Genomic DNA, 222,667 nt, shown 5'->3' with positions numbered 1-222,667 from the left:
AAAAGTTAACAGCAACAAAATGATAATAAGTTTATGCCGCGAACGTCGCATACTTTTAAGAATTAAGCATTTAGATGATCATGATGAATTCGTATAGCAACCGTTCTAAACACGAAGCCGGACCATTAAAGAATGTGACGCGCACTTCTCCCGGACATCCTGTGCAATTCAACCAATCATGATGACGACTTTGAACATGCTGAAGTGTGCCTTATGCATCAGACGTTTAGCCAATGGTCCGTGGGGGTGACGTCTGAGGATCAGACTACAACTGACATAACTCCTGACATTTAAAAGAGCATTTTTTCCCAGTTGCTCTCTGTGTCCCTTTGAGAGTAGAGCATGTCTCTCCAATAATCCCTGCTCTGTTATGTCTGTCCATGCAAGGACGCTGAAAATTGCAAGAGCAATAAGGATTTTTAGGGGCATTATGACTGGGTTAATAAAACACAGCTGCCCCTAAAAGTCCCTCATTTTTCTTGCTGCCTTTTGGGTCCTCTTCCTAGACTCACATTTCAGCGGCACGGAGCCGGTTTTCAATCTGACGGCTGGGTGTTGGTAAAAGTTGGAGACCCTTCCCTCCCAGAGGAGTCGCAGACATGGAGCTGCTGTATCGCTTCCTTGCCTCTGTCGGCTGGAAGTGAGCAGACCATGTTTGTCAGCAATCCAACAACTGAAACGTTTAAATTAAGAAGAGAGTGAGGGGAATTTTAGCCTCCCTCTTCCCCTCAAGCATGCATGCCAAGGGTTTATAAACTGCGCTTATAAAAAAGGGGGTTTGCTTTGGGATTTAAGTGGGTAGCTGAGAGAGGTGAACGAGTTCAACGGATTTCTGACTGGGATTCTTTCCTATTCGGGTTGGTATTTCTGTGTTTATACATGCACTACAAACATGCCCATTAGACGGTGAGGGGGGACCTTTTAATATTACAGTCATACGCTGTTGAAATGTCTATGAAGTAAAAGCACGAGGATCTCAATCCAACTTAATGGTCTTATAAGTGTGCCAAGTGGGGTTGAAAGGAGCTTCTCTGTTTTTATAAAGAAATCAAATTTACTACAATAGAAAATATCATCATCACTACAGGTTCACAAACTTCCAACAACATAGTTTCATGTGTATAAACCTTATGGGATATTTATAGAACACACTGTCCTGCATTGTGATGGGAAATCTTATTAGAAAATTATTTTAATGATGTGCCATTAAAAGGCACATATTAAATTAGCATTTCAAGTAAATCTAACCTTTAAAAATTATTTGTTTTACTAATACCAACAACCAGCGCTTCTTAATAAATAAATAAATGCTTATATATATTAGTTATATATATATATATATTAAATGTTATACTGTAACCACTGGGGCAGAAATTAATTGAGGAGGATTTTATGAGCCAGAAACTGGGACTTTGTAGGCCAGTTGAGAGAGAACATTACCACTCACCTTGCCCGCAAAGACCCAACCTCTAACACATGAATGTTTTAAACCCCATTTTTCATTTAATCGTGAATAACTGTATACTTCCATTCCTTACTAAAATCATATAATGTTAATTACTAGACTTAAAATACTCAACCACTGCCACTAAACTGTAATTTAACATGCGTCGTCTGGCCTGGCTCTGTCGTCAACAGAGCTGTGATATAAAACTCATACTGAACTATAAAACAAAACCAAATAATAAAAAACTATTACCTGGGAAAAGTCCAAGTAAACACCTCTTAAAAACCACCCATCGGTGATAATAATGCAAAGACTGTCTTCATAAATTCTCTCATCAACATATAAACCTATAATAGATTTATTTACCTCTGCTGGATATCCACCGTTCAGTGGTGAATCGCATATACAGGTCGTCTATTTTATGTCCATAACCGTGATATACCGCATTAACGTGGTTATTAAAAGAGTCGAAGAAAAGTTTGTCGATTCATTTACAGTTCCCATTGCTGTCACAAAGCGTAAAATGAAGATGCAGTCCTCACTAAACCCCGCGTTTAACTTTCTTCTGAGAAAGAAAATGGGTCACTTCGTTTCTGTGCTCCCGAATGCGCTGAAAATTGTCATTGATGGAAATATCCTCGCGAGTTGACTGGTCAGTAGCGCTGTCCTGACTGTCACCACTGCTGTCTACGGCTGTCTGCCCTCTTAAAGGATTCACCTGGATTCTGCACACACTCGCGTCCCATGTGCGACTGCAGCTGAGCGCGCGCGGACGCGTCTCTTGCAGCTCAGCTCCCTCCCTAAAATGGAATTCTAGGTAGCACGTGCGTTTATGAATGTGTCACATCTGACGAGCTTTTGTTTTAGGACAACAAATGTGATTTTATTGGTCGGTCATCTGCATATTCATTAATGTCTGCGAAATGTCTGCGTGATGCGCGCGAAGCATTGGATTCGTTTGCTATTTAATATGACAAACATGTGCTGAGTTCCTCGCAGTGTGGAGCAGTGAGTTGTTTCGTTATTATTGGTGTATAGCATTGTTCATCTTTTGAGCGTAGACTCTTTACATGCTTTGCTTATATTTTGCGCAGTATTGCTGTTGCACAGATGCGTACAGTGTTTTTGATTTAGTTTGGCGCTCCACCTAGCGGTGTATTGCATGACTTACACCTAGACAAATTTACAGCAAATGGACGTTTAGCCTTTGTTCTGAAGTCTGTTTCATAAATTCATTATAAAATGTATGTTATATTATAGCAGATATAATTTAGTACCTTAATAATAAATGAAGAGTTTGGTTACAAAATTAGAAAACTCCGTTTAAAAAAGAAATCCCAAAATCAGGTTTTTTATGATGTTTTTCTTTTGTATATTTTTTGAGTAATTATGGCTTATTAAAATGTACGAACCAAACACTTAAAATACAACACATTTATTATTCAATTTGCCTACATTTTTATTAAAAAACATTAATTTCTTCAGGTAAACAGTATTCGCACATTTAGAATTGTGAAACTGTATTTAATGTTTTTCCATTGTAGGATTGGTGTCTCTAGAAAACTAGCATTTCTGTTTTTAGCCTTATTTTGCAGCTTTTGGTTTGGGTCCTGGTTCATTATTCTGCTGGTGCATTAATATTAGACCTAATGACTAAACTTCGGTTGATTGCAAACTTTCAAGGGTTTATTTTTGATGCCAAAGCTCCTGTTAACTTTGATGCTTAGCTTTTTGTAGAAAAAAGCATAATGCTGGCATGGGATGATCGTGCTTGACAGCAGGGTTGGCCTATGTTGGCTATTGTTGGGCTGGCTATTTTGTTTGTATAAGGTGTGTTTAGGTCAGTCAAAATCTATAATTTATACTAATCACGTTTTAATTCCTCAGAAACCAAAGTTTATCCGTTTTTTTATAACTTTGAACAAACAAGCATGACTTCCTGATTGCCTTTTCTGAAAGGTCTGCTTTCCAGTTTTTCTCTCCCAGGCAGAAAAAGCGATTGTAAAGAGATTTATGATGTGGAATGTTGTAGCCATTTCAACATAAATATGATGTTATCTTTCAGAACAACTAGTTGTTCTATAACTATAACTAGTTGATTTGGGGAATGCATTTTGAATGTCTAACTATTTTTAATTTAAAGTGACTTAATCTATATTCTTAATTATCATACCAAGAAGATAATGTCTGAACAAAAGCATAATCACTCCGATTTATAGGCACGGACGGGGTTCGAACCCGCGATCTTCGGTTTACGAGACCGACGCCTTACCACTTGGCCACCGCGCCTGATGGGCGAAACGGCGTAAAAAACGTAATTTGGTTCAGTGGAGTTATATCATGAAATCTGAGGTTAAATCAGAAAACATGACTTCCTATGTAGCTTGTGTTTGGGCGTAACATTATTGCTTGAAACATGAATTATGGAAGTCGTACATTTTCTAAAGTAATACATTGTTACGCGCTGTTCTCTACACTGTGACGTATACGTATTCCTTTAAAATATCGTTCCTTGTGTTCAACAAAGACATGCATACGTGTTTAGAACAACAAGAGAGTGAGAAATTCACGACATAATTTAAATGTGTGGGTGACGTATACACACAAGACACATGAAAACTGTGAAAAAAATGATTATATATATTTTAAAATACATATAAAAATATTACTGTTGTATTGCTTAAAGGGTGTATGAACTGTTCTCTTCCTTTATTTTAGGTATGAAAATACATATTTTCAGTAATTTTCACCTTTCTCTCTAGTTTTAAATTTTCTGCAAATAAATGCAAACAGAATCTTTTTATTTGAAATTTGGGAGAAATGTTGTAAGTAGTTCACAGAATGAAACAAAAATGACAATTTTACCTTAACACATACCTATCAATTCTGTCAAACTAAGAATAAATATATACTTCGCATTAATCAAATAAGATTATTGAATTAACGTACTCTATGGTAATACTGTCATAGTATGGGTGCATACATCTGATCACTTATGGTGCCTTTATTAGAACTCGATGCCACTAAATCAAGAATCTCTTATGAAATAACAAAGTATTGTGTATGATCTCTTGCTTTTTGTGTCTTTTTGTTTTGGTGTCTTCGTATTATGTTGCTGTATTTATTGTGTATACTTTTCTATTTTCTATTTAACAAAATAAAAGCAACCGTGTAACAACCGGACAATTATGAATTCACAAACTCCGGCCTTTCGTTCCTCAGCCGCTGCTCGGCCATAGCAAAGGAGGGAAAACGAATTTCCCGCGAAAAATTAATAAGCGAAACGGAAGGCGGCGGTAGCTCAACAGCACACACTCTACCAAACTTGACTGTAAATTTCAACATCTAGGTTTTATCAGCTGTGCGGCATACATTCAACAAGGAGGGCGGGTAATATTCCCAGCAGTTTCGACTTAAGGTTGCGTCCTATAGGGCACAATGTATATTCTCTTACGTGTGTATTCTTAAGGAGTAAACTGTTTATGAAAATAATCCGATAGCGGAACGTTTGCTAGCTGCTAACCTTTGAAAATACTCCGTGCTTCGAGAAAGCGGGAGTTTTTTTTTGTTCCCTCTGTTTCAGCCAGCGGGGCTAATAATAAAATACGGTGTTTAGTACTATCAAGTCATCGAAATAGCCGTATAAGAAATGCTCCAAGGTTTTAGTCTTCGTGAGTGTTACTTAGTCGCATTGTTTCTTATGTGTATGTAGGCTATAACGTTACAGTCGTGTGTTCGCGAATTCCATCCGGTGTGTAAAACAAACTGAACTGAAAAACCGGCTTGTTGATGTTAACTGTTACTTTGTTGAGAGGGCGAACCAGTCTCGGCTGCTCTCCCTTTGTTTGGGCTCAGGACTCGGCTGAATCCATTAGAGTTCCGTTTCAAACCTTCGATTCGACCACTAACTCGATTTTAGGATGGCTCCACAAAAGCACGGCTCGGGTGGAAATGGTTTTTATGCGGGCACCACGGCTAAAGCCGCTAATGGAGGAGCGCACGTATCGTCCGCTGTTGTGATGACTTCAGTGAAGCGACCCAAGATGGAGCAGATCCAAGCCGACCACGAACTCTTTCTTCAAGCGTTCGAGAGTAAGTTGCTCTGGGATTGCCGCCAATCCGACTGTAAAAGCACGTAATTCATATTTCCGCTGTGTTTGCTGTGCCGACCGTGTGTAATATGGCGATTTGGAGCCGTTTAGCAGGTTGCTAACATTACCGCACCAAACTTGTGGTCATGTAACATCGTGCCTTTGTATTGAGTCAAACCACAGCCTCGTGTGTCAGTACTAAAATGTGACCTTAAAGCTTCGCTGGTGTGTTATCACGGTAAATTGTCGTTTATGTAACGCAGTCTCCAGGATCCGATTGTTTCACGACACTCCTAGCTTGGAGGCTAAAAACGATACTAAACCGCAAACTGCGCGGAAGCTTAGAAAATATCGAATTGTGTCTTAAAGTGTAAAGAATCAGGACGGTATTGTAAGGGTTTTTTTTGGCATAATATATCGACAAAATTATTAGGACGCATATTATCTGCCTAGGCCACATCCCATATGAAAATTCAACACGTGCATCATCAATGTAATGACACGTGCTTAAATGGTGCCTTTATGGGCTTTTTGTTAAATGTTAAATGTAATATGCCAGCCGGAGAATTAACGGTCATGAACAACAGGGCATTAATGAAAGATTGATTCTGGACACTAGCTTGTGGCTACAAGAAAAGTTGTCTTGCCAAACTGCCTCCTTGATCCATGTGGAAGAATTTCTGAGAAAAAAATAGTATCTCTATGATCAAAATGGTGTTTTCTGTTGTAATTTACTGGATCAAGTGATCCAAATCATACATGATTTATGGCTTTCTAATGCCTCTAAACTTCTGTTTACAGAGCCAACTCAAATATACAGATTTCTTAGGACAAGAAATCTCATAGCAGTAAGTAGGCCTAGAACATGAAAAAATTATGTGCTCATGCCATTTTAATGCAAAAAGGTGCTTCACCAATAGATTAATTGGTTCCATGTTTGTTTTTGTTCATTTCGCAGCCAATCTTCCTGCACAGAACTCTTACATACATGGCCCACAGAAACGTGAGAACAAATTCAAAAAGGTAAAAAAAGTCTGCTTGAAATGAGAACTTTTCCTGTTTATTGCAAGCCACACCTTTCATTTACGTGTACTGGCCACATACTGACTAAAATTAAAATTTGCATGTTAACAGAAGCATTGTAACCGACAATGTTTTTTAGTCTTTGATAATGTTTTTTAGTCTTTTATAATATGGTTGAGGTTTTATTCACCATCTTAACGTATGGCTAATGTTTTCTTTTCTTGTCATTTGTTGATTCAGAAAGGGCTTCAACGTGAACGATCTGCTGTTTAGAGTAGAGAAATCAAAAGTGGATCAGGAGTCCCACAAGTATGATTTTCTTGATCCAGTTTTACTGCCTCCTCTCACTTTAAATATGCATGAAAAGGTCGAACGCATGCAAAACGCTTTTAATCTAGTTCTTTTCATTTTGATCTACAGCATGGCTTCAAATCTGCAGCTCACTTTCACTGGATTCTTCCATAAAACTGGTAAGCCGACTTGAAACGTTTTTAGCCTCAGGCATTTCCTTTCTTCTGTGAATAATGTCCTTTGAACAGTTCGTGATTTTGATTTGTTGTTTAACGTATCAGATAAGCCATTGCAAAACTCTGAGAATGAAGAAAACTCAGTGTCCGTGGAAGTGCTGCTTGTTAAGGTCTGCCACAAGAAGAGAAAGGTAAAACTCTGGCCTTGACGTGTCGCAAATAAACCCTTTGAAATGGTTTCATTGGCCCTGATCACCAACAAAAACAAGCTGTAATCAAAAGAAACAACCTGGTCTATTACGCATACTGTATATCTGTCCTTCACAGTTCTTATAGGGTAATAGGGAATATGTGTTTTTCTGTGTCTTTGGTGTTATATAAGTTGCCCATGCATGTATTATACACGTAAAATAAAAAGTATCGGAACAAAATAAGCATTTTATCTAAAAGCGAATGCTCACCCAGACCTGCCTGAAACGCCTTTTGTAGCCACACCCCCACAAATATACATCAGTTCGTGGTATGATTTGACTAAGACCGCCCAAATGTATACGCGAGTAAGGTAGGCGTACCTTTCAGTACAATTGCTTTGGAACCTGATGTTTCAAATATGATAAGAGGCGTTACATTACGAAGGGGTTAACTGGCCAATCATAGCACACCTCGCTTTTAAGAGCATGTGTTTTCATAAAAACCTGCGCGTCTCAGAGAGGCGGTGCAAAGAGGAGATACAAACATGCATGGTATGTGGAAAATACAACGTTTTTTAACCTTAAACCCTGTATGCACATTGCATTACATCTAAAAAAAGGTAAAATGGTTTTAGCCATGTCATATGACCCCTTTAATTATTAACCGTATAGTTGGTTTGCAACTATGTGCTCTCTGGACTTAATGAACAGTTTTAACTCCTCTCATTTATGTTTGTTGGTAGGATGTGAGTTGTCCAGTTAAGCAAGTTCCTACTGGCAAAAAGCAGGTGCCGCTGAACCCGGACAGCAGTCAAACCAAGCTGGGAAATTTCCCCACGCTGGTGGTTCCCAGCCAAGAGTTCGAACCCAGTAACAGTCACATGGTGAAGTCTTACTCCCTTCTGTTCAGAGTGTCTCGTCCAGGGGGGAGAGACATCAGTGGGGTGACCAACAGAGAAACCAGTACGATTTTCAACTTTTGATTGAGACATGACATACCATGATGGCTTGGTGTAGATCTTTTCTTAAGAACAACATCCGTTTCATTCTTTATTTTCTCAGACGTAATCGAAGAGTTGTCTAACAGAAAGAAGAGATACTTCCCTCATCAGGATGATGGGGAAACTACGTTTGTCGCACAAATGACAGTTTTTGATAAAAACAGGTACATTTCAAGTTTACCATTACTGATAAAATATTACATTTGCCTGCTTGGTTTGTAAGCTGTGTGATGTGTTTCGTAACAGACGCCTTCAGCTTTTGGATGGGGAGTATGAAGTTTCCATGCAGGAGATGGAGGAGAGTCCTGTAGGCAAAAAAAGGGCTACATGGGAAACCATACTAGATGGCAAGGTCAGTTACAGGAAGTGTGTATGCATGTTGCGATCCAAATATATTGTGGGTCATTAATAAACCATTACTCTATGTCTCAGTGGCTGCCACCCTTTGAGACCTTTTCTCAAGGACCCACACTGCAATTCACTTTGCGATGGACCAATGACACAGCTGAGAGAGGAACGGCACCAGTGGCCAAACCGCTGGCCACACGCAATTCAGAATCAAGTGCGTTGGACAACAGCAAACCAAACAATGTAAAGCCTCTGCAGGCAGTAGGTAAGATCCTTTCCAGTGGTGACGAGCAAACATCTGTGGCTTTCGGGGTTAGTCATTGTTCATAAAGCAGCTAATGTTTTCAATATTTATGGCAATGTTCTGCCATTCAGCACTGTATAGGCTGTGATGGGGAAAAATTAGTTGATTTTAGCACGGGCAGTATGACTGTTGATAAAACCTTGAAATGATATATGAGCCCGAAAAATCACAGAAATGGCGATTTGCACGAGCTTAAGATCACAGACAACCTCTGCAATTGATACAAATGACTAGAGGTCCCCAGGTAATACTAATATTGTGAGAATAGTGCTCATGGCACATCAATTGATCTCTAATAAAGCAATAGGGACGCATAGTACAAAAATGTTTTACTCGCATAAGATTGCAGCACCATTCCTATCGGATCCAATATACATCCAAATACAGTGTCGATCTCTGCCTTGTTCACAAAGGAATTCTCAGAGAAATGAAACGAACAAATGCTTCATGTTTTTCCCACACGAGCTGGAACGTCTTTTAAAATAAACTTTAACCACGCATTACTAATATCGAAATCCGAAAGAAGATTATGCAACAACTGTATTCTTCCACAACCAGGGGTGGCATAATATTTATCTATCTTTAACCGCATGTTTGTTTATTGCCTGCTCTCTCTATCTGTTTCCATGCCACTTTTGTTGCTTCAGAATTGTCATGCGCGAGCCAGTGGGCCGGGCTAGAGAAGTAGTCGTTGATATTTTTCTATGGAGGCGGTGTTCAACCTATCAATGTCGTCATAGATGGGTGCATTCCAGAACCTGGCGTTCGCTGGGCCTGGTGTCAATAACAGATGTTATCTCGGGACCAATGGAGTTTTCAGTTCTAACACTTACATGATGTTCCCGTGAATATGATTCCCTCTTATAAAACAAAAGCTCGGGTTAAAATTGTGATTTTAATTCATGCCTCCTTTAATGAATATAATTATTATTCTGGATAACATTATGTTTGACTGGTTACAGCTGTTGATCCGGTCGGCAATGATCTGCCACTAAGAAGAGAGCAAACTCAGGTTGAACCTCGACAGAAACTCAGAGTTTATTATCAGGTGGGTAACATGCATGTATAGCTATGCCTCAAGTGAATGTGGTGAGCTACTGTGTGGTCTTACTATTTCCACCTTTTTGCAGTTCCTGTACAACAATAACACACGGCAGCAGACGGAGGCCAGAGATGACCTGCACTGTCCCTGGTGCACTCTGAACTGCCGTAACCTCTACAGCCTCCTCAAGCACCTGAAACTCTCGCACAATCGCTTCATTTTTAACTATGTGGTGAGCAACATCACACACATTCACAAACACCTCACCTTGAAAAAAGACTGACCTGGTCTTTTGGGATTTTTAAGAGATTTTTAAACTGACAAACCTCTGTTTATTGCCCAGCCTCATCCTAAAGGAGCCAGGATAGATGTGTCGATTAATGAATGCTATGATGGCTCTTACGTGGGCAATCCTCAGGACATACACTGCCAGCCTGGCTTTGCCTTCAGCCGTAATGGACCAGTGAAGAGGACTACAGTGACACACTTCCTTGTCTGCAGGTCTGTGAGCTCTGAAAATGAAGGATGAGTGGACCTGTATTTAGGCCTGTAATGGTTTTAGATTGGAATAGATTTTGAATGATTCTTTTTTGTGCAGACCCAAGCACTCAAAGCCCAGCCTCTCTGAGTTCCTGGAGTCTGAAGATGGTGATCAGGAACAGCAACGTACTTACATCAGCGGGCACAACCGTCTGTACTTCCACAGCGACAGCTGCATGCCGCTGAGACCGCAGGAGATGGATGTGGACAGTGAGGATGAGAGGGACCCTGATTGGCTCAGGGAGAAGACCGCTATGGTGAGGAACTGAGGAACATTTTGGATTTGTGACTACAATACAAATTATATTGTCATTCTGTGACTGACTGAAGTTTGTCTGCTGCCTACTTCTAAAATCACAGAAAAAGTTTTAGAATCTTGAATTTTTTTGTGTATTTTTCTGCCCCTTAAGCAAATCGAGGAGTTCTTGGATGTCAATGAGGGCGAGAAAGAAGTGATGAAACTGTGGAACCTGCATGTAATGAAACAAGGGTATGTTACTTCTCGCTCTGTCCTAGGCTTCAATTTTATGGTGTAATGAATCTTAAACTATGCTAAAAATATCTTTGATAAAATGCTAGTTTTACGTACTGTGGCCTGTGGGCACAAGTCTGTTTTTTTGATGGCTAATCAAACTATGGGCTTGATCACATTGCTTATTATCTCATAACTTTCCCTTGCAGATTCATAGCTGACACCCAAATGAATCAGGCCTGCATGTTGTTTGTAGAGCAGCACGGCACCACCATTGTCAATAAGAATCTGTGCCGAAACATTCTTCTCCATCTGGTCAGCATGCATGACTTCGGCTTGGTCAATACCATGACCATTGACAAAGCCATGACTCACCTCAGAGATCTGAAACAAGAAGATGGCCAGGAACTGTCTCAAGACAATGACACTATCGGTCCTGCCGACGATGGTGGTCCCAGCGGCGAAGGAGAAGTCAGTGTTTCAAATCCAGTCAAGAACCAGAGTCTCTGAAACCTCCTGCCAGTGATTGATCCATTTCAGAATCTCCATTGAATCTAGTATCAGTGGGCTTTAAGTGCCCGTGGATGTGAGAAATGCCACATTCTGCACAGGCACTGAGTTAAAGGTGATGTAGAGTTAGTAAAGGGTTGTGTGGTTTGATGGCGCCATGATTATTATCTACAGATCGTGATTTTTGGCCTGACATCAATCTAATGCGAAAAGCAATTCTCTTTGTCGATTGGAATTACTTGATGTCATAAGTCCTCGTGATGGACTACATTAGCGGGTAATTTCAAAAATCTCCCTTTGTTTTTCTCTTCCCACACAACCCCGTAGCTCTAGCAAATTTTTAGCACTTGTTTTAGGTGCCTGTTTTTAAAGGAACTATGAAGATGTTTTTTTTAATATATTTTGAATATGGATGGTTGAAATGGCTCCTGCAAGCTTGCTTTTATCGTATACTTTTACAGGGGTTGGTGTACTTTTTCGGAAAACTTGAACTTTTTAGTTTTGCCCGTGTATAGATTTTTTTGTGTATAGTTTTTCAACATTTCTTTGACACTGTGGTTTGTGCCACCCCTAGATACAGTTTTTCTTTTTTTGGCATTTCATCTGGACCAAAGTTTTGTTGGTCTGTTCTTGGTGACTAAAGCAAATTTCCACAATCTCGAACCACACTTGAAGACTTCACGAGACTCACATCAAGGAATGTCAGGATGGGCAATGCTGCAGACGGTCTACATTGAAAATGCGGTGTTTAAGTTTGCCGAGCCTTAACAGTGACCTTGCGACGTGGATACCAACAGGTACAGGGTACGAAAAACACAGCATGGTGAAATGTCTCGCAGAAATGTTTACACTTGCCTTACCCATGAACACATGGATTCTTCAGCAGGGTTTGAACCTTTGGTGTACTTTATGCATTTAAAACTTTTAAAAGCAGGTTTACGTCAGTAAGCGCTGCTTTCGTTCACTGTTCGTATCTTTCGGTGACATTGTACTGCACACGACACTGTGTCCAGTCACAACCAAATGCATTAAGTCGATCACCAAGCGTCTGCTCTGCATAATCCTTCCTTATGCTTATGTTTCCCATGGATTGAACTGTCTCTGGTGCCCATTTGTTTTGAATTTGCTTCGCTTTCATGTGTTTCTGAGCAATCTTGTTGTACGGTGTATATAAGTTTAGTCGTATAAACTTGGCTTTGCTGAAGGTGATTATATTAAGATTATTTTAGACCAAAGTGAAATGGCTACAATTTTTGTCTAGTTTTATCAAGATTTGAACTGAAAAATGTATGTCATCCGTTTCCTTGCTGTATGCATCTGATTTAATAGAAGGGAGTCTTTTTTATCAATCTTTCCTGCTTTCCTAAGACTGTGCACTGGTAAAAAAAAATGGTAATCATTTTTGATCGATGTTGAAGATCAATTATTAGAAGTGGTTACACAACTCGCATTATGCTCCCAATAGTTGCATACAAAGACCAGCACCAGTTACACACATTTGTTTGATATAAGATGTTGTCAAAAATAAATATATCATGAGTATGGTATAAACATTATGAAACCAGCTTGTTCAGTCAGTTAAATATACTGAGACAAGTGATTGAGGTTTTCTATTTAAAATAAAGACTTGTTTCCCCCCAGTGGATACCTCACAGATGGTATTGATTGATTTTTTTTAAATCTGCGCTGTTAACATAATAAAAACCAAAGGATTAGTTCATCTAAATGTTCCAAACAGTTTATTATATTGCAAATGTTCAGCTGGATCCTTAAAGTTTTTCTAAGGCACAAGCAAAATGAGGTAAATATACATAGAACTGTCACAGTTTTATAAATAGATTTAATAGACCAGACATCCTGTGGGTGTATCATTGTCTCGTGTGCCCGAGCAAACAACAGTTAAATGTATTATAAACGGTTCTCTTATGCAGAGAAGAATTATATTTAGTACCTTAAATGTTCGGTCTCAGAAAAACTCATGCAACAGCGCTCCGGCTCTACAGTCATTGATGGGTAAAATTAATGTTTTAATGAAAAACCTCAAAATGCTTCAAATGTAACAAGTAACTATAAAAAAAGACAAGCTCGCTAATGAAAACATGAACTTGTGCAGTAAGAACAAAAGACAGGTATTAAGATACAATTATAAAAAAGCTCTTAAAAATGGCACAACGCTGTGAAATATCACAGTTCTTAATTAGAAACATCATTGTCTTGGTATGTTTGGATCAGCATTGTGTCGCTGAACTAGCCGAATCATTTGCACTGTTTGTGATGGAAAATTTTAAAACAGTACTTAATAACACTGAAGTCAGTACCAGGCAAACAGCAATAAAAAAGTTGATAGGTACATCAAACTATTATGTTCTAAACAGGTCAGCTTCTGATATTTAAACATATGAACAGGTTTGTGTATATTACAGGTAATCTCCACATGTTACCTACAGAAGAAAGGATTGTCTGAGCATTGAATTTAGCGCACACGTTTGCTATTATTTGTAAAGTACACATTACTAGTTGTGAGGGCTTGAGAACTTCACAGTGGATTTATTATTTTGTGGTAAACCAGGCAAGCATGCTTTGCTACACATAACCTGCGAGAAAAGGTCTATATTGAACGGTATTGTACGAACATGTACAGTTATACAAATATCACAACACGGGTATGAATGTGATAAGACCATAGAGTAGTGACTGGCCTCGTATCACAGAACAGGGAACGTTCAATTTGAGTTATTTGATATTCTGTGATAACTGGTTCCCATAACACCAATTTAGAAACAAGAACTGCTTAATAGGCAAAATGTGACATCAAAACACTTAAGCGGTGTGAAAATCTGGAGGAAGTTTGACAACATTTAAAAGGAACTTGAGGTCTTGAATTCAGTTGATGCGGTATGGTCCAGCATTCTGGATCTTTTACCATGTTTTCATCATTATAACTTAAAAACCCAATCAAAACACTAGCACTTTCCATCCAGGGTGCGTGAAAGAGCAGCCGAAGAACAGGCTGTCCACAACCTGATCCAGCATCCAATCGAACACCACTTCTCTGTTCCCTGAGCCAATCGTCACCCTCAGCTTGAAGTTTCCCTTATCGTTAGGGTTATTGTTATTGCTCACAGGAAAGATATTGACCACTTCCATGTCAAAGGTCACAGATGAACCAACAGTGACGGCTGGCAGCTGGTTGGTCATCTCTTTTCCATTCACAAACACAGCACCTGGAAGTAAAACGGAGTATGTGAGGAAAGACACTTAATACAGAGCATTTTATAAATTAGATATTTGAATTGATTTCACATGAACAGAATTGATATTCTTTATTTAAACTTGTACAGGATACATTTACTATGTATTGTATGTGTATACAGATGCATCTAAATAGAAATGAATGATTAAAATTATAAATTTAATATCAGACATTATATATAATATTTTTCTTCTGTTAATTTTGTGAAATCAGGGTTCGCCTTAAATCACACCATTGGTGGAGATGCAGACAGCCTGGTCCCTCTGCAATGAGTCTGTTCCAGTTCTGCTGTCCGCACATACACCTAAACTATCATGCTTATCTGTTGGTCCTGCAGCCGTGATCCTGCAAACACATATTTCAGAGCCAAAAATCAGACACACCAAAAGGTAAGACATTTGTTAAGCCTGTTACTTTATGCCATGCCAGATATTATGACTATTTTTATGGAGAATCATTTTTTATAATAAAGTTTATAGCAAACGTTTTTTTACATTTTTGTTATTTTGTTCCAAACTAAGTTTGGATTCAAATTATTATTTTTATTAGTACATTACTCATACTTCGGTTCAATGTCATTTATGTGATCTAAACCTAAGTGTCGACTAATGTACGACTAATGTTTCAGTATGTCTGCTATGACAGCTATTGGCAAGTTGTATTGCATCTCATAAAAGTCGGAGATGTACTTGAAGGTGAGGGTCTGGCCGCAGAAGTAGGTGGGGGAGTTGGAGTACAGCACACCTCCGTGACCTGGCGACGAGTCACTGCGCATGGTGATGTTTTTCCTACTGCTTAAAATGTAACCATCCACACCTGCACGCCATTCTGTAAAGACACAATAAAACAGGCTCTTCCTCTTTCTTAAGCTTATAAAATGTCTGAGAATGTTTGCATAGTTGTATCAAAATATTTACCGTGGGGTGCAAGTGTGGTGTAACCAGTCTGTGGGATGCTCCACGGACTCCACTCGGTTCGTCCCTCTCCTCTGGCACACACGCGGAACAGGTGGTCCATATGTGGGTCAAGTTGAAGCACCAGGAACTCGGTGTCTTTACCGATGTACGCGTCCTCGTACTGAGACGAGTTACCACGGCGATACTGCAACCGGTAGTCCTGAGGGGTAAAATCTTCATCCACCTACAAACAAACGACAGGGACTGAAGATCAACCAACTTTAAACTGAGAATTATAAGACTTCACAAGAATATTATGTCAGCTTTATAAAAAACATCTGTGTATGATTTTTCAAAGTATGAATCTTTCAAAGTACGAACGCTCTTCTACAACAGTGTGTTATAGACAACCACGAAACATGAACATGTTTTAAAGTGAGAGGTTGGCCCACCTTGCACCAGCGCACCAGCACACCACCTGGTCTCTCCACCAGCTCTTCAATTTGGACCGGCGGATAAGAAGCCACGCTGCCATGTCGAGCCACTTGAGTACGGAACGTGTGCATCAAAGAGTCATCCAGCTGCGCAGAGAGACAGGGCACATCCACCAGTGCAGGTACCTCAGGCAGGCTGAGGACACACAAAGGTGACATATTCACACATAACACAAATGAAATGTGACAACGTGACAATTCAAGCTCTTCTCCATTAAGTGCCTCAACAGTCTTGTTAGGTCGAGTTTGTGTGCTCCTCACCTGTCTAACTGGATCTGCAGGGCTTTCTTAGTGAAGCTACCCAGCTTGTCCTCCTTCTCATTTACACCGCAGCGGATGGCAGCCTCCCCTGCAGAGACATCACACAGCCGGATTGTTATGTTCATGCTTACAGTGTTGCAGAGTGGTTGTACAAATGGATAATCAACTGTAAGAATTAAAAGAAGTTGATCTCTAAGGTAAAGTAAAGCGATTGCAAAGTCCTTCTGATTTAAATCAACTAATCTCAAAGGGAATTTACAGTTTGTGAGTTCGTGTTAACCTTTAATCTGCTAAAGATTTCATTTCTGCAAATTATTTAAATAGCAGGGGACCGAACACTACAAAATACACAATAGTACAGATTTGTAGTTGCCCTGTCAATTATTTCAGTGGCTCAGATTTTTACTGGTAAAAGCAGTAGGTATTAAGGTCCAGAGTACGAAATTTTGTGGCATCTAGCAGTGAGGTTGCGAATTGCAACCAACAGCTCCCTCTACCCCTCCCTCTCAAAGCACTACGGTGACTGACAGAGAACTCAGATGTCGTAACATTTTTGCTTCTTTGCCGAAGGAGATAACGTATTTACGAAATGTGCTCTGTAGAGCAGTTTGTCCATTTACGGCTACTGTAGAAACAACATTATGAATTCCATTCAAGGGGACCTGAGGTGTTTGTAGAAATAGATAAAAACATAACGCTTCATTATGTAAGGTCTTTATACAACTCTGAAGACGTATATTAAATTGCATTTCTGTCAATAGATCATCCAAAATAATCACATTGGACCTTCACATCATACAATAACAAATTAATTTTACAGCATTAATCTTGGGTAGTTTATGCTTGTAAAACTGTACTTGCTTATTATTCAATCATGTTAATTTGCAATGAACTTACTGTGAAACCGTGTCTACACAGTATGGAGCAATAGAATATTGATCAACCGATATTGTTTTTTAAAAACAGATACCGTTTATTGGCATGCTTATGTGCCCGATATGCGGATGAGATGTTTATTAACAGATACTTCTGTTTTTAACACACTGATTACAACACAACTGTTGTATTTAGAACAATCACTCCCTCCTTGGATACAAAGCACTAATACACCAATAGAGGGGTCTGAAAGAGTGAAAATAAAATGCACTGTAAGTGTCTTTGTTCAAAAAAGAATAATTCTAACCAATTAAAAAAATAAATAGAGGGGTCTGAAACACAAACACTCCACCAAACTCATTGGTAGGGGCCGAGGACTTGCAGAAACACGGAGAGAAGAGAGCGCATGCGAACACGGGAGAGCATCAAACAAGTCAGGAAAGAGAGGAGAGGCGGAAGCGCTGTTTATCTTCTAATTAATCAATCGCAGATAAAGTCACTATCATGGATGGATATAAATATTACAAACTGTTACGCCAAGTACTCTTGCCCGCCCAAGTAAGTTAAATGCATTGTATGGGAAACACTGATGGAATAATACATTGTCATGAAAGTAACAAACAAAACGGCACATAAATCATTGCATATCTCAAGTGGTATGTTACGTTAATAATATCTTTGTCTGTCTTATTAAATACCTGCGGACAAAGCACTGTTTATATATGCAATTACTAACGTTACATTCAAACTATACTTAAAGCTATATTTATTTAAATGTTTATTAGTGAAATATTGGTTATATGGTCAATGAAAGTATAATTTAGGGTGTTTTAAACACGTTACTCTTGTTGGATTTTAGCTACATGCTGTGGCTATGCTAAAACTTCCTGAGCATCAACCCGGTGAGTGAACAGTAATATGAACTAGAAATGTACATTTTCTGAGGAAAATGTGAGTGGTGCTTCGTGGCAAACCGCGGAACTGGTCTCTAGGGTGATGACACTATTAACCAGGAATCTACCCAGCCCCCATGTCTCTATGATGTTTGGATGCAGAGACAGAGGTCATCCTAAACGGTTGCTAGGCTAACCTTGTTGGTTTCCAGGGGCGTGGCTTAGCATGTTCTACTTGATGATACTCTAGGCTATGAGTGAAATGAACCAACCCCTGTGTCTCTAAGATGTTCTCAGGCTTACATATAGGTATTGCTAAATGGTTGCTAGGCTAACCTGTTTGGTTCCTAGGGGCATGGCGTCGTAACGTAATGAAGTTCATGGGATACTGATTGGTTGCCTAAGTCAATTGAGCCAATCCCCTTGTCTCTACGACACTGTGCCTGCAAAGATATCCACCTGGTTCTTTAATAATGGGAGTCTATGGGAACGGTTGCTGTAAATGGTTGATAGGGGCGTGGCATCATAGCGTCATGATGATCTTGAAAGAGTGATTGGTTGTCGGAGTCAAATGATTCAACCCCCTTGTCTCTACGACACTGTGCCTGCAAAGATATCCACCTGGTTCTTTTATAATGGGAGTCGATGTACAATCTCATTTGTGCATTAATTGCTCTCATGTTAAATATAAGTGTATTAATAAAGCAAGTGAGTATACATTACCCACTGTGCACTCTGTCGCGCGTCTCCGTGACGGTCCTGCACGCAATTCTCTAAACGGCCACAAGATGGCGGAGCTTATCGGTGAATCCGATATTAGAAAACAGATACCCGATGATGGGATATTGATTAAATATCGGGATAATTATCAGGAAAACGATGTATTGGTCGATCTCTACAATAGAACGCATTAGAACCCATTATAATTACAAAATTTGTTCACACCAGATGTGTGGCGCCACAATCCCGTTAGAACAAGCTGTTTGTCATGCATTGTAAGAATATATTAATACTAACAAAAACATATTTTAATATTTTTTATTTTAAGAGACTATACTGTATTAATGGAATTTAATCAAATCAAACTTTCCAAATTGAGTTTTCTACGTTTTTCAAACCAGCCTTTCAATAAAAGAAATGTACCACGAGATGTAGTCTCTGAAGCTTACATATGACAGAACTCTGTCAGCCACTGAGTATTCTTCAACAAGGAAGCCTTTTTATCACAAGCCTAAATCTAATTTGTAATCTAATAAATACTTTCTCAACACAAATTAGGGTCTAATATACTTTAAAAGTACTTAAAAGTATTAAAGTACTATACTTTAAATTCCATACAATGAGATCGTAGCTGAAGAATCACTGCAGATCATTGTAGTGGATGACCTTTAGTTCCACTGCTGTGGCTTTGAGTTCAGACACACTCACCCTCTCGGAGCAGTTCATCGGCTGTGCTGATTCCATGCTCAATGAGCTTCTGGCAGTCGTCTAAGGGGCTGACGCTCTCCAGCTCGATGCTGTCGACCTCCTGGAGCAGAATGTTCAGCCTCTCAGTCAGCAGCCGGCTCACTGTCGTCTGCAGATCCTGAAAGTGCCGTTGCAGAGTCTCACGTGTCTGGCTGGCACTGCCCCGTACCTACACATGGCGCAAATGTGCAAAAGAGAGGTATAGATCCTGCAACTGATTTTTATCTTGTAAAATAACTTAAAAATGCAGAGGAAAAAATAAATAATAGGTTCCAACCGGGTTCGCCTTAACTGTGTTTATTTTATAAAGTTCACAGGTGCTTTTAACATTTACGTGATATAAATGTATCAGTTAATTTATATTAAAGGGGTCATATGACATGGCTAAAGCGAATATTATTGTTTGTTTTAGATGTAATGCAATGTGTATTCATGATAGAAGGTTCAAAAACGCTGTATTTTCCGCATATTGTGCATGTTTGTATCTCCTCTTTGCCCCGCCTCTATGAAACAGGTGGATTTTTTACAAAGCTCTTCTCTCTGCAAAGCGAGTTAAGCTATGATTGGCCAGTTAACCAGTACGTAGTGATCCTTGCATGTGATTATACATCATGGGCAACTCATTACACACAGAAGAACACGTGTTCGCGCCATATGACCACAGACAAAGAAAGATTTACGTTTATGCAAAAACTCACAAGTGTTACAACTGTGAATCAAAAATTGTATGTCCTCAAAAATGTAATTTAAGTGTTACATAAATCAAAGTAACTTAACAAAACTGGACTTTGGCATTTTAAGGACCACACAGGCACATTTACATGAACAAGACAGTAGATGATTTGTAAGACTAAAAGCGGATGTGGTTACAAGTAGATGGTACTTTTCATTTTACTCAATGCATGTTTCAGAGTAACTGCTTCACCTTCAGCAAAATGGAGCCAAGAGTGACAGGAAGTCTAGCGGTTTACAATGCAAAAAAGAACAGTTCCTCTTGCCTTGTGAACATGAAACCCGGGTTTGTAAAAAGGGTAATGGTTCTTAAAGGCTCTTCAGGGGCACATCGAAATACTCTGGCATGAGCAAAAATTTAAAATCACTAAATTACTGAATTAAATACACAAAAAATGAAGTTGAAAATTCTGTAAAATCACTAGAGCCCTATCAATCAACACAAACATTGATGTGAACCATTTTCTTACACTGACAAACAATATAATACAGGCAAACATACTCTACATTCTGAGAATCCGTTGAGTCACATGTTTGGAACGAGGAACATTTTAGGCCCTTGTAATCAGTGAAGCGTGACGCTGCCTTGAGCGAAAGCATGTTGACAGATATGCGCATATACGTGCACAGAGCAGAAACATGGAAAATGGGTCATCGTGACTGTTGATGATACTGCCGACCAGCAACATGGTACTCGACTGACTGTTGTCGCAGTGTGTAGGTAGAGAGATAACGCTCCAGGATGTGAGAAGACAGTCTAAAATAACACAGATAAAGTGTACCAGGATAAATGCACGAAGCCTAAAAGAGACGTTTGTTAAGAGTGTGTTATTAATCACGCCTGTTGGAAAGTTCCAGACAGTGCTTTGTTTGCGGCTGATGCAGGAAATGCATCTGTCCATAGACGTGCAAAATTCCTCATTCGCCTTAACTCTTATCATGATCGATCTGAATACTTTGAGCCAGGACTGAATCTCTCGGCTAAATATTGTTATTCGGGACAATGAGCTGAGAGGGGTGTGTAGAGGATGGAGGCAGGATCTCTGGGCCTTGGCTGGTTTGGGGTGGGGGCGATTAGAAGCGCAGACTCCCCCCCCAATCACAGGATGTTGAGATGTAGGACCTGGATCTCTGGGATCATAAGGTCATGCAAACGTTCAGATTTAAAACACATTTGTTACTTATCGTAGACTGGCACAGACACCTATATTACTTGAACGTGACAGGCTGTGGCAAACAAGGCCAACTTGTAGGTTTTAGGGAAGCCTTAGCAGCTACGAAGAAGTGTAAAAAGTAAAGAGGAAGTGGACAAGAAACTTTTTAAGAGACAACATCAAGGATGGCTGCATGGTATGAGCAAAAACTTACTGCTGTGGAAATAATAAGAGACCATTTTCAGATTTTCGGAATTGACTATTTATAGCTATGTGTTTAGGTTAAAGGAATGCTTTTTTTTTGTGACCTACTAACAATATTTCTCCCAAATTTCTAACAAAAATATTGTTTCTATTTGCATTTATTTGCAGTTTAAATTCATTGAACACTTGGATCGTCATACAAAGACAAGAGATAACACAGGAAGTAAATGGTCACAGGGTCCATGTGTAGCTCATGCTTTGACCTATACATACGACTGTGTGCTGAGCGTAACGGAGCGTGGCATGTGATATAATCATATCAGATGGGATGCACATATGGGATCTTGCTTAGACGGCTGCACGCGCTGTGAGGTTAATCACAGAGCACCGTAGGGTGTCGCACAATCAACCGTCAATGATCCTAAACCTGAGGAGATTGGTTTAATCCGCTCTCCATTGAGTTTAAACATTCTCAGAGTTAACTGTCTCTTTCGAAGTGCAGGAAATAACAGCCTTGTTTACACTCTGGACAAGGCATTCTGGGAAGTGGGGGGGGAGGAAGTTGGGTAAGATGCCAGAAGCAGGAGTCTGCCGATAACAGCGAGCAGCTTTGCATCCTTCAGCCACCCCAGGAGACACGCAGCTTGAATCAGCCCTTCTGTGCTGACCAACAGGCTTCCTGGCACAGAGGGTTGACTCACTTCACCAAGATGGCAGAAGTATCACATTTGTGCTCTCGAAAACACCCACATATGCCACTTTATTTGGTCACTGTAGAGAGCTGAATGGGTCTTTATTGTTGCACTGTTGATGAGTTTGAGGATATTGTTTGGGTGATGCTGCATGCGATCAATAGTAATATCATTATTGTCAGAATGGGTTTGGTATGACAGTAATGCTGCCCGTAAACCCAATCTGACACAATATCAAAATGGAGGGCTCCACATATCTCATTGGTTCAAAATCCTACTAGGAATAACTGTTAAACATTATACACCATCTGACAGGCAGAAGTTGTGTGATGTTGTGCAGCAGCTAAGGTGTGGATAGACAAACTGCTTGACACTGAAAATAATATATGAAAATGTTTTTTTTCTGTATCAGTACAGAGATTCTCAGCAATACCTGTTTGCGTGCTTGGCTGAGTCCATGCAGTCTCTGCTGTAGCTCGCTCCTGTAGTTCTGGGCTGCCTCGATGCTCTCCTTTGCCTCCTGCAGCAATGCCTCCGCCTCTATTGACATCCTCGTGGACTCTACCAAAGCACAAATATCAAGGTAAAGTGTAGGATAACATTTCCATTGAAAGAGATAGCAAACTTCGGCTTGGATTTCTCATCTGTGACGTTACAACACTTCAGCGACAACAACAGAAGCCATAACACACCCACTTTGGAAAATGGCACGCTAACAAAGCTCAAATAATGATAACAGGAGCATGAAATTCCATACATCACAAAACCATAAACTGTTCCTGAGGGTCAGTGATCATATGTAAAAAAAGTCCTCAACCACATCATTTCCATCTGTGTTTTGAATCATAACGACACTTTCACAGGCATATCTGTTGATTTCACCATTCTGAGCTCATACTGCAGTCACATGTAGTTATGACTAAAAGCCTCAGCTAATAAACAGTAAGGTAGCCTTGAGAAACCACATCCATGTCATCTATCACTTCAGCACAACTACAGGAGTCACGGAAATGATTTACTGCAGGCTACGTTCTGCTTCATGAGCTGTGTGCTATGAATTCATACAGCTGGATGTATCTCACTAGCAAGAGAAGAACAGTTTTCATAGTATTATTGCAGTTTTTCCTCAATATGAATACAATGAATATATACAGCCATGGACAAAATTAGGAGACCATTTCAAAATTATTTTCATTTTTTCCTGAATTTATTAGTTATAGGTATGTGTTTAGGTAAAATGATCATTTTTGTTTCGTTCTGTGAACGAAAAATAATTTCCCCAAATTTCAAATAAAAAATATTGTTTATATTTGCATTTATTAAAGAGAAAAATGAATACTGAAGAAACAGGTCAAAATATTTCAGACCTCAATACTGCAAAGAAAACAAGTTCATATTCGCTTTTTAGCAACTGTGAAAAGCGTGAAATAAATTTGAATTGAAATAGCTGTTTCTTTATTATTATTGTTTTCACTACTAGCATGCTACAATAAAACCACTTCCTTAAAGGTCGAAATAAAAGTAATCACATTTCTTTCATCTGCCCATGTGGTTTGAAATCACAAACATGACCTAACTTAACCATACAGACATTGGTACCATTGTACAGGAAAGGACAAAAGCTGCCTAGCTGTTTATTTGTGTAAGTGAAAATGGATATAGGACAGATGGATCGAATAGAGAATGAAGCTATGCAGCTCCTCTCATAAGAATGCTTTCATCCCCACACCTGTGAGACTCAAACATGTCAAATTGTAACCAGTTTGTGTTAACAGGTGTGTAAACCTAGAAACTAATTTTCAATGATTAAAATAATAGTATGAGCTGTATGAGCTACAAATATGAAAATGATCAAAGGGAAGGGAGGGTGTCTCCAAAATCTAATCCATGGTTTAGCAAAAGGGATTCAAGATTGTGTAGGTTAGTAATCTAGGCATAGAGCATTGAGACAAGCAATTATATTATCTGTTGCTGGTCGAGACTGATCCTTTCCCACAAGTGAATACATCGGGGAGTACAACACAGGACTGGCTGACTTTCAGAGGGAGGTGACCCAGATTTACTGACAAAATATCACATCATCTGCCAACATTGGGACTGATCAGAAAAATGCACTGCTTCACAAACTGTTACCAACCACTGATGGATCTACAGTTTAAAGGGCCCTCTTCTTATGATGGAGACAAAATATGAATTAAACAGATAAACATGTGTTTATAAACTGGCATAATTTCTAATATTTGGTGCCCATCAGCTTTACAGTATCTTAAAAAAAGGGTACAACCTTTTTTTTGTACAGTCTCAGCATAACAGAGACGACTGAAATAAAGCAGTAGACTAATATTCTCTATGGGCAACACGAATGCATCATACACAACACCCAACATGTTCATACATGTACAAAAGGAGAAATCAAGGGCGACAAAGAAACAAAGAAAGAAAAAGAAAGAAAAAGAAACAAATAAATGAACCCCATATCATGAATACCACAGCAAAGACACATGGACATTAAAATATTCTGCATGTATATCACACCTAAAGAAAGCATTTAACAACGCTCTTCAACAGTACATCTTCTAACTGCTCCACCCATAAACATCATCCTAAAGAGTCAGAACTTGCAGTTAAACACTAAAATATAAACGGTAAAGGAACCAGGAAGTGTTGATTAGCAATTTTTGCAATCGTACCTTATGTGAGCCTGTCTTGTGTCATATTAACTTCTGCAGCGGAGTTCCGCCATTGACGCTCTGGCAACAGTAAGCGCTGCGGGCGAATATTTTCAGTTTGATACAACCCTGTCAGCCAATCAAATGACGGATCACTATGTTTTCCTACTGTCTGCTGTCATTGCTAGCCAATCAGATTATTCAACGCTACTAGACTCCCGCCCCCTTTTTTGTTTAAAACCCCATGCGCATGAAGGAAGCGTTTGGCAAACAAAAGCTAAACTTTCAGACTGCAATTACAAAATAAAAGTTGTTATTTAGCATATATATTCATAAACTCAAAACACTGCCAAAATCCCCAAAAGAGGCATTATTTACATTTACATTTAAATTTTAGAATGCGTCACACGTTAACTATGAAGGACAGTTAGTACTGTACTGTCCAATAGGATGATGTAATAATTAGACACATTGCCAACTTTCTTTTATAACTATAGAAATTGTGAATTAATTATCTCTTTAAAGCGTTCTGAAATGATCAAGATATTTTTAGGGTGACATCAACAACAACATTTACTTGAACCTACTACGTGATGTTGACGTATTGTGCCCTACAGCACATTTCTTGTACTTTTCCTGCAGTTATGAGAGGCTGATGTACAACTTTTTTAAACTTGGATATCCATCCATCATCCACCCACTCTTTTTATCAGTAATCCATAGTGTGTTATTTCACTGTAATTCACTTGCATTGTGACTAAAATATGTTTTAAACTTTTTATAGAACTGTAAGAATAGCATGTGACGCCGACATGTATGTGATATTATTGGACCTCACGTTTAAAAATAGGTCGTCTTTAGGTTACGTGGTAGCCGCAAAACATTTTGCTTAAAAAGAATTTTGCACCAAGAGTTCTGTCTCCGCTCATTCGTGCATTCTGATGTGCAATGTGAGAAGCGAACACTAGAGGTCAGTATCTGCAGGATGAACAGTCAATTATGATAAGCCGTTAAAGATGTTTTTGCATGTCACCACTGGGTGGCGCTAAATCACATTGAAGGAAAATATGCGCAATGTTGATGGTGGACGGTGATGATCTGCACGGTGATATTGATGAAAGCAGGCCAGTTAAAGGATGAACTTAAGTGCATCACAATTGCGTTTGTTTTTGTGTTACGTTAAAGTAACACCTACACATTTGGGTCAAATTTTCATGAAAATTGGTTAGCCACTGATTGTGTACTGAGAAATGTTTTTGTATTAACAGCTAAAGCGAGAAACAAGTTGTGCCAGCAGCCAGGGGCAGGTAAGTCCCAATGAACAGTGCTTGCTTACCAATGCTGTTTTTTAAGAGATGGAAGGAGCTGTCAATAGCGCACATACATCACGATTCTGTTGCTGAAAGAGTGTCAACTTGACTCACAATTTGAGTCAAAGAAACCCCATGTAGTTAAGACAATAGTCTAGCTAGGTATTCAGCAAAGAGTTTTGTTTCGTAGGCACCATGCCACGCTCTTTTTGTAGTTTATTATGTAATCTCGAGACTCATTCATACCGAGACTTAGGAAAACAATAACATGTGTTAGGCTTTCTACTATCATGTCTAAGTTTCAACTTTATAATTTGCAGTGTTGGGCGTAACTAGTTAAGTAATTAGTTACTGTAATCTAATTACTTTTCCCTTGAAAAAGTAAAGTAAGGGATTACTCATATGTTTTCTGTAATTTAAATACAGTTACTTTTGATGTAATTAAATACTTTGTGAAATATATGCGTGTCCAATAGTGTAATCGACATCAAAATTGAAAGTCTTACTTTAAAATCTGTGCTTTAATGTATAATTCTCACATTTGTAATACTTTGGTCAGTTAATAATATTTTTTATTTGAATGAATTAAATAAGCCGTTTCTTGTATATTCTTGAATCACTTAACTAATCAAGGTCGACGTAGGATAGAAAGTAATTAGTAATGAGTAACTAAATACTTTTTGGAGAGAGTCATTTTGACAGTAATCTAATTACACTATTGAATATGTAATGAGTAACTAGTAATTAATGACTTTTTCAGAGTAATTTACCCAACACTGATAATTTGTATTAAATGAAAGGTCTAAATACAAACGCCACGAATAGTGGCAACACAAGCAGTGCACAGGTGAGATGATTCTTGGGACAGTCCAACTTTGGTAGATGGTAAGAACAACGAATTTCCATCGTATTGCCAATTATTCTTGTGATTCAGTGTATCCGAATTGTATTCTAGCAGCATGTGGCTGTCAAGCACTGAATCGGGGGGTGTTGCTAAACTCAGGGACCGCCCTCTGGATGAAGCGGAGCCATTTACCACAGCAATGTTGTCAGCCCAATCCACGGCTGGGGTAATGCACATTGCACACTGCTTGTGTAAATTCATCACAGGACAGAAAAAAACAGCGCGAGTACTACGCGCACGGAGCTATGGCATCACCGACTGACGCCTCTTCGGTACAGCCTCGCGGACCCCAGGTAAATGCGCATATGGGAATTTAAAGCAAGACCGAATTTTTTGTATTTCTTGCAACCCAAACCGCTCACGCCATCAAAACGTGATCCATCCGATAATGATTTTCTAGAGTGGACCGATCGCCGTTTGGCTATCACGCATCGGACTGATAACCCGAATCACCCCTAATGTGTTTATGAATGCGGCGCAGTGGATCTCGGCTGTAAAGCGAAATTAATCACTTGACGGCTCCATGAAATCGGAATAAAACCATCTGTGATTCATATAGGAACCAGCTCCATAGAATAAGAGCATCCTTCCGCCAGTGTGCATTATCATCATCATCATCATCGCGCCCTGCAGCTCCATCGCAAGAGGGAGGATCCGCAGAGGAGCTCTCTGGGCAACACTACACGCACATTCAGAGGATGCTTTGGATGTGAAAATAAATAACGATGGGGAAAGATCAGGAATTACTTCAAGCGGTGAAGACCGAGGACCTGATGACGGTGCAGAAGCTCCTGCAGAGGCCCAAGCCTGGGAAAGCAAGTAGGTGTTTTCAAAATCATTGCATTATTGCATCTTGGTGGGAAGTGAGATCGTGAGTGGTTGGATCACTTTCTGATGAGACGGAGCACAGCTGAAGAAAGCCCTACCCTTTAATGAATGCCGGAGATGTTTACTGGATTAACTCGAGCCTTGGTTTTGATAGGAGAGAGTTCCCGCTGGTCCAGACATTCACATTATCATAGAGCTCGACTGATTCACATGATCGGCGCATCTGCATGGGTTCACGCCGTTCTTTACTGCCAGGGCATTCATCATGTCTTGCATGCCTTATACTAGCTTCATATACCAGCTGGATGATGTGCATCTATTCTGACACACTTACATCAATAAATTGCCATTAACATTTGTAAGTGAATGCTTTTTTGTGTTAATTGTGAAAATGAGGTAATAAAAGGAAAATTTGCAGGTGATTTGGTAGGCACAGCTGTTTAATACACATACCTCATACTGAACATTTTTTGTAACATTAACTCATTGTGAGGAACATCATGTGCAATCCCATGTTAAACATAATTCCCACAGAAAGCAAGATTTGCTCAGCAGGTCCGAGCCGTCTTCTGCAAAACGTGTGATGTTAAAGCAGATGCACACCTGGATTGAGCTTTTCATCTCTGTTGTCTTCGCATGGCCAGATTCTGTTTCATCTTCTTCACCACATCTGTGACATTTTCAACAGTGTCTCCTGCACAGCAGCTCGGCTGCGATAGATTTTCTTTGTCTTACATGTGCCGAGTGTATCTGGATTAGAATAACCCCCGGGGCTCGAGGCAGAGAGCCACAGCCATGATGTCGCTCATCTGAGCGCCAGGCTCTGTGTCGACACTCATCTCTCATCCTCTGCCTGTTCTCCGGTGTGGCAGCGATGCACTCCTGCTCAGCTAAAACACCGGCCCCCTGTAATGATGGGGTGAGCGAGTATGAGGTGCATTCACATCACTGCACTTTCACAATGGGGACGGGAACGAGCTGCCAATGAGCTTCATCTTTAGGCTTACTACCACCGAAGCAACATGTAGATGTGCTGTAAGCGATGACAGCTTTGTGTCATTACATCAAGTGGGGTTGTCAGTGGTTGCGTAGGATTAACATTCTTGCATACTATACATTTGAATATTTTTGGCATTTATGGTTTGTTGGTGGAGGTCATGTATAGTTATGTAAATAGGATTTTGGAGGGTTAAGCATGTGCCGTTTCAACCAGCAGGCATATTGAGCAAGCACAGTGTTTATGAGTTTACATAGTCATAAAGCTCTACAGACAAATAAATGTTGTTTCACACACAAACAACGAATCAGCATCTTCAGACAGCAAGACTGATAAGCAATAGGGAGAGTGTTTGTTAGGTTTAATGTCAAGCTCCACCTCTGTATTGGAAACACAAAGCTACCCAGAATCCAATTAGTCAGTCTGCAGTCCTGTTTGACAGTGATTGGTTACGCCGGACGTTAACTGGGCTTTGTAACAAAGTTTTGGTCAATTGATTGAAATTCCCTACCTGCATTTGTTTTTACAAAAACAATGATCTGAGATACTATTGATTGCTATAGCTTTGAACATCTATAAGCAAGTTGAGGATGTATTTTGTTCTGTATACTTACACAGTGTCCTCTGTTACTGATGCCTAAACATGAAACGGCTCAATTGTAGTTCTGCTTTAGTCTGTACATGATGTGATGAGGTGTTGACAAAGCATCACAAAACATTCTTTGAAAAATCTAAAGAAACCACTTCCAGGGCTCATATTTACACTCGGTGCCAGTCAATATTAAGATAGTGGCCTGGAGTCCTGTAGCTAATCCAAGTAATCATTATTTCCAATGCTTAGCTTGATGATTGAATTACAGTGCAGATGGCTTTGAGTGAGCCACAGTGAGAGAGAGAGCGAGCGAAAGGGAGGAAAGACAGAGACCTCGTGTCGGTTTTGTTGAACTTTGGTGTCTCATTAGTTGGCCACCTTTGATGGAATTCTTATGAGCGTGTCTCTTGTGAGGACATCCCGTGTTGAGGGCTATGTTTCTCAGAAGGGTTGCACATGCTTCTCTGTTCGTTTAACCGAGGCCTCTATACAGAGGTGTGAGTGTGTGTACAAATCTGGAGGGAGAGTGAATTGGAAAAAGTATTTCCAGACGATATCTGTGCAGCAGTTGGCATATATTTCCACAATTCAGCACGTTCTCGACATTTTCTGCAAAGATTCGCTACTTGAAAAACATCTGGAAATAGTATATCTTATAGTGGTAAATTGCTGATTAGTTTAATAAGAGGATGAACATTGTTGAGCATGACTCGACATACTGATGAAGATATGACGGGATGGGTTATTCATTCCCCACCTCTGCAACCTGTTCGCATATCCCAGCAGCAATTAGAGCTGAGCTATTTTGGCGGAGGAAACATATGGGGTCCCTAGGTAAAAGAATCGTTGAAAGCCTTGTTCACTATGGTTTCCTCGGCTGTCTGTTGAAAAGGGATGCTCTGGGGTAAAAGTGCATGGATTTATGACTGGCCCTACCAAAGTGATACGGATGAAATTGGTTTGTTGGGAGGTGATTGAGGGAGATTTCTGTGTATATTCTCTCTCTCTCTCTCTCTCTCTCTCTCTCTCTCTCTCTCTCTCTCTCTCTCTCTCTCTCTCTCTCTCTCTCTCTCTCTCTCTCTCTCTCTCTCTCTCTCTCTCTCTCTCTCTCTCTCTCTCTCTCTCTCTCTCTCTCTCTCTCTCTCTTTCTTTCTAAATGCTCTCAAATATCCAGTGGTTGAAGTCTTAAAATCTATATTATAAATCATATTATGCATTGTATTTGGTAACACCAGTAAATGCATTTGCTAACATGAACTAACAATAATTTTTCAGCATTTGTTAATTGTAAATGTCAATACAACTGTTTATATTTGTTCATAATGCATGAACTAATGTAAACGTTTACAACTTTTTCTTTAAAAAATATTAGTATTAAATATTGTTATTAACGTAAACTAAGACTAAACATTTTGTAGTAGTATTGTTCTGTTCATATTTAGCTGATGCATAATTGTTACAAGTTCTGAGCTGAACATATTATTTTTCTTAATAGTTATATTCACTTATCATTTCGAACTCGTATGACTTTCTTTCTTTTGCAGAACACAAAAGAAGATATTTTAAAAGATTGTTGGTAACCGATCAACGGCGGTGCTCTTTGACTTCCATTGGTTTTGTGTCAATACAATAGAAGTAAATGGGTACAACTGTTGTTCGATTACCAACCTTTTTCAAAATATCTTCTTTTGTGCTCTGCAGAATAAAGAAAGACATGCAGGTTTGAAATGACAAGAGAGTGTGTAGTGATGACAGAATGTTCATTTTTGGGTGAACTATCACTTTAAAAAAAAAATCTTGAATTTAGATCCTAATAAATTCAACATTTTGAGTTTAAAGAGTCAAAAACAATATCAATTTAAGATTTTAGTCATCAACACCATGTGCAATAATGAGTTAACTATGAAAATGTCAAGCACCCATTGTCAACTAGTCCTTCCTTTGTCCTGTTTTTGCTTTGGTTCCCTGGGGCATTTATAACACATGACCTTAATCTGGGGACCTGACCCACATAATCCGGGAGGTAGAGGAGAAGGCAGAATTCTTAAGCACATTAACTGTTGATCATTTCACCTTGGCAAGATCATGAATTATTTACGCACTTCTAAATGCACTTATCACTTTGATCAGACCATCTAGCACCCTACACATTAAACCTGTTTTTGTTTTGATAATGGAACCTTAAGTAGATCACTGTCATTTTGTAAATTACTCACCAAATCGTATTTGAAACCGTACATCAAAAATAGCAACCTATCAGGTTGGAAATAAAAAAACAACCATATAGGTCTAAATGTCCACCCAATAGTGATGTGCGGGTAAGGGTTTTTTCTTTTCTTTTAATGTTAATAAAGTAGCAAATAAACTGACAATTTCTTTACCCGCCCTGACCCGTGGGCTCGGGGGTTATGAGACGACCTGTGCATCACTACTACGCAACCGTGTGGCATTGTGAAGATGAATGAGAGGTGTGAAGTGAAGAGAAACAGGGTATGAGGGCTGACAGCTGTTACGTAAGCTCACACAATGGAATCGTGGGTACAGTGGTGGTGGGTGGAAAGAGAGAGGAAGGCAGGAAAGTGGACTGTGTTTGACATTCTTTAAAATGCTGCAGTGCTATTAAGAACATCGCCTGAAAACATGCATAATATCTGAATCTGAATTTCCTTAATGAGACAAGCTCAAACTTAAACTTTTGTAGAACAAGTGGTGGAAAAATAGTGCCTTTTCATAATGTATACTAGTGTTTCCTAACCTTTTTTCTCATGTGTAGAGATAATGTTAAAGTAAATGTAAAATAAGTCAGACAATAACCACAGATAGATGTAATACAATAAATAATCACTTAGCTGTGCCCCTGCAAGTCTACGCTTATTTCCATATGAGTATTCCTGTGTGAAATAGTTCTGCTAATCCTTTGGGGAGTGCACATGGACACATACACTTTATTATCACTATGGTTTTCTAAAGACAGCCACTTCAAGAGTCATTCTCATCCTAATCCTTGTGGCAAATAAACAGATTTAATGAGTGTCAGTCAGTAAACCCAATTCTACTGGAGATGAGGAATGTTGAGATATTTTGAGAAGGTTCTTCAGGTCCAGATGCTGGACCGATGCGAGCAGACTGACAGGCATCTGTGTAAAGAATTGAACCTCTCTACTCAGATTGTGTGCAGATGCCTCCATCTGGAGACCGTACCTGCCAGACTGCCTCAGAAATACAGATGAGATCCAACAAACCCAATTTTGTCTTATCCTATCCTTGTGGGCAAGAAGAAAGTTCCGGTTGGATTGTAGATAGAGATCTTGGTGAATGTGCTCATATCAGAGGTGTGGACACATAAGCTTCTGCAAAAAAATATCAAGCAACAACGTATTACTGTATAGCACATCGTGGATCCGTTAGTTAAGGAATTGGAGTTCATATTGCAACTTATACTGTAAAAAAGGCTATTGTCATTGGGATATCTTATAAATTTCACCGGTTATATTAACATTCCCAGGAGTTAAATGTGATAAGCAGGAGACTCAAAACAAAATACTTTTATATTATTAGGAAAAGCTATTTTAATACTAAATAGATGCCATGGGATTCTTTTTTTCTATGGTAATTGTGTATACAGAGGTTAAAGTAGGTCATTCTGTATGCTTTTGCCATACAGTATTGCATTATAAGAGATGGACAGCATACTTTATTACTAGAAGGTTTAGAACAGGTCGGGTTATGCAAAGAGCATCATATTTCTCCCACAGCATGTCAGACATACTGTCTAAACAGACTGCCTCACGTTCACCAAAAGAAGCATCTCAGTCATTTCTGCTTTTTATGATTTTTCTCTTAAACGGCCCTTTTCCCACTCTCTCACTGGAGCCAGGCGTGTGTTTCTCCGCCAGGGTCCCGGGCTGTAAAGGAAATGGACGCACCCCTACCCCCCTTTTCCTGACATTAATCTTCCCCTCAGTGTAGCTCAAAGTTATTTCAATCTAGTCTTTGAATTAATTCGTCCACTCATGCAGGCTTTGAATAAATCATAACTTGCTCATTTTAGTCGTCTCTGTGTTGAAGTCTTCACACTTATAGCAAAGGTTTAAATTCTGAACTGATTTCCATGCATATTCTCTTTTATTGCTAATGAGTTTTCAGATAGACTCCTGATGATGTCAGGAATCACATCCCTATCAAGCAGTTAGACATGAACATTTGTTTTAAATTCTGTTCAGATTTTCCTGTAATACTGCATGAAAGCTTTTTTCTTTTAGCTTCTTATCTCACCATCTACAGACGATTGAAAGTTTTTTCCTGTTATGGTAGATCCAACAAAACACATACAGTAGTCCAGAACGCCCTATAATCTCAGTCTTTTCTTGTTAGAAATGCATTTTGGCACCAACTATAATGTCCCAAAGGACATATTTGTCCTAATTTAGTTCTACTGCCATTGTTTCCATAATAGCTAAAGCACCATTAAACTCTTTGATCTCATTTCAAATGAAACAATCATAAGGATGTTTGCATAATGCCCATTTACTTTGTGTTCTCTGGACATTAAAGGAGATGGTTACACAGGTCTGACTGCATTGTAGGTTTGGACAACTAAGACACAGTAGGTCCTATCAGGTTCTTGAGAGTGCTGTTAAAATACTGGCTGAAAGTAGATCGGACTCTACAGCAGTAATGCTGATGAATGCTGTGCATCTCAGTACATCTTCATTTGAAACATTTCAATTCTATCACAACACTTGCATTGCCAAACAGGATTAGAATCTGCATCGTTTTTTTTTTAAATGGGGATTCATTTTATGCCCATTGACCCATTGTTTACTGATCTCAGTCTGCATTACGGGATGAGGCCATTTCTTATCTCCTGTGTGGCGACCATAGCACTGTGATGGTGCACTTTTGGATACTCGTAGAGTGGTTCAAAAGGTCAAGCTGCCTCTCCTGTGTGTGTGTTAATGGTGCCCAACAGGGCAGCACAGAGCCGGCAGATGGTTCTTGGGTTTAACAGTGCCACACTATGTTATTCAGAGATAGACCATGAGAATGCACCATGAGAATGCATATATTTGAAGATTACCTACTGCTTGGTGTCTCCTGTCAGGATTCTCATATATATTTTTGACTCATCCGGCTCTACAGGAACTGCTATGAAATGAGACCTATTTCATGACACTTCAGCCCATTGCTAGTGATAAAGTTTAATGCGTTCTGCTTGGGCCAGGATTTCTCCAGACGACAGCATTAAACAGGAGTTCCTCTTGATAACAGATGTGGTGTCTTGGCTCATCTACTGGATCCGTTTCTTTGTGTTTTGCATAAAGAAAATACTAAATTGAGACAAAGCATCCAATTAACTTGTGCTCGCCCCGAGTTTGTCACAATGTAATGTTGACACCCTTAACGGTGTTTCAAAGCCAAGAAATTACATCATATACTCCTGCACATATACAGTTGACAGATAACACTTTTATTTTGTCAGATAGTCTCATTGTGTTCATACATTGAAACCAACCTGAGGCCTATATTCGTGCTAACCGGGTTCTGGCAGTTTGTATTTTGGTCTACAGAGAGTAAGCTTCATTGTCAACAGCCTTGTTTGGCTAGATGAGAAAGCACATTGATAGCGCCACATGAATATATGATTAGTAAAGAGCTGCTAGCTCCTTCCCAACATCACACTATCAGCATGTGTAATCTCAGCGCAGCTTCCGCTGCTTGCTAAAGTGCAGTGTTGAGTTAAAGCGAAGGCATTTGCACTGCACCTAGGAGTTGACTGGGGATGTGGGAGTTCCAGGATTTTTACTTCTTATGACACTTTTTTTAGCTAAATTCTTAAAGGATTAGTTCACTTATTAAGTGAAAAGTCTATCATCGTTCAATAACCCTATTGTCATTTCAAACCTGTATGACCTGTAAGAAGATATTTTGAAGAATGTTGTTAACAGCCCTTTATTCACTTGCATTGGAATCAATAGAAGTTAATGGAGGGATGTTACCAACATTTTTCAAAATATGTGTTGGAATTCTGCATAAGACCACAAAGTACAGGTTTGAAATGACGAGAGGGTTATTGAATGATGACAGAATTTTCGTTTCAAAGGTTAACTACTCCTTTAAACGTGATTCATTAGTAAATAGTAGTAAATCATTATTCGCAGCAAAATAGGATTTCCGTCCAGACCCTTGCAACCTTGTTTGTGTTCTGCATGGGTCGCTGATGTTTTCAAGTCTTCTTCTGATTTCTTCATTAACTTAACCAGCCAGAACTCCTCAGTCAACACGCTTCCAGCTGGTTCACCAGATAGACCAGCACTAACCAAGTAGCCTGAGCCTGCAGCTGGTCTTTCCTGAAGAAGGAAATCTTGAGTGGTGTGGCCAGGGAATCCCTCATGAGCGTTCTATTTAGAAAGCATGAAAAGAACAGATTGTATTGTGCGTGATGCGTAAATCTTGGGATTTCTAATAGTTGGTGTCCTGAGGGTGAGATGTGTTCCATGGACCTTCATGACGAGACGATTCATAAGCTGAGTTTGAGCGTCTGATGTGCAGACGCAGCGTTATAGCACTTCATTACATGGATGAGTGGTCTTAATCTATCCTGCCAGTCCTTTAACCACAGAGTCCTCATTACTTTTACTCGACGGGTCCAGCCTACTCTCTGTAGTTTCTGTTCTGTCAAGACCACCGCTTTAATTTCAGTCCAAAGTGTGATTTCCTCCAATAAAAAATATTGGCTAGATTCCATATTCACTGGCTAACTGTGTTCTCAGAAAATGGGAACAAGGTCGAGTGGTTCTGACCTTCGGCCTTGTGAAGCACAATGCAACAAACCCTATCAGAGTAAGGAAAAATAAATCCTGGAGTGTGGAAAAAGTGCTTTGTGTTTCCCGTGTATGCACGGAAAGGAGCTTGAATCTCCCTGCTGGAAAAGATTAAGGCCTAGAAAAGTTTCAAGGGCAGGGAGCTATTTTCACGTTTGTTAATCGATATAATGCATGAAGCTTTTCAAATTGTAATTCAAGCTGAATTTGTTTAATGTGCCACTAGAGTTTAAAGGGTTAAAAAAAATGAAAAAGGTGTGTCTATGCCTGTGTTTAAAGGTCCAATGTGATATTTTTGGAGGATCTCTTGATAGATATGCAATATAATAAACATAACTATTAGACGGTTCATGAAAAAAACTGTACTGTTCAATTCACTTGTCACGGTTGGAGACACGCGTGTACTGTTCAGTCTTGTCGTGTACAGCACGACATGCATTTTTTTCTCCATTTGCTGCAGGCAGGCCCGGAATAAGAATTAAGGCCCCTAGGCACAAGTTTCTTGTGGACCCCCCATACCACACACATGTGCACAATAAAGTTTGAATTATAGGGTACTTTGTGTAGGAAACACCTCTTTCTTATACGTATAGGATAACATTGACAAGTTACAAACTATGATCCCAACCGCGAGGGACAATATCAACACCTGTACACATCCTCCATCATACAGGATTGCAACAATGCTTTCCTAGACCAGCCTCAACAATATTAAGACGTTTCCCAGCATACTGTAACTCACTGGCATACGCAAGCAGCACACACACCTCTACCAAGTCAATTTTTTCAGATTCTTCCATAATTTTTAACGGAACACGCCGGATTCACGAAATTGTTCTTGAGAGAAAATATAAGAACTTTTTTAGGATAAATTATAGGAAATTCTTAAGAATATAAGTGCAATTCTTAAATATTTTCTTATTAACATCTTTTTTCAAAGAATAAACCGGCAGTCTTTGTCAATGATTATACTATAAGAGTACAATTTGTCAAACTTTATTTGTGTAGGGAGCATCTCGGGCCTCACGTTCTTATGTAAGTGAGTAATGTGTTAAACGACTTAAAATAATATTACAAAATAGCGTATAATTCCGTACATACCTATATTACGACATCATAATATGTGTGTGTATGTAAACATTTTGCAATGTATATAAAAAGCACTGTGGATTATCTAATAATGAAGGCTAAATATTGTTAAAGTAAAGCAGTTATAGCAGATCATCATCATATGATTATAACATTTACCAAATACATGTGAAAACGACTCTTACCTTCTGAGATTTAAGTCACCTGTGAGGATATTCTGACTTGTAGATTATGTTTACAACAATAAAGCCGTTCTCATTGACATATTTTTAGTTTCCTTTGTCAGTTCTGACTAATAACTCGACATCATCTAACAAATCAGCATCCAAGCGGTGGTTTTGGCTATTCTCACACAGCCTCCAACTAGGTACAGACAAACTGTGTTCATGTTTATAAACCCAAACAGTTGATAACAGTGTCAGGTTGTTGGAAACACCATAGGCTTCTCATTTAATTCAGGAGTCACCTGTCGTACGGTGAATTATATGTGCTGCTTCTTCCTGCTGCTCACTGTACAGAGTGATGCCGAGAGAAAGGATCCCTTCGCCGAGAAAGAGAGACCTCACGCTCGCTGGGCAGCACTGGACACCCACTGAATGAAATCCAAGGCTTAGCCCAAGGAGTCGCTAGATTTGTCGCTTTGTGCTTCTTTTGAACAACTGCTGCTAGAAGGCATAAAAGTTAAATCAAGAGACAGACTTCCTAAATTAGAAACACTGTTTTGTATGCTCACCTCCATGAGCGTGGGCCAAAGAATCGCACGGCAGAAATTCAATATAGCAAAAAATGTTCTTCCCCTTGCTTGGACCCCTGTGCCTGGGCCCATAATGCCCATTGGATAATCTGGACCTGACCCCAGGAAGTCAAACTACAAGCACAAACATGTGTATAGCTCATATTGTTCTCAAACGTCCCGCTTACTTTACCCCATCCAATCTTACTAAATGTATTTCGTCTGCCACTATGAAAGTGAAATGTGAAAATGAATGAAAAGTTTTGCTCACAGTGTAACGTTAAGATCTGTGGGTTTGGAAAAAAGCAACTAATACTTCCTGCATGCAGCATTTAAACAACAGCAACTGTTGTGACAATACCTTAAAAATAACTGTAAATGGTGGATTATAAATCTATATATGTTGTGCTGATGTATGGTATTTCTGGAAAACCTGAAGACATCTTAGTCCTGTGTCAGACACCGTAGTGCTTCGAAAGAGAGTGGTGGAGTGAACAGTTGGTTCCATTTCGCAACCTCATAGCTAGATGCAGTTATGTTTCATACACTGGACCTTTAAAATTTATACAGTGTTTGTGTGCAGTTTTGTTCAAATCTGCTGATTACCGAAGCCGGCGCAGAAAAATTGTTCCTCAAGAGTTTGTTAAAACATGAATCTTGACTATTTATGTTAATGTGAACCGGTTGTAGAGCAACCTGCTCTGAGAGAACAGACATCTTTGTTTTATTTCCTCTCCTACCTCTCTTTGGCTCCATGACTCCTGCTTTCAGGGCCAGAAATTTATTATAATATTGGATGAAGAAAATTAGCAGGACTTTTGAATGAACCTGTACTTTGCATTATTTATTATTAATTATTAATTTCAATTACATTTTGTTCATTTCTTACTGTGGGATTGTTAAGAAAGATGTTATTTTGCCACATGAATCACATGGATTGTTAGAAGTCACATGAGCTTAGTAACTATAGTCATGATATATAGATGATATTTAGCTATCATCCAGGTCTTTGATTTGAATCATTTGGAGAACACCAAGGGTCAGACACACAATTTTACAATTTTATGCAAACCCTATATAATATTGGAGTTTTAACACATGAATACAGTTACTGGCTAGCTGGCGCATAACTCGGTTTTAATAACATGCCAATTTTTTTTTCTTTCCTACTCTATATCCAGTGTCCTAAAACAGACCTGGTATATTGTAGCTTCCTCTGAGCTTCATGTTCTGGAGTGTTCACACTTGCTTTTCTTTTTACTGATCATGGTTTGACATCCAAGTGCCCATGTATGTTGTGAACTGATAGTGGGACTTCCTCCCTGGCATTTAACCGCATTACAAATCGCTACAGGAGGTGCCTCCAGATGGTGTGCATCACAATTACTGTATGCATTAGGGAAAATCTGCAGGGGTAAAAATGAAAGAGACAAAATTATAAGTGGTGCCGCAGGTCCCCCAAGTTCAGAAGTTTTCGTCTTTACCCTGACACTTTTGTACCTGTTCACACAACGATTGTGCTTATAGAATGACACATTAACTCCAATGACCTGGATGACTGAGGTTCTTCACAGGCACATCCCTTGGCCTCAAGCATTAGAGTGATTAAGTTACAAGCAGCCACTTTTGTGCCCGTCCTCAAATCAAAAAGTGTCCTCAAAAATGCTGAGTGTCCATTTTCATTTGCTCTTCACAGACAAAATATCTCTGCTTTATGTTTGGCACAAGCTTGTTCTACACACTGTCCCCGGACTGGTTCCAACATAGTTACCATTAAGTGGATGCTTTCATTATGACAATAACTTGGATCAGGTTTCCGTACTTACATATCTCGTCAGCTAATAGAATTTATGAATGCTGATGGATGGGTACTGCTCGGGGTGACCTGGAGTGTTGGCGCTTCGCTGACGTTTGTCAACTGCTCTGTAATGGAGTGTCAGTATTTTGAAAGAATTCTGAAAGATTGCAGATAACAAGCCAAATCCTGCTAATGTGCCTATCAGGGTGATGTGATCCCGCTGCAAATATAGGCTTGCATTCATAAACATCTTTAAACATGAAGGAATTGTGAAACTAAAATTAATATTGAACGAAATAAGAAGTGACATGGAGACCTCTTCACACCATTTAAAAACCTTGCTGCCTTAAAATTTTGAGTTCATTGAACTTAAAAATATTAGTTAACAAATGAGTTTCATGCAAACTCATTGTGTTAACTAATTTAATAATTGTTGAATTAATTCAAAACCAGCTAGGTTACTTCTATTTTTAAGTTGAACCAACATTTCTTGTTAACAGTGACTTTAACAGTGCTGCTGTCCTTCTGAAACCTTGTAACCTTGTATCTCCATATTTTTGTGTTAGTCACCCTTTATGATTGTCACTGGGCGTTTATACTACTGCGTTTTCCTTTAAAAATGCATAACTCTTGCTACGGTTACGCTTGGCGTTTACACTACTCACGAGTTTTCAAAGCTCAAAAACGGAGTTTTGGAAACGCTGCCAACCCTGTTTGAGTTTGAAAACTATTGGGTTGTGTTTCTGCGTAAACAGACAAAAACTGAGACTTAAAATACGCAGGCGTGGTTGCCCACATTCGCTTACTAATTGGGTAGTCTGTATCATTTCGTTTGCTTTCCTGATTCGTTAAGCCTCTGTCAAATGAGCCCTTACGCTACCTGAAGGCGACAAGCTTCGCAAGGACCGTGTAACAACAGGCTTGTTTAACTTCAAGCTGCGTACACGGATCGACACAGTGTCATAACAGCAACGCGCGAGACAATCGAGAGCTGTATGCTTTTAAATAGCTCACTCTGTACTGCGAGGTTGTCCGTCGATTGGCCTGCGTGGCACCGGATGAAATCAAACAAGCTTATTAACATGGATTACCTCATCGAATATTATCTATGCTAAGACGTCCTTGCTTTTCCTCGCCATCGGTATGGTGGTGACTGTTATCCCATACCCACAAGTATCTTTGTCTTTAAGGGCTTGTGTAATAAACAGTTGTGCCCACATAGTCAAATAAAATCATCTTAGGAGCACAAAATGATTCTAGTGTCAAGTCAAAAGAAGTTTGAAGGGACTTTCTTTAAGGCACTGAACAGAAATGCATTCTGTTCATCAGCAATGTGTCTCATGTTTTCAGTGCTTTCCACCTTCTGTCTGTCGTTTCTTTATCTCTCAAAGTGAGCTGTGTTCTCAACATATGGCTCCCTGTATTATCATCAGTTCTCTGTGACATTCCTAGGCAGAGGCCTAAACCATCAAGTGCTTTACTTTAACTTTCCTTTTGATGTGCATTCTGGACGTATTAAGTTATTTACTGCAAAACCATGTGGTTCTCAAGAAAGTTCCAACTTTTGAACATGTGGGCACAATTACATGCAGGGTAGCATGTTTTCAAAATGTCTTTTTTTACTTAAGCTATGCCATGAACTTAAAGCAGTTTATATTCTGAGTGCAAGAGAATGAGAGAAATAGAAACAGGGACTAGTCTAAATGAGAAGGCCTGCTCAAACCAAGAACGATAATGCTACTGATAACACGGTAAATCAAGTTCTCGGCCACCATTGACTACCATTAGGAATTACTAATCAAAAGTGCCCCAGTACTGTTTGCTTTCCAATTTTTTCCTACTATGTTAGTCAATGGTGGGTGCATTTATACAGATTTGGAACAACTTTAGGGTGAGTAAATGAAGACCAAATTTTCATTTTTGGGTGAACTTTTGGGTTCTTTTAGAGTGACCTGTCTCTGACTTGGCCTGACTGGTTTTGTGTGCTGGTGAGATGCCAATGAAGAACACTGTTTACTTAGCCTAACACTAAGTGCTTCTTTTTAACCATTTTTATTTGCTTTGTAGTTGTGGTGATAATTGCTGAAGGGATTGGTAAATGGTTGTGACCTGTGGCAGTGGTTTAGAATGTATATTTAAGTAGTCTGGCACGCTGGGCATAGTCATTTTAAGGCACACTTAACAATAAACATCCAATTCCACGAACTAGAGAGATCTCAGAGGCAAGTTTACCTGTTTAAACCTTTGCAGCTCAAACCTTTCCACAGTAGAGCATTTAAACTTTTAGTTTTAGTTCAAATTTGGTAACACAGTCAGGAGAGCTGCAGTAAACTCCCTTAACACTGATGGCAGTGTGCTTTCTGCTGTACTGAAGTAACATTTATTAGTTGTAATCTTTACAGGTCACATCAGAGTAACAATTCTCAATAGTTCAGGCGGCATCGAAGTGAAGGGTAAAATAGTTTGCTGTCCTGGTTTGGATGCAAGACGACTGTCACCCTGTGATGATAAACTGTGTTTGAACTAAAACAGAATAGAAAATGTTGTTGAAAATATATCCTTGTGATTTTCTCCACCCATGATTGATACTTAACAGCAGCCACAGCACAGTTATAGAAGTGTCCATCGAGTGTCGACATCCTCTGTCACAGGTTGTTGTCTCATTATCATACAGTAGTTTATTCAGTACAAGAGAGCAGAGTGCTTGCTATTACTGTCACACCTGGCATTTACAATGATTGGGATACTGCACTAACTGAGAGTAACACGATGAGAGAGAAATGGTGAGAAAATAACAGGGCAGAAGTGAGACTCGGCACACAGAATATGTGCTAACGTTTACTTTGCGATTTCTCTGTTTTTCTTTTTTGCACAGAATATTCTCTTTCACTCTGCTTTCAACGTTCACATCGAAAGCAAACTCTACTCGAGCTGTGTATCAGAGCAGTAAATGAGGACTCATTTAGTTACATCATCTCAGGGTACAGGTTATCTCCCATCTGGACTCGTCGTGTTTAATTTGACCAGAAATGTTGCTCTAAGGAAAAGGAGAGTGTTGTGAATGTGATGAGGTGGTTTATAAGGAAAAGTCCTCCGGAGGTGTGCAGCCCTGCTGCCCACATAGATTATTCTGTAGCTGTGCTGTTGACACATGCTATGCTAATGTGCTCTTTATCTGCTATCATTAGGGCGCTGTGTGCCCTCATCCTGAGAGCCCGGAATGACAGCTCAGAAATGTTGAGAGAGTGTGTGTCCAGCGTGTCATTCAGAGATAACAAGTAGTAAATTCTTAAACTGTGTATGGATTGCAAGTGAGATAGTGTATTAGTAGTATATGCTGGATTTAATCACTTATTTAATTTCCCTTTTATCTAACTTTTAATAAGAAAAATAGAACGTTTCTTATTAACTGTAAAGAATTTGGAAGGATTTTGTTGTAAGTGAAAAAAATCAACAAATATTGTTTAAGGTGCACTCAGAATAAACATTTATGTTGCTCTGGCCCACATGACAGTCATATAATATGTTGGATGGCACCTGTGCTGTGAATACAGCAAATGTAACACAAAACCAAAGGTGTATAATGCCAAGGTAGAAATCTGGTGTTTGAACATAGCCACATTTTATTAAAAACATGAGCAAAAGTGAAATATAAAAGGTTGGTTGCCATAATAAACTTTGTAGTGAATGGTTTAATTTGAATACAAATTCCTGGGATCTTTAGCTTTTTAGGTATTTTTTCCTTCAGTTTTGTCCAAAGTTTTCACAAGGGAAAAATTGCATTTGTCATTTCAAGTCATTGTCATTTTAATTCGCTAACAATTACAATGTGAAACAATGTTTCATTTAGATACACATTTCCTTTAAACATTTTTAACTATATGTGATCTGTCAAAGCAAATTACATAGACTTATTTTATTATAATTTAATGAATAATTAAATATAATTACATATCTCTTTAAATCCATGCTTTATAAATTAATGTCTAACTGAGAACAACCTAAATGTGTGCAGTCTCAGTGCTCTTTAGATCTGGGTTAAGCAGCACACAGCATCAGTTATTGTTATAATGACTATATTTAAAATGATGATTATTTGCTCTCATTCAGTGCACTTTTACAGTATGTAAATTCAGAATACAAATAAAATCCCTCAAATATTTGTATCCTGTGCACTGCAGCAGGTCTGACATTTACCCAGAGTGTTGTTTGGAGAACGGTGTCTGCTGTGTGATGAGACGTGATGACCCTGTCTTTCTTCTGCTCTCTTTTCATACTTTCGCTTTACTTTGCCTGAAGGAGAATAATATGAGCGATATAATGACGAGTTAGTTGCCTGTTTAATCTGATTACACCAACGCTGAATCCTGCACAACGTGAATGAGTCGGAGAAATGGAGAAGGTCGGATCAGTGGATTAGACTAAAGAACCCTGCCTGCCATGGTCTTTCCGGCCCGATTGTCCGCTTTACCTTCAAAGACCCTGATGTCTTTGAAGCTTGTGTGATGTGACTGTGCTAGCCAGCAAGCCGTTTAGTTTATCACGAGCCAAGAAGAACAAAAACGAAACCTAAGTGAAACCCTAGACACATTGAGAAGAATAGATACTTTTATTTCACACTACACTACAGTTATATCTTGGCTTAGGAGATGTTTACCAGAATCTCTCTGTATGAGCTGTGGTTTTTTGGTTTAAATGCTTGATTCTGTGTGTGCGTTTGGTACAAATATGTGTACATTTAGCCACGTTTTTTATTTGACTCAAGCCTTGCCATTTACCACAATGCTTATTTGTGCATGATGTTTAATAACATCTCTGTGTTAATCTCTCAGTCAACACACAACAAACCTTCTCTATTCTGCATACAAATTGAACTAGATGAGGTTGAAGTTTACTTTGGGTTGTAAAACAGCCTGTTGTTTATTTACTTCTTGGAATTTGATCTAGGATCATGTACACAATTATAATATTCTCTGGAGTTTTCTATAACTGTTAGAGTATCTCTGTCTGTTTACCATAGCTCATAAACAGTCATACTCTTGCTTTTCGACATACCCACTGGCTGGCCCATGTTTGACCGGAGGCTGGTGTTGGTCATGAGATGGGGTGCAGAATGTCCTTTTATAGGTAAGGATATGCTCAAGACTGTTTTTGGTCCTGAAACAGCTGTACGTGTTTAAGGGTGACATTATGTAAGTCTGATCAGTCAAACGTACACTAATGTGAGCGAAAGTGAAAAGTGAGCGATGGGTGGATTTTATTTTTCATGAAATTATATTTCAGCTTCATATTTGTTGGTATTCCTCAATTTAGATATAGGCCTAAAGCTATTACATGAAGTGTTGGGCATCACACATGGCACCTCTAAATGAGAGGAACCCCATTTTCCACTCTCAAGTTGCATAAAACTCTGCAATTTAGCACTTTGTTTATAAACTAAAGTGTGAGGAGACGTTCTCTGGAGCCGGAGACTGAATGCGCTATTTCATTGGATCACTTTTTAGACTTAAACAGACTGGTAATAATATCCGTCATAATTTTGGGCCCTACATTGCCTGTAGTTGTATATATATATTACTTTTACTCACACTTATACTGATTTCATGGCTTTTGTAAAATAAATGGCACTGAAATGTAATATTGCAGTTGTTTTTGTCTTTATCCTTATTGCAGAATTGTAAGAGATGTAACTGTGAGCTGGTTGAAAACAGAGTAAAAGTTAGGAAAAGCACAGACAAAGTCATAGGTTGTTTATATGAAAAGACTTTTGAATTATTCAGTTTTTATTTGATTTGGAATTTGTTTTAAAACTGCAGTTTAGTTGTGTTATTTGACATGAAATATATTATAGAAAGAAATAATAAAAGAGCAGTTGTAATAAGAGTTCCAGTGTACGAAATTAAGTAGCATCTAGCGGTGAGGGTGCGAATTGCAACCAACGGCTCACTCCACCCCTCCAATTTGAAGCACTACGGTGGCTGTCACAGGGCTATGATGTCGTTACGTTTTTGCTTTTTTGCTGAATAACGTATTTAGGAAATGCACTCTGTAGAGCAGTTTGTCCGTTTAAGGATACTGTAGAAACAACAAGGCGAATTCCATTCAAAGGGACCCACGGTGTATGTAGATATTAATTGCTCATTCTAAGGAAATAAAAACGTAAGGCTTCATTATGTAAGGACTTTACACACCTCGGACCACATAAATGTGTATATTATATTGCATTTCTGTCAATGGATCCTCCAAATTAAACACATTGGACCTTTAAAGGGATAGTTCACCCAAAAAATTAAAATCACTTACTCACCCTCATGTTGTTACCTCGTTGGATATAAAACGAGTGAGATGAAAAGAATTGCTTGGCAGAATTGGAACCTGAACTTGTCACTCTCTCTTCCTCTGATGTGAGTTTGGGTTGTGCTAACTGGCAGCTGTCTGAGCACACTGGAGTCATTTTGTGCTCCCTGTGGCCTTGCTGACTCCTCACTCACTCCATGGGCATCAGAAATGTCAAAGGACTCTCTAACCCCCATCAGAGAGAGTGCAGAGAGGGCAAAGACAAGCTGAATGGCGGTGCAGATCTTTTGAGGCCACACATTGACCTCTGACCTCCCGAGTGTTGAATGCTTCTGAAACCACTATGTTAAAACATTTTATTCAGAGTTTTTTGCTTTAGATTTAAGGTGCATATATATTCATGTGTTCCTGAGACCACATGCACTGTTGAACTAACTACATACTTTCAAAGTAAAATAGTCTCAATTGGTCTTTAGGAGGGCTTGTATAATTAGGCTGGATTTGGGTTCATCTGACCTCATTGGGATGCATTTCATAAACTGCTTTTAAATACAATGTATTTTGTTCTCTTTGGCAATTTCAAGGTCATCTGTCCTGATTGAAATCTTTTAATTGAAGATGCTTGCGCTAAGAAGTCAATGGTGTTATTGTATTTGATGGATAGGCTCTACACAGTCTTATTTAACCATCTGTTAGAGTCTTATGCAATTCATGTTAAAGGTCAGGACCTCCACAGTTAGAGCCCAACAATTTTTGCCTTTCAAATACTTGCCTTTCATCTTCACAGTTGTAGAAATGAACTGATATTAAATGTTTTGTGGATACACTATTTCAATGTTTGATCAAAACATGTAACATCCTAGTACAAGCTTATGCCTGATAACCTTGACACTGAAGTACAGTTGCTAGGAGACCATATTTATGCTGCTCTTTGCAGGATCAGCACAACCTAACAGGAAAGCATTATTATTAATCGAGCCAAGTGAAGATTTCTAATGTGATTATTGCATTTGTGTCATTTGCAGATGTCTGATTATGTTTCTCTTTGATAGTTAAATTAGCAGAGGCATCTCTTGATTTAAGCAGGTGGCAAATCTTCCCAGGTTGTTTTCTCTTGATGAATGGTTATCAAAAGGAAACATTGGTATTATCCCTGCTGCTGCTGTTTGAAAACCTCTGTGGCTTTTCTACACTAAATTTTCCATTTTTAAAGGCCATTTTTCTTATCCTATCACGATGGAGCTATTCCTGAGTTCTGGTTCCAGAAATGCAAACTCACCAGGGATGATATTTTGCCTAATCGGGCAGATTTGTAAAGGTTATAATTTATCTGAATGAGATTGCAGAGAAAAACACACATGCGTTTAAGAACACATGTCATTGGAGAAGAGAAACTCTATATTCCCACTGGTGTCCTAGAGTAGCTCGTACCAATATATCAAGGTCAGGGTGCAGCCCCATTCTTCCATTTAACATTGATGTTTCGTTTGGTTATGCACCATTATACCAAAAATCTCAGGTAGGGACATATGAGGTAAATGCTTTCTCCAGAAGTATTCAGGACGACAACTTGACTGACATTTGGTTGAATAGTGTTAAATTGCACATCTTCTGTGTTTGGCTTCTCTTTTGTAACCATGGCGAGTCCGACTGCATCCCGTAGTAAAATATAGGGTAAAATATAAAGATATAGTTAGTATTGATTAGTATGCTTACCTACCAACATGGTGTCCTCCTACACATTTGCATTCAGAAACAGCACGCACACACGTACATAGCCTATATTATGTTGGGTTTCCATACACATAATGATGTAATTCAGTGTAAACTGTATATGAGATCTCCTACCCCTAAGCCTTACACAAAACTTACTGCATTTTAACATTTTTAAATATACATTATTTTGAATTATAAACTGTTTTCCTCATGTGTACCAAAAATATTCTCACACGGTCAGAAAATACTGTTATCACTGTCTTTGTGGCGACATTTGGTTTACTTTTAACCACACACGCACATGAATAATTTAAATGTGGTTTGATCAGAAATGGAGCCTTTCCACGGACTGATTTCGTGGCTTGTGCAAAAAAATATCACAGCATTTTAAAACGGCAGTAGTATACTGTCATTAGCATTAACAAGTTACTGTTTATGTAACGAATAAATCACAGCAGTGTTTACTGTAGATGTACATATCCAAACACATATATTCATGTTGTCAGGAACAATGCAGCGGTGCCATTGACCCAAGGAGACCCTGACTATGTGCGGGGTCACAGAAGCAACAGCTGCGCATGAGATCTTCTTCTCTGAGGGGCGGATCGCAACACAAACAATATGGCATAAGTTAGCATGATGAAACGAGCCCAGAGCCCACCCAGGCCTCATCATAAGGCCTTTGGCCCTTTACATTCACATTCTAATGGTTTCCTCGCTCTATAGGCTTCGAGGCTAAAGGCAGCCCAGTCAAAGCATCCACCTGCTGCTAACCAGAAATGAGCCCCTCTGTCAGTACATAATCTTTCAGTTAGCAAGGGGGACAGGCCGGTTGTGATCTTGTGTTCGGTCTGCAAGAACTCAGTTTGCTTTTTAATGTTGGTCTCCCTAAACCTTTAAAGAAAGGCATTAACCAAATGGCATTAATAGGGATTGGTCACTGGTCACTGAATCCATTCTTGCTGTCTTTTACCATCTCATGACTATGTATGACTCAAGTTTGGCTTAGTTATAATGTCACTTATGAAAAAGATAAAACAGAGCTTTTTCACTGCTTGTGTATAGAGCTTAAAGTACACATGAAATGGCATTCACAGCCCATTAGACACGGTGTTGCTGTTGTATTGCTTAATGAATACAGTATACATTTTTTTCTTTTCAATGTTTGATGTCTGAAAAAATACAGAGCATATTTTCTGTTATTTTGACATGTTTCTCCAGTTTTTACTTTCTTTAAATAGAAACAATATTATTTATTATTGATATATTTATTCATGAAAAATATTGTTAGTAGTTCACAGAATGAAACAACATGATCATTTTACCTAAACCCATACCTAACTAGTAAATTCAACTGAAAATCATTTTGTTCCATGGCTATTTGTGAATACATTTATTGTCTGTCACGCTTTCACACACTGACACAGATTAGATTTTTGTACATTGTGGGGTTTTGACCTAATGACGTTTATACTGTACACATTGCATACTCTGTATTCAACCCACACAGAAACCATTATGCATTGTTCCATTTTCAATCAAGAATCTTTTAAAAATTTAAATTAATAAAATAAATAAATAATAAATAATAAATTAATATAATCCATTTCCATTCCTTTACCATCTTTGTTGGGATATTCGGTACCAACAATGTATAAAAACCTGTATACCCACACACACACAGGTGAGCTGTTCACTATGACAGACTTGTGCACACACTGTTGTGTTCGGTTTGGCTCATGGTGTTTCACTACACACAATATTAGGCTGTCAAAAATAAATAAAACATTTTTATTTATGAGGGAAGTTGAACCATATGCCTGATTAAGACTCTCTCGATGTAATACATTTCCAAGAGTCCAGTTGCAGTGACACTTAAGGCCCCTAGGTCACTGCAATTTTTTATGTTGCCAGCATTACATTCACATTCTGGGACCTACGTCTCTCCCTCACGCACACATAAACACACACACACAGTATAAGTGCAGACTTTCTATATTATCTCTGTAACTGCTAGTTCAATAACTTCAGATTAGCAATCCCACCTGAATAAACTTTATTGCATATGTTTTATTCTGAGATTTTAAGTCTATTTACAACCATAGTGCCTGTTTTATGAGGCTTTTCTCACTCAGGTAGTGTTTCTAGAACAGCTGTGGCTGTTTATAATGTATTATTAAAAACTGGCTGTTCGTATAGTTTAGCACACGCACGCAGAACTATAACGTCATAAAGCATATATATACGTCCAAATGTGGTGTAGGATGTTTGATGTGTTTACAAATAGGAAGAACTAAAGAAGGAAGTAAAAGAGGAAGTTGTTAATTAGATGAGGAAAGAGTCCTGGAGCTCATCACACTCTGTTTTGATTTATTCGGATGTAGGCGTCAGAGACAGGCCTGTGCAGACTCGTCTGTGTCATCCTCACTAATTAGACTGCTTTAGTCAGGGACAAACTATAAAGATCCCAGAGACCACTTTGAAGAACCACTAACCTTTACTGTAAACAACACTCATTCTCGCTCCACAGAGCCCTGATGTTCACTCATCATCACGTGTTTAATTAGAGGGGACGTGTGGTCAGAGTTGTTTTCTGCATCCTGTCTGAGGTTTTTGTATCTTCGACAACAGCACTTTTGGGAAAGCACAGGTCCACCTGAAGATCAGCAGTGACAGATAATAAGTAAACAATGTAAAGTAAGCAAAGATAAAGTGACAGGTTTCGAACATGACAGATTTCACTTTGTTCATATCAGCAACCGGCATTAAAAAAACACTAGAGATCAGCATTTAAAATTTACAAACGTACAAATGCTGAAGACAAGAGATGTGATGTTGTGTGACATCATTACTGTATACAGCATATGCTTATCGACCCTAGAGACAGTTTTGCAGACTATTAAAGTACTTCCGTGATGACAAATGGACACAATGTGTTGTACTTTGTCATTGTGCCTGACGTATTTAAGCAGAGAGACACTCTGTGAGGTTAAAGTATGAGACAGAGATTATGGAGCTGAGAGTCTGTGCCAACCAAAGGTCTGAGTTGTACTGCATTCTCAATTTCAAAGTACTTTACAACATTCTTTCTTGGCTCCTCTTTACACACACAGACATTAAGAGAGCCAGTCTAAGGTGACTGCTGAATTGAAATGTTTACTTAAAGTAGTTATAATCAATGACTGGAGAAATCTGAAACTGCTTGTGTAAGATATTTCCATTTAATAACTTCTTCTGACTCTTTAACAGTTGCTTTACTTAATTTACAAAAGTTGCTTTTACAAAGGTTTTTGAAGGGGCCACCTCCAGATCGTTGCTGAGAAAAACTGTTGTGAGCTGAGAATAATGAAGAGATGGTCTGCTGTGTCAGTTTGGGTACTTCAGGCCTTATTAATAGTACTTTAATTCATTCTGGCAAGGCCCCTGAGATCTTCCTGGCTTCCGCTACCAAGTCGCAGAACAATACAGTCTCTGTGTGACTCTTAAGCAGTGTGTCTCTGCCCGGACCTCACAATCTAAATGGACCCTCACTCTTCGCTTCGGACTATTTATCGTTTCCTCTGTGACTGATGCATACTGGTACTTTTGTATGCTGTTTGCCGGGCTGATCTTACGTTCTCTGATATTATAATAGGCCTGGCATGTGGATCAGAGGGATGGAAGTGAATTGTTTTGGTTGTCTGGCAGGGCTACTGTTATGGGCTGATGTAGAGCAGATGTAACGAAACATGGTCGTCCATGGTGGTATGTTTGTGGAGATGCATCTGTGTTTGTAAATGTGAGGGAATGATATGATATGCTGAGGCGTCTCGGCCTGCCACTTCCTATCAGAATCAAATTACTGTATATTCAGTATTAAAGGACAGTTCACTCAAAAATTATTTTATTTAGCATACTCTTACCTTTAGGAATTTCTTTCTTCTGCAGAGCGCAAAAAATAATATGAAAATTGTTTGACAGAGCAACACTTGAACTTCCGTTGTCCTACCTTCTTTTGCAGCCACAAACCATAGCAATGACATAATTTTCATTTTTGGTTGAACTCTCCCTCTAAGTTCCTTAACAGGATCTGTCAATCAATTGCCTAAAAAGCACACGTAAGAACTTTATCATTTTTTATTGCATTATCTAGTATGCCATTCAAATATATAAATTATCTCATTTTATTGTAGCATAGATATTAATTGTTATAAAAATAAAGATGAATTTATGCATAAATATATGCATTTTTATATATGTTTAATAATCTTATGTTGGTGAGCAATAATGCTTAACTTTTCTAGAGTTTTGAGACAAAGCAAATTAATCAAATTTCTTGACTATTTAATGTAAGACTGTTGTTTTTGAAGCACATGTTTAAATTACCTGAGGCAGCTATGTTTAACGTGTTCTTTTGAGGCCTTCAGTAAAGAAATCTTTGCAGAGGCAGGCTAACTGTACGCTTCACACCACTTTGAGCTTTTTACTGAGTAAACAATCAACTCATAGTGCTAGCCTACACAGAAATCTGCCCTCCCTGGCAAACCCACACAGTTTAAAATGCCCTGCCTTATGCAGAGATAGAGCACTGGAAATAACACGATGGAGCTGATGCATGCTGGGTATACAGCCTCTGTAATTTGGGAATGATCAATGAGGCTTCTCAAGCCGTGGCAGCAGTGTTGTGGGAAATAGATTAGCTATCAGCGCATGAGAAGAGAGCGACTCACCTGTGGGCTGCGGATCCCTTGAGGAGAGACACAACACTTACAGCCAATGGTACTTGAGAACTGAAAGGCAGTATACTTGTGTGCATTCTAATGTGCTATTACAAAGAGTTTTGTAGAAGATTTGTTAGGTTGTGTTCTGTTCTGTGCTCTGTGTGTGTTGAAAGTAGGATTTGTTAAAGGGATTGTGTGGGTGCGCTGCACTCATTTTTGTGCCTGTGTGTAGGAAGAGGTAGATGATGCTTGTTGCCTAGCAACTCCATTACAGCTCTAGATAAGAGCTGCTCTTTCTAAAATATTGCCATACTCTTTCGTAGTACAATGTTGAAAACCTAATGACACCCACCACCTTTTCTTTGTGCCTCACGGCAGGAACATAAAGGGAGACAGAGGATTTGAGATGAGCATGTTGTAAAATGTATGCATTAGAGGTTGTGTTTGGATTACAGGAAGGAAGGTGAGATCCCGGAATAACCCCAGAGAAAGAACGCCAGATGGTCTCTTCTGTTTCACCTGGAAGGGAAATGGCTCCGTAGGAAGTTCAGGAAGCAGGAAAAAGGGAGGTCAAAATGGATCAAAAGCTGCATACTGCCACACAGCAGTCAAGCTGTGCTATACCACGGAGGAGCACAGTGCTGTTTACATGCTCATGTGCCTTGTGCAATCATACACGTTCTCAATCTGAGAGGAATTGTTTGGCTTTTTGTTTATACCAGAACAGATGAGATATTTTTGGGAGGCTGATGATGACAGCGGTTACAGAGGAGGTTGCAGGGTTATGCGCAGAGGATTTAAAATGTATCAAAACAAACCTCCCTTAACTGCTGTGATAACACGATGACAGCATAAATCAGAGTGGTCGGGACAAGCAAAGACTTTTAAAAATGTTATTATAAAATTGCTCATAAGAAGGAAAAATCTCTTTAATGTCTCATTTATTTCTCCTAGACATCGATGAGATTAAATCGAAACTTTGGCTCAAATCACCTGTGTCTCAGACATGATTCTCACAAATGTCTTCGTTAAAGCTTCAGAAGATATGAAAATTAAAATTGTCACAAAACTGAGCACAGATTTGTCAATTTGTCAACAAAGTCAATTTAGTTAAACATTCCAATATGAAGTCAAACAATTTTACACAAAATCTAGATTTTAGATCCGAGCAACTATGTATAATGCCAACTGTTGACTTTTCCTAAAGCAACTAGGTGATGGTGGCAAAGGATGGCTTTGACCCTTTTGCAAGGGCCCGATCATTGCTGCTTGCAGCTTTAATTAATTTAGCATTTCCATACTCTTAAAAAGTAAATATTCCTTGATTTTTAAGGTCCTATTTTGGTTTATGTAGTGTCCAACAACAAGTTTTCATACATACAAGATGAAAAAACACTATTATTTTGTTATAATGAATGATCTCTCAAATGATTTGTTCGGCGAATCATCTGTCTAATTCCCCTTTCCGCCACCCTACTCTGATCGGAATGGTCAGATGGTCTAGTCTGCTTTGATTGGTCTACCGCGAATGAGGCTCACAAGCTACAGTGTTTGAGGGAGAAGAGTGGAGTTTTCAAAGGTAGTTCTTGCAAAACGTCTATCTAAAAGCGAGTCCTCACTCAGATCTACCTGTAGCCCCTTGTGTAACCACACCCCCACAAATCTACATCATTTCGTAGTATGACTTGAATAAGGCCGCCCAAATCTATATGCAAGTAAGGTGGGTGTACATAAAAATCTCATTGTATCGCTGCCGCCACAGCCATGTTGTGGAGACGCTGTGTGTTTCGTTGCAAAATAAAGCCTCTTTGTTTACCCTTCCAAAAGATGAGACAACTAAAAACGAATGGTTACATTTTATTTACACTACTGTTCCAGAACAGTACAATCCAAATATTCAAGTGTGTGCACTGCAGCGCATTTCACAGATGATTGTTTCATTTACCTGAGAGAGATCTATTTCGGCTGTTCACGAAATTCCACAATTCAAAACATTACAACTTCGCAAGGACAGTCTGGCGCTTCAGATTCGCAGCCTTTAAGTATATTTTCTAGTGGTGGGCCGTTAACGGCGTTAACGCCGTTAACGCAGTGAGACTCTTATCGCGCGATAAAAAAAATGTCGCCGTTAATCTATTCTCAAAGTTGGGTTGGCAGCTGGGTCTATACTACGCAAGCTATGATGACTTTCACCTTGATATTTTAGCGCGGATGAATACCAGTTTAACTGCACTGTACGGGGCGAGAACAAGATTTTTTAACTCGCGTGATTCGCGTCATTCGCGCCGCCTCATCATCTCATAACCAGGGCTTCATTCGCGCGATTCGCGCAGCAAGTAGGTCTATTGGCTCTTTGCATTAACATATAAATCACTCGCGCTTGACACGCCATTCGCGTTTGGTCTGAACACAACATAACGTTACTGTGAAATTACCACATCAAACGTGACGTGCTAACATGGATGCAGCTATGAAGCCGCCGGGTTTGCTTCAGGGAATATTAATTTTTAAGAAGCTTCCCAATAGAAACATCGACAAGACTAAGGTTGTTTGCACCTTGTGCAATGCGGAATTGGTTTAAAAAAACACTTTCTCTCAACAGGTACTGGTCTAGCTTTAGTTGAAACCAGTAACTTTGTATTGAGATCTAATGTATTATGGCTCCTGTATGACAGGTCGCTTGTTGCTCCCTCACTCTTTGTAAGTCGCTTTGGATAAAAGCGTCTGCTAAATGACTAAATGTAAATGTACTGTAGGAGCTCTTCCAGTCTCCAGTACCACCTAAACGCAAATCATCCCTTAGCTAATGCGGAAGTAAACACAAGTTCATCTTATTGAACATAATTTAATTTTCATCACCAATTATCAGAGTAGAACAGCTTTCTCAAGCAGTTTGAGATGCATTTTGGAAACAGGAGATGAGCCCCTGGTCTAATGCGCCACCTGGCTTGAGAAACCCGTTCTCAAAGACTTACTTTTAGTCATTATTTGGGTAGCACACATATTCTGAATGTCTTCGGCAGAATTCAAATGAGCCATTTTAATCTAGATTAATCTAGATTAATATTGGAATTAATCTAGATTAATCTAGATTAAAAAAATTAATCTATGCCCACCACTAATATTTTCATGGTAAAAGACTTTGTTATGGACTAACGTGAGTTGAGTTTGTCGTGTGTTTGTAGCACATGTTGTTTCTTTGTGTTCACATTTCGCTTTTCAGAGCGATGAGCTTTGTAAAAAATCTACGCGTTTCAGAGAGGCGGTGCAAAGAGGAGATAAAAACATGCACGGTATTCGGAAAATACAGCGATCTTGAACCTGAAATCGTGTATACACATTGCATTACATCTAAAACAAACGATAATATTTGTTTTAGCTCTGTCATTTGACCCCATTAAAAATACAAATAGGGGTTGATGGGGTAAATTATTGATATTCAAATATATAGGCTAAATAGCCTATAATAATTTTAACCTACTTTGTTAATAAGCTTTTTGTGGTCACATATACACCAAAATCGCATCCTGCATTACAAATCCCTAAACCAATTTTAAGTTTAAGGCTTAATTGCAGCTAAAGCAATTCTGGTAAAAAGTATGTACCGTCAGAGTGTGTATGTTTGAAGTGTTCTGTGAGTGGGTGATGCAGTGATGCCGGATAGAGCAGCTGGGTGGGAAGCCGTCGGGAAACAGCCCAGCCATCCAATAGCCAAGAGAAGAGGCAAAGCAAAGGAACAGGGCCAAGCTTTGACTAATCACTTTCCATCCATTCTGCCAGCGCCATGGAGACTCAAACGTTACTATTAGCCACCTGCTAGCCCCGGCGGCACCATGCCTTGATATGAGGATTGGTTTTCATCCCCAATTTTGTGTGAAATGGGTATTAAGGGTGATCACAATCGGGCCAGTCCATGAGCTTGGAATGGGAACTGTTCCCGTGGTACTTTGACACTTGGAGCCGGTTTGGCCCCAGGCTAGAGACTGTGCTTCCTCAGCTTGTTTCTGATTCGTTTTATCGTATTCGTGTTTGGCTGCTTGGATGTTTTATGTTCACTTTGTGCCACTGTGTGTATAAAGATGTGTCATGTAGCTCATGCAGCGACCAAAAATGACTTTATTAGAATGCTTGTGTGGGCTATGTAGTGTGAAAGCACAGAGTTCAGCAGTCCTTCAGACCCCAGCAGCAGTGAGTGAAGGGGTCTCATTGTGTTCATTCTGGGAAAGCCCCAAAGTAGCCGTTTGTAAAGGTGTGGACTTTTCCTGTTGCTGTTATAACAGGGAGCTTGTCACTGGGGAGAGAGATTTGATTTGAATTTGATTCTTGTCCTCTATACATGGGTGAATCGAAGGTTTGGAAGTGAAATGGGATATGAAAGAGTGTTATTGCTAAGTTTAGGTTTAATCGTTGTTGGCTCTCCCCGCAAGCCATTTTCCTCAGCTCTGCTGAACGCCACAGAAACCAATCAATACGTGCGAGCCAATAAAAACCCAGCTTTGTAATCTGCCTCTTTGGCTTTTTAGTGTCTTTCTTCACTAAAAGATTTTGGAGTGCTTATTAGTGTTTGTTTTGTTTGAGGTTACATCTCTTTCATAGCGATCAATGGCTGGCAGAACTTTAACTTCTAAGTTTGATATAGGATAAATGAGAAGGGAGTCTGAGGTATTTTGAAAAAAGTTATCATGAACAAGATGAATTCGATATCTCCGATGAAATTCTTCCAGGAACAAATGATCTAAGCAAATTTTATTCACAAATTTTGTGGTTCTGTACGGTAAATATTTATCAACAATTTGTAACCTTGGAATTATCTGACATTATTGTCAGAGATGAGTCATTCGATATTCCTATTCTTTAGCAACTTATTTACATTATGTTATGTTTTTTTTCTTTACACTGTGTATATTTTGGGACTTAACGCTCAGAATATCCAGGTTAAGAATAGCCAGGTTTAAGCGCAACATTGCAAATATCTTAAAATCTCAATATCTGAAAACTGCTCAGAATGCAGATAGAACCTTATAATTCCAAAGCGATGAATTGTTTCATTTGTGACCAGTGTTGCCAACTATTTTCAATGGAAAGGGAATAAAGCCTGCCTAAAAAGTCCCTAATGTCGCAGATGATGTCATACGCTAATTTGCATATCAGTGACGTCATCACATAGTATCTGACAAATTGAGCGCTTTAAGTCTATTTCATATCTCCAATCTCTGAGCTGTTGTTTACAGTATAACATAACAACAATACACCCAAATCCACAATAAATAGGTTCTTAATGACTTAGTTTTGTGTTTCTGTTGTGAACTCGAACCCTTAAATCTACACACCAGCAGTAATTTTCAATGAACAGCTAAAATCCGTCTGTGTTCATGTTAACACGTCAATTGTTATTAAATAAATGCTCAAACAAGATCAATAAATGATTATTTCTTGGAAACACTACTTGTACATGCGAACTGCGAATCTCATTCACTCGTCAGAGCGGTCTGAACTGAATGTGTTGCTTCTCCCTGGCGGGCGCTCACACTACACAGACAGAGAGGCAGTGCTGCGCTGGGAAGGCAAAAACTCGCTTTCACGTGGCAGTAGAAGTGAATCAAATGTTTCGCTAAGTCGCCAAGGCTTATTCATAAAGTAGCTAGATTTGTCGATAGTGACTTATTGAAAAATAAGGCGCTAAAGGGGTCTGAAAAGTCTCTAAATATAGCCAAGTTGGCAACATTGTTTGTGACCCAGGACCACAAAACCTGTCTGAAGTAGCACGAAAACATTTCTAGTAATATTTGTAGTAATAGCCAAAAATACTTTTCATGAGTCAAAATTATCGTTTTTTGTTCCATGAAGACTTTTTGTCTTCCTACCGTAAATATATCACAACTTTATTTTTGTGAGTGGATGCAGCAAAATCGCTAACAAAAATGGCGGGATTCAGTTCTACAAACTTCACTCACTGCTGCCCGCTATTTGGGAATTACCCACTTGAGTTTGGTTACTCTGTTAACCTCAGAATTCATTCTTTTGGGTTCTCTGTCTATTCTCCACAATGTCATAACTGTGGTAAGTCAATAGAGAGTTTTAAAACAAACCTGTTTCTTCTTATCAACGGGCTGCTTCAGCGCCTATGATTAACAACTTCAAAGGTGATTTAGGTTTTTTTAACCCTCAGATTTCAGAGTCTTAAATAATTGTATCTCGGCCAAATATAAATTTTGCTCAGAAACCTTAGATCAATGGAAAGCTTATGTATTCCACTCCCAGATGATGTACAATTTTTAATTTCGAAAAATTAAACCATAATATTGGTTTTGTTGTCCAGGGTCGCATTTGTATTTATATTTATTTATAAGTTGTCATCTGATTTTCCAGGTTCATGTTGGTATCCATCGTAATAGAGATGTTCATGATAAAAATCTTAGTAAAAGACCTGACAATCAAACAATGCACATATTTATGCCCCATGGTGCTCCATGTTACCTAGGATAATTCATTTACATTTAAATGAAGCCTTCTGATTCATCATTTGTATAATGTCACAATTTTCTAGGATAATTCCTGAAACTACCAAATTATCTACAGTGTGTAAAATGTTGAATCATGACTTATTATAATGCTATGATAAAATGTAATTTCACAGTCTTGTAGTCGGTGTGGCCAGGTTTTTTATATGTACAAAAAAGTTGCCTAAAAATAGTCTCAGAAAGCTGACTTACATAGACATTACATTCATAAATGAGAACCACCTGAAAGTTTGTTTAAGGAAAAGTTGTTCCTTTGCGTTTTTTGAAAAGTTTCACGTATACACGACAAAACGATCTGCATTAACGTGGATCTGGAAAAACAAGTAAAAACACTGTATTATGCACCCCAGGCCAGTGGATAGCGCTTAAACCCTATGTGCCTCCGCATCTACGCATACCTTTTTTTAAGCTAAAAGCGTGTATGTGCATTAATAGTTTGTGTATATAAATACTACGTCTATGCTGGTTGTAGTTGTGCATTAAATATACTATTTGCTGGAGAAATTATAATCAGTATGTCACGCAGCACAACCTAACAGGTCGCCATTATTGTTTGGAGAACACTCGCACATGCCCACGGGCGCCGTATAGGGGAAAGGTTAGGACAAGTCCAAGGGCTCATGACTGACAGTTCCCCAAAAATAGGTTAAAACTAATATAAAATTATTAAACGATCAACATTCAGTATATATATATTTATATAATAAAATTAATGATCTCTTTGTTTTTGGCAGTAAAAGTAAAAAATCCTCACAAACATCCATATTGACAGACCACCCCTGTATCTGCATAAAATGGTTTGGTCCTGCCTTAGCGCAAATCGCTTGAAATCTCAGATTATACAAGTTACGGCGAGCTGCTCGAACACGTTGGAATCGTTGTGTTTGGATGTCAATGTAGGTTTGCAAAACCAACATCAATAGCAACGCAACGTTCGGCATGCCGTTGTGCCGGTATGTTTGTGTTTGGTGCTTTCGCGGTAGCGTGCTGGGAAAAATGAGACGTATTCGGTGACGTAACACCTGGCTCTGTATTGGCTCTCTAGCCTGTGGAACAGCAACCGGTTCTTAAAGGGCTCTCCGGTCGAACCAACTAAGAACTGGCAATAGCACCGGCTCTGAACTAGCACCTGGTTCCTGCTGGTGGAAAGTGGGTATCAGTGACGGTGTTTAGTTGCAGTCAGTAGATGCACCAGAACTACAGTGACCACAATGTTGCCTAGTAACGTTAAATCAAAATCTGGTTTTCAAAAGGGAAAGAGAGAAAAGAGAGAGAGGAAAGAAAAAGGAAAGGGTGTCAAACTGTAATCCAGTTTTTCACCAAGAAAGGTGGGTAACCTAGTGTTACTATATTCATATTAATATATGTGCAGCTAAGTAACAAAATTAGCTGTTTTCATTGTTTTGAGAGGGTGATGTTAATTTATTTTGATTGAAAAGTTAATATATATTTAAGTTTGTTCGTTTTTCTTTTTTCTAATCTTTCATTCATAATTATAATAATTATTAATAATAATTTTGTTAAGAGAATTTTCCATTTTGTCAAATTTTACAATAAAAATACATTGAGACTGTAAAATGGCATTCAACACATTTTTTATGGTTGCTTTTAATCTCGCATCAAATAGTGAACTGCATACTACACTTGCATGTACAAATCACCAGCAGTAAATATTATGCTAGTACTAATATTGAGGTACAAGAAGCAAGACAGTTGGAAGACTTTAATTAGAGTTATGTAAAGCTTTTGATGGGACAGTAGGGACAGGGGGCCAAATTAGATTTTTTGTCATGGGGCCCAAAATTCCTGGCAGCGCCACTGCACATGCCTACAGACTGAACGCATAATACACATGCGTTTGACGTCATCGTTTTTGGAAAACGGCGCCTTCAGAGTTTACACAGAAACTTTAATGCCGTCATTTTAAAAACTTGCACTTTTAGACCCGTTTTCAGAAATTTGCTTTTCAGTCCCCGAAAACGCAGTTGTTATGTAAAGGAACAGCCAAAACGCATAAAGTTTTCATTTTTTTGTTGAAAACGTTCTGGTGTAAACGGCCCTTTAAGAGTAAGATCTGATGCGTCTCATTCCACACACTGTCCTTACTGTTTAGCAGCTGTGCGTGAATATAATTTAATATTTCTTGTGGTCAAATCAAGGATTCTTGAAAATTAAAACTATCCCTGCGCTATACTACTGCCACAGTCTTTTGGTGAAACACAAGATTGTGAACTGTAATGCTGTTCTAGATTAAATGAGTAGACTTAATCAGTTATATTAGAACAATACTTAATTTATTTTTTCGGGAAAGCTTGAGGCCTGTGTTTCAGACATTTTAATATCTCATTCATATTAAGAGGCCACAGCTGCTGGGCTATAAGATGCTGTCTACTCCTAACAATTTTTCATATTGTGGCCTCATCTGGAATCTAGATATCTCAAAACTTTGAACGTGTTGCTCAGAAATCAGAACAACTGAATGTCTTTCAACGAAGGGTTACGGACCATAGATGAAGCCCTGTATCTTACGTTTTCTAAAGGACCGCTCACCTTGTGTTTTCTGTACCGTACGCCATGAATGCTACTTCTTCTCTGCTTTGTACAGACTGAGAGATGAGTCACAGGGAAACCTTCATTCTCCTCTCGTAACATTCTTCTGTCTGGAAGAACGGATATGCAGAATCAATCATGACTGGGCAGCATTCTGTGTTTTTCCCTAGGTGCTGTCTCCAGTCCTAGTCGACTCTTTGATTTTTCTATTAGGGCATCTATCTCTTTTGTCCGTTGCAATATTTAAGTGCTCTGCAACAAGGGAGCGCTTGTCACTGTCCTTATGGAGGAGATGGCTCAGATGTGTTAGATTTACATTTACATTTATGCATTTGGAAGACGCTTTTATCCAAAGCGACTTACATTGCATAATCCATTAATTTATACACAGGTATCTGCAGTCCCCTGGGATCGAACCCACAACCATGCGCTGTTAACACAATGCTCTTACCACTGAGCTACAGGAAAGCATTTTCTGTACAAGGTAGTCATTCATTCTATTACATTATGTGCTTGCTTGTGTTGGAAGCTTTCTTCATTTCGCTCAAGTCATTTCAGGTGTACGAGTGTTGTTGTCATTTTTGTGAAGAATAGTTGCTAGATGAATTCACCTGTTCAGATGGTTTTAAAGGGATTTCTGACTGGTAGTATAACAATACATGCGAAACCGTTAACACTGTTTTTTTTGTCAACAGGACAGGCTTCACAGCTGTTGTTTATCTCACATAGACAATAATAGTACATGCTGAGATTCTACCCTAGCCCAGTTTGTTGTGCTCCATTAATAGCTCTCATTAATTTTTACAGAGAGGCGAAATTCCACTTCTTGTCTCCAGTGCAAACATCTCCAGGCTCATGTTTATACCTTTCAATGTTTTCTTACAACGAAGCTACACAGTTCTTTGTCGGCTGCGCATCAGTGTGATGTAATCTTAAATTTTTACTGCGAGGGCCGGATTTCACTGACCCATATTTCTTAGGGCCCATTGGGTTAACTGTAGGCACTATAAAAAGATTAAAGGGAATATCTGTGTGAAGCAATCCTGAGAGACATTGAGGCTGAGCCTCTTTCTAAACTATTTGTATTGTTATTACTAATTACTGCAAAATTAATATGCGTGTAAAATTGAAGGCTGATATTTGTTCTAACACTACTTGTATTATGTACCGCTTTCTTATTCAAGAAATGAAAAAAACTCACCCTATGGTGTATATGACTAACTTTCTCCAGTTTGAGTCTCAATCTGAGTAATATTTATTTTTAATTTAATTTGACACGTAACCCACCAATGGAGATATTGTGCATTTTCTGCCCTTGCACATTTTTGGTACCATACTTTTACTATAAATATCATTGTAAATGGGATAGTTCACCCATGAATGACAATTCTGTCATCATTTATTCACCCTCTTGTCATGTCAAACCGGTAGGACTTTCTTTCTTACGGAGAACACAACATCATTTATTTGGTAACTGAACAGTACGTTTTCTCTTTTAAATGTGTTTACTCTTTTGACAGTTCTAATGTAACATTCTTCTAGCATGTTGACACTGTTGAGATCCCATCACAGGCTAAAAAGATTATACACAGATCATCCAAAGGAGACAGAACACAAAGGAGGCAGTTTACTATAGATAGCAATGCAACTTTGTAACCTTTGTGTCCTGAAATAGATCAGCCACTTGCTTCCCCGTAAACCCAGACAGCCATGGCTGCAGACCGTTTTATGTAACATCACTTCTCACTATGCTCTGTTTGGACATATCAGGCCTGCCCCGAGAGGTAAAAAGCAAGTTAAAAATATTTTCGAAAAAAACACACAGATGTTCTGTGTCATACTGAGCAGCAGATGTTAAAAACAGCCCCAGAGTCTGACTTATGGAGTTGACTGCGAGCATCGTCGCTCCAGATGGAGTATATGGACCTCATGTGACGTTTAGATCTGCTTCCAAATTACTGCTCGTATTATGGACCAAATAGAAGCCCCTTTACCAGGTGTGAAACGTTTTATCACCTAAACAGTTAAATCTGTGAGATCTCAGGCACGATGTTTTGATGAAAGGAATATGTGCTTGCTCTGTCCTTTCAACCTGGTGTATCATTGGTAGACGAGCCATGCTTCTGATCTCCATGTTTATCCAGATAGAACACCATACCAGCTAACTTACCAGCATAAAGTAGCCTGGACCAGATGTGATATTTTGTAGGAAGTGCTTTAGCTCAAGTATAAAGTATAAACCTTATAGTTTCCTTTATGGCGGTGCAGTTCTGGTCTCTGCTATGAGAGGTGTTGGACAGAGGGGCCCTGGGGAGCAGTCACTTCATGCTTCCTCATATCTGCTTACAGTTTTGAGGAATAGTACAGTTTACCTTCCTGTGGACAGCTTCATATAAATAAAACAAAAAACTTTAGCCCTAATTGTGCGACTGACACTAAATACGTATCGGTTATTGTGTTCTGTTCCACTTCCCTCCCGGCAATGATTATATTGTTTTGGCAAAGGGATGAGAGGAATTGTCTATCCTCTTGTTTCTTCTCTCTAATTAGACATCAGGACTATACAGATATACTGTAACCACATTTACATAAAGGCACAATCATACTGTAACTCAGTAGACAGCACCCATTCATTGGCTGTTGTGATAGCTGAAAGTCAACTCTTGTGGTGGATTCTATCTCTAGTAAATACATTCTCAAATAGCCATTAAAACTAGTTTCCCATTAGGAGAGGAACACTCATTTAAAATGTCATGTTCTTAGCTAAAACAGAATTGTTTTGAATACTTTTGCAACTCTAACCGTTAGTTGCTAGGCAACCATACATTCCATCCATCCCAAAATTACACATAATACAATTAGCCATGCAATTAGTTCTTCCTGGATGCTAACTTGAGTGAGTTTTCTCTGTAAGGATAAAGTTTAGCTGTTTGAAGCGAGGAGGAGTATAACAACAGGCCAGTGCATAAAGCAAGCTGACGGGATTCTTAACAAATAGTCTTCATAGCGACAGTCCTAAAATAGAGAATTTTCCATTGCAAATAAGAGCCTTAGACCAGATGTTCTGCTCAATATCTCAAAACAACTCCTTTATGGAAATGTTGCATGCATGTTGCTGCAATGACCGTATATAAAACCACAGTTTAATGTGAAATTGTTTATCTCATCATAATTATTTTCTCTTCTTCTTTCTTCAGAGTTGCTGGGCTCTGCCAAAAGGGTGAACGTCAACTTCCAGGACACTGATGGGTGAGTGGGACATATAAGGACTTTGGAACCATGCTGCAGACATTTGTAAACATGATCAGGGTATCTTTCTGGCTGCCAAATATCCTCGGCTTCCGAGCTTATTTGCACTTGTTGGTTAATAACTTTTTGCAGTGGAGTCTCTTTTCCAGTTTCTAGCTTTTGTTGTGCTCTCTTTATTTTAAATATATTTGTATATTTATTGCTAATGACGTCAAACTAGCAAGCAGAAAGCATTGTTTTTGGAAAAGCGGTCTTTTATTTGTGCTAGCTTTATAGAGAGATGAATCAACCACTTGTTGGTCCAGCCTAGACTTTTTTATTGATACTGATAGCATAAAGCCTGGAGCACAAATAAGCTATTAGTCTTAGTCATGCTCTTAAAGTTTTACCTGAGCACAGCAAAACAGATGAGAAGAAGATGATGTTGTTGTGGGGTCTTTGTTTGGATATAAAGCAGACTCTGTGGTTTGTGGCTTGGCTCAGTTCATTAAGCCACCTGGATTGTAGCTGCACAGTTTCGGACGTTTCTAGTGCAGCACTGCCTTTTATTTCCATTGACACAGCTGAATAAAACAATGGTATGAAAAAAAATGGATGCTGCAAGGTTCAACAATGTTGAGAGGGGTTATAGTGACATAGACAAGTGACAAGATCTAGCGTCCAAAACAGGTGGATACAAAACAACAATTTCATCACGTTGAAAGGTTTTTAAGTGAGTTTCAAGGAGACCAATCAGATTTCACAGAATAAGGACACTGGAAGTTGTCAATTAAATGTACTGTTGCAACTGGTCATTTAATTTTTAGAAGAGATCTCTTTCAACACTTTTCACACCCAGGAAGCTCGGCGGATTTTGCAGTTCACACACAAATACTGTACAAACACATGAGGTGGGTGTGTGTGGATGAGCGGACGACAACAAACACTCACTAACACATTCACACACACATACACTTTCACTAACAAACAAACAGGCAATGACGCACTCTCACACATATGCAATCGGGCACGAATGGACAAACAAAATCTAAAAAACCTAACCAAAGCGGCAGCAAGAGAGTCTTAAAGGGATAGTCCACACAAAAAAGAAAACTCTTGTCATCTACCTCAAGTTGTTTCAACCCTGTGTAAATGTCTTTGGAAGATATTTGGAAGAATGTTGGCAATTTTCAGTTCTGGGATAAAATTATAGTATATTTTTGTTCTGTTGCACCCAATATGAGATATATTGAAGAATTTAGGTAAACAAACTGTTTTGGGGCTCCTTTGAATACCATAACATTTTTCCAACTATGGTAGTCAATGATGTTCCAGAACTGAAAATTGCTAACATTCTTCCATATATCTTTCTTCCAGTTCATCAGAACAAAGTAATTCATAGAGGTATGTCAATTACAAGAGGGTGAATCATGATCATATCATTTTTTGGGATGAACTATCCCTTTAACCCCCTTCACAATAACACGCCCACTATTCATACTATTTTAGATGCCTGGTCTGATCCCATAGATTTATAGATAGCCTTTATTTTTTTGTCTCCCAAGCTGTAAAAACCAACAGAATACTTAAAAAAATCACTTCTGTTGATCACTGTCACCGAACAATGCAGGCATTCATCATCACAGCTCTGCTTCATGGGTTTTAAGGAGATGAAGGCTGTAACTTTAAACCGGCGGATACCTCGGCCCGGATCCTCACGTGTGCTGTGTATTTACGCATGCAGTTGCGTTCGGCCTGCGATCCTGTTTGAATCGGCAAGATAAATGACTTGCACATTAATTCGTTCTCCGTACACTATTGCTTTATACACCAAGATAAAGTTATGGCGTCTGCGCTGAGCATAGAATATAGCTGTAGAGAAAATGAAATTGCTGGCTCAGTCCTCTTCTCTAAGAGTAAACTGCCAATTTGGATGGCTTGCGGTGCCAAACACCCCAGAAATAACAGGCAGATGTCAACAGCTCTGTGCTCTGCACCCTCCTCTCAAGTCTTTCATTGCCCGCATCACGTCCTGTGTGTAATCGAGATGCCCCATGAAGATCATGTTAAGAACTGCGCATGAATCGGCTATAGTGTCCTAAATTGAAGTTACTATATGCGATGCCAGGGATGTGGGTTCTGATCTGACAGAAAAAAACTGAGCAATGTTTTGATAGCATCACAGCGCTTTTACATTTTTCGAAAAAAGCAGGATACAAATGGATTGCATGCAGTTGTCTAGCCAAATTAGCCTGGGCTGGGATGTGATAAAGTATTTTGTTATTTAATAACTAGAACAGCGGCATGAATCTGTGAATCATTTCGGGTGTATGATGCTCGTCGGAGATTCCCGGCCCTTTGGCTGAACGTTCCTTTAGCCGTTTACAGGAACAATAAAAACAAAGCAGCTCTGGACAGGGCCCACACTGAGGCCTGATTTAAAGGCTTGTTGTGACAATGTATCAAACAGATTTGTGAAGGCAGTACATCTCAGTGCCACAGGCACTCAGTGTGAAGGTCACAGACGCTGATAGTGTCACACTCTCATTGAGGCCCGGCAAAGCCCAAGCGAAATAGGAGGTTTTCAGGGGATTCAGAGATAAGCTGTATCTGAAATGAGCTAGAAGAACATTGCAACATGACTGCCATCTGCTGTGAGGCTGCTTTTATTCTTCAAGATAATCATAACTGGTCCTCTCTCCTGGTTTATCACATGTGTGTTTATCACAGATTGTCTTGTCATACTCCGAAAGAGCTTTTAATTGTGGATGGATCAAACTTAGCTGCACTTAAAAAGGAAAATTCTTTCACCAAAAAAGGAAAATTCTGTCATTATTTACCTCTTGTCATTAAAAACCTGTCTGACTTTTTGCCTTTGAACACAAAAGTAGATATTTTGAAGAAAGTTGGTAACGAAAAGCGCTGGACCCCATTCACTTCTATTGTATGGACACAAAACCAATGCAAGGGAATGGGGGCCAGTTAACAACAATATTCCTAATATCTTCTTTTATGTTCTGCAGAAGGAAGAAAGTCATACAGGTTTGAAATGACAAAAAATGACAAACTTTTGGATAGCTTTACTTTTAAACACCAGCCTTTCTTGCATAGAAACAAGAATACATTTTTTGTTTGGTGTAAAAAATACAGTGCTGAATATTGAGATGGGGTTTATAAATGGTGTCCAAATTGTATTTTTTTATCTGATCCTTAAATCCAAAAGCTGTTGTTTAGGAGACATTGTTAATAAAATATGTAATGCTGAGAATCCGTGAATGCACTTTAGGATCAAAATACAGAATCTCTTCTGTAAACCCTCTGCTATTTGCTGAGGTCTTGAAAACTGGATGGCAGGATTAATGATTCAATTCAATTATTGGATTCATCATCACACTCATTGAGCATTAATAAAGTCCTAATTGTTCTGTCTAAACCAAATCTGTAAATTATGACTTTTCATTTCCTAAACTGCAACTCTGCAGTTTCTGACTTGCAATTTATCATTTGACTTTTAATATACTAAGTATTTTGCTTATTGCTGCTAGTCAATATAACAGAATGAATCAATTCTACTTGCTTTGAAAACAAAAAACTGACCCAGAATGTCACTTTTTGCCTGTAAACAAATAAAATGAATGAATAAATAAGTATCATTTCCTCATAAAATAACTCTATAGATTACATGTTACGTTGTCATTTATCATAACCTACAGGTCAAAGTGTATTCTGAAATCACGTTATGCGGGGTTGTCATTTGCAAATGATGTCATCCCAAAGTAACGCCCATCTTAAGATCTTGTGCTAATAAATCTTATGTGTTTTCATAAGAGACTTAATGTTTTTTCTAATCTGACATCAACCCTTAAATGGTAGCAGTGTGGGGAACAGTGTGGAGGTTTGGATTTATGAGAAGGGGGTGTGCTGCTTCCAACCTTTAATAAAAGGATATGAAATCTTTAGAAAGTGAGAAAGAGAAACTGTGAGATATTATAGTGATTTTTTTTGGGAAACGGATATTACAACTGTAGGATTGTATTGCTTGATGGAATTTTGTTTGAGATGAATGTGGAGAGTCAGCAAAGGGGTAGCATGTCTGGATTCGTGAGCATGATAAAACTGTCAGAAGTCAAGTGTGTACGATTGATGAACATGTAGTTTATTACATTCTCACAAACACAAACCTTTCAAATTTGCAGTAACTTTAAATAGAGGATGGCAGTGATTATAGCATTAAAGATTTTTACTAAAACATGGTTAAAATTTAGTTTACATGGCTGCCAAATGCCAAAGTTGACATGTGGATTGTGTGCATTATTGTGCATGAGACATTTGTATGAGGGTGTAGTAGGCATGTTTAGCAATTCTACATAGTTATGAGTTTCCTGATAGATGTGATCATTCCAGTAAAGTGTTATTCAATTGTGATCCTTGAGGACGCAGTTGTTATCAGACTCCACAAGAGTTTATCTTGTGTAATATCGTCACTGTCCTTTTCTAAATCTTGGATGTCCAAATTCACATTTTTAGGGAAATGGAAAAAACAATGCACTTTGTTAACAATTCCATACTGTGTTGCCTAGGTTGACATGCACTTTTGAATACATTTTATTGGTTAGATATTTGCAAAGCCCAGTGACAAACACAAAGGGTTACTAAATATAATGATTTATGGCAAAAAATTAAACTGAAAGTTCCAGAAATATAACAGTGATGTTTCTTACTGTTGAATTAAATAAAGATTTAGCATTTTTATCAAATCTTAAACTGTGCCACAGTGTTTCATACATTCTGACTTCTTAACAATGTTAAATGTGTTGGCTTCTCTTACTTGACATGGTCAAATTGTCAAAAAAACTAGTTGGATGTATGAAGTAGTATTTTTCAAATATGAAATTTCTAAACATAATTTTTCTTAGTCCCTTATTGGACAATTCTGGTGGGAGAAGGAGCATGCGCACATGTCAACCAGCTAGAGCAAGAGCGAGCGAGAGAGAGAGAGAGCACTGCGTTCACGAAATTCAGCTGTGTTTGTTTGTTCACTGCATTTGAGTGAGGAATGGTATATAAACGTTTGATGTAATGCTGGATTTGCAGATCGTTTGAAACAGATAGATGGTGCGGCAAATGAAACTGAGTCATATGTCTGTGTTTTGTTGGCAATCGGCATGTACGTCCATACGGTACACAATATGAACTTACAGTGAATCAACAGTTATTGCTTGGATAATGTATTGTGTGCTCATGCTTTAATCCCCCCCCCATGCATTCAGGTCTCGCCTGTTTTCAGAAATAATAATACAGCTGTATATGTCTTTTATAAATGTGATCAAACTAAAGAATCTTCGAAGATACAAAGTATGCAATACTTATCTATAAGTAGTCAACATTAAGATTATATCGGAAGAAACTGCGTATGACATCCGCTTTAAACAAACTATGTATAATTTATGTTGAAATGTTTGTAAATATGTAATTCAACCATGTTAGCTCCCAGGAGGCTCCATTGAATACTCAAGATCATTTTTTAAACATGTGTTCATTTCTCTGTTCCACTTTCACCGCAAATTTTATAGGTGTCATATGACACGGCTAAAACAAATATTATCGTTTGCATGTGTATAATATTATGTTTGCATGTAATGCAATGTGTATACACGATTTAAGGTTAAAAAATGCGGTATTTTTCACATAACGTGCATGTTTGTATCTCCTCTTTGCCCCGCCTCTCTGAAATGCGTGGGTTTTATACAAAGCTCATCGCTCTGAAAAGCGTAGTGTGCTATGATTGGCCAGTTAACCAGTGCGTAGTGATTGGTCGAATACTGCAAGTGTGTGACAGAAATGTTACGGCTCTAACCATATTTGGAACATCAGGTTCCAAAGCAATTGTACTGACAGGTACGCCCACCCTACTTGTGTATACATTTGGGCGTTCTTAGTCAAATCATACCACCAACTAACGTAGATTTGGGATGGTGTGATTTCACGAGGCGTTTGAGTGAGCATTCGATTTTAGTTAGAATTCATCTGTTGTCCCGTCACTTTAATTTTTGCAATTTTTACGTGTCTAATACATGCATGGGCATACACCAAAGACACAGAAAAACACGTGTTCGCGCCATATGACCCCTTTAAGTAGATTGTTTGCTATGTGTTACATTTGAAAAATCCTAAACAGGAGCATTTCCACAAGGGCTCTTGGACTGTTGGACTTTTACTAAAGCTGACCCAAATGCATATCAATTAATACCAACATTTGGGACACAGTGTTTTCAAGTCAAGTTTCCTAAGAATCCCTCTTACTGTTTATCAGCACATGATGATGACGGTGATAATGATAACAATATCTTATCAGATATGCTGCCCAGTGAGTGGTGGGGTGAATTCAAGCTTTATCTGGAGGGAATGACTTAGGCTGTAGTATCCTCATTAGAAAAAAGTAGGTCAGGCAGCATGTGTGAAGGTATATATGTGTCTGAAAGAGAGAGAGAGCTCACCTTTGTTTGGCCCTGTAGAGACAGACAAGAAAGAAAGACATGCAAGAGACAAGGCCTGTTGTACCTCACTTCCATATGCAGTGAGGAAAACAATGAATATTGCATGCCTTGTTATTGTGTATTTATACCTAGAGAGAAGGGGGAGGTTCAGTGGGGTGAGTGTGTTTCCTGGCCCATCCCCCATCATGCACTGCAGCATTGGCATAGTGCGAACCTGTATACTTGTGCCAATGAGAGAGAGGCCAGACAGGGTTCCTGTGTGTTTAGTATTCTGCTCCGAGTCGTCTGACTCTCACTCCAAGGCATTACATTCACATGCTTTACAATGCACACATTTACATTCGCTGCATCGGCACCAAGGCTGGCACACCCATAGCCATGGTTACAGAATATTTCATGCACCTATTACATAGCGAGCTGTAACTAATAAAAAATCCAATGAGGGCTCCACTTAGAAGCCCTCATTGAAATCATTTGAACTACTGAGTTGAGTGCACAGAACACTACCCCACTTTACACCATTGCAGTCCATAATGGACATACATATGTGTCATAATCCATGGTGTGGGAACATGCCCGAAAGTACCTTTTATTATATAGAAGGGTGATGATAAATTGCACTGAGAAGAATTACACACTTCAACTTTTAATGTCTAACTTTTAATCTTGTGCAAATAAGTGATGAAAAACCACTGCATCTTTTTGGACTGATCTGACCTACTTAAGGCCTGAACACCCTCAGATCTCATAGTGCTGGTTTTGTTTTACAGGGGATGCAGTATAACTTTTAGTTTTTAGCAGTATATTTTTTCAACCATTGCAATATTGGCATTTATAAAGTAATATTAAAATAATGAAGCAAAACCTACTGTGTGTTAAAGGATGCCTATAGTGCTTGATGCTGACTGTTTGTTGTGACAGGCACACAAATGGCACTCTCTGGTCAGTAAATCTCTGTGAACTCAGATGATGAAGCTGTTTGTAGCTGCACTTTGGGCTTTGAGCTCGGTTCTCTGTACATTCATTACTGTTTGGATGTAAATGGGGTCCTTCTGTTGATGGAAATTAGATTTCATGGCGATCGAGTAGGCTATAATTCTCAATTGCCCACTCCTTTTAAGTATTACCTAATTTACAGCCTTAATTAAAGAAAATACCTAATGAAGAAATCTCAGAATTATTTGGTTTTGTGTAAAACAGCTCTGTGTGTAGTTTAAGCGCTTATTAATACCATGTGAAACAAGCCCAAGGTAATACTATCACTTAAAACTTGGATGACAGTGTAAAATGGCTAGATGGGATGCAGCTGAGAGGCTTTATGTTCCATGTTAGTTGTTGTAATTTAAATTTTTGTGATATTATTTTATTTATTCAACATTTAAAACAGAGTTCATTAACATAGCATTCAATATCATTTTTGCAATGATATTCTGCCATTAGTCACCAATGTGTCATTTTTTAGAGTGACAGAAATGCAATATAATATGCATAACTATGTCTTCAGAGGTGTATAAAAACCTCACATTATGTTTTTATCACCTAAGAATGAGCTATTTCTATCTACATTCACCACGGGTCCCATTGCATAGAATTCGCCTTGTTGTTTCTACCCTAGCCCTAAACAGACAAACTGTTTTGTAAATGTGTTATCTCCTGAAGCAAATAATTGAAAACGTGACGACATCTTTGTCCTGTGTCAGCCACCATAGTGCTTGGAAAGGAGGGGTGGAGTAAGCGGTTGGTTGTAATATACTGGACCTTTAAGCACAACCCCAAAAGAAAATTCTGTTGTATTTTCATGAATCTATGTGTTTATGGCTTTCCTCAGCACTGATATAGACTGTGTGAATGTGTGTTCTTCACAGATTTTCACCGTTGCATCACGCAGCCCTCAATGGGAATGTGGAGGTTATATCACTGCTGCTGGAGTCTCAGGCCATAGTGGACATCAGAGACCACAAAGGTACCAGCAGAAAAACATCAATGAAAACTGCAAACTAATACCAAGAAAACAGGACAAAATAAAACGAACAACATTGCTTAGTACTTGGAGTCTTGAACACTTGCAAGGTCACAGGTTTCCCTGGGAACACGCATACTGATCAAATGTATAGATTGAATCTGCGGTATGTCGCTTTGGAAACAAGCGTTTGCTTAATGCATAAATGCACTGTTTAAGACACATTAAAGATACATCTCTTCTTCCAGGGATGCGGCCTCTGCATTACGCAGCATGGCAGGGAAAGTCCGAACCCATGAAGCTGCTGCTGAAGTCAGGCTCTTCAGTGAACGGTCAGTCCGATGAGGGTCAGATCCCTCTGCACCTGGCTGCTCAGCACGGACACTATGACGTGGTAAGTAAACCTTGCCAGGTCCACTGTTCTTCAAAGGCTCTATAGAGACTCTGGTGTGTTAATAAAGATCAGGCATATGTTAGGATACTGACAACCAGAACCGGAACCTGTCGAGCATATGCTTTGAAGCTAGATTGTCCCACACGCATGTATTTTAAAGAAAGTAATTGACTCCAGTCAGTGGAGACATGGGCCGGTTCTAGCTGACCACCTGCAGCTTGGGGAGAATAAGATTAGACAAAAAAACAAGAGGAGGTCAACTTAGACAAAAAGCGAATATACTCTTTCAGCTTTTGACACACCACCCTTTAGCAGTTTTAGAATTGCTATCAAATGACCTTTTGCAGTATCTTAGAAAAAAGCTATGTTGTCATATATGGGGTTTGGCCGTGATCTCAAAAACGTGTGTTTATACTCCAAAGATGCGTAACATGAGTTGTAATGATAGTTTTCGACTGCCAGGGGTCACTATAAAAACACTGTAGTATGATATGGTGTGGAGTGAATTATATGACCTAGCTTCTCTAGTTCTAATATGCTTCAGTCTTATCGTGTAGTGTACTGCTCACTTCTAACAGCTGGTTATCTGCCCGCAGTCTGAGATGCTTCTGCAGCACCAGTCGAACCCCTGCATAGTTGACAACGCTGGGAAAACTCCATTGGACCTGGCTTGTGAATTTGGCCGTGTTGGGGTGAGTTGCACATGCTTGGTTTGTTATATCTTCATCCTGTCTCTAATTGGCTTGTGTGTCACTTGAATGTGTGATGACCTGTTGGCCCTGCAGGTGGTCCAGCTGCTCCTGAGCAGTAACATGTGTGCAGCTCTGTTGGAGCCCAAGCCCGGAGACTCCACTGATCCAAACGGCACCAGCCCGTTGCACCTCGCCGCCAAGAACGGGCACATCGACATCATCAGGTGAGACCTATGAGCTTTAGACACAGAGAGAGAGAATATGATGGAGAGACAAACATAGAATAGCTCTTCTGTTTACTATAGAGGGTTTCAAAGTGACAACATAAACAACAATACTGCGCATGCACACGTTCATTGACTGCCCTTAAAGGGGTCATGTGGTGTGAATACGTGTTTTTCTGTGTCTTTGGTGTGTTATAAGTTGACCATGAATGTATTAGACAAGTAAAATTGCAAAAATTAAAGTATCGGAACGAAAGATGCATTCTACCTCAAAGCGAATGCTCACCCACACCTGCCTGAAACGCCTCGTATAACCACACCCCCACAAATCTATCATTACATCTAAACCAAAAGATAATATTCGTTTTACAATAAAATAATAATATAAATGAATATTGACTTAAATTAAATGTAAAAAGCAATATTATTAGACAGTATAGCCAAACACAGACAGGAAGTAAGCTGCAGTCCTGGCGTATCCGATGAAATGGTCTATACACTAAAAGGAACCCAGGCCCTTTAGACAGACAGAGTGTCTATCTAGCTGGGAAAACTTTTTTATTTGTGACTTGCATAGAGCTATATAAAATCTTAGTAAAATCGATTGCAATAAAATAAAATGAATACGTCTTATTACATCTTACACTTATCAAACCTGCAGTCCTTAAACTTGGCGTCTTTGTCACCATCTCAGTTTGAAATGACTGTTATATACCGAGTTATTTTCTTTACATTGTGCTTCGGCACTACTGCTCTGCGCGGATGAATCTGAGCTCTGTGCTAAATGACTGACAACACACACTGCATCAGGGCACATCTGTACATCAATGAGACAGTAACATGTGACCGTGTCTATGTCAGATACAATCCGAAACGTTTAGACACATCACTTATCAGTGTCAGAACTTAATAAATTAATGTGTTTACATAACATTCCCCAGATGATTGCTCTTAAACACAGCCATCTAGATCGGGGGTTCCCAAAGTAGGGGTCGGGACCCCCCCGGTTTCCAGAAATCTTTTTTTATAGGAATATTTAATCAAGAAGTGCAACAAAATATAAAAATATGAGTTAAGTTTAAAATAAAACCATGCAAATAAAAAGCCATCTGCCTTTGGAATTTTCTCCCTCTCGATCGTGAGCCCTGAGGTGAAAACGTCACATTAACGACATTATCAACCGTATTAGGTAAGGTGCAGCAAGTCAATTTACAGCACCATGTTAAACATTCCCATATGTGCACTCAGTTTACTTTTCCACATTGAAGTTTAGGGTATGTTTATTTGTCGAACTGAAACATTGGTTAATATTGACCAAAAACAACGTAGGGAGGCCAGCGGAGGAGAGCCGAGAAGCGCTGCAGTCAGAAAGGCTATCGTCCTCAGGTACGAAAAGAGGCACATCCATCAGCACTCAAATCAGTTTGATTAAGAAGTAATCTGTTTTAGTAGTTAGGATAGACCTTATAAGTGCAGTTGCGCGCAATATTTGGATACTTTACCCACCTCCGAGGATACTGGGGGTCTCAAGTCACCGGCACTGTTATTTTGGGAGTCGTGGGCTGAAAAGTTTGGGAACCCCTGATCTAGGTGATCATGATTCTAAGCAACTTTTTTCAGGATGAACATCACCCATAGCAGTGCCACTGCAGCGCATCCACACACACGTGATTAACTACCCGGTTCTTCTCCTTTGTGGTATGGACATGAAGTAATGACGCAAAGAGGTACTCCCCCAAATTCAAATTTCCTTTATGGGGCAACCTGACAGCACAAATTATATATCATTATTATAGGCTTACCGTCGTGAATCAGGGGTAAGATAAGACAATTGTTTAGAACAATGATCTGTCGATGTATTTTCTCAATAATTGAATTCTGATTATTTTGACCTCAAAATTATCGCAGATTGGTGCGTTATTATAAAATTATTGGCATAAATGTAACTAATAATGATACTATCTAAATGAGAATTGAGAAAGGGCAAGTAACAAACATTTACAGTTCTTACTTTTTCCTTAAGGGTTGCGTTTGATGTTTGTTGTGGTTGAAGAGGGCTTTTTAAAGAGCATAACACCGGACGCAACCTGCGCGACGCGACACTACAAACGAAATTAGAAACGCTTTAGAACCCATTATAATTTTACATTTTGTCCACACTGGATGCGGCGCTGTCCCCTCCGATATAGAAACGGTAAGAGCAGTGACTGGTTTACTCTCTTCTGTGTCAATATTGTTGTTTGGTTACCAAAATATAAAGTGGCTATTACACCGCGAGGCGTAATGATCTGATATTTGATGAATATCCATTATTTAAATCACAACACACTGTTTACACTGCTGTTTCTCCAAGATGGCATTTCGAACAAAAATGGCATTTCATCGTTCACAAGCATTAATACTTTACCACAGTGTGCGTTTGAAGTCAGTACTGAAGAAAGATTGGTAACGCTAAATTTTTAGTATTGATTTGGTACTTGACATCACAAATTCTGAGACTGGTTTATAATACTGTATATCATATTTCAAGGTCATATCAATAAATGTATGTACTGTACATTTGATCCACCGAAGAAAAATTCATGCTTACGCAACATTTTTGTGTACTTCGACATTATCTGTTATATATTAAACCCTATATGTTATATACTGTAAAGCCAGGGGAATTCTTTAAATGATCGTGCAAGCAATCTCAGACACTGTCTATATCGACTGAGAGTAGGACTGCAGGCTAGTTTGTTTGCCATTATAAGAAAGAAACATTAACCATTGTGAAGAAGAAATGATAACATTTCTAACAGTTATGTTCTTCTCATGTTGTACATTTGCTTATGTGTTCAAAGTGTGAAGTGAGGTAAACTTTATTCAGTCTATCTTCCCTTGGTGACTGACTCAAATGTACGGTGTGGACATGCCCCTTTCCAACTCCCATCAGTTACAAGACACTGCAAACACAATACAAGCACTCAAGCTTTGGATAGCTAGCATGGACACACAACCCCCTGCTGGTAGATGCTGGAACTACACCCGCTGGTTCCTAAAGCATCTTTCTGTATTGACATCTATTGGGGTGTTCTGACTACATAGTTGTATTCAAAATTAACATTTTCAGCTGATATTTCTTTATAGTAAAGAGGATATAATATGAATTTGCTGTCAGGATATGTGGCTTATAAGAGGCTTTGGATATTTGTTGCTCAGGCTTAAAAACAATCATATATAATATTAAAATATAGGATATCTAATATATATAGAACCGATATGGAGCCTTTTTTAAATGAACCTATGTCTGTCTTTCTCATGATTAACTGATGCTCTGGGACGAGACTGATGGAGAACCGGAAACTGTTAATCATAATTATGGCAGTTACTTTATGAGCCATTGTGATGATGTGCAGGCAGTGTTCTGCTGTGCATGTGTGTGTGTAAATGGATTCATGTGTTTTATGAGGTGACATTATGCAAACAGGCACCCATTCACTGATAACGACCAGTCAATGAGTGTGTGATAATAGTGCAGAAGCCCTGAATTTAGTGCCGTTCAGTATAGGAGGGTGAGTCTATATCCATACACCACATCAGGTTTGGACAAGCCATTTCTTCAGTGCTGACAGAAAGTGATGAGTGTTTTCAATCATCAGTCATTGGTCTGACTAAAAGTTTTTGTTGAAACTTTTGGTTCAGTAACAATGTTGGACAGTTCAGACAGAATGTTTTATAATTCTTAAAACCATATTTAATTTGGTGCTTGTTTTACCTCATTGTTGAGTTAAACACTGATTCAGTCTGTATGAGTCATTGATCATTCTCTCTCTCTGTGTGTGTGTGTGTGTGTGTGTATGTGCGTGTGAGAGAGAGAGAGAGATGTGAGCATTATCAGATTTGGCCTGGAGCTCAGAAATCTGCTTATTAGAGAAACCCTTTGATAAGCTTTATGTTGATGATCACATGACTTTCCACTGAATTATCATTGAAATACTCAGAGCTCCTTGTGTAAATTAACGTCAGGACCCACAAGAGTCCCACATTTTCAAACAGGACTGATAAATCTATACCTCCAGACCTCAGTCTGTGCATTTCCTGTATCGATACACAAGCTCAGTGGATTTAGTTACTGGGCGAATGGTCTCCTCAGCATCATCAACCTTATCTGTGCACCTGTTTGTGTTGAAAGGCTCTGTGTGTGCACGTCCCTGACCGTATTCCTCAGAGTGTTAAGCTCCATCCACACCCTGATACAGCCCACTGTCGTCCATCATTGTGACAGCTATACCTCCTCCATGATCAGAGCGAGACCAGAACTGTCCTGCTCTTCTTCCATCCTAAAACTAAACTGAATGCCAGAATTTTGTGGGAAAATGGTTGGATATTAGCTATTTAGCTTATGTTTCTCAGCTTACCAACATTGTAACTAGGTAATATTTCTAAACCATCAGTCAGCGGTTCTTATTTTTAGTAGCTAGTACATTAAAGGAGTAGTTCACGCAAAATGAAAAATTCCTTTCACCCTCATGTTGTTCAAAACCTGTATTTGAATTCAATGGTGACATGGCCGTTATAGGCATGTGAGTAAGTGAATGAATGAATGAATGAGTGAATGGCATCAAATTCAAGTCTTATGGTTCACTTGACTGTCAATGCAGTAGCCAATAATAACCACTTCTGCATATCAATAAAGATGTCAAGATGTCAACATGTGACTGTCCCGTTGTCTGATCTCACTGATCTCACTCATGGATTTAAGCTTTATTTTCCAACACCAGCATCCTATTAAAGGATATAAAGCATTCATCTGTCAAAAAGTCGTGTGTCAGAATGCATTTATTTTAAATGCATTGAAAATGCTGCAATTTGACACTTATCATCAGTTAGCCTGTCTGGACAGCCACGTAATTTAACAAGAAGCACAGACGTCCTTAACACGGCAAGTTTTTTTCCGTCAAGTAGGGATGCATCGATACCAGAATCAGGCCCGATGCTAAACTCATGTACTCGTAAAATGCACCGATACCATAGACTGATTGTGAATGCACAGGCTATAGCATCAGTGTGAGGGCTATCACAATAATGTTAATTACATCATTAATCCACCAGCCCCAGAGGCCGAACGCATGCAGCCAACTCCAAAAAGATAGATGCAATGAGGGAAATATATGACAGCAGGCTTTATTTGTTCTTCATATCTTTTAAAGAAATTGATTCTAGCACAGCAAACATGACTGTTACCTTTATATTACAATGCCGTCGCTAAAGCTCAGTGTCATGTTCATGTGTTAACACTTTTATATTGTTAATTAGCATATATAACTGTGGCTGTTTGCTTACTAGCAGGCATGCGGCTCTGGTGGTCTCCAATCTGAACCAATTTTACGTGACATCGTAGCCCCTTTCTGACACACATACAGACCTCCACGTGCACACATGCCCGCCCAGCCAGTCAATGTGTTATTTAATCGCTTGCATTTTCCAAGAGAGGTCATGCACCAGAGGAAATTATCTGAAGCTGAAATGGCATTTTTTGGCAGCTAATTATGGAGAGAGGTGTCTGATGCCGCGTCAGGGCTGCGATCTCTGCTCTTTTTCAATGTTTTCCCTCCTCCGCTCATGAGTAATGACTCAGACCACCTGTGTTTGCTGATGTCCTTCTGCTATTATTGAATTTACTCTATAGTGTCACAGTCTGTGTAATAGGAGGTCCTTTATTGTAGGAAGGCTGGATAATGGCTTTAAGCAGTTTTGTTACAAATATGCATTTGGCAGCTGCTTTTGTATGATTTATTTTGGGGTTTTGAAACCTACCCATGACTGTGGCACTGCTAATGCAATGTTAAGAGCTATCATGAACACACGTGCAATTCTTGCTACAGATCTTTCTGGATGAAAAAAACAATGAGCTTTTATGTTGGTGGTCTACATGTAGGTTTTATAAGTGTTTTTAGTGCTTGGTTTTCTGGGAGGTTGAAACAGTAGGTGGTTGCTTGCGAGCCCATTTTATAAATCTTCCCAAGTCTTGATGATAGATGGGTCCCTAGATATGGCTTTATAGTTCCTCTATATGAGCTTTAATAATAGTGATGCTTGTCATTGGGAAAACACTAATTGGGTTTTTGGTGTGCACAAGGGACCACATTAAATCTGGTTTCATAGCGGTGTTGTCATTGTTTTCAGTGGTTCAGCCTTGAGCCAACATTTGTCACTAATGTTGTCCTCTCATAACAGATTACTGATTCAGGCTGGCATCGACATCAACAGGCAGACCAAAGCAGGCACTGCCCTGCATGAAGCGGCCCTGTGTGGGAAGACTGATGTGGTGCGCCTCCTGCTGGATGTAAGTAGACAGACAAATCAAATTTGTTGAGACCCAAAGAATAAATTTAAGCACAACAGCAAATTCAAAATTTACCCTGTTTACTTTGTTAGTTCACATTCGTAGTTTTCATCAGTTCAAATAATTATTTTGTGTTTGTAATTTTTTATCAAAATCGAAGTCTTTGATGATATCTGTTTGATAGCTTGGACAAAACTTGGGCCTACTTTACGAGATCCAATCAATTTACAATATAGAAAACAAACCACACCCTCTATTTTTCATATTCAATATTACATTTCACGCTGAGCGCAAGTTGTTATTCTTATTTGAAGTAAAAAATGTTAGAAATGTGTGACTGTCTGTTGATAGCCTTTTTCTGAAAATAACAAGCTAGTGGTATTTTCAGAGTAAAATGATCAATGAAGAAGTTTAGGTCAAAATATTAATATTTTTCCACCCAATGAGTCACTGTGGTTTAACCCAAGGGTTTTCAAAATGGGGTCCAGTGACCCCCAGAGGGCCTTCAGAAGGTTGCAAGGGGTCCCCAGAAATTTTCAGGAAAAAAGGCACATTGAAAGATTTAACTGAACTGTATTATTCTTCATCAATCATTTCAAGTAATTTTTTGGTTACCAGAATTGTTTATATTTGTAGTTTTTTAGTCTTTTTTTTCAACACATTTCATTTTTTCCAATCCCACGTTGAAAGTTGTTAAAGAAATTTCAGAAGTATCTTCATGGTTCATACAACAAGTTCAGCTAACTATTTAAGTTTGTAAACAATATGTTGTGTTTGTAGTATCACATTTACTATTTATCTGACAAAGTTTAAATTAAACCTTATAGATGGAAATGCATTTTTAGAAAGGGACCCTCACCCTCTTTAAAAAGTATTTTGACCGTCCAGGTTAAAAGTTTAGGATGATATAAGTTTAGATCTATTTAGGAGGAACTACAAAAATGCAAGATTTTCAGTTTGTCAATATGTCCTAAATATTAACAAATATTACTTCACATGCACCCAACAGAGTGGCATCAATGCAGCTGTGAGAAACACGTACAGCCAGACAGCTCTGGACATTGTCTACCAGTTCACTGCCACCCAGGCCAGTCGAGAGATCAAACAGATGCTCCGAGGTGAGAGAGGCAAGCAAACCATTAAAACTCTTTTTGAAAATATGCATCTGTAATGGTGTGTTATGTGTGTTGTGACACTATTTATTTTAATGTAGATGCCTCAGCAGCCTTGCAGGTCAGGGCTTTGAAGGACTACTGCAACAATTACGACCTGACTAGCCTTAACATAAAGGCTGGAGATGTTATTACGGTAGTGCTCACATTTATTAGGCTTACATGAATTCATTATATTTGTGTTCATTTTTACTATGTGATTTCTTATGTTTTACTTGAATGCATTATTCTAGTTGTGAATTAGACATTAAAAATGTATTCTTTGTGTAATCATAGCAGTCAGCTGAGGGCGCTGTTGCTCATATTTCAACACCCATCAGTGGTTCTGAACTGGTTTGCCTTTAGGACCTAAATTTAATGTTGAACATCGAATCGAACCCAACACACTACCAGAATTGTTTTCTAAATAATGTAATAATTTACAGAAAAAAATCATGTGTATGTTCATTGCAAGAAAACTCTTTATTAATGGTGTCTGGCTCATATATCTCACATTAGGTTGCTGACCAATAAACATAAAACCTGACATCAAGTTACCTATAAAAATGTTTTGTGCATTAATGCCGATAGTGTTAACCATGATCAGATCAATTTTAGATGAATGAAACAGCTGAATACATAATTATCAATTATTGCTAGGTGCTGGAGCAACATCCCGACGGAAGGTGGAAGGGCTGCATCCATGACAACCGCACCGGAAATGACAGAGTGGGCTGCTTTCCCTCCAGCATTGTGGAGGTGATCAGTAAGAGACCCGGGGCAGCGGGTAAGAGAGGACAGCAGGCGGGTCAGTGCTGCTTCTTGCTCAGAGATCGCATGCACTCACACATGCACAAGTGTTACTGCCGAACTCACATGACCCTGATTCTGTTTGCAGCGAGTTGTTTATGCCGCTCATGTGCACTGCAGGGAGGCCTCACGGAGCTATCTGTTTTTATGACAACAAAAACAGGGGAAATATCACGTATATGTAGCTTATGTTTCTTTTTTACTGCCTTGTTTATAGTGCTGTTAATGATGTCAGATACGAACTTTAGATTAGGGTTGATGGTTAATAGTAGAACAATGTTGCTATTGGATTGTGCAGATACATAACACTTCAAATTTTCTCCAGAAATGGGATAATATGACGTAATCAAACAGTTGTATTGAAATATATTGATATAGATGCGCAAACAAACAGACCAACACAGAAAATGTGTGTTTTTGAAACATTTCGGTGTGAATCCCCATGTGAAACCCATGGGATAACATGTATAAACCCATGGGATGACATCACATTTAATCACATGTTCTTCACATGTCACCACGTGTTGCCTGTTTTTACGTGTTATCCTTTGTTTTTTCACATGGGAATTCACTCATGTTTTTTGCACATGTTGTACACATGTGATCACATGCGTTTTTTGCTTGTGGAATACATGTGAAATTCGTGTGTTTTTTCGGTACTGGGGGGTAGATCCTTTTCTTTGTTTCTCATACAGTAGTAATTACTGTAAAACTCATTGGGTATCAGCAGGTTCCTCTGGTCATTAATGCAAAGTTTTAGTGGGTTTATGTCAATGGCTCTGTTTGGGAATGAGAGCTCTAATCTGTGTGTTCATTATGTCTCATGCTTCACTAAATATAGGTGTCTATGTTTGCATCTGTACGGCACTGCTAATGAAGCTCCTGTACTCCATCCACAGTTTCTGCTTTGCTCTTGATGTGCAATTCCACATTTTTAGCTTAAACTAAAAAAATGCCATTTAGGTTTTAGCAATATTTCAGTTTTGCAAAGAATTTTGTGTAGATTTTATATTCTTATATATGAGATACAAAGCAATACATAAGATAATAAGGCTGTAACATATGCAAGATCAAATCTTCACCAAATTTGCATCTTAAGTAAGTTTAGCTTGTTTTAGATCTAGGATGGGCCGTTGCAGGCTAGTTTTTGTGTCAATTTCTTCATATATTATCCAATTGTGAGACGACATTACTGTACACACATACCAATACAATAATAAATAATAGACATAAAATTATATTTACACAACTTGAATTATTGATTGCTATCAGGATGAGAAGAGATTTTCTACCAGAATAACAATATAAATGTAACATTTCCTACCCTTTTGGAAGGTTTAGACTGTAAATATTGTTTTACTATAAAACAAGGCAAAATATGGAGACAATAATATTTTTCAGTTAAAGGGGTCATATGACAGGGCTAAAATGAATATTATCTTCTGTTTTAGATGTAATGCAATATGTTTACATGATTTAGGCTTAAAAAACGCTGTATTATAACGCATGTTTGTATTTCCTCTTTGCTCCACCTCTCTAAAACGCGTGGATTTTTTACAAAGCTCATTGCTCTGAAAAGCAAGGTGTGCTATGATTGGCCAGTTAACCAGTTTATAGTGATTGGTCGAATACTGCAAGCGTGTAACGGAAATGTAACGTCTCTTACCATATTTGGAGTATCCTGTCCAAAGCAATTTTACTAACAGGTCACCCACCTTACTTGCGTATACATTTGGCCACTTAGTCAAATCATACCACGAACTAACATAGATTTGTGGGTAACTTGTTTGGCAACACAAGGCGTTTCAGGCAGGTCTGGGTGAGCATTCACTTTTAGATAGATTGCATCTTTTGTTCAGACACTTTAATTTTTGCATATCTTTCCGGTCTAATACATGCATGGGCAACACATAACACACCAAAGACGCAGAAAAACATGTATTCACGCCATATGACCCCTTTAAGTATTGAAACATTGTGTTGTATTTGTTTGATTATTCTGGAGAGTCTACTGTAGTTCTCCTCTCAGATTTCCTCCCGAATAAGACCTACTGTACATGAAGTGACCATACATGGTCAGATCGCTACTTCACATGCTCACCCACACACAGACACGCTGAAAAGAATCACACATACAAAACTAGAAATCTGTTAATTACTCCTTTTCTCCTCTGGCATGTATAGAACAGCACTTAGAAACAAACAAGGCTTTGTATATCACAAAATTCATCTGAACTCATTTCCAATTCATTCCACTCACCCTGAGCCCACACGCATTGCTTATATTTCAAATATTGATGTTTTTTATCAAAGTACGCGTGTACGAAAAGTTGTGCTGTATTGTGAAAATATTAATATGAGCGTTGACAATGATTTTGAAAATCATATCATCTAATAAAATCTATTCACGCTTTAGTCGATTCCCACTGAACTGCTTAAAAAGAAAAGCAACGGAGCAGCGTTTGATTCCTTTTGATTTGTCTTTTATGGTTTTGCTCTTTTGAATTTTGTGCTTTGTTGTGACTTTTGTGTTTGGTTAATTTGCATTCCCTCTCTTATGTGTAATTGTTTTTGTTTGTTGTGGTGGTGGGTGCTGTGTTGGTGTATCCAGGTTCATGGAGTTCAGTCACATGTGCCCAACAGTATCAAAAGATACAGCTCTGTGCGCCGGTGTGCGGCTCTGTGTCGCCCGCCGTTGCCATGGTGAATGGGGACTCGTATCATGAGATTCATATCCTGCCGCCTCCTCCACCTCCGCCACCACATTCCCATCTGCCACTTTTTACTTCCTTTGGCTATAGCAGGTCCCCAAATAGCTCAGGAGAGCCACACAGTGGACAAGGTACAGATCCCCTAATCTGTCTCCACTGTATTATTATTATTTTTCACAAAGCTTTAAGGAATATCTTCAATTTTTGTATTTTGTGGTCTGCATAAATGAGTAATTCCAAAAATTCCTTAAAGTTTTCTGAAATGCTTAATTTTTGTTTAAACATTACTTTTAAACTTTTGATTTCTTATAATTATTTTGGTCTTCGATTTTTTTTTTTAGATGCCAACAATGACACAGATTTTACTAGTAAGTTCCTAGCACCAGAATGTCTCCTCTTTTATTCTCCTCTTTAAATTTTACCGGTCTTATTATCTCTCGGTACATTTTCCTTCTGTGATGACCACACCTAGGATTCACTTTATTTACACGGGAATGCACAGTCACTCACACTCTCCATACTTGCAGCTCCGCAATCATCAGTCCTTGTGTCTCATTTCATTACTGTTTCGTCTCTTCTGGTCTGTCCATTCAAATACTAACCCTGATTCTTTCAGCGAATGCGTATGAAGCGATTTTCAAGAAGCATGTGGATGTTCTTCCAGTATGTGGGGCAATATAAAATGAAATATGAACACGTCTGCTATATAAGAACTGTAATCATTTGGCTTGCATGGAATCTGCATCATGACTCCTGCAGAACTGGATTTCTATAGAAAGTTTATGTATCCCGTACCACGTGTGTGTGTTTGTTTATTTATTCAATTGTTTTACTTGATATCGCTTCTGGCTACCAATAAGAATGTATTACTCCCAGATCCATTTATCACAATAACTTGTGTTGAAATCCATTCAGCAGAATTTTGCAAATCTAAAATCAACTGCAAAATAGTCCGATAGCAGATTCCATATGGGCCTGATAATGGTAAACTGAACATTACAATGTTGAACTTTGGTTATTGTTTTAGAGACAACATAAATATATGAATTTATAAGCACATTAATCTACACTGTTTGTCTTTGGAATCCCAAATGAACTATGCTGCTGTAATGCACTGCAATTCCTCTCGTTTTTATACCTATTTACATATATAATCATATATCACTTTATATATTATATATGTTTTGCCTATCTGTATGTGTAAATCAATGCATATATATATGTATATAAAAAGATATACAGTACATGTTTCTTTTATATATTTCATGTACCTTTGTATATAAATGTTCATATGTATTTGTGTTAGATATACAGTATATATATGCGTGCTTGCCCTGTGTGCGCATTTGAGAGAGAGAGACAGGTTTATAGTCAAAGACACTTGCGGATAGAATACGGTTTAGATTCCCTCCTGATCGACCGCTCCAGAGCTCCTTCCCGGACGGGTGGTCAGGCCAGGGCACAGTTAACGATGGTTTCTGTGTTAAAGGTTCTCGCGGCTCAGACTCCAGTCCTCAAGGCTCACCCACCCCAGCCGGTGGTCCCCAAGGCGGCAGCAGCGAGGAAATATGGGTGCTGCGCAAACCTGTGGCAGGTAACAAGCAGGGCTGCCCCCTTCGTCTCCACCTTCTTCTTCTCTCATAGTTCCCCCTGCTCAGACTCCTCAGCTGCAGGCGTGTAGGCGCATCAAAAGTCTTTCATCCGTTAGAAATACGTTACATCTACTCTGTAGGAACCCATATACAGTACAAAGTCAGAAATCCAAACATGTGTCTGTACATGTCTGCATTATCAGTGAAGACAGCGTGGGCCTGTTTTTGTTTGCAAGTATGCTAACATGTTCCGTGTCCATCAATCACCTTGTCTTTGGTTGCCATTTTTATGTAGGTTTTGTCTTTGTCACCCATACTTCAGGTGTGTTATCATATTGGACCTGATCCTTGTGTCAGTGTTCATTCTGTGTATCCAGTCAGTGCATTGCAGTGGGGAAGTTCAGAGGTGGGTTTAGGGCGGTGTGGTCAGACTGGACTGACTGTGTGTGTATCTGCTGGGGGTTGTTGTTTCAGGTGGAGACCGCAGTAGTGTGGGCAGCTCAGGCAGCGTGGCCAGTGCCCGGTCCTCCGGCAGTGGACAGAGCGCAGGCAGCAGCACTATTATCCATGCACAGGCAGAGGGAGTCAAGGTGAGCGACCCTGACATATAAAGTGTCTTTAGGAATTTTCTTTAGGAAGTGTCTTTTGTTTAGGAATTATGATGAAGGAATCATTACTTATTAGCACGTTCGCCTCACACCTCCAAGGTTGGGGGTTCGATTCCCGCTTCCGACTTGTGTGTGTGGAGTTTGCATGTTCTCCCCGTGCCTCGGGGGTTTCCTCCGGGTACTCCGGTTTCCTCCCCTGGTCCAAAGACATGCATGGTAGGTTGATTGGCATCTCTGGAAAAATTGTCCGTAGGGTGTGAGTGCGTGAGTGAATGAGTGAGTGTGTGTGCCCTGCGATGGGTTGGCACTCCATCCAGGGTGTATCCTGCCTTGATGCCCGATGACTCCTGAGATAGGCGCAGGCTCCCCGTGACCCGAGGTAGTTCGGATAAGCGGTAGAAAATGGAATGGAATGGATGGAATCATTATTTAAGAACAACTCGTTACGTGTTGTTCGATTTAAGATTAGACCATTAATGAGATGAAAACATGACTTTTTATTATTAGAGAGATATTAAATTATATTCTTCCACATACATTTTTATTTTAAATCAGCATTTCTGGATGTACTGTAGTCATTCCAGTCCAGTGTCTGTTGAATTCCAACAAAAACAAACCTCAGGAGTGATATAAAGTCAGAGATGTGAAAGCCTGAAAACTTACATTTTCTGCAAATAAATGCAAATAGAAACACGATTTTTATTTAGAATTTGGTCTAAATATTGTTAGTAGTTCACAGAATGAAAAAAATATATAATTTTACCTAAACACATACAGTACCTGTAAATAGTACATTTTTAAATCATAAAAATGGCTAGGTGGCCAAATAAAAATGGCTAAATAAAACTAAGGGTAAAACATATATCTATAATATAGAATATAAACCAAATCTTATCTGGTATTAAATCTACAGTTATAGATTCTTTGTGGAGGTTTACAGAAGTTAAGTATGGGCCACATAGCGTTTGTTTATGTTGTTACCGCAGAATTTGTTTATAACTGTGTCTGTTTAAATGTATTAGAATCTAACTGCGCTTATGGAAAAAACAGGTTGACATGCTGGTCCGCCTGTTCAAGCGGGGACTTCTTTAACTGGTACCCAGCCACCAGCTCAGCTAATGTTGTCTACTATTCCTAACCAGACAGACCATAAATGATCAGCATCAACCAGTTAGAAGCTATGCAGCGCTGCCATTAAAAGGCTCTTTGCTTTGTGTTCAAGCAGGAGGAACATCACAGAAGTTGTTGCTTGTGTCATAGAGAACTTGTTGGTTGTTGCAAAGCTTCATTCTTCAAGGCTAAGCATTAGAGGCTGACATGTCAATTTTGATATTTGATTGTTTTTGTTTAATCTAATGTGCTTTGTTTACCCTGTAGCTTCTGGCCACAGTTTTGTCCCAGTCTGCCAAAGCTAAAGAACACCTGCTGGAGCAGACCAAGTCTCTGGAACATCCTCCAGCCTCTACCAACAAAGGTTCGTGGGAATTTCAAACAACCTTTCTAAAGGGACCTCTTTGCCTGTTTCATCTCTACCAAAATGTCCTATCGTTCCTTCACAAATTAGAGACTTGGCTCCTTTTCTGTGCCAGATGGTTGCACAAATAGCTGTGGGTGGGATCATCACAGAGATCTGATTGGCTAAGAGGGCTTGTTGGTTGGAAGGATAGGTTTGTCCAATGCCGATGCTCCAATGTGTATGAATGATCTCATGGCTCTTCTAGGACCCTCCTCACGTAGTCAGAGTTTGTCAAGCTGTCCGCTTCACGAGCAGCCGTATGGAGAGGCGGCGTCCCAGAGGAAAGGGGAGGCGCAGTCCGAGGGGAAGGTAGGGAGACTCCAAACTCCGATCTGATCACGCTGTCCTCCTACATCACGCTGAAACAAACACACGCAATCTCACGCACGCATTACCACGCACATACATGCACTTCCACCTGCACGTCCAGGATGCTTCCCCAGCACTTCCTCTCACAGCTGGCCTCATCGGTTTTGCGAGCGTTGGGTTGTAGTCAGGACACGGTGAGTGGGTTTCTCCACAGGTTTCCTTGCACGCTGTCCACAACTCCGGGCTTCTATCGGCTGCTGTATCTGCTACAGCCATTTAATACTGATTATCTTTGACCATTTCGAATCATGCACCAAATTTTCTTTGCTGCATTTCAAAAATCCATTTCAGTTTTTGCTTCATTTGCAGTAATTTTCACCTTTAGTTTCTTTTCAGAGTGTACCCAGGAATTTAATTTTGAGTGTGGAGTGTATTTAAGAGGATGGGAGGATATCGGGTTTGTCTAGTGTCCACATTTTAAATTGCGGAATAGGAGTAATAATTAAACAGCTGATGTTGTGGTCGAAAGTTGAAAAACACAGCAATTAAATTTGATGCTGACTTGGTGGTAATTGTTTGTTCATTTATCAGCCTTTAAATTACATTTGCACTTTGTGTTTTACATTTGCATTTTTGTGATTTAAATAGAGCTAGGATAGATCAGACTCAGATTTCCTGCCATTTACAGTAAGATCATGTACGACCTGTTCAGTGAGTCCCTATGTTAAGTCACATAACAGAGGAATGTAGCGGCCATATTTTTCCCAGCAGGGCTTTGGAGCGGCTGAGTAGATCTGCTTCATGCTGGACTTTTGGTTTTATGAACCATCTGTTCGAGAAAAGTCATGTTTTTTCTGCTGCCTACCTGCTTTTTACTCCTACACAGAATTACAATGCATTTTTCCAACGCCGGAAAATGTCTTTGCAATGCAAATATAGGTAGCATAACTTTGATGTTTGTCTAGAAAAACATTTACTTTGATAAAAGGCAGCCATCATTTAACAAAAGACAACCATGCCATAGGCTTTACATACAAAAGAAACTTTAGGTATCACTTAATCCCGAAGCTGCATAATCATTCTTTCCATTGCCCATTGGGTCAATCAGCAGTTTGCTAGACGATCTATGGCAGGTTTTAACTCACTAAACTTTAGTGTAGCGCATCAATCGAAGTACAAAGCCCTGGCCTCTATCTCAATATCCCTCAGCAAGATCCAAAACAGTGATAGACTGCCACCTATCTTCTCTTCTAGAGCTCAGAGGCTGTTATCCAATGGTTGAGTGAATTTCAACTGCAGGTCTACGCTCCAAACTTCATCAGCGCTGGGTATGACATTCCTACCATTAGCCGAATGACCCCAGAGGTAAGAGTTGTGTGCCCCCACCTGACCCCTTAAAGCCACCCTGAATTGTTACCCTTCTCCCTAAAATAAACACACCCACCCTTACCACTTGAAACAAACTCTGCTTCAGTTTTGAATTAAAATGGCTTGCGATGAGTCAAGAGCACAAGAAGTGTTGTGCGTGGCTTTCAAAGGCATGATGGGAGTTTGTTTTTGATCATGAAAAATATGAATGCCACTGTGAGGACTGTCATGTAGTCGTCTGCATCGATGTTGTGCTTTCAAATCTCTTTGTTTGTTCCTGGTATTTTATGTTACAGGAGAATTAAGAAAGTGGGGATACAAAATGTATTCACAGTGATAAGAGACTTGGTGATCCAGATAGTAACTTTCAATGTCTTGTGTTTTGATTAACGCTCGTGCAGTTATGAGATCTGTAGTTATGAGCATATGAATAAGATAGCCGCCATTAAAGGATAGTGATTGTGATGATTTATAAAACCAAATGACTGCTTATATTTACATTTTCAAAAGAGTTTTTCTTTACCCTAATTATATTAAACCACTGGCCTTAGGCAGGTTTTTTTTGTTTGGACACACTGAGCATATTTAGCAAGATGGGTTAGAATTAGCTATGTTTCAGGGTACTCTGAAAAGGCTTCTTTTTATCACTTGCCGCTGGTATTTTTTTATAATTTTAATTTCCCCATTTTTTGCCATTTTGCATCATCTTATAACATCCTGAAGCTTTTTTGCAGTGTTCTGATATGTTTTATTGTATGTTTATCTTGTCATGTGTATAACCAATAATTCATTTTATGTTGTATGTAATGTTCATGTTGCAAGTGTGTGAGGCTCTAAGGGTGCCTGAATATGATTGACTATGAATCTGATGGTTGGTGGGGCTGCTATATGTATTTTCAGGATTTAACAGCCATTGGAGTGACTAAACCAGGACATCGAAAGAAGATAAGTTCAGAGATAAACAAACTTAGCGTCAATGAGTGGCTGCCTGATCAAAAACCGGTGAGTACACGAACATAGAAAATGGAGACACATTGAAACTTCATTTTTTATTTATTTTTATTTGCATGTAATGTACAGGCAAATCTTGGAGAGTGGTTAGCAATGATTGGTCTTAGTCAGTACCATCAAGTGCTAGTCCAAAATGGATACGAGAACATTGACTTTATCACAGACATCACATGGGAGGACCTGCAGGAAATTGGAATTACAAAGCTTGGTGAGACATTTAGGATCAAATCCAGACAAAACTATTTGAATCACTACGTAACATCACAAATGTTAATGCTGCAATTACTATGTCTGTAATCTTCCTTAGGACACCAAAAGAAGCTTATGCTGGCAGTGAAAAAACTAGCAGAAATCCAGAAAGCCTCAGAGGGTCGCAACACGTTGCACAAAAAGTCACCAGTTGCAGAGGTGATGGTCATTGAGAGTCCACCCCATGACAGCGGAGAGTGTATGTCACCTAAAATGAGGACGTTCCAGGACAGTGAACTGAGTGGAGAGTTACAAGCTGCTCTTAGTCGCCCTGCTGATTTGCAAGATGGCCCAGAGGTCAGAACCAACAGCACCCCAAGTGCACAGCAGCGTGCCCGCAGTCTACATGAGAACAGCATAAACAAGAGCAGAGACTCAGAGGAGCATAGCGGGCCACCCAGAAAAGAGGCACGTACCATGCGTCAGAGCAGCCAAGGGGGCCAAAGAAATGTCTCATCAGCGCAACCGAAACCCCGCCAGTCTTACCAAGGTACAGGACCACCCTATACCCCCCCGCAAACCCCCACCAAAACAAAAAACCCCACTTCACAGACTGTTGCTACCACACAGGGTAAGCCAAAACCAGGTCCACAGGTGCTCCAGCAGACAGAAAAGACATCATCCCGTTCTCACCCACAATCCTCCAATCAAAGGTCCCACCAATCTGCCCAGCGGGCGGAAACTGTAGAGGCCACACCCCCAGGACCTGTCTCAGTACCACTCTTGTGCCTGCCACCAGAGGGCGATGAAGCTTGTGATGAGCATGGGCAGCCAAAAAAACGTGCCCATAGTTTGAATCGCCACGCTGTGTCCGATGGTGAGCAAGAACGTGAGGAGCTTAATGTGCCGGATACAGGAGGAAAGTATGCCACGGTGCAGCACCGGGTGGGACGGAGCAACTCAATGAAAGGGCAGGCAGACAAGAACGTCAACCGAAGCCAGTCCTTCGCACTCAGACAGAAGAAAAAAGGCCCACCTCCACCGCCTCCCAAACGCTCAAGTTCGGCCATCTCAAGCTCCAGCAGTAATCTGACAGAAGTGCCCAAGAGACAAGTAGCGGACCTTTACTGGAGGTTCCCTACCAACCACAAAGACGTGCAAGTGATCTCGGTGGCACTGTGGATACAGGCAGTGCGGGTAGTGTGAGGAGCATTGCAGCTATGTTGGAAATGTCCTCCATTGGTGGGGGTACCAAAGGCCTGGCTTTGCAGAAATCTACAGGTCACTATCTGCAGGTAAGATCTTTTCGGATAAAAGCATTTTTTATTTTGTTAACTTGGTTTAAATTTGGTTAAACATATGTTGCTTCACTACAGGTGGGTGGCGCTGGAGGAAAGCAGCGAGATGCCATTGGACTGGATGGTGAAGTAGTGAATCGTCGCAGAACTATTAGCGGTCCTGTCACCGAGTTGGTAGCAGCGGCAAAGCGAGGATCACAGCACGGGCCAGGGCCAGGGCCAGTCCAGCATAGGTCACTTACTGAAACCCAACCTAGCTCCAGTGAGAGCTCAGCAGAAAACCTTGCATTCGCTGACGATGGAATTCTCACCATCAAACAAAGATCCAGGCAGGGCAAGGATGAGACTGAGGAGGTTCCAGACACGCAATACTCAGCACCCCAGGAACAGATTTCACGTGTGGATGCCACAGCCTCGTTGAAAAGGGAAGTCCAGAGCCCCAAGCAACAACCAAATGGCACCAAGTTTCACCTTACTGAGTCAAATACAGTTAAGCGCCGCCCCAAGAGCAAGGACAAAGAAGGAGAGGAACTTCAAGATGGACAGATGCCTGTACCCTATGAAAATGGGACTGGCACCATTAAGAGGCGTCCTGTGTCCGAGACGACCGTTTCAGAGCAGCCCAGGCCACAGGAACATCCTGAAAACTCGCCTCGTCGGGATAGTGAAGACCTGGACGGCAACATCACTAACACTGGCCCGCGCAAGACTGTCAAACCCCCGGTGTCTCCCAAGCCCGTTCTGGCCCAGCACATGAAGAAACAAGGACCACCGGCTGCCATCACCAAGAAAGCCCCCTTTCCCGGGCCCACCGGGGCACCTGGCAGCCCAGGTACTACACAGTGCGGCCCATTTACTTGCCCTGTCTTTACACAATTATGTGAGTATCCGAAAAAAACTTGTAGCGATTTGACCATGTCGGATCAAAGTCCGCTCAGTCAGTCTTTCTTCCCATCTCTTTTCTCTCTATGTGCAGTTGAAGGAAAGAAAGTACCTCCTCCGGTTTCACCGAAACCTACGCCGCCTCCTACGGCTCCCAAACCGTCCAAAATGGTTCTGCATTCTTTGAATGCAGCACCTAACCCCGCTCACACACCCACTTTAACCAAGCCCACAGTTACCAGAGTGGCCAGCACAGCTTCTGGCCAGACCAACAACCCTGTCAAGGCTACAACCCCACCGGCCCAGAGCCCTCACACACCCCAGACTGCAAATACCCCACAGACACCCCTGACACCCCAAACCCCACAGACGCCCCAAACTCCCCAGACACCAGGCCCTCCTACACCGATCCCCACACCTCCACCTGTAAAACCCCCTCGCTCTTCAATCAGTGGAGTGTCCATGGACAATTCAGCTGTATCAGGATTTGTGGCTGGGGTAATGACGGCAGATGCGGTGCATCAGAAGATAGAGGAGACCAATGCCTCACTGGCTGCGGCTCTGCAGGCCGTGGAGGAGAAGATCAAGGAGATGGACGGAAAGAGTGAGTGTCAAAAGCTTTGAAACATTTACAATCAGGGTTTAAAATTAACACTGATGCAAAGTTTTTGTGCAGTATATGAACAGATTTAGTGCATATACTAATATCACGAGTCTATAAGAATATTAAAAATAGCCAAATTCAACAGCACCTGCACATTACTGGCTTACTTCAACACAACCAACACTAGGCAACAAATAAAGTTTTGTATGTTTAATGTGGAGTAAATAGTCCAGACTTCAAAAATCAATGATGTGGGACATCTAACCCTAGTTAACTGTACCTTTTTTGGTAGATCCTGCATTATCCTATTACTCTATAAGCAGTTTTTATGAGACCACAGGCTTGTTTTCTTTGAGGTGATGTTTTTTTGTGCACCTAAAATGCATTTTAAGTGCATAGAGAATGCACTGTCTGTTTTTATATAGATTTTATACTTATAAATTTAAATAAAATGTGACATTTTTATACAATCATTTTAACAGATTAATACAATATTTAGTATTTTTGAAGCCTAAATACAATTAGCAGAAGTAAAAAGCTAACATGAGGCTCTAAACATACTACACCACGGTCTGTCAATATCTTCATCACCACCACCAAGCCTCTGACAACTATTTCAAACTTTTTTTTAAACGTGTTCCCTGGTAAGTAATTACTCTGTGAATGAATCCTCATCCTTGTTTTAACAGATTTGTTCCCATGTTGGATCATTTGTGAGATTTATATGCGTGATGACGTCAAATCTCCCCGCCAATGGATGCAGTCGCTTTTACCAAGTTGTTAGCACTGGCCGTTTGTAAGACACAGTAAAGTTTTAAGAATCACGAGCAAGTTACAACTGGTTTGTTTTATGTCAAAGAATAAAACGTAAAAATATTAAAAGATTTTGCACAAACCTTAGTTTAGGCATTTAACAACAACAAAAAATGTACTGGGGCTATGGACCTGGAAGCGCAAAAATGCTTCGGGGTTTGGCCTACAAAAATACGTCATCTCTGCAGTTCTCTATTATTAAATGTGGGTGAACTGCTGCTTGTATCTGCTTTTATTCCTATATTTAAATATGTGTTTATAATTCACAGCTCAATGGGTGAAAACAAGAGCACAGTGAGCATACTAGACGACATCGGCAGCATGTTCGATGACCTGGCCGATCAGCTGGATGCCATGTTGGAGTGAAGAGCACAGCCTGTGTCTCTGTGACACAACCTCAGGGCCCCGGGAGAGCACAAGGGCACAATGACCAACCACAAACTCCTTTTCCTGCTCCTCATCCTATGCTCCTCTCATTCCTTATTTTTCCAGCTCCTTTCCCTTCGTTGTAAAACACCTATCTCTCCTCTCTTCCCCCCCCGAGTTGGTTTGCACAAACCCTAGCTGATGTACCTCAGGACAGGGCAGAAGACCACCCAGGGCTTTAGACGTCCAAGACAGAGAGAGGCAGTCTTGGAGAGGCAGAGGCTGGGTTTTAAAACTCAACTGTCTGTTCTTTTCTATTCAGAGTCCTTGGAATATTTCAATCTACCACGAGCAATGACTAGTAAAATAATATGAAAACAATTATAACTGTATATGAAAAAATAGTATGGTATGTGTACATTGTAAGCATGAGGAAAGTTTGTATCTATATAGAAAAAATCTCATAGAGAGAGTCATGCATTAGTGCAGTTCTAAAAATATATATATATAAATATGAATATAAATATTTTATGTTTTTATTTCATGTTCAATGGTACATACAGTGTTGAAACATTAAGAAATCTATAAACTTTGAGGACAGATGTGTGGATTTTTTTTTATATAATGGAGATTTAAAAAAATGAAACTTATAATAAGGCTGGCATAAACATCCTGTATGTTTGGCTGTGTTGTATGTGGGCTGTGTTGAATGTAGTGACTGAAGTGGCTGTTAGACCCCCTGCTCTGTGCTTGCTCTCTCTGGGCTGTGCTGTGACCCTTTCCCATTTTTTTTTCTGCGTGTGTGAACTCATACATTCCTGTTCCCGCACAGCCGTTCCCCTTAACCTCCCCTCTCTCTCCTCATTCAGTCATCATGTGCAGTGTCCCGTGTGCCTTAATGTTAAAGGTGACCTCAGTGCTGCTAACACACAAGCAAACACGAGCTCGAGCCGAGGCGGTCCCGTGTCTGTGTGAGAGGAGTTGACTTGAAGCCAGTGGGATGGGCCTGTATGCTCTGATATAGCGGGTAGAAATGACCTCATCTTTGGACACCTTCATACCTCGGCCACCTGGTGCAGGGCAGTACAGGCTTTTGTTGACCGGTGGCCTCAAAGTTACTGAAAAGAAACGTTCTTCAGTCGAGCTCCAGTGAACAATGAGGGCTCTTAGAAGGTGGGACATTAGAGAAAGCACAAAATGAGAAAGTGTAAAAATGTGTGAACGTGAGTCATTGTGCAAAGCAAAAGTGCCATTGTATTGAATTTGGGCAATTCCATGCAAATGTCAAGCTTAAAATGACAAAATCAAGTCTTTACCAAAGCGTAAAAAGGGTATTATTGCTTCTGGTTTGTACATTTAAATTCAAAGAAATTCTACACAGTATGTTGTCTCTCAAACTTGTGCAACCTAAAATAGAAAACTTGTGTCTGGAAATGATATCATCTGAGTTTTAGGGAAATATATAAACAGATGATTTTATAGGGTTATAAATACATGTTGTCAAAATTTATGTAGCAAATTTTGATTGAAAATGGCACATCCACAATGCTGGAATTGCCCATTTCATAATGGCTCCGATTTGATCATAGACAAAAGACTGCGTCATAACAGTCAGGTTGATACTTAATATAGAAGTGTGGTCCTAAGTGTGATATTGCTTTTATACAACAGTTCTGTAAACAAAACTTTATTATTGATTTACATATTAGATGAAATTTGGCCAGGTGGTTTGGATATTTTTCAGCACCAAAGAAAGTCGAGGCATCGGGAAACACTTTTGGGGATGAGGACTGTTGCATAGAACAGGAATAGGAAAGAAAAATGCATGAAAGTGTTAAGGATTTTGCAAAGGCTGTGCTCAGCATTTTATCCTACCCGTGGGATCTTTGCGTGAGGGTCTGTGTGCTCGGACAGGTGTAGTTCCATTGGAAGCCTGCATGCAGTCTGACGTCAGCACATTGCTCAGTGGCTGTTAAATTAAGGGTGTGAATGTACCACGGTGTGCCTGCTTTGTATTGCATTCCCCCGGTATCGTTCAGACTAACATTTCCTTAATGACCAAAGCAAGAAAATGAGTCTAGGATGCAACTAAGCTTGGGTATGTTATCCATCACTTATTCTAAAAACAGCAGTACAGTATCTAGGCTAAACAAAGTCACAAAGAATAGCATTAACTTAGATGGACTTATTGAGGGTAGACTAAACATTGCTTTGTTAGTCTGGAGAGCATCAAATGTTTGGTCTCTGTGGACATGCACCATGATTTTTGTTACCATGCTCTTTATTTGTGGTGACTGGCACAGTTCGCTGTTATGACAGCACTGGTCACAACCATTTCACTCGCTAGTCTCTGAATGTCATTATCTCATTGCCAGCGACATCACACAGTTTCTCAGTATTCTGCTAACCATCCTTAATGTTGCCATGACAATCTGCAAAAATGTAAATGATGGTCCCGTAATGATTGCGGAATTGGAGAATGAGAATGGGCCCAAAAGGGGGGCGGAACATTTTTAAGAAAAATGCCTGCGTCTGGGACCCATACACCTGCAGTAGCTAAACATGCTTAATCCCTTCAGAAAGATTTGTTTTTGTAATATTTAAGTTATGAACAGAGGTTATTATAGATGTTTTCAAGTATTTAATGATGCGGCATCAATGGGGCTCGTTGATGAAACTGCAAATATTTAAAATAAGAGTTTTAAGTGTCTTCTGGACTCAAAGTTTTTAAATTAATTACATTTTAGAACTCTTTTTTTTAAGATAGCTTTTTGTGATAAGTTTTTGACTGCCATGTTTTCAGATGAAATGAGTTGTATATTATGCAATTTTGTTGTTTTTTAACATGTATGTGCCTTGCGTTAATTCTTTTCTTTTTGTCCTGAAGTCTTTTGTGTTTAAATGATGTGTAGATGAGACGTGGTCTCCCAGCTTTGTCCACCAGATGTTCACAATTATATTCTCTCTTTTGTTGTTGTGGTCTGCTCTGTGGACAGAGCGCAGATGTCTGGCATGGCTTTTATAAAAGCTTTATCAAGCCCACTGCTTCAAAGGACTGGGTCTGTATCCAGTGTTAACAACCTGTTCTTTTCTTCTGTTGTATATAGCTGGATGTTTGTTACCATAAACTTGATTTCTCTACATTTCTCATTCCCCGTCATTGTCATAATCACGTTCGCTTGTTTTTCTTTATCTTTTTTTGATACCTGAGGGGGGAACAATGAAAAATAATGGCATTCTGAAAACACTGAAGTCATATTCAAGTCAAAGTCTTAGTGTTGGTGCAAGATGTTATTTAATAATGAAAGCTGTTTTCAATTCCATCCTATTTACAGAGACATATAAAAAAAGAATCTGCACTGCTCAATGTGTGCAGGCTGTATATTGTGTTGATGTTGTATGATACCTGCTGTGACTGGCATTGAGAACAGTGGTGTGCTTGCAGTGACTGCATCAACAGCCACCTGCTCTAAATAAACATTATATATATATATAAACATTCTCAAAGCTGTCCAATTACTGACCAACAGGCCTGACAAGAAACTGCTTAACACCATTGTGTTAAATTACTTCACATACATAAAACTGCACTTCTCAAAAAGCAGACAAGCTGGTACTGAAGGGCCCGAAAGTCCCAGGCGAACGTATTTATGCCACAACTCAAAGTATTAAGGACACTAGAGGGAGTCAACGGCACATTTTGCGTGTTAGAAAAAGAAAATGAATATAAAAGTAGACGGTTCACTCTATATAAGCATCAACAATACAGCTTTAATGGTAAAATCTGGCTGATGAGGTTTATACAAATAACTGTCTTCATATCAGCAGTGAAATGGAGTAAGGCTCAACAGAAAAGTCTTAAATCTGAGCTCTGTCTGCAACATGATATCCAAAATAGCAGCAGTTTTTGATACCTTTTTAAGCCTTTGAACAGACTATGCAGTGTTCTTTTCAAAGCCGCTCAACCTTTCATGATTATATGTTTCCTAAGTGCTTTGTATTACACTTAAACTAGCCCAACCTTCCAAAACTGATTTAATAACTACCTGCTTCCGTTACATCGTGAAAGTGTTAGTAGCTTGGTTTCCATGGCAAACATGGAAATTGCATGAGCCTTTGGCAAAGAAACATTGCGTTATCTACATAAAGTTTGATAAATGGTGTTTACACCATCATACAAAGGTTTCACATACAACCATTTATAAAACATTTGAGCAGTTCAGGATGCTGAATTGGCACTGTCAATTTTAGAGAGAAAAATCAGGGGCACTGTTTCCAAACAATGCTCTGCTGTTTCAGCCCCAGGTTGGTTTAGTTTCTTTATTCAGCCCTGGGACAATGCTGCCTGCACAAGCAGAGTGATCGCTCTGTTAGAGAGTCTACATACATCTCCAGTGGCGTCAGATTTGAAGCTTAGGCACTCAGTTGTGAGACTGCGGCTCACAAAGGTCAGAGTTCAAAGATCACAGGATGCCACTGAATCAGCATTTTTGTGACCTGCAAGCACTAATTTCAGCTTCATTTGGACCTTCAGTCGTACAGTATATCCACATATAAATCAAAAACACTTTAGGAAATGACTACGGATAGAAGTCGGCCTTGTTCCAAATGTGTGTTGCACAACATGATTCGTAGTTGCTCATAAGCGGGGTCCGGTCATCAAGGTATGTAGAGCTACATCCAGCACTCACATACACAGACCGATCTTTGCTGTGGAGACAAAATTCACAGTGCAGATGCCCGAGTCCAAACTACAGGATAACAGATGGGTTTAAATGAAAAAAAAAACCCAGATGGGTAGACAATAATGAAACATTTCAGGTCCAGCGCAGTGTTGTTCTCTTGATGATCACTTCAAATTCATTTCATAAGTCTGCATCTAAGTGTTCGAAACATTGATTGGCTGTCATTGGTTTAGCACGTCCACACCTAAAGAGAGAAAATAACACGTTATTAAAGCTCCGACAGACAGATCTCCGTGGCACAGAAAATGGATAGCATAGTGACCTAAGAACATCCAACCTTTACTGTGCTGTCTACTGCTCCAGAGAAGAGTCTTCCCCTGGACACGGCGAGTGCCGTCACGCTGCCCTGGTGGCGCAAAAGAGTCTGGGTGCAAATCATGTTGTCCATGCTCCACACCTGGAGAGATAAAATGGTAAAAGGAGGTTGCAGAAGTTCACCATTTCACATTTCAAATGCAAGCTGAACTCAATGCCTCACCCTGAGCGAGCGATCGTAGGAGGCACTGAAGACTTTTGTCTGATCAGGAGTGGAGATGACCGCCAGAGCGTACACTGTACCAACATGTCCTGTCAGCGTCCGCACTTGCTCTTTGGACTCAATGTCCCAAACCTACAATTATAGATAAAAGAATGTACTAGTAGTTATGATGGCTTGCTGGTTTTGCTCTACACTAAAACACTCAAAGAGTAACACAAAACAAATGTTTCTATCTTTCTAACACTTTCTATCACATTTTAGGACTACAAATGGTCATGATGAAACCCTATTTGAATTTTCTTGAATATTTTGTAAAGGTCACGTACATGAATGAGGTTTTCATAGGTGCCACAAACTATATGGTGGTTGGTAACTGCAATGGAGTAGACACTGCCCCCAGAGGTCTGAAGCACATGAACGCACTCCAAAGAGCGGATGTCCCAGATCTGAGGGGAAGAAGAACACGTAACAACTCTATACAAACTTACTAGTAAACATTACACTTATGCACATTGAACAGTTTGCACACTAATGTACCCAAAACGATTGCTTGGTTGCCAATATTTGATTTTTGAAACTAATTCCCTTTTTAATATTCCACTGCTACTCTGTTATCTTATAGCTATAGCAACTGTGGAGTGTTCATGGGCTGAACCAATCACAGTTGAGCTATAGCCCTCCCCCCAAATAAACTGTGGAATGCAAAGCACGGACAACAAGAAGTGAAATACTGCGCGACTGCTTTCTCTCTCTGAGCTTTATCTGCCTAGAGATGGAAGCCGTAAGGACGGTGCTGTAGTTTGCCTCCTGCTTCCTGTCCCTGGAGTCTTAATTTAACAACTCGAAATGACAAGGAGCTTGGATTTAAGTCATGTTATACAACAGGCAACAATATCTGATCTCTTTCTTCAGCATTTACACTGAACAATGTGGCTAACTGCTTCTAATCTGTTCTTGTTAAAGGACAGTGCTGATCATCAATGCAAGCTACATACGTGTCTGAATAACGAAATCTGGGTACATCGGAATTTAAGCCTATTCAAGCAGTACCATCGTTTCTAACCTTTATGGTTTGATAGGATCCGCTGTACAGATGATTTTGAGAAGCAACCAGAGCTCGAACCCAGTGATTCAATCCAGTTAGTTCTTTCTTTAGCTTCAGCTCCGTGCCAACAATATCCCACACCTACAGAGAGAGAGAGAGAGAGAGAGCAATGTTCCATCATCTCAAGAACATCCACAATTTGTAAACTGGAAAGTCCCAGAGAGATGAGATCATTCTTCCGTTAAGCTTCCACTCCCTCATTCCACCCACACGTCACCATGGTGACACGAGCACAGCGTGAACTCTTCAGACGGGCTCTCAGAGCCGAGTGGATCCAATTCTGCCCCACTCGTGCCTCGGCATCACGAGTCCGTGGAGCTTCAATCACACCATCCAGGGCACTCATACGGCCAAAATCACATCATCAAATGGGACAGAATCAGCCCTGATATTAGCTGCTTGATTGAGCTTGTCCCTGCAAACATTCACTTTACCTCATCGATGGAGAGCAACTGACCTTAATGGCTTTCAGAGAGCCGCTGAAGAGCATGTTGTATGAGGACACCAGCGTGCACACCGGGTTGTCATGCGCTCGGATGGTGTTCACTTTCTGCAGGGTCTGGATGTCCCAAACCTGTGGGACAGCAAATATGATGCCATGTTGAGACCATTGAATAGTTCAGTACCTCGAGCAGTGCAGTTTAAGAACACTTACAATGATCGTGCAGTCGGCCGAGCCGCTGTACAGCTTGTTCCTGCAGCACAAAAGAAGGAAAGAATGAGGTTTGGTGTTCTGGTCAACCTTCTAACCTCTCAAAATCAACATAGCAGTCGCAAGCCAGTTTACTTCCATAATGTTACTTGCTACTGAATGAAACAGGAAACTGGATGAAAAACGTAGGAAGATGTGGGAACTTGATTCTGTAAATTGGGGATTGATTCGATCATGAAAAGTGCCAGAACGGAGGTCAGACAGAATGCCAGTATACGGATTGCAGAGAACTAGTTTCCACCTGAAACCTCACGTTTGAAATAGCTCAACAGGACATGGAGGCTGAAGATAAACTTTAAGGACATCTTCCCAATAATAATGCAGATCTATCTTGCTTTTATTGCTGTAAACTTTTTTAGATCATGTGAATTGGAATTAAATTAGCGGTAATTTAAATTAGGTACCAAGAGGTGTGTTCAACATCATTTAGCGCTGCTAAGACCCATTGACGTATAACATTGTAGCACTGCAAGAGCAGAGAGCTCTGTATGCTTTTAATTCACTCTTGCCGTGCTGCAATTGAACAGCTATTGATTTTGCTAGATACCCGTGCTGATTGTCCAAAATATATCACGTGTCTGCCACGCCTGTTTCCATTATTTGAAAACTAATCAGTAAGTTAGCGAAGAGGCAGACGAGAGGAGTTAGTGCCAAGAAAGGGACCGACTAATACTGAATTGAACACAAAAACTTACCAGCGTAGCACTCATGTCATACAGTTTTGCAAGTGCATTAGACAGAGCGGCTTGTTTGTGTGAAGTGTGTTTGTCCTTGTGCTTGTTTGTGTGTGACATTAATCTATGCCGCACCGCTAATTTACTTTAGTCTTTTTTGTGATTGAAACTCGTTTCCCGGCTTGAGTTCATATAGCCTATATCTAGAGCCCTGTGATCTCTGTGATGCGGACGTGGAATCCTGCTATTTAAATCCGTCATCTTCCGGTTCTGCGTGTATGAGTGAATGTGCATATGGATTTTATAGTATTTGATATATCATATTGTGGTAAACAGGATTTTTTGCAGTTTACTATAGGCCTAGAAAATACTATAGTATTTTTATAAGGACAAATGTATTACTATTGTATAGCAAAAAACGAACAACACAGAACAATAAAAGATGGGTAAACTTAAAACGATATGACCCTAATGGATCCATTTGTATATAACATTAATGTCCTTTGTTGTAAACCAGTCTATTTGTGATGATCTGCATTTGTGTTTATTAAAGCTGATAACAGACGTTTTATACTTGTGCTACCAGTACAACTTTAAACCTCTGTATCCCCAGTGCTACGTGCAAAAAAGTTAATATTTTCAATTCAGATTGTGGATCGAGATTCTTTATTACAAAGATCGTGATATGCTTTTTAGGGAAGATCGCCCAAGTCTAATGACAACAAAAACTATTAGCCTTTAAACTATAACTACTTGCCTTTTAGTTGCCATTTTAAATGTGCACACAGCCTAGATGGTGTCTGCCTATCTTGACAATTGATCATATTTCTTATAAAGGTAATTCTATTCCTTTCAGATGACTATAATCCATTTAGATTCCTGTTGACTTTTGCCAAGAATGCTTACCCCTGAATGCACAATGCCAACACTATGCCATCATGGCCCTCTAGGGTCTTCTGGCACTTGTATGTTGTGCACGTGTCCCAGACCTGTGTACAGAAAAGACGTACAGAAGACTTATCTTCGTAAAGAATAAATGACACATAAATCAGATGAACAGAGATAAAGTGAATGCTGATGTCAGATACCTTGATGGACTTGTCTGATGATCCACTAAAGAGAAGATCGCCGGTAGAATACACACAGAGACACCACACTGGACCCTGGTGGCCCACAAAGGTTCCCTTGCATTTGAAGATCTGCTGGGGGTCGTAGGCTATAAAACATAGTCAAATTGTTAGACTATGATCTGATCCATGACATACATAAAAATTAAGGAGCATTAACACTCACAGCCCAGTATTCCCATATTGAGCCTGGCGTTGATGTGGGACAGTTCATCCTGCAAAAGAGACAATTTGTTTATAAAGCTGCTTGACTTTTGTGTGGAGAATACTCAGAATACTGGAAGGACTGTTACTATAAATATGTGAAAATAGACCAACATTCAGCATAGAAGCGTCTCTTCTGAACTCCATCAGATCTTCACTGAGCTTGCTCTGGTTCTCATCCAGCACATCTGACACAATAGCAGAAGAAATGAAAGGTTACATGTCTTTTGGGACTAAAAATATTTAAAAGTTGGCTTAGTTAACTTACCAAACTTGAGTTCCAAGTTCTTCTCCAGCTGGTCTAGTTTCTCAGATAGTTTGCCGAGCATAGAGCGTAAGAACGAGATGTCCTGGTCCTTCTGTGCCAAAGTAACCTGCATCTCGTGGAATCGGTCATCCGTCTGCTGCAGAAACTCTTTCAGCCCTTCGAACTTACACACGTCCAGATGTGTCTCATATGTGTCCTGATTACCAATGAAGGTGCAGCTGAGGAAAAGCCAAGAAGAATAAATTCACGGTTGTTGTTTTTAGAGATGGATGGAATTAGCTTTAGCTCCTACTAATGTGTTTTTTATCTTCCATACCCATATTTGGAATGAGGGCACTTAATGTGTTCACACTCTTTCAGATGGGTCTCCAGGTTCATGGTGAGCAATGGAGGACAGTTGGGGTTGTTAGGGCAGCGCACCGGTCTGTAGTCACAGCTTACTTCATGATCTCTGTCACAAACAAAACAGACACAACCAAAAGTCATTGCGTGTGTTGTGTAATAACAGCTCATGATTTCGCAAGAGATTCCGCAAACCATAAAAAACTAATTCCCATAATGTGTAAGAGCATTGTCTCACTTTCTGGTACTAAGCTTGATGGTAAAAGGACATCCAAGTGGGTCAACCTCAAAGGCACCGAGCTTGCCCGAGGCAGCAGGCTGACAACCGTACTTGCAGTGGATGAAGAGCTCACCGATCTGCTCGGCCACTGCTATGTTATTCACAACCACTGTGAGCTTGGAATTATCCACTGGGCATTTCTCTGCGGAAACACAGATCGTTGAAAAAAACGAAGATATTATGTGTCCGAAAGCATTGACATAAAACCAAGATTGTGAAATACAAGGATGAAAGAGGAACATTTAGAAATATGAGGTGAGTACACAAACAAAAGGCTTTTGGTATGAATTACAAATTACTTAAAGTTACAAAATGTTCAGTTGGCTATTAAGTGATTCAAAGACGTAGGCGAATGGGCTCGCTCAAACCAATCGCAATGCTTCATGGGAGTGGGCGGCAATGCTAAGCTCTTTTGCCGCACTTCCACAGTAATTCTATTGGCAGAAATAGTCATGGAAAAGTCTGACAAGTGTTAGTAGAAAATGTCTATCCTTACCAGAGGTCAAGGCACATCGCCTGCAAAACGTGTGCTGAGAAAAAGAACGACAGAAAAAGTGAGATTTGCATTTCCATCCACTCAGCTAATTCACAAGCAATTCATCTCTCAACAGACAATTGTACTTTGGTGTTCGACAGCCCTAGAAAAATGGGTCAATGAGGCAAGCTGTTCACAACACAAGCTGACAGGAAATCAATGCACATGGCCTGCAACCAGATCGTGACAGACAGCCCTATCCTGAAGGGGGAGGGGAGGGAGGGCGGCCGACTGACTCACGCCACAGGTGGTGATGACCGGGTCCTTGAACACACTACAGCACAGCTGGCAACAAAGCTTTACCGAGGGCTGTTCGGCAAACACCTGCGGCTCCTGGGCAGGAAAAGAAGAAAAGAGAGAAAATAATGTTCATCTTCTGACATGTCTGTCATTTTAATGTACTACATAAGCATATGAATAGGAAACACAAGATCTGTTGACACTCACTGTGTCATCCTCTTCCTCGTGCAGAGAGAAGGTGGAGCGGAGGGACATGTTAGACTCGGAATGCAGGGAGCGAATAGAGATGGCAGAGTCCGAGCGGCGTGGGGTACTGATAGGCAGCTGCAAATAAACAGTAACTTTAAATGAATTTACATATTGTTGGAATGGCATTGAAGTAGTAAAGATGCATTTTTCACTCATTCAAACCAATATCAAACATGAGAATACTAATACTGAAAAAAAAAGCTAACAAATCATAATTTTTCCTCCAGCAAACGTATGCTTTTGCATTATGTATGTTTTAGACCAGATGACAGCAACTCTCATTGCCAGCCAGTGCCATAAATGAAAATGCAGGTCCCTCAATTCAGTTCTTCAATATGTAAATGTGATTGGCTGTCTTTTAAAATAGTGATGGCGTTGTGATTACCATGCCATCATCGTCATCACGAGGGGAGTAGGTCAGGGTGCTGGAAGATGAGGGGGTCCTACGGTGCTGTTTGTAATTTGTTTCTGCTGAAACAGAAGAGCATAGTTATAAAAAAACTGATTGAATCTTGTTGCTAGTGAGATAGCCTTATTCATTTCTGTCCACTTACTATATATAATAATTCCTTTCAGAATAGCTTCAAAGATTGGATTTTATTTATTTCATAATAGAAATAGAATTGAAACTATCCATTTCATTTTCATTCAGTACATGTTTCTTTAATAGAGTGTCAAGATACATTTTCTTCCCCACTAAGGTGGTCCACTTATTTTTTTGCTTACTAAATGCATAATTTACCAAGTACGAGTAGTAAACAGACGATACTGACCTTTTGCTACTTGTGGGACTGCTGGAAATGTAGCTCCAAAGCTGGTTTCCATTTTGCTCTACATTTACAGAAACAGAAAGAAAGAATTTATTCATTCATTCGATAATAAAAAAAAACACAAAAAAACATGTCCTTACATAGTTGGAACTGTCAGGTGATGGAACTTCAGGTACAGGGATGGTGGCTTCTGCCACAGATCCTTCTGAGAATCTTTTAAAACGTGTTGGTTTACTACAGCTCACAGTACAGCAATGCCCTGTGGAAAAGATCTGCCGCAGCCTGTATGAAGAGAAAAAAGGTATCATCTCAAACAAAAATCTCTTAAACAATAATAACTAGACAGACGCAGTGACCAAGCAAACAATTCAAACCATCGAGATAAAAATCACATTCTTATACAGGCTTATTTAAGACAAAGAGTGATGATATACTGTAAGAAGTATCACTACACAAACTGGGTAAACCTGCATAAATACACAAAATTAAAGTTCTTAAATCACTATCACTGATTTAAAGGGATAGTTCACCCAAAAATGAAAACATTTTGTCATCATGTGGATAACCGAACTGCGGTAGACAAAACAAATGGAAGTGAATTGATGTTCGGTAAACAACATTTTTCTAAATATCTTCTTTTGTGTTCTGCAGAAGTCATACAGGTTTGACAATGACAGAATTTTTATTTTTGGATGACCTATCAATTTAATCATACACAATAATCATAATATTAAAAACTATGATTATGGATAATCTGTGCATTATACACGTATCATAATAAATAACTATGAATAATCCAGCATGCATTCAAAGAGCCAAAATGGTAACTCTCTCTCTTCACAGGCCTACTCTCATACTTTGAGTGTGATATGCTGAAAAAATATATTTATTCAAAGATGAATTTGACTGGCAGCTTCATTTATTTCTTTGTAAAACCCTTTTCAATAAGTATTGTGATCATATGAGTATCGCAAATTACTCCGGCCACGATAACTGTAACGTAGACGCGGATGTGACAGCCCTCATTTACATTTTTTGCTGCTACGTAGGTGAAAGAGGTTCATCTAAACTTCTGATAAACACCATAATAAAATATTAACCAAAAGCTCTTGTTTTCAAAGCATCGTTAAAGGTAAAACTATGAAACAAGATGTGTACATTGCATAACATGTGTGACCAGTCTTCAAATTTCCAGACAGTAACAGAAAGACGTACTTTCGGACAAAATGTCAAAACATGTCATACATGTGTCAGAATAAACAAACACTAGGGCTTTAAAATGAGCAACATGACGCTATCAAGAAATCAAAACTCATTCAACTCCGATGCGTTATATTTACGTTTTGCTGTTGTCTAGGGAGCAGCCAAATGTCAAAAATATTGTCTAGATAGACAGGCTATTATGTTTTGAGACAGAGCCAAGATTGTGTTAGCTGGTGGTTGCGAAAAACGCGCTCTATCGGCGCCACATCACTCGGAAATAAAAGGCATAACAGTATTTGTATTATTTGATTTTCTATATAAACTAACCACACGTGTTTTAAGTCAACAGAGGAGATACGTTTGATCATGTACTTGTAATTCGCATGTCTGAAGTGAGCTGGCTAGCTCTTGTAGCTAGCTGACGAAGTTGCTTTTTCGAGCAGCTTTAGGAAGACATCACATTTAGCTTTACGAAATGTAACAATTAGGATTCATCTCTTAATCAGTAAAAAATCATAATGACACAATATAAATCTCGCATATGAATTTAAGCAAACAAAGTAGATTCTCACCATTGATGCTAAATCAAAGTCTACAGATGATCCAGTTTTCATTTCTATCACACGCCCGTAAACGACACGCAGGTCATTCTGGGAAATGTAGTGCGTGAAAGCAATCCACTTCATTTCCGACTTCTTTCGCACCGAATTTCCGGTTTGACGATTATTGCATTATTTGTTTACCACTCTAGCTGGTTAGTTCAATTGACTCGTTTTTTGATAATATTACAGGACACCTCTCAGCTTTGTTTCAGTTTAAAACACCAAACGAGTCAAACAACTGTGCAATATGTTGCGAATGTATTTTTTTATATCATGTAATAAATACTATATATATATATATTTCCAACCTTATTATTGTAAAGTTAATATAATTGATTTTTGTGAATACTGACAGTCTAAACTCACATTAATTTGTGAACTACTGCATTGAGTTTATGAGTTAAACAGAAGGGGGTGCTGTTTTCTCAGATCCTGAGTCGGGACAAGTATTCAGCATTGTGCATAGACTCAGTCAAGACACAGATCAATTAGTCGTGTCTATAAACATAAAACTACAATTTTGTATCATATTTTTTTCGCAGGCAGAGTGCATTAAACCTGAATTCACCTGGTTGAAGCTGTTCCATTTGATACCCTGGAAGCCACCAGAAAATCACAAAGGGTCAATATAAAAGGTGAACTGTTTTGAATATAGAACCTCTCAAGCTGCCACGGTCTTGATTCCTTTCAGCGACAACTTCCATTAGAGTAGCTTTGGGCCCCCTGCATTTGCTCTTTGTATTAAAGTACTAATGTCAGTTTCTTATGGACGCCCATCAATTAAGAACACATGGGATGTGTCTTTATCTACAGAATGTGGCCCCAGGCTGGTAAAGGGTATCTGTGAATATTCTCTTTAAAGAAGCATCACAGCGTCTATTTATGAACTGTTGTCCTGCCTGTCACTTAAGACATGCTTTACACTGTTCAACCAAAGAATTGCCAGTGGACCCATCAAAAGCATGAGGCTGTCAGGAAGCCATGCAAAACATTCTTTATTCAGAATCCATTAACAATATTCAGAACAGTTGCATTCTTCCTGTATGTCTGAGTAAGAAATGTTCGGTGGAATAAAAATAGAATGTGCTTAATTTAGAAAGTAGATGGATGATGGGAGGACATGGCTATTGCTCAATCAATTTATTTTTGTAAAACAAATCTCTGCAGGCAACTGTCAAATAAGAATTAAAATGCAATTCAGAGGCAGGCAATGTAAAAATGAATGTTCAGGGGTGTTATGACTGAGGGTGTCTCTGTGATGCTCTAACGCCCTTTAGATAGCTGTCGTGCTATAGCGGAGTAACCCACCATCCCATCAAGTTCACAGATTCATTGTTGGGCATGATTAAAAGACTGCTTTTCTTATAAATATAACTGATATAAATGATTCTGTGGTATTGTCTTATCCCATGCAAATGTCTATTTGCTTTGATACATGAAAGTGCCACTGTGCAGATGTAAAGATAAGAAAATGTCTAATACAATAGAAAATATAGACAACCCAGAAATTCTAATTCATACAGATTTATTCATAGACATGCAGAATCTGGCAAAGTAATAATTTTATCAATCCAATATACAACATACAAAACCCTCTAATTCTGTTTTGTTTACTGTATTTTCCCTCTGCGGTTCACTTCAGTTAGCAACAGCCACTTCCTGACCATGTCGAGGTTGCATTTTCTGGTCATTATTTATTTAATGAGACAAGCAGCTCTTATGTTAAATTTCTTGCCACATTGTTAACAACAATAAGCCATTCAGTGACTATTTTCAATATGCAACTATGCTGTTCACTCACTTCACAGTCCATTCTTCGTACTCTTTTCTATTTGTTATATGTTGTATAAAGAACTATACAATGAAAAAATGTCTCTATTATTGCATAATCAAGCATTTTTTTCTTACAGTGTTTTTTCTGCAGAAACTTTCTGCAATATCTATCACTGCGCACCAGCCCTTTGCTGAGACCTGTGCTGAGCTCAATTTTGCCATATTAGGGCATAAAAACCATGCAAAACGTATAAAAATAAAAGTAGCATGTGATGAAAATCCATGCACCGACAAATCTATGAACAAACCACGGTTGATGTTCTGGTTAACTGGGCGTCCTTTGGTCTCGAACAGTTGGAAAAAGCATTTAGACTTTAGACAGCATATAGCCGCCCTCCGATTCTCTCCTCCCTTTTACACATTCCCCCCCACCACCTCCTCTATTCTCTCCTACATTGGCCCAGCAGCGACTGAATAGCGTCCTTGCACTTTAGCACTGCCATCCGCTCAACTTCCTCAGCATCATTTCATTTTTCTCTGCTGCTTGAGCTTCGCAGCATATGAACACATTAGTCTCACTGTCTGCTGTCTGCAGCGGATGCACGATCGTCCTTCGCATTTTCGACAGCTGGATAAAGGCGTATCTGTGATTTTTTCCCATTGTTTTTAAGGATAATTCCAAGAAAAAGAACAGCTTGTGCCCAAGACGGGTTTGGGCTGCCCATAGATACATCACCGAGGTAAGAGCTTACACTGTGAATTAATATCGATCAAGCCTTTTACCGGATGGACTCTCGATGACAGTTGACATAACTTATGATGCCTTGATGGTTATTCACATGATGTCTTGCATCATTCATATTTTCTCTCCCATCATCAACGATTCAAACGGAAACGATTTCGCCGGTGTTATATAAAACTTCGATTTTCTGCATCCTGCTTTATCTTCTTTACATTATCTTCCGCACGCTTGTGTAACGCACTTAAAAGAAAGACGAACATACAATAAATGAGCACCGGGTTTCAATATTGCTTATAGTTTTATCTTTTATGGGTGTTCTGTGAAATCAACACACAACATTACAGGTAACCGAGTAAGACAGGCTCGTTCATATCTAATGAAAGTGCTGTTTCACAAAGGCTGTATAAAATCTTATCACAGATATTTACCACCAGTTCACATCAATTGGGATGTGGGCGTTTGTAGGCTACATGTGATGCATCAGAATAAACACAGGCTACTTTTGCAATGGTTACATTTGTAAATAATTTATTAAAATAAACTAAATGCTGTATGACGTTGACCTACATCAATGAACGACCTACATGGCATGGGACATTTGATGGTCCTCAGTCTAAAATGTTAATGTGTACTAATGTGTATAGGCTACACACACCGCATAACAAACAAACATTCTGAATTCATCCATTTCATCACAGATATCTCATGCATTAATGATATTCAGTTCATGACTAATGGGTGATGTGAAAAAAGAGGTTTATGCCATGCGGCCGCATATTTCGGGACATTATTGATTCAAAGGGCCGTATTTGTTTAGGGCCTCAGCGAAGCACTGCTGTAATCCCTCTGGCAACAACTGATTTCTGCTTCCATTCCATTTGGATGAATGTCACAGTGGCGGTCACAGTCCATATGAATGATGCACTGATAGATGGTTTAAGAAGTTTTGGAGCATTGCAAAATGTCTAATGTCACCCAACTCTTTTCTAAACATCACTTTTGTCACTGCCGCTCTGAGTGTGTTTATTTTCAGATAGTGTAATAGAGATAGATAGAGTAAGAGGCTCCAACATTTGGCTGCTGTTGCTCGGAAGCACTTAAAAGTCATTATAGGATGGATGTATTCGGGCAGCAGAACACCTGGATGCTTAACTGTATCTAACTGTATCTGTTGACTGGCTCACACATGCCCTAATGCTGGTCTCCTTTTAACATTACAACACTAAAGACATGAGAATGGAGGCATCGGCCAAACATCTAAAGGATACATTCTTTGTTTATTTTAAACACAAATACATAAACGTTGTGTCAAAACTGTTTTTAACTATATGACTATACAATATTAATTGTTTTATTCACCATTCATTTCAATTATAGTTAAACACTTGAATCTATTAATTTATATAGATCTGAGCAATTATGGTTGTTAGCTACAAAATCAAATTCATATAAAAAGTGGTAAAAAATATATAGTATATCATAAAATATAAAATATCATAACTCTGGCAAAAAAGTGCTTAAACAAAACTGAAACGTAAATTTTGAAAATAAACATTTAGTTGCTTTTGGTTCCCCAAACACTGCTAAATGTGACACGCAGAGGTTTAGTCTATATTGTATGCTATATTCCTATATTTGATATGTAGCCTAGCAGTGTGGTCTGAGGGGTGTCAAAATAATCAACGCATCGTGTTAAAGAACCACCAAAGCAAAACGATTTTAGTATCAGCTCAGAGGAGTTACTAAGAGTCAAAAGGTCAGTTTTGAGACAGAATATATAAAAATCTATTCTGTCTTCTTTCAATCTTGTTTTGTAGGTTTAGGTTGATCACTAACATATCAAGTTACAGTCATGGATGAGATGGACTTGCCCCAGATGAAGAAGGAGGTAGAAAGTCTCAAGTATCAGCTGGCTTTCAAAAGAGAGAAATCCTCAAAGACAGTGACAGAGTGAGTATGATCTTTCTCACACTGTACTCCTTGTTCTTTGAATATTTTACATATATTGAATAATTTTTTGTTGTTGATATATTTAACCAAAATTTATAACAACTAACAACGTACAGTGGCACATTTAGGTCGTTTGTATAATATTGTAATCTTTGTTTATTTTAATGCAAGTTACATCACTTAATAAAATTGCTACTTGGTCATGCAGTATCGCAAAATAAACTGTTTCGACAGCTTGAGACAATGAGCAGCCGATTCTTTTGATTGTATGATCCTGAAGCTGTACTGTACAGTTACATCTAAATTAGCTTTTTTCTCAATTTAAAGGTTCACTTCATGTCACAAATTAGGCTGTCCAGAGGCCAGGTCCTCCTACGCTGGTTCTTTGGGGCAGAGCTAATGCTTTCATATCTCTGGTGCTTTACTTCTCAATTTGAGAGCAAGCATGGCCCGTTACTCTGTCAGTGTGACATCTCATTTCCCTCTGTCCCAGTGCTCTCTTCCTGAAATATTCACCATGGTAATTTCTCTGTGATAAATTACATTTTACCAACCAGTAATGATAGCCCAGTTAATGCCTATGTAGCGGTTCTACCAACATTATTGTGAAAATAGGCTAGAAGTCTAGGTTAGAAATGTTTGAGAAAACACATCGTCTAGTCAGTATTCAAATTTACATTTTTGCTTGATTTTTTATTGCCAGTGAAATCATAGTAAATTTATTGTGAATATTCAGTAAATGGCACAGCCCTAATGATGACATCAGATTGCATTTTGTGTTGCGATGGGGTGGGATGGAGTCCGGTTCAGCTTTTCCCACATAAATCTAAGAATATGACTTTTATTTTGGGCACATCATTAGTATAAATCATCTAGGATGGATGGCGATTTAGCGAAGAGTGATTAACACCCTCATTTATTATTTGTTTCATGTGTGGTGGGATCTTGCGTGTCTATTTCCCTAAATCACTCAGCATTCAAGTACTGTGTCAGAAACCTCTCCGCTTTAATAACGGGATATTTAATTCCCTGTGCATTTTTGCACTGCAGATAAACAAGAAGCAGCATGATATAATCATTTTGCCTTTTTATGTTGTTATATTATATATATGAAGAGTTTGGTTCCAAAATGAGATGACTCTATTTTCAAAAATCATGTTTTTATTATGTTATCATGTTATTATTGTGTTCTATTGTGCTAGTTAGCTGGATTTTTTAGTTATTATGGCTTAAATCACAACAAGCCAAGTGGAGTTTGACTGATATTAATTGGAATGCACAATAATAAAAACATGATTTTAATGCAATAATCATCTCATTTTGGAAATAAACTCTTATATGCTAGCCGCTAGTCCACGCCCTGGTCGTAGCAAGACTGGACTACAACAATTCTCTTCTGGCCAGCCTTCCAGCAAATGTAGTCAAGCCCTTGCAAAGGATCCAGAATGCAGCAGCACGTCTAGTTTTCAATCAGCCTAAAAGAAACCATGTAACATCCCTCCCGATTTCAATTCAATGGCTGTCAGTTGCCGACCGCATCAAGTTTAAATCGCTTTCACTGGCCTTCAGAACGATATTCACCTCTTTACCTTAACTCGCTGATCCAGGTCTACATCCCTCCCCGTCATCTTCGGTCTGAAAATGAGCGACGCCTGGTTGTTCCTTCTCAGCGAGGCACCAAATCTCTTGCAAAAACCTTTTACTTGTTGGGTTCCCCTGAAGTGGAATAAACTGCCAGCCTCCACCCGAACTGCAGCATCCTTCGCAACTTTCAAAAAACAGCTCTAAACATACCTGGTCCGCATGAATGAACCAATAACTGTCTATGTCTTGTGTCTAAAAAGAAATGTTGTTCATTGTATCCCTTGCTTACTCCAGCTTTAATCCTCCTAGTAGCATGGCCTTGTAAACTAACATTACCGTTTAACATGTTGACAAAATGTTTAAATGCTCTCCTACTTGGGCGTCTGCCAAATGAATAAGTGTAAATATATATATATATATATATATATATATATATATATATATTATGGCTTATATTTCACACTTCTGTAAATCTGTAAAAAAAACAATCAAGCATTATTGATGACATTGCCGTTGCATTTTATAGTTTGCATTACGTCTCAGAATGCTAAGGAAACTTCTTTCTCTCCTCAGCCTGGTGAAGTGGATCGAGGAATGTGTGCCTGAAGATCCTTTCCTCAACCCTGAGCTGATGAAGAACAACCCATGGGTGGAGAAGGGCAAGTGTGTGCTCCTATAAAAGAGAAGCAACAGCAGCAGTCGGCCCAGCCCACGTCTGAGCCTTCACCAGCCTGACTGGATCACATAGCGCTTGCTCTCTCTGTTTCATTCCCTCACCATGAATGTACAGTAAAATAAGACCACATACACACGCCATGACCTCTATATAGTCACTGAAAGGATTGGACACGTTGCCATGCATTCCTATTCTACTTATACCATCAATATATCTTTATAAGCAGTTAGTGGAATTTATTTTGCTTATTTGACTTTGTGGTGCCGCTTGCGCGCTTCAGATCTTCAGTTCAAGCATAGTGTCGACATGTAAATGCCAGAAAAGGCCTGTTAGATGACAGACTGCATGACAGGAGAGAAAAGAACACAGCATGCCCCAAAAAGTGTTTACAGCTGATATTTCGTGGCACCAGAAAGGCAGGGGTTGTACATTTCCCTCTGTTATGCAGCCAGTTCATTTGCCCTGCAGGCCTATACACTATTTATACCACACTCAGCACTCTCACTTACAGACCATTTTTAAACATGTACAGTTCTTTTAATTTATTAAATTATTTATGAGCATTAATTTATTAATTTAATACAGGAGTTGTCAGCGCTGGCTGCTTTAGAAGCTAGAATGGACCTGCTGTTATTTAACTACACCCATTTCTTGAAACCAAACAGAAAAACCGCATCTCGCCAGTTCACCATTGAATACTGCCTTGAACACAATTTCCTTAAAAAGAATGTATGTGTCTTAAGGAATTAGTTAACCATCAGTACCCGTAACCATTGAATGGATATGCAAACAGAGAGATGTGCACTGGCCAAGGCTTTTTCTTAGATTCATAGCTTAATCTGCACTTACAGTATGTGGAGAGGCAAGGAAGTGGGGTTTATTTATGACTTTTGGTTTTGTTTGTGTTTTTATATATTTAAACAATAGAAACCTGTCTAATTATCTAGAGGTGTGTTACATGAATGCATTGAGAAAATATGCATAAGATCAAGTACTAGTTTAATAAAGCAATAAGTGATTTTTTTATTGAATGTTTTACAAAAACAACATCTTATTGAATAAAGTAGAGGATTTTTAGACACCATTTGTGTGTTTCATTCGGTTGTGTCGAATAAATTGGGGGCTTTTTACATCACAAAATACAACCTTGCTACCGAAAAATTGTAAACAGTTATGCATTGGCTAACACGAAGTAAGTTCTTTGGTATCTACAGTATTTAGTTCATGTTAATTTCACATTGTAATTGTTAACATTAGTTCAAGCACGATACACATGAACAATTGTACTGCCATTAACTAACATTAACATGCTGAAAAACTGTTACATTATGGTCAAAATTATTCTGTTATTTTACTTTCCAATTTAGGAGAGATGGTCGGCACTTTATTTTAACAGATCGGGACTATTTTAGACTCCATCCATCATACAACTTAAAACATTTGGTACAGCCACCTTTAGTAGCCTACAGCAGAACCATCTTTATTCTCAAATCACTGCAGAAACCATTACAGAGTCACTCTGCTAAATAATGAAACACAGGAGAATCTATTCTGTCCAAAGAGAACTCAGCAATCTTTCCCTCTAAGGAAAATAATGTGATACTTTTTGCACACTTCAGTCACATCTGTGCATTGGTTGAAAACTTTATCCTGCATTACTATTATCATACATGTTGACATGCACTTAATGGATCTGTGTGCGTAAGACTATAAAACCATCACGTGTCTACCAAACAAAGATGCCATGAGTGCTTCTCTAGCCTATGAGACTAATGCAGAGGATAATGGCTCACACTCTGAGATTAAGATTGGTAATCCCGATGCCCATTGCCATAGCCAAATTTAGCCACACATTCACATGATTGCTCTCTACGCTGGTTGAACTCGCAGCAGATGACGCTCTAATCTGCCCAAAGTAATCCACTCTCTCTGCCCCCGTCACAAATCTCCATTTCTAAATACATATGGGATCACATGGCCCAACATTCTGCTTAAATGTACACATTTGGGGTAAAAGCAATACTCTTGACAATGGCCATAAATCTGCGAATATGACCAAGCTTAGCATCTAAATAAGACAATACATGCTTCGGATGTCTAGATCTGAGAGATTTATGCTAAGAAGGGCATATGGGCTGTGAATGAATGTATTACGAGAGCAAATAAATGATGGATTCTGACTTGTAAAACCACATGGTGCTCTAAGCACACAGACTGTATTATCCAGAGTTTAAATGTGTGATCCTGGCAGCCTTCAACAACCCATTGGTTGAATTCACTGCACAACTGCGCTGACCTTGGGGATAGGTCACCCAAAAATGAAGTCGTCCATCGTTTATTTACCTTTATATTATTTGAAGCCTTTCTTTTTTTCTCATTTTCTTTTAATTATGGACAAAAAACCAATGTGACATTTTTCAAAACATCATTTTTTGGTGTTCCTCAGAAGTAAGAGTCATAGTGTTTTTCAAACATGTGCATTCACGTTTTTATTCACTCATTTATAATTTGCTACATTCTGGGCTAATGTTATGTCTCACTTAGTTTTCCTTCTTACGTATACTTTTTTTAATGAAACCATCAAAATGATTTCAAGTTTCTTCAGGGATTGTCATTACTTAAACATAATTAATATTCACCTTTTTAGAGAACCACAGTCCACCTTTTTTTAACCTTTTCCATGTTTAAAGAATATTATGTAACCAAATAAGGGAAAACATGTCACACACAGTCCATCATATTGAAAAGATCCCACACCAGAACCACTTGAACCAGTTTCCTAACATCATTTTCTCTGAAGTAATACAATGTAAAACACCTATGCAGCTCATTTAGACAATGCAAGCAGATCTTCACTCACTCTGATTTTTGGATCTGAGTGATGAACTACATCAGTAAGACCTGCTAGGAGCAGCATAAGATGCGTTCAGTGGTATATGCATGCAGCATGTTGCCATTTCTGAGCCATTTCTGTTTCTGCAGTGTGACATTTGTCCCCTGACAAAGACGGCTGATCCAGTTCTGTCAGTGGACTGTTATATAGTCAACCTACACATGTATTCCTGTACAGTTGAACACCTGCAAGCTTCATTCCATTTCCCTCTGTGTCAGGGGAGATGGGTCAAGTTAAGGCCATGCTTCATTTCCTCAAATGAGGACAGAGCAAAGATTCTGGAGACAGTTTTCCTTCTCCCCTCCAAACTCTTCTGTTCTGTGCCCCGGGCTAATTGGAATGGGCTGAGTGTGAATTGAATGCGTATAGACGTGTGTTGGGATCGTGATATTTGGCCCACTTTTGACACGTGCAAATCTGTTCAATGTGGGCGCTACATATGGTTCTGTACACTCTTTATAACTTAACGTAGGGGTATATGTCCTTACAATTAGGAATCAGCCATTTTACAAGACAAACAAAAACAAACTGAGGCTGGGTATTATTCCACTGTGGTGTCATTACATGGCTGAGTTAACCCCAGTGGGCCTGTTGTGTTTGCACAACGATCTGCCTGAACAGCTCAAGAGGGACCTTATGCCACAGCTTCTCCACGGTGTTACAGCCACTCCCACAATCTCTCAGGCGACCGAATCAAACCCACACCTGACACGGCGAAGTCTAAGAAACTCATTTTTAAAAGTATCAAGCATCAAAGCTATTTGCATTAACTTCTTACAAAGTTGTGAATAAACGCTGTCACCACCATTCCTCTTTCACACAACAGGCTATGACAGGACATTGTTGCTGTGACGTGCCCGCGTGCCCCAGTGGTCCCTCTTTAGGAGATTAAAGCCCCGAGCTGACAGCTCTTTAATCTCTGGTGCTTTGTTAGCAGACCATGTGTTTGGAAGCAGCAGTGTCTTGTGGGGAATGGTTCTGGGGTGAACACAATATTTTACATCATCAACAGCTGAGGCAGGAGTTCATTCTTTAGGAAATAATAAATATTATTTGTTGAAACCACTGATTCTGAAGGATGCTTTTTTAGGGGACCAGATAATGTTTTTCCAAAGTCAACATAATTTTAATTAAACAATGCAAAGTCCACATCAAAATGGGGAGTATGGAAAAGATATGGTGACATCAGGAAAATTGGGCCACTTTTTGGTTAATCTCTTGGGGACACTAACAATAAGCCCACATATGATATTTACTGTAACTGTGTTCTTATGATTAATACGGATTGTTTGTAATATTTTTGTGTTGAATTGATGTAATAAAATGTAATTGTTCAGGCCCTACAGGTTTTGAAACATTAGCTGGCCCCACATTTTTTGAGATAACAGTGTTCAGGTAAAATGGGCCAGCTGATCAGCAAAAATTGGCCAGTAAAAAAGCAAAGTAAAAGAGACATTTCTAGTAATTATATTTTATTTAATAATGTAAAACTGTGACTTTGCATTTAAATTACAGAAGCACATCAATTTTAATTACATTAAAACATCAATTTCATCAATAAAAACAGCCAATATCTGTTGACAATAGAATTTCTAAGTGAACAGATAAGACACTCAAACCTTTCAATTAATTTAATAAGTAAAACAGATTTTGTGACAACAAATGTAACAATGATGATAACAAGTAGTGTCATGGCAACAGATTAACATTGATTGTATTTTTGCAGCATCCCTGTGAGACATCTCCTTCACGTTACTTTCTGACCCTCTTCTTTCCTTTCTGATCCTTTCTGTTTTTCAGGATGTCTATAATTATTTTTTTTAGTGAGTAATGCAATAATACAATGTATATTCATAATATAATTCATTTTTAATAAGAGTAAGCACCACAATTTCTGCTTAAACTCGACTCAGAATGTGGCCCATTTTAACTTAAATTAATGGCTCATAAATGTTGACACATTCAGGGTAAGTTGGGCCAGTAGACTAACTAAAAACTTCTTTATATATCAATCTGGATCATTAAGAAAAATCTGCATTTTATCTCACAGAGACAATCAAGACATGAGTTATGAATCATGATTATTAAATGTGCATTTGTTTTTTATTGATTTATCAACCTTATTATTGAGAAGTAAGATACATCAGGCCACTCACATTACTTTTTTCTGGCATTGCCGCTCCCCCCTTAACAACCTCAGACCAATCAAATAATTTGCTAAATGTCAGGTATGGCATCGGTTTGAAATTCTTTGCAGTCATTGGCTGTTAACAAATATCTAACATTTAAAGAGACAGTTCACCTAACAGTGAAAATTCTGTCATCATTCAAAACCTGTAAGACCTTTTTTTCCTCTGTAGAACACAAAATAAGATATCTGAAGAACATTGGTGACCAAACAACATTGATCCTCATTGACTTGAAATGGATGGACGCAAAACCACTGAGACTTTTTTCAAAATATCTTCTTTTCTGTTATGCAGAAGAAAGTCATGCAGGTTTGGAATGACATGAGGGTAAATAAATGATGATACAATATTTATTTTTGGGTGAACTTTCAATTTCCCCTTCGATAAAAAATTTGGTTGCATCTATGGTTTTCCAAATATAAATATATATATTCACTGTGGAAAAATACTGACTCATTCTTACCGCCTGTGTGACATAAGAAGAGGGAGTGACACTAAGGGAATTCCTCTGGGATTGTGAGAAGGCAAGATTCTGAAAGATGCCAAAAGGAAAAAAATTGGTTTGACGCTTTTAGTCCAGCATCTTTTTTTCATAGCACTCTCCAATTTAAGTGAGAGAAATGGCGACTCCAGCAATGTTTCTGGTCAAATTAAATATCATTGACATAATCTAAATAAATTTTTAGCTGTGTTAAAAATGTGGTGAAGTAGAGCGTATTAATAGTTAAGGATTATTAATGACATCTAATACTGTATACACAGTGCAGACACAATGGCTACAATAAAATATATAGAGCACTGTTTTAGGAAGCATACTTAAGAAAACCTTAAAAACACCTCTGTCAAAGAAAGAGAGTATTTTCTTCACCCAACCTTGTGTCATTTCCATTCACTGTGTGCACACATCAGATCGATGATGTCACTTCTGTCTCTTTCTCAGTAATCTTCTCTCTTGTTTCGTCCCTTAGGTCTAATTAACCAGCTCAAGCTCAGAAAACCCCTGTCAGCCAATTCAAATGCATTAACAATTCATAGATAGACGTCACAAAAATAGACTGTCCTTTCTCTTTCCATTTGCCTCTTAGATGGGGGGTCAGGAAAGTCCCTGGATAAGAGATGCGTATAATCTGTTCTTTCTCTCCTCCATTTCAACATCCGCTCCAATCATTCTTTTGCTCCATCCACTGAGGTAGCTCAAGCTGGAGCACTCTTATGAAGCTGGATCGCTGCCATTGAGATTGAATGATGTGCAGTGAAATGCAGCTCTCTCTGCACCATCAAAGCAGGCCCATCAACACTACATGCTTCTTGTGAATCATTAGAGAGTGTTACAGTACAGTTTAAAGGAACAGTTCATCTAAAAACATTGTACACGTGTCATCATTTATTCACCTTTATGTTCCAAACCTGTATGACCTTATTTTTGTATAAAACACCAAATGGGGCCGATCTAATTGGATGAAGGTAAATTAATAATGGAAAATGTATTTTTTGTAAAATCTTTTATCAATGGTAAATTGTAAAGACAAAAACCCAATCCTGCTGATGCAAATACATTGTATTTCCACTAAAACTGTCACTAAATGTTTTCATTTAAACAACAATAAAGGCGCATTTGCTGCCAAATCCATCGCTTGGGTTTTGGCATCTCCCAGTCAAGAGAAAGCTGCTCAATAAAACATTGCTTGAATAGTAAAACTTTAATGGCTCTGTCTTCAGGCATTAGCCCACATGAACACACATTTAGGGCATCTTTTCTGCATAAGCCTTATCTGGAAAAGCCACCCCTCCTCCCAACTCCTAAAATCACCAGAGAAGATTTAATAGTCATTTAGCAAAAAGAACGGCATCCCAGATCAACAAAGCATTATTTCTGTTCAAATGATGTCATGGATGACGGTATGAATCATTTTACATGCATTCAGGTCCCAGTTTTGGCCCATTACAGTGGGCAAAATATATTACTGATACGAATGCTACTAAATTTGAGTTAAACAGTTTTTCAGTTTTGTATGAAAGAGTTAGTTCACCCATAAATATTCTTTCATCATTTACATAAGGCTTCAGAAGACTTATCAGTTAAAACAATACCAGTAGAGTATAGCTACACACTATAATGGACACATTATAGTAAAAACTAAATTCATACATACTCATAGACAAATACATGCATGAACATGTGTGATTCATGGTGACACAGACGGTGAGAGGGATTAAACACTAATCTGATGATGTGGCACTCTCAGTGAATACAATAAAACTAAATAGATCTTTTTATTGAAGGCTGTTGATGAAATCAGTTTAACTCGCCATACAAAAGCACTATGATACCAGAAATCCACTGAAGCCTTTCTCCTATAATGTCTTAAGCTCTTCAGAGGATATAAAAAAATATTCCCAAAGGCCATATACTAAGGAGCTTTAGTTTTCAAAACCATTTATTAAATTGCATATATGTTTGTGGGTTTGATAAATGTAATAGCTATTTGGAGTTAAACTGGGAATATTAAAATGTTCTTTGTGACAATTTTTGTAAGGTCTCATAGTCAATGAATAGAATGTGTTTGTTGTTTTTAATACCATATTTTAATAACAAATCACTCCAGTATTCATTTTGAAATATTATTAGCCAATATTCATTGTATGAATCTCTCCCCCTCTCTCTCTCTCTCTCTCTCTCTCTCTCTGTCTCTCACTCTCTCTCTCTCTCTCTCTCTCTCTCTCTCTCTGTCTCTCACTCTCTCTCTCTCTCTCTCTCTCTGACGTGACATCACTTTGGAGTTTGAGTTCAGTAAAGAAGAAGTCTGCCCTCCATCGTCCTTTTCCACGAACATGTCTGAACACAAATCCCATCACAGTCAGCTCCGCCACATTCACTTCAATGATGACAAATGTAGCACCAGTTCATTTATCATGTCTAAAGACACACCCTCACATTACACCATTAAATAATATCTTAAATGATACCCTTTGGACATTCAAAAGATATCTTGTTTTTGAACATGAAGCAACCACAAGAATCATAGATGAACTAGATTAAATGCAATATTACATAATTTATTTAACAAGATGAATGAAATACTTCTTGGAGATGAATAGAATAAAACAACATTTCTGGGTAGAAGGGTAAACAGACACTACATAAATATTTATGATCAGAACCAGAGTCTGAATAGTTTTACCAAAAATGATAGACAAATCTATCAATCAGAGTTGTTTTTACATATATAATTACATCTGCACATTTTCTCTTTTTATCCTTTTATTTGACAAAGGCACCCACCTTCCTCAGGTTGAATAGACTCCGGGGCTAGTTTGACTGAGCAGGGATTTTAAACAGAATGTTACAAACTCTAATATCGTAATGGTTATTTCGAGCAGACATGATAAGCAGCTCTGATGACTGTATGACTAATTCCTCTCCCTCGGGCTGGACCGAAAACACAAGGCTGTCCTCTGTGCTTGAAAAATCGCAGTCCTCCTCCAACTGTGCTAAAATACGATTCATCATTCACATCTCCAAAGTTATTCATGGAGTTTTAGTCTTACAACGCATAATACAAAAAAGAAACGTTTGAAGCCGACTTGCACCATCTGACCAAGAGTTGGTGTTTTACAGGTTTCAAGGTTCAGATTACTCGTACAGAAGATTGATGACATAACAGATGCCAACAATAGTTGCATCGATCCATATCGAAACTGAACTCAGTCCTCTTTAGGAAGGAAATCCAAGTTGTCGCTCTGGTTGGTGATGGCTTGCTCCAGCAGGGCTCTTTGGGTGAGAGCAGGAAGGTAAAGAAAGCCATACAGGAGCCCTAGCAACAGAAGAGCAATGATCAGAGGAAGACCCCAATCTGTGGTCATGATAGGCTCTTCACAGCGGGCCTGAAGAAAAGACCCCTGCATTGTGCCGAGAACCGAGAGGCGTTTTATTATTTTTACTCCAGAGGTCTGCTGTCCAGAGACTGCTGGGGTATGTGTGTCTGTACGTTTCCCCTTGACTGGACACACCTGCCACGAGCCAGTTTGCAACTTAGCTGTCAAAGTGACACAACAGCCAGATGTCAACCAATCAGGCCGGTCCTGCAGACATGTCCAACAGACTGATGCTTAGTGTGTCGGAGAGATGCCAAACTTTGATGCTGTCACGAATACACATCAAGCAAAGGATATTTCATCACAGTCGATTTTAAGGGTATTACCTGTCTGTTGACTGAAATCACTCACAAACTAACAAAGGGCTGATTGTAAATGTTATTCAACATTGTTTGGGCACAGCACACTATGTTACAACTACTACCTAAAGTCAGTTTTGATATCACCATAAAGACATCACCTCTCTAATCTGTAGTTTGGATTATCAAACGTAACTACTTTCATAATGCAATTATGTAACTCTCGGTGACATTTTATGATACCTGCACTTTCTAGATGGTAGATTTTCAATTCATACGTATCTTTACTAGTAATATCAGCCTGATAGTGTATTCCAGAACAATAAATGAAATTGTTTAAAAACATACTTCGGAACAGTTGTTTATTTTAGAATCAATTTGATCCACTACCAGTTATTTACTTGGTACATATATAAAGGCCATATGGCAGATTATTTACCAAGACACTGTGTTTGTTTCAATGCAAAATAAAATAAGTTTGCATACTTCTTGAGGAATGTGATCGTGACAAAAACCCTGGGCTTCACCGAATGCAATGCACATTTAAATTTAAATTTATAATGATTTGAAGTGCAGCTCATTCGGGACAATTACGGGAATCATTCCCACATCATTGTGGTAAAAGGCTTATAGCAGTCAGGATAAATTGGTAAATTATTACTTCGTCCAATGAAATACCAGTACATATCTGTTATGCATCTTTGTGGTGCTGAATAAAAAAATGACAGATTATGCAAGTATAGGAGGTTTCATTTGACGCACACACCTGACCCAAAGTTAACTTCGGGTCTGTGTTAACCTAACCCTAAGTGGCTTATAACATAACTGTTTATATAACATTTAACTCTTATCAATATTAATTTATATTGATATTTTATTATGTAATAATTGTATTAATTAATGAAATTTATTGTATATTCATTTTATCAAGCAAACTATTTGTTGAATGGGTCATGTAACTTTGTCGCTTTAAGTTTAGCCAAGTAATGGTTCTTCAACTGGCAACCCAAAATATTACTGGCTATGCATTATTGTAACTGAATAGAAATGTAATTTTTCTTGTTTTCAGAACTTTGGGCTGCAAAAGTGTGCATGCGCAGTGAGCTAACTTTTGTTTATGTTGTTGCTTTAAAAACGTCTGTACAAACATGTACTTTGTAGGTTCAAATAAATGGTATATCTGTCCCAGAAGACCACAAGGCTTTGAATTGCCTGAATTGATGTCAAAACAGGGAAGGGACATTCAGTGTAATGCCACTTATAAATGAAGCAGTCTGACTCAGATGGGCGGCCTTAACCTCCGCTGAGAAAGGCCTTTCCCTCTGCGCCTGAAAATCAGGTCAGCTCACTGTGGAGCACAAAAGCAAGGACAGGACACACACGGCATGAGAAACCTCAAAGGTATCCATTGTTTTTCAGAAACCAAAGCAAGTTTAACAGATGTGGGATGTAACTAAATAAATAATAAATTACAGAAATAAACATTAAATCATTTTATGTATTTCTTTAAAATCATCTAAATAACATTCTACAATAATTTGTTAACAATATCCATATTTATTGTATATGATTTATGCATCACACAAAGCATGCATGCCATGTCGTGCACCCATTTCAACTGGCACAACAGCAAAGTAATTACGTGACTCAATGCATATGAATCATTGCAAAGGGAATGGCATTAGATAGCATTTTCCCAAAGCAGCAAGCATTGCATAACAGCTCAAGAGAAACAACACCTACACTCTCAAAAAAAGAAATAACAATTGAAGTGCAAAAAGAAATGGTCTCCTTGTCTCAATAAGAACAGGAAGAACAAATCATATCGACACAGCAGAACTTGATCTAGTCCTGAGTTTGGCTGCATTGGCTCTTATACACAGATTCTTGCGGTCGCCTATAGACATGGAGCTGTGTGCGTTATATAAAGCTCTATACCCTGGCCACTGCATTACAGTAGCTTATTCCCGTCATCACTAAACTGTAGGATGAGGGCATGAATCAACCTACCCTGTTGTGCTTATACACACACATACTTTCAGTATTAAAACAACATTCTCCTGACACTATGACCTGTGTACTATTTTTATCTCAGCCAGCACTGAGAACTTCACTGCTAAGTGAAGCATGGTTTAGCTGAAGTAATGTATGAAAAGATGCATTGAAAATACCAAATTTGGTCATGAGAAAAGATGACACTTACAAATCTAAATAGCCATTGATTTAAAAAGCCTGGAGATTTGACATGCACTTTTAAGTCTGTTACGTGTTGCTTATGTTAAAGGGATAGTTCACCCCCAAAACTTAAATTTTGTCATGAATTACTCACCTTCTACTTGTTCCAAATCTGTATTTTTTTCTGTAAATGTATTTGTTCTGCTAAACACACAGGAAGATATTTGGAAGAATCCTTATAACCAAACAGTTCTTGGACCCCATTGACTACCATAGTAGGAAAGATTACGTTATATTTTGCTTCTATTGAACATAAAAGAAGATATTTTAAAGAATGTGGGACAGCAAACAGTTCTGGGGCACTTTTGACTACCATTGTCATTTTTCCTAAAATGGTAGTCAATGGGGTCCAGGAACTGTCTGGTTACAAGCAGTCGTCTAAATAATCTTCTCTTTGTTCAACCAAACAAAGAAATGTATATAGATGTGAAACAAGTAGAAGGTGAGTAATTCATGAATTTCCCTTTAATATAAGCAACACATTAAAGACTTATAAGTGCATGTCAAATATCTCCAGGCTTTCTAGATCAATGGCTATCTATATTTGTAAGTGTCATCCTTTCTCATGACCAAATGTGGACTTTTCAATGCATCTTTTCATACATTACTTCAGCTAAACCATGCTTCACTTAGCAGTGAAGTTCTCAGTGCTGCCTGAGATAAAAATAGTACACGGGTCATAGTGTCAGGAGAATGTTGTTTTAATACTGTAAGTACGCGTGTGTATAAACACAACAGTGCGTATGAGTGCAAAATGAAGGTGAGTAAATGACAGATTTTTTTTTTTTGATGAATAAAAAATCAAAAGACAGTCCCATATTCTTGGAGACATAAAAACTGTTCCTGGTGTTCACGTGGTGAAAAGAATATGCAGTGTGAGCAATGTGGAGCTGTAGCTCTCATATGACAAAGAAAATGTGCTTACTTTGTTGATCTGATTAAAAAGTCAATACAGTTATTGAGTCAATACAAGGGCTATGTGACCTTCACTGTAATATTGTGATAACTGATCTCTGGATTTATATAACTATTAGAAATTTTAACCAGACAGATGTGGTCAACTGGATTACAGGACGGTTTTACACAATGCCCCATTTTTAGTCCAGGTGAGGGGGTTGAGTATTCCCTAGAGATACTGCAGAGGTTATTTTAACAATACTTAATCTCTTACATAATAGACAGGACAGTTTAAAAATGGTAGCTCTACAGAACAAGCCCACTAAACACCTCTAATTATAATAATATTGAGTTGCCTTACAAAATTTACATTCTATATTCCCAGTGCACTGGATTTGTAGGACATATCTTTCACAGAATGGCTTTCTAGTGCTCGACCAAAGCAAATCACGGGTTTTAACCCATTAGCGCAGACTGTAATGGATCAATAAAGCACGTTAAAACACCGCCTGCCTCTGCACCCGAGTATGAAAACTGTGATGCGATGCAGGAGCGCCATCTTGCGGTGTAAGAGAGTATTGCAGGTTGGTTACATCTACGATTTTTTTAATATTTCAAGAAAATAAATAGAAATATATGATATATGGATTTTAATATTATTATATATAATATATACGAGAGAGGGAGGAAGAGAGTAATCGATTCCCAACCCTAAATATAATCTTAAATAGTATTTATGAAAAACAGTTACGTCCAGTTGATATAGGAATATCCTGCTTTCCAGGACGTTTCAAACAATAAACAATAAACAAGGACTCAGATTAAAAAAAGTAGCATTTTAATATAGTTTAACAAGATACTACAACTCTTTTGCACTAACCGGAAGCGGAAGTAGCAGGGAGCGGTTGACCTTATGTCTATGGTGGTTGACAGCTTCTAGTCATTTGAGGAGCCTAGCTAGCAAAACAATACAATATTTACAAAGATGGAGCTTTGCGAAATATTATACAACAAGGCGGAATACATCGAAACGGTACGTAAAGAAAACCGACTAACGTTATTTAGGCATGGGTTTCCCAGAAATAAATGGTTAATTATGACAATAAAAGTCTGTATCAAAGAGTCTCATCTTGTTCACGTAACAGTTAACTTAATATCTTACCTTAATCGCGTCACAACCTTCCATTTGATGTGTGTAGGCATCGGGCAATAAAGTTAGCAGACAGTCGGTTTTATGCGGCAGTCAAAACATTGTACTCAACGGAAAAGTGAGTCACATCTTTTTTCTGCATTAGTCTATTATCTTCAATAGAAAATCTTCAATTCTCTTGAGGAGATGCTGTTAACCACGTGTTGCATTTTTTCAGACTATTGTGATGAATGACTGTATCATCAGAGGAGATCTTGCTAATGTCAGAGTTGGGCGACATTGTGTCATTAAAAGTCGTAGCGTAATCCGACCACCGTTCAAGAAATTCAGCAAAGGGTGAGTAGTGCTGCTGTCTTAATGCACTCACTTTACATTTAGCTGGCTAAAAGTTGTTATTTTGTGTATTTATTTGCCTTGTTTACATCAGGGTGGCTTTCTTCCCTCTACATATTGGAGATCATGTGTTCATAGAAGAGGACTGTGTTGTCAATGCTGCACAGATAGGATCATACGTCCACATCGGCAAGAACTGTGTGATTGTAAGTAGCCTTCGTTTGTTTTGTGGTACTGACTAATATTTTGACCTGTTGGTGGTGTTTACAATAGGACTCGTGTATTTCAGGGTCGACGCTGTGTCTTGAAGGACTGTTGTAAGATATTGGATAATACTGTCCTTCCCCCAGAGACAGTGGTTCCACCATTCACAGTATTCTCTGGTTGTCCAGGTGGGCACGCTACAAATTATCATTTGATAATTTTTTATGCTTTCTGTTACTTACTGAAGTGTTTTTGTGTCTTAATTAGATTTTCGTAAGTTCAAGTTTTGTCTAATGTCTTCTCTGATATTGTATTTCAGGTTTGTTTTCAGGAGAGCTCCCTGAATGTACACAGGAACTGATGATCGATGTTACCAAGAGTTACTACCAGAAGTTCCTCCCTCTCAGTCAGATTTAGGACTAAACTTGAGTTTTGTTCTCTCGGGGACCAAAGGCACTAATGGACTATTCCCCCATCATCCTGTGCTCTACAAGAAGGACGTTCATACCATCATTTCTGTTCTAATGCACAGTTGTACTTATCTGCAGTAGAAAAATCCCTATCTATCATGGTTACGCTAACATAGAGTATATAAGCAAGCAGTATTTTAATTAGTCACATTTCTTGCATTACCTGCATTTCACATCAGCATGTGTAGATCTTTAATGGATCTAAATGTGTAAAATGGATCTCATCTCATGCCGTGGCACATGGCAGGCGTGGATGCCTGGAAAAATATCCCAAGACCAAGATCAGCTGATAGACTGAAGGGCCTTTATTTATTACAATGCTTGGCTTTACCATCTCTGCGACACTAAATGTTTTCTGTGTGCTAAAACATTACAGTCGTTAATAAATGTTTTTTTTATGTACTGTATATACTGAATCATTATAAGTGACTACAGCGGTATTTTGAAGGCTTTCTTGAAATAACATTGCATGCACCAAAAATACTGTGTAGGCATAGATACGCTTTAGTATCCAAAGCTGAATTTTCAAAACACTTTAGAATCCAAAGCTGAATTTTCGACACACTTTAGTAACCAAATTTTTTATCATTTTTTGTGAGGTAGGGATTGTTTAGACCGCTGTTTTTTGTAGATGCAACGAATGTTCTAAAAACATGCTGCATAAAGTTTAGCTATAGGAATTATAAGCACCATCCTACAGTTAAATGAAAGGGAAAAATGATTTTAAATTATTGTACGTAAAAAAAAATGCAAAAACAACTTATAAAAATCGGATTAAAATAAGCAAAATGATTTAAAATGGATTTAAAACTGTAAAAGTTTAACCTATACAGGTGTTCATACAATAAGCAATACCTGATGTAAACTTTTTACATGTGGCGTACTGGAAAAATATGGAGGTTATCAGAAGTCAGTTCTCTTTCAGTGCTTTTCTGTTCAAGTATCGTTTTTGAGGTGCATTAGCTACAAGCTGCCTTTAAAAGAAGGGAATCATTGTGGTGTAGCATCCCTAGTGTAGTGTACACCAGCAAGCTACCAAGCATAAAAGTTCATTAGTCAAGATTCCATTCACACAACCACTGCTGACACTCAGCCTTTTCTTCCTCGCTCTCAACTGGGATGCTTTTCCTCCTGTGCACTGTCTCTGGTTCTTCTTGGCTCGCTTTCATCTCAGCTTGTTGCTTTGTTAAAATATTCTTAAGTAGATCATCTAGAGGGTTCAGACACCTTTGTGGCGCCCATTTGGAGTCCAAGCTGGGCAGAAAAGGGTCTGAGGCTATAACCTGTATTGGTTCCTTCTCTAGTGGAATAAGCAGGAAGTACGCATGCAACATCATGCGATAAGGAGTGTTGTCTGTCCGTAGACTGTAGGTGTAATCTCCCACTATGGGGTGATGAATAGCACTACAGTGGACTCTGAGCTGGTGCGTCCGTCCTGTAAAGAACTTGCGTATTCAGTAAAGTGGAAAACATTAGTTTATGAATTTCATGTGTATTGTTCAAATCTAAATTTGATACCTGTCAGAGGCTGCAAAAGCACTTTTGTGACTGGATCTCCTTCATATGCTCCATACTCTAAAACTGTAAGCTCTGTCTGGCTGGGTTTAGGATTCTCACATCCTATGGAACATACGAGTGTAAATCTTTTGGTATTAAAGGGATGGTATGGTAAAAAAATGGTATTCAACCCAAAACTGTATGGCTCTTTTGGAACTATTCACTGTCAGATTGTTCACATTCACTTGCATTGTATTAAAAAGTCTAGTCTCTTCTTCTAAAGTGAAAAGTTACGTAGATTCCAAAAGAATGATTACTTAGTTAAGGTATTTAATAGGGATCCACTGATACCAGTATCGATATCGGGTCCGATACCAAGCTCATGTCCTCGTACTCGTATAGATAAAACGATACCAAAGACCGATACTTCACGTGACATCCCTGACAGAACTGACTGAAATTTGTGATTTGAAAGTTTATGACAAGCACATAAAATCATATTTTTTTCATAATGTGTTTTGCGGCAGAGTTATTTGTTTCATTGGGTGGTGCTCGGAAAATTGGCACCTCACAAAAAAAATGCAGGTACTGGCATCGGTATTGGTATCGGAGAGTACCAGTAAAAATATCGGCACTTGTACGCAGTCTTTAGAAAACGGTATCGGAGCATCCCTAGTATTTAATTAAGAATACTGACCTTCTGCTCCTTCAATGCACATCATATGGGTCTTGCCCTCTGTTGTGTTCTTGCCAACTGCAAAGTCCAGAGTCATTCTTTCCTCAGCCACGGTGCCACGAACCTACACATAGTACATAGTAAACAAGAAGAAAATCTCCCAAGTATATCAGTAAAATACTGAATGGGACACAGTACCAATGCAAGATAAGCTTTGGTAACCAGTCTCTCTTTAAAACAGCGGTATGCGTGCCCGGCTGCTGCCTTATTCAGTGCTACACATAAAGCTCCACTTGTAGAGAAATCCAGCTGATGACAGAACCTGAGGATATTAGAAGAATATAAACAAACATAAAGTACTTGTCACATGTAAATTGCCACATATGATCCTCAATGAGGCAGAATACATCAAATGGGAAAAGACCTGAAGCCATAATAGGTGCCAGGATCTGCAAGCTCTGGGAAGTGATGCTTCAGCTGACTCTGAACAGTCTGCTTCTCGTACCACATTTTGCTGTCAATACGGATGTCCCAGTGTTTGTTAACAACTATATAGTTTTCGCTGTGGTGCAAAACACTGAGATTCTCCAGACTCGCAGGCTCCATGTTCACTTTCTCCTGCAAAACAGCACCAGTGTTATTGCGCAACCAATGACAAAAATTCATATGAAGCTGGTCGTGCATTATGGGATTTCTGGCTGTACAAAAACTGATTATACAGACTATTTTTATGTCACCTGATTTAGAAGGGCACCGTTGGTGCGCGCTTTCTTCTACTTATATTGATCCAGAACGCATTCTGGATGATGTGTGTTATTCAGCAGATCTTCTTTAGAGTAAACACCGGATCGTACAAATGTATATTATTGTCAAATTTAAATCAGCGAAGATGAAATAAACGCACTACTTAAGTTGAAATTTAACTTGTCTGCATCTTCTTCTTCTTCTTCTTAAGATTTTTGGGGGACAACACTATTTGTGCATAGCGCCACCTACTGTACCTTTTTGTGCATGTTTTTCCCATTTCAAAAGAAAAGCCCCGTTCTGCCTTATTTAAATCCCACATATACATTATTCCACATTATAATCATTTAATATAATTTAAAACCTGTCAAGTGTCTAATGACTAGTTAGCAAAGTTAAAGATTTAACCACTCTAATTTAAACGTGTAAAACACAAACACGCATGCGTACCTCAAATTTAAAGAATCGCAGTGAATTGTGGGAGTCATCGTTACAAACATGGCGTCTCGTGCGCTCGCACACTGTGTGCGCTCCATCGCTCGCGCTTCTGCAAGGTTAAATGAGGGAAATGCGCTCACGAGATCCGCCCGTGCGTCCCTCGTCTCAACCCATCGAGCGATCTCTCTCATGTCATGCAGTCAGGGGACGAGGTGGACTGAACTAATGCGGGTGAGCTTTCTGCAGATGCCCAGTCTGGCCTGCTAGTGCTGGATTAACAATGACCTACCTGTGTCTTTCCTACACATCTCTGCCTGCATGACGATTGGCTACCGTTCTTTAAAAGTTTATATACTGACATCAAAGATATACATATTTCAAGCAGGGGTTTTAAACACGTTCATCGTAATTATGTATAGGACGCATAAATTCATCTGTTTCTTTCATCCGCACTTGTTGTGTTCTCTTATTAACCAGTGTTACGAAATGCAAAGTCATTTATGAATGACATGTGCTGCCACTCTCTTGAATATTTTCATTTTGTTTCATTTAATACCTACAATTGATTTTTTCTTTGTTTTGCATGTTAATAGATTTCAGGGCCATCTGTTCAGCTGTGTCGGCATTATGGAGATCTCCCACCCCTCACTTTAGAGAGCATCCATGACCGTGTTATGTATGTCCTCAAACTGTATGACAAGATCAATCCTGAGAAGGTGAGAAATGCTTACTTCATTGTATTTGTATTTCTTTTCTTTTGTCGCTTGGGTCATTTACATCATTTTATTTTGTATGGCATTTTACTATGGACGTACAGATTTGTTGTTACGAAACTAGAAAGACTGCTTGGTTACATTATACAAGTATTTGTGAAATATCTGATATAATATACTTTCCCCAAAGCTTCAAAAAGCGTCTCATTTCATGAAAGATTTGGGACTGGACAGCTTGGACCAGGTGGAGATTATCATGGCTATGGAAGATGAGTTTGGTTAGTATGGGTTTCTCCTGTATTTCTTATACTTGATATGATGATTCTTCATTTCTTCACTCTTCCGTCTCTGTATGTTGTCCTTAATTTATTCTGTCCACCAAATATTAAAGGGTAAGTTAGTTCACATAAAATTTGTGTTTAATTTACCCGTAGGACATCCAAGGTGACACTGTCACTTCAGCAGGACAGAAAATACATTTTTCAGTTAAAACTGGTCCTTGGTGTTCATACAAATCTAATTCCTGAGTTTTAGACTGAAATGCAGATACAACTTGAACTTCCTTTATTTATATAGCACATTTACATGCAAAGTTGTTCCCCAAAGGGCTTCACTAATTTAAAATCGAATAAAATACACATATGAACAGCATACACGTAACACACATCACCAGTAATCCTAGAAAGAGAGTTCAATTGAGTAGGGCACAAGGATGCAACTGGATTCGCCCAAAGTTTCAGATGCATTTAAGGACATTTGGCAGAGCCTATAGATTAATGGTAATGTCTGATGTCTGTTGTTTCGTTTAGGACATGGATATACTGCCAGAAGGTGCATGGATTAATTTTTCGTTTTCTGTATCTGTTTTTGACCTACCAAAGAATACTATTCTACTGAAGAAACTTTTTTCCTTACAACTGGTAGAGCCTGAAGTTGACAGCAACTTCATTTAAATAAACTGTGAGCTAATCCTTTGACCGCTTTGAATGAAAAGACAATCATCTGAAATTGGATTGATCGTACATTGATGATTCGCAGGATTTGAGATTCCAGATGCGGAGGCTGAGAAGCTTATGACTCCTGCGGAGATCGTACAGTACATTGCAGATAAAAAAGACGTGTATGAATAGAAGCATGGTCGCATGGTGAGTATACAGTTATTCTAGGTGTAAATTGTGGGTGGCCTTTGTCTTTATGTGGCCCAAGTAACATATATTTGAAATTATAACTTTTTCTTGTGTTGAAGTTTGTTCTTTTATTTCCTCAGGTACAGAAGATTAACATTGAACAATATGGACATGGATCAGCTGTATCTACGCAGTGTCCAGTTTCTTTCATACCCCTTTTTGTCTCTTATGGAGTCAACTGCCTTGTCATGTATAATGTTGTATTTAATGAAAATGTCACTATAAACTCTTATGAGCTTGAGCTAGTAAATAAATCCAAGACAAATGGTACTTCATTTGCTTTTCTTTCTAATGGGATACTTCACTAGTCCCTCTAGTGGTTGGAGTATGTTACTCTGACCTCATTTCAAGGTCAAAGTCAATTGATAATGTCATCTGTAGTTTTTTTTATTTGTTGTAGTTAAAATACTTTCACCTATTTTGATAGTGGTTTCATTATTGCTTGGTTAACTCAAGTGGCAAAAAAGAATAACAAGTTCAACCCAGGGTAAGGTTTGAGGCAGGATAATGGTCTTGTTCCAATCTTTTTAATATCCCTGCTATTACTGAAAAAACGTATTTGCCTCCAATTTCATCTGATCTATTCTGCAACACATTACCTAATAGAGGGGCAGGGTGTTTATTATGACTAGACATGTAATCTCAAAGCCCACTATTATGCAGTATAAATGATTTTAAGAGCATTGAAGGAAACGTACATCAGAAAATGGTCTCAATGTGTTGTGCTAGAATAGGATGAGATTTACATGTAACTAGTTGAATCACATCTGACACAAGAATAGACATGCTTCCTATATGATTTTAGTGTAGCAAAGTAAGATCAAAACGACAGTCAAAGCTACATTTTAGTTTTGCTTCTAAATGTGTATTCAATGAATGTGCATTTTTGAGGTTTAATATGTCCCGTGGGCATTACATTATGTAATTTAAAATTTCTTTGTAGATGCTTCGGGATGGCATAAGGGTCAGTATATTAAGAAGTCTTATTTAGCGGGTAAACTACTCCAATATAACTCGCAGCTTAATTTTAAACATGACCAAAGTACTTTTATTTCCTGTGTGAAAAACAAAAAGGTAGACCGGAACACGTAAGATACATATTTTTTCAATACGTGTCATTGCTTATATAACTGGATGTCTTTCCAAATTGTCCTTTTAAAAAGGAAATTGAGTTTTCAACCAAGTTGAAACTGAAGTAAATTTCTGCATGAAAATAAGAAAGAAGCAGCACACCATGTCACTGTTAGGCTTTATTGCGGGTTGTACCCAAGTTATACAGCTTTGTATTCCGATATCAAGATCAGGACTTTACAAACAGTTATTATCAGTCTACAAGTACAGCCAACGAAAGACCTAAATCTACTTAACTACTCTACCTCGTTACATATGCACTTAAGGGTACTAAAAATGAAAACCAAGCAACAAAGAGAGAAAAAAAAACAGCATTACAAGAAACATTCATCACTACACATTTGAGTATCTACCATGTATCATTAGACTAAACCTTGTGTCAATTGTTACCAATACAAATAAAGGATTGTCCTTCAAAAAGTGCAGTTCCCCAAGATAAGATTCTAAGATGACCCCAGGAAGACGCTGAAAAGAACTTCCTGCTCATTTAAGTATTCTCATTGACGTTTATTTCTAGTTATCTTCAAACAGTCTACCAAGCAGTGTGCATATAGGTTACATGTGAGCAAACTATTTCTTGACAGATCTCTAGAAATGTCGGAGAATTTGCTATTACACAGCCCGTTCCGTGTCGAGCGCTGTGAAAGAGGAAATGTTAATGCAACCCTCATTTGCTACAACTGGCCAAATTTTGTGACCACAATAAAATAAAATCAATTTCAATCATGGCACGTTACAGGAATCTTATTTTTATATCCCACCACTACAGCGGTTAGGATTTTATTAAGCAAAGACATACATGGAAGCCTCACCCTACACTGCATAGACTTTCTTAGAATTTCTTCATGGTGGAAGTTTAGATTTAAACTCTCGTTCATCCGTTTCTTGTGCTGGTTTTACTAAAGCTTTTCGGGTTTATAATGACATGACCGCAATACTCACAGTTTGTTAAGTCATTTGCCTTAGCACATTGTTCAACAGTAGGAACCATTTAAAAGACATGGGTATATTTGCTCACAGGATAAATCAGAAAACAAATGACACTTTCAGTACAAAAGTAGAATGTCAGGCCAAGTCGTCTACTTTTACCTGACTATAAAAATGGGGATTGTACATTGCTCATGAATATCCTCGAAACATCCATTTTGCAAGTGACATTTGAAGCATATACATTGTCCAGCTTTTACAAAAAAGAACAAATCCCTTTCCTCCCCCACTCCCCCATTATTTGGCATGACAGTGAAATATCAAAATGTCTTAGCATGACAGTTCTGTGTAACACCAAACAGCTGCAAATACATAAAATGAAATTAAGAGAAAAAAGTGAGATAAAAGGAAGAAAAAGAAAATAAACAAAAAATTAAAAGTGGAAATGGCTCTTCCCTACGCTTTCAGAAGTCACAAGAATATGGAAACTTAGCACGGCTGCCAGAACAGCAAGGAAGAACTTATTCAGAACCATAGTTAAAGCTTAGCGTCAACTTCAGACAATAACTAACACATACAAACATGGAACTCCAAAGCACACAGATTTTGAGCATTCCACATCGAGGGAGTAAATAAAAGTCACGGCAATCGAATCGCCCTCAAGACAGACCGCATTAGTAGCCTATACGAGAGGAGAATACTAGGGCTCCTGATGCGCAGGAATGGAGTGGACCACTCGAGCATGCAGGCACAAACACACAAAAACAAACGCTGTCTCACACTATAGCCAATGCACATGAAGAATAAAAGAAAAACAAAAGGCAAAGTTCTCTAACCAAGACATCCAGTTCTCCGAAGCTATACTCTGCCTCAGAACAAAAATACAGTACAAGCTTTCAGTTCATTATATACACCAAGTGCAATTCCAAAAATTTATTTTCGGCATTCGTTACGTATTTTCTCTCGGAAACAACCTAACATTCCGCTTAAAATTTGTCAAACAAAATATGATAAGCCAGGTCTGGAATTAAGTAAACAAATCCTTTGATTGAAGTTTATTTGGTAAAGCAGTTACTTAAAATGGTTCAATACTGGCACACAACCATAAAGTAATAGAGTAATACTCAGGGTTTTGTAATATGCTTTCGAGACATTAAATATGGATAACTTAACACACCAAGCAAGATCTACTGCTCAAATAAAATAAAATGGAGAAAAACAGCTTAAACAAATATTAAGGTCCATGGCTTAGCCTAATGCTGACATCTTTCTCTCCCGCTCGCTCTTTGAAGCGTCTCATAAATTGTGCACCTAAAATATAGTACAATAAAAAGGTCTGTAAATCTATGCACATCATTTAAACTACCAGCGATAGATTACATTCACCTCTGATCCAGCCTTCCTTGGCCACAAGTACAGAGGCAAGCCATTTTCAATGACAAACCAGCTTTGAGGAAGGGGAAAAGAAAAAGAAAAAACGGAACCAAAATAAAATGTAAATAAAATGGTAATGAGCAGCCAAACATTGATTTATTAATATTGTAAGGAACTTCAGATTAACACAACCAAACTGTACACATTACAATCATTTTCTATTTGTAAACAGTTAAAAGCCACTCGACTTGTTGCATCTTCGGACACAATTTGAATCAAGGCAATGAAATGTGGACGACTTCTGCACTGTTAAAATAACCAAACAAGATTTTCTTTAACACCAGCTCTGGCGATGAGGAAATTACCGAAACACACAAAACATGACTTCAGACGGAGAAAAAGCGTTTCTGTAGGCCGAGTCACTGGCTACAGTATGCATAGTTACAGATTTCTGCTTTTTCTTACGACATATTTGACAGTTACTTGGACAGTCACAAAGGGAAAACATGGAGCCACTCGGTGGGAAAAGGGAAGGAGGACTAGATAGTGATTCAGCAAACCATATCCACTCATTTAAAAAAGACAGCATATTTGAAAAGCAGTATGTAGAATGTCTCCAGCTTAAAGCAGTTATTTGGCAGAGAAAAACTTACAGAGCTATAAGTAGTTTCAGTGCTAAAAGTTGGATTTTCCTACAAGGAGTTTCTATGGGGGAAACTGGCTAAATTTCCTGAGAACCATGCTGGTTATTTAGCAGACAAGAGGAATAGATAAAATAACCAATGACATGGCCAAACACTGATCAGTATTCCCAGAGATAGAAAGCTTCGTCTTCATCCTCAAGATTTTTTTTTTGAAAACTTTTTTCTCACTTTTATTCTTTTTTTGGTATTTTTCTTTATTTTATCATTTTTATATTTTTCATTCTTTATGTATTTTTTGTAATTTTTCCATTTAAAATAAAGGAAGAATGACCATACTTTCCCCCTCAAAAAGTTTTGTAAACAAGAGGGCACAATGTGACGCCTCCAAATCAAAATTGAAAGCCTATTTTGAAAGTGCTGTTCCCCCTGGCTTGCAGGTTGGGTCTGCAAGTCACAGCTGTGGCTACAGTTTTTTACACTGCAGAGCTAAATTCTTTAGTTTTAAAACAGAATCGGTGCAATACTTATTTCTGTAATATCATCATCAAATAATCCTAAATCAGCATCTATATCTTGATCTCCAACTCCACAATACCACAATAAGGTAGGCATACATCAAGGCATAGTAGAGCGCACACTTTAAGAACATCCTTGAGTAAACAACTACACTGGAACTGTCAGCTCCCTCCATATTGCAGATTATACTGAGAAAGACCACATTCAGTGCAAAGTTAAAAAAAGCTCAAACTCCAACATTGTCAGCAAACAAAATGCAAATAATAAAACGAAAAGAATTGGAATTCAAATAAACATGATGAATAAACAGATGAGCTCAACTGAAGCTTTTTTCTGTACGAAGAGCACTACCTGGAAGTGTAAATACATCCTTTCACATTATAGAATTGGCCTGCATGATTCAAGTATTCAAACTGATATGTTTTGGGCTAAAACAAAGTGGACATATGTGCAGAAAAAACGTAACTTGTTTCCACAGGGTGACCCCGCATTGGTTTTTTTCCTTTTGTAAGTGAAGAAAAGTCTAACTAGTGCCATTTGATTTTTTCATATATAATATATATATGGTCATATGATTATGATTAACTACTCCACATTGAGGTCACGGGTTTGTATGGTTTTTTTGTCGGTTTTTTGTCAGAAGGTGAAAGATGCACTACATGGACTCCCCACCTCCTGTCAGGTGGTCAACAGAAAGGAAGGAGCTGATGGGGGAGGGACTGTTGATTCTCCCCCCGTCACCGCCACTGGGGCTGCCCCACATGCTCGTGGAGTAATTGGGAACACCCCAGAGAGACGAAGCATGCATGTCTCCACTGCCGGCTCCGGACAGCCCGCTGCCATTCCACTGATTCAGGTCGGAGCGGTTCGGGAAGGGGTGTGAACCCTCAATGGATCCCATCCGGTTCTGAGAAGATCCCAGCGTCTGCCAGCTGGGAGAGGCGGTCATTGACTGACCTTGTGCAAAGAAACGATTAATTTCCTCTTCACTAGCAAATTCTGCAAGAATAGTAGTGTTCCCTAAAACACACCTGAGGAGGAAGAAGAGCACAGAGCCTTCGTCAGTATAGCGCCTCATTGACATATACAATGGTTTCTCGAAAGCTGCTTTGCACAGGGGTTGTCATATTGGGAATATTACGGATTCCCTCAAATTTTTCTTTATTACAAAAATGATTTTAATTGAATCCAATCAGATTAACATTCAATGCTCTCACAAATACTCTGAAGCAATTTAGTAACACGTTACAAGAAAGCGGAGAAGCTTCTGCTAATAAAACCAGATGGCTTTTCCTCTTTATTGTACAAGTTGTTGCTTTTGCCCGCATTCTAAAAAGAACATATGCACTTACATGTGCAGTGACTTTTGGGCTTTGGCCGCCTCCTCCTTAGAGCTGTAACAGACGACAGCATTGCCATGGGGAAGGTTCAGATGGAATGTGATCAGTGGACCGTGCTGCATGCACAGAGTTCGCAAGGTGGAGCCATCAATCTGTAAAACAAAGTTGTTACTTAGGAAGCTGATCTAAAACAAGACTGCCTCAACATGAGCCAACAGAGTCCACACCATGAAACTTCTCTTACCTGAGGTGTAAGGTTTTTGAGTACAAGCCAATTAGTTCTCCCTGAGCTGCTGTCACCCCAGCTGGAACCTGTGAGGAATGTTCCTTGTAAGTCTCTCTCTTTAAACTCGACTATTAATATAAGAACAGCAGGGAGTGTAATTCAAATGTGACAAACCAGGGGTGAATCTGGATTCAGAGCTGCCCCAGCCTGACATTCTCAGAGAGTTGTTGTCCCAAGCCGAGGGCTGCTTCTGGCCAGTGAGGCCAGGTGGGGGCCGGGACGGAGCAGAGATACCCTTCGAGGGGAGAGGAACCTTCCACAGCTCATGAGCCAAAGAGGTGTTGGTGACTGGAGACCATTTGGAGTCACTGTTTCTGGCTGCAGGAAGAAACAGACACAGATAAATCTTGGGTACAGCTTCATAATTTTGTGTAAATCAATGGTAAGAGCATGGCGCTAGCAATGCCAAGGTCATGGGTTTGATCCCAGGAATTGCACATACTCCGATACAAATGTATGTATAGTATAATGCAATGTAAGTCGCTTTGGATAAAAGCGTCTTCCAAATGCATAAATGTAAATACTGTTTTGAACATCTCTACGTAGATTTTCACATGATACACACTGAAAGTTTCCCACTGACCTGAAGTGCTTTGTGCTGTACTGCTGAGGGAACTATTGTGGTTGGAGGCACGAATGGATGTCCAGGCACTATTTGAAGGCAGCGTGGTGTTAAGTGATGAGGATGGCCCTAGAATAAAAAAAAATGAATGATATTGCGTCAACTAAAACTAATACACACAGTTCATGCCTAAATTATATATGATATACATTTGGTAAACGCTCACCATTGTTCCTGTCCCTGAGGTGATCAACATCCCGGACTGTATTAATGGAGAGATTATTAATCACACTGCCAGGAGTGACAAACGGGTCAGTTTCAGGATCAATATTTGGATATCCTTTCCAGGGCTCACCAGGACGAAACTCTGCCAATCAAACAAAACCTCGTGAGATTTGTTTCATTTTACAATTTCGATGAAGATTTTGTTTCAAATTGACTGAAACGGGTGAGTCATCTATAAAAGCATCAAGAGGGATTGTATCCAAACCTGGAGGCCAGTTGACATTGGTGGAACCATGAGGTGATTTGGCACGGATGGGCCAGCCATCCCCCACAGAGCCAGGAGGACTGATGGGAGCATTACTGGCATTCATGAAGTCATATGGACTTAAGTGCGAGTCTTCAAGCCTCAGGCCAGATGTTATAGCACCTACAGAATGATCACAACCATTAGATGTTTACAAAAGTCCATTGTGGAGATGATTAAGGGAACATAAAGAAAGTAAAACCCACCAGTTTTGCTGGGGTTTTGATCAAGTGGCGAGTTAACGGAAATGTCCATGGCAGTCCACTTCTTCAGACGGGACTGTGGCTCTTTAAAACCAACACTACTAATGTCAAGGTTGCTTACATTCATGTTTGAGTTCAAGCCTAGAGGAACAAAACCAAAGTTTGTTTTAAAAACAATGTTCTCTATTTTATGAGACAGTACACAATGAATTTCAAAAGCCAGAGAAAACAAAAAATATATATTTTTGTTGTAGAAAACATTATTTCAATTCTGACTTTAAAAGGGATTGTTCTCCCAAAAAGGAAATTTCTGTCTAGAATTACTCAACCTCAAGTGGTTCCAAACCTGCATAAAATGTCTTTGCTCTGTTAACCACACAAAAAAGGCAAATGTTAGAAAATGATATTCCTATGGGGACCACTGACTATTATAGTAAAAGAAATTAAAACTGTATTCAAATGTGCCACAGAACTGTTTGTGCTCCTTACTTCTTTAAAAAAAATCTGATTTTGTGTTCAACCGAACAGAATTTTTTTTATTAAAAAAATTCTACTATGGTAGTCAATGATGCCAAAAAATCTCAGTTGTTCACATTCGTCCAAATATCTGTCTCTGTGTTCCAACAAAGAAATTTATACAGGTTTGGAACCACTTGAGTAAATCATGACAGAATTTTCACTTTTGGGTGAACTATCCCTTTAAGTAATCCACTGCATGTCTTGCCAGAAATGCATGCAACTTCTAAATCATCCCAGAATTAGCAGCAGCAAATAAATGAGATCAATTAGGAACTTTAAATTGACGGGGCAGCATACACACAAAAAACTCATGCAGCTGAAATTATAAACAGAAGCATCATATTCAAGCCAAATATTAGATCCGAAAGGTCTGAACTCAAAAGGTTTGAGAAATGGTTTTCCTTTCCCCTAAACATAAAAAGCATGGGGAAATTTGCAAGGCACAACAAAACAGACTGTATTCACCTCTTGCTGGCAGGGAGCTGCTGTCAGGACAGAAGTTCTTTCCTACCCGAGGGTTCATGGAAGAGCCTGGCACCATGTGGCCATTGCTCAGGAGGCCATGACTTTGACTAATGCCAGCTGGCTGACAGCCTGACATGTCAGAGGCAAACATCGTGTTGGGCTTGGCAGCTTGGTGCAACATTGAGTCATTCTGGCCTACGTGAAGATGGGGAGGACACCCACCTAAAGGGAAATTACTGAACGAGCTCAGGGAACTTTGTTCTTTCTGCAGGTCAGAGGCATTGGGGGACATGAAGTTCTCCATGTACTTCATGCCAGGCTGGTGCATTGAGGGAGGCTGGGGAGAGTTCTGCTGCTTCATCAGGGATGGATCGAGATGACGGGGAGGCTGGATCATCTGTTGGGATGGGCCCAGACCACGACCCTGCACACGTCATCACAAATGAAAAACGACACGTCAAACGAGGCAGTGTTAACAGAAAACAGAGTGAAGACAAGATCACAAACCTGCTGTTCCTGTCGGCTGTTTACAGGCATGGCCCTCTGGCTTTGCGCTTTTTGCTGCAGGAGAAGACGCTGGACAAGGAAAAACAAGGAGCCGTGAGTGTGGCTCAGACTTTGGCTAAATCTCATATTAATCTTACAGAAGCGTACTACAGTGCACTTGAACAGTGAGATCAATACCTGTAACTGATTAAACTGAGAGAGCTGAGAAAGCTGGTTAAGCTGGGACAACTGGTTTAGCATAGCCACCTGCTGTGGGCCGAACAGAGGGTTCAGACCTCCATTATTGGGAGAGTACTTCAACATGGGTGGCGGGACCTGATAAAACAGAACACATTTAAAAATACCTAAAAAAACTGTTCAGGTATATCACAAAAACTACTTTAGTCCAGTTAAACATTTAAATGCTTAAATATACATCCAGCTTAATACATACCTGAGAGGGATGTAGTGGAGGAGGCACTTGGTTACGTAGATTGGGCTGAGCGGAGTTCATAGGTTGTGCTGGAAGCTGCTGGGCATTCCGGCCTTGTGCTGCTGCATTACCGACACCGTACATGTTTACATTCTGTGGGAAGACACAAATATGTTACACACAAACCACCCTGCGGTCCCACTCCGTTGACAGCTTCAGCACACAGGGAGCGGCATGCACTAACTCACCTGCCTAACAGAGGCAGAGTTTGGATGGTGAGGTCCTGGCAAGCTGCACTGGTTTGGTTGTGCACTATTTGTAGGGGAATAGCTCATATTCTGCATGGAAGTGATCTGTGAGTTTTGGGGCTCCTCTGCTACAGTGCTATCGTATACGGGCAGTGAAAGCTGAAGCACAACCAAAGGTCAAGCAGAGAGAAGGGCAGGGGCGCAGAGCACAACAGCAGTGAGGAAGGGAAAACACCCGGCCACCAGAGAAAGACACAGCAACAGCCAGAGAAAAGGAAAGAGAAAGGTGATATTAGCATCCTCTGTGGTATCTTTACGTAACTGGAGAGTTTTCTTCTATTGACATTAGTGAGGGAGGGAATAGGAAGTAATACGAAAAAGAAAAACAGGTTTAGAGGGAACTTTTTACGTAAGCTATCCCTAAAATGAGACTGTATCTAACCTTTCATCAATATTTTTATATAACTCCAAGTTCAAAATTAATACATCAAGCATATTTATATATGCTTATACAATATATATTCATAAGCATATATATTTACTAAACGACGATGATCACCTAGTAAAAGCATACAAGCTAACCGACTACGAGCTAAAACCCATAAAACAACCATCTTAATTTTGTTTTTTCAATTCTCTTCCCATAGAGGGTGCTAAAGTACCCAGCAAGCCAAAGTAACAATGACAAGAGTTTTCAAAATGAGCACTCCTATTCTGCTGGAGACAAGAGAACAACTGACCTTATCCATATATGGATTGCGGTCCATGGGTGAGTCTTTGTGGATCTGGTGGCGTGATGCAGGATTTTTTCCATACTCTCCCATATGAAGAACATGACTGTCAACATCCATGCGCTTGTCTGTCATTCCTGCAGAAGATGGGTATCATTAAATGCAATGGAACAGCATTAAAATAATTAACACAGAAATAACAAGTGAACTTGACATACCTCCAGGCATATCCATCTTATTGCCCTTCAGGGAATCTTCAGAGCAATCCCTCTGCAAAATTAAATGCAAATGTCATCATACAAACTAATACCCATCTTCTTCATAAAAGATTTGCAATTGCAAATCTATTATTATTAACAGGTTTCTCAGAAAAATGCAGTGATGCTTACAGGATACATGTTGTTAAACTGTTTCACAAACTGATTCATCCATGGAGAATCCTCCTGCTTGTTGGGTCCTTTATTTATCTGTGAAGAACAATGTCAACTTGAGCACATTTTGAAATAACTGTATGTCACTTCAATTAGGCTGCTCAGCTCTTTAAGTCATTCATTACCTTTGGAGGCATCTTCTTGTAGGACCAGTTTCCAGTTTGGTTATTTTCCTGTGATGGATTGTTGTTCCACACCCCTATCTTAACTTCCTCTTCCTCCTCCCAGTTGGAGTGCCCTGTCATGGACATCTCATCTCCACACCAGTTTTCTTGCATAGGTTTGGGTCCTACAGACAGAAATAAAAAATATTGTACAACTATTTCCACTGAAGTCAAAGGCATGCTATATGGTTCCATTTTAGTAAAAAAAATCATATAAACTTAAATAAGCAAATTATAAGAGCTTTTAAGACATGTGCCATACCAGACTTGTGCTGTGACTGTTGTCCTACAGCAGCATTGCCCCAGCCACAGCCTCCTGAGTTTTCCCGTCCTGGCTCTTCCCAGTTGGAGCTTTTATCAACAGCCTTTCCCCAGGCTGAAGTGCCATTGTCCACAGGGACAGGTGGAGCAGCAGGCTCAACCCAGGTAGAGGACTCCATTTTTTGTGGCACACCATATGTCTCTCCCCACCCTGTTACCAGAAAAAATATAACGAAGATCAAAGATTATTAAAGCAAAATGCTTTTATGCTACGCTCATGAAACTGGGGTGTTTAAATGATATAAAAAACAATTGTATAAAAAATACATGCTAAAAACATGTTTTAAAAGCTTACGAAGAAAATTTAAATTTACAAAAAAAGTTCAAAGCCTCTTGCAAAGTTTCCAATGGCCTAAATCTGACCCTTACATAAACATGCTTATGTAAGGTTTGTTTACTTTAAAGTCCTACTGATGGATTTGCTTCCATTGAACCACTGAGGTTTTTGCACTTTCACCATCCAGCATATGCCCTAAATACTTCCGTCAAAAATAGCCCTGTTCATGTGTCTCCTCCTGCTCTAGTTCCTGCCACATGACTACACCATCAGCTTAAATGTAACCCAAGCCTATTTTTCCCCTGAGCTCCGCTCATCCACAGCCAAGTGAATTGGAAAAAATTTGCGGATACACTTTTAGTCTATACTATACGTTTAGCAAATAATTGATCAAGGACAGAAATTGGATAGTATTATTGGCATTTCTACAAATTTATAATAAATTCTCTGCACAAATGCACAATACATAAGCAATTAGTTGTAAGTTCTGAACTTTCAGTGCAATTGGTATTAGAGGAAAGTAGAGGGAGGGGGAAAAGCACATCCAGAGAAATTCCAAAGGGATGACTGCATGGCTATAGATAAATACGAGAGGTGAGTAATAATTGCCAAGGCACAGCACCAAAACAAGGAAGACACCTACCTGAGCTGCAGTTCTTTTCTTTTGGAGCCATGGAGCTTTGGGCTTGTGGGGGCTGTGAAACCGGCATACCATCCTGCTCTCCGGCAGTGTTCTTGTTCCACATGTTTACATTGCTGTAATTGGTTTTTTTGGGATCTCCCCATGCTGAAGTACCATCATCAATCTCCATTCTACGCCTAATGGATTCAGGAGATGGGTCTTCCCATCCAGTGGATTCTTCTTCTTTAGAGGCAGTAGGGATTGGGCCTCCCAGCCATCCTGTAGGCTTGTTTTGACCCGGGGCTCCAGTCTGAGAGGCATTCCCACTCCTGAATTTTCCCATGCTGGAATCTTGGGATTTGCCCCACTCTGAAGAGTTGTTCGGTTTTGCAGTGTCACCCCAAGTAGAATTGGAGTGGGTTGCTTTCATTGGCTCTCCCCAGGTTTGGTTTTGATGGTTGCTCTTGGTTGGTTCACCCCATCCTGTGTTTGGACCACTCTGGTCAGGAGTGTTTGTGCCTCCGCTGCCACCTCCCCAGTTGTTGCTTGTTCTGCAGCGCCCAGGCTCGCTCCAGCCTGATCCTGAGCGATCGCTGTCACTGTCCCAGCCACCGGAACCAGATTTCTGGGGCTCTTCCCAATGGTTTCCTTTTGGGCCTTCTCCACTCCATCCTTCTCCAGCTGAGTGACCACCCCATCCTTGCTTTGCCTTCTGCGTGTTATTCCAGGAGGACTTTTCATCCTTCCCGCTGTTCCATGAGGAACTGTTATTGTTCATTGTAACAGAAGCATCCTCCCAACCACTTTGCCCAACAGGGCCTTTGGTTTCCCCCCAGCCTGTTGAAGGTTTCGTAGGTTCGGTCCATCTGGACACAGAAGGCTCGCTACTGTTGGTGCTGGGTCCATCTCCCCACCCACCTGAGTTAGACTTCTGAGGTGGAGGGCCACCCCAGCCCACCTGCTTATTTCCTTGCTTTTTATCAGAGGTGGTTACGTCCCAGGCAGTGTTCTGACGTACTGGGGTTTGTCCCCATCCTGTGTTGGACAGGACCCTGGGGTCCATGTCGTTTTTAGTGGGATCTGCATTTATCATCCCCGGTGGGTTATTCCTTCTTCTGTTGTTGCTGCGCTGTCCATCCTTATCGCTACATTCTCCTGAGCTCTCACCGCTTCCTTCACTGCCTGTTGATTTGTTCCATGTGCTGCCTTGTGATGGCTGACCGGAGCTCCTAATACCGAGAGCATCATCTTCCAAGGACTTCCAACCATTTGTTCCCTTCCTGCCCTCGTTCGTGCCCTCATTGGAATGCTGACTGTTGGTGGGCAAAGTATTCCACTCCCCATTTGAGACCTTAGTGCCAGTGTTTAAAGAGGATGAGGAAGAGGAAGAAGAGGAGGAGGAGGCATTCCCCCAAGGGCGAGGGACCCCAGCTTGGCCCACACCGTTGCCAGCTCCCCAAGATATATTTTGTGAGGTAGTGGACGCGGAGTCCCAACCTCCTCCGCGACCGCCCATCCCATTATTATTATGCTTTATAGTAGCAGCACTCACAGAGGAACCATTAGCTCCAGACTGCATTAGAGTTGCATTCACAGTGTCACCCACAGCTTGGCCTTTAGGGTTGGGACATTTGTCTCCAGAGTAATTAGTGCTGGGTGGAATGCCCCATGCTGTACCATAAGACCCGCTGTTAATTCCCTCACTGTTGCCATGTTGAGAAATGGAAGTGCCATTAGAGACTGAAGAAATAGGGAGCTGAGAAGAGCTCCCTGTGTTCACAGGCCAGGCTCTGTGCCCTGGGGGCTGTTCATTCAACTGTATTGAACCTGTAGAGTTTGGTAAACTAGAGGTCATCGTGTTAGTAGTGTTATTTGGTCCGTTAAATTCAGTGTTAAGGTTTTGAGGCTGCCCACTTGGAACCTTGCTTGTACCATTGACTTCAACTTCAGACGTATTTTCTTGCAGGCATCCCCAGGACATTTTAGAGTTGATACTCTGCATGCTGGGTGTTTGACCTATGGTGCTTTGTTGACTGTTGGTGCCACCAATCCCATTCCCAACAGGCCCATGGGGGTTGGGCCCAGTGTTCTGAAGAACGGGCCAGGCACCATGGTTGGCATTTGGGTTCAAAGTGCTTGGATTTAAATCTACATTGGTTGAGGAACCTTGGGTACCCCATGCGTTAATTTTGCCATGGCTGCTTTCTACCAGCTTGCTGCTAGGGCCTTCCACAGAGCCTTGACATGTGCTTAGCATCGAGCCATTGGATACACCCCAAGGCCCCTTAACACTCCCGTTACCCACATTATTGCTGCCATTTGCAACCATGAAATGAGAACCTTGACTGCTTCCTTGTCTATTGCCATTGTTGTCACCGGCAGTGTTTCCGGATGCCATCATACTAAGATTTTTCTCAGACCCAGAGCTGGAGGCCGAGTCAGCATCCATACATTCTGAGGCTAACTCTGGGTCACTACCAGTGATGGAGGGCCAGGGTCCCTTATCTACAATGACCTTTCCCCAGTTGCTGTTGGAGTCACTGCAAGGTGAACTAGTGCTCCATGGCGAATTTTCATACTGCGATTCCAGTCCAGCATGTTCTAAACCTGTAGGGATAAATAAAAGGTCAAATCAGTTCTGAAAGCAAGCAGACGATTTGTTCAAATGAGAATAAATAGATTTTTGTTTAAAAAAACAAGAACAAGAAAAAATGACAACTAGGTAAAGCAAAATTCATTGCACAATAGATTCCAAGACGCGTGTCAGTTTTTATGTTCCAGCTTTGCATTTAATGAGCCTGAAAAATAAAACTATAAAAGCGTAACATTGAAGATTTGTAAAATCAAGAATGCATATACATACTTTGTCTCCCTAAATCCTTTAAATTAACCATTATATCCAAAAAAGGTAATACAAGCCAACACAGTGCACAGCAAAAAACTGTTATGGGCAATGCACTGAAAACTGTAACATTTGTAATAACTGATCTATTTATGGATAACTTAACAATGGCTTACTGCCCATAGAACCCAACTACGTCCTGCTGAGAGGTGTCTAACTCAAGCCAGACTGAAACATTAATAGAGCTGCCACCATTTTGTAGCAGCAGCATGATCGCGTTACATGCCAAGAGATCGAGAGGATGACAGACAGTCACTTAGCAGTAACACGGAGAAGGATGTGTCTCTGCAAGTTTGTTCATTTGCACGGATGCGGCCAATATGGTGGCATTTACCTATAATGCCAACGCAACTGCTTGTTTTCTTAAAATAACCTTTAGTACTAGCCCACTCTTGTTTGCAAGATGGCTGCCAAGCTTCCTGAAGCACTGTTTTTTTGGCAAAGTCTGGAATTTTCTCCAGCTGTGTTACCAGCATATAGAAGACAAAAAACAGAGAGCTTCACTAAACAGATTTCTTAACGTGATAAAACAGGAGATTCTGTTTAATTTCACTGATGTGGGATTATAAAATTTCATTTTAATGTCATAAACCATCTTAAATAAAAATAAAAACGTACCACTCATGGCAACCGGCACAAGGCTCTGGGTTACATTATACAAATTAATTCTGAAAAGTTAGCAATGTGAACCAGTTGGCAGCGCAACTAGTTTGGCCTTACATAACACAAGAAAACTGAGGTTTGGCAAGTAAAAAAGGGCAAGTCAGGGCACCTATGCCAAGATCTTATGACATTATTCTTACAAGGAGTGCCAAAGCAAATGGCTATTTTTAGAGCCACAGAAAATTACACTTTCAGTACTTGGGCAATACTGTCGGTACTGCAGACTACAGTATTGAAGTATTTATCACAAAGATCATAAGGAGACCTTGTAATCTATATAACTACAGAAAAGCACTGTACTTCTGGATTTTATACACATGCTACACAAAACCGTAAACAACAGAAAAGAAATTGTGTCACCTGTTTGGTTAGGGGAGTGGCTGACAGAATCCCGAATAGGAGCCATGCCTATAAAACAAAGAGCAACATCATAAGACACTAACAGAAAACACACAGGAGCTTTATTCAATTCAATTTAAATGTATTTGTGTAGTGCTTTTACATATTGATATGATAATCAATTGCAATGCATTATAAAAAAAATATTTTTAAGTTCCAGTAATTTTGCAGTGCACTGGTACCTGAGAGGAGGCTTTGGGCGCAGTGTAGGACAGGCCTCTCAATTTTAAGGTCCCCTGGCTGGCTTGAGGTGAGCTGTACTTGAGTTCCCAGGGTGACAGCAATGACCGTGAGGGGTTGCCCACACTTCAACAGCTGTTTCTGTTTGTGCTGACAGAGATGCGGCGGAACTTCACAGAGCGGGTACCGAGGCAGGGCTTGGGGCTGGCCGCTGGCTTGGGCCCTCTTGGCATTGCTGATGGCGCAGATTACAGTGGTGATGCTGCTGTTCTAATTGGCAGACTGAGGCTGGCTGAAAATGGACTTGATATGTTCTGGCACTGAAATAAAAATAAGAAAATGCAAATCAAACCACTTTGCTATAAAACCAATTTACGAAAATCATTCTCGGCACAATCATGTTATCAAATGAAGTCACGTAATCAAATCAAACAAAGCTGTATCAACAGCAAAGAAAAAGAGTCATATTGAGAGCTTTATTAAAAACATTGTTTAGGTTATGATTACGTGAAGAAGCCAAATGTAAAACAAACAATTAAAAAGTTCTTCTGCGCAAACTCCATCCTTAAGTGGGACTGGAATCATTTGACAACTGACCTGTAATTTATTTAAAATGAGAACTCAACATATATATATATATATATAGTCAGAACTCCCCCCTTTATATGTGTGCATACTAATTCAAGGTATTCATGTTTCTTATAATACATTTTATAAACAACAAAATTTACCCTAAAAAAAAAGTGCACCTAAATTTACCTCCGGTGATTAAAGAAACATCATGGTATAACATTCAGCCTTCCACCAATGTATTGCACGGTTCTCGTTTTATCAGTTTCTTTTATTATTTCAAGTTATCACAACTAATCACAGTAGGTCGTAAAATTGGGTATCAGAGTCCATGCAATCATCTTAAAGCATCATCATTTCCAACTGCAAGTCTTATAACACAATGTAAATAAGAATTCAAAATGTAAAATTTTTGATGTGAGCTACATTTATGACTTTTAAAAGAAATTTATTTTTATATAAATTATTTCAAAATCTAGCTTGATGTTTTGCACAGATAAACAGCGGAATTTCTTTAATATTTACTGTAGTAAGGTTCAAAAACACTATTATCTAGGATTTTTACTGCAGTTTACTATAGGCCTAGTAATACTACGGAATAGGCTACTACAGTATTATTATGTGAATAAATATATTGCTATAGTATAGTAAAAAATGAAAAACAGTACAATTTTTTTTTTTAAATGATATGGCCCTAATTGATCCATTTGTACACTCACCTACAGGATTATTAGGAACACCTGTTCAATTTCTCATTAATGCAATTATGGTGGTGATGTAATGGTGTGGGGATGTTTTCTTGACACTTTACGCCCCTTAGTGCCAATTGGGCATCGTTTAAATGCCACGGCCTACCTGAGCATTGTTTCTGACCATGTCCATCCCTTTATGACCACCATGTACCCATCCTCTGATGGCTACTTCCAGCAGGATAATGCACCATGTCAAAAAGCTCAAACCATTTCAAATTGGTTTCTTGAACATGACAATGAGTTCACTGTACTAAAATGGCCCCCACAGACACCAGATCTCAACCCAATAGAGCATCTTTGGGATGTGGTGGAACGGGAGCTTCGTGCATCCCACAAATCTCCATCAACTGCAAGATGCTATCCTATCAATATGGGCCAACATTTCTAAAGAATGTTTTCTGCACCTCGTTGAATCAATGCCATGTAGAATTAAGGCAGTTCTGAAGGCGAAAGGGGTTCAAACACAGTATTAGTATGGTGTTCCTAATAATCCTTTAGGTGAGTGTATATAACATTAATGTTCTGTGTTGATAACCAGGTTATTTCTGTGATTACCTGCATTTGTGGTTTTTAAAGATGATAACAGACGTTTTATATTGTACTGTTTGTAAGTTTTATATAACTGTTAGGACTGTGCAACAAAACTACATTTTTTGCACGTAACGTTGGTGCTACAGAGGTTTAAAGTACAGCCATAGATTCTTGTTATGAAGATCGAGATATGCTTTTTTTGGAAGATCGCCCAGCCCTAGTTCGACTGTTATAAAAAAATACTGTTAAGTATAGACCTCTTCTAGACAATATAGTATGGGAGAACTACAATACTATGGTAATAATCTAAACCATGGGTCTTCAACCGGGGGTCCTGCAAGGGGGCCGCTAATAAAAATTTACTCCGTCAACTTTTTGATAAAATGTAAAGGATGGCTACAGAAATATTACAACCAATGTTCTCTTTAAGCTGCGCAGACTCATTGAAGCTCCCGCCTATTGCCATTTAACCTGCGTGTAGACAAAAACATCTATTCAGGCAGCAGAAGCGATAGAAGAAAAGTTACATCTGAATCATAAAAAACTGTTAGGGTCTTAATCAAATATGTACTTTTGTCTTTCTTTCAAGACTAAGTTAAAAATCAGAGCATTCTCTGTCTCCCTTCTGATGAGTTCAGAGTAGGCATGAAAGGAGTTGTTCAAATTAAGTCCATTCTCATATATTTCGGAACTTCTGTTCAATCTGTTAAAGCTGTAAAGCGCTAATTTGACAGGCAAATGACACCACACCGCTTCTGCATTGTGAACTCGGACACAACTATCGTACGTGTTTATAATCAATGAAACGCGTGTACTGATGGTGCACGTCAATAGTGCTAATGTAATGTCTTATCATAATATTGCGGTGACAATAAGGGTTGTTTTATTTATCAATGCAATTTCAATTTAATATGAGATTATTTTTTAAAGCACCTTATCTTCTGCATAATTTAATAAAGAAAATCAATAAATCATGGTAACCATATCAATATTAGACAGATTAACCATAAACTATAGGCCAGGTTTAAGAGGATATTAGTTGATGCATGAATTGACAAAATTTAATAGAACTGACAGGGTTTGCCATTAATTAATTTGTTATTTACTTGTCGGAGTAAAATATTACTTGTCCGAAGATAAAACATTATACCAGAAATGAGGCACCGAAATCTGCGTTTTGATTTCGTCCAGTTACATACCGGGTACATAGGTACCGGGTACATAGGTACCGGGTACATAGGTACCGGGTACATAGGTACCGGGTACATAGGTACCGGGTACATAGGTACCGGGTACATAGGTACCGGGTACATAGGTACCGGGTACATAGGTACCGGGTACATAGGTACCGGGTACATAGGTACCGGTGCCATATTGATGGCTTTCGGGATTCCTTCCATGTTTTCCAACATCTTGCAGATTATAGTAAAACTATAGTATAGTACAGTAATTTATGTTGACAAATATACCAGTATTGTACAGTAAAACAAGGAAAAACACAGAATTTAGAAATATTAAAACAAATATAGGAAATCTAAAAATGATATGGCTCTAATTTATCCATCTGAACATAAAAAGGCGAGGTAACCGTTTCCAAATTGCACTTAAGACAACTGAGTCAGTCTGAGTATCAAAACAACCTTGTAGCCAATCAGCAGTAAGGTGCTAAGGACGGACATTTGCCGAGCGCTGACGAAAGCAAAAAATGGGGGTAGGAGATGTTTGTTTTGGTGATTAGAACATCAACAACGGCTAAGAGAAGTCGGACACCCCACCTTTAATGTCTTTTGTCTTTTTATCTGTCTATTCATATTGAACTACTCTTGCACATTTCTGCCTGTGCTACCAAACTTTAAACCTCTCTAGCACCAGTGCTATGAGTAAACTTACAGCCTTAAGACGAATAATAATTACTGCTTGCCTTTGTTTTATAGCAGTCACGGAGAGTAGGCCTATAACCAAATTCAGGCGGCCAAAGCGGACACTGGTCAAATTTACTCCCAAGCATTTTAACTTCACTAAATCCGAAACAATTATATTGATTATTATATTTCAAATGAAATATATATATTATTATTTTTCTTTGTACAAGTAATTTTTGTACTCAGAGAAGTGAATGACAAATGTACTTGTCCGTTGGACAACCACATGACAATGCTTAATGTCAAACCCTGCACATGTCCAAAGTTTTACTCCGAAGAATGAAGGAATCAAAACAGATACATCCAAATAGGAACATCATGTTTGTCTGAAGCCTTTTTCCTAATTCCCTTATCCAGCTCATCTAGCTGCTGCTCTTCTGGTGTCTTCTCAGAGTTTTACTTAGATTTTTTAGTATGGCAGATGGCAGAACAAAGAAGCTAGAAAATTTTTAATGACAATCAGACAAAAATACAGAAGTATAGCCTAGTATTCATTTTATGAAACAGTAGAATACATTTCCTGTACTGTTTCTTTTTACTTTACCACAGTTAATATTTAAGTATACTACAAAGTGTATAAATTAACTATAGCTAATCCTACAGAATAATACTGTAGTATATGTTAATAGAGTGTTATCGTTACCATAATATCCTACAACTGTAAAAAACTACAATCTACTATAGGAAATACTAAAGTATACAACAGTATTTCATGTGATGTGACACACCCAAGGAACAGTGCATCCTTAAAGTATTCACAGCGCTTCACTTTTTCCACATTTTGTCATGTTACAGCGTAATCCAAACTGGATTAAATTAACAATTTTCCTCAAAATCTACAAACAATACCCCATAATGACAACATGAAAGAAGTTTGTTTGAAATCTTTGCAACTGTTTTAATAATAAAAAACGATAAACGCACATGTATATAAGTATTCACAGCCTTTGCCATGACACACAAAATTGAGCTAAGGTGCATCCTGTTTCCAGTGATCTTCCTTGAGATGTTTCTACAAATTGATTGGAGTCCACCTCTGGTCAATTTAGTTGATTGGGCATGATTTAGAAAGGCACACACCTCTCTATATAAGGTCCCACAGTTAACAGTACATGTCAGAGCACAAACCAAGCCATGAAGTCCAAGGAATGTCTGTAGACCTCCGAGACAGGATTGTATCTAGGCACAGAACTGGTGAAGGGAACAGAAATATTTCTGCAGCATTGAAGGTCCCAATGAGCACAGTGGCCTCCATCATCCATAAATGGTAGAAGTTAGGAACCACCAGGACTCTTCCTAGAGCTGGCTTCCCGGCCAAACCGAGCGATCGTAGGGGAAGGGCCTTAGTCAGGGAGGTGACCAAGAACCCGATGGTCACTCTGACAGAGCTCCAGCATGGCTCTGTGGAGAGAGGAGAACCTTCCAGAAGAACAACCATCTCTGCAGCACTCCATCAATCAGGCCTATATGGCAGAGTGGCCAGACGGAAGCCACTCCTCCGTAAAAGGCACATGACAGCCAGCCTGGAGTTTGAAATAAAGGCACCTGAAGTGGACTTAGACCATGAGTCTGAGACCAACAAAATTCTCTGGTCTTATGAAACAAAGATTGAACTCTTTGGCCTGAATGGCAAGAGTCATGTCTGGAGGAATCCAGCATCGCTCATCACCTAGCCAATACCATCCCTACAGTGAACCATGGTGGTGGCAGCATCATGCTGTGGGGATGTTTTTTAGCGGCAGGAACTGGGAGACTAGTCAGGATCGATGGAAAGATGAATGCAGAAATGTACAGAGACATCCTCGATTGAAAACCTGCTCCAGAGCGCTCTCCACCTTAGACTGGGGTCGAAGGTTCATCTTCCAACAGGACAATGACCCTAAGCACCAAGGCAAGATGACAAAGAAGTGGCTATAGGACAACTCTGTGAATGTCCTTGAGGGGCCCAGCCAGAGTCCAGACTTGAACCCGTTTGAACATCTCTGGAGAGATCTGAAAGTGGCTGTGCACAGACGCTCCCGATCCAACCTGATGGAGCATGAGAGGTCCTGCAAAGTAGAATGGGAGAACCTCCCCAAAAATAGGTGTGCCAAGCTTGTAGCATCAAACTCAAAAAGACTTGTCTGTCAGCTGAGACTATGTAGGGTGATGCAACAGGACAGCGACCCAACACACCGGAGCAAGTCCACAACAGAATGGCTTCAGAAAAACTAAATCCGCCTTTTGGAGTGGCCAAGTCAGAGCCCAGACCTCAACCCAATAGAGATGCTATGGATTAACTTGAACAGGGGCATACACAAGACGTCCAAAGACTGTGACAGAGCCAAAGCAGTTCTGCCAGGAAGAATGGGCTAAAATCCTACCTCAACAATTTGCAGGTCTGATCCACAGCTACAGATCTACAATTTGGGAATATGGCTGTTACATAACAAAATGTGGAAAAAGTGAAGCGCTGTGAATATTTTACGGATGCACTGTATGTGTTAATGTCTAATGTTTTAAATTAAGAAGTTTAAAACAATGTATACAATACTAGTATAAGTGTATCATTTATTTATTGTTTTCATTACATAATATTCATATTGAATACTTAATAGGATTAGGGGTGTTGAACTTTAAATAGTTACCCGCTCATGTTCATCCTTCTCAGTGTAGCATATTACCAAAGAACATAACTACTGCATTACATGGCGATAATTAACCATTTCAGTTTGTGATGCAGTAAGAAGAAGACCTCACACAGCAGCTCTAAAGGCAGAACAGAATGTAGCTTTTGGTCGCACTGCACAGCTACTTTCTTAAAAAAGTTATTAACTACTTGAAAAGCTACATTCTTTTAATCGTAGTTGAGCAACCGTCAAGCTACTGAAAAATGTAGTTAAGTAAGTGAGTAGTGTTGCTACTTTAGCTACTCCCCAACACCTTGTGACCCAAATTCGCCTCCTCATGTGCGAAAAAATCAGTGAAATCACAATAAACTTACATTTACTCATCTTTTCTCTTCATTGCGCGCACAGTAGGAGATGGTATACCCAAAACACTGTGGAAATGCCACGACCCGCAGATTGTCATGCGAGTGAGCGAATTCACAAAGAATAAATAAAACATCACCAAATTAAAACAATAAATTTAACGTTATATGAAGTATTAAAATATTTAACTAAAGGTGTATTATTTTTACTAAATAAAAAAATAATTAATGCTTTTTAAGGATCCGCGGGAACCTGGACTTAAATTGTGTTTCAATTAGCATGTACTGGTGTTTTGCTTTGGTACTGAATTGGTACAAAGAATCATGGAATTTAACTTGTATTGGTACAGACTACTGAAATTGTGGTACCGTGACAAAAATACATGTACTCAAAACACAGACAGCACAATTAATTTTATCTTTCATATAACAGCTGCAAAGAGACAAAATTTCCAAGAATGTGACAACACAAGGGACCAGAAGAGTTCACGATACAAAACAATGTTATCTGGAGAGCATTAAAAAGCTCAAAGTCTACTTTCAGGTAACAGCTTTCATTTCCTTTCCTCTCTTCCAAAGCTCTACAGACATCTCCAGCTTTATTTCTTCTCTTCACATTTCATGTGGAAAAAAGTGGAGAGTCACGGTGTCATTTTACTGTTTGAGAAAAAACCCTGCCAGGTCCTGCAACTGCCTATGCGGGGCCTCAAGAGTGACTTCATCTCTGGGCTCTGTGAGGGGGCTCTTTTCTCTTTTCCTTCAAGTCTACTTAAATATTTGAGTGGTTTAAGAGGAGTTCATTGGAAACAGTGGTGTAAAACAATACCAGCATTTCCCCTACCAGTACCTTAGGGGGGCGCTCCGCCCCTCCAACAGCACCACCCGCCCCCCTTGAAGGTCAAGTTAATCTAATTTTATATATAGCGTCAGATCACAGTAGAAGAGAAGAGCGTTTAAGGTTACCTTTCCTACAGAACATGTCTATACCTTTTTATTTTATTAAACAAACTAAATAGCATTTTGGTCTTTATCTTATTTATACGGCGGCATTTCATTTCAGTACGTTTACAATTCTCCTTTGGTCTCCGTATCGAGTTCCGCTCCGATGCGTGCACACACACAGACGTGCGCTCCGCTCACACACAGGTAAGCACATTCCGACCAGTGGACAAAGAGTGCGTGTCCGACAATATTTCGTGTCAAACACCGGAAAAGCAAGCATATAAAAATATTTGCGTTTTAAAACGCTCCCAGGGTGGTGAAAATTGCTAAGTAAAGAAAGAACGCACGCCCTGCCCCTGACAAGCAGCAACAGTCCAGTCACCTCTGGATGACAGGTTTTCGCCCAGCTTGGCTTCGTTCCATTCGGACCGCGGGACATAATGAACAATTCACATCATCAGACAATTTCTGTAGTTTAAATTGAGCAGCGCGTCTACATAAATGAGCTGTACACATCACGCGCACTCAGGGAAATTTATGTTGACTATATTTGGCCGATATCTTTAATATCTTCATATAGTGCCAAACGCATTTCATTTGAACCCTTTCTGCTCCATAAATGCTGCTTCTCCCGCCAAAGACGTGTCGCATTTAAAGACCTGCAGACACCAATATCAGGTAAATTAATGGACACTTTTACTGTAACACAGTAAGTAAACGAAATGCAGCAGTAATTAAGTATTTTAGGCTGTCAGTCAGTTTACTGTTTGCTATATAGGTTTTTTGCATTATAAACCATAACGTCTTGTATCTACATTTAGCATTAATGATATTAATAATATCAATAGCATTAATAATTAGCATGTTAAGAGCATTTCATAATGACTCATGTTTTGATCTGGGATTATTTAGAATCAGTTCTAGTATGAATGGCATGAAAATGCTACTTGTTAGTAACTTTGTAAGTACTTCTGCTCATGATAAATCATTTTCAGTTGTGACATTTAGTTGTCAGTAGTTTTATTAAAATAGGCCAATAGGATTTCGCTTTACCACGAGTGCCTACAAATTGTTGGTATCTGAATATAAAATAAAAAGCCTGATAAAACGTTAGATGTTCACTATTTATATTCATATAAGACTGGGCTCAATTGATTAAATATGATTTATTTGAAAAAGTATTGTCCAGACATCCGCCACAAAGGCATATAAATATAGAAAATATAGAGACCGCACATAGCTCAAACCCCGCCCCCCCAAAGCTGAAAACATAGGGGAAACACTGAATACTGTAACCATACAACAGCTCTGTGTTTTCTTAGGGGTAGCTTCCTGTTCAAACAGCTTCGACTTGCTTGTTGTGGAATGACAACTGTCAGGAAGTCAGGTGGTCACGTTGCAACAAGTTGACTACCCTGCAGATCTTTTGCACTGCAAGAACCAGAGGAGCATTCAATGACAAGCCTGCATGACTGGAAAATCTGAAAGCATGTATGCTGATTAAACAATCTATCAACAAACATCTTTCTATATTGCATTCCAGAAAGTCGAACGCAAAACAACATGCAAAATAGAAACTAACATTTTGTGCCCGAGCAAATATTTGTCAAATGCAGTGAACCCAAAACCTTCAAAAGACTTCCATAAAAACCAAATAATCAGGCCTGCAATTTGTCTTGAAAATGTCAAGCATGCATGAACAGGTCTTGACTTGAAATGACATTCCATATTTGGTGTCAGTAATCTGTAACTTTTACAGCCTACAGGACAGGCTAGTCTCTGAACAGTGGAGTCTCTGAAGTTATGCTTTTGGCACATTCAAGCGCTTTTTCCAGCTAAGATGAGTAAATGCAAACCATCTCTGCCAACGGTTCTTCCTCTGTATTGTGCACACACATCGCCAAGCAACAGCGAGGTGATTTAGTCAACAAACTAAAGCTTTGTCGCAGAGCACAGACGCTACAAATCATTTCTTGAAGGTTTTCCATTTTATGACCCCAAGGTTTTGCCAAAACTTTAAAAAAAAAAAGCAGACAGATACATAATTCAAAACATCATATGGGGACTTTTACGGATTGTTCTTTTTGGATCAAGTGAAATTGTTAAATAAACATAAACTGTCATTGTACTTTATCAAGTCATGTAAAAAGGAGATACATATTACTGTGCACAGAGCAGTCAATAAAGCCAAGAGGTTATTGCTTAATTTACTCAGTATCTCACTGAAGATACAAGGACATCTGGGCCAACTGATAAGTTAAAAAGTCACCCAGGGTAACCAGAAAGTGGTTGAGATGCATCCTGAAAACATGATTCTTTGATTTTTGCCATGTTTATCTCTGAACATCAGCGTTCTATTGTGTATTTATACATGTTACAACAAGTTTCTTTATACATGCTATTAAATAAAAGCTTTGATTTTTAAGTTCTTTTTTTACAGTTTGAACACAAAAAGCACTGTCAATCTACAAAACCACAAAAATGCAAGCATTAGACGCAGACAACCCTGTTGCATTTGGCAGACTGAACTGAGTGCTAGTCCTGCAGCTGGCTTGAGCCCTAAGCTACTGCGAGAGCAAAGACAAGGTCATGAGATAAAGACCGAAGCTATCAGCCTTTCCACATCACTCAGTGGAAAAGTGCTACACCCACTGACAAGTTTCTATGCCACTGAGACTGCATGAAAGGCAAGTTGGGATGGGTTTCGTTAAGATTTTAACAGTATTACTACTCTTATCGATACTGCTTAACCGTCCGGTACTTAAGCGGTTTTCCTATCAGTGCTTTTTGGATCACTGCTTTTTTTTCATCAACATATATTTAAATGGACAGAGTTTGCCCTATGTATGAAAGTAAAGCGACAAATGATTAAGCTCTCAATCAAATAGGCCTATTATTTGGACTGATTTTTTTATTTTTATATAAGAGAGTAGAAACTGCGTTGCGTCACATCGTTTAATCCCATTGAAATTAGACACACAAATAGATATATGTTGCCGATAAGGGCGGAGCTTATTGATGTTCCGGTCTTTTATAATTTAGCCATGGTGCTCTCTCAATACCGGGTCTCGGTACCCATCCCTAGGGGTAACTTATGATAAGAAACCTTTGCTTTTGTTCCTCAATTAAAACGACACTTAACTTTCCAAACATGGCACAGTAATCCATACCAAGGCAAAGCACTCTGATAACAAAACATATGTAACTACCAAGACCAAACAAAATGTATTGTTGACAATTGATCCCTGTAGACAAACAACGATTCCTACCTTTACACCAGCACCCTCTTCCTTACAGTCATTCCACTGTGCTCTACACTGTCTTCCATCCACGCTCCATTAACGATTTCCCTGAAAATGAAAGGATCAAACATAAGACATAATATCTTGGCTTCATTTTATCAAGTTTAACAGTCACCCACAGCTACATCTTTAAATATATGATGCAGTTACAGTAACGCATTTAGTAAAACGGAGAAAGCTTCTTGTAATCTCATTAACGGATTAAACTTGGAAATAACTCCCATAAGGAGCCAACAACTTCTGTTGATCAACCAGCAGATGCTTTTCACTGACTATCTACACACTGAACCCAGTCACTGACTTGTAATTTTAAGCGAAATATACAACATTTATATAGTAGGTCAGTTCTCTCCCTGAAATTAACCACAAATTTAGCAGAAAAGCTTCTATAAACCACTAGACTTGTGTTCACAATTTTTACATTAACAGGATTTAAACGCAACTTATGTTATATTATGTCAGCAGGTTGATACTTTGTATTGGGGGATCGCTGGGTCGCTAAAAAAAGATCTTTATATCTTTATGGGACTGATGCTAGATGTATCACTCTTGGCTAAAGTAAACATGAAACTGGTAATAAAACCTATTTCATCCTATAGTATGCTGCATTTCATAGTGCAACTAATTTTAAATAGAAGGGATCAAAAAAAGGAACAGGTTTTATAAATGGTGGTTGGAGGAAAAGGCTTGAAAATGAAAGGAAAAATGTATTTCAGAGAAGAGGCAATTAATAACATTTTGTTGAAAGGTTATAAAAAAACTGCTGTGTGCACAACAAGACCAGGAATAAGCAATGGGACTCGACTGGGGATCTATTTTGATTTTATGACATTACAATAATAACTACGTAATTTGACAAAAATAACAAATTAGTCAACATGTAACATGTCTTCATCAAGCATTTTAAGGTAAAAAAATTGTGTAGTTCATACTGTGTTTCTCATTCATTCATTAAATGGCGGTTCACCAGTCTAATTTGTTCCACAATAGTTTCATAACAAAAAAAAATTATAAACAGTAACGCTCATAACAACATATTATTGTCTGTTTCCCATATTGATTTATTCATGGCGCCCTCACACACCATCAACAATGGCCTCCGTAAATAGACATTTCATGATTCCCATTTACATTTTTATTTTACTATTGAAAACAGCTTAATTCACTGTGGAGTTTCGAGCACTCAGCTCCTCTCTCTCTCATGTTGCGTGCAACGCCTCGACAGCGCCTCCCTCACATGACAGTGAACGAATTAAAGGTGGTGGTGTTTTGAATATGCGTTCCTCGGTGTACTTGCCTTTCCACGTAAATGTCAACAGTCACAGATGTTATTGACAAAGTAGACTGATTGAGATTATCATGATTTAACGAAAGGTTTCCCACACAAGCTTTCTCCATGTGCAAGCTCTTGCCCTCCCTAAATGTTGCAATACGATTAAAATTTTTGTTTACATGTACGTGAAATATATTTTGAACAAAACGTCTGCACAAGCGCAAAGCTAGGGTTGCCAGATTCGCGTCACAAATTCAGTCCAATGGCTATCCAAAAACTAGTTCAAATGACTTTACACAGCCCAAGTATCAACATCTGATGAACAATATTTCTCCTCTCAACCCGCAGAAAAACAACAACCACAAAAACAGTTAAAAAACTTCTTGATCGTCCATGTACTTTAAACATATTGGGACCAGGCAACATTACGCAAGCATCTAAAATCTCACTATACATCTTTTGAAGGGTGTATTATGTGAATATAGTCCTTATTTTCTCATTTGGACTGAAAACGAAGTTTTTGAATGATACTATGTTCTCTTTTTGCATTAAAGTAACACAGAGCAGCACTAACAGAGACAGCGTGATCAGATAAAATGTTGATGACTTGATGTCATTCATTTTCATGTAAACAAACACATATATAAACACAATGGCGATATATATTGGATCAACAAAAACTACCGCCGTTAAGTTTATATATCGTGCGATAAGTCAATAAATTGACTATCAAGACAGGCCTACCAGGGGGTAAAGTCACCCAATCAAGATAGCTTGATACAGCCCTGCCCATCCCCCAGGAACAACCTCTTCTCCTTAAAGTGTTTAACCAGATGGCCATCTCAACAACAGAAGCCTCCCATACACAAACACACAAAGACAGAGAGGCATCCATTTATGAAGCACCAACAATATATCCAGCTGAAAAGATGACCAGTCGCAATCATACCATCACAGGATTATGTATACATTAGCATTACTTAACGTTGAATAAAAAACACATCAACTCCTCTGAACACTGTTAATCATCAAAACCTTACATGAGGCTTTTCTCAAAACGAATTAAGAGGCCATTTATCCATATGAATATTTGTCCTGTTACATCAAACTCTGAATGCAAAAGTGTTATGGTCTAGTAAGTCCCTGGCATTGTAAGGCGTGGACATGGTTATGACTACGCAGGCCAATGTTCATTTCCCTGATAAGGAAAAACTCAGACTGTCTATGATTAACTTAGCAATCCAGTTAAGCAATATGCCAATGCTTCTTAGCACCGCACCGCAACAAAACAAAAACAAATCAAACTGAAAGCATTCTTGACTTTCTGATCAGTAATTGTTATCTGTTACAACAAACAAGCTCAGCCAGATATAAACAGTGAAAGCAAGGGCTTATGACTCATGACTACAATATGGCAGTCTTACAAAAAGCAACACATTGTTTTTGTTGAACATTTTAAAACGCCAGAGCTTAGTCAGCACTGCGAGACCCTTTAATTCAAGGGGAGCTGCATTTGCTTACACCAGCAGCAGCTGCTTTGTTAGTGTCAACCCAGCACAGGCATGAATAGGAAAAGTCCAGATGGACACAAGCTTCAGAAAATCAAGTGTACAATCCACACACCTGAAAATGAAAACAGAGAGGTAACAATACTACTACTGACCTGTGTTGCTTCTCTTCAAATGTCTTTGGTGGCAATAGCATCCAATTCTCTAGATGGAAAGAAACAAATTACAACTTTGACTAAACATGAAAATGCATCATCATGTATGCTCTCTACAATGTGAATTATTGATACACAGACGCAAGGCAACTTTTTCAACAAGTTGGCAAAGGACAGAAACATATGCCTACATATAAACATCCTTCCATTACATCACTGATGAAACAGTATCTGTGTAGTTGACAAATAAACTGTATATGTGCCCTATGGTGTGACAGCAAAAAAACTATCAAAACAAACCTTTAATAATATAATGTAAATTATTAATAATACAAATAGAATACAAGATAATCTTCTTTATTGCTAGTTTTTCTTAATATTTGCTGTCGCACCGTAGGACACATGTACGACTTATTTTTCATCTACATACAGAAGTTATGCATGCATCAAATACTTGAGCTGATTTTACACCAATGTCGGTAGACACAAACATCGTATCACAAGCCACAAGCCACAGCACAAAATAAAACCACAACCACCTCATTTAGCTTTCCTCATGGATGTATACTTGGAAATGAGGGAAAAGATGCATAGACATACATCTTGTTCATGCATTAAATGCTTGTAATTGTGATTTAGATTTACAAGTAAATCAATCCAGCTTAAATTTAACAGGCAGCATTCCCTTAAGTTAGTCCCTTAATTTTAGCATAACGTTACTGAAAAAAAACGTTTTTTTATTAGCAGCGATATTAAATTCATATACAATGTGAAGACTGGTCATTGGCAAAAAGCAGGGACACCTCCCCCACCACTGCCTTCAGTTGCTACTGCTGCTAACGGGGCAAACCAGCAACCTTGACCTGCCCTTAAAACATTACACCGACACGAATGCATCTTTCCAAACAACTTTTACTATCGAAAGGGTGCATTTGAGTCCCTTTTATTCGTTGTTTGCTTCTTGTTGAGTGTCGGACATATTTTCTCCCCGTTTTCTAAGTCGAGTCTGTGCTAGCAACAGTGACTGCGCAACGTTTCTTTAAAACAAAATAGAAAACAACCATGCACGCGATTGTCCAAGTCGTCAGGGGTGTTTAATTGGTAAAATGGCAAAGTTACACTTCGTCGTTTTCCAAAAATTGCATTCTCTGTAAATGAAAGCATCTGTCCCGATGTGCGCAATTCAGCAGCCGAGCTAAGTTAAGAGTGCTAACAACCCAGCTGGCTAGTAAAACCTCTCTCCCCCCTGACCGATTTACGAATTAAACACTTCGTTACAACGTACTTTATCGAAATAAGCACATAGTCGCATTTTAAGCGACTTTACTATCTTACAAAGCCCGTTCTTGTTCTTGTTTGCTACCTGTCCGAAAAACGAGTTGCAGGACGTCGAATCAAACACCCAAATTAAACCAACATCTTCCAAAATTACACCAAGGAAGAACACTTCATTAACATATGCAAAACTCCACTAACATCGGATGAAATAATATGTACGTTGTAAAAAAATGAATTAGTAACAGTAGCTTTACGTTTTATGAAACCAAAAGCAATGTCACTCCGATGCCATTACGTGAATGCAGATCAACGTTCAAGAAATTCACAACAGAAAAAAATCACTTCGCCTTTTCTCCTTAAACAAACAGCAAATGTCGTGCTACTGTTATAAATGCGATTAACCAGCATGCGTAAGAAAGCGATCCAGAAATATCCATCCATTTATCTTCAGTGCTGAGCTCAGCTTAGATATCGCAGATAAACTGATGAATACATTTATACCGCTCGAAATCAAACAAAACACGATGGAAATAGCCAAACTCACCTCTCGTAGTTTAAAGTGCAGTAGAGATGAAGTGAAAGCAAACAATAAGGCTGTAGAAATTCAACACATTTGCAGATTAGAGGAGGGGAAATATTTGTCCTGCTCAATCGCCATTTTCTTCTCTCGCATTCATGCATTCATCCCTGTAACTGCAGGAAGAGCTCAGACGCCGCGTACAGAGCACTTCCTCCAAACCAACACACTCACCTCCAAAATGGTGGCCACATATAGGCTGTGTTTCAAATCCTAATGTCTACCTAGAGTTTATTTTTGGGCATCATGGAAATATACCGCATTTTGAGCATCATGTGCGCGTTCCGAAACAGATAGACTTGTGTGTTTGTAAACTGAGCTGACTTTCGACGTATCTTTAATGCCTAGTGATGCTGTCTAGGTAGGCAACTTACTAGTGTTTGAATCGCAACCAAAAATTTGATCGTTTACCCAGTTGCATAAACTTAGCAATTAGTCGGGAATAATCAGCATAACTCTTTATATTTCAATTAGGCCAATCTGACTTTTTGTGTAACTTAATTAAAGAAGTATATTGAAAAAAAATATTGGAAGACTAACTTCTAAGACGAGACTATGCAGTTTATGCAACCGGCCCCAGGACTCATCATGGTGACTTAACTATACCACTGATATGTTTATGATACAAGGTCAAGGTACGAGTAGATAAGTAGCCTATAATGAAATATAGTATAAAACAAAAATAGTATATATTACAAACGGAAAAATAATGACTTCATAAAAAGAGATGAATATTTAGTTATATGTATACTGTATGTCAGCATTAAAACAACATGATGTCATACAGCTGTTCAAAATAATATAACAAAATGTTGACCAACGTGCAAGATATCTCGTCACAGACTAAAACAACCTGCAAGTGTCGGACTGATTAATGTTAGACAATGTGCGACGAAGACACAGATGTCAAATACTATTCTGTAAATAAGCTCTGATCTACAACACATCTGGGAAAAGCATAACCACCCAAACAAAAGTGACTTGTTTGTTTACAGTGGATGCCTCACCATACAACCAAGTACAGGAAGGGAAAACCCAAATACATCTGCGACAATATAGATGAAGTCCGGCCTTCAGTTTGGAATTTGCCTGCGTTTTCACTTTGAAAACAAAGCAGTGTCACACAGTTAAAACGGACCAGCTACGCTGTCCTTTTGAAGGCGGACATTCTGCCTCAATAGACAGGAATCACACAGAAATGACTGTCAACAGAATCTCCTCCAAACTGAAAACAAGCCATTGTCATTGTATCGTTTCATTAACATCACCAAATGTATATCACAATATCTCATAGTTACGTACTTTCATCTTCTTTAAAATTTGAGTGTCATCATCCATATGATACAAAAATGTAAACAGGCATTCCAAGTGCTTTTCTTATTATGAAATGGAGCAGGGATACAATGCAGATATACGTATTTTGCATACATGCTGCTTTAAATAATGCAAACATTATCTCTAATGACAAAATAATACTTATATTGGAATGCAACTCAAACACAACACCAATTTAATGCTAGAAGTACATTTACTTCCTTACTTTTGCATTCTTCGATAAATCAAGACTTAAAAATAATGTTTTAATATCATTTGTATTTTTACCAAGAATAACCATCAGGACTGCAATTTTACCCAAGACAAAGTCCTGTTTCATCAAGTCTGTCTCTTTATAATTTTCTTGAAATGAGAATGTAGCACCACCGTTCTGGTCTCATCGTCTGTGGTGCTGAGAATGAATTTTGTATGAGGCATGAATATTGATGATCACTGGAGGTCCGGGGCCAGCTGCATGTGAGCGTGTTTGCTGCACTAGGACAAGGGTCAGTTTGGTCAGGGCCAGTGGGCTACTCTCCCCCCGCCAGGACACAGAGAGCAAGGGGAGCCTGGGAACGCAGGCAGATGCATTGTGCTCGGGCAGACAGGCCAGGAGGAGGGGACCAGCTTTGCATGACAAATACATGGCTGGCTTTGGCTTTCATAGTCTTATTTCCAAACTCACTTGGTTTGCAGCAAATAGTGTGCCATCCAAAGCCTGTTCTTATCCACTGTTGGTATTACATTCCAGAATGAAATACACTGAAAGACAGTTTCATCAGCAAAGCCTTTCATTCACAAAATAATACATATTTGCTATAGCTATAGCTACAGTATATGAGATCATACAAAATTAGTTGAACTCACGATATCACTCATGTGACGTTTCTATACTTGCCTTGCTTTTTTCAGTCATACATTCTTATTTTATCTCTGTTTCCATAACTCTCATTATTCATGGGTCCCCCAATGTACCAACAGCCTCACCAACAAGGGCGCTATTTTTCATCCGCTCTCTCCCAATTCCTCCACTACCCCCATCATTATATTCAATCTCTATCTGTCTCTCACCCATCCCCCAAGAGTCACTTTCTCAGACAGGGTGGCAGCTGTGAAGGGGATTTGTCAGAGCCGAATTACACTCTGCATCCAACCAATTACCTGTCTGACTGTTCTCCGGTCAGCCTACACTGCTGTGCATTCAGGCTCGATTTATCTATCCGACCACTGTTTTGCAGAACATTTATCATTTTCACACAGCCATGCGCTGTCATTTATAAACGCTAATACACACCACTGGTTCATCAGCTATAGAGTAAAAGCCTGCTGTACTATTAGGTGTTTTCATACAAACAGTCATCACAGTGTTATATGTATGTCAAATTATCACCAATATTTATTATGTAAAAGAAAACCGAGCTCCGTCGCATTTAATCTACCCATTACAAAAAATAGAAATATTGGTTAATAAAATGTTATTTCTTAAATGCATGCATGCAGAACTCTCTGTGCAGTTGTTTTACAGAGATTATCTAGCCAAAATATTACCGATAACAATTGTGCACTATCTAACAAGAGTGCGTTTATATACCCCTGAAACATATATATTTAGTGCTTTAATATTTACACATTTGTGATGATCTCTGTCTTCACAGACTCATTGTTTCAGACCTACAGTTCAAGTCTTTTCACGTGAAAGCAATATAAACATGCAAATGACGCTCTGAAGTCAGGTCGTATTGTCATTCATGTATGCATGCAGTATATATCTTAGATGGAGGGGTTTTCAGCCAGAATGATAGAGCTCCATTCAAAAACTTTGCTCCAGTCCAAATGAGATTCATTTGCATTTGCCCATCCCACCCGGCATCTCAATAATTCACACCTATCTGTGTAAAGCTATTCATCTGCCAGGCATGCATCTGAGCTCAGGCTTGAGATGCTTTGTTCTCAATGCGCACACTTTAACATTCATACTGTACTAATCCTTAAAGTAAATGAGAGATGTGTTACAAAGATGTCATGCATAAAAACGGTTTCCCATTGTGAATTATCTAATCTGACTTGAGTTAAATAAAATCTATAACAGAGATGGACATCCTTGTGTTCCTTATAAAGGGGGGGGGGGGGCTGGTTAGCTGTTGCTGTGAACAGGAGTAAAAGAAACATACTCTATTGCAGTGTCCATGGACACTATGTGGCCACTTTGGTACATATAAACTTTGAGCTGTTCTCTTATAGTCACATAAAAACCTCTTACTTTTATATTTAGGAATGATTAAAATCTAGTTAAATCACGCTCACCTATGCTCGACAAAATTCCCCAAACTCAGAGCCAGCTCTGAGAAATACGTTGTGAAGAATGTAGCAGACTATCACAATCTGGCATATTTGTACAGTATCACTCTAAAATGGTTATATTTGAGTATTTTTAACACTTTAATCATCGTTTGATAAATAAATGCTACTTGACTGAAAAAGCCTCACAATTTAAAATAAATCCTCCTACCTGACCTGTATATGGAACAAACTTTAGACCATCTGCCTGAGATTTACCACCTCTACTTTCCTATCTTTAAAGTTGCATTTTGAGTATTACTTCCTTTCACACCTCACCTTGGGAGAACTGACAATGGGGTTTTGAGAGGGAAGTATCCAGAGCCAATGGTTGGAGAGATGAGTGGAGCTCATTGGGGTCTTTATGAGGCCTCTCTCTCTCGGCTTTTCAGATAGCGGTCTGCAGCTCTCATGCCAACTCTAATGAGCCTGTCTTCCAGAGCCATCTATCATACTTTCCCAGGGAGAAAACAAACACTGTGACTTGTCTCAGCTCCAACCCCACATGAAAGAGCCCCCTTTTTAGAAAAGATAGTCTTACCTGGCTTCTTGACCATCTTACATTACATTACATTTACATTTAGTCATTTGGCAGACGCTTTTATCCAAAGCGACTTACAGTGCACTTATTACAGGGACAATCCCCCTGGAGCAACATGGAGTAAAGTGTCTTGCTCTTACAGAATCTTGAATCACAGATAATATTGTGATGAAGCCAAAAAAAGGAAATCCACTATTCCTGTGAATCCACTTGAGATCTCAAAACACATATAACATAATGCCCAAGAAAGCAAATAAGAACACTATAGCATGGTCACATGGGTCCTTTTTACACTTGATATGTTAAAGGGATAGTTCACCCGAAAAATTAAAATTCTGATATAATTTACTCACGCTCATGCAACTTTACACCTGTATAAATTACCTTGTTCCGATAAACACAGAGAAAGATCTTTGGAAGAATGTTAGTAATTTTCAGTTTTGGGACATCATTGACTAACATAGTAAGAAGAATTAAAGGGTAGTCAAAGATGCCTGTGAACTCTTTGTTTTCCTTAATTCTTCAAAAGATCTCATTTTGTGTTCAACAGAACAATAAAATACAATATTTTTTCCTACTATGGTTGTGGATGATGTCCCAGAACTGAAAATTGCTAACATGCTTCCAAATATCTTTCTCTGTGTTCATTGGAAGAATACATTTATACAGGTTTGGAGCAACTTGAGGGTGAGTAAATGATTACAGATTTTTAATTTTTGGATGAACTATCCTTTAATAAATGTCTATAAAAAACTCTATAAAAGATCTTAAATCATGTGACCATACACATTACTATGGCCGTGTTATGGATGTAGCTGAAGCAATAAATTGAAGGAAAAGCACAAAATGTGTTAATTCCAAATAATAATCTTTCAATTTGACATAATGAGTAAAACTGTCATATTTTAATAAACTCCTTAATTGAACTTCATATGTCCTTCACATGACCTTTGCCATTGAATGTTGAAAAGATGTTCTGTAAAAAGGATAGTTCACCCACATAATCTGAAACAAATGTAAAGTAAAATGCAATTCAAGTCGCTTGCATTTTTTCCTTATTTACTCACTTTCATGTCATTCAAACCCTCATGACTTTCTTACTTCTGCAGACAACATTGTCCCCCATTAACTTCCATTGTGTGAACACACATTTCTCAAAATATCTTATTTTGTGTTCCACATATAAGAAAGAGTCAAATACAAGTTTTAAACAACATGAGGATAATGCAATAATATTTTTTGGGGATGCAAGAATTTATCTTGTGGAAGTCTTGTGGGAAAGACATGTACATTGCACATAAGGAAGGTTTTGCATTTAACTGACAACGTTTTTGTGAAGATTTTTCTTTTAGTGAGGAATCAGGATGTAGTTCACACCTGGTTTTATCGCAGTTCACAGGTGTTGATAATAAGAGTATACAGGGTGAGAGACCGAGGTCAACAATTTCCCTTTCTTCCACCCCCAAAAAATGTATGTGTCCAATAATGTGTTTAGCTTACCTATAAATACTTTATTGCGGAATAGCATATATTTTTCTATGGACAGGAGTTGGGAAGGGTGTCACGTAGCAAATGGGTATCCTGACCAGAGTGACTTTTATGAGTGGTTGGAAGGGGTTTTAAATGACTGTTCGAATTAAAACACAGATATGTTGAAAGTTGACTCTGTAATTTTCAAGTCTTTTAAAAGATTTTGTGATTTTTTTTGTTGAAACAAATTATTACAGTGTCAACTATAACTACGCCAAAACTCAGTCTGTTATTGATGTAATATTAGTATCTGATACAACGAATCTAGGCTGTAGTGGTGTTAAGGATTGTTGTATGAGTGATCATTGTTTAATTTATTTATGTAGTAAAGTGCAGAAGGTAAAAATTTAATGGTCACAATACTATATCGGAGAGATCTTTGAAAAATGATTGTCCTAATGTATTTTGTGATAAATTGGGAAAAGTTGAATCATCTGTACTGGGTTGTAGGGATGTTGATAAAGCTTGGGTCCGTTTTAAGGAATTATTTAGTAAGGTGCTAGATAGCGTAGCTCCATATAAGAGAGTAAGAATCAAACATAGAACCTTGGATAAACGATGATATATTACGGAGGATTAAATAATAAAATGATTGTTTTAAAAAGTTTAAAAATGACTTGGAAGCTAGTAGCTTTGGGCTTTATAAATTAAGAATAAATATGGTTAGAGATATGATAAGAGAAGCAAAAATGAATTATTTTAAAAATAAGGTAAATGAAAATAGACATGAACCAAAAAAACTTTGTCAGAGGGTGGATATTAAGGGTACATTGTCTAATCCTTTATTTATTAATTGTGGAGTTCCCCAAGGGAGCATATTAGGCCCCTTATTTTTTCTTTTATATATAAATGATCTAAAAGCACCATGTTCAGAGGAATTTATTTTCTATGCTGATGATGCAGTAGTTTAAGTGTTTCATCAGGATAAAGGAGTCCTAGAGGAAACTATGAGGCTGCAGCTTCAAGTGATGTCAAAATGGTCTTTAAATAATAGACTCTCCCTACATGCAGGAAAGACTGAACCATTCTTTTTGCATAAAAAGGTAAAATTAGGTTTCTAGCGAGGCAAGCTGAATTTTTAGATGTTCATTCCTTAAGATTTTTGGCAGGGGCATTGATACGACCCCATTTTGATTATGGGACCTCCTTTTGGTATAGCAGTTGTTTCCAAGTTATGAAATATAAATTGCAAAAGGCTCAAAATATACTAGTGAGGGTAATTTTAAAAGTGCATTCACGAGTTTTAAGGAGTTGGGTCTGTTGACTGTGAAAAAACGGATGCTTTTCTTAAAATTATTATTCATCTGATTCTAGTTTATTAAAAAAATATTTTTTTATATGGTGAGTCAACAGCATTACTATGGCACTAGGGGTAGAGATTTTAATATTTGTCCATGTAAATTTAAGACTTCGGTGGGGATAAATATGTTTTTTTCCTCAACAGTTTTTTTTTAAGTGTATGGGATACTATGTATTTTGTACAGTTGTTTATAAACTTGTCAAATAAATTGCAATTCAATACACAGCACCATGTTCTGAATCAAATGCATCTTTTTTTATTTAGTATAACAAAAGTCTTTCCACCACAGGTCAGGCATCTCTGTCTGGCATGTAAGAAGAAAGACAACAGGAACCTCTTGACATGCTAATTGACTGGATTAGCATTAACATGACTAGGATTCCAGCACGAGCCAAAAACAGCTCTACCATTATCTGAATTCATTTATATTCATATTAATTAACTGTATCATTGTAAAGAAGAATTTTTTTTCTTTCAGACAAAGACACGTTACAGATATATGAATGTAACACTATTGAACATATAGTGTTACATTCACGCTTTCCTGTAGCTCAGTGGTAAGAGCATTGCGTTAACAACGCAAGGTTGTGGGTTCAATCCCAGGGGATTTCAAACACCTTTGTAAAATGTATAGGGTAAAGCAATGTAAGTCGCTTTGGATAAAAGCGTCTGTCAAATGCCTAAATGTAAATGTATATATAGTAAATAAACCAGGATCCTGCAATTAAGGGGGGCCCAAAGATGAGTTAGACAAACAACAGGAACTAACTGGAGGAACAGTATAAAAAGTCATCCTTTGTTGACAGATTCCACTCCACAAAAGTGAGCCAAAAGGACAACACAAGGTGACTGTAATCATTCCAGAAAAAAGGCAGTAGAGTGCCCCGCTGGACTCAGATGTGAGCGTGCTTTCAACGGTGAAATACGCAGAGCGAATCTGTGAATTATGAGCTGTAAATGTTGTTTCGTTTCAAGGATGAGGTTGGTTGGAAGTCGCCCTGGCATTTTGCCAAGTGCTCATTACTGCAGAACGCGCACGCAGTTGGGCCAGCCAATGTGACGCCCGTTGCCGTGGCAACAGCAGAGCAGGCAGGCGATGTAATGCATCATATTTCACCGGACCAACTCAATTCAATTCTCACAGATCCAATCTACGAGTTGCGATTGGGGGGTGAGCACAGGCAGGGGAAAAACGCTCCTACAGAAATAAATTGGAACGAGACCATCAGCTTTCCATGCAGATTTCCTTTTAAAGCTGTCTGCTAGAAATTGAAATATTCATTGTCCTGCACAAATTGGTTTTATTCAAATCTGCACGCTGCGCCTGCTTGCTGCAGAGTGAGGTGACAATAGTTGGCACTCACAAGACGGTGATGTTTGTATGTTTTTCCTTATTCAGCTGTTATTTTGAAACATATGCTATATTATATTCTGTACAGTCAGAGTTTTGTACTAGGAACCATGGAAACCTCAGGGGTTTAAGATATACATCATACAATTACAAAACATAATTTTTCATTTGATTGAATATAAACTATGATCTGATAAGAATTGTATAGAATAGCAATGTTTGTTAACGATTATGATAGAATGTAACTGTAAGCTTTGAGAGATTCCAGTCTTTTCCACATTGAGACTTCCGTCTGGGTATAGAACTAGAATTAATCCGTGAGAAACCAGAGCGACCAGCCAGACATACAATGGTGTCAAACCAGAACAGATGTTTCCTAATTACAGTAAGCTCCTCAATGCTACTTCACTCATTACAGGGCAAATGCTATGATATTTCTAGCAAATCACAGGGAGATCTGAGTGGCTGTGAGTTTTCCAGACCCCACTTTTAATGACCATCTACACATCTCATGGTTTATAATGAGTAGTTTCCAGGTTTTGTCCTGCAGGTAAAAACATGAGCAGATGCGCTGGCGTTGAGACAATCATCTTTATTTGTGATATCTTACTGTATTTGCATTTTCAGGACATGTATACCATGTAAAAAGTCACTACAAATATATTCAAATTCTCATTTGGTGACATTAGTTTTCAAAAGAATTAAGTGGATATATCTAAGAGCATTGTTTCTAGGGTGTAACGATACACGATTCGATACAATGCACAACAGTGTTTTACGATTGCTACTTCATCACGATATTTGAACGAAAGATAAAAATAAGAAACTAACACTCAATGACATATTTTTTATCCTTTAAATGACAGATTTTTTATTTTGTTAAAGGATTGAAGTTTAATTCTGTTGTTTAATTCAGCCATCATTTTGTAAACTGAGAAGGACTAGATAGATCTGTCACATAAGAATAATACAGAATTTTTACCTAAAAATACACAAAATATATTTAATTTAAAAATATACTGCAATTGTTTTACGAAACATATTTTAATAGTTGTTTCTGATTTTGAACATGCTTTATGATATATACACCAGCCTTATTTTCACGGTTTAGTGATATATATGTGTAAATATATTAATTTTAGAAATGTACTTTATATATTCAAACTGAAATTGAAGAGTTCATTATGAAATGTTTAAATATTATGTTTTTTTACTGTAAATTCTAAAGTAATATTTCAAACTCCAATTAGGTTATTTTGATTAAGTAATAATAACTTAAAAAACAGCTAACAATAAAAAAACATGATTTTTATCTGTATTTGCAAATAAAAATTCTGTTCTTCTATTAATCATACAGAAATACACAAAACGACGCATTTCGGTTCATGTTTGCATTACAGGCTGACTTTATAGTGCACTTTAATCAGTTATGTGGGTGTGTGCAAAGATATTGTTTCAGAAAGGTCTGTTAGTATGAAAAACCGTTTTAACCCACGGTGGAAAAACAGCAGTTGATTCCTTTTCAGACCTATAAAGCTCCTCCGTCTCTGAGAACAGGGATATTTCCACTCCTTGTTTTCTCTAGAGCATTGACACGGTGAGCAGCGATAAGGCCGTACAGGGGAAGATTATTTATTCATGAGGGGGCTAAAGTTACAAACCTACCTGTCCTAATCATGGCTACCAACTCAAAATGATTCCGAGTTCATTTCCTGTTACTATCAGCATTTAAATAATGCAAAGTCAGTAAGTCGACTTGCAAGGACACTATCCAATAACTTACAAATGATCATGTCCTGACCATCAAATACCCATTTAGACTACCTTGGTTATTGGTAATAAAGGCATGGTAATAAACAACAAACAGAACAGCCTTTATTTGGCAAAACAGCAAAAATGCGACTGTCATTGTAATTGTCATAGAGGGAAAAATCTGCTGGGCATCTCATACTGTTTGTCTGATTATTTTCCCAGATACGCAAACAAAACCAAACAAACACTGACTAATGTACACCTTTCAGCCTTTAAGACTAAAAAAACAGCAGCCAATTAGCAATTAAACACTGTGTCCATGTATGACACCAACAACACATGTCTGAATAGACTGTTGGCGGGACTTTAATACACAAACAAGACCTGAAATGTTTTAACACTAAAATGTGATTTCAGTAATAAAAAACCTAAAGCCATATACTGCTGTCTACTTTCCATCAAAGCATTCAGGATGGGTGTGAATACCAGGTGAAAACAGGACACAAAACAAGACAAGTGTAATTATTTGCTGAAGACAGCCAGCTACACAGGCTTCAATTTGTTCAAAAGGCATTTGCTAAACTACCAAAGAAATTAGAAAGGCGATGGATTGTAGTTAATTATAAATGAATGGGAATGTATTGCGATTGAATGAATGGAGGCAAATCGTTACATAATTACCCCTCCGTAAACACCCCCTCCTCAGTTTTTTTAGAAGAGGGGGCTCATGATAGCCTGTAGAGAGTAATATACAAAACACACTGGAGAGGCAAATGGTAATTCATTATCTCAGGCTCTGCTTCTCTGTAAATAAGGCTGTGAGAATGAAACAGCATCTTCCGTCTGCTCTCGTAGGTTATATGTGAGGTATTTACACTCGGTCACGTCTACCGTTTCTACAGATGGGGCAGCTAGATGATTATGAGAAGTCCAAGTTCAAATGCGCTACAAGATATTTTGAGATGGAAAGCAGTCTGAAAAATAGAAAGACATACAAAACTATACATGGCAATGTATAAATATTTAATAAATAGAAACACATAAATGGAGCAGGTTAATTCCTCAGTTTAATGGATTGATCGGTCTGATTGAGATTTGTCGGTTGATGGCTGCAGGAAAAATCTGGCAGACGATCTGGGGGAAAGGGGGAACAATTCTACACGCACTTGCACACATAGATTGAGAAACTACATACATACAGCCGAGAAGTCTTTCATTGGAACACATTTCACAGCAATGAGATGAAGCTCATCTGTCTTAAATGACATAGATTGCAGGATGTCTTGCAACAGTGCAGAAGGTGACAACCTTACTTTGATGCTACATATTTTCAAACCATAGCAGGAAAGTGTATAATGTATTTTTGTTGTTTATTTTAGCGTTAAAAGATAAAATATATCAGATTTGTGTTTTCTAACCCTTTTAAAAAACAATTTAAGTGACACAATAACATAATTTTGGAAAAATAATTTCTAAGTAGAATCATTTGTAAGTATGATTTCTAACATTGTGCCGGTCGCGTCCGGAGGAGACAAGATGTAAGATATGCTCCCCTGGGGCTGGGCAATATATCTACAATTTCAATGTCTATGATTGATAAGATATCATTCTAAAAATGTATGTTATTTAGAACATTAAAAATATTTAGAACACAGTATAATGAACACTTACCCTTACTATTTATTAAAATAAACAGGAACCGTGCTTGTCATGATAAGGGTGACAAGAAAATATGGCCTTTTGCACAAAATTGATCAATATTACAAAATTGCTTATATTTGATTATAGTCCTAGAAAAAATGTAGAATGTTCAATATGTCTTTTATGCCATCATTTCATTTTATGTCATTTAATTGCTCCCTGAACTCTTAGGGGGGGTTTCCCGGACAGGGATTAGTTTAAACCAGGACTTAGTTAAATGAGGATATTGAAGTCATTTTAAAAAAGCACACCTTACAAAAACATTACTGAGCATCTCGAGACAAAACAAACACACTGATATATTTTAAGATGCTGTATGTCAGTGTGAGTTGTTTTCAATCAAGAAACCTCTAAGAGTTGAGTTAGTCTGAGAATAGTCTTAAACCCTGTCCGGGAAACTGCCCCTAAATCGCTTTGGATAAAAGCGTCTGCTAAATGACTTAATGTAAATGTAATAACCCGTGATCCATTTCTATAATTTATAGTTTCCACTCGGAAGCAAAGAGCTGACCTGGCCAGAGCTACTGTAAAAGCATTGTATTCACAAGAATTTATAAACCGGAAAACAAACTCAGTGGGATTTTAATTTGCCACATATTTCCACTAATCCATCTCTACTGTGGGGTGCACATGCACTGCCTAAAATGAATATGAGCTTATTGTTTGTGTTGTTAGACAGCCTTCTAGATATCAGCTCTGACATTAAATGTTTGATTTAATCACACTGGACCAGAAAAAAACAAGCGACGCTTGTGAATGGTTAAGGATAAACAAGGCACCAATTCACTAAGATTAATACGTGGAAATATGCCTAGATGGACCTACTTTGATGAACTTTTTGTTGCTCAGTTTGGATTGTAAAAATCTGATAAATTCTGTAGAACAAACTAAAACATGCTCAAATGTGGCAGAGGCCCTTTTCCCAGCATGGGATCTCTGTTAGATATCCAGAATATGGGTAGGGGGCTCAATCATACCATATAGTCTGGACCTCCCAAGAGGCCAATTGGCAGTAATTTGTACAAGAGCAATTAGATGTATCCAGAGCTGGACAGTATGTTGATAATGACACACTTCAGTTGAACTTGTTCAGCTGGCCCAAGATTAAAAGAGAAAGGCAAACCTGGACACAGCTGGGTGCTGAATCACTCTTATGCCCTGCAGCTGACCATGATGTGGTCTGAATTGCTTATGAATTAAGGTCTGGGTGAGCAGTAAGACAATGGCAAAGCCACATCACCAATTTACAGCACCAAACTGATTCAACAAAAGATCTGCAGAAGCAAAACAGAGGTTCATTTAATATACAGTAGGTAAATGAGTCCACAGCAAAGACTAACAGCATTTTAAAGTCTTGACTAATAAATGTTAGATATACATTATTACAATATTTATTTATCATTCACCTAAATTAGTTTAATGATCCTTATGCTTTATTCAATAGTCTAAGCTGGTCAATAGCAGGTACCATGTTACAAAGACCCTCTTAAACTGGAATGATCAGCTGGTAGATGATTTATTAATTGTCCAAGATGGTCTACCAGACAATTACCAGCTCAACCAGCTAGAGACCAGCTGTTTCAAAACATGAAGTAAACAGATGAAGAGGGATACATTTTTTTAATGAAACAGATATGACATTGACTAGAGTTTAATAAAAGCACTGACTCCTCCATTTTGCATAATTCATGAAAAAGAATGTACTGTTCACATAAATATGTATAGTATATTCATTGATTAATATTTTACTGGTGTTTGTAAGAAGGTTCTGACTTTTTATTTCTGTTCTTTACAATTGTGTTATCATGCATTTACATATGTCAGAAACAGTTGTTTACTTTATACACTTTATTTATATACATGAGCTGTTTCTACATTTATTAATAAGTTCATCCAAAAATGAAAATTTCTGTCATTATTGACTCACCCTATTATTGATCATATTATGATTATTTAATCATATTAATTGTACAACGTCGGTATTTGCATTGGTTTTGTGTCCAATAAAAGTGAATCTGTACCGCCGCTGTTTGTCTGCCAACATTCTTCAAAATATCTTCTTTTGTGTTCATACAGAAAATCATACAGGTTTGAGATGAAAGGAGGGTGAGTGAATGACAGAATTTTCATTTTTTCCCTTTCCCTTTTAAAGAAACACACTGAAGTTTTTCCAACCTCTGAAATCTATTCAACCTAAACAGCAATAAAAAGACCAGCAATTGTTGTGCAGCATACAAATCTTGAGCAACATTTTCTGACACAAACACTTCCAGAATACCAACACTGTACTATTCACAAGAGCCTTTTTGTAACAATACATTCAACCAGGCTTGAATGAGACAATGCAAACATAACATGCAGGAGACAACCGGTGCTGCAGTTCTCCATTGTTATTGTCCGCTGGTGAGCAGCCAAACTTTAAAGAACAGGTTTGTAGAAATTAAGTCATTTCCCTCACAATGGGATGTCACAGGCCATTCTGTCCCTTTGAGATGTTAATTCACATGCTGAGCCGTGTTTGATGTCCAGAACGCTATAAGGGACTATTAATCAAAAAGCACTTCAGGTCTCTGATCCACTCTTTTAACTGTCCACCCTTGTGATGAGTAAATTAGCACCAGCCACTGCTTTTCACCCGCTCAACATCTTCAAAAATAGCAGTTTTTCTTGACAAAAATCTTTCGGGAAAATCACAGCTGTCAGGGTGCTCAGCCTGTCAATATGCTTTTGAGGAAAAGGATTTGAATAGCTTAGAAACAATAAATCACTCTCAACACATTTACCAAATGAGCCAAGCATTTAAATGTAGCTCACCATGCATGGAAATAAGGGTTAACCAAACTCAACAGCTTTTGAAGTATTCGATTGGTCTAACCGTTGCCTAAATATTTTTACTGCTTTGGCCAAGAAAATAATTCAGTTTCATGTGTTTTCAATGGTAGTTTTTACCTGGAAAAAAGATATTAGAGCTTTAGTTTGGGAGAACATTATTTTTGAAGGGGTCATATGGAACAAATACGTGTTTTTCTGTTTCTTTGGTGTGTTATAAGTTGCCCATGCATGTATTAGACATGAAAAATTGCAAAAATTAAAGTGTCAGAACAAAAGATTTATTCTATATAATAGCGAATGCTCACCCAGACCTGCCTGAAACGCCTCGTGTAACCACACCCCCACAAATCTAAATCAGTTCGTGGTATGATTTGAAAAGATGTATGTACAAGTGAGGTGGGCGTACCTGTCAGTACAATTGGTTTGGAACCTTATGTTCCATGTATGGTAAGAGGCGTTACACTTTCCTCAGACGCTTGCAGTATCCGACCAATCACTACGCATTGGTTAACTGGCCAATCATGGCACACCTCAGAGCGATAAGCTTTGTAAAAAATCTGCACATTTCAGAGAGGCGGGGCAAAGAGGAGATGCAAAGATGCATGGTTTGTGGAAAATTCAATGTTTTTTAACCTTAAATTGTGTATACACATTCTATTACATCTAAAACAAACGATCATATTTGTTTTAGCCCTGTCATATTCCCCCTTTAAGGGTTTTGGACTATATGCTTGACACTTATTCACAAATCCATATAACACACAATTATGGGATACTGTGCTTATGATGACGTCCTGTGTGACAAGGCCATCTGCCCCTTCCACATATATTCAGTGTTATTACAAAGAGTAATTTCACTAGTTTCATATCCCTCCAATGATGGGTGAATATAGCGAACTTTAGGCAAGTCAAATATTGATGGTCATATTGCAAGCCTTTTATTTATCTCGAGAGAGTAGTTCAGTCTAGACACACACCAAACCCCCAGCCCCCCCTCCCTTCACCAAACACATAAAGAGTAAACCAAAGGACCAGGGCTATTGCGATTCTGCATTATCACCATTGATTAAAATAAGCCGCTGCTTTCTTGCAAGGTTACAGCTGAGGTCCGGGGTTGGCTTTTATGAAGTGCTAGCTACTTCATTTCGTTTCATTATTGTAACTGGGTTACATTAGATGTGCACAGCTGTAGGCAGAGGAAAAATCCATCCGTATGCCAGTTTCATTTCCCTTTTCTCAGCCCCAGGCGTATACGTCATCTCATCAGCTCACATGCTTCACGCGCTCATTTTCTATTTCTCTCTCTGCTCATCACACTCCAGCGATGAGTAAAATATAGCGTCATGCACCAGACCCGGAGGACTGAACTCTTTAAAAGCACACACAGGCAGAAATGCAAATATCAAACCTGATTAAATTTGATTTGATTCATGCATGCTTCCTGGGTAAGGACTTAAAAGGGTGAAATTGCTTCCTTTAACCAGGAAATATGTTTAACATTAACGGGGACTTCATTACAAAACAATTCACTAATGTAAAAAGGTGTTTAAGATACAATCTTGAGGGCTTTCTTGAAAGGGCATTAATTGTCTTTACACCTACACTGCGCAAAAACACATCCTGTATAAAACACGTCAGAAGGATCTCCATGTGTCTCCCCCGCTTCAGTCTCATATAGAAGTCTGTTCTTCATATGGTCACTACATGTCAAATCTTTTCACTGGTACCATGCCCATACAACCACATTACTACCATCGTACATTTTTGTAAGTGACAGAAATTATTACAATAGTATATGGCATTCTTGTAGATAACTATTTCAAAAATAACAAAAATTTGTTTATGCTATAATACCAAAAAGTCTTTGCAACCTGCACTCAAATACTAAAAAGCACCTTCTAAGAAAATCAAAATCCAAACAACGATCTAAAAGCTTTCCTCTCACTAATGGCCCAGACCTGAGCCAACAGAATCACACAGGTCATTCCTAACAGCTAAACATTTACATTACACATGGAAAGAAATATTTGTGAGAGTCTAATATAAACACTGTACACGAGACATGCAGCATGTATATTTCGACACTATCAAACAAATCCCCTGAGCAGGCCACGTCTGCAGTAGTGACCTTATTTTACTTTAATCTCAATTTCCTTGAGGCCTAAGGCAAGTGGTTGTATGCAGTGCCGAAAGACTGTTTGGTTTGTGATGATGTCATGGTTGTCATGGAACAAGCTCTCTCTTTCTCTCTCTCTCTCTCTCTCTCTCTCAAATTACAACACAAAAATCTCTGTGGGAAAGTGAGGGCCGTTTTCTGAAGAACCGGGCTGCCTGCACAAAGCCGAAAGTCGGCCTGTTCCTGTCTTTGTGTCCAGCTTAAGACTAGTCGCTGTTTGTTTAGATGGCGCGCGCTGCCAAAGAGGAAATGTGACCAAACTTTTCCCAAACATGCTGGACGGACTGACAAAACAATACCTGTCTGATGAAATACAATCTAAAAACGGCATCATGCTAAACAGCAACCTGTAAGTGTTGAACATTGTGGTGAGCAATAAAACAGCATTTCTCTGCTGTTTCCAGATGTGTTGCTGTTGTGTCTGCCGAGCATATTAATCACAGTGTGGAGTAAGTGATGGCATTTGGCCCCGTCTCTGTGGAACGTTTGGCTGCTGTACGGAGGACTCTGAGCCGGGATGAAAGAACTCTCTGTATTCAGAGTTGGAGGCTGCTGGAAGTGTGCCAAGCTGCAATAGGCTCATGTTCTGTCCGGAACAAAAGCTCAGTGCTGCCTTTCAAAAACACAGGTTTCTGAGAGAAGCGGGCCATTCAGTATGTGTGGTTTAAAGGACGGTGCAACCACACACTGGACACAGCTACTGTGTTCTGATCGTTGGATGAACTGTGTTCTCGAAAACCTATCCATGCTATGAAGATCAGTCAAGGTTGTTTAAGGACAACAGCCTTGCGGGCGTCTTTAAATTTGCTGGATGGATTTTGGCTAAATCTGTGCCTATAGCTGTAGTGCTGATAGTCCTTGATGACAAAGACAGAACTGTAGATAGACTGTTTAAAACAGACCCTTTGCTTTTCGCAGGAAATAACTTGAATGCTGAGGTTTGTAAATCTATCTTGACAGGACTGTATATATAACGTGCTCATGTGGGAAGTCTGCGCATTTAAAACCATCGCTGTGGGAAAAAAATTTGATAGGAAACAGGACTGCGTTCTGGATGAACGAATTTCATTAAAATGTTTCACTGATGACTGAATTCTTCCAACACGAGGGGAAAAACATTTTTCCTCGAGATAAGAGGGTTGGCAAAAGTTTCCTTGTGCCCGATTTATAGATGCTATAATGTAACGTAATGTAATGTAATATACCTTTATTGTAAATAAAGTACAAAAAGTGTGTGAATCTTCTATAGACAAAGTGTTTTTTATGATGACCCATGCAAAACAGGATCAGCCAAACCATAACGTGAAATAGAGAAGTCTCGCATCACCCTGAAAGGAGTTAAAGGCATACATAAAACAAAAAGTATATAAGAATTATGAATTTAAAGGTGCTGTGCATATTTTTTGGAGGAGAAATGCAATATAATATACATAACTATGTGTTCAGAGGTGTATGAAGACCTTACATAATGAAGCGTTATGTTTTTATTACCTTAGAAGGAGCTATTTCTATCTACAGACACTGCAGCTCCCCTTGCATGGAATTCACCATGTTGATTCTACATTAGCCCTGAACGGACAAACTGCTCTACATTGTGTTTTCGTAAATACATTATCTCCTTCGGCAAAGCAGTGAAAATGTGACGACATCTTAGCCCTGTGTCGACCTCGGTAATGTGCGAAAAGGAGCGGTGAGCGGTGTAGTGAGCCATTGGTTGCAATTCACAACCTCACCCCTAGATGTCGTTACATTTCATAGACTTGACCTTCAAGAGGCAAGGGAATAAAATAATGAACCATTTCTTATAAAACTAACAATTGTAGCAAAACAGATCCCTGATAAATCCACGCATCTCTAAGAGATTTTTATTTTCCAGTTTTACAGTCTTTATGCTAACTGTCCACACTGAAGCAATTAAAAAAAGAATAAAACCGGACATCTGCACCCAAATCAGTTACATAACTTTGCAAACACAAAACCCCAGGTAGGTCCATGTGCTATTTAATACTTCATATGACGCATCAAATACATTTTTTCCTACCTGACTCAGTAATGGCCAGCAGGCAAGTGGCGGCAAATCAGCTGGGCCTTCTGCTATAACAGACTAAACAATCTGACTGACTGTCAACAACAATCAGAGCAGAGAATGAAGCACTAAACACACATACACTTACACACACCTAGAGTGCTAAAGTATTTTGTCCTCTCAATACTCCCGTTAGATCAGCAAAGGATTAGCCTGACGTCCTAATGGTTTAGTCGAAACAGGCGGTGCCTGTGCTTCTCAGTCCAATTATGCCTTGTTTGTCAATTTCTTGTGGTCAGTCTGCACAAGATCAACAAGCTTGTTTTCTTTGCGGCCCCTTTAAATACAAGATAAGATTCCGATCTACGTCAGAGCGCCCAAGACTCTTCAGAAACTGTACGTTCAAACCGCCGCCGTCGAGAGCGTTAAGAATCGCTGTAGAAAGAGTCTTGGGCGCTCTGACGTAGATCGGAATCTTATCTTGTATTTAAAGGGGCCGCAAAGCAAACAAGCTTGTTGATCTTGTGCAGACTGACCCCAAGAAATTGATCGGTGGAAAGAAATGTATTGTAGTTACACATTTGCTAATGAATCAACATTCTGCAGCAGTAACACTGTTGTACATGCTCTGATGCTAAAGTTAGAATGAAATTCTGCTTATTTACTGAAAACGTATAACGTTAATGCACATCATCAGCAACTTAACAGGAACACAAACAATCTCAGACATCTTTGTCCACACATTTTTTATTTTATAATTTATGTCCCTGTATGCAAACAGGGACGCGTCATATATGATTGGGATCCCACCACAGCAATAATCAATCTCTCCTCCATTTTGCTCGGAAACAAATGTGGTCGAAACCACAGATTACAGGGCTGCGTTCTCTGGAATCCTCTCAAGCGGTAGACTTCTACGTTCCGATTGGTTGCCGCCGAACCGCGTCATAGCTCATTACCATAAAGTTAACCTGATTTCAAGTCTACTTGACGCCCTCAATGGCCAAGACGCGCCGCGCTGATCCTCGACAACGGCTCACATTGCAAATGAATGATTTGAATACAATTTAAGATTACCCCAGAAATGCATTGGTAGCCCATCCCCACACACTCTCAGAAAAAAAAGGACAAAACGGTACCTTTAAGGAACAAAAGCTTGTCACTGGGGTGGTACCCTCAAAGGTACATTATTGTACCTTGAGTCAGGGGAGCAAATTTGTACCTTACTTGTTTGTACCTTCTAAGGGCCAATACTGTACCTTTGAGGATCAATAATGTACCTTAGACAAAGGTACAATAAAGTACCTCTGGAAAAAGGTACAATTTTGTCCCATTAAGGTACCGCCCCAGTGACAAAGCCATTTTGTACCTTTAGGTGGCAAAAAAGTTCCTTTTTATTCCTTAAGGAGTGAAAGAAAATGTAGGCAAACAACAACTAACTGAATTTTAGACATTTATTTTAGTCCATATATGGAAAACAGTTTAATTCACAGATTCAATAATAATTCATCTCACAACCATACAATGTAACATCCCAAAATAAAATGCCACAATGTCATGTCTGATATAAAAAAAACATTAAAAAAAATTAAATACATTTTTAAGAAGCATTTCATTGACCAACTCACAACTTCATACTTCCACTCCAAAAACAAAACAGCGATATAAGAGAATAGATACAGGGAATAAAATAACCATTTCCTTCTTTGTCCTTTAAGAAAGGGTATTTCAAAATCAGGGCCTTACACACTTTCACGTAGTCATCATTGGTCAGAAACCTGAAACAGCGATGCAAAAGAAGGTGAGGAATGTAACAACAGACATAGTATTAATAACTCAAATGCCGTGATCCAGTTAGGTTGCAAAACTTACATTTTCATCAGGGACATGGTTTCATATAATGTTCTTATGATTTTGTTGTGATCGGATCTCTCCATTTTGCATGGCGGTTTTTGGTCCAACTTTGTCTGAACATCTCTGGGAAATTTAGGAATGATGAAAGCTGCTGGGAAGGCTGATGATGGGATTGCATGACTATGATGAAATAAAACAATTTCATCGTAAAATGTTGGCAAATTAACCACACAGTAACAATACAAGTTAAAGTCCTGCAGAGTAAACATACTCTAAAACGTCCATGGTTCTACTTAGGCCTAACGTTATAACAATGACATAACATTACTGTTACCGGTACCTTGATTCCGGTGTAGCCTTCTCTGAATGTACCGGGACAGGCTCGAGGGTTAGTGTCACGGTTTCTTTCCACTGCTGAACAAATCGGTTGAATTTTGCTTGCTTCTTAAACAATCCTTCAAAGAGGTATGAAACCATCCTCTCAGGCAATCCATAGTCCACTGCTTCTCTGTCAACTTCATTATCTAGACAATAGAGAAAAGAAAAACAGCAATGTTAACAACCATAGTGGTAACAGCATACAACAATTTAAAAAGGCACATTATGTCATAATGTAACTTTAATGTAAGTCAATGGGGGAAAAAATAGTTTTGATCGTTTGATTCATTGGGTATTTTCCCTAATTTCTAGAGGTCCGGGCTTGCCGTTTGGTCCGGACTTCGAGAAGCCCTAATATCCATATAAAAACACATTAAAAGTATTTAGGCGTAGCTAACGTTACCTCATTAGAGACGCTAGAAATGCGTCTCTCTCTCTCACACACAGCCCTGAATATTAATATAATGTAACGTTAGGCCTATCTTATTATTTTTTCCAGGACAGCGGGGAAAGTATTGAAATAAGTTAAACCCATTAATGATAATAATCGGTTTATTTTTATAACAGAAGCTAACGTGAGTAATGTTAACGTTATTGCTACTCGAAAGGGAGGTTAACCGTTGGTCGGTTCTGTCAGTTAACCTGATGTTGTAATTTAACGTTAGTCTTACATGGTTTTACGAATGGTCTAAAGACAGTTTGTCGAGAAAATAAAGAATTTCAGAACAAAACTGTTGGGGGGCAAAAACGTTTTTTTAATCCATCGTTCTCCTCTGACGCAGTCCAGCTAGCTAACGTTAAGTCAGAACAAAATACTTTTCGGCGGCAAAAACGCTTCACATCCAACTCTGACGCAGTCGTATTATAGCTAACGTTGACGTTAGCTCCATGGTGAACTGTAGCTAAGATAGTACTTCTAATAATAGTATGTGGAATGGCAATATGAGACATAATACTGCTAATGTTTTAACTAACTAGTTAACGTTAATAATGGCAATCGTCAATGTCGAGTCTAGCAAGCTAATGTTGACAGAGTATGAACTTGGCTAGCGTTAACATTAACAGTAAAAGTTAACTTCCAACTTTGAATTAACACCACAAACACTGATTAAAAATTCAAATACTTTACCTTTGAATTTACTTCACTCTGTGATTAAATCCTCCGTGGATAAATGTCGCAGCGCCATCCTCCCGAATTTGATCGACACTGACAGAGACTGACAGTTGGAATCACTGTCGATTCACTCATGTATCCTTCCGCGCTGCTATATTTATGCTTCCGCCGAGTCGAGCTCTGGCCTATAGCTAGATCCCTTCAATAGAACAATTATTTGTCTGTTTCATTCTAATATAAATAGGGTAAAGGGTTTGAAAATCAAATTCTTCAATACTGTTTGTGAATATAAATAATTACATAATCCTCATTAACATGATTAAAAAGGATTCAAAGGGACACTACACACACACACATACACAAAAGAAAAAAACATTCTGATTTATTTTGCCCATATCTCAAAACTTTTGGTTTAACAATTATTGAGTTATTGAGTTTGATAGTATAGGTAAACTTGTGTTTCTATATTGAGAGATGACATTTTCAGCATCCACTAATTCCTGCCATTTTACATTTAAAAATTAAGGTACAAATATGTAAGGGACAAATATTTACCTTACACCACGGAAAGCACACAATGTACAATGGAAGGTGCACAATTGTACCTTAAAGGTGCACAATTGTACCTTAAAGATACATTTTTGTACCTTTAAGGGTACATATGCAAAGTTTGTACCTTAGGGAACAAAAATGGACCTGTATTGTACCTCTTTTTCTAACAGTGCACTACCGCACAATATTATTAATAAATGCTGACAAATACTTAATTATTCTTTTGTCTGTATTCTGCCTATTGATGGAAGTCTGAAAATAGTTATGCACAATGTAAAACGTTGTCAATTTTAGAACAAAACAATGTCAATTTTAATGTTACATTAGCTTTACAATGATTAACAACATGTTTAATTGTACATAAACGGCTGTGACTGTTTTGCAAGCTGTGCACGTAGAAGTATCCCAAGCATCAGATCCGTTGCTGAGCGCTTCTAAATCTGGGCGTAACCGGTAGGCCATCCGGAAATTTTTCGCCTACTCTTTTATGAAAACTGACAATTCGGACATACTGCTCTGTTCACATACTGTTTTATCCTACTACATAGTAGGTGAGTAGTTGTATTCGGAATCAACATTAGTATACGCACATCCGAATCTAGCGAGAAATCGTCCACCACCTGGATATTTCTCGTATACTGTTTTATGAATACTGACATACTATTATTTCGCCTACTGGTTTTTGCCTACTATATAACATGGAAGTATGTGATTTTGAATACAGCCTCAGGCTAGCTGACACAAGGACAAAATATAAGGAACAAATGCGATCTCTCGGTGTACAAAATAAAGCTAAAACTTCCCAGATATGACCGCTGACATATTACCCAGATTACATCCTTTGGAGCCAGAGTCTGCACAGTAGTAAGCACGAGGTGGAGCCAAAGTATCAAAGTCCCACCCACGTTCCCCTTCGCAAACAAACAAATAATGTTGCCACGCCACCTTTTTATAACATCTTATAGTTAACTAAAACCAAACTTATTAGAAAAACACTTGAACATACATCAGCGGTATAAGAAGTATCTGAAATGACCGAAAACATATCTGGCAATAATTTATTTAAAGTGTAATGGGATATGTAGTTTGCCATCCATTGATTGCATGGAAAGGGCAGGATTTGTGGCCTAAACGGCAGCCAGCTACTAGGAGGAGTTTGAACTGATTCGGGTTCACTTTTCATTAAGTGTGCAGCAGACAAGAAAGGGTAAAAAGAGAAAGTTGCCACAAGGGCTCCTTTTCACATTTTACGCCAAAAGTTGTTTTCTTTAGCAATACGTGTTTGAGTAAAACACATTAGATTTTGAGCCAATGAGATTCATCCTTGAGATATGTGAAGCCGGTATGCAGCCATTACACATGTAGTTCTCATCTATACATGTTCAAAAACATATAGTTTCACTTCAGAGTCATATCGATTCATTTTATGACGGATTTATCCACTTTTTGGGCCCTTCAAATAGGCCACCCTCCAATGACATTACAAAGCTGGGACTTGTTTTAAATTGTGCTGAAGAAAAAAGTAATACTGAGCTGGGATGAAGAGTTAATTACGGATTAAAATTCATTTTGGGGTGAACTACTCCTTGAATGTCACATTTTCTCTATAAGTGTTAAATAAACTCCAAAGTATAAAAGTCTCACAAGAATAACATCAAACGCTCACTGCACTACATAAACAAGAATAAGCGGATGTTAATTAGCATAAACACAATTTATTTATTCAAGGATCAGCCAATGAGCTCTGAGTTCCACAGCAACATTAAAGATTATTATCACCAAGTGTAATAATTCTCAAACTTTACACTTAATGAATTACAGCTCAGAACAACAGCACATGCTCCACACAAGCCTATTGTTTTCAGCACAGACAGACAATCCAACTAGACATGAAATGTAGAAAAATAACACATTTTCAACATAACATCAAATAAGTTGATTGTTTAGGTAGTAACATATAGGTGAATTTCTAAAGCGTCTGCACACACATGTACCACCTCTATTGCTGCACCACACATTCTACTTCATGAGAGCATAACAATATTTACATGGGACTCTTCAAACAGATGATGCATGACAATGACTTTACTGTTACGACGCACAAATGAATGGATGCGAGTATCTGAGAACTTACCCGAGCACTTGCAGCAGTTGCAGCACATAAACAGAGGCAGGCTGTTCACGGACACCGCTCCTGAGACACACACACATGAACACAATGACACACACACAAACAATCTGCCCTACGACAGGTAACGGGGGCTACACAAAAGAAAAAGCAGGTGAAGGGAGGATGTTGGTCCCCTTCCTATCAAATCTCCTTGCTTCTTTCTCTCTTTATGATTCACATGTCAGGAGAGAGAATCACATGTGGTGCTGCGCAGTGATCCCCACAATCACGTGGCCTAAAGTGTCACGTGACAAATCTAGGGTCCCCAGGCTAGGAGAACCATGGGAATACAGAGAGACCATGAGATAGACGGAGAGAGAGGGAGGGCAATAAGGGAACACCAGGGGGCACCATCTTCAGGTCTTCTCAGTTCCTATGCAATTCTATTAGCAGAGCAGTGCAGGTGGCATCACGCATACAAATCAAAATAGAAAAAGGGCCAAATGAAAAGAGCGCTGGAGACAGAGAAAGAACCCTGGCGTGAGAGCGTAAGAACACTGCAGAAATGCCGGTTTCAATGAATATTCATCAGCTGAGATGTCTCGTTCCGACCCCCCCACCCTTTCTGGAGTGGAGCCTAATTCATTTGAATGCTTGCTTTTGTTAACAGCTAAATCAGCAGGGCCACTGCAACTCTTGGGTTGTCGCAAGGCGCACTTTACATTGCGTCACGCTTGCATACACTGGATACCTTGCGAGCCGGCACACTCGTGCTGGCTCTCTCTCTTTCATGGTACGAGGCTGACACAACCCCTATTGTGTTGACGCACAGAAAGCACACATGCTCTTAGCCTCTTTGCCAACTAACCTAAGGTATTTCTAAACACTCGCCATTACTCAACCTACTGTCCCCGAAGACCACTGAACTTTAGCAGATGATCTGATGAGCATGAACATCACAGAACACTTATTGAACCACAAAGCACAGTAACTGGTGGCGATCCATAACAGCAAATGTCCTAGTCACATTCAAGTCCTAAGTCAAGAGGAAAACGAATTAAACCATTTTTGTTATCTGCAATTCTCAAGATAATCACATTTTCCTCTATTTATCTAATTTATTATGTTATACTCAAACAAATTCTCAGTGGTGACTCTCATATACAAAATGTGTTTTTATATATAATGAAGAATAATATTATTTCTGTTTAAGCAAGTGTAGATTAAAGGGAGTACAAAAAAAACCACCAAAGCCAATTTCTAACACAAAATATATAATTTTATGTATTAAAGCAACGGTGTATTTAGGGGGCAGGGGTGTTAAAATGTAATTTATCTTTTCAAGGAATATCTCCATGCGAAATCCCCCCAAGCTTTTTTAAGGGTCTCTTATCCTTTCGAACACAGTGCCCCTTGCTGTTTAAACTAGAAGAAAAAAACCAGTTGAACATGGAGCTTGCACAAACCTCAGAACATCATAGCAGCTTTGAAATCATCCAGACGCACACAGTAAGACAGACTACGTCTCGTTCCTTCACGAAGCTCATTGAAATTCTGTGCACGGCTCTGGTCAAAGGCGGGGCCAGGCAGCAGTACTGCTGGTGTATGGGAGACGCAATCAGGACTCAGCACCTCTCTTCACTGCAGCTTCTGTTCTATCCACACATACAGACACACAGAAACAGCTCGAATAATAGAAAAGCAACCAGATGCATAATAAAGCATTGTGGCCAGCAGAAGAACCAATGCAAAAAAAAGAGAACACTGTCAAAATTGGTGATGCTGACTAAATCAGTTATGTGTGGCAGAATTGACTCCCTGTTATTTTATAGTGAACAGTGTTTAAATAAATGAGTAACAGAATTATTATTGATGAATGATGCCCTACACTTTCATATATCACACAGTAGAGGGCGCTATTAGTACGTTTTATTTTACTTACCACTAAGTGTGATTTTGGCACACTTGTGGTACATATTACTGAAGTAGTTAATCGTCATAATTATAATGATTTTATTATTTAATCACGCTCGTCTCTTTTTTCTATTCAGAAACTGTATAGTGACCACGTATTATACAACCAGCTCCGTCAATTTTGTGCAACAGCAAAACCTAAAGGTGTTTGACAACAGGGACTAGCAGCAGCTAGGTTAAATATAGATATGTTTACACTGTAATCTAAATTGAAAGTGTAATCTAAACTTCTTTACATGTTAACTTACATAACAGTGGTTGCAATAATCTTTAGTCCTTAAACGTTAATACAGGGCAGGTGTTCTTGAAAGGTTTCGTGAGGAATTCATGTGAAAGTGACAGCAGGTGCTACACAGGGCACTCACCGCGGCTTCAATATTTTCATTAGCATCTAGCGAAGCAACTAATCCTGGTCGTAAGATTCAATTTAAAATCAAATGTATTTCTGAAATCTGATTGGTTGATTGAAATTTTGTCCAAGGGTCAAAACGATGTTGTCCTGAGGATATAACCACTTGGCGAAATCAGGAGGGCCGTGGAGGCTTGTAACTAACCGACAGGTCAGACATATGGAAGCTTCCAGACTGCTGCTGGCACTGTATCTGAGTGTCTGTGCCAGTTAAGCCCTGCAGTGCTCTACTTCTCGCCCAGACAGTTAAAAAGCTTTTTTCATGCGAGTCAACAGCTTTTGTGGACCTCCATCTCAAAGTGATACAGATCTACTTGGCAATTGGTTTGGTGCTGATTCAGTGTATCCTATCTGTTAAAGGATTTCCTCAAGCATATGTACACAGGGGACATTTAGGCATCCGACTGGCACAAACACAAATGAATCTGTTAGGCTATGATGTCCTTTGTTTCAGCAGGGCTTTTCCAGTTAGTTTTAGGGAGCTGTCAATATTCTGTTTGCCTTGTTTGTGTGCCCTCTTGTGGCTAAAACTCATAATAGATAAAGCCTACATATCAGCGCTTTGATATGTAGTGTATACCTACTGAAACATATTTAAAGCACCTTTAGAATGGTCTTAATGTCATGCTTTATAAACATTAAATACTGTACATTTGTGTCTTGTGCCTGTTATGCTTGTACCAGAATCAGTTCTTATCCTCACAGCAAGATCCAGTTCTTAACTTGCTAATGAAAGCTGTGGTTATCACCAGATGTAAAAATAGCGGCTGCCAAAAGTCTCTGCACAGGCCAATATTTACATTTATCTAAAACAACTTACATAGCATTCAAGCAGCATCGGTGTTCTCAGAGATCAAACCCACAACCTTTGCATTACGTGCACAATGCTCATCCGACTGACCTACAGCAACAGTTAAGGAAGTTTTCACAGAAAAGGCCTGTATGACCTTTAGCAGCTTACACAAGTGTTTGGGCACAGGGCATCTAAACATGTTGGCACCTCCTGCAATCGGTTACATGCTTTAACTGTATACAACCTTTTGTGCCAAGACCTTTAAATGCTTTTTACACATGTTCTGTTGTGTCCTTGCCTTTAACCTATTGTTAGATTTTATAATTCTTTCCAACCCAAATGATGAATAGTCATCAGGATTAGTACAGCGGCTACTGCTCATGCTCCTTTCTCAACATGTATGTAACCGTCAGTAGAGTCCTTAAATATGTAGAGTTAAATATTTATTTAGAAATTAGAATAATGTGCAGATTTGTTACTTGAGTAATATCACAGATTAAACAGTTTTGCTACTGTGCAAGTATCTCCAAGCAGCGACTCAGTTCAAGTATTGGTAGACATGCAAATGTCAACCTTCTCATTAAAAAAGTTTTGAACAAAGGTTTTCATTGCAGCAATAATTCAGATGTGAGGTTTTAAGGTTTTTGAAGTATGGTTTTCCATAGTTATGCAAGTGCTGCTTTCAGAATAGTTACATCTTTAACAGAACATATTGCTCATAAAGCACATAAAAATGTAATCTAAGTATTTTGTTTTATGAAGAGCCATCCTGCACAGCGTGTTGAGTATAACAGCTTCTGGTTAGTGGACTTCTTGCTACTTCCTACTCACAAAATAGACATAATTGTTTTAAAGCATCTTCTGCAGCGTACTAGGCTCTATATATACGAAGTAAAAAAATAGACAGTCTTATATATTTGCTGAAAAAATTTATTACCCTCAAAACATATGCAATTCCATTTCAGCAGACATTTTAAATAAATCTTGTGAAATTGAAGTAGAATAAAATGAAACTTAAGAGTACAGGAAATATTCACAGTGCAAATACATACATTTTGCGATCACTATGTGCCGTAATGACGGGACACTATTCTCCAGTTTCCTCTGTAACAATATCATCATACTGTCATATTGATATGTTTCTCTCCAACTTAAACATACAAGAGATGAGGTACAAAAAAGGCTTTCGCAACTTTGCAAATCAAATTTACATATTTAAGTGCTTCCTCTACCATTGCCTTAATGCAAAACCGCGATGTTCCTAGAGTCTGCGAGGATTTTAAATTAAAACCAAAAAAATCATGAAAGTTCAGAACCCAAAAACAATCATCATTCAATCATTCAAGTAGCTAATTGACAGAGGTTAGCTTGATCAAACAAAGCATGTATTTAACCAATAAGAAACAGCCAAGTACGAGGATGAAAACTGAACAATGTCAGACACATCATTTTTCCATGTTTCTCAAATATGAGCAAAATCAACCAATAGTGAATTAAACAGATACTTTTGCCCTCTGATCCTCACTCTCCTCCTTCTCATCTTTATCTTTATCTTTACTCTTTTTAGACTTCTTTTTCTTATGTTTGTGTTTCTGTCCCTTGAGTTCAGATTCAGATTCATTACTTGTATGCTTCTTATGCTTTTTGTGTTTCTTGTGCTTCTTGTGTTTTTTCTTCTCTTTTTTCTCTTTTTTGTCCTTTTTCTTCTTTTTGCTATCCTGACTGCCTGGAGAGCTGGGGCTGCTGCTGTGTCCGTGGCTGCCAGAAGGACTTGGGCTGTGGCTGCCACTACTGTCTCTGTCTCGCCCCCTTTGGTCAGTTTTGTTATCCAAGTCCGAGATTTCGCTGTCACTTTCGCTGTAGTCTGGTACAAATGCAGCCTCATCGGTTTCCCGCGCTAAATCCGAAGACAGTCGGGTGGTGCGCATGGATGGGACTTTGTGGTCCCCGTGTGAAGCACCTTTCTCTGCCTCCGTCCTAGGCTCTGGAGTTAAAGTTCTATGAGGAGTCCTGTGCTCCCTGTCCTTTGCGGGACGCATATCAGAATGCCTAGAGCTCTCCTTACTAAGAGACCAGTCTGCTTTGTGGTCCTCTACCCCTGTTCTTTTGCTCTCTGGGGCATTCTGGGATGAGATTCTCTTATCCTTAGTTGGACTTTGAGACTCCTGAGAAACTTCATTAGCCTTTCTTCCAGAATCCGCATGCATGTCTTTTACCCTTGAGGGCGGGGAGGGTGACACTCTTCTTCTAATCGGTTCTCTCTCATCTTTCGATCTGGTTGCTAAGTGGTCTCTTGCATCTTCCCTATGGTCTGGTTTTCTGTTGCCAGGGCCTGTAGTTGTCTCCCTACCTGCTGGCTTTCTAGAGGTTGATTCAGACCTGTCAGCTTGTCTGTCCCTGGAGGACTGAGAAGAGCTCCGCTCGCTGCCGTGCTCGCTGCTCCTCTCTTGTGGCCGCTCTCTCTCCTGATTTGGTTTCCTTTTATCAGTCGCTTCACGTTCGGCAGCGCTGTGATCCTTTTCTTTCCCTCTGTCTCGTTCTCTGTCCTTCTCTTTGTCAGTATCTTTCTCCTTATCGCTTGATGTGGAGTCCTTAGCAGACTTGACATCTGACATCTGACTGTCTTTGGAGGCAGACGGAGTTTTGTCAGCATTGGGAGACTCTTTGTCTGTTGATTTCGCTGCAGTGGTTTCTTCCACAGGAGCAGAGCTGGGTGGGCGGACACTTCGAGTTCTGTTGGTGCCCTTAGATTCATCATCTTCAGATTCATAGTCTTCTTTCTCCCATTTGGAGCGGGGCACCTGGATCATGACGATTTCATCCTCAGCAGGAGTAGAGCTGTCATTCGTGTATTCCTCCAGGGTCTTCACCACAGTTTTCTTCAGGTCAAGCTTGTCCTCATGCTTTCTGATGGGGCTTCCGCCTGTGGAGCTGGTACTGTCAAAGAGAACAAACATGAGATAATGTCACAGATTTGCATAACAAACTAAGAAAATACAAAGCTGCAAAGTTCTTGAATGATCTCACCTGGTGTAATCAACAAGTACAGACCCCGACCCATCTGGCGCATGTACCTTCCTCCTCAATTTTCCCCTTGACTTGTCTACCCTTCCCTTTGCTGTAGTATGTGTGATGTCCTCTGGTGAAAAAGGACGATCGGTGCTAGGTATTCTTTTGCCAATTTCTCGGTTTATTTTAATCTTTCTCACAGGCTCTGGTTTAATATCCAAAAGGGACGGAATGGAAGGTTTGTTCTCCATGGCTGGTCTTTCACTCTCAGGCCTGGGTTTAGGTTTTGGTGAGCCTTTAGCCACTTCAACTTCCATTTTTGCTATTTTTATTGGAGGGGCGTCTAGGTCTTTCATAGATGACTTTTCATCTTTTCGCTTCGTCATCTTTTTATCCTGCTTGGAATCAACCGCCTTGGTAGAAATTTTCTCATCAGTTCTCACAGGCTTCTCTGGCTCTTTCTTGACTTTAACATCTTTGATGGGAACTTTGTCTTGCTTTAAAGGCTCTTTTACGAATTCTTTTCTGTTTTTAAGATCATCTTTGATGGGCTTCAGCTCTTGATGGTGTTTGATGGGCCTGGACTGCATGAGCTTACGGGGGAGCATGAGTTTTGAGTCTACTGTCTGAGGCTTACTTGCTTCTGATTTATGTGATGATGGTTCATCTTTTACTCTCTTAATGGCGGGTTCAGCGGGAGCCACCTTTTCTCGCAGTGCATCCGCCTCTTTATCTTTCACAGGCTTTGTCACCTTTCCAGGCATTTCTTTTTTTCCTCCACTGCTTTCAGACTTTCGTTTAACTTTGTCAGTCTTGCTTTTGGACTTTTCTTTCTTCTCTTTCTCAGGGGTGCTCTTGTAAGGCACTCCAGCATTGTCCATTGGCTCATCCCTGACGGGCGTGGCATCATCACGGCTTGAATTCATTAACATGGAGTCTCCTTTACGCTCATCTTTCCTGGTTTCATCCATTGAGTCCGAGTGGCTGAAGGGGTCACCGTCGTCCCTCTTTTTCTTGCGATGTTTCTTATGTTTCAAAGACTTTGAGTCTGTGGCAGTGCTGCCACTGGCCTCTCGGTCTTTAAGTGGCTTCAGAGATTCTTTAGGTCCTCTACTGGGTCCAGAAGTGTTGGCATGGAGGTGGCCAAACTTCTCTGCACACTTTTCCTGGTAGGTCATTGGACCTCTGCCTCTCGGAGGGCCACTGTGGCTTTGAGGCGGTGGCGGATATTCCTCCCTTCGTCCCCTGCTGTAGGGGGAGTTTTCTCTCGGACGGGGAGGGGGATATCGCTCAGGCGTATGGGGTTCTCTACTGCCTGCACCACGGCCTCGATGACTGCCTGGTGGGCTGTTGTAGCTCTTGAGGTATTTGTCGTACCAATCCCTATACTCTCTTTCCCACGCTCGGTAGCGTTCTCTCTCGTAGGGATCACTTTGATCAACGCTTCGTCCATAATAAGCTTTAGGTTCATATGGTGGAATCTCCCTGTACCTGCTGTTGTATTTGCGCTCACCCTCAATCTGAGAAGGAGGTGGGATTTTCTTGCTTGGACTATAGTTCCTAAACGGTGGGGTCCGGGAACGAGAACGATACATTGCACCACCTATCCCACTCAATTCTCGACCTCGATACGATGGTGATCTGCTGCGGGAGCGATGATAGGCAGGACTGCGTGACCTGGATCGATAACTCCGACTCCGACCTCGGCCTCTGCGGGAATATGGCGAACGAGAAAAAGAGCGTGATCTGGAGCGTGATCTAGAGCGGGATACTGAGCGAGAGTATGATCGTGGTGTTCGGGACCGTGAGCGAGATTTTGAATAGGAATATGATGAGCCACTGTACGAGGAGTCCCTGTATGGAGATTTTGATCTGGAAAAAGGAAATTGCAAACACGTTTGATAAAGATTTTTAATAAAGGGCCAGATCTTTAAAAAAGAAAATGGAGCTCTGTGTGAACCTGTCATTTTTCCTTACCTCGAGTAGGACCGCCTTCTATCCTTCTGAATTTTTCTGTACTCTAAAAGCTCTTTGGCAAAATCGTTGGTAAATTCCTCAAGTTTTGACTTCTCCCTGGCAACGAATCGACATTGGGAACTATTTAATAAAAACAACAAGAAAAATTCAGTTAAAATCCACATAAACAAGTTTCTCATTCACTACCACACACAATGATTTTGAGAAGCAAGTGGTAGAGAGAATAATGATTCATGCTGTCAATCGATTAAAAAATATGATCCAATTAATCACAGAGAACATTATTTAAATATACTTTTACATTCTTATAATTTCACATTTAATCTCCAAATTAATGTAGAAACAACATATTTCTTTAACAGCATTTTATGAATGAAAGCCAACATTCTGATACAATTACGGCAACTGATGTCTCTATTAAACTGATTAATTTGTATTTATTTTAACTTTAATTATAGCCATTCAATAGTATAATTGAGAGCTTTCATGTCTAACAGGTAGGAAATATACAGAAATTGATTGAAGTTCTCAAACCCTTTACAGTCTTTAATGCTACATTAAATACAGAATTAAAGCTACAAAACACTTTGAATTCCGTTTTTTGATTAAACTTAGTGACCGGAGTCACAGCAGTAGGTTTAAGAATGCAGCCCCTTTAAGAGCTGTCTCTCTACACAGATCTGAGTCCCTGCCATTTTCACAACTATTTGCATCCTCTAGCCTGGACCACTGTTGTGTTGCGCCCACAGCTAGAAGCTGTGTATCAACACTGAACGCATCAACAAATCGCGCTTCGGCCTAAGTGGTTTAAAAGACTTTACATGAATAAGAGCGTGATTATATAATGTAACGGTACACAAAGGATGACAAAAGTGGATGTTGCGTTTAATATTAATTGCATGCATTAACACGCTAATGTTGAGAGCCCTAATAATGATAATCGCCCCACCAAGCTGCATTCTATATCAATGAACACTTCAAACAAATGACTTTGAATTAACAAAATCACAAACTTGGGTTAATGTGTCACCAAACACACTGGGTCTCATTCATGAAACGCTCGTGTTATTGAGGGATTTGCACATAAAACGGACCTTCACTAAAACGTGCCACCGTATTCACTAATACTTTGTAAACTTCAGATTTGATACTAAAACGCGTGTATCAATGGATACAAATCATTCGTAAATAATTGCTGTGGATTCTGGACATTTGAATGTTTTATGCACCAATTACACATGGTAGGGAGCAGGATTTTTTATTCCAACTAACATTTTGAAAATACAAACATTCTTATGAATCGGAAAATTTACGTCGGAACAACTTTAGGCCAATTTACACAAAAATTAGTTCTGCTTGTTCTATGAATGACGCCCTCTGATTTAATTAGTCAGTCGCTTTAAATCAAAGTTCTACTCACTCTTCCTTCAGTCTGCGCTGCTGCCTGTAGAATTCCTCCTTGGAGAGGAAAGGTTCTGCTGGCATACTGGAGATAGGGTTGGCTATGGGTGGCTGAGTGCCAGGAGGCACCCAGGGAACTTGAACATTGGGTGGGACTGGAGGATAGACTGGTGGTGGTAAGTTGAATGGAGGGGGAGGCTGCTGTCCTGGAGGAAAAGCCATGGGATACTGCGGAGGAATAACACCAGGTGGCTGAGGCATGGGGTGTGGAGGAGGTGGAAAGAGCGCAGGAGGCATGAACATAGGACCCCCTGGACATGGCACGGGAGGAAGGTTTTGCAATGGCAGAGGTTGTGTTCTGGGTGGTCGATCAATAGGAGGTCTCCCTCTACTTGTGGATCTGTAAGGATTGAACAGTCGAGGTTAGAAGTCTTTTTTTTATAATCTGACTAAAACATCAGAAAGCATGTTTAGATCCTTACTGGTCCCAGTTAGGACGACTCTGGGTAGGCCTTGGTCCACTAGGCCTGGGCTGTCCTAAGATACATAAATAAATGTTAAGAATGGACCACAAAGGGTGAAACTTAAACTCTGCACAACTTACAAACTTTTTAGATTGTATTGTTTGTTACCTGTTCTGTGCATGACGTGCTGTGGTACATTAGGCTGCCCAATTACTGGGACATGGAATCCCTAGGCATGACAGATACATAAAAATGACATATTAAACAAAGCATATTAAAATAAATTGCTGCAAGCAATGCAATTATATTCACCACTATGCAGAAACATCCTAGAAAATGTTAATACCTTCGAAGCAATATTTGTTGGAGCAGAGGCCTCTGATGAAGGCACAGGAGCAGATGCTGGAACTTCAGATTCCCTATAACACACACAACAGAACAAACTGAGTCAATGTTCTAAACATACAGCAGACTCTGTGTAAAGTTAAATGTTTAAAGTACTTAGACAAAGGCGGGTCATCCTGCTTGGTACTGTGCTGGGGTGAGTTCACGGTGGGGCTGTTGTCTGGCCCTGAAGGTGCATTGCTGCTCTGTGTGCTAGAGCTGCTGGCAGGTGGTGGAGTGCTGGAGGGCTGGGGAGTGGCAGCGGGAGACAAGGCAGCAGCCGGCATGCTTTGAGGAGGGGTGCTGGCAGCTGTCGAGCTGGGAACATTGGCCATCAGAGGGTCCTGTTGGCGTCTCATAGGTGGTCGCTGCAAAGGAGCCTGAGTCTGGGATCCTGATGTGGCCGATTGAGCAGCGGCAGCAGCCTTGCGAATTCTTTTGGTGTATCCAGTTTCGTTCCTAAAATTATTCACTGCCTGGAATTGGAAATATTAGGTTGTTTTAAACATTCCTTGTAATATTTGGCAACATTAATAAGGAAGGTCTTCTTACTTGGCGCAAAAACTTGTTTGCTATCAAAGCATCAGGAGACACATCCGACTGTTTGCAGGTGGGGCAAACATGTTCGTCTGACTCTAGCAAACACGTCCGGATACCTGTGTCCAGACAATCGTGTAAAGACAAAGGTAAAACTTATTTTCCATGTGCAATGTATGCTAAGACACTTACACTCATCACAGTAGCTATTTCCACAGCAGGGAATAACGACGGCATCAGTCATAAGATCCTTGCAGATCAGACAAAGTAGCTCATCAGGCACTGGATCCTCTTCTTCTGAAGATGAAGACTGATTCTGGGGCAAGAAGGGTGGTTTCTCTTTCTTTCCAATAGCATAGGCCTCACTAAAACGAAGGAAACACAATAAGCAAAACAAAACGGACACTTTAAAACCACTGCGAAGCAACTGTGTAATTTTTTGTATTAAAGGGTTTTTATGTGTCTTTGGTGTGTTATAAGTTGCCCATGCATGTATTAGACACGTAGAATTGCTTAAATGAAAGTGTCGGAACAAAATATGAATTCGATCTAAAAGCGAATGCTCACCCAGACCTAAACGCATCGTGTAACCACAACACCACAAATACACGTCCATTCATGGTATCATCTGACAAAGAACGCTCATATGTATATGCAAGTAAGGTGATTAATCACACAGAACATTAATGTTTTTAAATATACTTTTACATTTTTTTAATTTCACATTGAATCTCCAAATTAATGTAGAAACAACATACTACGTGTTCAATTTCTGTCACACGCTTGCAGCATTGGAACAGTCATTAGGCACTGGTTAACTGGCCAATCATAGCACACATCGCTTTTCAGTTTTTCAGAGCTTCGTAAAAAATCAGTGCGTTGCAGAGGTGTGGTAAAGAGGAGATACAAACATGCAGGGTATGTGGAAAATACAGCGGTTTTTTTGCATTACATATGACACGGCTTAAACTGATATTATTGGTTGTTTTATATGATCCCTTTAAAAAGTGAGACGATTTTCACCAAACACAACATTTACTTACGCATCGATAGTGGGAATGGCATATATTCCACTGTTGGTCAGCATGACACCCTTCCGGTTTGGATCATCAACCTCCACCATGAAACTGCGAGGAATTCCAGTGCTTTTCTTTATACGTTGAGGAGCTTCAAAACTTCGGTCCTGCTAACGCATGGTTGATATTCAAGGTTACATTTCTTCTCTGACCAAAGAGGCATAATATTTAAGAGTTATACTGTGTGTCTTTAAGTTTCAAACAATTGTAATGCGAAAAACAACTATAGTAACAAAAGCCCATTTACCCCATTCGTTGGGCAGTTCCTGATATAATGTCCAGTTTTTCCACAACGAAAGCATGTGTAGTTCGGTGGGGGTGGACCAACAAGCTTCTTTGCATAACTGATAACAAAGATTTGTGTTAGAATTGATATAAGAGAAATTGAGCAAATACGGGTCTTGTATTGCATACATACTTGATGGGATCATATTCATGGTTGGACTGAGACATCATTGCTTTAATTTTGTCTTCCTCTGACGCGTTTGTTTCAGCAAGATTGGCTGTCTGTTTAACAGGCAACAATGTTTTCACATATAACATCAATTTTTGGCAGAGACCAAATATGCACTGAAGCCTTGGTCCTGTAAGCTGCTGCTTGCCTCTATCAGTGTGAGATCATACTACACAAAATATTAAAAGTGATGGATCAGGCCTTGAAATGACTTTAGGTCAAAAGACCGGAGAGCATGAATTGGAAACTCCTATCAAATGTCAAACTGACAGTCTCAATGCATTGCCCACGGTTCAACAGAATTTCCCCAATAGTTTTATTGAATACATGTCTCTTTATGCCATGAGTCCGATAAACAATAGAATAGTACACACAGACTGCCATGTCATCCAGGTTTCTTAAAACTTTAGACACATATGGATAATGGTGTGATAACCTTAACCTTACATGGTAATATTGCTTATATATAAAAAAAGATATCAAATGATGCAAAGATAAAAATATTTTTTTCTGCTGATGAGCAAGTCCCAGCGTAAAAATGAATTAATGAATGAATGAATGATTCCTTTCATCAAGTGGCAAAAAAGTCCAGAAAAAAAAAAAAACCGACAAAGATCTTGGAATTCCCCAAAAGTGGAAAAAAGTTGATCCACAGGCCTTTATCTTCAATTTGAGGAAAAACTGGGAACAAAGTAAAATTATTCCAGAGAACTTCCTGTGAAAAAATGGGCTTGCAAAAAAGCTCTTCACACTAATAAAGGCAATGAGCTCGCTCATGACAGGACCAGGCTATACACAAGTGTCAGAATTTATACAAGCATGAAAACAAACAATGAGCTCAAAAGTAATTATTCATATTAGATATAAAAACTTAATTTACAGTTCTTGCCGCTATGCAACTATCACACATACTGCTATAATCAAACATTTTATAAGCGTAAACATACAATTCAATAAATTAAAAAAACTCAGTTTGGATTTGGAGCATATGCAACCAACACCATACATTGCGAAAAACACGGACAAGTTGGATGAGATGAACCACAAGATTTTTTACATCAAAAATATACAAATAAAGATATGTGAACCTAGATTATGGCTTGCCAAATCCAAACACTAAGACAAGTTAGACATTACAACAGAGAGAAATGTTTTCAGAGATAAAGTACCTTTGAAAGCAGAGCCAGTGAAATGGATGAAGAATCATCAATCTGTCATTAGAAAACAAAACATTAAAACAAAGAGGGGTTTCACAACTATGACAATGCACAACTCCATGTCCAACTGAATGTTTTGAGTTCTAACACTACAAAATCAAAACAATATTTACAGCTAGGTCCTTGGTTGTACCTGAAATTTGGAAAATTACGCAGAAAAATTAACTATATACTTTGACTTATTACCAAAAATTTATATTTGACTTGATTTTGACACCAGTGTTATAAGAGCAGAATCATTTGTTAATTACTTGTTATCCAGGGAAAAACGGAGAAATCCTATAATGAGTGAACACACAGGGTCTTAAGAAGGATGTCAAAGAAATAAACACTATTTTATTGTAGATCCTTGCAGCAAATCAGATAGTCATATGAAAAAGCAACTTTTACAACAGGCCAAGTAGAATATTGCAGAATTCATCTGAACTGGGTAGTATTTCACTAACAAAAATGTCCTACATGTGTCAGACTATATTCAGTTTATCTAAGTATCTTCAGTTAACTTAACACATACACGGGGAAAGCAAGCTTCAAGTGCTATCAGAAAACCAACAAAAACAATCATATGTTTATGTGCCACTTTATGAAGGACCAAGTGTTTCAATTTCAGTACAAAATAAAAAATAAAAAATGCTGAAAAAGTACAAATTAAAGTCAATATGAACTAGGAATGCACCTAAGAATGTGTATTAAAAGTACAATGTCATGTTCCAAACAGAAGAGGAGGAAACAAAAAGCACTTTAGTTTGTTAAAACAGATGACAGGCCAACATTTTAACTATCGTAAAATATTTGCCCATTTTGAATTCAGATGAAACTGTAATAATCTGCAATAACAAATGGTTCAAAAGGTATCACTTTTTGATTTATCTAGATTTTTAGAAAATCACAACAAAAAAATGCTCTTCCCATTAGAAAATGTTGTGACAAACAAAACATTACCAAGGTAAAGTACAGACCAGAGACACAGTGAGAACAAATCAATAAAAATTGTGTCGACTTAGTCCCAAAGCGTGAAGCTTTATACAAATGTGCATATTTAACCTGTGCAGTAGTCCACAGGGGGCAATGCGATTTTGCCAAAAGTAAGCGGTGCTTGCTTATGACAAAAGGCAAAAATTATTTAAAAACAAAACATTCAAAAAGGTCCTCAAATTTCCAACAGTGCTCATAACAGCACCAGGTTCTTACGGTTTTCTGCATATGTGGCGTTTCAGGTGGAACAATGTAAATGTAGCAAAGTGGAAGGAAGAGTTTTTCAATTTAAAAAGTTGAAGCACAAGCCCTCCTTTTGCAAACAGAAGAGGAGAGGGTTGTGTAATTATTGCCTGCAGCAAAAAGTGAGTTCATAAAAAGAGCTGCAAGCCTTGGTGGAGCTACAGTTAACACTGATCCTGTGTTTCTTTCAAGTGATCAGTATCTGAAAATCCCAGTGTAGCATAAGTCCAGTGATTACAGAACACTGTTGGGGAGGGAAAGTTGTGATTTCACTCCACTCACATATGCTGGTACAGAATGGGTATAATCGACTTACATTTTTAATGGCTTAAAAATTCAGTAATCTGAATTACACCACAAGTCAATACTTTTCCAACACATGATTTATGATCTGTACAATAATTCCACAGCAGGCCATTTTGATTGCTGTTTAGCTTAGTTTTGCACTATTGGTCCACATCAATGACATTTTAGTTGATTCAGCATGTTTAATTGGCATTGGGGCAGGTTGAGGGAAAGGTAACTCAGATTGGCTTTTTATACATGAACTATATGAAAAGTTGTATACCAACAAGGACTGATTTGTATATAAACAGTTCTAGCTTTACAGCTTTACCCTTTTTAAATCACAAATACAGACTACTGGCATCTGTTGGTGTGCATATTATTTCCTCTCATGCAGTCACAAAACATGCATGTCTTCACTATTTGGACCAGACATGGGTAGTGCAAAGTAATGTCCCTGCTGGTAATTATATCGTTTGGTGTGTCAGGTGATCATTGACGATGATTTAACATTTTAAAGATTTATACTTATTTGATCGCACAAAAATCCTCAAACAGAAGATTGCTGTCTACAATATCACTTGTTAATCCCTCTTTCGAAACAAAAAAAGACACACCTCTTGCTGGAAAATGATTTATTTTAATCAAATGTATAAAAAAAGAAGCTGGCACCCAATGCCTTCTCAATGAGTCTTATAAGCACCCCAAGCTCAGTTAATTTCAATGTAATTCATTGAACCCTTTTATTGTGTATTACACACTACCACATCAAATTTAGTATTTTTATCCAATTAAATTGCCTATTATTGAACTCTGGTCGGAACATAAAACAAGAATTACACAAAATGGCCTAGTTTAATTAGTATCTTACTAAAATACATGTTTATTGTATTTAATTAATTTAAATTTGACTTTATCATACTCATTTTGCAATGAGAGTTGTCAAACGTGAAAGCCTTGTACCAATAGTTTTCCACACATTTTGCACACACTCTCTTTGGGAGGCATTCTAGTGGGACTGAACTACATCATGGAGGGATATATAAAAGATTTTTTTCAATAATTATGATAGATAAAATTAATTTAGAAGCAAGTGTTTACGGATTAAAATGCAAGTGGGAGAAGCCGGTCATCATGATCCCAAATGAAAACATTGTTAATGTACTGCAGCGTAAAGCCCATTGCACATTAAGTCCGAAATTTCCGAATGTTAAAAAATAAATACAACCTCACATTGTGTCAAACACATTTACACACTGCCTCCTATATCCTCGTCCGTCATAAAAACAATTTGACTGGATTCGATTTTCTACATTTTTCAAATCCGTCAAGTATTTTGAGTGGCCTTTTTAAAAAATTCAGAGACAAAAACGCCTTTGAAAATTTCGGACTGTATGTGCAAAGACCTTAAGACTAAATTAATATACATTTAATATGGCTCTGACATATAGACCTTCCTTTATGTGTTATTGACCTGCATTGAGCATGACATGAGAACAGCCATTTAGGTTTGTACGTCAGCATGGACTCGCCAACTTAACCATTTTTATGATGACAAACGTTCTGCTTGAGCCCATGAAATGATAAATTAATGAGAGTATTATATCCGTTTTCTTTGGGACTGGGGTTGAACCAGATTACAGCGCCCACATTTTTTGCTGTCTTGTTTAGGTTTAGCAAACGGAATAAATACTTTCCATTCCCAGTCCTTTCACGATAACCCGGAATCAGTGTTACAAATCCCCCCGCCACATCAATTTACCATTTTTGTAGTATAAAAAAAATGAGAGCCTCTGATTTTACAATGCTTCTCTATGGCACTGAAACTTCAAACTGTCCGAGTTCCAGTCCCCGTGCAACTGATACTGAGCTGCATTTGAGGAGAGGGGCTTAGAGATTGGTCAATTGAGTGTTACTTCTAAAATTTAAATTGGGCATGAGATGGCATGATTATATGATTAAAGGGATAGATCAGACAAAAGAAAAGTAATTTATTCACCCATTATTATTTAAAACCTGTATTGAGTCTTCTGTGGAACACAAAATATATTTTGAGGAGTATCTCAGTGGTCTTGCGTCCATCCAATGAAACCAAACCTTACGAGTATCAATCTTCATCTTATTTTGTTATCTTAAGTCATACAGGTTTGGAATAACATTTTTAGGCAAACTATTCCTTTAAACACTAAGGGGCAGTTTCCTGGACAGGGATTAGATTAAGACAGGACTAGATTTTAGTTACATTAGGAAAGAAGTTTGAAACATTCCTTGGGAAAAAAATCTTTGTACATTTTGAGACAAAAAAGTGGCATTGACGCAATTTAAGATGTCAGTGCAAGGTGTATTTTAAGACAGCTTCAACATTTATTTGAGTCTAGGACTAGTCTAAAACCCTGTATGGGAAAGCACCTCTAAGAGTTTCCTGAACGAACATTCAGCTCGGACAAGAACAAACTGTAAATTCAGAACCACAACTCAATGTGAAAATTTAGTACATGTCTTCTCTTACTGTATTTGTTCTTAAACCTTTACATACACTTGAACACACTTATGAATCCATGCAACTCTAAACTACCATATAAGTTGTGTAAACATGGGCAGTCAGACATTAAAGCTGTGTGATACAAGGTGTAATGTGGTAAATAATACAATGCACTTTTTATTTAAAAACAAAAACAAGACAGCTTTTACAGATGTGTCACTTTAAGGACAAACAAACTGAACATAGGCCATGTTCATGAATTATCATATAGATCAATACGATCTTACACTACACTGTAAAACAATTCAATTTTTAAGAGGATTAATACTCTTATTTCAATGTGAAACAGTGTATAAGCATGCGCACAGACTTCTGTACACATTGGAAATTGCATAAAAACATGAAACTCAATGCAACAAATGTAGTGAATCACAATATAAACATTCAGCTCAACACACTTTGTCATCTTCAAACAGATTTCAAAGACAACATTGAGGAGCATGAGAAAAGTTCCCTAAACGATTTAAGACAAAGCAACTTCTGGGAAGTCTGAAAATGTGTGTAATTAGACAAGGAAATGAGGTGTTTTTACATACTGCTTTTGAAGATCCACTTGATTGTTCAGATCGATCACTGCAAAGCAAAAGAAAAAAAAAAAGATTTAATTTCAGTTATAATCAACGTCTCAAACAGTGCAGACAAGAACAGTTATTTATCCTACTTTTTTGCAAGTTTAACTATGACATCAAACACTATAGGCTATTATCTCCCCAAGTATGAATATAGAGTACAAACAAGAAAACGACAGCAAAAGAACCAACACTAATTCAACTCAGAATCTGGATGTTGGCTTTTAAAACATGCTTCCTGTCAGGCAGCACAGATTAAACAGATGTTAACAGCACATGAAAAATGTGTAAATGTCAGACTACTTACATGAGATATGTTTTGCTTGTCGACTTAACCCCTCCTATAGGTATTCGTCTGATGATGACAGATGAGTTTTTGGGTATAAGGGCCGCATCATCGGTGTATTCTATAAAGAAAAACATGAAAGATTGGATCATTAAACATCAAGTATCACGTAACAGACATCTAGCGGCAAGGTTGCGAACTGCAACCAACCGCTTTCTCCACACACCCCCTCCCTTTAGAAACACTATGACGGCTGACAGAACATGGCGAATTCCATGCAAGAGGACCCGCGGTGTATGTATATAGAAATAGGTCGTTCTAAAGAAATAAACACACAACGCTTTATTGTGTTCGCTCTTTGTGCACATCTGAAGGCCATAGCTACGTATATTATGTTGCATATATCAGTAGATCATCCCAGAAACTACACACTGGACCTTTAAAGATATGCATTAGGGTGTCTCTTGGGTAACGTTAGCGTTATTACGCCCCCACGTGATCTCGCAAATATGAGTTTACTAATTATAAATTGCACATGAAGACACTCTTCCCAATGGTAAACATAAACCGTTCATTGTAAGTTTATACCAAGGACGCTTGTATTTTCGATAATTCGTTGCACGTCAAGGCCTCACTAAGCACATGTCGAAATACACAAAATGGACTCCATTGTTTATTGCTTCAGACAACAATAATTGTAGACAACTTCAAGAAACGTTATTGTTAATAAATACATATAGTATAATATCAAATAATATGCAATAACTTGATTTTTTTTTGCGACAGGTAGAAAGTGTTGCATAGTAACGTTAGTCCTCACTGCAATGACGACGTTGTGGTTATTAGCATTGTTAGCCAAAACAAGATTGAATAAATTACGTCTGTAAACATTGATAAACCTTTCATTTGATTAACCACAAATATACAAAACCTTTCAAACGTGTTTGAATAGTCAAAACAACAGAAAGGTATATAACATGACTTACCTTCTTTAGTTTGCGCGTTGGTTATTTGCAGGTCGCAGTCCGCGGCCTTCAGCTTTTCTCGGCCCATGATCTGCCGTTTCAAATCACTAAGCGTGATGTGAAGGCCATCAAAGGTGACCGTGTCGTAGTTAAGTTTAGAAGAAAACTTATAATGGACACAAGACATGTTTAAACAATCCTTGTGGTCAGATACCACCACACACAACCAAACTCAACTAAATTACAACTTTCAGAATAGCGTGGGCTAGCCCAGCGACCAACCTTTTTCATATGTCAATTTACCACTTGAACAGTTAAAGAGTAATAGCCATACTTGCTCATCATCTTAACCATTTAAGAGCCACCATTAAACGGAGGCCATGTTTGTTTCGCCTGACGGTAAGAGATATGATGAATAACTGCGAACTCGATATTTCAATTGTTCGAAGAGATCAAGTGCAACACGAAATCTCAAAGACGCAAGCGGTTCATAGTCCACGAAATTTTCCAACAAATGCGAGAAATTCTCCCGCCGATTCAATGTCCCAGGAACGTTAAGCTGTTCGCAAGGTCCAACTCCGGTCGAGAAATGTAGAGTTCATACAATGTCCTTGTGGAGTCCGGTCAAGTATTTCGCTCCAGTGTCCGTCTCGAAGTTCCTCCGTAGTGTTTTTCTCAATGTAACGTTAGTCCAAATCTCAACAAAACACGAACCGATTGAGATTGAAGCAAGGCCTGAAACAATGTGGCTAGGAGTTAGCGTGACCAACCTAAAATGGCTTCCATCGCGCGCACACACAGACAAAAAACAAACAAAAGACTAACGTTACAACAAAATAACAAAACGTTAAAAAAAATAGTACTAGTAATATGTATATCCTGTAATCAAAATACTGCTTCGGTAATCCAGTCGCTCAGTCGTCAACCTTGATAACAATATCAACGTCTAATACAGGTTGCACATACGATAATACTCAGCAGCTAGTCTTCAGGTTCGAGGGGTTTCCGCACAAAATGCAGGGGCAAAGAATGAAGACGTTACAGGGAGGGGCTAACAGTGCGCATGCGCGGAGAGTACTACTTGCCGGAATTCAACCATTTTGTAATCAATATATAAAACCGGCGGTTTTGGTAATACAAAATAATAATAATAATAATAATAGACAGTAAGCAATAAGCATAGTATTATTTTAATAGAGGGTTCTTTTTTTAATATATATAATTATATAAAGTTGTTTTGTAATTTAGATCCACAAGATGGCAGAATATACTCACAAATTCTGGTAGTGTCTTAGTGTGTTTGAGTACCAATGAGTTTTACACAATAAGGGCATCATTTATGTTTCTATTAAATTCTAAAGCCAACAAATATAAGAATATATTTATTACTTATGACATTATTGCATTGTTTTATTATTATAAAGTGGACTTTCTACTTAAAGGCAGGGTGGGTGATCCTGTCCAGAAACATGTTTTGTCATGTTGGTTGGAAATCTCTTTACATCCTGTATACAAGAAGTATAGTAGTCAAATAATATTTTTATTATTGTTTATCATTTGTGAAAGTCGTGGGACCACAAAACGTTCGCCCAATCAAAACGTTCTGGTCAAATGCTGTGACTGGTCATCTCATGTGTATTTTCAGCGCACCGTGTTCACGCAGACATTTACATTTACATTTACATTTAGACATTTGGCAGACGCTTCTATCCAAAGCGACTTACAGTGCACCGATTACAGGGACAATCCCCCTGGAGCAACATGGAGTAAAGTGTCTTGCTCAAGGATACACTGGTGGCAGCTGCTGGGATCGAACCAGCAACCTTTGATTTACCAGTTCAGTGGTTTAACCCACTAGACCACCATCTACATCATACGTCATCAGCGCGCGCATGTCCACCGTGTCAATGTAGAGAAATGGCGGACAATCTGCAAAGATCAAACTTTACTACGGAACCAACAGAAACATGTAAATCTACAAACAGAAACTCAGTTTTCAAAGAGCAGTGAGGAGAGAACGTCTGGACCATGAAAGAGTAAAAAACTGGAATTAAAATTGGTTTGGCTTTTACACTATGGAGACGGCTCGGGAAGGCACAGTGTCTAAAAGATGGTTGCTCTTTTTCTTTTGGATAGTTATGTACATGCTTTGAGAAGAATTTAATGGTTTTAGTTTGTAATTCGTTACGTGGATTTACGAAATACATTCATGTGTTTGAAGGAGGTGTGGTTTTGGACGCCGAAGCGCATAGAGGGTGGGATTATAATTTCAATGTGCTAGCATGCTAAAATTAGGACCTTTCCAAATCAACCACCCCACCTTTAATATGGAGATGTCTTCCATTTTAACAGTTTTTTCCCAAACTGGAAAGCAAAGAAACTTTTTTTAACGGGACAGTCCACATAAAATTCTCTCAAGTTGTTCCAAACCTGTACACATTTACAGCAACTGAGATTTCTGGGGCAACATTGACTACCATAGTAGAAAAAAACTTTAACTAAAAATAAAATATTTTGAAGAATTTAGGAAAACAAACAGTTCTGGGACAACTTTGACCGTCAATTTTATCACTAGCCCATTAATCTCAGATGCTAACATATTTCCAAATATCTTTCTTTGCGTGAAAGGTTGAGTAATTCATTACAGAATTTTCATTTTTGGTTGGAGTATCCCTTTAACACCAATTTTTGTCTGACGTGTGTTTAGCATCAATCCAGTATTTTGAGATTGTTTAAAGCTTAATTGCTTTAGCGAGTTTCTGTTGGCACAATATGATCATATTTTATTGTCAGACATGGGTTTATACTTACAAAGTGTGGTTGTTCAGAAATTATTAAATATATTGTAACAATGAGTAATCCAGGAAGGGAGGCAGCGGATCTTCATTCAGTCAGATTTTAATAAACAAAAAAATAAAGTGAAAAAAAATAAAAGAACAAAGATACAAGAAACAAAAATTATCCAAAGGGCAGGGCACTGACCAAAGCCCTATTTGTATGGGATTAGTATACTTGGGATCCTCTAGTCATTTGAAAGATTTGCAGAGGTTGTCTGTGATTTTAATCCTGTGTAAAGGAAAAATTCATCCACAAATTACCCACCATATTTTGACGAACCCCGAAGTCCTTTGATAATATTAGTCCCGTGCGAATCGGTATCTCTGTGATTTGGCGGACTCAAATATCCTTTTTCAAGGTTAAATTCACCTTTGTGAATAGTAGGAAATTGTGTTGAAGTGTTTTGATATTATTTCGGGTGCTGCATCATATCCTTACCTGCTAACACTGTCATTTTGACCGGGAGTCTCCCAATTTTGTTATTTCTCATGGGAACTCTCGTAACATTTGAGACCCGTGATCGCGTTCGGTGATCATACATTACATAAAACTATAGGTTATAGAACTATATATACACACAAAGCCTCGCCAACATATCCAGGAAATAAGTCCGTACATTTTAGTAAAACCACAGGCTTCACTTATCCCATGCGAATGCGCCACATGAAAAACGGATGTGAGAAGGTTATTTCTTAGATCACACGAGGTCCCCAGATAATACTAATCCCGTGCAAATAGGCAACATTGGGAACAGGACTGAACAAACAGCAACTCACACATGACCAAAGAAACACTGGGGTTTAAATACATTGAAACTAATAGGATAACAAAACACACCTGGAGGAACTATTTAACACTTAAAACTACAAAGGACTACAAAACATGGCATGGTAGAAGTACCATAAAAGTTTGCAAACACGGGAAACACGGACTGGGACCCTGACAACATTACACTCATATTAATGTCTTACATTAAATGATACCAAGAGTTGAATTACAGTACATTTGTTTTTTAAAGTTTACGGGGAAAAAGGCTTCCAAATGTAGTAATTTACGTATTCCCTCACAAAAATGAAGCATTCAAGTAAAACTACAGTTACTACACTTTTACCACAGAAAAACCATATGTGATGTTAGTATGGGTTAAGCACCAAATAATTTATTGACAGAAGCTGGAGACCAGTCAACCCATCTTTGCGTTGTATCGTCCTCTCTGGTTCCATCTCTTCTTTTTCCTGAGGTCAATATTGTCTGCTTGGGGCAGTCGTTTACCTGTGGTATAGCTCATGAATAATCTACCTGAGTGATTAAAATGTCTCCTCCTACTCTCTAGATTCAATCAAGGCCACATCTGAGAGATTGTGAGTTTTCAGTGGTGGCTCTCTGCTCTCACACCAAACCCTTATTTTCTAAGAAGGAAGAAGTGACTGATGGTCACCTACCTGTCCGTCATCTACTATCTTCTCCACAGCAGGCCTTAGCTGTCTTTTTAACACTAGTTTAACTTCAGACAGTTTAGCACAGGTTATCACTGTAAATCGACTTCATTTAGCTCAAGTGATGGCCGCCAAGGGTTACATTAAGTGGATTATCTGTGCAGATTTTCATAAAACTTGACTTTTATGGGAAAATTCTTGGACTTATGGTAGGAAAGAATTGACAATTAAAAAAAAAAAATGTCATTAACTGTTTGTTTACTACTTCCCTTTTAAAGTTGTTATATCCCCTTCAGCTGAACCACACAATCACAACAATATTTTTTCAAGATTATTTTATCTTTTGTTTTGAAGACAACAGCAGGAATAGTTGAGGGTCCCAAACACATCCCCCAGAAGCTCTGGTGAAGGGTATCTATGTGGTCAATGGTCCAGCGAAGACCTGATTATGCCAGCTGATTTAATAGATAGGTGTAACAAAAAAGATAAGAAAGCAAGACAAAGAAAAAAGGGAAGAAAGAGGGGAGACACTTGTTATATCTTATATAACACACTGGGAGATGACTGTAATTATGTGTATATAAATACCTTTTCTAGTTTCCGTTGAACTGTTTTTGTGTTATTCCCACTCAGACATCAGAGACATTAACCATTGCTTAGAGGAGATCACCGAACACATCTGTCTAGAAGAGAGAGCAGGCTAAAGAAGTGCAGGTGTTTCCAGAGATAAATCCGAAAGATCATCCCTGCTGTGCGTCAGGCAGCCACAACCTCGGCAGTCATGAGAGGTAATTAAAATCAGCGCTATCATTGCATGTTTGGAGAGGTGCACTTTGGGGAGGAAGGATGCTCTGGCACTTCAGCGGAGGAGGGAACAGAGCAAATCATCAGCCATTGTGTACAGAGGCTGCCTCCCACTCAACTGCCTCACAAAGCTCTGCTTTTACTCTCATGTCGATGAGAAAACTGATGCAAACGCAAACATGATCACTCAGATGCATGGAAATGAAAATACGACATGTATACATACAACACCGTGCTGTGTGCCATGCACTTCCTTCTAGATATTTCACATGTTCAGATGTAGATACGCAGAACACAGATGGAGCTAAAAGTTTTTGTGTGGCATGAAGGAGGAGAGGAGGCGACGCTCAAGGAGAGAGTTTTTTGGGTCACTGGCTGTCTCCTGGTTGCCCACTCGGTAGTGACAGCTGGGAGGCAGATTTGCCCCTTGGTAAACACCTGGGTAACATTTATTTTGGCTTGTCTTATATTCCCAGAATCTCCTTCTCACCTCTGGCAAGAGTACAGTTTTTCCCTCTGCTTTTGCCTGTGGGTTTCTATCTTAATCAAATTTCAAGTTCAACATGATCAAAACTTTATTCTGCAACACATACATTAACCTCCAACCATAATAGGCCATTTCCTTGGACGCACGCGTGCCTGACCCCCAGTTGCTAGTGTCTTACAATATAGTATTATTTTACGGTATAATAATTGTATTAAATAAACGATAAGTTACATTTTGTTGTATGTTCATTTTAATAAATAAAACCCAAAAGTGTGCATGCGCAGTAACGTTTGTTTATGTTGTTAAGATGAATCCGTCCATATTGATCTGAGTAGAACAAGACAATGTGGGTTGCAATATCATATTATAACCACAGATGTTGCTAAGGAGACCAAAATTCACCGAACAAAAGTACACTCAGAAAAAATGTACAAAAGGTTTCTCTGGCACCCTACTCTTTGAAAGGTACTAACATGTACTGTTTTGTATACATTTGTACTACCTTTGAGGTGCTAATATTCCACTAGGTGCAAGCGTGCACTTTGTGAAAGGGTACCACCGAGTGACAGCTTTTGTACTTTTGTACTAAACCAATATGATTCCTGAAAACTGAGCATTTTATTACACAGACTTATATTGTCTGAAAGGTGGGGAGCGGGATAACTTTCACACATGATGTGTATTCCTGTGCTTTATCACACCTTGATAAATATGTCTGTGACAAACATGACAAGAGGAGCCATGAGGGGTCTCATATATATTCATACGAAGCCCAGTGAGTGCAGATACCTTCAGGCTCTTTATAGCTGAGTGGGATGAAATATTGGTTTGATTCATTGCTGTGTGCTATGTGTGTTGGCAGCTGACATTAACCCATACAGTGAATCATGCGTGTCAGTGTCACATTTCTCAGGGGGATCGGGCCTGTGAGAGAGAAACAGGAATATGCGGAGGGTAGTGACGGAGGGGCCTTGCCCCGGTGCTCTGGTTAGGATAGATGATGTGACAGAACAACATGAAGTGACAGCATTTTCAAAAAAAGCAGAACTGAGGGAACAATAGGTAGTTTGTCATGTCTGGTAGATAACACTTTATAGTAAGTTTGTATTTGTTAACATCAGTAAATGCATATTCTAACATTAACTAAAAATGAGCAATATAGTTTTTTTCAGCATTCAAACTTTCTATAAAGTAATACCCAATTAAAAAAAATTCAGAGATGTCAGCTTTTAGTATTTATAATAGGTTATTTCTCAGATGGCATATTGCAACGGTTAACAAAATGTTTTTTACGCACTCGTAAAAATGCACCGATACCAAAGTCCAATACCTCACCTGACATAGCTGACAGAACTGACTGAAATTTGTTGTGAAATTTGCTTTGAAATTTTGTGACAAGCACTTTTTTTCATAATGTGTTTAAGGTGAAGTTGTTTGTAATTATGAAGCTATTCAATTTTGATTAGTCTCACTGTGTTGTGAAAAGTTACAGGCATCGGCATCAGTATCGGCGAGTACCAGAAAACAGATAATCATACTCTGTCATTAAAAAATGGTATCGGTGCATCCCTCTGTAAATTAATATTAACATAAATTAGATAAAATATAAATTGTTGTATTATAAGACACTAGCCAGTCCGATAAACAAACACAGACCGGAAGTTAACTGGAGTCCAGGGGCGCACATCCAATGAAATGCTCTATAAAGCAAAACATGTTTTTATCTACTTGAAGAATATTTCTCACATATTATCTAGTTCTACAGATCCCAAAGAAATGAAATTGCCTCCAGTTTAACCTCCTTATACCCCGGAGATAATCTTGCTTCAGCTTGTACTGGAAAGTTGTGTAAAAAGTTCTTTCTGGCACATGTTCATTTGTTGTATATTTGGAGTCTAAATCTTGTCATCATGCTCCTGAGACTTTGAGCCATTGCTAACAGCCTTGGACAAGGCCACCGTCTCAGAAGGCACATGAATTTTAACTAGAAAAACAAATTACTGCGTCTAACTCGCCATGACACAGGCTGTTAAATACTTGATTTAGTCTGTGTGGCAAACATATGACGCCTTAGTCTTGGTCTGTTCGTCTTCATTAGGACTTATGTCAAAAAGAACTGATCATGTTCTATGAACTGTTTCATGTTTGTTTTTTCACTGAAATAAAATCGTTTCTTGTAATAATTGGCTTGGCATCAAAAAACATTTTCTCAGGTTTGTCGACGGGCCTTTGGGCGGCATATCATTGTAGGATCGAATCTCAGGTGTATCAGTCAGATTTTTATCTTTGGTGGTTAGTTTAATGTGCAGTTCAGAAGTCTAACAGCCTAGCGCTCTTACAGCTTTTAACTTGGTTCAAGAAATTTTAAAAGGATCAGAGAAGATGTTAATTGGGATATCCAAGTGAATGGGCTGTCCCCTGGTGTTTGGGAGAGAGCCTGCCAGATGTTAGGGTAGTAGGGTTTGCTTTCTGTGAGAGAGACCTTCACTTGTTTATACAGCCCAATAAACCTTGTTAAATGGGATCAGTGAGTGCAGCGGGGAGCAGGATGAGTGATTGTGTGTGTGTATATAAAGAGCACAGATTGGAAGAAAATTAGCCCTCTGTGTGAAACTCACTAGTCAGGCACCTTTGAGCGCACTTATGTCTTCACATATCTGTGCAGTCAATCTCACTCAGCAATCCACAAACACACTCACTAACCTGTGAGGTATTTGAACCTGGTGCACGCAGCAGGATAACAAGCCCAGGTGTCTCTGTCATCTGTCATGCTATAGCGACAGCTTGCTGGAGACTTCTGGGTGGAGACAGATGCAAACTTTTTTCCTCATCCAGATGCTCTCAACTTTTCTGAATCTCTTTGACTTGGAAATACTATAAAGTTTTGGGGTCATGCAGTTTTGTACCTGAGTGATCTGCTCATCTGATTAGAATTTTAAATTACAGCTAGAATTAATTATTTAGCATAGCAGTTTCAGAGGTTACAGTCAACGTACACTGACCTATTATCCCAAGACATAAATGTATTCAAAATCAAAATGTTATTCTTTAAACAAAATTAATCGTTTTTTATTGGTAATGGTTAGCATGAAAAACACATTTGTGACCCTGGATCACAAAACATGTCTTAAGTAGCACGGGAACTTTTTTAGTAACGGCCAAAAATACATTACATTACAAAAACATTGTATGGGTCAAAATTATTGCCAAAAATCATTAGGATATTAAGTAAAGATCATGTTTCATGAAGATATTTTGTAAATTTCCTACCGTAAATAAATAAATAAAAAAATATTTTTGTGAGTGGATGGCGATTTTCTAAATGTTTAGATTTTTTTATACCCTCAGACTCCAGAGTTATAAACGTCTGTATCTCCACCATATATTGTCCTTTCGTAACAACTCATATATCAATAGAAAGCTCAATTAGTCAATTATTAAAAAATTGACCAAAAAGACCGGTTTTGTTGTCCAGGGTCACATTTGTGTATCTGGACTTTTAAATCTATGAGATTCACCCTTTAAAGAAATACAGTATAGTTCACCCGAAAATTCTATAATTTTTTACTCACCCGCTTGTCATTTCAAACCTGTTCGACTTTCTTTCTTCAGCAGAACACAAATTAAAGTATTTTCTAAAATGTTAGTAACCAAACAATGGTGGTACCCGTGGACTTGCAATGATTTTGTGTCCATACAATAGAAATGAACTGTAATGAAAGGTTTATTGGAATTACTCAATTGAATCATGTAAATCGGTTCCACACAATTTGTTTATTATACAAAGTTTTTAACATAAAAAAATGTATTGCAAGAAAAGTCGTGTGAAACTGATGTACATGATTGAATCGAGAAATTCCAAAAAAGTTTTTTATCTGTGAGTTCGGGTTTTGTTCTATTACCAACATTCTTCAAAATATCTCCTTTTGTCTTCTGCAGAAGAAAGATAGTCATACAGGTGTCAAATGCCAAAAGGGTGAGTAAATGATGTCAACATTTTTTGGTGACCTTACCCTTAAAGGATATTTTCCTTCAAACACTAA

At 38.9% G+C, this 222,667-nt stretch overlaps 10 protein-coding genes, 1 long non-coding RNA gene and 1 other non-coding gene across 19 annotated transcripts; 5 read left to right on the top strand and 7 right to left on the bottom strand.

Annotated features, from left to right (window-relative positions):
- Nucleotides 1-3,664: 3,664 nt before the first annotated feature.
- On the bottom strand, nucleotides 3,665-3,736 carry trnat-cgu (transfer RNA threonine (anticodon CGU)). Its single transcript has one exon. It is a non-coding gene; the product is annotated as a tRNA-Thr (tRNA).
- A 1,018-nt stretch (nucleotides 3,737-4,754) lies between these two features.
- Nucleotides 4,755-13,088, top strand: suz12a (SUZ12 polycomb repressive complex 2 subunit a). Of its 2 annotated transcripts, none has more exons than XM_056752232.1 (16): nucleotides 4,755-4,837; nucleotides 6,340-6,386; nucleotides 6,497-6,561; nucleotides 6,802-6,870; nucleotides 6,982-7,031; nucleotides 7,134-7,219; nucleotides 7,963-8,182; nucleotides 8,282-8,384; nucleotides 8,467-8,572; nucleotides 8,653-8,833; nucleotides 9,835-9,920; nucleotides 10,003-10,146; nucleotides 10,258-10,415; nucleotides 10,513-10,711; nucleotides 10,865-10,944; nucleotides 11,136-13,088. In XM_056752232.1, the coding sequence occupies exons 3-16, from the start codon at nucleotides 6,527-6,529 to the stop codon at nucleotides 11,434-11,436; spliced, it is 1,818 nt and encodes a 605-aa protein (XP_056608210.1). In that variant the 5' UTR covers nucleotides 4,755-4,837; nucleotides 6,340-6,386; nucleotides 6,497-6,526; the 3' UTR covers nucleotides 11,437-13,088. The 2 variants fall into 2 exon arrangements, with proteins under 2 accessions (XP_056608210.1, XP_056608209.1); XM_056752231.1 differs by lacking the exon at nucleotides 4,755-4,837 and adding an exon at nucleotides 4,844-5,539.
- A 70-nt stretch (nucleotides 13,089-13,158) lies between these two features.
- crlf3 (cytokine receptor-like factor 3) lies at nucleotides 13,159-25,173 on the bottom strand. The gene is made up of 9 exons (XM_056752233.1): nucleotides 25,049-25,173; nucleotides 22,792-22,919; nucleotides 19,538-19,745; nucleotides 16,341-16,428; nucleotides 16,038-16,215; nucleotides 15,607-15,829; nucleotides 15,379-15,517; nucleotides 14,922-15,034; nucleotides 13,159-14,660 (listed from the first exon to the last, which is right to left on the bottom strand). The coding sequence occupies exons 2-9, from the start codon at nucleotides 22,906-22,908 to the stop codon at nucleotides 14,392-14,394; spliced, it is 1,335 nt and encodes a 444-aa protein (XP_056608211.1). The 5' UTR covers nucleotides 22,909-22,919; nucleotides 25,049-25,173; the 3' UTR covers nucleotides 13,159-14,391.
- A 2,210-nt stretch (nucleotides 25,174-27,383) lies between these two features.
- Nucleotides 27,384-100,054, top strand: caskin1 (CASK interacting protein 1). The gene is given in 24 exon segments (XM_056751780.1): nucleotides 27,384-28,060; nucleotides 65,084-65,135; nucleotides 73,477-73,574; nucleotides 73,820-73,965; nucleotides 74,562-74,657; nucleotides 74,751-74,881; nucleotides 81,101-81,209; nucleotides 82,219-82,327; nucleotides 82,423-82,517; nucleotides 83,021-83,147; nucleotides 85,782-86,012; nucleotides 86,223-86,249; nucleotides 87,371-87,475; nucleotides 87,948-88,063; nucleotides 89,459-89,555; nucleotides 89,803-89,906; nucleotides 91,161-91,271; nucleotides 92,175-92,276; nucleotides 92,355-92,493; nucleotides 92,593-93,573; nucleotides 93,576-93,769; nucleotides 93,851-94,604; nucleotides 94,749-95,262; nucleotides 96,341-100,054. Coding segments are annotated over 24 exon segments (4,629 nt in total). The 5' UTR covers nucleotides 27,384-27,966; the 3' UTR covers nucleotides 96,438-100,054.
- Nucleotides 100,055-100,188: 134 nt separating this feature from the next.
- traf7 (TNF receptor-associated factor 7) lies at nucleotides 100,189-110,023 on the bottom strand. 2 transcript variants are annotated; one of them, XM_056751777.1, is made up of 21 exons: nucleotides 109,942-110,023; nucleotides 108,307-108,448; nucleotides 108,170-108,227; nucleotides 107,782-107,867; nucleotides 107,355-107,471; nucleotides 107,148-107,240; nucleotides 106,869-106,902; nucleotides 106,331-106,514; nucleotides 106,067-106,201; nucleotides 105,751-105,968; nucleotides 105,597-105,670; nucleotides 105,445-105,493; nucleotides 105,240-105,367; nucleotides 105,058-105,140; nucleotides 103,421-103,460; nucleotides 103,223-103,339; nucleotides 102,724-102,846; nucleotides 101,987-102,106; nucleotides 101,661-101,792; nucleotides 101,460-101,579; nucleotides 100,189-101,366 (listed from the first exon to the last, which is right to left on the bottom strand). In XM_056751777.1, exons 3-21 carry the CDS (start codon nucleotides 108,219-108,221, stop codon nucleotides 101,352-101,354), a joined length of 1,920 nt encoding a protein of 639 aa, XP_056607755.1. In that variant the 5' UTR covers nucleotides 108,222-108,227; nucleotides 108,307-108,448; nucleotides 109,942-110,023; the 3' UTR covers nucleotides 100,189-101,351. The 2 variants fall into 2 exon arrangements, with proteins under 2 accessions (XP_056607755.1, XP_056607757.1); XM_056751779.1 differs by having other exon boundaries at nucleotides 107,782-107,864.
- Nucleotides 110,024-112,200: 2,177 nt separating this feature from the next.
- On the top strand, nucleotides 112,201-117,775 carry gng13b (guanine nucleotide binding protein (G protein), gamma 13b). The gene is made up of 3 exons (XM_056753372.1): nucleotides 112,201-112,484; nucleotides 114,304-114,436; nucleotides 116,594-117,775. The coding sequence occupies exons 2-3, from the start codon at nucleotides 114,339-114,341 to the stop codon at nucleotides 116,697-116,699; spliced, it is 204 nt and encodes a 67-aa protein (XP_056609350.1). The 5' UTR covers nucleotides 112,201-112,484; nucleotides 114,304-114,338; the 3' UTR covers nucleotides 116,700-117,775.
- Nucleotides 117,776-129,984: 12,209 nt separating this feature from the next.
- Nucleotides 129,985-131,604, top strand: dctn5 (dynactin 5). The gene is made up of 6 exons (XM_056752838.1): nucleotides 129,985-130,118; nucleotides 130,285-130,353; nucleotides 130,453-130,571; nucleotides 130,663-130,774; nucleotides 130,858-130,960; nucleotides 131,092-131,604. Exons 1-6 carry the CDS (start codon nucleotides 130,071-130,073, stop codon nucleotides 131,187-131,189), a joined length of 549 nt encoding a protein of 182 aa, XP_056608816.1. The 5' UTR covers nucleotides 129,985-130,070; the 3' UTR covers nucleotides 131,190-131,604.
- rpusd1 (RNA pseudouridine synthase domain containing 1) lies at nucleotides 131,527-134,371 on the bottom strand. Its single transcript, XM_056752837.1, has 6 exons — nucleotides 134,153-134,371; nucleotides 133,840-134,033; nucleotides 133,614-133,737; nucleotides 133,437-133,539; nucleotides 132,761-132,862; nucleotides 131,527-132,677 (listed from the first exon to the last, which is right to left on the bottom strand). Exons 2-6 carry the CDS (start codon nucleotides 134,019-134,021, stop codon nucleotides 132,295-132,297), a joined length of 894 nt encoding a protein of 297 aa, XP_056608815.1. The 5' UTR covers nucleotides 134,022-134,033; nucleotides 134,153-134,371; the 3' UTR covers nucleotides 131,527-132,294.
- A 264-nt stretch (nucleotides 134,372-134,635) lies between these two features.
- Nucleotides 134,636-136,767, top strand: ndufab1b (NADH:ubiquinone oxidoreductase subunit AB1b). Its single transcript, XM_056753272.1, has 5 exons — nucleotides 134,636-134,828; nucleotides 135,191-135,313; nucleotides 135,501-135,588; nucleotides 136,349-136,455; nucleotides 136,578-136,767. Exons 1-4 carry the CDS (start codon nucleotides 134,658-134,660, stop codon nucleotides 136,438-136,440), a joined length of 474 nt encoding a protein of 157 aa, XP_056609250.1. The 5' UTR covers nucleotides 134,636-134,657; the 3' UTR covers nucleotides 136,441-136,455; nucleotides 136,578-136,767.
- A 962-nt stretch (nucleotides 136,768-137,729) lies between these two features.
- Nucleotides 137,730-169,046, bottom strand: LOC130425708 (trinucleotide repeat-containing gene 6A protein-like). 3 transcript variants are annotated; one of them, XM_056752079.1, is made up of 24 exons: nucleotides 168,599-169,046; nucleotides 166,777-166,825; nucleotides 163,808-163,888; nucleotides 152,853-153,170; nucleotides 152,632-152,679; nucleotides 148,728-151,313; nucleotides 147,749-147,958; nucleotides 147,448-147,611; nucleotides 147,281-147,358; nucleotides 147,110-147,161; nucleotides 146,901-147,028; nucleotides 146,161-146,319; nucleotides 145,934-146,065; nucleotides 145,678-145,815; nucleotides 145,501-145,569; nucleotides 144,994-145,417; nucleotides 144,013-144,150; nucleotides 143,768-143,929; nucleotides 143,504-143,644; nucleotides 143,299-143,406; nucleotides 142,830-143,033; nucleotides 142,674-142,741; nucleotides 142,442-142,581; nucleotides 137,730-142,120 (listed from the first exon to the last, which is right to left on the bottom strand). In XM_056752079.1, exons 5-24 carry the CDS (start codon nucleotides 152,675-152,677, stop codon nucleotides 141,745-141,747), a joined length of 5,523 nt encoding a protein of 1,840 aa, XP_056608057.1. In that variant the 5' UTR covers nucleotides 152,678-152,679; nucleotides 152,853-153,170; nucleotides 163,808-163,888; nucleotides 166,777-166,825; nucleotides 168,599-169,046; the 3' UTR covers nucleotides 137,730-141,744. The 3 variants fall into 3 exon arrangements, with proteins under 3 accessions (XP_056608057.1, XP_056608058.1, XP_056608059.1); XM_056752080.1 differs by having other exon boundaries at nucleotides 146,161-146,250; XM_056752081.1 differs by lacking the exon at nucleotides 146,161-146,319 and having other exon boundaries at nucleotides 168,599-169,045.
- Nucleotides 169,047-188,931: 19,885 nt separating this feature from the next.
- LOC130426624 (uncharacterized) lies at nucleotides 188,932-190,959 on the bottom strand. The gene is made up of 4 exons (XR_008907202.1): nucleotides 190,853-190,959; nucleotides 189,686-189,869; nucleotides 189,364-189,525; nucleotides 188,932-189,269 (listed from the first exon to the last, which is right to left on the bottom strand). It is a non-coding gene; the product is annotated as an uncharacterized LOC130426624 (long non-coding RNA).
- A 6,625-nt stretch (nucleotides 190,960-197,584) lies between these two features.
- On the bottom strand, nucleotides 197,585-214,067 carry rbbp6 (retinoblastoma binding protein 6). 4 transcript variants are annotated; one of them, XM_056752019.1, is made up of 17 exons: nucleotides 213,081-214,067; nucleotides 212,116-212,215; nucleotides 211,776-211,812; nucleotides 207,147-207,188; nucleotides 205,942-206,030; nucleotides 205,771-205,867; nucleotides 205,491-205,633; nucleotides 204,640-204,812; nucleotides 204,463-204,566; nucleotides 204,028-204,386; nucleotides 203,873-203,945; nucleotides 203,695-203,755; nucleotides 203,545-203,599; nucleotides 203,082-203,462; nucleotides 201,662-201,781; nucleotides 199,703-201,556; nucleotides 197,585-199,612 (listed from the first exon to the last, which is right to left on the bottom strand). In XM_056752019.1, the coding sequence occupies exons 1-17, from the start codon at nucleotides 213,244-213,246 to the stop codon at nucleotides 198,169-198,171; spliced, it is 5,298 nt and encodes a 1,765-aa protein (XP_056607997.1). In that variant the 5' UTR covers nucleotides 213,247-214,067; the 3' UTR covers nucleotides 197,585-198,168. The 4 variants fall into 4 exon arrangements, with proteins under 4 accessions (XP_056607997.1, XP_056607998.1, XP_056607999.1 ...); XM_056752020.1 differs by having other exon boundaries at nucleotides 205,491-205,630; XM_056752021.1 differs by lacking the exon at nucleotides 213,081-214,067 and having other exon boundaries at nucleotides 212,116-213,073.
- Between the last annotated feature and the right edge of the window lie 8,600 nt (nucleotides 214,068-222,667).

This window comes from Triplophysa dalaica, chromosome 7 (assembly GCF_015846415.1).
Source record: "Triplophysa dalaica isolate WHDGS20190420 chromosome 7, ASM1584641v1, whole genome shotgun sequence".
In the NCBI taxonomy this organism is placed as follows: Eukaryota; Metazoa; Chordata; class Actinopteri; order Cypriniformes; family Nemacheilidae; genus Triplophysa; species Triplophysa dalaica.
Note: the sequence above shows the minus strand (reverse complement) of the source record. Positions and strands in the feature narration are given on the sequence as shown.

Excerpts from the sequence above, each read along its gene's own strand:
- suz12a (XM_056752231.1), top strand. The coding sequence starts at position 5,368 with ATGGCTCCACAAAAGCACGGCTCGGGTGGAAATGGTTTTTATGCGGGC. Across the intron at positions 6,871-6,981 it reads GTGGATCAGGAGTCCCACAA|CATGGCTTCAAATCTGCAGC; the intron begins GTATGATTTTCT and ends TTTGATCTACAG. Across the intron at positions 10,416-10,512 it reads ACACACTTCCTTGTCTGCAG|ACCCAAGCACTCAAAGCCCA; the intron begins GTCTGTGAGCTC and ends TTTTTTGTGCAG.
- crlf3 (XM_056752233.1), bottom strand. The coding sequence starts at position 22,908 with ATGTCAATAGAGGCGGAGGCATTGCTGCAGGAGGCAAAGGAGAGCATC. Across the intron at positions 16,429-19,537 it reads CGATGAACTGCTCCGAGAGG|GGGAGGCTGCCATCCGCTGC; the intron begins GTGAGTGTGTCT and ends ATGTCTCTGCAG. Across the intron at positions 15,830-16,037 it reads TGCTGGTGCGCTGGTGCAAG|GTGGATGAAGATTTTACCCC; the intron begins GTGGGCCAACCT and ends GTTTGTTTGTAG.
- traf7 (XM_056751777.1), bottom strand. The coding sequence starts at position 108,221 with ATGGAAACCAGCTTTGGAGCTACATTTCCAGCAGTCCCACAAGTAGCA. Across the intron at positions 105,969-106,066 it reads TGCCCTCATTCCAAATATGG|CTGCACCTTCATTGGTAATC; the intron begins GTATGGAAGATA and ends GCTTTTCCTCAG. Across the intron at positions 102,847-103,222 it reads GCTCTCTGAAAGCCATTAAG|GTGTGGGATATTGTTGGCAC; the intron begins GTCAGTTGCTCT and ends CTCTCTCTGTAG.
- gng13b (XM_056753372.1), top strand. The coding sequence starts at position 114,339 with ATGGATGAGATGGACTTGCCCCAGATGAAGAAGGAGGTAGAAAGTCTC. Across the intron at positions 114,437-116,593 it reads TCCTCAAAGACAGTGACAGA|CCTGGTGAAGTGGATCGAGG; the intron begins GTGAGTATGATC and ends TTCTCTCCTCAG.
- dctn5 (XM_056752838.1), top strand. The coding sequence starts at position 130,071 with ATGGAGCTTTGCGAAATATTATACAACAAGGCGGAATACATCGAAACG. Across the intron at positions 130,119-130,284 it reads AGGCGGAATACATCGAAACG|GCATCGGGCAATAAAGTTAG; the intron begins GTACGTAAAGAA and ends TGATGTGTGTAG. Across the intron at positions 130,961-131,091 it reads AGTATTCTCTGGTTGTCCAG|GTTTGTTTTCAGGAGAGCTC; the intron begins GTGGGCACGCTA and ends ATTGTATTTCAG.
- rpusd1 (XM_056752837.1), bottom strand. The coding sequence starts at position 134,021 with ATGGAGCCTGCGAGTCTGGAGAATCTCAGTGTTTTGCACCACAGCGAA. Across the intron at positions 133,738-133,839 it reads GGCACCTATTATGGCTTCAG|GTTCTGTCATCAGCTGGATT; the intron begins GTCTTTTCCCAT and ends TAATATCCTCAG. Across the intron at positions 132,678-132,760 it reads GCTTTTGCAGCCTCTGACAG|GACGGACGCACCAGCTCAGA; the intron begins GTATCAAATTTA and ends AGTTCTTTACAG.
- ndufab1b (XM_056753272.1), top strand. The coding sequence starts at position 134,658 with ATGGCGTCTCGTGCGCTCGCACACTGTGTGCGCTCCATCGCTCGCGCT. Across the intron at positions 134,829-135,190 it reads GGTGGACTGAACTAATGCGG|ATTTCAGGGCCATCTGTTCA; the intron begins GTGAGCTTTCTG and ends GCATGTTAATAG. Across the intron at positions 135,589-136,348 it reads GGCTATGGAAGATGAGTTTG|GATTTGAGATTCCAGATGCG; the intron begins GTTAGTATGGGT and ends GATGATTCGCAG.
- LOC130425708 (XM_056752079.1), bottom strand. The coding sequence starts at position 152,677 with ATGGCTCCTATTCGGGATTCTGTCAGCCACTCCCCTAACCAAACAG. Across the intron at positions 147,612-147,748 it reads ACAGTCACAGCACAAGTCTG|GACCCAAACCTATGCAAGAA; the intron begins GTATGGCACATG and ends TTCTGTCTGTAG. Across the intron at positions 145,418-145,500 it reads ACAGCCGACAGGAACAGCAG|GGTCGTGGTCTGGGCCCATC; the intron begins GTTTGTGATCTT and ends TGACGTGTGCAG.
- rbbp6 (XM_056752019.1), bottom strand. The coding sequence starts at position 213,246 with ATGTCTTGTGTCCATTATAAGTTTTCTTCTAAACTTAACTACGACACG. Across the intron at positions 204,387-204,462 it reads CAAACAAGTTTTTGCGCCAA|GCAGTGAATAATTTTAGGAA; the intron begins GTAAGAAGACCT and ends TTCCAATTCCAG. Across the intron at positions 203,600-203,694 it reads GCACGTCATGCACAGAACAG|GACAGCCCAGGCCTAGTGGA; the intron begins GTAACAAACAAT and ends TATGTATCTTAG.